General features: G+C 25.8%; 40 protein-coding genes across 40 annotated transcripts; 16 read left to right on the plus strand and 24 right to left on the minus strand.

Annotated features, from left to right (window-relative positions):
* Positions 1 to 7,778: 7,778 nt before the first annotated feature.
* On the plus strand, positions 7,779 to 10,770 carry OCT59_021320 (uncharacterized protein; the record flags this gene model as incomplete). The annotated part of the gene is made up of 3 exons (XM_066149797.1): positions 7,779 to 7,814; positions 7,893 to 8,424; positions 10,763 to 10,770. 3 exons carry the CDS (start codon positions 7,779 to 7,781, stop codon positions 10,768 to 10,770), a joined length of 576 nt encoding a protein of 191 aa, XP_065990666.1.
* Positions 10,771 to 13,901: 3,131 nt separating this feature from the next.
* OCT59_021321 (uncharacterized protein) lies at positions 13,902 to 15,783 on the minus strand. Its single transcript, XM_025313026.2, has one exon. It carries the CDS (start codon positions 15,700 to 15,702, stop codon positions 14,026 to 14,028), a length of 1,677 nt encoding a protein of 558 aa, XP_025188277.2. The 5' UTR covers positions 15,703 to 15,783; the 3' UTR covers positions 13,902 to 14,025.
* Positions 15,784 to 37,773: 21,990 nt separating this feature from the next.
* On the plus strand, positions 37,774 to 41,001 carry OCT59_021322 (uncharacterized protein; the record flags this gene model as incomplete). The annotated part of the gene is made up of 7 exons (XM_025313025.2): positions 37,774 to 38,258; positions 38,324 to 38,446; positions 38,523 to 39,223; positions 39,293 to 39,661; positions 39,751 to 40,122; positions 40,203 to 40,410; positions 40,500 to 41,001. The coding sequence occupies 7 exons, from the start codon at positions 37,774 to 37,776 to the stop codon at positions 40,999 to 41,001; spliced, it is 2,760 nt and encodes a 919-aa protein (XP_025188274.2).
* Positions 41,002 to 42,378: 1,377 nt separating this feature from the next.
* OCT59_021323 (uncharacterized protein) lies at positions 42,379 to 42,937 on the plus strand (the record flags this gene model as incomplete). Its single annotated transcript, XM_066149798.1, has 3 exons — positions 42,379 to 42,469; positions 42,543 to 42,636; positions 42,712 to 42,937. The coding sequence occupies 3 exons, from the start codon at positions 42,379 to 42,381 to the stop codon at positions 42,935 to 42,937; spliced, it is 411 nt and encodes a 136-aa protein (XP_065990667.1).
* Positions 42,938 to 56,534: 13,597 nt separating this feature from the next.
* On the minus strand, positions 56,535 to 56,996 carry OCT59_021324 (uncharacterized protein; the record flags this gene model as incomplete). The annotated part of the gene is made up of 1 exon (XM_025331408.2): positions 56,535 to 56,996. The coding sequence occupies one exon, from the start codon at positions 56,994 to 56,996 to the stop codon at positions 56,535 to 56,537; it is 462 nt and encodes a 153-aa protein (XP_025188271.1).
* A 3,712-nt stretch (positions 56,997 to 60,708) lies between these two features.
* On the minus strand, positions 60,709 to 61,280 carry OCT59_021325 (uncharacterized protein; the record flags this gene model as incomplete). The annotated part of the gene is made up of 4 exons (XM_025313022.2): positions 60,709 to 60,722; positions 60,812 to 60,860; positions 60,952 to 61,101; positions 61,179 to 61,280. The coding sequence occupies 4 exons, from the start codon at positions 61,278 to 61,280 to the stop codon at positions 60,709 to 60,711; spliced, it is 315 nt and encodes a 104-aa protein (XP_025188270.1).
* A 1,943-nt stretch (positions 61,281 to 63,223) lies between these two features.
* Positions 63,224 to 64,321, minus strand: OCT59_021326 (uncharacterized protein; the record flags this gene model as incomplete). The annotated part of the gene is made up of 6 exons (XM_025331407.2): positions 63,224 to 63,310; positions 63,374 to 63,538; positions 63,610 to 63,721; positions 63,896 to 63,948; positions 64,028 to 64,155; positions 64,243 to 64,321. 6 exons carry the CDS (start codon positions 64,319 to 64,321, stop codon positions 63,224 to 63,226), a joined length of 624 nt encoding a protein of 207 aa, XP_025188269.2.
* Positions 64,322 to 68,415: 4,094 nt separating this feature from the next.
* Positions 68,416 to 69,554, minus strand: OCT59_021327 (uncharacterized protein; the record flags this gene model as incomplete). The annotated part of the gene is made up of 3 exons (XM_025313021.2): positions 68,416 to 68,422; positions 68,509 to 69,380; positions 69,459 to 69,554. 3 exons carry the CDS (start codon positions 69,552 to 69,554, stop codon positions 68,416 to 68,418), a joined length of 975 nt encoding a protein of 324 aa, XP_025188268.1.
* A 4,868-nt stretch (positions 69,555 to 74,422) lies between these two features.
* OCT59_021328 (uncharacterized protein) lies at positions 74,423 to 77,415 on the minus strand (the record flags this gene model as incomplete). The annotated part of the gene is made up of 6 exons (XM_066149799.1): positions 74,423 to 75,286; positions 75,395 to 75,558; positions 76,299 to 76,401; positions 76,468 to 76,598; positions 76,851 to 76,953; positions 77,020 to 77,415. 6 exons carry the CDS (start codon positions 77,413 to 77,415, stop codon positions 74,423 to 74,425), a joined length of 1,761 nt encoding a protein of 586 aa, XP_065990668.1.
* A 6,225-nt stretch (positions 77,416 to 83,640) lies between these two features.
* Positions 83,641 to 91,563, minus strand: OCT59_021329 (uncharacterized protein; the record flags this gene model as incomplete). The annotated part of the gene is made up of 5 exons (XM_066149800.1): positions 83,641 to 83,932; positions 84,071 to 84,477; positions 86,806 to 86,930; positions 89,362 to 89,506; positions 91,210 to 91,563. The coding sequence occupies 5 exons, from the start codon at positions 91,561 to 91,563 to the stop codon at positions 83,641 to 83,643; spliced, it is 1,323 nt and encodes a 440-aa protein (XP_065990669.1).
* A 6,278-nt stretch (positions 91,564 to 97,841) lies between these two features.
* Positions 97,842 to 99,696, minus strand: OCT59_021330 (uncharacterized protein; the record flags this gene model as incomplete). Its single annotated transcript, XM_025333887.2, has 6 exons — positions 97,842 to 97,891; positions 97,976 to 98,005; positions 98,183 to 99,032; positions 99,108 to 99,145; positions 99,254 to 99,563; positions 99,640 to 99,696. 6 exons carry the CDS (start codon positions 99,694 to 99,696, stop codon positions 97,842 to 97,844), a joined length of 1,335 nt encoding a protein of 444 aa, XP_025188264.2.
* A 21,936-nt stretch (positions 99,697 to 121,632) lies between these two features.
* On the minus strand, positions 121,633 to 122,589 carry OCT59_021331 (uncharacterized protein; the record flags this gene model as incomplete). The annotated part of the gene is made up of 1 exon (XM_025313018.2): positions 121,633 to 122,589. One exon carries the CDS (start codon positions 122,587 to 122,589, stop codon positions 121,633 to 121,635), a length of 957 nt encoding a protein of 318 aa, XP_025188261.1.
* A 2,448-nt stretch (positions 122,590 to 125,037) lies between these two features.
* Positions 125,038 to 125,796, minus strand: OCT59_021332 (uncharacterized protein; the record flags this gene model as incomplete). The annotated part of the gene is made up of 4 exons (XM_066149802.1): positions 125,038 to 125,087; positions 125,184 to 125,201; positions 125,277 to 125,306; positions 125,379 to 125,796. The coding sequence occupies 4 exons, from the start codon at positions 125,794 to 125,796 to the stop codon at positions 125,038 to 125,040; spliced, it is 516 nt and encodes a 171-aa protein (XP_065990670.1).
* A 3,223-nt stretch (positions 125,797 to 129,019) lies between these two features.
* On the minus strand, positions 129,020 to 129,473 carry OCT59_021333 (uncharacterized protein; the record flags this gene model as incomplete). The annotated part of the gene is made up of 2 exons (XM_066149803.1): positions 129,020 to 129,322; positions 129,390 to 129,473. The coding sequence occupies 2 exons, from the start codon at positions 129,471 to 129,473 to the stop codon at positions 129,020 to 129,022; spliced, it is 387 nt and encodes a 128-aa protein (XP_065990671.1).
* A 190-nt stretch (positions 129,474 to 129,663) lies between these two features.
* OCT59_021334 (uncharacterized protein) lies at positions 129,664 to 130,709 on the minus strand (the record flags this gene model as incomplete). Its single annotated transcript, XM_066149804.1, has 5 exons — positions 129,664 to 129,709; positions 129,777 to 129,856; positions 130,407 to 130,413; positions 130,564 to 130,587; positions 130,663 to 130,709. The coding sequence occupies 5 exons, from the start codon at positions 130,707 to 130,709 to the stop codon at positions 129,664 to 129,666; spliced, it is 204 nt and encodes a 67-aa protein (XP_065990672.1).
* A 3,464-nt stretch (positions 130,710 to 134,173) lies between these two features.
* OCT59_021335 (uncharacterized protein) lies at positions 134,174 to 135,098 on the plus strand (the record flags this gene model as incomplete). Its single annotated transcript, XM_066149805.1, has 8 exons — positions 134,174 to 134,270; positions 134,347 to 134,358; positions 134,436 to 134,477; positions 134,547 to 134,615; positions 134,683 to 134,736; positions 134,826 to 134,879; positions 134,948 to 135,016; positions 135,088 to 135,098. The coding sequence occupies 8 exons, from the start codon at positions 134,174 to 134,176 to the stop codon at positions 135,096 to 135,098; spliced, it is 408 nt and encodes a 135-aa protein (XP_065990673.1).
* A 960-nt stretch (positions 135,099 to 136,058) lies between these two features.
* Positions 136,059 to 137,627, plus strand: OCT59_021336 (uncharacterized protein; the record flags this gene model as incomplete). Its single annotated transcript, XM_025324027.1, has 1 exon — positions 136,059 to 137,627. The coding sequence occupies one exon, from the start codon at positions 136,059 to 136,061 to the stop codon at positions 137,625 to 137,627; it is 1,569 nt and encodes a 522-aa protein (XP_025188259.1).
* A 1,065-nt stretch (positions 137,628 to 138,692) lies between these two features.
* On the minus strand, positions 138,693 to 140,052 carry OCT59_021337 (uncharacterized protein; the record flags this gene model as incomplete). Its single annotated transcript, XM_066149806.1, has 3 exons — positions 138,693 to 139,184; positions 139,380 to 139,716; positions 139,796 to 140,052. 3 exons carry the CDS (start codon positions 140,050 to 140,052, stop codon positions 138,693 to 138,695), a joined length of 1,086 nt encoding a protein of 361 aa, XP_065990674.1.
* Positions 140,053 to 141,840: 1,788 nt separating this feature from the next.
* Positions 141,841 to 142,589, minus strand: OCT59_021338 (uncharacterized protein; the record flags this gene model as incomplete). Its single annotated transcript, XM_025309908.1, has 4 exons — positions 141,841 to 141,968; positions 142,107 to 142,169; positions 142,302 to 142,368; positions 142,488 to 142,589. The coding sequence occupies 4 exons, from the start codon at positions 142,587 to 142,589 to the stop codon at positions 141,841 to 141,843; spliced, it is 360 nt and encodes a 119-aa protein (XP_025188258.1).
* A 5,140-nt stretch (positions 142,590 to 147,729) lies between these two features.
* On the minus strand, positions 147,730 to 151,240 carry OCT59_021339 (uncharacterized protein; the record flags this gene model as incomplete). The annotated part of the gene is made up of 6 exons (XM_066149807.1): positions 147,730 to 148,886; positions 149,001 to 149,954; positions 150,031 to 150,391; positions 150,477 to 150,661; positions 150,871 to 150,946; positions 151,010 to 151,240. 6 exons carry the CDS (start codon positions 151,238 to 151,240, stop codon positions 147,730 to 147,732), a joined length of 2,964 nt encoding a protein of 987 aa, XP_065990675.1.
* Positions 151,241 to 154,903: 3,663 nt separating this feature from the next.
* OCT59_021340 (uncharacterized protein) lies at positions 154,904 to 156,792 on the plus strand (the record flags this gene model as incomplete). The annotated part of the gene is made up of 4 exons (XM_066149808.1): positions 154,904 to 155,611; positions 155,691 to 155,732; positions 155,810 to 156,059; positions 156,145 to 156,792. The coding sequence occupies 4 exons, from the start codon at positions 154,904 to 154,906 to the stop codon at positions 156,705 to 156,707; spliced, it is 1,563 nt and encodes a 520-aa protein (XP_065990676.1). The 3' UTR covers positions 156,708 to 156,792.
* Positions 156,793 to 164,777: 7,985 nt separating this feature from the next.
* On the minus strand, positions 164,778 to 166,054 carry OCT59_021341 (uncharacterized protein; the record flags this gene model as incomplete). The annotated part of the gene is made up of 4 exons (XM_066149809.1): positions 164,778 to 164,788; positions 164,880 to 165,227; positions 165,531 to 165,774; positions 165,863 to 166,054. The coding sequence occupies 4 exons, from the start codon at positions 166,052 to 166,054 to the stop codon at positions 164,778 to 164,780; spliced, it is 795 nt and encodes a 264-aa protein (XP_065990677.1).
* Positions 166,055 to 168,942: 2,888 nt separating this feature from the next.
* OCT59_021342 (uncharacterized protein) lies at positions 168,943 to 169,197 on the minus strand (the record flags this gene model as incomplete). The annotated part of the gene is made up of 1 exon (XM_066149810.1): positions 168,943 to 169,197. The coding sequence occupies one exon, from the start codon at positions 169,195 to 169,197 to the stop codon at positions 168,943 to 168,945; it is 255 nt and encodes an 84-aa protein (XP_065990678.1).
* A 4,446-nt stretch (positions 169,198 to 173,643) lies between these two features.
* Positions 173,644 to 176,042, plus strand: OCT59_021343 (uncharacterized protein; the record flags this gene model as incomplete). Its single annotated transcript, XM_066149811.1, has 5 exons — positions 173,644 to 173,941; positions 174,024 to 174,355; positions 174,440 to 174,560; positions 174,650 to 175,955; positions 176,039 to 176,042. 5 exons carry the CDS (start codon positions 173,644 to 173,646, stop codon positions 176,040 to 176,042), a joined length of 2,061 nt encoding a protein of 686 aa, XP_065990679.1.
* Positions 176,043 to 177,043: 1,001 nt separating this feature from the next.
* OCT59_021344 (uncharacterized protein) lies at positions 177,044 to 177,819 on the plus strand (the record flags this gene model as incomplete). Its single annotated transcript, XM_025313016.2, has 4 exons — positions 177,044 to 177,062; positions 177,133 to 177,308; positions 177,385 to 177,458; positions 177,537 to 177,819. The coding sequence occupies 4 exons, from the start codon at positions 177,044 to 177,046 to the stop codon at positions 177,817 to 177,819; spliced, it is 552 nt and encodes a 183-aa protein (XP_025188254.2).
* A 588-nt stretch (positions 177,820 to 178,407) lies between these two features.
* OCT59_021345 (uncharacterized protein) lies at positions 178,408 to 179,857 on the minus strand (the record flags this gene model as incomplete). The annotated part of the gene is made up of 2 exons (XM_066149812.1): positions 178,408 to 179,542; positions 179,604 to 179,857. The coding sequence occupies 2 exons, from the start codon at positions 179,855 to 179,857 to the stop codon at positions 178,408 to 178,410; spliced, it is 1,389 nt and encodes a 462-aa protein (XP_065990680.1).
* Positions 179,858 to 181,469: 1,612 nt separating this feature from the next.
* On the minus strand, positions 181,470 to 183,181 carry OCT59_021346 (uncharacterized protein). The gene is made up of 2 exons (XM_066149813.1): positions 182,883 to 183,181; positions 181,470 to 182,810 (listed from the first exon to the last, which is right to left on the minus strand). The coding sequence occupies exons 1-2, from the start codon at positions 183,137 to 183,139 to the stop codon at positions 181,637 to 181,639; spliced, it is 1,431 nt and encodes a 476-aa protein (XP_065990681.1). The 5' UTR covers positions 183,140 to 183,181; the 3' UTR covers positions 181,470 to 181,636.
* Positions 183,182 to 184,457: 1,276 nt separating this feature from the next.
* Positions 184,458 to 184,673, minus strand: OCT59_021347 (uncharacterized protein; the record flags this gene model as incomplete). The annotated part of the gene is made up of 1 exon (XM_066149814.1): positions 184,458 to 184,673. The coding sequence occupies one exon, from the start codon at positions 184,671 to 184,673 to the stop codon at positions 184,458 to 184,460; it is 216 nt and encodes a 71-aa protein (XP_065990682.1).
* Positions 184,674 to 185,478: 805 nt separating this feature from the next.
* OCT59_021348 (uncharacterized protein) lies at positions 185,479 to 185,745 on the plus strand (the record flags this gene model as incomplete). Its single annotated transcript, XM_025309907.2, has 1 exon — positions 185,479 to 185,745. The coding sequence occupies one exon, from the start codon at positions 185,479 to 185,481 to the stop codon at positions 185,743 to 185,745; it is 267 nt and encodes an 88-aa protein (XP_025188251.2).
* Positions 185,746 to 188,041: 2,296 nt separating this feature from the next.
* On the plus strand, positions 188,042 to 190,248 carry OCT59_021349 (uncharacterized protein; the record flags this gene model as incomplete). Its single annotated transcript, XM_025333880.2, has 5 exons — positions 188,042 to 188,611; positions 188,691 to 188,732; positions 188,801 to 188,852; positions 188,936 to 189,136; positions 189,215 to 190,248. 5 exons carry the CDS (start codon positions 188,042 to 188,044, stop codon positions 190,246 to 190,248), a joined length of 1,899 nt encoding a protein of 632 aa, XP_025188250.2.
* Positions 190,249 to 193,586: 3,338 nt separating this feature from the next.
* Positions 193,587 to 196,682, plus strand: OCT59_021350 (uncharacterized protein). The gene has a single exon (XM_025309906.2). The coding sequence runs from the start codon at positions 193,608 to 193,610 to the stop codon at positions 194,973 to 194,975; it is 1,368 nt and encodes a 455-aa protein (XP_025188249.1). The 5' UTR covers positions 193,587 to 193,607; the 3' UTR covers positions 194,976 to 196,682.
* A 274-nt stretch (positions 196,683 to 196,956) lies between these two features.
* On the plus strand, positions 196,957 to 198,515 carry OCT59_021351 (uncharacterized protein). Its single transcript, XM_025333879.2, has one exon. The coding sequence runs from the start codon at positions 196,976 to 196,978 to the stop codon at positions 198,176 to 198,178; it is 1,203 nt and encodes a 400-aa protein (XP_025188248.1). The 5' UTR covers positions 196,957 to 196,975; the 3' UTR covers positions 198,179 to 198,515.
* Positions 198,516 to 200,008: 1,493 nt separating this feature from the next.
* On the plus strand, positions 200,009 to 200,550 carry OCT59_021352 (uncharacterized protein; the record flags this gene model as incomplete). The annotated part of the gene is made up of 2 exons (XM_066149816.1): positions 200,009 to 200,347; positions 200,445 to 200,550. The coding sequence occupies one exon, from the start codon at positions 200,009 to 200,011 to the stop codon at positions 200,315 to 200,317; it is 309 nt and encodes a 102-aa protein (XP_065990683.1). The 3' UTR covers positions 200,318 to 200,347; positions 200,445 to 200,550.
* A 449-nt stretch (positions 200,551 to 200,999) lies between these two features.
* On the plus strand, positions 201,000 to 202,856 carry OCT59_021353 (uncharacterized protein). The gene has a single exon (XM_025331404.2). It carries the CDS (start codon positions 201,083 to 201,085, stop codon positions 202,757 to 202,759), a length of 1,677 nt encoding a protein of 558 aa, XP_025188247.1. The 5' UTR covers positions 201,000 to 201,082; the 3' UTR covers positions 202,760 to 202,856.
* Positions 202,857 to 205,116: 2,260 nt separating this feature from the next.
* Positions 205,117 to 206,613, plus strand: OCT59_021354 (uncharacterized protein). The gene is made up of 4 exons (XM_025313014.2): positions 205,117 to 205,485; positions 205,563 to 205,759; positions 205,853 to 206,064; positions 206,159 to 206,613. Exons 1-4 carry the CDS (start codon positions 205,161 to 205,163, stop codon positions 206,496 to 206,498), a joined length of 1,074 nt encoding a protein of 357 aa, XP_025188246.1. The 5' UTR covers positions 205,117 to 205,160; the 3' UTR covers positions 206,499 to 206,613.
* A 437-nt stretch (positions 206,614 to 207,050) lies between these two features.
* On the minus strand, positions 207,051 to 208,289 carry OCT59_021355 (uncharacterized protein; the record flags this gene model as incomplete). The annotated part of the gene is made up of 2 exons (XM_066149817.1): positions 207,051 to 207,976; positions 208,244 to 208,289. 2 exons carry the CDS (start codon positions 208,287 to 208,289, stop codon positions 207,051 to 207,053), a joined length of 972 nt encoding a protein of 323 aa, XP_065990684.1.
* A 1,252-nt stretch (positions 208,290 to 209,541) lies between these two features.
* Positions 209,542 to 210,548, plus strand: OCT59_021356 (uncharacterized protein; the record flags this gene model as incomplete). The annotated part of the gene is made up of 9 exons (XM_066149818.1): positions 209,542 to 209,589; positions 209,790 to 209,812; positions 209,922 to 209,932; positions 210,008 to 210,024; positions 210,123 to 210,153; positions 210,235 to 210,245; positions 210,297 to 210,327; positions 210,416 to 210,446; positions 210,542 to 210,548. The coding sequence occupies 9 exons, from the start codon at positions 209,542 to 209,544 to the stop codon at positions 210,546 to 210,548; spliced, it is 210 nt and encodes a 69-aa protein (XP_065990685.1).
* Positions 210,549 to 211,113: 565 nt separating this feature from the next.
* On the minus strand, positions 211,114 to 213,062 carry OCT59_021357 (uncharacterized protein; the record flags this gene model as incomplete). Its single annotated transcript, XM_066149819.1, has 6 exons — positions 211,114 to 211,518; positions 211,678 to 211,911; positions 211,995 to 212,352; positions 212,420 to 212,604; positions 212,691 to 212,760; positions 212,832 to 213,062. 6 exons carry the CDS (start codon positions 213,060 to 213,062, stop codon positions 211,403 to 211,405), a joined length of 1,194 nt encoding a protein of 397 aa, XP_065990686.1. The 3' UTR covers positions 211,114 to 211,402.
* Positions 213,063 to 218,446: 5,384 nt separating this feature from the next.
* On the minus strand, positions 218,447 to 219,578 carry OCT59_021358 (uncharacterized protein; the record flags this gene model as incomplete). Its single annotated transcript, XM_066149820.1, has 2 exons — positions 218,447 to 219,048; positions 219,425 to 219,578. The coding sequence occupies 2 exons, from the start codon at positions 219,576 to 219,578 to the stop codon at positions 218,447 to 218,449; spliced, it is 756 nt and encodes a 251-aa protein (XP_065990687.1).
* A 1,313-nt stretch (positions 219,579 to 220,891) lies between these two features.
* OCT59_021359 (uncharacterized protein) lies at positions 220,892 to 221,206 on the minus strand (the record flags this gene model as incomplete). The annotated part of the gene is made up of 1 exon (XM_066149821.1): positions 220,892 to 221,206. The coding sequence occupies one exon, from the start codon at positions 221,204 to 221,206 to the stop codon at positions 220,892 to 220,894; it is 315 nt and encodes a 104-aa protein (XP_065990688.1).
* Between the last annotated feature and the right edge of the window lie 2,247 nt (positions 221,207 to 223,453).

The raw sequence follows: 223,453 nt of genomic DNA on the forward strand, positions 1-223,453 counted from the left end.
AGCTTAAATATTAATTGGGTTGATTTTTCCAATCAGCCGATATGCATAAAACCATAGATTGGATAAGTAATTGTATAAGCAAAGGGGCGCGAAAGTAGTTAAGTTTTTTTTGGGAATTTGTATAAGCATCTTTTTTTAAACATTGTATCACTTCAACTTATTTGTTCGATTGTTCTATCTTCTTTTTAGATGTTTCCGTCGCACAAATTTAAATGATTGGCATAAGTTTATTACTGTAAAATATTAAAACGTTCTATTTAACAGAACTTTTTAAATTACGTATTTAGTATTAATTCATGTTGAAACACAAATATCTTTAATAACAAAGTTTCGGTAAAGCTTACCTCGTAAAGGATATTTGATTGTCACAGACAATCATTAAAAAATTTTTTATATAGGATCGTCTCAATGAAAATGATACGATATAAGAATCAGCGCTAGTATCATGAAAAAATTCATTTAATATCATTTATTGGTACTATAAGAAGAAATAATGAGACTCATAATTAGATTTGATTTTTACAAATAGGATAATATTAAGATATATGAGATATATATGCGATTATTTTGAACAATTACGTTTTTTAAAAATTTATGTATATATATATTAACCTATACGATACGAAAAGAATAGACCGTACTAAAATTCCAAATTCATAATTTTTTTATATTATTATAATATTTTTATCATTTGGGATGTTTTTATTTGTGTTTTGAATATTTGAAATAATCACTTTAATATTATGTAAAATTATATAATAATCGGGAAGATACGTCCATGCATGTAAGATACCGGTTTCATTCATTTATGCAATTTTAAACCGTAAGATTGGACAAGTAATCAATGATAAACAAAATTTATTAAATTTTTGCATCCTCTTTTAAATTATGGTAATACCCTAACTTATTTAGTCATTTTATTGTTCTAACTTCTCATTAGATCATTCTGTTTCACCAATTAAAATGGTTGCATATTAGCATAGATATTATGTAAAATATTAAAGCATTTTAATAATTTTTACGTCAAAATGTATATAATTTAATTAATTATGATTTATGTGAAGCACAAACATATTTAATTAACAAGGTTCGGTAAGCGTTGCCTTGAAAAGATCATTTGATCGTCGAGAAATCATCAAAAAAATTTTTTGTAGAATCGTCAAAAGTCATGCAACTCACGTTTCCGAAAATATAAAAATCAAGCCTTAGTACCATAAAAAAATTCATTTTGTGAATTATAGGTATCATTTATTTATTTCATAATAAGATTAATAATGAGAATAGAGCAATAAAAAAGAAAATGATTTTGACTTTTTTACAAACGGGATAATCCGATGAATGAAATATATAAAACGTATACGGAAGCTTTCAGTGCGAATATATACGAGAAATTACGTTTAAATATTTAAGCAAATATACGATACAAGTTGCACGAAAAGAAAAAACGCGCTAAAAAATCTTATTATCTTAATAAGATAATTATTTTTATATATTATAAAGGTTTTGACGGTCTTCTTTTGTCAGAGAAAAAATTCTAGAAGTTTTCAGTTGTGTGACATTTGTTTGTCTTTATTTTTTTTTTTATAATAAATATTCGAATTATTATTTGATAACATATAATGAATGAGAAGATATGGTCTATGCATGTTAAATACCGGTTTCATTAATTTATTTTAAAAAACCGAAGATTGGATAATAATTGTATAACAAAAGGGGCTCATAATAAATATTCAATGATTAGAGAACATTAATAATTTTTTTTTTGGGAAATTTACATAGCCTCTTTTTATTTAATTAAATATATGGTAACACCTCAACTTATATAGTCTTGATATTGTTCTGACTTCTCATCAGATTATTCTGTTTCACCAATCTAAAACGATTGGCTATTGCATAAACTAACTACTATATAAATACTTGAAGAAGTGGTTTGATTCGATGAGACAATTTTTATTTTAATATATTTATATTAATACACGTAAAGTACAAACATCTAGGTTTCGGTAAACCTCGAGTCATTTATTTTTGGTATTTACTGGTGTTCAAAGATAATCGTTAAAAAATAAATTTTTTCTTTGGATCAACAAAGTCATACAAATCACGATTTCCATACAAGTTTCATTACACAACATCTTTTTTTTTTTTATAGTAACATCTAGACGGAACGAATATGCAAAGATACCTTACGTAATCATCTGGACTAGGACCAAAAGATCAGGCCCAACAAATTATGTAATTCTTTCCTTTGTTGTCTTTTTGCTTCGGATAATTCCGGCCAACATTACTATTTAATACTGACCGTGAAATATTTGTATATGATGTCTACCTTAATATTCATAATAAAAAAATATTTATATTATTCGGATTATCATGAATATATATATAAAGAATTTTTTTTTTCTCGTAAAAAAAAAGAAAAAAGAAAAAAAGAAAAATCGTCCTTGTTAAAAATTTACCCGGTCGATCAGAATATTCCAATTGGAATTTTCTGGTTGAATCACTAAAAAAAGTATTAATTTAAACTATTAAAATTTAGTTATTTCCTTTTTTTAAAATTTTTATTTATTTATTTATTTATTTAACAGATGAACTTGGACGAAATCGGATTTCATGCACAGATGATACATCGATACATGTAGGATAAGGTTTTAGTGATGAGATTCCGATTTTTTGGGAATAGTTCAATACATATTTTACAATGAGTGATAAAAAAAAAAATTATAAAAATTAAAAGATTTTGTTTATTTATTTGTAACAATGAAACATTTATTAGGTATTATTTGTTAGATGGGAAATATAGATATCGGTCTTTTGACCGATATTCCCCATCCAATAAATGAGTTATTATAGAAATACTGCGGTGGCCAATAGGAATTAATGCTACTCCTACTAGTACTGCTTCAATATTGATGGATATATCATTAAAATCCCACATATTCAATAATAAATTTAATTAACGTCTTAATCATTAACGAGCAACGTTTGTATAAATTTTTTAAATTTTAAAAAAGTGTACATTTGACAGTTAATTTTAATCATTTATTTTTATTAAGATATTTAATTTTTTAAAACCAGACTTATAATCCAATTTTATTATATCTTCGCGGTAGATAGTCACGAGATGGTAACGGTCGATCATTGGGTTTCGGTTAATTTTACCGACCGTTTTTTCGTTATTTTTAGATCGTAAGTTTGATAAATTTCTTTTTGATCGATTTGTTCCTATCCTAACTCTTTCCTGGAGTATGAACCTTGATAATTATAAATATTTTATTAAAAAAATAAATTTTAATTTTACATGCAGTTTTTTATATAATACTAATTTTAAACGTATTTTTTTTAAAAAATTTTTTTTTTTTATGAAGATAATCGTTTCAGTTGGATAATTCAATGGATGCTAAGCATCCGACTGAAGATTTTTTTTTTTTTTTTTTTTTTTTTTTTGATAAAAACCTTTTTTTTGATAAAAACCTTTTTTTAAAAAAAAAGTCGTTCAAAGCAGTAAGTCAAGCGTTGGCCAATATAATTAAATAAAAAAAATTCATTATAATTTATAATAATTTGATAAATAAAAATACTTTTTACTTTGAAAACAATTTTATGAACGATTAATAAAAAAATAATTTTAAAGACACTTTTACGAACGATTAATAAAAATAAATTTAAAGACATTCTTAAGTAGTGTTCCGAAAGGGTCGGGTCAAACCGGGTCATTTGACCCGACCCGTGTTTAAAATCCGAATCGGGTTTATCATTATTTGACACGAGTCTTATATTCAACCCGACCCGTCGGGTCAGGGTCACACCTTTGCTTACCCGGGTTTAATCAGATATTTATATTAAAACGTTTACGTTACACGATTTTTAGTTTCTAACTTTGTTTATTTAAGAAGTCTAGAAAAGTACTTAACCCTTGAGCAGATCGAAATCAAGATGTTCTACTATGATGGAAGGTATATGTTTTAATAATAATTAGTATATTTTATTAGATTTTATTAATTCGTTATGAAAATATATACCGTAGTTAAATAAAGTAGAGTATTCACAGTTTCACACCTGGCAGAAAAGGCAAGAGATTTATCTTGTAATCATTGAATAATATTAAAATTGGTTAAATTTTTTTTTTACCTGTAATTGCAAGTGTTCCAGTTGCTGGAGGAACCGGACAAAAGAAGCAATCTAAAATCAAATACAAATCGCGCGTGTATGTATTTGAAATCAGGCTGGGCATAAGGAGGATTTAATAAAAATTATATATTTTAAATTTTACAATAAAAATTTTAAAATAAAACTGAGTTGTGCGACGTGAATATACTATTGTTTTTGCTGAACATCTGAAAATTTTATTTGGACCCAGGTTATCCAGGGTTAAACTATATCGGGTCAGGTCAGAGGTCGAGTCATGTAAATATTAACCCGGGTATTTGTACGGGTTGGTTTTTATACACGGGTCGAGTTCGAATACATCCTCAAACCCGACCCGACTCGACCCTTTCGGAACACTATTCTTACGAAAGATTAATAAAAATAAATTTAGAACTTTTTACGACCTATTATTAACAAATCCATAAAATTTTTTAACATATTTACTAATGATAAACTAAAAATGGTTGGTAGAAATCCCATATTAAAAAATTATTAAATTTTTTTAAGTCGCATAATGATTTAATTACCCTATAAAAAAATGTAGATAAGGACCCCGAGCAATACATATATGATATATTGGTAATAAGAAAGGTCAAAAGTTTTATAATAGCTCTATAAAAAAAATTCTGGAAAAAGCTCCGATAAATGATCATTTTTCTAGTTTTTATTCCGAAGAAACTCAGACACGTGCTCATTTTTCTGAAAAATTTTTTATAGGGTAGCTCTACGCAAGGTTTTATAAGCAAACTCAACGTGTAACTTCATAAATTTCCCAAAAATAAGCAATCTAATCATATGATTTTATAATATTATATTTTGTACAAAAATTATTTGATCAATTTTCTCACATTTATGATATTGCAACAAATGTTTCATTTTTTTAATAATATCATCTTAGGTAAAATATCCATCGCAGTAATTTTTTTTCATGCCCTATTAACTTTTGCATATTATTATCACTACGTTAGATGTTATATAATGTATTATTAGATAATGCAATAATAAGCAATATATGACTTTTCAAAAATTCTACGAAAATAACTGAAGCAAATAAAAAATGACATTATTAAAAAATATCATTAATTTTACGCAAATCCAATGGTTAAAACAGCATATGACTAGGCAAATGATCTTGTTACCTATACATGGGTCCTAGTAGATACTTTATATAATACGATTGCTGTTACCAAAGAGTGACGTGCTTAGTTACTGTACTTTTAAAAAAATCAATGTTAAATTTTGATATATAAAAGAATTCCACATCAATATGCACCAAAAATTTATTATAACTTAGACTAAGTTTATACGTTTCTAATTAAACTTCTAAAAATAAAATTTATTATCATACAGATTAGCTTAGTCATAACAAGGAGTTTAAATAGCTCCATATTGCGACAACACCTTAATGTTAATAATGAATATTTATTGTTATAAATAATAAATAATGTATAAGAAATTTTTAAATTTCAAAATTACAAGTTATGATACTAGCCTATTTTATTTATCTTGTAATTATTGATTCACTATTAAGAATGCATTTTCCACATATAAATGCATAATTTTTAATATTCAAATCATGTAAATATAATGGGTTTATAAAACCTATAATGAAAATTTTTGTATGTATTTGGCGAAACCATGTTCACAAAAACAGGGCGGACATTCCCATATTATCACGATATTGCCGATAATATTATCACATAAAAAATACCGTTGAATTAATTGTTTCACAAATTCTACATAATAATGTATAAAATTTTGATTTTATTTATTTTATTTTATTTATTGTTAATAAATTAGTTCTTAAAATAATTCATAAAGATTTTGTCAAATATCAGACATATATTAATTTTACAATAATTGTAAACATTTATTTAATGATAACTTTCGGGTTATCAAAAATTATTCAGGTTTATTTTAACCACAAATTCTTGAATACCTAAATAGCATACTGTGAAAGTTTCAAGTTCGGCCCGAAGTTCTGTGGCTTGGCCCGAAGCTTCAAAGTCAAATTAGCAGATGATCAGCATATATGTGAATTATTGAAAATTTCAACCTAAGGCTAATATGTCCGCCCTGTTTGTTCACAAAACAATTAATGAATCCTCTTTGATTTGATTTGACATAATACTGTCAATGACGATGGCATTTTTTTTCTAAAAAAAAAAAAAAAAAAAAATTTTCTAAAGCGGCATGAAAAGAAACGATTTATCGCTGTTTTCAAATTAGTGGGACCCCCTGCATGTCACCCACTAAGGAAATCAGTTTTCGCAAATGTGGAAAACCCAGAATTTTTCTTAATAACTTTGTAGTAAAGGTCCGATTGCTAGTGATTTCTGGAGGAAATCTCAGGAAATTCTCAATTATTCAAATAGTTTGCTTATAAGTGAGTGATAAAACTTTGTGTAACATAAACACTTTTTTATAAGCAAACTACCTTTATAATTGAGAATTTCCCAAGATTTCCTCTGGAAATTGCTAATAATTGACTTTTTCCTACATAGTTATTCAGAAAAATTCTGGGGTTTTGCAAATTTTTGGAAATCGATTTCCTTAGGGGTGACATACAGGGGGTTCCACTAATTTGAAAATAGCGATAAATATATATGTTAACATTAATTTTTTGAAAAAAAATTGTCAAATATAATAATAATAAAAAATTATTATATTATATCATTTCAAATCATTAAAAAAATTCTATTCTATATGTACAGTACAGATGTACTATAATGGTAATAATAAACTGAATCTTGAACGCGATTACTAATTCTTTAAAAAAAAAAGAATTCATATCTTTTTTTTTGATTTAGTTAAATTATTTTTTTTATTGGCTTTATAATTTCAATTTTAATATTATTTAATTTTGTTAGTAAAATCTATGTGAAATAAAATTGTATTTTTTAGTGATGTAATTATTATATTAAAATGTAAATTATTGTTTGTTATATAGCTTAACAAGATTTCAGGAAAATCTGAAAATAATAAAAGTTTTTACTTAATATATTTTTAAAATTTTTATTGTATAAATGTTAATTTTTAAATGAACGATAAATATTCTTAAATAATGATTAAGTAAATTTGCTTTATAACAAGAATGTTTTCATCTGTTAAAATTTAGTGTCAAATTAAATTTAGAATTGGCAAAACTTGATATGCCTATGATTGGCGTAATTCATTAACTTTTTTTTTCGTGTAAGATTGTATCCGCATTTTATTACCTATTTTATTTTTTCTAAATTAAAGTTAAAATAATTATAAAACCATTACACGTTACAACTAAAGTGTATCGAAAGCACAAAGTTTATGATTATAAATATTAATATATTAATTTTTTAAAATTATATATTATTGTATAGGGGAGGAGCAATATCACTTATTTTAGTATAGGTCAATGTATGATTGGTTTTAATTTTGCCACGTCAGTGGCAAAATTAGTAACCAATCATACATTGACCTATAAAATAGTGATTTTGCATCCTGTACAATAATATTATTATCATTTGGAACTGACCATAACATTTAAAAGCTTAAAAAAGTTTATTTAAAAGTTTAATTTTTTACTGTTTATATTGAAAAAATGATTTACAAATTATGCTTTTTTCTCTTGCTGACTCTTTAGTATTTTTATAATAATGCCACCACAAAAATCTCAAAATAAAAGTAAAAAAGTAATATTTATTTGTATTCGTTTAGTTAATATTTTATTTTATTTTTTTTTTTGCATTTTATTAAAGATTTTTTTTTAGAATAAAAAAACTTTCACATATGTGGCCCCTACTGAAGAAGAAATAAAAAGTATGCAAACAGCAGCTCGTGGCAAAGCTACACATAATTCTACAAGCACTTGGATTAATGTACTTGAAACTTTTCGTAAGGATATTGGATTACCTGGAAAAATAGATGATGTGAATTCTAAAGAAGAGTTAGAGCGTCAACTTGTTTTATTTTTTGTTTCATGTAAGCAGCAAAATGGAGCTGAATATTCAGTACAATCAATAAAATTAGCAAGATTTGCTATTGCACGACATATCAACACATATTCTAAAATTCGTCCACAAGAAATTACAAATAAAAATATATATTCTGAATTATATAATGCAATTACTGGCAAGATCAAACTTTTAACTGATCAGGGATTAGGTGAAATACATGATGCAGATGCTTTTACTCAAGATGAGATTAGGAAAATTATTAATCATCCCACAATGCAACCAGATTCACCAAAAGGACTTATACGATGCATATTTTGGCATAATGCTTTTGAATTAGCTCTTCAAGGTGGAGAGCATTATAATCTAAACTCTAAAGATACAACAATTTAAAAAAAGAAAGGATGGTGGTATTGATGTTACATTTTATAGATCTAAGTGTAATCAGAGATCTTTAAGTGAATCTAATTCTAAAGCTGAAGTAATTTCAATACCTGCTGATAATGCTGTTATTCAAGATTATGAGCTTTATTTTAGTAAAAGACCACCAATTTGTGAAGATGCATTTTACTTGCAACCTTGCAACAATAATGAAGGTAATTATTTATTATGTAGTAATTTATTATTTTTTTTTACCTTTCTTTTAATTTCAAATAGTTGAGTTTACGGGTTATTGGTTCAAATCTGCTCAAATGGGAGAAAAATTGGTAAAAGGACTTATGAAAGAAATTGCAACAATAACTGAAATCAATTGTGATAAAAGAAAGTTCACAAATCATAGTGGACGAAAAACCTTTATTCAAATTTCAAAAAGTGAAGGAATTAGTGATAATGATGTGATGTCTGTGTCATGGCATAAAAATCCTCACTCTTTGGCTTATTATGAACGTCCCAAGTCTATATTGCAGCAAAATACATTATCGCAAATTAATTCTTTAATTTATAATGGTAAGAAAAGAATTGCACCTGTGGTTTTAATGTAAAAGTAATATACAATATATTTATTATTTTTCTTTTCATTAGATACATTATTGTCAAATGACAAAACTGCAAATTCTTTTTCTTCAGCCTTAGAAATTTTTAATGGTAAGATTTAAATTATGAACTAATAATTCTTATGGTATAAAAAATTTTATTTTTTTTTAGAATCACGGTCACCACTTCAGCAGCTCAACTCAAATGATTTAAACGAATTAAATGATGGTCAACAAAATAAAGAAATTAACGGAAATGACGAGACCATTAAAAAAATTCTCCATGGGAATGTTTTTCAGAATTGTAATATTACATTTAATGTGAATAAATGATTTTTATACGAATTTTATTATATGTACACTTATAAATAGCTTATTTTAATAATATAAAGTATAAATAGCTTATATAAAGTATAAATGGTTTATTATGATATTATAAAGTATAAATAAAATATCTAAAAATATAGTATGTTATGATCATATGTACCCGAACGATAATATGAAATATTATATCACCTATTAATAAAAAAATTTATGTAATTAAAAAAAATATAATACCAGTCTTCAATTTGTTAAAAAATAAAAAAAAAAATTCGTCATGATTCCTTATTTATCTAAATGGGTTCACAATGTTTCAATTAGGTAATGACAATAAAAAAAATGTGCGGCTGAAAAATCGCTAAATTTGATTGGTAGCGAATTGTTAGCCTCAGATGTGCATGATACATATTGTGCTCCGAGCATAACTTTACGACTTTACGTTCAATAATTTGTTTTAATAATTTTCATTTATTATAAAGTAAATAACAGTACTACACATATAACTAAAATTACTGTAATTAACACATTTATTTCATAATTGATAAGTATGGAATCGTTGAAAAAGATATTCAAAAAAAGTCAAGTAATACTAGTATGGAAATTTTGAATAAAACATCCAAAGGAAAGCAAAGAAATTTATGGAAAGGTGTTGATTGGGATAAATATCAGGTAAATGCAATTTCACTTTAATAATTATTATAAATAATGTGATTTAAAATGAATAAAATATATTTTAATCATTTATTTAGGTTCATGTTACTATTTCTTCTATTAATTCTGAAGAGATTGATGATAAAGTAATCTATATGGACGATATAGAAAAAAGAAAAGAAGACTATGGTATATGTGGAGAATGTAATGAACCTGGTACAGGAGCATTTTGGTGTCAACATTGTAATGCTAAAAGATTTAAGGAAAATTTTAAAAATTGGACTAGTGGAAATAAAGATATTGATGAATTAATACAACATTCACAACTTAATGCTGTATATTGTTTAAAATGTCTTAAATGGATACCTTATGAGAAATTTCAAAACGTCACTTATATTACCAGAGAAGGCTTTGGTAAAATTTATTCAGCTGAATTGCCTGAAGGATATATTGGTTATTGGGATATTGAAAATCAAAAATGGTACCGATACACAGTCAAAAAAATTGCAAAATGAGGTAACTAAATAGAAAATTAATTTATCGTGTTATATTTAAATTTACATTATAATTTTCATTAAATTTTGAAAAAATTTTAATTATTAGATCAAATCTTATCTTCAGATTTATTTTCGGAATATTGCTTCCTGCTATGGAATAACTCAAGATCCAAATACCAAAGATTATATGATGGTTTTATATTATTGTGAAAATGGAAATTTAAGAAATTTCTATTTAAATAAGTCCGATAATAATATAAAACTTTATAGATTATCAAGAATTGCAAATGGACTGTTAAGTATCCATAATGCCGAAAAAGTCCATAAAGATTTTCATTCAGGTAATATATTGCATGGTGGGCCTATGTATATAAGTGATTTAGGAATGTGTCAACCAGCAAATAATAAAGAGAAATCAGATAAAAAAGAAGCAGTTTATGGAGTATTACCTTATATGGCACCAGAAGTTTTACATGGATATCAATATACAAAAGCAGCTGATATTTATTCATTTGGAATAATTATGAATGAGTACCTTTCTGAAGAAATTCCTTTTAATGATATTCCTCATGATCATATTTTAGCTGTTAAAATATGTAAAGGACTTAGACCAAAAATTTCTGAACATATTCCAAAATTCCTTGTAGATTTAATTATGAAATGTTGGGATGCTAAAGCAGAAAATAGACCATCTGCTAAAGAATTATATCAAATATTAAAAATATGGGAGGAAACAGAATTCGATGATGATGAAATTTATTCTCAAATGATTAATTATGAAAAAATTAGGGAAATAAAATTTAAAAACAGATCAAATGAAAATAAGTCTGAAAGTATTAAAACTCATCCTCAGGCGATCTATACAAGTAGACTTTTAAATTTCAAAAATCTTCCAGAACCAGTAAATTCATCAGATCTATCATCATTTCAAGTTATTTCAGGTAAGTCAATTTTAATCATGAAAAATTCTAATTCAAGTTTTAACAATATTCCAATCTTTTTTAATAATAGATGATGAACCATCAGTGTCAGCAAATCTAAGTAAATATAATCATCAATACTTTTTGTATTTATAAATTATATTTTATTTTAACATCATATTGTTATTTAATTTATAGTTTCAGAATGTTTTGACGTTCAATTTAGCGAATCAGGTAAAATAATATTGTTATTTATTAACGTCTAATTCGTCTAATTTTTATTTAATATTTCTAATAATAATAGATCTCAATGAAATTAATCAAGATAATTTGAATGATGAGTCTTAAATTATTAGTAAGTTTTTTCGAGAATAATCAGAATATTATTTAATAAATTTAAAGATAATATTTAAAAATTTTTTATTTAACTTAGTTTATATTTTTATTTATATCTTAGTGGAAATTTTTATGGTAGGAATTAATAAATATATATATTTAATAATATCTTATTTTTATGTTAAAAAGAGACGCTCAACTATGTTAGAAAGAGAAATGCTTGATTATTCTGATATCATGATAAAAAAATTATTGGTAGAAAATTTTAGATTAGCTTGTCTATTAATCATTAAGAGAACTTGAAATTGGTTACAAACAAACAAATAATTTTAAATTTCTTATTCTTTACAGTATATTTAAAAGCTATTTATTTTTTAATATTTTTATTAACCTTTATTTTTTATCTGAATAAGTTTTTAAATAAAAATTTCTTTTATTTTAAAGTTATTTAAGACTTAAATTGATCCATCTAAAATTATTTTGAGGTGGTTTAAAAAAAATCGTACATTTTTAATCGTATCCGCAGTAATTGCCTATTCACAATCTTAATAAATTAATCGAAATTCGGTCTAGTAAGAACTTTTAAAGAATTAGTTCTCCTGCGATAATTTATCTAATTGATTATTAGCCAGTTTACTGACAAAAGTATTGGATTATATAGATCACACCATTCACAGAATCACGGACTATCGGATCAAAATTAATAACTACAAATAAAACAAGAGGTGTTTGTTGATTGATATATTATTATAAATATTACTATTTAATTTTGCAACTTAAAAAAATTATTTTTAATCTACCCATTTAAAATTTGTCATAAAACCTTAAATTTTTCTATCCATGTAATAATAAACAAATATCGTGTAAAAATGCACTTAAAACTTTTCCATTATCAGTTTTGATCCGCATCCCAAATAGAGTCAATAAAATTACTTGGTTTCCTCGGAATCCACCTAAATCCGTTTATTTAATTTGCTCTCGTCGATAAATATTTAAAATTACTCTGATTAGAATAATATTTAATGGTTCAATAATATACACTTTTATATACTGAGAGGTACGTTTTTGTATACTGAGAGATATCAAGGTTATTAGCGAGAGATTGTACCATAAAAAGATCACTTAATTTGCGTTAGAATTTTATACCGGATTATTTGATATACAAGTTATACACAGTGAAATTCTATATAATGGAACCATCCGTTCCATTAGTAAAATTTGTCAAAAATCCGTTATATCAAGAATTCCGATATATATATCGAGGTTAAATTAATTATACAATTCCGATATATCAAGATTTTACTTATGATCCGTTATATCGAAGTTCTGATACATCAAATTTCACTGTGTAGGATAGTAAAGAGAATATTATGAAATTACTAATATAGAAGATATTACCTGTTACTCGAAAACAACACTCGTATATAAGTACTTCGCTTAACGTATTTACTAGAAGCGGCAGTGCGTCACGCTTCAATAATGGAAATGATTAGGTCATTTGACAACCTCTGAATAACCCAGGTCATTTAGTCATTTACAAATATTAGCTAAATTTAAGTTTAATGTAATAATGGGCCATAATTAGAAGACACTAATGACACAAATGACACACGAACAATCATTTGACTTGATGTCATTTAGATCACTTGCCATCACTGCTGCCATACTGTTTATGTGAAGGAAGTCTAGAAATTTTAGAAATTTATTATATTTTTTTTATTATATTTATAATATCATTAATTTCTTTGTAAATTTGGACAATGGTAAATTGGCTGATATGACTATTAAGTTGTAGTTACAAGACGATTTTCATATTTTTTTATAGAATTAAGAAATGCATTGTTAAGAAAATATGAGATATCACGCTCCGTCTAAGATCCCAGGCTAATTATTATACTGACTTCACTCGTAATTAATCAAATCTGATTTAAGAGTTTAACACATTTGGTTTCTTTTAACTTACTAACGTTAAAAATACAGGGAATATTAACGTTAAATTTATAAAAGTTTCATCATTATTCCTTTTATTTGTTGACAAAATTCTTCGCAAATAAAGAAAACGATAACTTAAGGTGACCGTATGAGAAAGAAACACTTTTATATAAGGTTACATTGCCAATTTATTTTATAATTTATCTTTTATTCAATATGAGGTAATAAATCTGCAATAACAAATTCTCAAAAAATCTATATAAACCTATGTACTGAAGCAAATAAATTTAATTTTCATAATTTTCAATATATACTAATATTAGTAAATTGGTTCAATAAAACTTCTTTTAAAAGGTTCAGGATTATCATCAATTGTGAATAAATTCCTGGCTTCTTCTAATACATCTTTTGAAAGTTTTTGATAACAAAAATAACGATATGAAGTTATAATTGAGTATCTAAAAACTTTTAAGGAATTATTTTTACTTCTAGCATAATCTATGATTGTATTTAATATATCATCATGAATACAAGAACCCATACAAATACTAACTTCTTTAAGTTCACATTGCATATTTTGAAATAAAGTTCTCAATATTGTAACAATCATAGATGAATCAATCTCCAAAATTTCCAAAATTTGTAAAGAAGAAGAAAATGAAAGAGCCAATTCAGAAATTTGAGTAATTTTAAGATAATTATCCCAATCCAACTTTAAGAAAATAAGATGATTTAAACTTTTCAAAAATGAAATGATAGCACAAAGTTCTTTTTGAAATATTCTAAGAAAAAGATGAGTAATATTTGTACAAAATGGAAGAATTAATTTTGTGATATTAATAATACTAGAATGAGTAATATATTTATCATAATAAAGGGTTTTAATATCATTATTTGACATTAAAATAATTCTTTTGAATAAGGTAAGAACAGGAAGATAAGAGATTGTAATATGAAAATTCTTAAGATTATTCAATTTTGATTTAATAGGTTTATTTAATTCTGAAATATCAGTACTTTTATTACAATAAAAACTACTAAGTTCAATTGTTTCCAGATTTGAACAATGATCCAATATACTAATAATTATAGTAAAATTACGTATTTCATATAATTTTAAATGAGTTAAAGATTGAGAATTATTTTTAATAAAATTTTTATCCTTCATAAAACAAGGCATTTCCAAAGATTTCAAATTATCCAATGAAATAATGAAAGAACTTAATATATCTAATAATTTATTAAATTCATTATCAAGTTTTTTTAATTTTTGTTGTTTAAATTCTTTCTTTGTAAATATTAATTGAATGTGTTTTATATTTTTATTATATTCAGAAATGATTTTAGTAAGTTTTGTTGCATTCTTTTGAATAAATTTTAAAATTTCTAACTTTTTTACATCAAATCTAAATCCAAATCCAAAAGTGAATTTGTTGATATTTGATAAAACATATCCAAGAATTTTATCATCAAAAGAACTCATATCTATCTGATTTCTTTCATCATTCAAATCAACATTCAAGTATTTAAAATTACTTTGATTATTAAAAAATAATTTTTCCATAAAAGGATTAAGAATATGAACAACGCTATTAATTCGATTTTCTGTAGCTGGAGCGGAATAATATTGATAAAGGAAAGATCTCATTGATGTTTGTATATTAAATATTTCAAATTCTTGAAGAAAACTTGGGTAATTAATAAAAGGTTTTGGAAAGTTAAAATCAGATTTACGAAAGAATGTTGTGACCTGCTTTTTTTCTTGATCATCAAGACAAGAAAAATATGTTCGAAAGATGAGGCTCATTTTATTCTCATCTTGTTTAACATGTTTAAATGGATTTCTCCAAAGTATACGTACAACAACTTGACAATAATCTCTATTTAAAACGACACATGAATGTAATGTTTTAATATCATGAATAATGTACTGTACAATCTCATATATACAGTCAGCTGGTAAATTTACTACAATGTTATCTTGATTTCGAGACATATTCGTAAAAAAAAAGTGGAAATATAAAAAAAAGTGGAAATGTAAATAAAGAGGAAACGTAAAAAAAGAGGAAATGTAAAAAATTTTTTTTTTTTGAGGATCTCCTTATTTATGACGCAAATTCTGTAACACAAACATGAAATTCAATGAACATTTCACATGATCTGTTTTTCTAATGCCTGATATATTAATTTTCGAAAATCTGAAATTTTTCAAAGATAACTCTATACTGAAAGTATATTATATCGATACTTGAAACCAAAAAATTTTGATATAATTCTCTCACATAAAATATGAATTTAAAAATATACGATTTTATAATATATATATATAAAATAATAATTTCATTTCTTATACCCTTAAAAAAATTTTATTTTTAATAAATTTTAATTTAATATATATTAATCACGGTTTCAAATAAATTATCATAATTACGATACATGTATCATCATAGATTTTTTTGGAAAATGATCACGCCTTATGAAATTTGTGAAACATATGATCTAATAATTTATTAGCCATTTGGCTTTTATATATTTTAGTATCGTTACTTTTTAAGATCCAATGATACTTTTTTATTTGATAATCAACAATTTAATAATTTGCCCCATCATGAGGTCACGTTAAGAGAACAATATGGGTCTGATACAATATTTATATATTTTAATACAGTAGGTCGTATTTTTCTTTACTACCAGCCTTACAACAATACCAGCCTTACTTGTAAACTAATAAATATATGTTAAAAATTATCTATTAATTACCATACTATACATAGTAAAGGATGATCCGCCAAGAGTTTTGTATTACCTTAAAATGAATTTTAGAAATGGTTTAGCCAAACAATTTCCTTTTTTTTTTGGCAATTCGTGTGACCAAAACGACCTTTCATTTTTATATATTGAGAGGTGTGAGAATCTTTACTGTGAGTCTGTATCTAGGATTGAGGATTTTTTAAAAAAATATAACGGAATAGCAGATCACCTGCTGACTAATAGAATTGCCAAAAATATCGTGGCTGGTTTTGGCAAAAATTAGCAAATCAGACTATAACTGATAATAATCTAATTAATTTCTGACCTAAATTATTCGAATTTTTGAAGTATATTTATATCTTTTTGAAGTAATTCTAATTTCTAAAATAAATTTCCCATTAAAATACCAATTATAATAATAATTTCTAAAATAAAGTATTGAACCTATCCTTCCTATGAATATCTTAATTTTAAAATAATGATCAACTAATATTTATCGTTCCCCTAAAATACCCCAAAATTGATGTTAGTTTAAGGTCATTCCAGACGCAGTAAACACTTAAACTAAATATAATGCTGCGCCCCACAATTAATCCCAAATTTTCAAAAAAATATAAATTATAAAATTCACTAGATAAGTTCAGACGCTACACTATTCGTATCGGTTTCTTGTCCGTCCAGCACGTGATGACATGCAATGATAACTGCGCTTCGGACTTGATAACGGTTTCCGTTTCCTAGTTTATTATACCTTTCTGTCGTTTCATCAAAAGTGGCCTTCGCAAAATAATTGTATAATGAATTATGTTCTTATTTGTTCTACAATATTTTAAATTTTCAATGATTTATTGATACATCTTATGCTATTACCCATTCTTATTATGATATTTAAAAATTTATGGCGGAAATTTAATCCATCAAATGCTTGCTTGTCTGCAATTATCTAATGCTCAGGGTTAATATTGCAATCGCATGTTGAAATATTGATTTAATTATGTTCATAGTATATAGGATGATTTTTTAATCATTTGGTACGTTAGGTTTGGGGCTGATGTATTTATAGAACACCGGAACCTCATAGGTTATATATATATGGGCCGAACTTTTTTACTTAAAATGTACATAAAATAATTGCGAACATTTTAATTGAATTTAAAGATCATCAGAATAAATAATTAACATTACAAGAACAAGGTAAATGGTTACAAAACAGTTTCGTCAAAATTTTTCACACAGTATTTCAATTTGAAAATTGCTCAAAATTCTGGATTGAACGGAAAGAATGTAACTAAATCATAAAATAATGATAGTAATTTAGCCTTATATTATTATATTATTTCAAAATTGTCCTGTATCAAGATTATATAATAATATTCATCATAATAATTACATGGAATGATAAATTAGAAATTTATTGCAAACTTCAAAGGGTAATATTATATCTTAAATAATTATGCATCATGAAATACATTTATAAGTTATAAGTAACGTTTATTAAATAGGAAATTAATATGTTACTTGTGATTAGTATGTTGTAATATATATTAGTCATAACTCACATAACTCATAAGTCAATGAGTCATGACTAATCAATTTCACGTCACGTCGCGTATAATTAGTTAATCATAGTTACTTATTTGAAGAAACATTAAAAATATATCACAAAAAAACTATATAAATATCTTACCTTACTTTTCCTTCAATATATATTTTATTTTTCTACAATATTTTTTTCGCATTTTTTTATTTTCTACTTTATTTTCTTCGCAATATTTTCTTTATTTTTGCAATATTTTCGCATTTATATATTATTTACTTTACAACAAGTGGAAAAAAATAGGAAGAGGAAAATCGCAACAATAATGCCAGTTACTTACGTAGACAAGCTTTAAGAAGCGAGATCAGAAGTGACCATCATCGCAGGTGAGTAGGTTTGGATGTTGAGACGAAGGTTACCTAGTCTCCGTTATTCCGTAGTTGCGATAAGGTGGCCATGAGCATAAGTGTGGCCGAGGTATACCACTTTGGTCACTAGCGTATGTATGGTCACTACAAGTATACCATACAACCACCATCTATATGGTCACTTCATAGAAAACTATATGGTGCTGCAGAGTCACTTACCCACTTTAGCTTCGCAAAACGCTTGCTTAGGCTGGTCCTAACACTCACATTGTATATTTGTAGATGTATGATTTAAGCCTATTGTTTTCATATAGAATGTTCGCGTAGGCAAAGAATACGTGACTTTTTGGGAATCTCACAGTCCCAAAATTTTATCTTTTCTTTTGAACAGGCTAATAGATTTACGTCTGATGGTAGATGTACAATGTGTACATACAGAAACTGCACAAGATTCTAACTATAATAAAATCAGGCGCAAACATATCACGTTTTTCTGTGTTACGTAATTCAATTACTTAAATAGAGCGCTTAATCTAAATATCTCCGAATTTTTTAATTATATAGATTGTCTGGTTAATGAAAAAATAATTAAATAAATTTAGTTGGAAATGAGGAAAAGAAAAATATTCGTTCTACTGCGCCGATCGCGGTAACAAAAAAAAAAGAAATATGTTTTTAAAATGATTTTAATAACTTTATTATATAATTATTTAAATTACAAACTAAGAACTCTCATCTTAGTGTTAATAAATGATAATAATTTGAATATAATACAATATTATTTTGATTTATAAAGTCAAGATAAAAAAATAACAAATTAGTAAATTAATTAGTTGCTTTAAAAAGAAATACTTAAATTAGTATAAGGATTATTTGTTATTACGTAAATTTTCACCTACTGTCGACATTAATACTTTGCCTTTTATTTGTTGTTGAGTTATTTCTTTTTCATCATCTAAATTAAATAAAAGTCGCGTTTAATAAAGAATTTTATTTATTAGTAATTTATTATAAAATTTAAGATATTGATTTAATAAATAAAATCAATCTTTGTGATTTGAAAATAATTAAAATACATTACCTCTAAAAATGGTAACTATTTTTGATGATTTGTTATTATTCTGCTTATTTGATTTATTAAAATTGTTAACTAAAATAAATAACAATTATTAAACATTTATTATATGATAATTCAATGCTATATAATATTAATAAATACTTACTATTGTCAGGAATGTTAAAATTATAAAATTTACTATGAAACGCTATTAGTAGTAAAATAAAGTAAATTATTATAGTAACCAAATAAAATGGTAGAAATTATTATTTATATGGTTATACCTTCTTGTTCTTCTAAGATAACATTAATAATGTATTTTAAAATAAATACATTCGCTAATAAAATATTATACACTTATACCTTCTATTGCATTTCTTGGTTTAGGTAGATTTTCAAAGTTGTGAATTTTACTTGTAAATAATCTGCTATTCGTATAATTTTTTTCTACTTTATTCATTTCTAAATTATCTATTTCTGATTTGAATAATTCATATGACATATTTCGATTATTTAAACTAATTTTACGTATTTTGGTATCAAGTGCATCAGCATCAGGTCTTTTTAATGGATCAACATCCCAACATTCTTTCATTAAATTTTTATATTCTAATGGAGTTCCTGGCACAATTTTTGGCCTTATACCGTTAATAATATTCATTACAATATCATTTTCATGTTCATAATTTATAAATGGTGTTTGTCCAGATGAAATTTTCCACATAAGAATTGCAATACTATAAATATCAGATGCAAAAGTATATTCTCTTCCAAGTTCCAACAATAACTTCGGGTGCTATGTAAGGAAGATTTCCATATATACTTGTTGAAGATTTATCAGCAGGTCCACAAAATCCAAGATCACTAATAAACCACCGACCATTAAATTGTGAATATAATATATTTCCAGAATGCAAATCTCTATGAATTGCTTTCTCTTTATGAATATAACGAAGTGCACCAATTATTTCATTAATAATTTTAATTCTACCTCTCCATGTAAGTTGATTATGATTTTGTTGTAAATATTTTCTTAAATCCATATCCATTTTACCCATTACAAGCATATAATGTCCATTTGATGGATTTTGTGTTAAACCATAACATCGAACGACATGTGCAGTGGCCATTTATTACTTATAGTTAAATGTGATTCAGTCTAAATGACAACATGCTGTTGTTAATACAAAAAACAGAATTTTATAAATAAATTTCAAATAAAATTATACAAACCTTTTTAAACCAACTTTGATTTGCACTTTCAACATTTTCTAACGTTTTAGGTACTACTTTTATCATTATGCTTTGTATTCCTTCTCTTTTAATTCTTTTAATTATTTTCTTTTCAGAATCCCATTCTTCATAATATCCATTAATCCAAACTGCTGTATAGATTTTAGAGAAACCATCTTTTGTTAAATATTTAATATTTTCCAAATTGTTATATGGAATCTATTCAACTATCATTTTTGGATCAAGTGATTTCATTTGACATTTCCGTATTAAATTGTCAATACCATCATTCCCAGATGTCCAATTTGAAAAATTTTCTTTTAAATAATTTCGGACACAATATTCACAATATAAAGTGGCTAAACATTCTTTGTTACAATTTTCACAAATTCTTTTTGTTCCTGAATTATTTCTAACTTTATTTAGATCATAATCTCCAGTTAATGATCTTATTACTACAGTTTTTTCATCACTTGTAAGAATTTTATCAGCAAGGAATGTTTGTTTTTTAAATTCAAATTGTTTGTGTATATCATTGTAAATATTAGTATCTGTTAACATTAACGCTTTATTATTTGTTGCATAAATTAATTCTTGTCGAAGAGTGGACATAATGTAATTTATAAATTAAGGGAAAATAAAGTTTGTCATTAAAATGCAAATTGTTGATTGTGCCCACATAAATTTGTAACCTTTAGGCGTAATATTTGACGCCTCATGACCAAAAAAAAGAAAAATATAAAGATATAATATATTATATTATTTCTTACTGTTCTTAGTATTCTTTTATTTTTAATTTTTTTTCAGTGCATAATAAATTTAATGAATAGATAGCCTTTGATTATATTGTCGATTAATACCGTATTCAAATAATTTGATAATAGACTATTAATTTGCATTTTTAAATCATACTTAATATAAACATGATTGATGAAAGTCAAATTTCTTTAATCATTTCAAATTGAATCTATTTTAAATAAACAATGTAATGAATAATGAACTTTAATTTATCATTTTTAATACAAACGCAACAGGATTAATAAAATTTATGATCAAATAATTGGGTATATTAGATTTTATATAATAATAATTTAAGGTTTTATTTATTTATGATTTTAAATTTATAGTATATGAAGAAGAATTGGCTAATATTTCAACAATATTGAAATGATAACAATTTATTATACTATTAAATACAATGTTATTTACAATTTATGTTATTAAATACGATTATATTTACATTCCATATAAATAAATATTTTGAAAGATTTCTTTATATACGATATTTTTGGTAGATGATTATCAGATACTCTAAAGTAGTTGCCGTAGCATCGTTCCGTCGTTCCGATCACCGATCCAAACCTAAATGGTAAAAGGATGGGAAATTTTTTTTTTTTTTCGGTTTAAAAAAAAAAGCCAAACCGAAAAAAAGAAAAGGGGAAAAAAATTTTTTTTTTCAGTTTGGAAAAAATGGACCAAACCGAAAAAAGAAAAGGTTAAAATGTTTGTAAAAAAACTTTCGAAAAGAAACAAAAAAAAATTCGAAAAAAAACTAAAATAAAATTTTTCAAGTTTAAACCAAAAAAAAGATTTCTTGATTTCTTTTTAAAAAAAGAGGAGATAGAAAAAGAAAACCTCGAAAAAAATTTTAGAAAAAAATACCGAAAAGAAAAATCAAAAAAATATTATGCGACCGATTGTATCATTTCAAGAGGATGAGAAAGAAAAAAATTAAATTTTTTGGATTAACTGGTCATTAGAACATGCAAATGATAATTAACTATAATAAATCAGGTGCAGAAATATCACGTCTTTCTGTGTACATAATTCAAATTATTTATATAGAACTTAATCTAAATGTCTCTACTTGTGTAAATCAAATTTATAAGTAAATTTGTTTCTTTTTTTAGAAATTTGTTTCATGAAATATAAAGTCTTTTTCTCTTTTTTTAAAAAATTTTTGAGTTGCAAAAATATATAAAGTTTTTCACTTTTAAAAAGTAAATAGCATCACAATATAATAGACGATCATTTAATATAAGTATATAGATTGTCTGGTTTAATGAAAAAAAAAATAATTAAATAAAGTTATTTGGTTTAACCATTAAAGGAAAAACCGAAAGGGAAAAGGAAAAAAGTTCGTTCTACTGCGCCGATCGCATTAACAAAAAAAGATGATTGATAAGAAACCTAAACTTTGTTTTTGCGGAAATATTGAAAATGGCTGTCGGAACGACGGAACGTCCACATGACCTGATAGCCAATCAAATGTTTCTAGCTATTATAAATACGGTATAAATCAGGCGCGGAAATATCACGTTCCACATTACACAATTTAAAATTAGTTACGCAAATAGAATCCAATAAAAATGAGCCAAATTTTTTGTGCTTCTAATTTGGATTTTTTCCCTTTATTTCATTTAATTCTTTTATTTCAAAATTTTTTATTTTTCAAATTTCCGAATTTTAATTGTACTGTTATACAGTATTAAATCAAACTCCTGTCTCCTGAGATCCGTAATCATACTTTAAAATGTCTTTACCATAATGGTAACTTTTAATTACAATCAACTAATTAATACGTTAGTCGATAGAAAATTTTATTTTTCTTACTTAAACACGCAAACTTTTCAGTCTCAACATATGTGTGTAAACTAAAATGAGGAAAAGAGAATATAAAGACGCTACTGAACTTGAAGACGACGACGATGAAACTACGGATGACAGACTGAGGACGAATACGAGTACAGAACCGAGGACGAGAATGAAGACGAACTTGTGGCTGAAAACGAACTCGTATCTGATATGAAGACGAACTCGTATCTTAAGATGAGGAACTTGAAGTATTTCAGAATCTAGATTTCGCCCATTACCAATCGATTATCTAGCGCCCGAACTGGACGTTAATACTAGATGGAATTCTATCTTTACATGTTGGAAAAGTGGAAAAGAATGGAGCCTGCTTTAAATTTACTTGCCGCCGATAATCCAAATGTTCGTCAAAGATATCTTACCGATTTCGATTGTATTAACATTGATGTAAGTGAAATCTTTATCCTTTCCATATTTTTGATAACAATTTTGAGTCATTCGGTCGGATTTAAGCAACAATAATCATTTCATGACGCTTTGGAGTGTTCCGATTGACAAATTTTTAAAATTGTGGCAACTTACTATATTCCCAATTTATTAGGATACTATGGTTCTTTTAAGTCCAATCGAACGTGTAATCCGTTTCCTTTCAGCATTTAGTTACCCAACTCATGGTGACATTCGGTTCGTTTTCTCAGCATTCAGGAACATTTATCTCGATATTAGTGATGAAAGATTTTCACAGCGTCTGCTTTCCAACCATTCATGCGTATTTTCTTATTGTGACAGATGCGATTTATCAAAAATTAAGTAACCACTGGCCGATTATGAGTGAATCTTCGCAACTTTCTTCATTATTAGATCCAAGGGTAAAATTCTCCGCATTTGAAAATGAAATCGAAAGAACTAATGCAAAAATTTGGCGTTGAATCTTACCAAATATTCTCCCCCATCATCACCATTACTTGCAGGACTACAAGAGGAGATGATATTATAGATACACGAAATTTTTTTCGTTTTTTACTTGGGTTTCAGAGCTTCCAACACTACTATCAATTTGTACAACATTTTCAGCCATTAATATACTAGCAATAAATACTTTGACATTAAATTTATTTGGTCTCAAATTATTTTCAGCCCCATTATTACAAAGATCAAGGAAGATTATACTTTCATAAATATTTTTGTTGAAAGTACTTATATCTGGTGGATTACTAGTTATAGTAAATAAACTAATTTTAAGATCGTATCACGCGTTAGGAGATGGTATCATCGACGCGATACAATTAGAGACTTTATTAGAAATAGACATTTATCAACCAGTTCTTTAAGATCAATAAGGTCAAATGTTTAGCATTCTACTACAGATTTTTTATTTGTAAATTATGATATTACCAACAATTTAATAAAAATATAATACTTTAGACTGCGCCATAAAAATGTATTTTTTTTTTTGGAACATCGTTTATTGGATGAATATGAAAAAGATGATTATCTTTAATTTCTCTAACCCAAAAATAAATATTTTTCTTTTGGTCAATAAGAGCTTCATCATATTGTGTACTATATTTATATGACATGAAATTATTACACATGTACTACACAACTATACACATGAAACATATCACATTTCAGATACTGAGCATTCAAATCGAAAATTCCAATTTGAAATTGGAAATTCTGACTTGGGAGTTTTAACTTGAACGTAATCGCATATGGGTCACAATATTTTAAAATGCCCATTGATTGGATGTGACGTAGAAAATCGTGGTTTAATAATAAATATTGTTTGAGTGATCCAGAAGATCCAAATCATCAGTATTGGAAAGTATATGCATCCTTCTTTGGATATGATTTAATGGACCTACAATGCTACAACGTTTGCATTGACTCTGAAAAATTAAATAACCATACATGGGGAAACATCATCCCACTTGACTTTAGGTCATACAAGTAAGTCTGAATAATGGACACCAAGTTTAATTTTTATCATTTAGCATAAAAAAGATTCTTTAATATTTATTCTCAAAACCACAATTATTAGTCACGGTTAATCACAACTTTCTGAAGTCTAAATTTTATTACGATGAGAATTGATAATATGTTGTTTTTATCTCAAAATATGACAATCTGTATTGTAGATTTAGCTACTTCCCCTGATTTTTACTTTTTTGGTGATTTTTGCTAGACACAAATGCTAAATAAAACCCTAATTCATTAAATCTTCGAATCGGGTCCACATCTTATAAGATTATTTCCATTTCCAAAATAACAAATTTTACACATCATGTCATAATTAACTCGACAATTAAGTTAAATTGATGTTTAATACCGAAATATAATTTGGGAATTTTTATTTTATGTGCGCCCTTTATCATGTGATTATATAATTCATTTTCATAATCAAGTTGAACATTAAATGCCTTTAAACAAAAGAAGCGAATGGCACTTTTTGACAAGAAGATTGATTAAAATGAACACTTGTTTGATTAAAAAAAAGTGTAATGCTGGTATATTTAATTGGAATTTGAAATTTTTAGAATATCATGGTAGTATATAATGTTGATATTTTATGACCATTTAATTTAGATAAAGTGTAGACTCGATACCAGTGTAGATTGAACCACCATATAATTCAACTAATGGATCAAGGAGTAATTTTATCTGGAAACATTCTATAGCAAATTTTATTCAAACCCGTGATTTGGCAAAATATTCTATAATCAATAGTCGTAAGAAATATCAACGAAAAAATTAGATCCTTTAATATCATTAAATTATTTTTTTCTTAGTTGTTTACTAATTTATATAATTTATATTTTGTCGTCTATTATTGTCTATAGCTGCACGAAATAATTAAAAATTTGACTGGTTTACAGAATATTTGACTGATACACGCACGTGCCTTATCGCCTGCAAGATTAGCTGTTCTTACTCCAAAAACAACGCTATAAACAAATAATATACTATCGAAATATTGTGTTTTGCGGTAAAAGAGATGACGTTTTTATTATAACTATAGGCAGTATTAGAAAAGACAGTGATTATTTACTAGGTAGTTTTGTTCAAGCAAATACAGTATTATATTATGGATTACGCGAAATCTTTAACTTTTAAAAATAGTTTTCATAATGGTAGCTCAAATTTAGCAAAAAAATCATTAATAATACTGTAAATAATAATTATAATTTAATTTTAAAATGGATTGAATTTTCTCCAACTAGAAATGAATTATTAAAAATACGGAAATCGAATTTTAATATTTTAATGATGGATCGTTAATTAAGTGAAAATTGTAATATAACTAGTGGATTTATTTTTGAAAAAAATAGCGAAGTACAATCGTTTTTCTCAAAGAATGTAGAAAATTGTCTTCATCTCTAAGAGGTGAATTAATCGCGGTAGTATACAGCGACAATTTTTACTAAACATCAAGTTACCAAATATTTAACCACTATACATTAAACTATCAAGCATAAATGAGCTATTTAAGTGTAAAAAAATCACTAAAATTTAGTGGCATATCAAATTCTTTAGACGAAGAAGCCATCAATAAATGATAAAGAAATTGTATTTTATAGGAATTATAATTAATACAAATTAAATGATGATAATAGATAGTAAATAATGCTTTCTTTGTCAATAAAATTGTTCGTTACATATATAATCAGGGAGTGCTTACTATATAATATATGTGGGTACATACTTAATAAATTATCAGAAGACTACAAATATTTTATTTGACTGTCGAAATTTTATTTTTCAAATTTTAGAACAAATTTTGATCCCACGATGTAAAATTGTGAAAACAAACTATTAAAAATAGGTTAGATAATATTATTCAATTCTTTAAATAGTAGATTTTTTTGTGAAAAAAGGTATTAGGAATAATATTTGATATTTCGGGGGAATATAGTAGATTTCTATAATGTTAGATAATACACTTTCCTTGTATTTAATTTAATTTATTTTTTTAGGAGGGTAGTAAGGAGGGTGCGTGTAGACTGTAGAGAAGATTGGCACGTCTAAGATTTTTAATCTTAGCCGATTATTTCCATTATTGTAGTTGACTGTAATATATTTCTTGCGGTTTAGTTTAGATTGCTATATCTTCAATTCTTGTTTAATAAAATAAAAATAATATAATATCGAAATGCTATCTAATCTCTAATTTTGAATTCCGTCATATAATAATTATAATAATAATTATAATGGGATCTCCTGGCCATAATAATATCGAGAGTCTATAATCCTGACAAGGCCAACTTCAAATGTAAATCCCGATTGAATCAAAATCCTGACTAAGATTCTATCGGTAAAAAAAAAAAAATTTTAATTTCAGCTTAAAATTTTTTGGTTTCAAAATGATTATGAGCAATTAGTACAAGCAATTTATAGGCTTTATTATTATAAAATTATTAAAATTATCATTTAATAGTTTGTAATTTGTATTTTTTTTTTTATTATTTTGTATAAGTAAATTTACAAATAATTTATTCTAATTGAAATGTTTCATTTTTTTTTTAAGAAACAATTGTTTTTTAAAATTAAAATGATTTTTTACTCCAAGACAATCAATTTTTTTTAGTACATTTTTAATTATAATTGATTGGCAAATCCAACTCAGAATTAAATTTCATCTTGCATAAATGTTTTAAGAAATAACTGATATATAGTTATTTATTTTTTCATTATAAAATTTTTTGTAATCCTTCATATCCTTTCAAAGCATGTTCATCACTTGACAAGTTATCATTGATCAGCAAAATACCAGCAACACTTACAAAATTTATAATGCGGGCCAAAACGTATAGTGCTGGCCAGACAATTTTTTGGCAACATGTATAGTTCCAACTATTGTATTTTGAAAACCAAAATGAACAGAATGCTATTTCTTATTATAAATTTCACAGCTCCCCATGAATGATGGACTCTTGTTTTATATAAATATTTTTTCCCGTTATGACTTTTTTTGTTATTTAATTTTTTTTATTTAATTTTTTTTTATCACTTTTTGATTTTTTTATTCAATTTTTTTTTATCACTTCTTTTTGTAATTTGATTTTTTTATTTAATTTTTTTATAACACTTTTTGTTATTTGATTTTTTTTATAATACTTTTTGACTTTTTTCAATTATTTGATAAACGTTATTATTTTTTTTTAATAAAAATACTTTTTTTGTTTTTTTTTTACATAAATTTTTTTTTATAAAATAATAAGAAATAATTATAATTAATTAATAAAAATATTTGTAGTATTTTCACAATATTAAAGTTTTTTCGAAAATACTTCTAAAAAGTTAATCAATTTTTATTGATAATTATTTTTTCACAATTCCTTAATTAATACGAATTTCATTCTATACTTAAACGTCAAATCTTTAATATAAATAACTACATTATTGTAAATATAATTGGGAATTGCTAAACGTCGCCTGGTTTTTTTTAAATATTTTACATGATGTACAATATATAAAGAGTAAATTTATTAATCGGCTGACGGCTGATTTTTTCAAACTTAGCTAATTTTTGATCGGCTAAACTTAAAAATTTCATCGCAAAGATCCACTTTAAAAAAAAAAATTTTTTTTTCAAACATATTTATCCAAAATAATCTTATCTAATAAAACTTTATTTGTAAATATTAAAATTTAAATTACACATTTACGATTTTAAAGAAAAAAATCACTGTATTTATTTTTTAATGAAGTGATACAAATAAAAGAAAAGATAAGTAAATTACAATGATCAAGAAAAAAGATGCTAATAAAAAATGAAATAACAATGGAGTAATGAGAAGTAATAGAAGATGAAAGGGAGTAAAAAAAGAGTAATGAGAAGTGATAGGAAGTAAAAAGGAGAAATAGGACATGATGGAAGATGAAGAGGAGTGATGGGAGACGAAAAGAAGTAATGGGAAGATGAAGAGGAGTGATGGAAGGTCAAGAAAAGAACATTTTTGTCACACATAATCATGTTGACCGGGTCAAGAAAGTAATACGATGAGGGTCAAGAACGTAACTCTTTTTTTCACAAAAAAAATTTGATCACAATTTTTAAAAGCTAATAATTAAACAAACCGGTATTTTAAATTGGATGGTACTAATTAAGATTTTTATTCAGTCGATCGTTTACAAAATGAACCTCACAAAATTCCCCTTACGTTTTAAAATCTGATTTTATCACGTGAAAGAAAGGATTCGTAAGACCCGTGAAATTGTCATGTGATTCTGGTAACAAAAAGATTAACCTAAAACTATTTATATTCTAACCCCTATAATTTTACATATATATGGGATATCAATTATTGTTAAATGTGACCACAATGGACACTTATTGCGGATTTGTATAAATCATTAAACGTAATTAATACCATTAAAAGAAAGCACTGTTCTAACAAATAAATATTGTTTTTTTCGTAATTTTGTATATTATTAACCTTTTTTGAAATAAAATGCATTAAGCATTTTAATTTCCGTTATCACTATAACATTTTTAGGTTATTTTGTAACAATTATTACTAGTTCTTGATAATATGTACTCAAACGTTTAACCCCTAATTTATAAAAAGTGAATAATACGATACTTGAAACATGTAACATTTTCCGTTATAAATATCTATTATGATAATTATGAAAAACAAAAAAATCGAGAAATAGAAACATTTAATATATGTGATTGTATTTTTATTGAATAAATCCAAAAAAAGATATCAAATATTTAAAAATAAAATCATCCAAACATTTTTTGAATCTTTCGGGTCACACTATGACGTTATATACTCTAAATTGGATTCAAACTCAAGAACTATCTATTATTCATCGATATTGATTTTAAAATGAATATGGTCTATTATAAAATTTATTTTTTAAAAGAGTTCTAAAATTAGTTCATTTATTCAGTTATTACAGTATTACAAAACCTCGCTTGATCTAATTCTCATTATTTAGGCGTTTCATAGTCGTTTGAAACGTGTGTGTTTCATGATTGGTTTTATAATAATATATTGTTACTTATGGTTTATCCGTATAATGATTGTTAAATAAAAGACATTTTAATTTTTTTTGATCACTGAGTTAATCGAAATTGAAAATAGTGTGACTCCGATAGATGAAGTATGTATGTGAATGCCAAAACGATAGATTCTTGGTTTATTTCATTTTCAGATAATAAATATATTTAGGTCCAATGAACGATCAATACAACAAAAGAATATGGATGATAAAAGTGACACTAATAAATTAATAGATCAATCGTTTAGAATATCATATACTGTAAATGGAATAACTTTTTTAAAAAAAGCTAGTATCATTACATTTATTATGTACAATATGATCATGCTGAATCAACTTTAGCTAAAAAAAATTATTTGATTATTTTATTATATTGTGATTTTGTAAAATCTACATAGCAAATTTCATTTTATGGTTATTAATTTTTCTTTAGTTCGATTTTCTAAAGCATAAATATGTTATTTTATATGAGCTCAAAGATACTAGTATAACTTCAGTACATTGATATATCTGTGCTTGATGGTGTTTGATTTAATCCAACCATACTCGATAATTTTGTCAAAGATATTTTGTCGATCACATGTTTTTAAGTTTAGCGTAGTTTTAAAATTTTTTTTTTTTATGGCTTTTTTTTTATAAACAAATTTTGTAGAGAATTTTTATTTTGTTTGATAGAATTTCTTTGGGAATTTTTTAATAAAAAGATTTTTTTTGATAAAAAATTTCGTTAGAGAATTTTTTTCATTGATAGGGACATTTCTGAATTTTTTTTGATGGATAATTTCGTTAAAAACTTTTATTTGATAGAAATCTCATTGGAGAATTTTTTTTAATAAGATTTTTTTTTTTACATATACTTAATTTGTTGGAACAATTTTTTTTAACAGGAGAGATTTTTTTTTTTGATAGAGAATTCATTGAGAATTTTTTTTTTTGTAGAAAATTATTTGAAGAATTTTTTTAATAGGGAAGTTTTTTTTTGATAGATAATTTCGTTAAGAATTTTTTTTAATAGGTGAAAGTATTTTTTGACGGAGAATTTTATTGAAGAATTTTTTTTTAATAGGGGATTGTTTTTGATAGAGAATTTCATTAAAAAATTTTTCTTTAATAGATTTCGCTGAGAATTTTTTTTTTGGTTTTTTTTTTTTTGATATAGAAATTCTTTGTGAATTTTTTTTAATAGGGAAATGTATTTTTGGATGGAAGTTTTTCGTTAAGAAAATTTTCTTTATCGGGGATATCTTTTTTGATTGAGAATTTCATTAGAGAATTGTTTGTTGAAAATTTTTTTTATTTTTTTGGTGGAGAATTTTGTTTAGAAATCTTAATAGAAAATTTTTATTGAAAATAGTTCTTTTTTAATAAGTGTATCGAGAATTTTGGCTTGAAATTTTTTTTTTTTAATAAAGAATTTCATTAGAGATCTTTTTTTTTTATAAAAAATTGATTGAAAATTTATTGGAAAATTTAGAAAAAATAAAAGAGAAAACTCCAAAAACAAAAGGAGGTTTTATTAAATTTTACGATTTTAATAAATTTTTACTCCTCTTCATCCTTTCATCACTTCTTTTCATCTCCCATCGCTCCTTTTCGTCTCCCATCACTCCTTTTCATCTCCCATCACTTCTTTTCGTCTCCCATCACTCCTCTTCGTCTCCCATCGCTTCTTTTCGTCTCCCATCACTCCTCTTCATCTTCCTCATCACTTCTTTTTGTCTCCCATCACTCCTCTTTATCTCTCATCACTCCTCTTCGTCTCCCATCACTTCTTTTCGTCTCCCATCACACCTTTTCATCTCTCATCATTTCCTATTTCTCCTTTTTGTTTCCTATCACTTCTCATTACTCTTTTTTAATCCCTTTCATCTTCTATTACTTTCCATTACTCCATTGTTATAATAATTTTTCTCTTCCCCACTTTCTTTATCCTCATTTCATATTCCTTTTTCTCATTTTTATTTCCTTCACAAGTTTGGAACCATGAAAGCGAGAGATTGTGCGACATATGAATGATGATGCATTTACATATTGTAGTATATATGTTGTGCGATTTTCGTCAGGCCTAGTAATGCTGGCCAACCCACTTAAGGCATCATAATATTGGGCAATATTGGGCTGGTAATGTAGGCCGGCGTCATCTGACGCAAATCGGAATCTGACGCACAATATATTTATTGCAGTTCATCGATTTTAATTATTAATACTATAAATATTTTATAAATTTTTTAAATAATAATATATTAAATTCTTTTTAAACAGTAATAATAAAGTAATAGGAATAAAATATAATTACTTTAATTTTAATAGTAATAGAATCATTAACTATTATTCATAAGAATATTGATTTATATGTAAAACGTAACTTCTGGAAAACTCCGTGAATATGATACATTTACGGGAAAATAACTTGAGCAACTTGGATTATTTTCAATGTTTGAGACTATAAATTCCGTGAATATGATACATTTACGGAAATAACAAGGAATAAATAACAAGGAATAAAAAACACGAAATAAATTTTTATAGGGGTAATAAATTGTCTCTAGTAAATTATTATATATTTAGATTACCCTGTATAAGTTAATTTTGAGTTGTATTACTGTAACGTGTAGCATGCCTCCGTAATTTATTACGGATTGTCATCTTAAAATAGATTGGGTTTAACCATTAATAAATGTTGATCATGTTGATCATGAAACAATAGGAATGTCTCATGTTATAATGATGTTCTTAACAATATATTTTTTATGCTGTGTTACCGCTTCTCTATCATTGTTTTACGCTAAATTAAGCAAACTTTTATGCAATACTGCTCTGTCTCATCATACATATGGTAATGGTTTTATATAATATATGAGGAATAATTCATTTGTTTATTGCGTCATTTTGTATCCAGTAATCATAGAAAGATAAAACATAGCAGAGTGATAGAAAAAGAGTAATAATACATGTCAAAAATTGTCAGCCTTTCTGCCAGTAGTGATATCATAATTTTATCACTAAATTTAATAAATTTGAAGAATTTAATATTTTGTTCATTATATAGCTTGTCTCCAGAATATTATTTGTGTGCATAATAATTTACTATATGTTTCAAGTTCATTGATCTCAGTGTGAAGCAAATGGGCTGTTGCTAGTATGTATTAAAAAAATAAAAATTAATTATGTATCTAATTGTATTGATCCTAAATTTAAATTTTGATGAATGATGAGGCAAATTATTATCATTTTCATACAATTATATTCATCATAAATTAGGCATGTAACAGACGTTTCACTAGTAACTCCTTTGATACTAAACGAATGTTGTGCATATATACCAAACACTTGTATTTGTTGGACAATATTTTTAGTGTCAGAAATTTTTCAGCCATTATATTTGTTGCACGTTTTTTTACATGTGTATAAAACAATGCAGATCGTTTTTGAAATACAAATTTGGTAGTATAATTAATATATTTTTTTTGAAACACATTTTATATGTTTGATTAAAAGAAAAGTTATTAATAGTAGTTGATAATAAATCAGATTACAATGACAAGTAACATATATAAATGTTCTGTAATCCCTCTGAGTAAAAATTTAAAATTTTTCAAGTCTCTAAATTTGTTTCCATATTTTTCACATACATTTTCCCATCAAGTCTCTAATAATCAAGTCTTTTAATTTATTTCCACATTTTTCATACATATTTTCCCACCAAGTCTCTAATACTTTGCAGAAACCTTTGGTTTTTACAAAATATGTTAGCGATATTTTTAAAATATACCAGACATATGATATTCCTATTTATGTTATCTCTGTTTTAACTATATGCTGACAATATGTTGAACATATAATATAAAAATCTTATTTTTATATAGTAACTATATGTTAGAGACATGGTAAAATATTATTTTGAATGTTAAATTTATATGGTTATTATATGCCAAATATGTGTCAGAGATGTGATAAAAATATTATTTGAAATATTAATTTTATATAGCCATCATATGGTAAATATGTATCAATAATATAATAGAAATTCAATTTTATATAACAATCATATATTGAAAATATATCGAAGACAGAGTAATAATAATAAAATAATATAATAGCCATGTTTCAAAAATAATAAAATAATATAATGATTGTATGATAAAAATTTCGATTTAAATTAAAATTTCCTCCAATAAATTCATGTACGACTTGATTTTTGAAAGAATTTCTCTAGTGTAATATAATAATATAATGTTAGCAATATAGTTGTCTAGCTGATTAAACTGCAGTATAATAAAAACTATTTAAAACATAACTTCAATTAGCCTCATCATGCTTGGTGCTACATGTACTTTTATATTCGTGAATAAAGTGAATTTGAGACGTGATCAATAAAATTGATTGGAAAGATTCAAAACTAACGTGATTCTTCCAGCTTCTGAATATTATAAAGTGGACATCTTGATATAAAATCAACATAGTTCGTCACCTGAAATTAAATAAAAAATAGTGTAAAATTTGACCATTGTTTGCTTTATAGCATATGCGACACCTTTAAATTCTTCATTTAGATCTACAATATCGCCAATATGAAGTTTTAATCGTACAGGTTCTTGATTGTCTTTAATAACCATGTATGAAATTGAACTATAAAATTCTATGTTTTGTTCAATATTGCTGCACTTTAATTTAAATAATCTGCATAAGCTCTATAGAGATTTCGATAAAATGGATGATTATCAGCCAACTTTCTTGATACGTCTTTACACTTAACTTTTTTGGCACTCCATTGATCTTTAATAGCCACCTCTATTTCCAGAAAGAATCAGCAAAACCTAAAAGAGAAAAACCAAAGAATAAACTGTTAATAAGTTGTTAAAATAAAATTATTAAGAAAAAAAATTAAAATTACTTACCAAAATTTCATATCCAAAGATTTGAGAGAACGCCTTAAAAAACATAAAATGAACAGTTAGAAACCATTTGTTAAAAGGCGAAAAAAATTTTGAAAAGTGAAAACATATACTTACCAAAATCCAATATCTTAAGAAATCCGAAAAACTGTCTAAAAAAAAAAAAATGTATTAGAAACTGTTCGTTGAAAGATGGAAAAGTTAAATAAAAAAATAGTCAAAAACTTACCAGAATGTAACCTCTAAAAAAACCTGAAAGAACCATCTAAAAAAAAAGAAAAAACGAACAGTTAGTAACTATTTATTAAACTAAAAAAGAAAAAAATAAAAATTTTACTTGCCGAATTCCCACGTCCAAAGAGACTCAAAGAATTACCTAAAAAAAAAGAACTAAAACTGTTAATAATAGTTCGTTAAAATATTAAAAAAAAAGAATGAAAAATATATTTACCGAAATCTGGTTTCTTAAAAAATAAGTTTTGCAAAAATTGCGAAACTTTCTATATTCAGAAAAAAAAATGGAACCTACAAAGAAATGAGAAAAGTTAGTAACTTTTCTCAAAAAAAAAAGTAAAAATTTGTTCGTAAAAACTTACTATATCAAAATCGAACCCAAAAAGGAAAAAGCTTATTTTTAGTTTAAATAAATAACTGCGGCTGTGGCTGCGGTTATATTAATATTGTATCACATGATTCATGTGATATATAATTTTATATAAAATAGTATAAATAGGAGGCTTCCCCGAAATAAAATTTTTTTTTTATATTTTTAATGATATTTATATGTGCTCATATATATACACACATATATATATCTAATATAAATAATATAAATAATGATATGTATTCGTCAGAGAATACATTATCAGTTATACTAAATATAATATCAAGTCTATTAAGAAGCTTAATAACGTTGCCTTGAGACTTTCATTAGATTAGAATGAATAAACCATATACTTTAATTAATTAACTCATTTTATTCTTTATGGACTCTGTATAATATTATATATTTAATACATTTTAAATGTTTATTTTACATATTCTTTACAATTATATCTTATACACTTTTAGATTGAACAATTATATTTTATTATTCTTTAAATCATTTCATCTCTTTTTTAAAAAAAGTATTTAAAGCTAATCTTTGACGAGATTAGACAGGAACCACTAGAGTAAGAAGCTTAAAGTTTTTGGATTTCCGATGAATATTTGCTCTTTAGATGGATCTAGATGCGTAAAATTTGGTTGATAATTGATATATTGATGATCATATGGCTGTAATTTTTCCGGGATTGTCTGTACAAGTCTGAAGTGTGAACTGTTATCTCAATTGATAACATGTGATTATAAACAAAATGAAAGTATTTTATTTTTTTTTTATTTTAATTTGATGAATGTTTACTAATTGCTCATTTAATTTTTTTCTTTTTAGGGATTCTTTGAAGTACCTTAACTATACTTATACTTTTTATTAGTGGTGCAAACAGTCTGGGTTTATTAGTATAACAGATTTGAGGTTAAAGGTCATAAGCTATCCCACCAGCTGGCAAAGTGTATGAAATTTCTTTAATTCACAAAGAAAGCCTTGCTAAAGTCATCTTTAGTGTAGGTCTAGTAATACATTGCCTTAATTGAGCGTGGCTACGAAGTTTATGATTCTTAAGTAAGCTCCAACTATATATATATATCAAAATATCTTATGTTTAATTACACAATTTATTGACTACCATTTAAATTTAACATGTGTATAAAAGTCACAATTTGTTATTATACATTTTTGCTATATATCAATAAATTAACAACTATTACTTTTTAACATTAGGTAAATTTGAACACAATTTTATTTCAGATAATATTTTCGTTAATGGATTAATAAAAAAAATTGTTGTATTAACATTCTTATTGCCGAGTTGAAGTGAAAGGACAAAAAGGATAAAATCTATAATTTAAATTTTTTTTTTAAAAAAAAATATAATTGTATTATTTAAAATTAAAAAAAATTAAGGTTTCATAGTACTGCCTTCATATAGCCAATATAGGACAGCCGAGACGAAAAAAAATGCCACTAGCGATCGACCTTATAGTCATATGATAGTCACATGCTAGAAGCGTTGTTATTCATATATCAACAACATATTCAAAATATATTATTCGTATTTTTACTTCAAATTGGTTTTTCTGAAACATAAAAATAAAAATATATTATTCGTATATCAACAACAGCATTCAAAATATGTTATTCATATAACAACAGCATATTTGAAATATATTAACAATGTATTCAAAATATTCACTATATCATTAGTTTGAGTACATATTTTAACATACTTTGAAAATATTGTAAAATTATTTTATTCATATTACAAAATTATTTACTACATTAGTTTAAATTTCAACATATATTAAAAATATTATAACATTATTTTATTAATATTACAAACATATTACGTATATTAAAATATGTAGAACATATATATACCATCTGTTAATAACATGTAGTGATTATGTCTAACATATTTTGTGAAAATCAGAGGTTTCTGCAAAGTAATCAAGTCTTTTAATTTATTTCCACATTTTTCACACATATTTTCCTACCAAGTCTCTAATAAAAATGTTAAAAATGTTCAATTTAGCAAAGATGTTGATCATCTTTATATATTTAACCTCCATCTGTTGCTTTTTCATTACATCTCAAAACGTATTATCTCGAGATATTTTATCTCAAAATATATCATCTCCAAATACACCACCCCAATATACATCACCTCAAGATATTTGGTACATTTATGAAGAGCCGATAGAAGATCTAAAACTATATGACACTTACACATTTAAAGATGGTACTTTGATGATTTGGATGGCCTTTAAAGATAAAGAAAATCCATCATGCATGTTACCTTATTTTCATCTACGATTGATAGAAAGAACAGGACAAATAACATATATAGACCTTAATTACACTTTTCCTCCAGAAGCAGTTTGCCCTGTTAATATGGCTTTCATACCCTTAAGTTATAATTATATAATGATAATTTATGTTAAGTCAAATAATGGTGTTAAGGGAAAGTATGGCTTGATAATTAATTATGACAGCAAGATTATAAGGTAAGTTAAGATGTTGTCATATCCTCATTTATAAAGGTTGATAATAATTTATTTTATTTTTTTAGTGAAATCTATTTAGGAAGTGTTAATGAATATATTACAGATAGTGGAATATCTGAAAAAGGTTTTATTTGCATTGAAGAACATGATGAAAGAGGAATAGCAGCATGGCATTGGTATAGTGCCCCGTAAGTATTTTTACAAGTAAATACTTTTTAAATATTTCTTTGTTCAGTTGATTAACTCTTTTCATCTTTACTTTAGAGATATTACAACAGGAAAAGTAGTAGAACTTGGAAGTGGCGAGTTTAGTGTACCAAACCTATTATCATATACTTTTGTAAATAGTTTTAATTTTAATTTAATTGATGGTGGGTTTGGATATGCATATATTCTAAAATATGATGAAATGGGATCATCAGCAACAAATGATCCAAATATTCAATACTGGAAAATTTATGTTTCATTTTTAAGAGAGGAAACATATTCACCTACAACACCTTCACTTGTCGACCAAACTACTACAAAATTAAATAGTATAGAATTCAAATCATGTTTTTATAACAATGATGCAGGATATATATGTATTGTATCATTAAACAATACAATTACAAATAAGGATCAATCAAGGACCGAAGTGAATTATTATCAGTTAGAATTTTTAACAACTGGGTCTTTTGTACAATTTGGTATGGTCCCTAAAGTAATAAGTAATGCAAACAATTTTAATTTGTCAAGTTTAGTTTATGGAGGATTTCTTGTAGAAAAATATTATACAAATACAAATGCAAAGAACTTTTATATTTTAGATAATAATGGAAATTATAAATCAGGAGGATCTTTTGGCCCAGAGTTTGTTCATTATAATATGTTCAGAAGAAATGGTACTTTATTGGGAATAAAGAAACAAACTGGTAATAAATTAGAAATTTTATTGAAACCTTTATTAAGATTAAATAATCAAGGTAAGTTTTTAATTTATTTATTACTTTTTAATTTTATTTTTTTTAATAAAAAAATTTTTTGATTTATAGGAGCAGAATATAATAATCCTGCAATTGAGTCAACAAAGCCAGCTGTCAATGAAGTTATTGATCCTTTAATCAATGAGATTACAATTAAATATGGCATCCCAGTAAGGTTATCTACTGCAAATATTTCAATATTTCAGCTTAATGATGACCCATACAAACCAAGTTTATTACGGCAAACAATCTCAGGAGATTCCAAACTATGTACTATTGGAAGCGATAACCACACTGTGCATATTCCAATTTTCAGTAGTACATTTAATCAGCCAAACTCTTCTTATTATGTGGTAGTTGATAATAATTTTGTCATTTCTCAAGAGAGAAATGAACCTTTATTAGGAATTATTAAGAAAACTTGGATGATTTCAACAAGTAATATACATATTTTTTTTTAATTTTTAATTTTTTAATTTTTTACTGGTCAAATAGAAAATTAATTTAAACTTCTTTATTATATTTAGAACCATTTAAGATCGGACAACATTCAGTTTCAGTCACAGGGTTACTTCGATTGAATGAAGAAGGGAGTTCAAAATTTCTTCAACTAAATCATCAGTCGGAGTTTTTCAATAATATAATTCAAGAATTTTCCAAAATAATTCCGGTAGATGAACAAAGGATAACAACAAATGGTAAATGGCAAAATGACCCCACTTTTCCCAAAAAAGTGTTGTTGTCATTTACTATTAATGAAGCTAAAAGTGCCATGGAACCAAGTTCCAAAACAATCTTTGATAATTTGGGCACTTTGATTGAAAGAAAAAGGTTTACTGCACTTTCTAATTATGAATATTCTTCATTAATCGATGAAAGTGCATCCTTTACAATAACCAGTAAGTGTTGTTCATTAAATATTTTTGATATTTGTAAATAATTAATATTTCATTAAATTTTTAATTCTATTATTTTACAGGTTATTTTGGAAAATTTTTGCCACTAATTATAATATTTTTAGTAAGTATGATAATATTAATAATATTATATTTTTTGGCACGTTGGAAGAACCCTGAAGCTAGAAACATTGCCATATTTGAGACTGCATTAATAATGCAGGATTTTGCTGTGGATTTAACATTTGCATTATTAAGGGTTCATAATACTCCACACCTAATAATCCCAAAGTAAGAAATTTTGTTTAATGTTATGTTATTTTTATTATTTTAAAGATTAATTTAATTAATTGATAATTTTCTTATTTATTATTACTTAGTATGGTATTCCTTGTTGTACCGCATGTAGTCAGTTTATTATTGGCTATAAATATTCTTTTGTCTGAAGTAGCTATGAATCCAACATTCCATACTTGGTTTTCAGAGCTTCCAACACTATTATCAATTTGTACAATATTTTCAGCCATTGATATACTAGCAATAAATACTTTGACATCAAATTTATTTGGTCTCAAAATATTTTCAGCCCCATTATCACAAAGATCAAGAGATATTATACTTTGGGGTAGTTTCATAAATATTTTTGCTGAAGATATACCACAGTTGATTATACAGATATTATACTTTAATAGTGTTGTGACATACGATTTTATTCCATCACTTGTAATTATATCTGGTGGATTAGTTATAATGAATAAACTAATTTTAAGATCGTATCAGGCATTAATAAGATGGCGTCATCGGCGTGATGAAATTAGAAACTTTATTAGAGATAGACGTTTATCAGCTGGTTCTATAAGATCATTAAGGTCAAATATTTAGCATTCTACTACAGATTTTTATTTGTAAATTATGATATTTTTACCATCAATTTAATAAAATATAATCCTTCAGACTGCGCCATAAAAATGTATTTTTTTCAGAACATCATTTATTGTATGAATATGAATAAAATGATTATCTTTAATTTCTCTAACCCAACAATAAATACTTTTCTTTTTGATCAATAAGAGCTTAATATTGTGTGCTACTTATATGACAATCTTACAATCCATATGACTTACTTGAATGCTTGGATGTGGAGGTTCATTCTCACGAAGATTGATATTAGAGAAAATGAGATATGAGATTTTTGGAAATCTCCGAGAGAAAATCAAGGGCAGCAAAATTGTCGTATATGTCATATAAGCAGAAGATGACAAGTTTCGGTCATTCCTGTTTTAGTTTTACAATAATTTTTATTTATTAAGATATTTTTAGAACAAAGAGTATGAGCCGTTGGTGCTGCTAGTGTGCTTGAACGATCTCTTCTAATACTCCATCAATGATAATTGATAAATTTTAGCTAATCAGCGTAACCCTATGGAAAAAAAATGTTTTGGACCTCCAGATTTTATTCATTGGAATTGATACTCATTTGATCTTTCATGACCAATTCATATTATTGTAATTAAATTGAAAAGAAATAACATACAGAAAAATTTCAAGATTATCCTTTACATTAAATGATATTCATTAGTTTGTTTAGTATTTAAAAATTGGAATGAGATTATATTTAAACAAATTAAAATAATTTCGAAAATATTCAATCATGACAATTTATATTATGGCGTGCAAATTAAAAGAAAATAGAAGGAGAAAATTTTCTTACCGTAAAAAGAATAAGTTTTCAGACGATTTTACTTTCCCAAATATATTTTATTTATTTATTTATTTCTAAATAGTACGATTTTTTGGTAAAAAAAAACAAGTTTATCTTTTTTTATTGTTTCTGTATTGTTAAAGCTATTCTTTTTTAATTTAACAAGATTAATAAATAAATAACTGAAATATATATAATCAATTGATTAGAACTAATATAACAAATATATCAATATAACATAATTTTCTAAGCTTTATTAATAATTATATTTTAATTAAAATGAGTTCAAAAAAAACTCATCGCTATTAATTTTCCCTAGTACACAATTTGAAACACCACCTTGGAATGGTGTGATGCCTAGCCATCACCGTTCAGTTCACGTGACTGCCGCGTTCGTGTTGTTTATATTTATCTCGGCGACTTAGAATTGGTGGTGTGGTAAGATGATCACGTTTAACGTTGCACAGGATAACAATATAAGGTTGACCATTTACAAATTTGGCTGAATTTTTTTCTCAATTCTTTTGTTTACGTTAAAACTTAAAAAAATATAAAAAATGGAGGAGGATAAACTTTTACCAATTTTATCACAAAATCTATTCGAAATTTTGAATGATGAAAAATATTATGATGTTACCATTGAAGTTGGTAATGGCCCTTATGTAAAAGTTTTTCGTGCTCATATGGTTATTTTACATTATCGTTCTCCTTATTTGCGAAGAATTTTGTCAACTAATAAAAAAAAAAAATGATGGAACTTTGACACATATCAAATTATCAAATATTTCACCTGAAATTTTTCAAATAATTTTAAGGTAATAAATAATCAAGTATAAACAAAACTCAATTTAATATTTATTTCTAATTTCACAATTTTTTTTTTAATTTAGGTATATTTATGGCGGAAAGCTTTTTTTAAATGAGTATGATAATTCATATTTAATTAAGGTCTTAGTTGCTGCTAATGAACTTAGTCTTCAAGAATTTGTCACATATTTACAATTCTTTTTGATCAAAAATAAAACAAGTTGGATGGATAAAAATTTAATTTTGTTTATCAAACAAGCTTTGAAAATAACTCATTATCAGTACTTCAAAAATATTGTATTGATTTAATATCTAAGGAGCCGGATAAATTATTCAAATCGCCCGATGATTTCTCTTCAATTCCGGAAAACTTTTGATTTCAATTATTCAAAATGATAATCCTTAAACGAGCGAAGTTCAAATTTGGGAACATGTACTTAAATGGGGATTTGCGAAGAAATCCTGAACTTCCTTCTGAATTCACTAACTTTTCAAAAGATGATTTTAATACTTTAAAGAATACCTTATAACAATGTATTCCTTTTACTAATTTTTACAATTTAACTTCTAAAGAATTTGTTGACAAAGTATTTCCTTATAGAGAAATTCTTCCCGGAGAATTATGTGCAGATTTATTAAAAACTTTCTTAGTTGTAATTTTTCTATTATTACATTTTGTCAGCTTTTTCACTTATTAATTATAGTCTAAGTGGAATCTTCTCTTGGGCAGTATGATATTATACAATGGATGCAAATAGACTAAACTCCAACTTAAATTCGTATAAATATCTTAGAACTTTTAAAAACTTTTGTATTGTAGTATATCATCATTGACACCAATATGAATGAAAGTTGAGAGGTTTGACTAATATAAAACATGTTAATAAATAATTAGACAATTTAATTTCAGTCTATATTGCTTATTGAAACTTTCAGAAATACTTATTACCATATTCAAATTCACATTTTTTGCTTGATCATCAATTTTTCATCGTTCAATAGATTCAGAGCTTTTGCTATTGGCAGCTATTTTTCATTTTGTTATAATTCATTTTATCAATAAATTATACTCCCCATCTACATACCTCTAAAATCCAAATATTTATTCATTTATCCAGTAATAAAATATTACAATAATGAAAAATAAACAAATAAAAATCAAACCATATCCTAGAATATTAGAATTTTTAATTTATCCAATAAGATTATTCAAATTATCTCAATAAACTAGCCAATAATTACTAATATATGTGGTGTACTATTAAAAAATTGTGCAATAAAGTCCATATCCAAGGATTTATCTTTATCAAATCTAGAAATAAAAACAAAGAAGAAGTTTTAGTAAAATGTACTATTAAAAAAAATGCACTAATAGAACTAATAGAGTCAAACCATATCCAAGAATTTTATCTTATCTCAATTATTAACTCTAGAGAAAAAAACGAAAATCATGTTAGTAAAATATACTAATAAAAAATCATGCAAAACTTTATCCAAACCATCTATCTTCAATTATTAACTCTAAAAATAGAAAAAAAAATGTTAATAAAATGTTATAATAAAAAAAAATGTGCAAATAGAGTCAAACCACATCCAAGGATTTATCTTATCTTAATTATCAACCCTAGAAATAAAAAAAAAAACGAAAAACATGTTAGTAAATGTACTACATCGATCGGGAAAGTTTTACAGGTGATATATAGCGATATATCTCACTTTATCGATATATATCCCATTATTAATAAAATGTGATATATATCGATAATAATCGCACTCGTCGATTATTAACGATATGATTAAATTATTAAACAACTATCATCACTAACGATTATTATCTTACAGTAAAAACAACGTTAGTGTATTAAATAGCATTATATTATTTATTATTAGATAACGTTAAATTATTTTATTGTTAAATGTGGTTCAGTTTTATTATATTAATAAAAACATCTATGCTAAATCTATACTAAATTTTATACTAGTAAAACTATACAAATCTATTATGGTATCTAATAAATTCCATGCACCAAAAGATTTAGTTACCAAAAAAGAAAGGCCAATTTCACGTGTTCAGACCCGTCTAATAAAAAAAGAAATTTTGAAACGTTAATAAACGTTTCACTATTGTAAAAATAAAAAAAATAAGGAAACCCACCCACTGAATCCCAAAGTGTTCCAAAGACCAGGAGTCTAATAAAAAAGAGAAAAGTCAAAGCGTCAGTATAGAATAAATGAATTAAGACAGAAAAAAAAAGCTTTTACCGAAAACTGATATCTTGCTTCCAAGGAACTGACCTAATAAAACTAATAAGAAAAAGAATAGTTAGAAACCATTCGTTAAAATAAAAAAAATTAAATAAAAAAAAATAATAAATCTACAGAATTGCCGCTAGAAACTGGAAAAAAAGAAAAATAACGAAACCTTAATAATCGTTTAATTAAAAAAATATTTTTTTAAAATAAACTACCTTGAAATCGATCACATAAAAAAAAGAAAATAATGAAACATTAATGATCGTTTCGTTATTTTTTTTAAAAAATATTAATACCCTCTCCTCAAAATCCAAAGAACCGATCACCTACAAAATAAAAAAAAAGAACTATTAATAAAGTTCGTTAAAATAATAAAAAAATTAAAATAAAAAAAATAAGTCTTTATACCAAAATGGCGAGTTTAAGTCAAAAGATTTACCAGAATGTCATGTCTAAAGAGACCGAAGAACGCCTAGAAAAAAGGAAAGGGAGGAAGAGAGAAAGAGCAAAGAGAAAGGAAGACAAGAAAGAGAGGGATATGGGAAAAAAGGAAAGAAAGGGAAGGGAAAAAAACGAAAAAGGGGAAGGGGAAAAATGAAAGAAAGGGAAAGGGAAAAAAACGAAAAAGAAAAGGAAAAGGGAAAATTTACGAAAAAAAATTTAAGCTTATTAAACTAAAAAAAGCTTAAATTTTAACGGTAAAATGATCAAACTGCCAACGAAAAAAACGGAAAAAATGAAATGAAACGAAAGGTGAAAATGAAAAAACAGAAAAGGAAAGCGTAAAAAGGGGTGAAGTGGGCGGGTGAAAGGGAAAGTGTGAAAGAAAGACAGATGAGAGGCGGGAGGAAGGAAAAAGAAGGGTAGTATTACTGACAAATGAAAATGTATGGAAGAGTAATAGAATAAGATTTTTTTTTTTATCATATTATCAGTCCATTAACTTCTATCTTTCTTTCTACCTTTTCTACTTTACATGGAAAAATAATAGATTTTAAAATAGATGCTGAATAAATGTAGAAATGATATAAATGATATCAGATATAAGAAATTAAATCCTCGGATATGGGTTTGACTCTATTGCACATTTTTTTATTAGTATATTTCACTAAACATGTTTTTCGTTTTTTTCATTACTAGAGTTTATAATTAAGATAAGATAAAATCCTTGATATTGTTTGACTCTATTTGCACATTTTTTTATTACTATATGATTTTAGAGTATTCTTAGAAAATATTTTTTATTAATAAATTGTTAATAAACCACAAAGAGGTGATGATGATATTTACATTACATAAAGGAATATAGTAACCCTGTAAAAAAAGTCAATCCGTTTTTTATATTCCATCTTTTTTCCGTAAAAGGCTCATATTTCCGGAATTAATAACCTTATATCGCGGAATTTATCGAATTATTTACATTTTCCGTGAATGGATCCGTGAAAGGCTCATTTTTACGGAGTTTTTACAGAAATAACGGATAAAAATTTTTATAGGGAGTATGAAAGAAAAAGAGTTTCTTTCATTTAGTTTTTGAAAAATTACTCTTTTTGAAATATTAAAAAAAATATTACTGACTGAGTACTGGCTGTAAGAAAGCCAAAAACTTATGTTAACAATATGTAAGATGAAGTAAAGAAATTTGAATCGCATAATATTAGGTATAGTGGTTTAGTTATTGACTTTATAAAGAATATTTGATTAGTTATAAAGATGAACAATCAATATATAATATAATTATTACAACTGATTAATTAAAATTGCTTTACAAATTTAATCTTATAAACAAAATTATTTATTTATTTATTTATTAGAGATTTAGTGAGAGAATCTTTTGTTCATGATAAATTTATAAATATTAAATCATAAAGTTCGACACATCCACACAGATGTGTTCGTTCTAGAGGAATATCCAGCAGATAAACTAGCACTCATTACTTGCTCAGATGACGCGTCAACAGCTCTCAAGTTTGAGACCTCGGGTACTGCCACGTGAAAAACACTAATCATTGAGCGGACAGTAAAAGTAATCTTTGGATACCCAAACCTACGGTCCCAAAAAAATTGGTTTTTTCAAGTGTAACAAAGGACTATATAATTTTACGGAAGGTAAAACAAATATCTGGATGTCACACAGCTTTAATTAAATATATTACACACTATTAATCAGCATGAATTGTATTAATTGTGCGACAATCAGAATCATATATATTTCAATATAATACTAACTTCTCTCATCCATATACTATTCAATACTTCCAATTTGATACTTACTTTCAATTACAACATGTTGTGTTCAAATGCATTTTTAGGAGGTTTACCTGAATTAACTTAAAAAGTCATAAATTATCTCAAGAATGATTTTTCAACTTTATACTCATGCATTTTAGTTGATAGATCATGATGTCGTCTAGCGATTCCATTATTATGGGAAAATCCATTTTCGATTCCTACCCAGAATCATGGTTTTATCAAAATTTACTTGGATAATTTAAATGATGATTTTAAAACAAAATTAAATGAATAAAAATTATTAATATTTCATTATCTTCAAAGAATATCATACTGTTTAATTATTCAAAGTTTTTAAGATATTTGAATATAGATAAGTTTATTTTCTCTGTTGAGCAGTGGTTGGCTGATACTATTACTACTGTATTAGTACAAAATCCTTAGTATATGATTCTGAACAGGATTTTAGGAGCTTAGTTCTTATATCACTATTTAAAATTTTTATTGAAAATGAAGTAGATTTATATACTCTTGAAATTAAGATCTCAAATCATGCATGCCTTGATGATATTCTTGAGTTAATTATAAAAAATCAAAATTTCATTCACTTCGTATCGAAATTCGAAAATCATAATGATAATACGATAATTTATGATCGTATATCACAAATAATTCATTTACGTCAAAATCATAAGAAAATTAAAATTATAATACTAGTGAATAATCATACATCTTTATATCAATCATTGTTATTATCAAAAGATTATAATTGTTCAAATACCTTAAATACAATCAATCATTTTCTATCACGTCAATTTTAAATTAATAAACAATCTTGATGAAGTATTAGAACAATTAAATGTTTTAGAATCCGTTCATATTTTTTATTGTTTTTCCTTGAATAGCTTTATTCAACAAATTATTAATTTTACTAAACTATTTAAATTAAAATCTTTATTTATTTCAAATAAGACATCACAAAGTGAAACAGTACAGCAATTATTACAAAAATCTGGTGATTATTTAGAAAATTTAGGTTTCTCCTATAATGAATCATTAATTCAACAATTATTATTAAAATATTGTAAGAATATCAAATTTCTTCATTTTGTTATGTCTGAAAGTTGGCTTACTTATCAATTAATTAATTTAATTGATTATATTAAACAAAGACTTAGTTGTCTTTCAATCAATAGATTGGAAGATAATCATTTAACAAATTGTAGTTCAATGATATTACAAAATTTAGGACAAATTCTTCCTTCTAAATTAGATTACATAAATTTGTTTTTTAATATTAAAAAAAGTGATTTTAGAGATAATGGTGTAGTTAGCCGAAAAATTCAGCCGAGGGCGCAGTAAATTTTCGGCCAACAACACCCAGCCGAAAAAAATTCATGTTGATCTTGAATATTTTATTGGTTCAACATCTAACTATTTTCGGCTGAATATTTTCGGCTAAATACACTTTTTTTAAATAATAGTGTAGTTAGCCGAAATATCCAAATAGCAGACATTGTTCATGTAACCTCCTAATTCACTTTATTATGTTTGATAGCACCCTCTTCAAATACATAATACATTTGTAAAGTTTAAAATCAATCTAAACTTGTTTAATTGGCTAAATTAATGATTTTCGAATCCATAATTCTGGCCGAAATTTTCTTAATTCTGGCCTAAAATTGGTTAAATTGAAAATTTCAGGTAAAATTATTTATATAAAATAATCTCCAAACTAAATATGGAATATATAACTTCTTGTCAGTCTCTAAGTGTTTATTGAAATATTTTTTCAAATGCTTTTTGTTTTTTGAGTTGGATCTTATCTAAAAATTAGTATATTAAAAATAAAAAAATAATGCAAAAAACTTGAAATTTGTCAAAGTTAGTGAATAATATAAGACTTTAAATTAAAACAAAAAATATTTTTGCCATTGTATAATAAAAAAAAAAAATAATAATGTACATATATTTCAAATACAATTCAAATCCCTTAAAAAATTTTCCTTTTTTATTTTATTTGTATAATTGTGTTGTTATAGTTTTAATGGTTAAATAAACTAATCATTAATTTAAAGAACAATTAAATATTAAAAAAATTTCTTTTTTACAATTAAATTACTAAAAATCTAATATTGAAGTATGATCGGACAGAAATAAATGAGTTAAAAATAACAAATATTTTGTAGTTTTATTTAATCAAAAATAATGCACTGTCCAAAAATAAGTATAGTAATGTTATGTACTTCTTGTTTCTATAATAAATGAAATTTTGTTATTATTTCATATTGACTGCTATTTGGATATGGGCGTGCGTCAGTTAAAAAAGGGGAAATCTACCTCAAAACCAAATTTGAGGTTTTTGGCTTATATTGTGTAAACCATCAATGTGCACTATTTTCACATAATATTGTATGCCGATAAGCATAATAAATTATCAAATAACTGAAATATGCTATAGGGACGATCATTTCATTATTTGACGATCATTGACTTATTTAGCAATAGAATGACGTAAATGATGAAGGTAAAGTCACATGATATGGATAAAAGTTTAGCCACCAAATTTCCCCCTTTGCAAATAAGTTAATTTCATTTTTCTCAAAATGATGAAAACGTAGATTTCCCCCTTTTTAACTGACGCACGCCCATATTTCGGCTAACTACACTACTATATAAAAAAAAGTGTATATAGCCGAAAATATTCAGCCGAAAATAGTTAGATGTTGAACCAATAAAATATTCAGGATCAACATGAATTTTTTTCGGCTGGGTGTTGTTAGCCGAAAATTTACTGCGCCTTCGGCTGAATTTTTCGGCTAACTACACCATTATATTTTAGAGTATTCTTAAAAAATTCTCAAGATATTGTCATTAATAAATTATTAATAATGCAATGTGGTAGTGATGATATTTTACATTACATAAAGGAATATATTATGAAGGAAAAAGAGTCAAATATTTGGCTATTAAGGGTATTAAAAGTGGCAAAGAATTGTTTAATTTGAAAGATGAAGTGAAGGAATTTGAAATACATAATATTAAAATTCGAAGTTATAATGATTTAGTTATTAGTGCTTATAGTAGCTTAATAAATAATATTAATAATTGGTTAGTTAAATAATATTTGATTAGTCTATAAAGATGAATAATCATATCTAAAATCATTACAACTGATTAATTAAAGTTCTTTGTAAATTTACTTTTCTAAAACAAATTAATTATAGAGACTTAATGAGAATTTTTTTTTTGTTCATGACAAATTATAATATTAAAAAAATATAACTGGAGTATGAAGTAATGCAAATTATTTTACATTATTTTGATTATACATTATCAATAGAAGTATTATATGGGTATAACTCAATTTACCAATTGAATTAAACCCGGGGTATTTTGTATGGATTATGAAAAAATTGGCCGTAATTAGCCTAATTCTATTATACCCGGTATATTATAATGGTACACTGGGTCGTAGTCTTTATGATATTTATACATCAATCATTTGTAATAAGGTTTCTAAAAATAGAACTACTAATACACAAGTTAAACTTATACAAACTAATTGTAATATTTTTAGTTGGTATTTTGAATAAATTAATCCAATCAATATTATTCCTGATTATAATCAGTATCCTGAGGTGAAAATTTTAGATATTTAAGATTTGGACAATTTCGATAAAATAACCCGAATCACTCTTTTGTTCTTATGACAAGTTTTACAGTTTAGTTATACTTTTTAATAATCTTGCGTGACTGACACAATGACCTAGTTATTGGTTATGATGGATAAAATATCGTGTCACCCCTTCAAGGTGACCGATATTTTACCCCCAACTAATAACTATTATTTATTTATTACTATACCAATATTGTTTAGTCATCATCAACATGAACAAAAAATTTACCGCCATTTTCAAAGTGGACAAAACCGTTAAATTCAAATAAAAAAAAAAGAAATGACGTGATAAAAAGTATAGATATGAAAACAAACTATGAATCCTTTTAGTAATTTATAAGAACTGAAATAACGCTGAGTTTAATCTGAGACTAGTTATATAAGTTTATAATCTGATATTAATATACAAAATACTATAGTACATGTTTAGATATAAACTTAATCATTTATAATATCAAATTTAGACTTAATAAACATGAATCTTACTTAAGTTCACAAAAAATGGTTATTGTTAAATTCTCTTTTTTTTAACTACTTGAAATACTTCATAATCTTCTACTTCAAAATTTGCTGGGATTCCGATTTTAGGATAACGATTTCCACTATCATCATTATTATAAAACCAAACATTATTTTCACAGAACAAATTACCCATAACTGGTCCATACCTAGGGTCACAAAAAACAGCCACACTATGTATACTGACATAACTTCTTTTTGCAGTAGAAATATCTCTTCCATTTGTAAAATTAAATAAAAAACTATCTGCTGTAGTTTTCCAATTACGATTGCCCTTCCAATCAAGTGGATTATACCCACCAATTAATTGTGTAGAATTTTTAATTTTTGCGATCCAAATAGTAGCTCCTTTATTATCACAATTTTCATGAAAAGATTTAGTATCATAACCATCCTGACTTGAGCGGTATAATAATTTAAAGTCATAAGGAATATTTTTTCTATTATAATGTGAAGAATCCATTTTATCAATCCATGAAGCAAAAATAGACATATGGTTTGATTCAATCAAGGTTGCACCTTTTAAATTTGGCTTTCTTGAAGGTGTCAAATTATCTTTAGGTTTCATATTAGGAACTATATGAAATTCTAAAAGATTATAAATTAAATCTTGTGGTAAGACATCTTTATAACAATAAACTTTATAAAAGAAATCTGTAGGTCCAATATCATAAAATCGAATTAAAGGAATAAATCTGTACAATTCCCTCTCAATTTTTGTAATATCTTCTTTATTCCATTTTGATGGTTCATTCTTTATATTTTGTTGAGAAAGACACCATTTTAACAAATTCTCCCAAATTTCAATTTCTTCTATATTTAAATCATCTCTTTTTAACAATAATTCTAATAAAGGAGCTTTTAAATCAATAAATTTATCAGAATTGAATATAACTTTAGGTTCTTCACAAATTTTTTCGAGACAGAAATCCCATAAATCTGTAAATGTTTCATGTTGATAAACAGTTTCAAGAATTTCAGTTGGATTTTGGTATAAAAATTCAGTTTGATGTTCAATCAAAAATTCTTGAATATAAGAAACCAAAGGATGAATATTAAGTTCATCAACTGCAATTAACAATTTCAATACATCAGGACCTTGTAAATTCTTTAATTCAATATTTCCACAATAAATAAACCTAATGCACAGTACAAATAATATAATATTAATTAGACTTTCTTTTTATAACATAAATTTATTATAAACATTATAAATACCTAAGGATAATATTAAATAATTGTGGAGAAATGTTAGGTTTTTTGAAAATAAATTTTCCATCTTTTTTCTCAGCCCATTCATTAGAAAAAGCAGAGCGAAAATATTGAGACCTAATGCACAAAATATTTGAATGAGCATGAATTTCCTTAACATATTGCTCTTCACCAGCATAAATAATAACGTCATATCCAATTTCTGACTCAAAAAGTTTTTCGTAATCGTTAGATAATTCTGCCCAAAATTTTGAAGACATTGTTTTTAATTTTTAAATGTAATTAATAAGATAAGCAGGAAACGCAGTAAAAATTTAAGTTTTGGGTACAAACGCTTTTTATATTATTTTATGATGATCAATTTCTATAACCGGAAACATTGCAATTCCATTCATACAACATTAACGACTGCGGTTTACGATCATTTAATAAAATTTATAAATATTTTTATAGGTTTATATGCGGTTTGTTTGGTTGTCTTTGCAGAAATAATTATCACCTACATTATTTATATTATTATTATAGCAGTTGATTCAGTTTTATTTAAATTATAAAAATTATATTATTATATTTAAATTCAAATGTTTAAAATTTTCACGTAATTTCATAATGAAGCATCTCAATTTTAGATTTAATTCTTTCAACATAGAGAAGATTATAATTGCAAAAATTTTAATTAATTAACACAAGCATAAATACTCATGTATTTTTTTTTATTTTTTTTAATTACTCATAATCTTCTATTTCAAAGTTCTCCGGGATCCCTATAGGACCCAGAAATATATATATAGGGGTCAGGTGATGAAAAAATTTTTTACTATGAGCTGTACGCATTTTTTCAGGCCCGGAATTATGATAATGTCAGTCAGTTACTATAATAGGAAATAAAATTCTGACTGGCATTATCAAAAATTATCTAAAAAAGGAAAGATTTTCATGATTTTTTAGTACAAAATATGCAAACTCAAACCTGACCCTTTTATATATATTTCTGGGTCCTATCCCTATTTTAGGATACCGATTTCTATTATCATAATTATTATAAGACCAAGCATTATTAAGTATAAATTACTAATGACTATTGCCACCAAAAAAAAGCCACATCTTGCATACTAATATAACTTATTTTTACAATAGAGACTTTACTTATTTCAACCCTATAAAAAATTTTATTCGTTATTTCTGTAATAACTCCGTAAAAATGAGCCTTTCACGGATCCATTCACGGAAAATGTAAATAAGTCGATAAATTCCGTGATATAAGGTTATTAATTCCGGAAATATGAGCCTTTTACGAAAAAAAAATGGAATATAAAAAACGGATCGACAGGGCAAATGGAATATTGCGAGTGGGTGAAAACGTTCTATTGATTATTAATTTTTTCTTTTTCTTTATTTTTTATCTTATTAATAGCCACGCTAATAAATTTATTTTCTTTTTACTTTAGACTTGCCTTTTGGAATCATAGCTAAATTTAATAAGACCTGAATGAAAAAAATAGAATTTTTTATTATTGTTATTTATTAGTAACTAATAATAAGCATTTATTTGTCAATTTTGTAATTTTAGCAAAGAATTCAATTTAATTTTAGACCTAAAATAAACTTAATCAATCAAGTATTAAATGACAATCCAATTTATCCGTTCTAAACCTACATAACAAACTAAAAAAACATGCTAAACAATAACCCTAAACCCTAAACCTTGCAAATTACAAAAAAAAAATATCTTCCTAATGATAATTATTTTAAATTATTTCATAAAAATATCATACTGCCATGACTGATACATAAAAATCTAAAAAAATAATAATTAAATCTCAACAAGAAAAAAAAAGAGGAACAAGATGAAACTAATTCTAAAAAAAACTTGCTAAGTTAGGTAAATTTGAAAATAAAAAGCTATTCCTAAAAAGGAATAACAAGAGAGATAAAAATGCGTTGGTGATGAGAATGAAATAAAAGTCCAACTTTTTCCTATAATTTCAATATTTTGTTGTATGAAATAAGAAAAAACGAGGAATAGTGAAGAAAAAAGTTTAACACACAAAAGAAATGAAAGTTTCCTTACCACAAAAAATTTAGGAACCTTGGCAGATTGGGCAGTCATCATCATAACTTATTCCCCCGTCCTTTATGAATATGATAAATTTATAATAACATTCAATTTTTTCTTATCCTTTACCAAAATATTATACACCTTATTTCCTATTTAATAGTTTTGCCAGTATTAATTAAAATCTTAGCAGTGGACAATGGTGGTCATTTTTCAACAATTTTTGGCAGTTCCAAATTTTAATATTCCGCAAGTGAAAGCATCAATACCTACATCTTCTGTAAAATCCTAAATATTCAAATTCACAATCACACTCTTTTCCTATATTTTTTACAAGTTTGCCACCTCCATAAACTAGTCCACCAATTGCTGGTGCTGTCAGACCACCAGTGGAAGCGATTGCTGCTCCTGTCAGCCATTGTTACTCTCCCAGTAAACTTTGTTACTTCCCAAAATCCACTACAAAAACCCATGATTATTATTAAAAGTTAGTAAGTTGTAGGATAAAGAAAAAAGATAAAAAACTTGATTTTTTGAACCTTAATGGCTAAGATAAACAAAGACTTTCATAGGAAAATAAAAAAAATTGTAATCATTTAAATCCTATTCTCTGATTTACTAAACTAAAAGCATGCCAAGGATTACACCAAAAAATACCTAGAACAATAGTAAAATGGACGGTTACTAGTTAAGAAAGACTAAACATTGTTAGTAGGGTTTAACGTTTAATTTCTTAAGAGCGCTGGTAAGACCTTTATTTTACGATTTTCTAACTTTTAATTCTGATTATTTCCCAGCCCGCATACCTAAAGGAAGAAGAAAATCCGGTATAAAATAAATCCGATGGGAAGATCAAGGAAAAAAAACCTATTTTGTTGGGGCAAACTATAATGATATATTAGTATTCATTTACCTTGAGATAAAAAAAAAATTTCATGTTATACGGATATAAAATGATAAGAATTTTCTTGATAGAAATTTGATTAATTTGGATTAACTTGGTAAGCATCATTATAATGATGTCACGGGATATTTTTTACTTTTTTTTATCTATTTTTATCTTTTATTTTTATTTACTTATTTTTAGTTATTAAATATAGGTATTTTTAGTTATTTTTGATTATTTGGTGATTAGATAAAAAACGGAAGCTTAGCGGTGGGAAAGTGACTGAATACAGGTGTCTGTATAGACAAATGTGCCCAGATCGCCACAATTGGCCGGGAGACAATTCTGTTTGAAAGACAGATTTGCACCAGAATTTTAACAATACTATAAAAAGGACCGTTGTTGGAGGTGCAGTTGGAGTAGGTTTTTATAAGTTCAGTCAGTTAGAGTTTAAGTAGTTATAAGTTCGTGTAGTTTTATAACGTTAAAAATTAGATAGCTGGATATTACCGAAGCGCGAAATATCGTATTTGAATAAACCTGCCGATCTGTTTCCACATTACTTATATACGTTTTATCATTTTTTAACACACTGTTTATTATTGTTTATTATCATTTATTATCATTGTCTTTCATTATCACTTATCTATACACCGTTGATTATCCATATCACAACACGCCACCCGATCTATCCTCAATCTATCACATCACTTATTATCGTTCATAATCGTTTATTATCGTTTATCCGTATACACTTTTACCTTATCACTCGTTATACATCGTTATATTACCTTGTCATTTATTAACCGATCCTTATATTTCTTTCTGTTACTACCTACCGAACGTCAGAAACCGGTGGTAACAATTACAACATTTCCATATGTAAATTAATTATATTGAAACACGATCACATGTTCAAATATGATGAATCACAATTTCACAATTTACAATTTTATCTTTTGTTAAAAATTTTTTTACCAAATAAAAATTAAAATAAAATTAAATTAGGATTTACTTACATTACATTTATTAGTAAAACCCTTTTTTAAAATAGTCCTTTTTGTCTTTCTTAATGATTTCCAAACATATTGGAGAGGCCACTATACGTGGTAAGTATGAAGGGATGGTGTGCGCTGCTATTCAATTTGAAGGTCTCTTGTTCAAATTGAAATTCTTGTGAATATTCTTGTTCAATTTGAAATCCTTGTAAATCTTCTGGTTCAATGTGAAAAAGTTCTTGTTCTAAACTATTTTGTTCTTGATAATAATAAACAGTCCAACATTCCTTAAAATTACAATTTAATTCTTTACCTAAATTATACATTTCAGTTCCAATATCATTAGAGATAAAACAATTATTAAATATTAAATTCATATCGTCTTTAAATTCACTTGGATTTGAATATTGATTATTTACTAATTTTAAATTAATAGTAAATAAATCCATTGGATTAATTACAAGATTATAAGCATCTAATTTTTTTATCAAACTTATAAAATGGACAAGCTCAAATTGTATTTTCAAGTTCATACAAAATATTATAACAAAACATTAAATTTGATTTAATAATATTAGGAGTTTTTCTGATTGTTTTGCTTGTATAAATTGCACCAGGTATTAGTTTTTCAGTTTTATAATTTTTGATTACTTCCTGCCAGTACATTTGAAGATATTTTTATTGTTGTAAACGTTCTTTATTTATCTACTAATAAAAAAGTCGAGAGAATCAGGATGATTACCAAGCAAGATGAACAACTATTCTTCTCTTTTTTACCGAAAATGTTACATGAAATGCAAAGTCATTCTAGAAATAAAGTAAATATGAAGTAAAATGGTTGATTTGGTTATATTATTGAAAATTACTGCAATAACCTGATACCCTGGAAGAAGACTATAAACACATACTGGTTAAAACGAGATTTTGAGAAAGGCCAGGTAATTACTGTATAGCAAAATATAATTAATGTAATTAATGTTTACAATCACTGTTACATCGCTTTCAAAAAACAGTTTTTGAAACCTTACAACCAGATGCATTACTTTCAAAGACTATTAAAAACCCTGTTAAAAATTTTTCTGAAACTTCACTATCAGAATTATAAAAGAATATTAATCTTGTTAGCTTCTGTAATGATATTAATTGCTATTCTGGTCGGGTTATCCCATTTACTATTTGAATCAACTGTTCATAATACTGGCCAAATCTCGGTAATTCTGGCAATAATTTCGGCAAAATTTCGGCCGGCATTTAACAATAGTAGCTATATTTGGAAATGGTCGGCATGGCTTAAACTCTAAACCGAAAATTTTACCTTTTTACGAAATTACGATTAAAAAAAAAATTTTTTCATTATAAAATGAATTCTTTCTAATTTTTTGATGAAAAAATCAAGATAATAGTATTTCTGATTAAGTGGTTAATAGAAATTATCTCAGTACTATACTATGAATAAATAAGAAAGATTTTTTGCGCAAAAATTTTCAAAGTGTCCGATCAATACAAAAAAAAAAAATTTAAAAACACAAGAAAAAATGTGTAAAGTATTTAGTAGGTTATAATTTTTTTTTTGTTCCCGTCTTACATCATTTTAAAAACGTCGATAAAAAAGATAAAAAAGGGTGCAAATTAATCTAATCGACCTTCATTACAGTATTTTACAATGAATATCAAGATTACAATAATAAATTATTTCTAAGCTAATCCTAGTAATCCTATCTTTAATTGGATTGTGAGTCCGAAGGAAGGAAAAGGCAAAACTATATTTGCAATTTTATTAATAACTATCACGTGAATGACTGTCATAGTTTGTTGACATTATTGTCTTTCGCTCCACCCGTGCAATAAATGAGACAAAGAATTCATGTAGCTTAGAAAAATGGTAAAGGTTTGCCAAGACAACGAATTTTCTTTATCTGTTAAAAATTTTGATCGTTAAAGTAATGTGGCTGTGTAATTACGTCATTTATGCAAGAAATTTAACGCCCTTCATAGATGAGTGCAAAAGCACGTCATCTATGCAGGAAATTCAATACTTTCATAAATAACGCCAAGCATGCCTGAAACAATTATGTAAGTTTAACTTTCTATTGTTCATCGTCTAAAAAAAAATATTTAAAGCGGCGGTGTTTCCTTCCTTTGCAAATTATTAAATACAAGTAATGTGTAAGTAAAATTGGTCATTGAGTCACTTAAGATTTTGATATGAATTCTAACTTTCCCTGATATTATATAATTCGCCGACACAGACTAATAAATTCATTTGCTATTAGGTTGCTATTGCTGCGGAAATACCGGCAAAACATATGGAGATAGTTGTAACTGTGCCATGAGGTATGGCGGCGAAGGCTGTGGTAATGCTATACCCACTGTAATTGTGGTTAAGTACAGTTTTTAAATTTTCTTTCATTTATAAGATGTTTTATCAAATTTAAAAGTGACTCAATGACCTATGATTAAATAATTCGTGACATGTTTTACTTTAAATCGAAATATTGTATTTAAATAAAAATTAACAAAGATGATCCCTTTTCTGTTTTATATTTAAATATAACAAAATCAATTGCGTTTATTAGTACATAATATGAATGCTAAAAATGCCTTTTTAAGCCTTTCCATTTCGCCTTCCTAAATCTTTATAATATTTTAATTACTGTACATTATATTTATCATCAACTGACGCTTTTTTATATAAGGTCAATTTTATTTGTTTCTACATTAAAATAATTGGTTCGAATTAAATGGTAAATAGATTCCAAAAGATGCAGCCTGTAGTTATTAATGTGTTAGAGACCTGCAATGTGCCGGGTATAAATCGGATTTTCAGCTGCGTTACAAATTTATAATACGCAACAATAATATGTTTTAGAATTCTTTTAATTTACTATTAGATTTTTTTTAGTGCATTTCTGCATTTCAATAATTTTTTGCTTTGTATTCACTATATATATTTTTACGTAAAATTTTATTTATCTTTAAATAAATTATTTTCGTATTAACAGCTGCGCTATATTTGATTTAAATTACAATCAATATTATAAAATACTTATGATTTCTAGTACTTATATATTTTTAAAGTTTATAATATTTACTTTATAGATGTTAGTATTCTTAAATAGCGATTGTAAAAATTTATATTTACCGAATAATCACTATGCTGCAAGATTTTTAGTTTCTAAAACATTTTGTTAAATCAAATTAAATATTAAATTATAAAATATTATAATGTCAAAATAACTAGTATAAAACTTTAGACGATAAAAACGTGAAAAAAAACTATAAGAATTCCGATCCTGGTCGGGGTTTCAAAATATAGTTAAACGCATGCCTCTATAATGTACTATGCAATAAAGAAATCTGATGGAAGATACTAACTTGGTAAAAATAAAATAAAATAAATAAAATAAAATAAGGTAAATTATTACATTTTACATTTCCTTTTGTTTGACCTAATTTGCGTGACGTAACCATTTATGAGAGTATTTTTTTAATTCAAAAGGAACAATCATATTTACTAAACTAATGTCACTTTCACGCCAGCAGCTAATCTTCTTGTCCAATTAAATAGAAATATGTTTAATTATATTTAAATAATAAAATATTTTTCATATTTACCAGACATATTCTTGTGTCGACTAAAACATCAACCGAGTGTTTTTCTCATTATGTTCAACTCCTTTTTGCTGAAGATACACGATAATTAATTTTGCAATATTTACCAGGAGAGAATATTCTTCTATTATGGCTTCCGTGAATTGCGTTTTTTGAATGTTTTCAACTGTCAGTAATTTGATTATTTAAATTAATTTCTTGTGTTAAGCAAGCTAGAAACATTTGGGTAATGAACAGAATAATATATAACAGATGATCCGATTTGTTATTCATCCAATAAATCATTCTGCGTTCGTTTATATAAATATTCAAATTTATAATTGCGTAAAAGATCTTAGATAAATTTTGTCACAGAGTTGCTATTAATATTTATTTTTACAAGACATATGAAATGTAAATGGAAGTTATTATACAAATACAGTATATATGGAATCATGTTTACTATATCATATATTATATTAAAAAATTATTGAATATAATGAGCATTCGTAAATATATCGTTCGCGAAATAAAAGTTGTGACAATAGGCTGTCGGTTAATATGCTCATTTCAATTTCTTAATAACAGAAAACGTAAACTTATGAGAGCTTAAATATAAATATCGTAAAAAAAATCGATTTATGTCTATTTATTTTAGAAACCACCACCTAAATATAAAATAAAAAAAAAAGATAAATATTTTAATATTGGTTTAGTGTAAAAGCATTAATACAACGAGTTACGCCAAAGAAAAAACCTTTTTGATGGCACACAATATCGATAATATCATCGTTTTCCATCTCAAGCTATTTTAATGTTAAAAAAAAGATACATGTGTAATAAATATAAAATTCTTTTAAAGTATTTTAAAGTATTTTGATATTATTTTAGACTTACAGAATCTGGAGTATCATAATCCTTAATTTGGTGTCCATCAAACAAAAATAACATAAATTTAATATCCAAGCCATTTCTATCACAATGGACTTGCTTAAGTTTATTAAGAGGTTTCGTCTTTTTGACTTTGTAAACTGTCTCACTCTTAGACTATTGAAATTTACAAATAATGTTAATAAAAGAACTAAATTCACTTTAATTAATATATATATACTTATATACTTAACATAATCTTGAACTTTAAGATTAACGAACGAATCAATTGATTCATTTGAATCAACTGCTTCTGTCTTGATAAATTGTAACAATAACTGATCGTTAGAAGCCATTTTTCGTTCGTTTATTAGAAAGAAAAAAATATTTTTATGAAAGCAATAATGGTAATGATACAATGAATGAATAAAATTACAATGAATATACTGTACCTACACTGGATAAACTATTAAAAGATTTATTCATGTTGTGTCTCTATAATTATGCACGTTTATGTTACAGATCCCATGAATGATAATTCCATAAATTTTTTTCGGATTTTTGTTTACTTTTACAATATACAGAATTAGAACAATAGTTTATGGTCGCAAACGCAGTAAAAATTATGTATTGTGGCGATGTATCTTCTCATATACTGTATTCGGTAAATTGCACTGTGACATTATTAAGTTTTTTAGAAAACTTTATTTGAACTCACGGAATGACTGAAAGAAAGACTTTTTATATTTTATAAAATTAACGAATTCCAATTTGTTACGCCAAAATAAACCGGAAATAGAATAATAATGAATCAATTGACTGTATGAAATGAAAAGAACAAGAAACTTTTGAGCCAATATGTTATTGAGTGCTAACAATTCATCGAATTTTCACTCAATGATGGTAACAGTATACAAGAAATTACTGTATGTGGTTTGGTATCTATAACGGCAACACAAGAACGAAATAGGAAAATTTCATAGAAATGATCAACATAAACGCCAACGTAACATTGTACCCTCGAAGTAAAAATAAACAAACACATCTATTCTTATTTTTTTATTTATTATATACTACAAAATTTCATTTATATGCATCAAACAACACGAACAATATGATCACAAACTGGCACATGTTACACACTTAGTATTGTATTCTGTGCAATCAATAACATCAACGTAACTGGGGTTTATTCCCAAATTTTATCTTTTTATCAGTACTATCTCTACAATCATCGCTTTTACTACAAATATTTACAGTGAATAATTGGCAAAAATTTGCCGGAAGGTCACACTTCATTGATCGAGATAAGATTAGAAATGTGATTTTTTTAAAAAAAATATATTACATTTAAAAAAAAAAAAATTATAAAAATCAGTGTTGAGCGACTTGAGCATTTAAAAAAAACTAGATGTTCATTTTTCAATATCACATGATTTCGCCCTTAATTTTCCGAATTTTTAGAATAGACAAGGGTCAGAATTAGTAGTGGATTAGATATAGGTCTTTTCTTGATAATTAAAATTTTCTGCTCCCCACATTTTTATTTAGGTTGAGGAGAAACTGACCACAATCTTTACTACAAATAAACAAAATGATATATATATTTAATTGGAAGGTTATAAAACTTATATCAGCAGTGTTATCATAAATAAAATCACATTTTATCGAAAGTTCATCTTGCACATGTAATTTCTTAGTATAAATGCTGTTCCATTTACAAAGTTCATAGAAGAGTCAATAAGCTAATTTTTATACTATATTCTATTAATACCTTAAGTTATGAAGTTTTAAAAAAAATTTTGTTAGAGATAAACTAATATCTTACAAATAATAATTATAAATATTTTAAATAAGTTAAAATAAGAAGAAATGCTATAATGTTAAATAAATTTAAAATTGTTATGAATTTTATAAGAAAAATTCATTTTAGTAATAATCGATCTCATTTACATTTTATAGGACCTCATTAACATTGTTCCAAAAGAATAGTATCACAATTTGGAATATAATATCATAATTTATATATTACTCGACAGTTTTATTTGGTTATTATATAATTATACGCAAAGTAAGAAACTGTTATTATTTTGATAACCAAACTTAAATAAAAAAAATTATAGATTCATTAATATTATTATCACTTAGGAAGAAAAAAATTCTGATTCTTCGCATGGTTTGCAAAATACATCTCCTTATGTTTGGCTGTGGTTTGAACGTGGAAGCGGAACACTTATTAACACACTGCATTTTTACGGGATATGTAGAAAATAAAAACCATTATTATAAATTTTGTCATTTATTTGATATTAATATTATTGCATTTTAAAAAAAAACCTATTCTCTCGGGCACATAATCGATAATATCGTCGTCTTCCATTTCGAGCTGTAAAAAAAAATATATTTGCAAACAAATACTGTATAATAAATATAAGTATTTTAGACTTACAAAATCAGGAGTGTCATCATAATGAATCCTGCATCCATCAAATAGAAATCTTAGTGTGGCAGGGCTAAGTCCATTTATTTCAGAATGGGATTCCATAAGTTTTTTAAGAGGTTTTGCCCTTTCAACTATGTAAGTCGTCTCTTTACGTTTAATAGAATCATTTTTCTATTAACATTGCAAATGGTATTAGCAAAAAAATAACAAATAACCTGATTTTTAGGACAAATGAACTTAACATAATCATAATCATAGTAGATCATAATACTAAAAAATGAATTAGCTGAACCAGTCGGTTCTTCTGTCTTGATAAATTGGGACAATAATTGATCAGAATTCGTAATTACGTTCCTATATTAAAATGAAAAAATAATATAGAATATACGAATAAATGCAACAAAAATTGGATTATATCGTACGCCAAGTGTAGGGCACATACAATATTTATGTTAAACATTCATGAAAAGTAACTCTAAAACTTTTTAATTTCTACGCATTAAATACACTAGAAATATAGTAGTTTACCGGATAGCAGGTGCAAATATAACATGAATTGAATCACCTTCTTCCATCTCAAGCTATATTAATATATAGAAACGAAAAATATCTTTATAAACATATGAAATATGTATTAAAAGTATTTTTAAATAAACTTACAGAATCAGGAGTGTCATTATCCATAACATTGAGTCCATCAAATAGAAATTTTGTTGCATGAATCTTTAATCTATTTCTTTTACAATAGACTTCCTTGAGTTTTTTAAAAGGTGTTGTTCTCAGAACGTCTTATTGTCATCCTAGTAAAATTGCAAATAGTTAAAAAAGGATTAAATTTACCCTTAATTTTGTAGATTCGTGTCACTTAACTTTACTCTTGACATGAAAACTAATAAATGAATCAATCGGATCAACTGCTTCCGTCTTAATAAATTGTGGCGATAATTGGTCCATAATTACTGTACTTGCTTTGTGTTAGAAAGAATTTATTTTTTTACAAAAGAAATAATGAAAATAAAATGAGTAGACACAACATAAATGATTGTCTTACACAAGAGTATTTTAATATGTATGTTTATGTTACATATCTATATTTGTAATTGAAATAATTTTACTGCTAAATATAGCCGCAAGTACGGAAAACTAGTACCAACTTGAATAATACATATTAGATTATCATATAAGTACGAAAAAAAGTACTGTAAGTATATACTGTATGATAAATGAACACTACTGCGCCATTTTTTTATTTATTTTGCAGAGAAGACTTCGAATCCTTAAATAAATACGATTTTAAATATAAATGTTTACGCTCTTCAAAATTATAGTTTTTCTTCTACTCATAAAATTAACGAAATAAAATTAACGAACTATAATTTGTTTCGAAAACAATCGTTCAATTGTCCATCCACTTCTGCGAAAACAAAGATTTAATTGATCGACATTGAACAACCTAAGTACCGTACTACTGTATTACTACCGTGTTACTGCTGACATTGTACTATTCGAAACATAAAAATATTCCTATCCGTACTTTATTATAGCTTTTAGGTTGCCTATATAATCATATAACCGGTTAATGAAAGCAAGTCGAATGGCTTCTCGATCAACAACTTGCATTCGTTACACATTTTTCTGTATCATTTTGTGAATTTTTATGGTTGCATACAATATACTATATTTATTATATGTGACATTAAGCAAAAATTTGAGACTTTTAAATTAGTGACTTGATTTAGATTAGAGATGTTTTTCATACAAAGTGAATTTTTTCAAATGAATTTTTTTAATGAACGAATATTAATAGTATTATTTCCGCAAATTTTTTATATACTTTTAATTTTTAGCATAAACAAGATAATGTTATTTGTATAATAAAAGGAAATTATCACAATATATTTATAAAAATTGTTTCATATCCGATGATAATCGTACAAGCGTTACAGAGTGATTTAACAGATTTCAAAAATGGTTTATAAAAAATCATTTTTTTTTTTTTGAAAAATGTTACTATAATCCAAGAAAATAAAGTACTAAGGTTTGGTTCTTTTCAATTACTTTTGAAAATTTATGATACAATATTGCTTTGAAATAGAATCATTATAATCATAAAAAAATGTAATTTTCAGCTTAGAAATTAGGCCAAAAAATATTTATATACTTCTGAAATAAATAATAAATAATATTTTTTTTTTGATTTTTTTTTAAAAAATTTTTTATAACTTTTCTTATAACAAAAAATACTTGAAAATAAGTTAAATAAATAAATGAATTGAAATTATATTTATTACCAGAAGATAAATTATTATTATTTATACTCCTAACTGCTAATATATCCGTTAATTGCTTGACCATAAAATAAATGAAGAATGAAGAATGAAGTTATTATTAATTTAATATTATGTTAATAGTGCTCCGTACGGGTCGGGTCAGACCCGGGTGTTCGACCCGACCTGAATTTTTAAATCGAATCGGGATTGATCATTTTAATGACTTATAACCCGTATAAACCAACCCGTCAGGTTAGGGTCATACTGTTGCTTTGACCCAGATCAACCCGGGTGACCCGAATGACACGTTTTTTTCATCACTATTGTTATTTTTATAGTTGGAAAAACTTTACTAATAAATAAAATATAATGTCTGGGGTTATTGATATTATTGCTGAGCCAACAACTCAACTCGGAAACAAATCTTCTTGAGGAAAAAAGAACTCCTGCCATAACGTAAAGATGCAAATACGCATCATGAAGTCAGATGTCTTAATTGTCCGTAAGTATAGAAAAGTTTTGAAATATAATTTTTAGTTGATAATATACACTTACTAATATTAATTAATAAAATTAATAATATGATTTCAGTTATTCAAGCTACGAGTGTTTCCAGTAGAGTGAACTTTTTCCAGTGGAGCTGATCTTGTGGCGACAAAAATATTCAGTTTTAAGAAATTTGAAGTGAATTTTATATTAATTAATTAAATAAACAACATTATTATAATTAAAGTTGTAAAATTTAGTGAAGTGGTTGAAAAAATAAATCATGTAACTTGATCAATTTTGCTGATCATAAATTTAATATAAATTCGAGTTTGACCCGGGTTATCCGGGTTAAGCTATAATTGGGTCGAGTCAAGTTCAGGTTATACAGTTGATTGATCCGAACATTCGAATCGAATTACGTGAATATTCGAGTCGAATTCGAACATCCCTCAAACCCGACCTAACCCGACCCGTACGGAGCACTAATTATTTATGTATTTATCTTAAAGACGTCCTTCATTAGTGCTTGGCTCGCAAAGAAAAATCATTAGCATTTATTTTCATCATAAAAAGTCATAACATTATATAAAGAAGGCGAGAACGGACAACAATTAATCATCAAGTATTATTATCAGGAATTATAATCTGATTATTTACTTTCTTTTATAATACTTCGTTATTTTTATTTCCTTCAAAGTTTTAATATAAGAGCAATAAGGTGGTGTCCGAACTTTCGAATCCCACTTCGCCGAAGCAATTTAGTGCCATTTTACTAAAATGACATTTCCCGAATGGACATTTCTCCGATGATATGGAGAATGCAACCGAATTGTTTATACATACGCAGTCAGATCAGTTTAAAAATTCAAAAATCAGCCAGTCATTATAATTGATCGGCATAATTCTGGCCAATTTATAATTCTGGCCAGAATTAATACACGTTCCATAAAAATTTTTTTTTTGAATTTTGACCAGAATTATAAATTGGCCCGAATTATGCTGATCAATAATAATCTTTGTATGTACAGACAGTACAGTACGACTGCGTATGAAACTTAATAAATGAGTTGCCCGCTCTTTTTACAAATCTATTTTTAAAAATTAATAGGATAATCCTCACAATGTTTCTTTTCTTACATGATTCAAATATAAAAGTATGATCGTCGTTTACACAAAATCAAGTACCATTTTCCAAAACAAGTGAAAATGAGAATTTGTTCTTTGAATAATTTTTATTTTTTTTTTTGTATCGAATTGTTACAGTAATGATTAAGGAAATAAACCAATTAATAACATTTTCAGCAAAATGTCCTTCGATAAAATGGACAATTCGGGAAAAGGCTCAGCAAAATATCCATTCGACGAAATGTCCATTCGGCAAAATGTCCTTTTGTCGAAACTTCCCTATAGCGAAATGGCTTCGGTGAAATAGGTTTCGGTGAAATAGACTTCGGCGGCGAAATGTATTGTAACACTACTGTAACCGTGCAGTAAATTAATAATGTAAAAAAAATACAATAGATCCAAATTCATGTGTATAGATTTAATGAATTGAATCATAATTCATTAATGAATCGAACATAATATCGGTGTTATAACTATCAATACATAAAAGAGATTAATTTAATTGTTCGAATTGTAAAATAAATGAAATAATATAAGAATCTAAGTTCGTAAACTTAACAGATTATAAATTTGTATACAATATTGTATTCTAGTACGAACCTTAGTTTTTAAGATTTCGTCACGTTACGCCATCAAAAATAAGATACACATGTCTACATAAAAAAAAAAATATTTTGAAAATTTACAAAATTTATACAGAAAGTTTGATGCATTTAAATTTAGATGTGATCTATGAGGGATTTCAATTCCCGTTTATAATATATTAAATATTATAGAATTTGGCGTGTATGAAAACTCGGACTAATTTGGCATGATTTTAACCGAATATTTAAACATCTTCAATGAAAACGTGTTTTGACCTGATAAAATTTTAATGAAAATATTTTTAAATATTCGACAATTTTAATAAAACAGAGAATTCACAAATAAACATGACTAAAATTTTCGTTAATTTTGGCCGGAATTAATCACGAATTGTTGGCCTAAATTAAGGAATTAATCTCTAATACTGGTCTAGTCAAAACGTAAAATAAATAAATACGAAATAGTAAAAACTAAATATAAATTCATAATGAATTAAACAAAATTATATTTATACCCAAAAAAATCTATTTAAAATATTTTGAAATTCTTTTACCCTTTCTTCCTAGAATGAGATTAATTTTACAAGCTACAGGTAAACATGGTTATAATTAATACTGTAATCAATGCATTATCCTTGAATATGACAAACGTGAAATTCTAGTTAATACTTACGTTGTAAAGTCAATAATTTCTACGGAATTATTATTAACATTATCGTATTTTGAAATGTTCTTTGTAAAAGAATTAAGTAATCGAGATGTATAAATAGCTTGTAAATGAGGATTTGATTCACTAGATAATGACTTTCGATGTTCTTCCGCTTCCTTGAATTGGTTTTCAATTTCATAATGCTCTTGTTTCTTTTCAATTTTCATTAGAGTTTTAAATCCTGATTCATTCTTTGTGTATGAAGCATAAAATATCAAAATTTCTTTTTTTAATTCAGCTATTTTCGGTCTTTTGTCTGGACTTGAATCCCAACATTTTTCCATTAATTCAACGTAACACTTTGGTGCTTCCGTCTTATTTATTACGGGTCTATCACCTTTACATATGTTTATCGCTAAAAATTCGTCGTGTGGACAATTGGCAAAAGGTTGTCTTCCAGTTGCTATAAAATACATAATCATACCAGCACTATATATATCTGACGCTTGGGTATAAGGGTTTCCTTTTAGCACGTTAGGGTCTAAATAAGGCATAACTCCAAAAATTTTTGTTTCATCGTTATTACTTGCTTCTCTACACAATCCCATATCTGAAATATGTGGAAAATTACCATTTTTAATTAAAATATTTCCCGTATGAAAATCATGATGAACAAATCCTTTTTGATGAAGTTCATCAAGAGCATTAAAAATATTAAATAATGATTTTAATTTATTTTTCCAACTTAAGTTAATAAAATTTTTATTTATCCAATCATTAAGACTTCCGCCTTCCACAAATTCGAAAACCATAATATATTCTTTTGTTACTGGATTTTGTGATATTCCATATGCTTTAAGAATATGATGAGAATTCATTATTGTATGTATTTTAATCTGGTAATACCGTAATAGAATTTATATTATTAGACTTTTTTTAAAAAAATAAAAATACTAATATTTGAAATTTCATACCTCGCTTAGAAATTCACTTGTAATATTTTGTGAGTCAATTAAACATTTTAAAGCGACTTTTTTATTAGCTCTTTCTTTTCTTGTCGTCCATTCCATTTTATTCACATCATAATTTAATGGACCATCCTTCCATATCGCTGAACATACTGTAGAAAAACCACCTTTACCTATTAATTCAACATCATTAAATTGATTATATGGTATCCATTCAAATAATAGATCATTATAACAATTGATTTTTGAATTTATTTCTTGAATAAATTCATCAATTTTTTTATCTCCGCTGATTTTAGTATAATTTTTTAATCGATTTATTTGACAGGGTTTACACCATTTATATTTTATATTAAAAAAACCTTTATATGATTCACCACATTTTTCACATTTATCCATTTCTTTATTGTTTGTTAATATCTCGCTTTGGGATGTATATCTTGTTATTTAAAAGTTAAGAAGGAAAGAATAATTTTTTTTTTTTCTCAAACAATTTAAGTCCCTTCGTTATAAACATTTAAATAGTGTTTAGCTTGATTCGGTAAATTGTACTAATTAAAAAATGCAAAAACTTTATCTTTTTCGGAAAATTGTGCTACGTTTTTGAAGATCTGCTTCATACACAAAGAACCATTCTTTAGTTGTACAAAATTTTTCGAGAATAGTTATGATCGGTTTTGCCGTCTTTCGATTTTGTGTAAAGGCAAAAATTTTATAATTACTGTATAATTAAATTTTTCATAAATCACGTCAAATGGTTTTTACGTATTACACAGTGCGTATTGACAATTCGATGTCCTACGGTTCGTAGTTAGAAATTTTAAGCAAAATAATCGGGCCCATTTCCGCATAACGAAGTTTTAATTATCTTTATATGTTTATCAAAGTTATTGAAAAATTTTTTTCTCAGAGTAATTATATCAAACTCTCTTTACATATTTGATAACTTTTCATAGTATGTATGGAACGACTGGAACGTTCCAATTTCATTGGCCGCAGAATCATACGAACCTCGGGTATCACAAAAGACAGGTCTTCAAATGGCATCATTAACAGAAATAAAGATGATGAATAAAGTTGCATTAATAAAGCCACCTTTACGACGAACTTACAAGTACGAAATCGATTTAGGTGAGAGAAAACATTTGGTGAATCCCAGTTATCCGTAAGAATTGAAAGGTTACACTAATAAATAATAATTTGGCTTCTGTATAACTACCAATGGGGTAGCCTTGTTAACGAAAATAATATTAGAAGAATAATAATTTGTCAAATGAATATTTATTTTTTAAAATTATTATTAAATAAAAAACAATATATTTGTTGAATCTGCGAATTTTGCCGAATCATTTAATATGTATTTCCGAATTATACAATATTAAACCAACCGTTATTGTAATAACAATTCATTTTTTTTTCTTTTTTTTTGAAATTACTAATACACGTAGATCATTTTGAGCTTAACGTATAGTCGTATAGTGCATAATTTCCATCTTTACTATATTAATACTTGAAGATTTTGTTTGTTTGAAAGTTGTGAACGGTAATACGTGGTACAAGAAATTAGAGCGCTTAGCTCAAATGCGCCCTTTAAACTTTTAAAGAACCCCCTAAGCTTTATTTTTCATTTTATTTACTAAATAAATGTATGAAATTTTTTTTTTTTTGGGTTGATCATTTTAATATTTATGATTATATAATACATATTTGATATTCTGACAGTTTTTCTCTTTATAAAGGGTTCGTCTCATTGCATTTTTTTTAAATTTTTGGCCAATCAAAATTTAAACACTATTAATTTTATTAAATGGAGTTAACTGAAGACCATACGTGGATTAATAATTATTATTTATTTATTATATTTTCACATTAGAAATAAATGTACACTGGTAAAAAAATTCGAAATAAAAAATTTAAATCTTTATTTTGTGAATAATTTTTAAACGTAAATAAGTATTAAAACAACATTTAGATTATTTTATTTTTTATTTTGAAAAAAAAAAGCTCGTAGATAAATAAAAACCAAATTAATAAAGGATTCAAAAACGAATTAAAATTAAATATATTTTTTTAAAATATTATTATTTGTAACTATTTTTTTTTTTTTAAAAAAAAAAGAAAGAAAATTAATAAACGAATGTTCATTTTTAGAAGTATTTAAAAAAAGAGTGAAATAAAATCCTGAAATAAAAAAACCAAAGATGAATTTGACTTTATTTTGAAAAAATAAAGTTAGAGAACTCAAAATAAATGTATTTTCACATTATTGAGCATGAATTAGTCGGTTGTGCTGGATTTTCTGTAACTTCAGAAGTAACAACGACGGTTGGATTAGCAACGATATTGATGACGGTTTGATTCATTTTTTTTATGTTTATTGGAAAGTGTTAAATTTGTGTTGTGTTGCGTTGTTTTTTTTTTATTTTTTGATCGCAGATCAAAAGAAAAAAGAATATTTAATAATTTTTTTTTTGTTCTCTAACTTCTTTGCAAGTATTTGATGAGAAAGAAAGGTGGAAACAAAGGTGTATTTATAGGGTAAACTGCGTATAATGCGCGCGTAACTAGATTGTTTTTTGATATTGTTGTATTGTTAGCTTTCTTTGAATTTATAATAATGTATTATGTGATTGTCTGAAACATAGAATTCATGTTCCACAATATCCATATGTGACATGAACATGCATGCATGTGCGAGGCACATGGAAATTTTTGGAAATTCGGATTTAAAGGCGCAAAATAAATATTTTGAAAGTATTCAAAGTATTCGATATATAAAACAATAATTCTTAACAAGGAACATAAATAAAACTATTTTTAAGAAATACTGCGTTAATACGTAATTAAATTTTATTACTTCAAACGCCTTTATTATAATATGTTAATGCATCCATATTATATGCAATTAAAATGTTAGTCATGTTAATAAGAAATTTTTCGGATTTTTTGTATCTATTTTTATACATAATAAATGATTTTGAAATACTTTTAGGATTATTACATTATTTAAATTAAACAGACAATTTCGATTACTCATGAGAAGTAAAACAAAAAAGAATTCTAGAAATCAATGGAATAAATAACCTCAAACTTGGCGCAATTATTCATCGATCTTGGATAAAAAAAAAATTTTACTATACCAAAAGAAAAAATCTTTTTTCTTAAAAAGTAACTAAAGTAAAAAAAATTCTTACCTCACGTGCATTTCCAATGTCGATCATATTCTATATTTGATCAACAAAAGGTTGGTAGTATAATTTAAAATTTAAAACTAAAAGGAAAAACATACGGATGTTTCTTTTTTATCTGGATATGAATATAACCATATTTATTTTATTGTTTTTTTTTGATACGTAATTAATTCCTAAACGTAAGCGGTTTGAAATTTGTTTTAATAGTAATAATGAACCGTAGCTAATTTTTCCCGTTTCTGAATCGGAATTTCTGACACGTCGATCATTTGTCGATCAAATTTTGTTAATTATAGTTTATAAATAGGCATAATTAAACTACCTTTTCAAAACATTGATTGTTTTGTTGGATATTTTTTATTATCCAAAACATTGATTGTTTGCTGGATCGTTTTATTATCCTGAATATTGATTGTTTGCTGGATCGTTTTATTATTATCCTAAATAAAAATCTATTAATTCATGTATAACAAAGACATATGGTCAGGTCATGACTGTGACCTTCTGACCGATCATTTGACGATTTTGGCCGAACGTTTAAAATTGTAAGTTACAATAATATCTGATCATTACAGTTGTTTTCATAATGTACTGGACATCTAGTCATTTTTAACTCTTTGCCGAAACACTCGGTATATTCGGTAAAACTCGGTAAAGCTCACAATAGGAAAAAAATATATCATTACTCATTAGATTCGGTCATTTCGGTGTATTGTTTCGAGTATAATAATATTATTTTTTGTTTTATCCTGAGCTAAACCGAACATTATCAAATAATTCTTGGCAAGGAGTAAAAAATGGCCAGGTTTCTAAAAAAAAAATGAGTTTTTAATTCTTTTTGGTTAATCTGGTCTCGGTCAAACGGTCGGTCAAATGGTTGGTCAAAACGATCGGTCGGTCAAAGATTCTTGATTCGGTTATGACCGACCGATGAGGCGTAGAAATTAAGGCGCAGTAAGGAATGAGGCGCAATTAATAAATTTTCGGATCCAATCATTTTACAGAATAATCACGTGAAAGCCGAGATTCTCGGCAACAAAATTTTCAATTGTCTCGTTTATTTTGGATTTTGCTGTAAATGGTAAGTCGGATAATGACATTTCGGTGAAATAGGGTATACTAGGAAAACGGAAACCGTTTAAGTCCTTCGCGTTGCATAACTCGCAAGTGCATGTTACGATTGTTACGTGATCTACGTGTCATTTGGCATATTTCAGGGGTCAAATAACTAGTCTTACATAAAATTGTGATACATATTCAAAAAAGGAAATAAATTGTCGATTGTGACAGGGACAAAAACGGGGTTAAACCATTCGCTAACGCTTCGGGCAATAGATTTTCATGTCGGTAAAATGGAAGCCAGCAAATAAAATGGCGTTGGTTAATTTCATTTTTGTAGAATGGCTGTCTGTAAATTGTACTGTAACCCAAGTCAATAACAATAACTTAAATTATTCTAAATTTTGGATAATAACATTATATAAAATTGAAACATGATATAGACAAGCAGAAATTAATAAAATTTATTCAATTACAAACTGATTTATTTATAGAAAACATGTTTACAAATACTCTATCATCAGTGTTGAACAATAATTTTAAAATAAAAATAGGTAAAAAAATATATATTTGAATAAACTATAAAGTTACATTATAACTTTAGTTTATAATAAACGATTTTTTCAATATAAAATTTTTCAATCATTCGTAATTTTAGTCCGTAGATCAACAATGATTTCAATTAATAAAGATAAAATTGTAATTAAAATTTAGCATAACTTACTCTGCTGTAAAGTCAATATATTCTGCCGTAATATTATTAATATTATCATACATTGGAAAGTCTTTTGTAATGGAGTTAAGTAATCGAGACGTATAAATAGCTTGTGGATGAGTATTTGATTGAATAACTTCAATTGATAAAGGGTTTGCTTTTCTATATTCTTCTGCTTCTTCCAATTGATTTCTAATTTCTTGCGGTTGTTTGGAATCATTAAGTAACTTCATTGTTTCAAATATTTCATCTATATTTGGTCTATGATCTGGATTTGCATCCCAACATCTCTTCATTAAATCAATATAACATTTTGGTGCTTCTGGCTCACTTATTTCAGGTCTAACTCCTCCGCATATGCTTATTGCTAAATATTGATCGTGTGCACGATTGTAAAAAGGTTGTTTCCCAGTGGCTATAAAATACATTAACATACCAAGACTATATATATCTGATGCTTGAGTATATTTCCCTACTTTTAATACTACTTCAGGAGCTACATAAGGCAAAACTCCAAAAACTTTTTTTTCATCTTTTTCATCTATATCATAATTATCATCAACTTTCCCACATAATCCCATATCTGCAATACAGGGCCAATATTCATTCTTAATTAATATATTTCCAGTATGAAAATCACGGTGAACCATATTTTTTTGATGAATTTCTTTAAGACCTCTAACAATATTCCATAATGAAAGTAATTTATATGACCAATTAAATTTATCATAATTTTTATTTATCCACTTACTTAAATCTCCACCTTCTACATATTCAAGAACCATAATATAATCTTTTGAATCTGGATTTTGAGATATTCCATATATACTTAGAATATAAATAGAAGTTTTCTTTGAATGTACTTTAGCCTACAAAAATTTAAATTGTTTGTTAAAAAAATATATAGTTTATATATATATATACATATACTGTATATATGTTTATTTATTTAATTTGTTACTAGAATAAATTCTTACCTCACGTAAAAATTGTTCAGTGATATTTTGTGAGTTACGCATACATTTCAAGGCAACTTTTTTATTTGCTCCAGGTTTTCTTATCCACTTCTTTATATTATCATCATAATATAATGGACCATCCTTCCATATTGCTGAATAAACTGTAGCAAAGCCTCCTTTGCCTATTTCTTTAATATCATTAAACTGAGTATATGGTATCCATTCAAATGTATCGTTAAAATAACCATTACTCAATTGTGTCTTTTTAATAAAATCATCAATTGTTTCATTTTTACTTGTCCAGTTTGTAAAATTTTTTTTTAGATGGTGAATTTTACATGGATTATACCAACTATGTATTACATCTATATATTTTTCATCACATTTTTTACAATTTTCAGCTTGAATTACAATATAGTCTTTTGTATTTGGATCTTGAGATATTCCATATAAAGTATTGTACTATTAAACAAAAATTAAGTCAATAAATTAAAAGTGCTGGCTTAAATTTCAGTTATAGAAATTTTTCTGACTCATACCTCATTTGAAAATTCATTATTTATTTCTTGTGAATTGTGTAGATATTTTAAAATAACTTTTGTGCTTGTATTTCTTTTTTTTGTCCATTCTTTTATATTATCATAATAATATAATGGACCATCCTTCCATACTGCGGAATATACTTTAGCGTGATTATCAACCATTTCTGTGATGTCATTAAATTGATCATATGGTACCCATTCAAATACTATACCGTTACAATAATCGGTTTTTAATTGTATCATTTGAATAAATTTATTGATACTTTCATTCCCACTCGTCCAGTTTGTAAAATTTCTCTTTAAATAATTTATTTGACATGATTTAACCCATTTATGAGACATATCTGTATATTTTTTATCACATTTTTCACAATATTTACTGTTGATTTCGAGAACCACAATGTAGTCTTTCGTATGCGGATTTTGAGATATTCCATATATTTTAAGAATATCATCTCGTCGTTTAATTGAATTCGCATTAACCTATTAAAGCAAACTGAATTGTTATTAAAAAGATCTTTAAATTTAATGAATAGAAAAATCTTATACCTTAAGTGAGAATTTATCGGCTTGTGAATTACAAAAAAGTTTTAGAGTGACGTTTTTATTTTTGTCAAATTGCTTCTTTGTATATTCAGTTCTATCACTATCATAGTATAATGACCCATACTTCCATATTGCTGAATATATTGTTATATATTCATATTCACATATTTCTTTAATATTATCAAACTGGTTGTATGGTATCCATTCAAATACTATATCATCAAAAGAATCAATTTTTAATTGCATTTCTTGAATACGCTGATCAATTATTTTACTTCCACTCGTCCAGTTTGTGAAATTACTTTTTAAATAATTTATTTGGCATGGTTTGCACCATTTATGAAATATATCCGTATATTTTTTATCACATTTTTCACAATATTCACTATTGACTTCGAGAACCATAATGTAATCTTTCGTATGCGGATTTTGAGATATTCCATATATTTTAAGAATATCATCTCGTCGTTTAATTGAATACGCATTAACCTATTAAAGTAAACTGAATTGTTATTAAAATGATCTTTAAATTTAATGAATAGAGAAATTTTATACCTTATCTAAGAATTTATCGGTTTGTGGATTACGAAAAAGTTTTAAAGTGACGTTTTTATCTTTGTTAAATTGCTTCCTTGTATATTCAGTTTCATTACCATCATAACATAATGTCCCATACTCCCATATTGCTGAATATATCGTGATATACCCATATTCATATATTTCTTTAATATTATCAAACTGGTTGTACGGTATCCACTCAAATACTATGTCATCAAAAGAATCAATTTTTAATTGCATTTCTTGAATACGCTGATCAATTATTTTACTTCCACTCGTCCAGTTTGTGAAATTACTTTTTAAATAATTTAATTGGCATGGTTTACACCATTTATAAGATGTATCTGCATATTTTCCATCACATTTTGGACAATAACTATCTTCAAGAACCATGACGTAATCTTTCGTATGCGGATTTTGAGATATTCCATATATTTTACGAATATCATCTCGTCGTTTAATTGAATATGCATTAACCTAGTATTGAAACAAACCAAAAAAATTATTATTAAAAAGTTCTTTAAATTTAATGAATAAAGAAATTTTATACCTTGGATAGTTTCATATAGTAGCCTATATATTGTGGATTACATAAGTGTTTCAAAGCGATATTTTTATTCTGGTTTTCTTGATTATTTATTTTTTCATCATAACATAACAAACCATCCTTCCATATTGCCAGATACAATGCATCATCATTACTTATTTTTTTAATATTACTAAATTGATTATAAGGTATCCATTCAAACACTATATCATCATAGGCATCAATTTTTAATTGCATGTTTTGAATAAATTGATCGATTTTTTTATTTCCACTCGTCCAGTTTGTGAAATTAGTACTTTTAAAATAATTTAATTGACATGGTTTACACCATTTATGAGATATTTCTGTGTATTTTTTATTACATTTTTCACAATATATACTATTAACTTCAAGAACCATAATGTAATCTTTCGTATTTGGATTTTGAGATATTCCATATATTTTACGAATATTATCTTGACGTTTAATTGAATATGCATTGACCTAGTATTAAAACAGACCAAAATTGTTATTAAAAATAAAAATCAATAAATTTAATTAAATTAAATGAATAAAAAGTTTCATACCTTATTTAGGAATTCGTTAGTGGTAATTTGCAAATTATCTAAACATTTTAAATTGACATTTTTATATCTGCAAAATTGGTACCTCGTATATCCAATTTTATGTTCATCGTAATATAATGGACTATTATACCATATCGCTGAATAAATCGTGATATAATCATCTCTGCTGATTTCTTTAATATTGTTAAAATGGCTGTACGGTATCCATTCAAATATTATGTCATAGTAAGAATTAATTTTAAATTGCATTTCTTTAATGAACTCATCAATATTTTCATTTCCACTTGTCCAATTTATGAAATTTCTCTTCAAATAGTTTATTTGGCATGGTTTACACCATTTAAACGCTTTATTTGTATATTCGTTACCACATATTTTGCATTGGAGTGACATTTTACTATATATATTGATACTGCACTATATATATTTTATTTGTAGAAAAATTTCAAAAATTTCATCTCAAAATACAAAAAAAAAAAAAATTTAAGAATACGAAAACGACGCTTTCTCCGTTAACAGTTAAGGTTTGTTTTAAACGCTAATTTAGATAGGATCGACATATACAAAAAGATGCGTATCGTTCTATATTTTGATTTGACAATCAACTGTTTAATTAGTCCGAGGTGTAACGAAGGACTATATAATATCGTGCATAGTAATCACCAATAAGATCAAGTATGAAGTCTGTTCCTCCACACGCGTGGCGTATCGTATATTTGCAATACGTAAATATTTGTACAAAAACGCCGAACTTTATACAAGGATGTTATCTTATATTTATATAGTTAGACTGTTCAGATTAAATGATAGTACAACAATTCTGACTAATATTAAATTTTTGTTTCGCTTATTAATTTTTATTAGAGGTACAAATCTTAATATTAATATCGGAGAATATTATCGCACGGCCCTATACCCTATAAAAATTTTTCAGAAAAATGATCACGTGTCTGAGTTTCTTCAGAATAATGATCATTTATCGGAGTTTTTTCCAGAATTTTTTATAGGGATATGATCATGCTGATTTTATTTGACCGATATTTTCTACAATATTGATATCAATAGTTTATTTGCGTACAATATTGAATATCGATAGTTTATTTGCGTACAATATCGAATATCGATAGTTTATTATTTGAGCATTGTACGTTGGTATTTACTATTTATATTGGTTAACCACGAAGTGACGTTAACAAATATAAATACAACACCGTATAATATCTATAAAAAATAGTCATAAATAATATTTTTTTCGCAAATTAGTAATTAAACAATGGTCATAGGATCATTCAGCGTCTCGTCTATATCCTTGATGTGAGAATCATAATATTGCCTTAATCTCGATAATTAGTAAATATCGTAGTTCCGTCAGTAAAATTTCATGACGAAAAAAAGTATTCAAATATATTCAATAAAAAATGAGAGAATAACAATAGGGCCGTTAGAAAATCGCTATTTGCAAGTTGCAACAAATGAATCTTTTACTTTTACTTGATATTTGAAAATTAATTCCATTTTAATCTCTTGATTATTCAATGAATAATTAATATAAACTTGGTCGGTTGTTTTTTAAAAAAATTGATCATAAATTTGTTAAATGTATTCTAATTAAAAAATTATCTAAAATGTAGCCCACGTCTCAAAGAAAAAAAGTAATAATGAAATAAAAATCTATTATTCATGGTATTTGATTCCAATATTAAATAAAATAATTAACACAATGTAACAGTAACGTTAAGATAGAAAAATTCATCTTGTGATAAACATCATTCCGTCCAAGAACTAGGGATGTGACTAGAGCACGGTTTGGGATTCGGCTCATAAGTTCTCAGTTCGGTTTGGTTCAGAGGAACGAACTTGAACCAACTTGAACTGACTTGTAACAAACTTTGAACTGATTTTACCGACTCGGACTGACTGAACCGACTTGAACCAAGTTGGTTCCTAGAACTTTTTATTATTTTATACTTATTTATTTATTTTTTTTATTAATTTCATTAATTAAATAAAAAATTTTTTTTTTAATAATAAACGTGAAAAAATTCTTCCAAAATCCGCAGTATTCCAAATCTGACAAAAGTAACTTTTTTAAAAAATTTTTTATTATAAAAACAAAAAATGATAAAAACGAATGCGGCTTGTTATAAAAAATGAATTTTTATTAAACAAAAGAAAATTAGTTTTCGTTAATAAGTTTTTTTAGATCGGTACAGTTGCACAACGTTTTAACATTTGTAAAAGGTATCCAACTAAATATAAATTGTTAACAAGTGCAACTATTTTACAAAATCATCTTGAAAAACATCAATTAAAAATTCATACAAAAAAATAAGTTATTAGAGTCAAAAAGTCAAGATCCATTTGAAAAAGAAGAATAGAAGGAACGTGGTTAATTTGTGATTTACAACTACTTTTTATAATCGTTGAAAATTATTATTTTACAAAATTTATTAATTTTTTTTATCCACACTGTAATCACTGACAGACATAAAGTTTTGGTCATGCTTATTTTTAATAATTAAGATTTGTTTATAGCATAATAAATTAATAAAGATTTAATAGTTGGTTTTTTTAATAGATCATGAATGAATTATTGGACGATTTTCCATACTAACAGCAGACATCATGTAGACATTCTCAGCAAACCAAGAGATTTTTCTAGGTACATAATTCTCTACTATACCTAGAACAGATGTACACAGTGAAATTCGATAAACCGGATCTATCGGTTCCACTAAAAATATCTGGTTTTCGGGATATCCGGTTTAGCGAAAAAATTTCGATATATTGAAAATCTATTATATTGAATTTTTAAAAATTTTCATGCTAATAAAACTAATATACACTATAATTTGATTTTTTCATCTAGTTTTAGGTTATAGAGGTCATGAAAATGAATATAAAATATTTTAATTGAATATATAAGTAATACTTAACTTCAGCCGGAATTAAGATTTTTATAATTCCGGCCAAATTTAAGATTTACCGAATCACGTTACTTAAATTTTATTGGTTCCCAGTCACGTGATCCGGTTTATCGAATCATTTTTACTATAGCTGGTTAGAAAATTGATCCGTTATAGCGAATATCGAGCTTTTACTAGTAAACTCCGGTATATCGAGCCTATTTTAATATACGTGATTTGGTTCCAGCAAAATAGTCCGGTTTAGGCCCAAATCCGGTTTATCGAATATCCGGTTTATCGAATTTCACTGTGTATAAAGCATAAACATAATTGTGCAAATACTGATGATGAATAATTCTTTAATATTATTTATTACATAAGGAAATGATTTTGTATTTTGCATTAAGTGGTTAAAAAAGCTTATTATAGCTTTTTTCAGGGCCGGAATTATGATAATTTTATCCAGTTTCTGAAATTGGTAATAAAATTTCAGCCTGAAATATTTATAAAAAGAAAGATTAATGACACAGGATATTTTTTATTTTTTTTTTTATCTTTTTTGTAGAGTTATTTTTAGATATTTTTAGATATTTAGTGATTAAATAACAAACGGAAAGCTTAACGGTGGGAAGGTGGCTGAATACAGGTGGCTGTATAGACAAATGTGCCCAGATCGGCACAATTGGCCGGGAGGCGATATTGACCGGGAGGCAATTCTGTTCGAAAAGACAGATTTGCACCAGAATTTAAACAATATAAAAGGATCGTTGTTGGAGGTGCAGTTGGAGTAGTGAATTCTAAGTTAATTGTAGTAGTTCAGTTTAAAATTTAGTATAGGTTTTTTTTCAGCAGATTGATATACGGATATTACAAAAGCGCCGATAGAGGCAGTAACTGAATATCGTATTTTGTTCAATTCAGTTGTTAATAAAGGTTTATTTTGCTTTATTTTAATTTTGCCAAAAATTAATAAATTGATTAGGTTAGTAATTCATAGTATTTTCATTGATATAATGATGGTCACTTCTTTTTATCAATAAATTTGATTTCAAATTATTAATCAACCAAAAATTTTTACCGTTGTATTATCAAGATGATTTCTTATATCTAACAAATGTAATCACATAATTTTTCCATGGAGAGAAGGATTGTAATGTTTGCATTTGTCATATAAATGTAAGTATTATCAATTTTTATACCTTTTTCAACTTCTAAATTATTTACAAGACAGAGTTATATACTGTATTTGTACTTTCAATAAAGATTTAAAAGTATTAAGTTGCAATACTATAATGTTTAATTTCTTAAATATGCAATTAAGATTTGCAATAATAAACTAGATGCTTTAGAAATTGAGGAAATTAAAGAAATAGACGGACAAAAAATATGCATAAAAACAAGTTACTAGTAGACTTATTTACAAATAAAAAAGATAGAAGACTTTTCTGTTCAATTTTGATTGTTGTTGTTTCAATAAACTTCCTAAAATTACGCTTTGCCAATTAGTCCGGCTCAACAATTTTAAAAATTACCGCAACCTATTCTTATGAAATTCTGTGATACAAAGAAAATCATCGTTCTATAGACCAACTTACAGATAATGATGGATTTTAAAAAGCAATATGTAATAAGCCAAAATACTTTTTGGCCTGTTACAGAGAGAACCTATTATTATCAGTAATAAAAGAAGAACAATATAATACTAATAGAATCAATTTTTACCAAAACTCTTGAATATTTCAAAGAAAATTCTTCACATACTATCACTATTATGCAAGAATATACCATATTTGAATCGAAATTATTCTGAATTTTGTCAAAATATAATAATGAAATGAAAATGTTTCAAATTCAAACATGATTTATAATGACTTTCAACATTTTTATTCCTATTGTAATGAACTAGACCTTTGAGCTGATCGAGCCGGTAATAATCTCCCATTATTTTCTGTAGTATTACTATCCTTAGATTTTTTATTCTGATTTTTCTATTTTAATTTTAACAAAGATCAATGTTGCGTTACAAAAGTTATAATTTAACAGTGCCACAGATTTATTAGCATAATAAATAATTAATTATGTTTGAAAATTTTATCTAAGTATTTAGATTTCTTTCATTTCAATAATTTATATTTTGCACTTGTTATACAGTATGTATATGGTCAATCATTCAATTTATTGATTTATTTAACTACAAATATTTACCAGTTATAATTTACTAATATTGTTTTATTTTAAAAATTCTCTAATATTTAATTCTGCTTCACTTTTTTGAGCGATTAGTACACGGTGTATCAAACTTAGTATTTTATATATATTAAGAGAAATAGAATGTTAATACAAATTCATAATTTACAATTAAGCATATACATTAAAGTGTATACTTGGGTTTAAAATCTGAGTTATTTGTTCAATTACAAACTGATTTTATTTGTAAAAAAGAGTACTCTATAATTATCAGTGTTGAACAATAAATACATATATATAAATGCCATTCAGTTATAAAAAAAAATAAGTAGAATAAAATAAACTATATAAAAACTATTTTGAAACTAATTTATGCATTTATAAAAAGTTAAAACTAAAGCTTTCAGTATCATCACATTTTGAGAAGATCATTTATAAAAGGATTTAGTAATTGAGATGTATAAATAGCTTGTGAATGAGTAATTGGATTATTTTCTACAGTTAAATTATTTGATTTTTTAAATTCTTCTGCTTCTTTAAATTGCTTTTCAATCTCATAATGCTCTTGTACTTTTTCAATCTTCATAATCATTTTAAAATCTAATTCATGTGATTTATTATATTTATATGAATAGTAAAATAATTTAACCAGTTCTTCTACTTCAGTTGCTTTTGGCCTATTAACTGGATTTGAATCCCAACACCTTTTAATTAAATCAATATAACATTTTGGTGCTTCTAAATCATTTATCTCAGGTCTAATTCCATTACATATATTTAAAGCTAAATTTTGATCATGTGCACAATTAAAAAATGGTTGTTTTCCGGTGGCTATAAAATACATTACCATACCAAGGCCATAGATATCTGCTGCTTCAGTATAATCCTTTCCTTTTAATACTTCAGGAGCTACGTAAGGCATAACTCCGTAAATTTGAGTTTGATTCATATTATATAGTCCTATATCTGAAATGTAAGGTATATTTTGATTTTGAATTAATATATTTCCTGCATGTAAATTATGATGGACCATGTGATTTTGATGAATTATTTTCAGGCCATATGTAATATTATATAATAATTTCATCTTGTACTCCCAGCTAAAAATTTTATTATTTTTAATTATCCAATTATCAAAACTTTCACCTTCTACATATTTAAGAACTATAATATATTCTTTTGTATCTGGATTTCGAGTTATTCCATATACATCAAGGATATAAGAATTTTTTACCGAATATATTTTAACCTATTAAAGTAAAAATTATTATATTATTAAGATTTGTATTAAACTATACCATATTAGTAAGTGAATTACTATACCTTTTCTAAAAATTCCTTGTTAATATTTTGAGAGATATGTAAGTATTTTAAAGCAACATTTTTATTTGTCGATTCTTTGATACCATTTTCCCATATTGCTGAATATACTATAGAAAAACCTCCTTTACCTATTTCCTTAATATTATTAAACTGACTGTATGGTATCAATTCACTATTATTTGTTGAGGTAATATGATGCTTTTTGGTAATATGATGCTTTTTAAAATTATCCTTATTGCTAGTAAAATTAAAGTCAAATTTAAAGGCATTACTGTTACTACTGTTACTTGAATCACTTTTTTCATTTATATTTATACTGGTAAAACCATAGTCTATTTGAAATGGTTTACACCAAGTACATGATGTTGTATTTAAGCATTTTTTGCCACATTTTTCGCAATATTCATCTTGAAGAATCGCAATATATTCTTTTGTATCTGGATTTTGAGTTAACCCATAAATTTTACGATTAAAATTATATTCTTTAATAGAGTATAGTTTAATAATCTGTTGAATGAAATTGGGTTATTATTATACCAAAAAAGCATTTTACTAAATAAAAAAAAGAAATTTCATACCTCATTTAAGTATTCGGTAGTTGTATTTTGAGAATTATGTAAATATTTTAAAGCAACTTTTTTGTTCTGACTCCTTATATATTTTATTTTATCTTTATCATAAACTAATGGTCCATTTTTCCATATTGCTGAATACACTATATCAGAATCTGTTTTGATTACTTCTTTAACATCACCAAACTGATCATATGTTGCCCATTCAAACATTATGTCACTATGAAAGTCGATTTTTAATTGCATCTCTTTAATAAATATATCAATCGTATAGTTTCCACTAGACCAACTTATAAAATTTTTTTTAATAGAATTTATTTCACATGGTTTACACCATTTAGTAAGTATATTCATATATTTTTTACTACACTTTTCACAATATCCATCTTGAAGAACCATTATATAATTTTGTGTATCCAATGGATTTTGAGTTATTCCATAAATTTTGCGAATTTCATCATCATTATATTTAATTGAATATCCTTTAGCCTATTTATAAATAATAAGTAATAAATTAATTTATAATAAATCGCATAATTATTCTTTTAATGAATTAATGAACATTCATACCTCGATTAAAAATTTATTAGTAATACCTTGAGAATTATAGCATTTTAAAGTAACAACATGATTTTTTCTTATCTGGTTCCTTGTATATTTATTTTCATATTCATTATAACATAATTGGCCACTCATCCATATTGCTGAATATATTGTAACCGAATCATTTTTAGCTATTTTGGCTATTTCTTTAATATCATTGAATTGATTGTACGGTATCCATTCAACCACTGTATCATTATAAGTGTCAATCTTTAATCGCATTTCTCGAATAAAATTATTGATTTTTTCATTTCTCCCGTCTAAAACTCTTTGAAAGGATTTTATTTGACATGGTTTACACCATTTATGCTCTAAATCTGTATATTTTTTATCGCATTTTTCACAATATCCATCTTGAAGGACCATAATAAACTCTTTCGTGTTTGGATTTTGAGACATTCCATAAATACTACGAATATCTGAATGCTTTTTAATGGAGTATATTTTAAAAATCTGTTAAATAAAAAACAATTGTTAATATAATAAAAATACTTTTTTATTTTAACTGATAAAGAAATTCATACCAATTCATCCGTGATATTTTGCAAAGAACCATACAGGTATTTTAATGTAATATTTTTATTCTGGGTTGCCTGGCTCCTTATATATTTCATTTTATCTTTATCATAATTTAGTGGACCATCCTTCCATATTGCTGAATATGTTATGCCAAAATCTATTTCTTTAATATTACTGAATTGATTATATGATATCCATTCAAATACTATATCAAATGGGTGATCGATTTTTAATTGCATTTTTTCAATGAAATCAACTTTTTCATTTCCACTGGTCCAGTGTACAAAATTTCCTTTAAATGAATTTATTTGGCATGATTTACACCATTTATAATCTTTTTCTGTGTATATTTTATTGCATTTCTCACAATGTGTTCCATATCGGAGAATTATAATATACTCTTTTGTATTTGGACTTTGAGTTATTCCATATATACTACTACAAATACCATCAGTATTATATTGTCTAATGGAGTATGTTTTGACAATCTGTTAAATAATATAAAGTTGTGAATATTATATTAAGTAAAATGAGATTAAACAAATAAAGAAATCTCGTACCTCATTCAGAAATTCATCAGTAATATTTTGAGAATGCAAACACTTTAAAGTAACTTTTACGTTTTTGCTTCGAGTATATTTATATTTATCTTTATCATAATTCAATGGACCATCTTTCCATATTGCTGAATGCACCGGAATAGAATCAATTTTAACTATTTCTTCAATATCATCAAATTGGTTATAAGGTATCCATTCAAGTATTATATCATATCCTGAAGTAATTTTTAATTGCATTTTTTGAATAAAATTGTTAATTATTTCATTTCCACTAGTCCAGTTTACAAAATTTTCTTTAAGAGAATTTATTTCACATGGCTTACACCAATTATTCGAATATTGTTTAAAACACTTTATGCAGTATCCATCTTGGAGAACTAAGATATACTCCTTTGTATTTGGACTTTGAGTTATTCCATACATATTACAAATATTATTAGAATTATATTTTTTAATGGAGTATGTTTTGGCAATCTGTTAAATAATATGAAGTTGTGATTATTATATTAAAAAAAAACTGACTGACTAGACAAATAAAGTAATTTCATACCTCATTTAGAAATTCATCAGTAATAATATTTTGAGAATTATGCAAACACTTTAAAGTAACTTTTTCGTTTTTGCTTCGAGTATATTTATATTTATCATAATCCAATGGACCATCTTTCCATATTGCTGAATGCACCGGAATAGAATCAATTTTAACTATTTCTTCAATATCATCAAATTGGTTATAAGGTATCCATTCAAGTATTATATCATATTCTGAAGTAATTTTTAATTGCATTTTTTGAATAAAATTGTTAATTATTTCATTTCCACTAGTCCAGTTTACAAAATTTTCTTTAAGAGAATTTATTTCACATGGCTTACACCAATTATTCGAATATTGTTTAAAACACTTTATGCAGTATCCATCTTGGAGAACTAAGATATACTCCTTTGTATTTGGACTTTGAGTTATTCCATACATATTACAAATATTATTAGAATTATATTTTTTAATGGAGTATGTTTTGGCAATCTGTTAAATAATATGAAGTTGTGATTATTATATTAAAAAAAAACTGACTGACTAGACAAATAAAGTAATTTCATATATACCTCATTTAGAAATTCATCAGTAATAATATTTTGAGAATTATGCAAACACTTTAAAGTAACTATTTCGTTTTTGCTTCGAGTATATTTATATTTATCATAATCCAATGGACCATCTTTCCATATTGCTGAATGCACCGGAATAGAATCAATTTTAACTATTTCTTCAATATCATCAAATTGGTTATAAGGTATCCATTCAAGTATTATATCATATCCTGAAGTAATTTTTAATTGCATTTTTTGAATAAAATTGTTAATTATTTCATTTCCACTAGTCCAGTTTACAAAATTTTCTTTAAGAGAATTTATTTCACATGGCTTACACCAATTATTCGAATATTGTTTAAAACACTTTATGCAGTATCCATCTTGGAGAACTAAGATATACTCCTTTGTATTTGGACTTTGAGTTATTCCATACATATTACAAATATTATTAGAATTATATTTTTTAATGGAGTATGTTTTGGCAATCTGTTAAATAATATGAAGTTGTGATTATTATATTAGAAAAAACTGACTGACTAGACAAATAAAGTAATTTCATACCTCATTTAGAAATTCATCAGTAATATTTTGAGAATTATGCAAACACTTTAAAGTAACTTTTTCGTTTTTGCTTCGAGTATATTTATATTTATCATAATTCAATGGACCATCTTTCCATATTGCTGAATGAATACTATTGTTTTTTATTGCTTCGGCAACTCCATTTTTATTTATTTCTTTAATATTGTCAAATTGATTATAAGGTATCCATTCAGCCACAATATCAGTTTGATAATTAATTTTTAATTGCATTTTTTGAATGAAATTATCGATTTCTTTATTTCCACTGGTCCAGTTTGTAAAATTTTCTCTAAGACAATTTATTTCACATGACTCACACCATTTAGCAAATATATATTTATATTTTTTGTCACATTTTTCACAATATTCACTATTGGTTTCAAGAACCATGATGTAGTCTTTTGTATCTGGACTTTGAGTTATTCCATATATATTACGAATATTATTTTGCTTTTTAATAGAATATGTCTTAATAATCTGTAAATAAAATAAAATTATTATTATACGAAAAAATATAACAATAATTAACAAGATAAATAAAGTACATATTTCATACCTTATTCAAAAATTCATCAGTAATATTTTGAAAATTATGTAAACATTTTAAGATAACTCCTTTATTTTGATTTCGAATATATTCATTTTTGCTTTCATCATAATCTAATTGACCTTCCTTCCATATTGCTGAGTATACTGAAGCCAAATTATTTATAACTATTTCTTTAATATTATTGAATTGATCGTATGGTATCCATTCAGTCACAATATCGGTCTGATAATTAATTTTTAATTGCATTTCTTGAATGAAATTATCAATTTTTTCATTTCCACTAGTCCAGTTTGTGAAGTTTTCTTTTAGAAAATTTATTTGACATAGTTTACACCATTTATCTATGATATTTATATAACATTTTTCACAAAACAATCCTTTTTGTAGAACCATAAAATATTCTTTTGTTTTTGGGCTTTGAGTTATTCCATATATGTTGCGCATATTATCATTGATTTTAATTGAATATTTTTTAGCCTATTAAAATAAATAAGAAATTATTATAATGAATAAAAAATAATAAAATTATATTAATAGTGAAATCTTACCTCGTTTAGGAAATCATTAATAATATCTTTTGAGTTATGTAAACCTTTTAAAATAATCTGTCTATTTTGATTACTTTGAAGCCTTTTATACTTATTTTCTCCTTTAAGATATATTAACATATTATTCTTCCATTTTGATGAATACATTGTGAAATTATCATTTATACTTAGTATTTCCTCAATATCAATGAATTGATCATATGGTATCCATTCAAATACTATTTCCAATGGATTGTCAATTTTTAATTGCATTTCTTGAATGAAATTATCAATCATTCTATTTCCACTAGTCCAATTTGCAAAATTTTCTTTAAGATAATTTATTTCACAAAATTTACACCATTCTTCTTTCTTAATACATTTTTCACAATTTGCATATTGAAGAATTATTATATACTCTTTTGTATTTGGATTTTGAGATATTCCATAAATATTACGAATATTGTTATCTTGATTTTTAATGGAGTATGTTTTACCAATCTATTAAACGAAATAATAAAGTTACAATTAAATTAAAATATTTACTAATAAACAAAGAATTTCTTACCTCATTTAGAATCTCATTAGTGATATTTTGTAAGTTGTATAAGTATTTTAAAGCAACTTCTTTATTTTGGCTACTCTGACTCCTCCTATACACACTTTTATCCTTATCATAATTTAATGGACCATCACTCCATATTGCTTTAGTAAACCCATCTTCATTTATTTCTTTGATATCATTGAATTGATTGTATGATACCCATTCAAATATTATATCTAATGGGCTTTCAATTCTTAATTGCATTTCCTGAATGAAGCTGTTAATCTTTTCATTTTCATTGGTCCAGTTTGTAAAGTTTTCTTTAAGAGAATTTTTCTGACATGATTTGCACCAATTGTAATTTGCATTTGTATATTTTTGATTGCATTTTTCACAATATCCATTTTGAAGAACTATTATGTAATCATTTGTATTTGGATTTTGAGATATTCCAAATATATCTTGATTATCTTCATCATCTTGTAAATTAACCTATTAAAAAAAAAATTAGTATTGAATTATGAGAATTTCTAATTTAAAATAGAGACATTACATACCTTATTTAAAAACTCTCCAGCTTTATCTTGCAAATTTTGAAAACATTTTAAAGAAACTTTTTTATTTTTCAATCTTATATATTCCTTTTTATCACTATGATAATACAATGGACCATCCTTCCATTTTGCCAAATATATAGTAAGATCATTTTCAACTAGTATTTCATTAATATCATCAAACTGATTATATGGAATCCATTCAAATATGATGTCTTTATAATCATTAATTTCTGATTGCATTCCTTGAATGAAATTATCAATTTTTTCATTTCCACTGGTCCAGTTTGTAAAGTTTTCTTTAAGTAAATTTATTTGACATGACTTACACCCGTTTGTGTATAAATTATCGCATCTTTCACAATATTTCTCTTTCTCAAGAACCATAATATACTCTTTTGTATTTGGATTTTGTGATATTCCATATATTTTGCGGATTCCAAATTGATGAAATTTAATTGAATATTCGTTGGCCTATTATAAAATAAATAATTAATATTTCAAAAAAATCAAAAATAAAAAAAATATTTAATTAACGAATAAAGAAATTTATACCTCGTTTAGAAATTCATCAATATTATATTGTGAGAATTTTAAAGAAACTTTTATATTCTTAGCCCTTATATATTTTATTTGAAAAAAACTAAATCCTAATCGACCATCCGTCCATATTGCATTAGCAAAATCATTTATTTTGTTAATATTATTGAATTGATCGTATGGTATCCATTCAAATAATATATCACTAAAAGAATCAATTTTTGATCGCATTTTTTGAATGAAATTATTAATTTTTTCATTATCACTGATTGTGGTATAATTTTTAAGAGAATTTATTTGACATGGTTTACACCATTTCCATATTTTATCTGTATATTCGTTGCCACATTCTTCACATAAATTTGACATTTTACCACATATACTGCACTGTTTATATGTATATACCAAATAAGTTATAAAATTATAATTTCAGAATTCAAAGAAAAAATAAAATTTTAAAGGAGGGTATTGTGGAAACAGCGACGCCTCCGCCGACGTTATATAAGGGGTTTTTTTAAAATCGCGATCGGCACAAAAACAAAAAGGGAAACAATCGTTACAATCAACTTATTTAATTATAGTAATTTCAACAAAGTAAAAACGCCGAACTGTATACAGGATAATATCCTGTATATACTGTATATGGTTAGATTTTTCAGATTAAATGATAGTACGACAATTTGTTTCGGGAATGATAAAAATGGAAATAAAATAAAATAAAAATAGATATTTGATAATTAAAATTCCCATTTACTGATTAAAATGGTCATCTGCATGAATCATAATGTTGTTTTTAAATATAGTAATTCCGCCAACAAAATTTTCATGTACAATAAAAAAAATGCTATATTCAATAATATTAAGCAAGTCGTAGAATAATCGTTATAAACCTTATACTGTAGTATTTATTTTGTTCACTTTATTTTAGATTCACTTTTTGAAAAAAAAAAAGATTAAAATCATATTTTTTATTAAATTTTTTGAAAAATTTTACATATAATTTTTCGAAGAACGTAATCTTCAACACCTTTTAGGTTGCGGTCAACAAAGTGACAGAACAGTTAGTTATACAGAAAAATTTTTAATTTTATTAAATGAGGTTTTACAATTTGAAAAAAAAGATCAAGTGACAGGTGCAAATTTAAACGAACAAAGTTGATTTTAATGATCAAATTTTCCTTCCTATCAAATATTGCCAATCTTTAAACTGTAATACTTTATTAATAGCAAAAGGACAAGAATTACCGTATATCGTGGGCAACAGTATCTTGGGTGGCTGGGTATCGTGCGAATTTCGGAAGTTTTGCCCTGTACCCTCCCCCCCCCCTATTACACGAATTTTTACTATTAATAGAGGGTGTTTAAAACTTACAAAATAATTAGGGTATTGTTACACGTCAACCCTAAGGTTTTTGTTGGATTATTTATATAATAAAATCAGTGGAGAATGTGACTTAGGGGGTACTATACATGGGGTACTATGGCCCGATTGGCCCGTGATATAGGGTAATATTATGTCCATATTATCGTCATGTCGCACAAATCTATTAGAAACAACGAAAATAGACAATCCTCAAAACAAAAAACTATCAAAACCGGATCTATATCCGATTTTATATAGTGTCATATGAAATTGCACGACGATCTATAGGTACATCGAAAATTAAGTTTATTGTAGCACGTAACATCGATTTTATTAGTAAATGGTTTGCGTCGAATCATTTGACCCGTTATAGCATACACCGATTGAAAATCCGATAATTAAACCTTATTTGTAGATGAATGGTCGTTTGATTTATTCAGTTCTTTGAAGACCTTGCGCCGTTTTTTATTATTCCTTTTAAAGAAAATAATAAATATGTAATAATACCTCACCTTCACAAGGTTATTTTACTAAGGAATATAAATTTTCTCATAGTCATGTGAAATAAAATAAAAATGTATTGTATTACAGTATATGTTGTTCAGCTTAATTTTTTCCCCGTTCCTTTCTTGTTTTTTTTGAAACTATATAAGAAATTTATTTGTTTATGAATGCTGGTTCACAATCATGCAATTAAACAAGTTCTTGACAAGTTAAAAAAAAAAAAAATATTATCTGACGGGTACAAGATCATCAGTTAAACATTGTAACTATATATTTATTTCTATTGCACAGAATAAATGATACTGATGTACCTGTAAAATTTTTTTTTGATTTTAAGTCATCTGATTCCGCAGTGTAACCATTTCTTATAGGTACCGTATATACGCAAATTTTAGATAAATTAAATAAAAATTAAAGGTATATGCGCAAGAAAACATGTTGATTTTCCATATAAAGTAAAGCATTATCTAATATATTTTAAAAATAAAGTAAATTTACTACAATTGTAGAAAAAAAAAAATCAAAATTACTTATTTTCAATAACTGAAAATTTTATTTTATCGCAGCGGTTTTCAAAATTCTGTGTACGTTGTGATTACTCGAGCGATTATAATTACAGGACGATTATAGGACAACATTGTCCAATTTTTGTCCGGTAATTGTTCTGTAATCTAATGATTTTTTTATCAGATGATCTATAGGGACTAACACAATTTTGAAAAGCGCGATAATAATCTTTGGGAATATGCGCTGGAAAGTGGAAACTACGCATGTTACCTTTGGAATATCAGATATACGCCGACATGCGTGTTACTTTTAGGAAACATGCGCAATAATTAATACAGGTCGGTGGGTTGTGGGTACCAGCAGGTGCTTTATTATTTTTTAGGTATGAAAGCTTTAATAACCGCTTACCGTACCTGTTTCTCTGGATATACTATATAAATACAACCAAACTTACAGGTTACCTATATTATTTTTGGGAAATTTTTTATAAAACTAGTTTTCATTTCGTCTATAATACTACTGTAAAATACTAAAATATATTATCAATGTCCTTTAAATTACGATTTTACATCTTAAAAAAATTTACATTAAAGATTTATTTAATTATTTCAAAATAAATTAAAAATTCAACCAGTTATAAAGTGGTTTTCAGTATATTTCGCATTTTTTTTTTTTTTGAGGCTAGATTGCGCTTACGATTTAGTAGTACTGTAGTATTGAAAAAAATTACTTTTAAAATAAGATTCATTCCGTAATTTAATGTGATCAATCATACCCAAAGGTTATTCATGTGATATTATAATTCCTATGGTTTTCGATTCGGATTCGGTACGATCGGTACGCTTACGGACCTGTACATAATTAATAAGAGTAATACGAAAAGTCGAAAAGGGGTCAACCATAGTATGTCACGTGAAATAATCTACTCTACAACATGATTTGTAAAATACTACTGCTGCGTATGTATAGATATTATTTTCGCGTATATAGAATAATATTTCGCTTATGAAGTTACTCACCCAAAAGAAGAATATTATCTCCACTTGTTTTACACGAAAAATATTATTATCTTTGCTCATTGTTTCACGCAAAAAATATTATCTCGCACTATATAAACTATGGATATTGATTTTGTTAATAGAGGAGATGTCATTTATGAAGAGGATCTTATTGAGGTATTGTTAGGTGAATATTTACGGAAATATTAGCATATTTTTATAGCCAATGATTGTGAAGAAGACAATAATAAGAAAGTAAGTTGGCTTTAAAGCTTAAAGCAAGAAAGCAAGAGGGGAAAAGATTTAGTTTTTAGTATTAAAAGAACGTGAACTTGCTTTAAGGGAACCTGAAATAAAAATAATTGTGAAAAGGCCAATTAAGACTAGTAATAATTAAAGATTTTAATAAAAAATTCACAATAACTTAATATGGCAGTTGATATAAGTACAAATGTACAATACTTTTCTCGATTGATAATATACACTATTACAGTTGAGTATAGTTTTGTTATCTTAATCATACTTAATATCGATTTCACACCATACTATCGTCTTACCGAATTAATAATACCTTACTTATTGTATCATATCGCACCATACTACTTTACTATATACTCTCTTGTACCTGTAACTTATCTACATCGTATCTGTACAAAACCGAATCGTTCTATGATTATAAAGCACGCAACAAATCTTTTTAATTTTAAATATATCCAACTTAGACTTATTCTCAATTGAAACGAATGATTATAATGAAAGTAAAGGCGTTGCCTACGTCACTTTTAAGTTCGTATAATATTTTGTTTCGTTTTGTTTATTTTCTTATTTTTGACTTTTATTATATATATATTTCTAATACCTGTATCTGATTACTCGCGAAACTAATACGTATCAATAGATATTAAAATTAACATTTTATTCTTTTCCGGCTACATACCTCTTCGCCTGATAAAGATAAATTAGTCGATTTCGACTTGGATAAAATCGATGACAAGCCTTTGGAAAGTATTTGGAAATATTTAAAATATCTAAAGAATATAATTTAGTATCAAAGCAAATTAATAATAGAGTAACAAATCAGTATATAGGATTAATTTATTACGAAAATATGTTAATCGTTTAAATTTAAACGTTTTTTACATGGTAGAACGTAATATTTCTTTTAATTAGTATCTTCATAATTATAACCTTAATGAAGTTATTATCAAAATTACAATTTATTGGAGAGGAATTACGTAAGAAAGAGACGTATTTACGATCCATTGTCATATTTTTAATCAGAGGTAAAGATTTATAGAATCTAAAAACACTTATATTAAACCCAATATACAGTACAAGTGGTTACAGCTGTAGATCGTAAGAATTTGTTAGACGCGATAGTATTTCCAGCGACTGGTTTTCATGATATTCCTAATCAATGTATTGGTGCTGATTTGATGGTAACGATTTTTACATATGTATATCTAAATTATTATTCACATATGGTTTTAAATTATTTGTGAATAAAATTTATCTTTAAAGAAAAATTAATTTTTTTTTTAATAATATATTATGAACGCTCAACTCCCCAAGAAATCAAAGACCCAATACAGTTGATTACGTAACAATGGTGGATATTTAATCATTTTTTTATGAATTATATCTTATCAGATAAACTTGGTACAATTGCAATTTCCCATTTAGAAAGCAAAATTATTTTGATTCTAGTGTATTTAATGGACGCGCAATTACATTCAGAAGCGGTAAATTTCCCAAAAACTGGAAAACTAGTAATACTTTTATCTGAACTTTGCGCTAATACATTTCCAGATTTTACGGAAAAGGATGATAAACCTACTTATTGATTTAACAGAGTTCTCAGTATTTTATATTGTTCTATTAAAGGAGTGTTTAATCCTTGTACTCATAGTTCTTGATGATAGATTATATGTTGAAGAATATAAAGTTTATATTGGGAGGATGCACGAAAGATCAAAAGTACATATGATGCGGATATAATAGGATTAATGAATTAATATAGTGTTAAAACTGAATTTGGGATAACCAATGGATATATCAGGACCCAGAAATAATATATATAGGGGTCAGGTGATGAAAAAATTTTTTTACTATGAGCTGTACGCATTTTTTCAGGGCCGGAATTATGATAATGTCAGTCGGTTACTATAATAGGAAATAAAATTCTGACTGAAATTATCAAAAATTATCTAAAAAAGGAAAGATTTTCATGATTTTTTAGTTCAAAATACGCAAACTCAAACCTGACCCTTTTATATATATTTCTGGGTCCTGATATATCGTGAATACAGTTATAAGAATCAATAAAAGAAATCTGGGTATAACAAAATCTATTATAGATACATTTACTTCAATTAGACAGCATTATCGAAAATATTCGAAGAATTTTATGGCAAAGGAACTACCAGGATCTCGTAATTGAATGAAAAGTTGCCGTTTGGTATTATATGACATATCAACCTGCTGAATTGAAAAATAATTCCGAAAGTATGATTTCGTTCCTTGGATACGACATTGCTTGTAATCCAACGGTAATAACGCTGACGCTTGAACTAAAAATAATCGTATGATTTCGTTTCTTTGGATAGTAAATAATTGTATATTATCTATACGGGCGTGCTTAATGATGTGGCGCTTTGCGCCACATCAAATCATTATTAAGCACGCTCATACAATAACAATATTATTATTCGGACCAGAATGACCATCATATTAATTAAATTCCATAAGCTTTATATTAAATAATAATTGTTAAGAAATTTTACTATAATTGAGTCGATTATAATCGATCAATGATTGGAATTATAGAATTTTATAAAAAAACTTTTTTTAAATTTTTATTCTAATAAAAATTATTGTTTGATTACAATCAATTTATATTAATAGATACAGTATAACTTTTTATTCGAATATCACGATCAATTATCATTCAATAATCGATTATGTTTTTTTTAAGTCAATTAAATTCCCTAGAAGCTCTAGATGTTAAAATGCATATAATCTAGTTAATCTAGTAGAGAAAAGGGCCTATGCTTTCATTTATTATCGCAGATTACATGATTACGGATTATCGCAAATTTCTTATTACGTTAATAATATAAAAATTTTATTTGTAAACAATTTAATATGAATAAATAAAAAACAGAGACATGATATATAAACCTATAACTGATAAGTAATAAATACAATAACCTAATATTATAATAATGTTTATATTTAGTCATACTAATTTCTTAATCTTTATAATATGAAAGAACTCATTCGACGCTATTTTCGTCATCTTGTTCTTGACTAATTTCACGAAGAACTATTAAATAAATAAAATAATAAATAAAATTAAGTTAAAATATTGATAAATAAAAAAAAACTTATAAAATAATTAATATCTTACTTGATTCATCTAATTGGCAATCAAGACAATCTGAAACTATAAATTAATTAAAACAACGTTAAAAAAAAAATATATAATTATTATAATATATCAAATCAAACAATAAAATACTTACTTTGATGTTGTATTTATTATTAAAAGGGTATTTTTTAATAGTTAGTATATAAAAAAAAAATTTCTAGATCAAAGTAGATAAAATTAAATTACCTGAATTTATTGGTTCTGGAAGATCTTTGAAATTTAAAAGTCTACTAGTATAGACAGCTTGTGGATGTGTTTGAATATCGCTAGATATTTTTTTATCTGTTCTGTTTAATCTGATTTTATCATCATATTCATCCACTTCAGAACGAACCTCACTATCTTTATTCGTTTTTATACCTAATTTATGGAATATTTGAAAAAATTCTTTAGTAGTTAATCTACTTTTTGCTTTAACATCCCATTTACTTAATATTTGAAATAGCTCCTTAGCTGTTGGTCTATTTTCTGGTTTAGCATCCCAACATTTAGCAATTAAAGCTGTAAGTAATTTTGGTGTATATTTAAAAATACTTGGTCTAATTCCTTTACATATTCTAACAGCTAAAACTTCATCATGAGGGATATCATTAAAAGGAATTTCTTCAGATATATATTCATTCATCATTATTCCAAATGAATAAATATCAGATGCTTTTGTATATTGTTTTCCACGTATAACTTCTGGTGCAACATAAGGTAATACTCCATAAATTCCATCTTTTTTTAATTGCTTTTCTGGTTGACACATTCCCAAATCACTTATTAATGAACCAGAAATACCAAATAATATATTGCCTGAATGAAAATCTTTATGAACTTTATCAGCATTATGAATATCCAGAAGTCCACTTGAAATAGAAAACAAATGATGAATTTTTGAATAATAATTATTTGATCTTCTCAAATAATTATTTCTCAAATTTCCGTCTTTACAAAATTCTAAAACCATCATATAATCTTTAGTATCTGGATCTTGCGTTATCCCGTAACAGGGAATAACATCATAAAGATAAATTTGAAGATGAGATTTAATCTAAAAAAAAAAAAAATTATTTTAAATTTATAGACAATTTTAAATAAATAAAACAAATTTCTTATTTTAAATTACCTCATTTAAAAATTCTGTACTTATACAAGAAGAATCATCTAAACTCTTTAATGCAAATTTATTAAGTCTTATCCTTTCCCATCTTTTATTTTCAATATCCCAAGAATAGATATAACCCTCAGGCCATCTAGCAGAAAAAATTTTACCATAACCGCCTCTGGTAATATAAGTGACATCTTCAAAATTCTTAAAAGGTATCCATTCAAGACATTTTTTATGATATACAGCGTCAAGTTGAGCATGTTGTATCAATTCATCAACATAATCATTTCCGCTAGTCCAATTTTTAAAATTTTCTTTAAATCTTTTAGCATTACAAGGTCGACACCAATGACCACCAGTCCCAGGTTCATTACATTCTCCACATATTCCATAAACTTGTTCTCTTTTTTCTAAATCTTTTATATCAACTACTCTTTCATCTAACTCACCAATATCAGAAATTGTAACATGATACTTTTCAAAATAAATATTTAAAAAAATTAATAAAAATTCGATAATATATTAAATATAAAATAGTATTGTTTTTAACCTGATATTCATCTGGATCGACATCCTTCCATAAATTTTTTGGATTTTCGAAGTTCATTTTTGATATTGGATTTTATATTAAAAATTTTTTTTATCCGTAAAATTTTTTTTTTAAAAAAAAAAAAATGCAAGCTTATAAATTATTAAATTATCGTGTAACGTTATGAACTAGATTAGGATTGCAAAATAAACTTAGCAATGTTGCAAATGATCACCATAATGCGTAAACAATTAACTTTATGTTTAATCGGGCAATTCCGGATAAATTATAATCAGGTGATTAAAATCATCAAAAAATTATGGACAAATATGGAAGCCTCGTTGTATAATTCAGCTTGCTCTTGAAAAACAATTTCAATTACTAAAAAGAAAAAAAGAGAATATATTTCTTCTAATTATATAGATAGTTTTATTTTTACTAATAAATTTTCAACTAATTTTGATTTTATAGAAACTAATTTAGAATATCTTAGAAACAAAATATATTTCAGTGGAGATATTTTGGGTTTTATACTGCACGTTAACTACGTGTCTTTGTTTTTTTAATTAATTTTGTTCTTTATAAAAGTGGCCTTGTTAGCAAGCACTTGACACGGGGTTGGTCTGTGATTAGTCTTTTTAGATTTTTTGGGCAGTGTATTTTACTTTAAATTCATCATGTATCACTTTTTATTTATAATTAGTATATAGAATTTAATAAAGTTTGATAAACAACATGCGGCTTCTTTTGAAGTCTCTTTAGCATTAAAAAAAAAAAATAAGTTATGATCAATTTTAAACTTTGCATATTGGAAGAGAATGCTATAACAAAAATTTTATTATATCAAACAAATTTTTGTGACATGACCACTGACTGATAATAATTGTAATTATTCTAATTAATCTAATCTATTACTTTCAGCATCTTGCAAGGGTAATCTTTGAATGTCCAAATCATTAAACATCGGCTGGCTAAAAAATTGTGTTAGTATTCACCTTGTTTTAATTTGAATATTTCTTCTTCGGTCATAGTATCAAAAAAATCTTCTATTGGAGCAATATCAGAACTTACGTTATAATCCGTATGAGTAACAGTAGGAACACCAAGAATTTCTACAAGCTTTTTTCTTCTTGATAATTTTTGTTCTGCTTCACCTGTATTCGCTCGATTATTTGGAGATAATTCATTTCGCAATAGTGCAACAGCTCGATCTCTGGTAGTAGTGAGCTTTTTCCTTCACCAAAAAAGAAAAACTGCCAATGAGCTTGCAAGTCGGTTAAAACTGCTAACACAGGATATCGAGATTTTAAATCTGCTGCAACTAGTTCTGCCATAGCTTGATATACATTTACTCTATCAACCTCTTTTTTTAATCCAAAAAGAATTCGGATATTGAACTCTGAGAGGAATGACTTGACAGAACACTTGTCTGAAATATCAGCATCGGTCGTGCCGGTAAGTTTTATTGGCAGGAGATCAAAAAGTGTATCAAGATAATTATTATCATTGGTTGTATCAATGAGTTCGAGATCCCGATTAATCCAGGCAACTTGGAGTACGGTATCCCTAAGATGAGTGTATCTGTCTTTTTGCGCTCTTTCTAGGACATCGTTCCATTTGAAAGCGGGAACATTTTTTACTGGGTTGGATCCTACGTCAGGTTCTATTGTGTCGATATTAAGACCAGTATAGTCTAGAATCCTTTACCAATCCTCATGGTTTACGCTTGATATGTTTACTGCGGATTCCTCTTTCACCAAGTCTTTAAGATCCTTTTTGATCTCTCTAATATCATCAGCCATTTCTTCATCGGCTTTTCTCTTAGTACCTGAGAATATAAATGGTCAAAGAAATATCACATTGATTAGAGTAGTAAAAAAAATCATCGAAGTTTCAACTTCTCTACTAAAGATAATTTCGTGAAATTATTTCCTTCACTTACCAGCAGGGGAAGCTGGTAACTTGACGATAACGTGAATATGTTCATTAGCGGGTGCGGGGAATTTCTTTTCAATATTATCCATAGGTCTCAACACCTGACCACCCAAATCATTCACAATGTCGGTATTTGGATTTGTGAGAGCGGTTCGTTGAGTGTTTTGTGTATTAAGATCGATATTAACTTTATATAAAATGAGGTCCTTTGCTTTTACATGTTCGGAAGGCTCATCCGTATATAATTGGCTCTAGATTAGCTTAAATTTGGATTATTTTTTGCATAAATTTGAGCTAATTTCGAGCCAATGAGCCCGTTTGGTATAAATTTATAAAAAAACTATTTACTGGGTTTGTAATTGTATTACTCAATCTTGTTTCATACCATTTTCTGGAGTTAAATTATCTACTTGATCAATTTCCCTCCCTTGCTTCTCTTTATTTCTCTCTTTCTTGCCTCTCTTGCCTCTCTTCTTACCTTATATATCTTGTATTTACTCCACCATTAATAATAATATAAAGTTCTATAATATCATTTAACAATATCAGTTCTTTAGTGTTTATGAAAATAAACAAAAGGTTAATTAGGGTAGGCAGAAAGTAGATATGTATAAGTAAATATGACAATAAGTAATGCAATATTAATAAACATAAATTAACTCCAAATCACAAATGACCAAAATGTCTTCAAATCCGATCAGATGTGAATAAAGTATTGCACTCCCAATGACAAATACGATCAGACACAAATAAAGGATTTATGATGATAAATAACAATAAAACAATGGGTTAGGTGTATATGACAACAAATGACAATGAGATAACCAAAGAAATTAATAACAATAAAATATTTTATTTAATATCGGTAAATAACTTAGTGTTTGGATACTGTATCTATCTAATTACATCAAAAAATAACGCATCTATTTATAAGTAAAAACACTAAACTAAAAATGTTTAAAATGTTTAATATGTGCCATATATACTATATGTGCAATATGTGCAATATATTTAATATATTTGATATATTAAACATTTCATATAGATACTTTATTAACAGATGTTTACGTCTATATTATAATTGGTTGTTATTATATAATTATTATAATATTAATAAAGTTTATTAAAAAAAAAAAAAAAAAAAAAATATTAAACATTTCGAACATTGATCTTCCGGTAATATTAATCGTCCCGGTAATTACCATTGATCAACAGCTATATCACGTGATTCCGTCACATCATTTTTATCGTAACAATATAGAAACACTTCATTTGTTCAAACTTTTATATATTAAAAGTTCTATGATTACTGTAGCTGCTGTATTACATCCACTTGGACGTACTATATTTCCACACATTATATATATTTGTTTCTAATGGACAAATGCAGCATTATCTAATATTTTGAATTGATTCTGTAATGTTTCTCCTAATTATTGGAAGTCTTATTGATTGAATTGCACCATATTATTTGCAATAAGAAGATCTGGAGCAGAACTTAGTATTTGGTGTATTTTATATAGGAAGTAATAATAATTGGTCTCCCTTCTCTAATTTTGTTTTACTTTTGATTAATATTATTTTTAATTTCCACATGATCTATCCCTTTTATTATTATTTTTTTTTATTTCAGTTATTTTTATTTTTATAGATGCAGTCTTGCCATATTATGTAACATTGTCTATCCCTTTTATTATTCTGAAATAATTATAAATTATTAATATATCAATCATTCTTTAATTTGTCAATCAATATCTCATACTTATTTGTTTATAGGTTATAATTACTTTTCATTAATTTATGTAATTATTATACTTTCTATGAAGTAAACTTCTTTATATCAAGTTAAATCTTTATAGAATATTTATTGCTTGTAAGGTTCAGTTTTACTGAATCAATTTAATAATTTCCATATTATATAAAACCTATAAATCATGATCACAATCATTACAGTGAATTGTTTAATTTTTCTATAAATATCTAAGAAATTTAATTAATAATTCATTTTTGGATCTTTGATCTTTAAATTCCAAATAAAAATATAAATTTTCAAAAACTATTAATATTATTTTTATCAGTTGGTAAAGTGATAATTTTAGTATTTTTAATTTGCAAATTATAAATAAAACCTTAAATTAGATATTTTTTGATTAATTTATAGTATATCTATTAAACTATTGAATTAAGAATTCTTCTTTAAATGATTTAAATTATATATAGTTGATAGATAGAGTCCATTTATTTGCAATATCTAAAATACTGTATTTTAGTATAAGGGTTGTTTAAAACCTTCTTATACAGTATAAGTTAATTGGTAATGAAAGTAATAAGTTCTTGATAGTATTGTACTTCTACTACAGTGAAATCATTCCTTGATAATGTTGCCTTCTTTCATGGACTTTATTTAAGTAGCAGCAAGTATTATTTCTATGATGAGTTGGCAAAGTAAGTAATATGAAGTGTAGAAGTTTTGTTAGTTTTTGTGTTTTGTTTTTCTTTTACTATGAATACTTTTTGTAAATTCATAAGCCAATTTTGAAATGTAAATTCCTGATTGGACTTCAGTATTTGGTGGATTTCAAACATTTTTGATTTTGATGTTTAAAAAGAACTTGAACACAATGCTTTTTGATGACAGTACACCATCTTTCTTTTTAAATGGAAAAATAGCCAATTCATCAGTATATCAGATATATGCTTGTTAGAATAAATTGCATGTTTTCATGGTCAACTTTTCAAGAGTAAAATTTTGTAATATTAAAAAACAATTAAAATCCAAAAGATGGAATTAATTTACTTTATTACATTTGAATGGCAATTCTCTAAGCTTCTAGTAGTAAACAGTCATTTGATACTATTTTTTCATCACACTTTTTAATAAATAAGACATCTCATTTCTTACAAGTATCAGTATCTTGATTCATTGCAACATATGCTTGTCCAGCTGTAAATATTTATTAATCTAATAGTACTACATATTATATTTGGTAGTCTCCTTACTAAGATAAAACACATATATTTGTTAGTGTTAACCTTGGATTTTATGTACTGCATTTTAAAAATGGCTTAATGCTTGTTTATTATAGTTAAATCAATCAGTTGGCCTATTAACAGTAGGTTATAAAAGGCCAGTTTTCATAAAAAAAATACTATATTAATAAGTTTTTAATTATGAATTTTCATTAGAATCATTGTAAATTCCATTTTCATATATTGTATTTTTGAAAGAGTTCCTTTTTAAATTTGAATTGCATCTGGAAGTTTGTATATCTTCTGAAATGCTAATTACATTTTTTAATACCTAGATTTATCAGTTGGAGAATTTCTGGGCAAATCACTTGTTACTATATAACCATAATGTTGCAAACATATGATCCTTTGTTAACCAGTTCCTTTCTTTATGCTATAGACTTCATACTTAGGTGATTTTCAAACTTTAAACCTGCAAAAGGCACCATTTATTTACATTAGTAAAAAATTGCCTTAACCCTCTGGTGCTTGGCTTAATAAAGAAAAATTGCCTTAACCCTCTGGTACTTCAGCTTTAATAGAGAAATTGCCTTATTCATGAATAGTGAACTTTTGAAACTTGGCTCTTGATTTTTGATGAGAGGTGTTGGAGTAATAAAAGGTCATTGTGATAGATAAATAGATAGACAAAGAATTTTTTTTTTGAAAAATTTGGGTAGATATTAAAAGATATTATGTGGAAACAATAAAAAGAGAGAGGGAAAAAGGTTTGGTCTTATATAAGAAATAGGAGTAATAAGCTATCATAAGAGAAAATGCATTAATTTTATTAATAAATAATATATGAATTGTTTTCAGAAGTGAACTATTATCTGAAGGGGCTATTATTTTTTAGTTTTCCCCATGACCCCATGGTTCACTTGTTGCTGTTGCTTAACTAAAATAGGTTTGAGCACTATAAAATTTTTAGAATTATATGTCTTATAATTGACCTTTTTGTATAGAAATAAATGTTCATAATTCTATTTATTAAATGCATTAACAAATGATGGTTGTGTTAAATTTCCAATCAGTAGAACCATTATTCTATCAAAAGTTGTATATTTAAATATATGACTAATAAATACTATATAAATACATTGAAATTTCATTAATAATAATGTGTTCTGAATGATCTGTAATATCTTTCACCCCATTTTGACCACCTTAAGCATTTAGGAAGAATAATATTGATTGGTATATTATAATACTTTCATTTTTATTGGCAAAGTAGCTTTTTAAGTTTTGTTCAGTAGACTTTTCAATTATTTCTTGAGATACTTGTTTTGAGCTTAACATTATTGACCTGACTTATAAGTCATAATCTAACTTCTCCAATGTCAACTCTAAATCACACACCCCGACCATGCCATGGCTTTTTATCCTTCTTCAACTCCTCATTGTTTCTTTCTAATCGTGCCACTTGTCCTTTTAAATATCTATTTTCTTGAACAAGCTGGAAGTTTTTGGATTGGCTAACTTTTAATAAAATTTAATTTCATCTTTTCTAATTAATGGTTCAGTTATCTTTTTAGTTATCTAATTAATTATCTTGTTATTCAGTTCAAATTTAGAAATTCAAGTCACATTAGCAATTTTCGGACATAATTATGATGTTCCCACATAGACAGTTGGAATTGCTAGTTAGTTTTATATTTTTATCAATTAATTTTTGCAAGTCTTCCACTGCCCTTTGCTTTATTATCTTACAATTAAAGAATATAATACTTCTGCATCAATACTCACTCAATCAAACAAAATAATGAAATTTACTACATATTATTTAGAATATTATATACTATAATGTTCAATATTTCATATTAATTTCCATAAGTTGTTCTCTTTTGGAATTACAATTAATGACAGCAAAAACATAGGTGACATAACTTTTCAATAAGATCAAACAATTTTTTCTGTTAGTTGTTCAATGTCTTTATGAATTTTGTTTGATTTATTATTGGTGGTGATATGTCTCTCATCTCCTCATTTTGACATAGTTTCTCATTGTTATTTTCCTGTATAATTTCCAGTAAAAGTTAATTATACATATAGATAATATCTAATTAGATGTAAACAAATAGCTAATAAAATACTGGATTTTGCAAAGAATCTGAGATGTAACACTTTTCTATAAAAATATGAATAAAAATATTTATAATAAAATTAATAAGAGGTAAATGTTTATGAATAAACTTTGATTGTAATTTGCTAATTTTCATCCCAGTGCCCTTTCTTTGCACAATAAGCGCACATGTCTGGCAGTACTTTCTTAGCTAAATTATTGATATAATTTAAGCATATACAGTATATTAAATATTGATAATAAGCACGTGATAATAAAATACCAGATGCAAGTTCTGATTTACGATAAGTCTAATAATATTGAAAAATTCTACAATGAGTATTTCAATAATTCACATTTAATTAATTGTAGAGTTCAAGCCTTGTATATCGAGAGTGGAAATATGAAATGAATTTGTAAAAGAAGGAGGAGTTGCATAATATCATTTCCTTTCACTTATTTTTATGTATTAGTAACAAAATTGCTGTAATTTCTTTTGCATAGTTTGAAAATTATTAAGGTAACAAATAGCTCTATATTTTGTATGAAAGCTACCTGCAACCTTAGTGGGTATGATTCTGGAAAACTAATACTATCCATGTCAAGATTTTTTTGACTCTAAGTTTTGCATACCAGTTTGGCGATTATAAATATTGAGTAAGACTTCATCAAGTTTCAAATTACTATAACACTTTTGATTTTCCATTTGAATTTTGAAGTAGTCAAGAATAATTTCTTTTTCCCTCTCCTTCTTTTTGTTCTCTGCTAGGACGTTCATTTGAAATGCACTCTTGATACTTTCTTTGATGACTCTGTATTCAAAGTAAATAAGTTTCACCAGTATGTTTTCTAACTTCTCTTTGATTGCATTTTTTACAGATCCCTGTAATACGCTAAACTAAGTTACTGGTATGTGGAACATGGCAATCTGCTTTGCTCATTCCCTTACCCTAAGGGTTCATTCAGGCAATTCCCATTCAAGAGTATCTCAGGAACCTTGTGTACAATACCCTCCATCAGGTTGGTGTATTTTTGATTTATGTAAAGCCCAACAAGCCTTGGACTTTTGTTTTGATGTTGTAGAGCTACCCTAGAACAAAAAAAAATAATTTTGTTGATGTGCTTTGTCAACTTTACAGTTTGGTAATAGCTGAAACCTTTTGTTATTTACTATTTCTATTTTAATGAATTTCACTATAAAACAGTATATAAATTCAAAGGTATTATAATTAGTTAAGTGTAAATATAGCAGTAAGATTAGTCATATTATTTTCAGTGCTTCTGTTTCTCATTGCTGGTAACATATTGGTTTCTTCTATAATTTAGTAACAAAATAATAACCAGTATTGCTATCTACATCATGGTATTATCTGATAATAAAAAGAATTTTCATTTAGAACTTTTTGAGATTCATTTCACTATAGATTAGTGATTAGATATGCAGAGCTCATGTTAGGACGAATTTTTCCTCTTGTGAATCCAATAATACAATCATGAATGGTAGTTTCATAATATAAATTTCTTTCAATCTTCATTTCTTGATTATTATTAATAATACCATCAAAGATTTTTTGATTGACTATTTCCCTACAATCAGGAATATTTTAATCATAATATTTGAATATAAAATAAAGTAAAAAGCAAAACTTAAATTTAGGTGAGAAGTATTGTGATATTTTAAATAGTATCAATAACTTCTTCTGGGGATGTAACTTTACACAATAGTTGCACACATAATAATTTTCTGTGTTGCATCTACTTCCACCTCTGGATATTGGTTGATTTGCAATGACTTATTTAATTTTAATATTTACTGCATACATGTTTTCAAGGGCTTATCAATCCATTCCACATATGGTCATATTTTAGTGCTGTTTGACAGAATTTCCATTATTTGATAAATCTGAATAATCTGATTAAGTTCTATCCATATTTTAAAAATCTTGATGAAACATTTAGTAAATATAGGGAGCTCTTTGTGTATGCATTATATGAAAAAGAAATTATTATAATTATTATGGCAAAGTCTTTTATACTTTGGTAGAAGGTGATACATTAGAGATAGGATAAAGATAAAGTATTTCTTGCAACAAATAAGTTATTAGTCATTTGAAAGAATTTTAGAATTTTTCAAAGGGAAATTTCTCATATTTAATAGAAATCATGTATTTATTAATATTTTTTTATTAGAAATCATGACAAGCCATTTGACGTCAAAGCCAGCCATATGACCATATATAGAAATGAACAACAATAATTCTTGTGAAATTTTTTGTTTGTGTAAAAATAAGATGTTTTTGATATGATTTAAATTTTACAGCCCTGTTTTAATTTAAGCCTTGGATAAAAAAAAAATGGCTTGGCTAAAAACTTTGCCACAGATTAATTAAATTGATTTAAACCAATGAATTTCTTAATAGTATAAATTTTAAAAAAATAGGCTTTTTATTTATGATCAAATTTTTATTTTTAAATAAGCCATTATATATTTCATGTCTTTTTTTTTATTGGTTAATTATTTTCCTTTTTATATTTTTTTTTTTAAAAAAAATTAAAAATTAGTTCAGAAAATTATATCTGAAAATTTAATAAGGTACATTATCTCATGTTTACTAATTGGTCATCAGTGATTTTCTGATGATATTTTTCTTGCTCACGTGTTTTTATAGTTTATTTATACCTTTTTCACTCTTTCCCATCACCGGACGTTAGTCTCCATGAGATAAAAGAGTTATTTCACGTGTCGTATAAATATCATGATTTTCACGGCGCAGCCGCAATAACTATTACGTATCACTTCAACTTAAACTTAAATAGTACAAATGTTCTAATTAATACAATTATTTTGAAACTGTTACAAAAAAATTATCACATGTTAAAATAAATATAAATAAATAATATGATTGATTAAAAATAAAATATGGTTTTGTAAAAAATGGATAAACGGATAAAAATAATAATAACGCAAAGCAAAAAAACAGCCACTCAATTTAATAACAATTAACCAATATTATGTAAATATACATTTCTTTTTGAACAAATATTTCAAATTTAAATAAAATATTTTTACTTATGATGAAATCACATGAACGATTGCCAAATAACTCTGAAAATTCTTTGTGAAACTACAAAAAAAGAAAAAAGAATTAGATATGCACGTTTTTACGCAAAGAATAAATGTTTTTTCTAAATTACACAAATTTCATAAAATATCAAAAAAGAAAGTATCAAATAAGTTCATTCGTTAAATTCTTACACTAATTGTAACAGATAATTACAAGGATTTACTCAAAAAGAAATTGCACAAGAAAAAACATGAAGAATTATTCTTGAAATGAAGCATGAATTGGTGGAAGTGATTGCAGTCATTACACGAAGCAAGACTGTTAAATTTAGTCTAATTTAAAAAAAAAGAAATTAAGACTAACTTTGATAACTTTTAACCGAATGCCCCATCATTAAATGTAATAATGGTTTAAATAGAAAAAAGCATAACTGATAATCACGAATAATATTATTTTAGGGATCATTTTAATGTCCTTTTTTAGAAATGAATGATAATTAGTATTGTATGGGCGACGCAAATTGATATGAGAAAACAAAAAAAAATATTATCTTTTACTTAATGTTACTAATGTCGTCACAACAAAGCTGGGTTTATAACAATAATAATTTATTTCTTTTTTTCTTACATGTAAAATATATAAAATATACTATATACAAAAATCGCATCACTTGATTTGTATCCCATGACATAAGTAATTGTCTACTGCTTTTCGTGGTCCATAATCCATCATGGATAACTATTAGGAAACGTGACTCAAAACAGGAAATTAATTAATAACTGTTGTTTTAAATAATTTATATTTCATTAATTGAATATAAAGGAAATATAATAGAAATAGTGGTAAATTAATTATAAGAGTTTTATAAAAATTAACATGTTTAATTTAACAACTAAAAATGTATATATAATCTGAATAAAAAAATGAACAAATTTTTATAAATAAAAAATGGGGTTTTTTAATGATAATAAATTTTATTGGTGCAAAATTTTTGGCTATGTATCGTGGCTTTTTACACAGCAATCCTGGCTTTGATATTGTATTAATTTGGCTAAATTTCTAAATTTTACTTTTAATTGAATCAATTAATAACTGTATGACATAATGGGGCTTATACATTTATTTAAATATAAATGATTGGGAATTTGATTAAACTATTAACCCCTTTTCCTTTCCTCCCTTTTTTTTGCCCAAATTCAATTATTTTAAAAAATGATAATTTATAAGATTAATAAATCTTTACATTTTTAAGAAAAATACCTTTTAAGACAAAATTATTGATATTTGAGAAAGAAATTATATTTATTACGAGAATACAAACATACAATTATTACATGAAACCCATATCAATAATACCGGGAAAAAGCTGTTTTGGTCAAAGTTGAAATAAGCAATTGATGATTCTTTAAAATAAGTAAAGGACTTAACTATTAATAAAAATAATAAAAATTGAATTCCAAAAAATTAATTATTATAACACTTTATTCTTGGATTATATTTGCTTATTATAATTATTTTATGTTTGGTAATACCGTTAATATAGTTGAACCCACAAATTATTACCAATTGGTATACATTATTTTTGGCTTTTAAAATAGAAAAAAAAGTTTATTAATTATATTCAATAAAATTAAGAAGGACTGTTGTGAAAAGTGGACATTTATATTGCCAAAAGTTTTTTATCAAGATAAATATAAGATCATTGGAAAAAGATCCTTATTATATTTTATAAATACAAAGCTTATATAATAATACTGTACTAATTTATCAAATAGTTTAAGTAATAGGAAAGTAAAAAAACAGACAATAAAAAGTCAGATATATAATGAATTGACAAATAATATGTTGAGATTAAAGAACACAATTATAAAATCTTTAATTCAACTAGTATTATACTTTAAGATTACATTATTTTAGAACAATAAGATAAATGTCCACCACCACCATCGTTACCATTTGAGAATTAAAATAAATTTAACAATATTAAATATAATTATAAATTTATTACTTCAAAATTATAAATTCAAACAATAATTTTCTTTTATATCATTAATAGAGTTTAAAAAAAAATAACTGGGATCCAAACTATATGATAAAGGACATGATGTTCCATAATTTGATGAAAACTTGATGAGATTATAGTAGAAATAATTTTTTTAATAAATAAGATACAGTAATAAATATCTGAGAATTTGATTAATGCACTCCCTACCAGTAATATTTTTTTAATTTATTTTTTATTGGGCCAAATGGACTTTTTTTTCAAATTTTCTTTTATCATCACCTTAGAATTGCATATGAACATTTTGCAGAGATTGTGATAAACATGGGAGGGCATTAGAAGTCTTACAACATTAAAAAATTTTCACCATTCTTCTCGTCAACATCATCAACATTAAATTCAAGTTTTTTTTAATAATTTTTTTATTTTATATATTTTTAGTTTAATATATTTATTTTTTATAAATTCTTATATTTTGGTCATGTACATTTTAATTCAATTAAAGTTACTGGTAAATTTTATTATCATATGCATGATTTAATTTATTATATTTCATAAAAAAAACAAGACTCATATTAAAGTAATTAACCTACAAGATCTTTATTTCGCCCAAATGTATTAAGACATATACTGCACAGAGTATATTATTATTATAGTTAATTTTAATTACTTGGAAAAATTAAATATCAAAAAATAATCATTATATTTGATTTTAACAACAAAAACTATCCAAAAATTGAATATTTTTATATGTAATTATTTTATTAGATTTATAAATATAATACTTATTGGAGTTAAACACAAAAAAAAGTCCGATTGGGTTCAGACACAAAAAAAAAATAGTCTGATTGGGGAATGAACCCACTGTATGATTTATTGGAGAAAATGAATCATATCTAAACACAGGATAATTGTTTTAAAATTACCTTTAAATTCATCTAATTAATATACTTTAAATAATATAATATTCCAAAACATTTAGTTTACTTATTTTATAATAAATTATTTATTGGTGATGGAAATAATTGACAAAGAATATATGGTGGTATAGGAAAATGTACAGTAAATTGTCAAAACAGATCACACAAAGGAAATCTAAAAATGCTAATGACATGCGTATATTTTAACATTTCCATATTTATATTTTTAGAATCCTTGATATAGTTAATTATATTTACTAAACAAGATTATATGGATATTACTTCAAAAAATAAATTATTGTCAAGGATTTAATCATATGTTAAAGTATTTCATATTAGAAAATTCAGATATTAATTTCTCTATATAATCAATTTTTATAGTGATAAAACAATATGACAGAGTGTAGAACAATAACAAAATACATGACAGAGTAGGAAGATAGGGAGGGAAAAAAGTAGAAGACTGTTTGCATAGTCAAGCAGGAAAACTCTTCACATTCCAAGTAGTATCATCATATAGTAATATATTAAAAATTCTGGAATTAGTTGTTCATCCAAGATTGTTTAACAGGGGTCTACTTCATTCTTTTAAAAGCTCTAAGCTGATACATATTATTCAAATCTTATAATATGGTCAATAATTCTTTGTCCTTTTTTTATATCTGAAACTTTCTGCAAATTTCTTTACCTATGGAACATACAACTAACTTCTAATCAAAACCGACACCTCTCATGTTAAGGTTAACCACGAAGAAACAAAAAAACTGTACCAATTCAGGTTGGTCGGTATTGACACTATAAGGAAAGATAATCTGGAGAAGCTCAATAGTGTCGTTTCCCTCTTCATGGCTCAAACGTTGTGTAAAGACGTTAACAATGACTTGGAAACTTGTAAACTAAAGTTAACTAACGCATCTACTTCTCTTCAAGCTGGAATAACTCACTGGGTGAAATGGAATGTGAACCAGATGTCTCCTTCCTAACTTATATGACCTACAGTTCTTTTTATTTATATAACAGATATTCAATGATACTTTTAATAAAAAAAATCATGGTAATAATACGTACTGTGGACATGGCAAGATTCAAAATAAAAATATACTACAAAAGTTTATGTAAATTGTAAACCACTTAATAATATTCATGAAATTAGAAACTGAAAAATAAAGATGGATAAATCTGAACAAACCAATACACCAATTGAAAACAAATTTGAGATTGCAATTGGTTTCTATCCTGTTCATTGTATGGTATGATGGTAATGTGAAGCAGATTTGTTCAACGCGTATTATCTAGGTCATCTTATGGATACTACCACCATATTTTTTATATGGAATAATTTAATTTGTTTATTTATAGAAACCAGCTCATAAGATGATACCTAATTCCTTACCACCAATGATACATTAAGAATTTGTGTCAAATTTTGATGGAAGTCATACCACAAAAATTGCTACTATATTAATTCATTGAAACAATACAAAATCAAATCAAGTCACAAGTTGATAACAATAATACATTTAAATATTAATGTGTGAGACATTTAGTCAAACAGTTATGGCGACAATAACACCACCAGCAGCATCAACACTACCACTAGCAGCATTAGTGGCGACAACATAGGCAAATAATTTTAGGCTAAATTTCAAACAGGCATTTTCAAACTTAACTCCAAAAAAAATGATTATTGCACTAAATAATGAACTTCAAAGAACGTGCATTAAAAATGAATGGAGAAATGATGCTATTTCCCAAATAAGAACAACATGCCGCAGCTGCATATGATTGCATTACCTGTGATATTTGATTTGTGATATCTTTCTTGCAGGATCAAACTGATTTTCTTTCACAAGTTGTGTATTATAGTTCTTTAAAATAATATACTAAAGATCTACCTACCTATAATTAAATAATATTAATGAATCTAAACTCAACATTTGAATCCATAAGAATAATAAAAGAAATTATTCAAGGAAAATAAAGAATTATAGCCTTTGGCATTATACATATCAAAGGCATACGATAGAGTGAATATTTATATGTTAAAAAAGGCTCTACAAAGAATTAAATTACTATTGAAATTTATTGATTTAATGCTAAGTTTATTTATAAAAAGGAAGAAAAAATGAGTATTATAGATTTTTTAAAAAAAATATTTACCAAAGAACTATTTGAATGTAAAATGAACAAGCCCATATCCATTATAACATTCTTTGTACCATCAAAAAATTCCTTATATTTGTCTTTACTGAGAAGGAAATTAATTTGAGTTATTATTAAATGTGAGCAAAAAGACAGGTCTATACAAAGTCAGTAAAAAAAAGCACTTACATTATTCCAATATGATATGTGCACATTCCACCAATTTGATATACAGCCTATCAGAATACAAATAACTGCTAGATTTTCTAATATTTTATAAGAACAGAAATAAAATAGGAAGAGACATGCTAGTTGAGGAGGAAGGCGGAAGAATTTATATAAGTAGAAAGAATATTACCAATTTCTCATATATGAATTTAACACATTCAGAAATAAAGAATATGAAAAAAAAGACAATGTATTGAAAAACTAGATGAAAAACGCCCAGCATTTAATACTATAAAGCAAAAAGTTTATGTGGAAGTTCAAATGATGAAGAATTAGAATTATACATATTAAATAAAAATTTATTAGAAAGTTCAACTTCCTATTTTCAAAGAAAGTGGTTGGCAGTTATTGCGTCCAAAAACAACACATTTAAAAGAACTTATTCCATTTAGTATAAATGAACAAAAAAAGGGAAAAATTTTGTGCAGATGAGTTATTATTTTTATTAATGCAGTTTATTTTTAATTATTAAGACAATATTATTTGGTTAAATAATTATAAAAAATTTGAAAAGTTTCAAGAAAAAAAGATTCAATGACTATTACTATTATTTCTAGAAAATAATTGTAAAATTTATTTTTTTTAAACTTTAATGAAGAAAACCAATTATGAACTATTAGGAAAATATAGAAATATAGGTCAAAAAAATCTGAGAAAGATGTTCTATCAAATAATAGGGCATGACTTTGATAATACTATTAAGATAGGTTTATTTTGAGTATATAATTTATTACATGCGTTCCACTAAAACCATACCATTTCATGGCAAAAAATACCCATAAATTTAATTGTAATATTTTTGCCAAAAATTCAAAATAGAAAACTGAATTTATGGAATAATTTCTTTCTTATTTTGGTGAATATATTATGACCCTCTTTTATTTCAAATATAAGAACATATTGGATATGAAATTTTTAATGGAATACGAAACAAACATTTATAAAACTATAAGATACAATTGTATTTCTGGAAATAAAATGCAAAATTTATTATTTAAAAATAAAATTAAAAAGTTGATTAGTTAGAATTAATTATATAATTATAATAAATAATATTTTTTAAAATATTAAAAATTAAGTTTATTATTAAAGAGAATATATGGAAAAATTCAGCATTTAGACCTGAATTTGGTAATATACAAAGTGAAGGAACATATGTAACTGATATTATTGTTCTTCAAGTTGGATAATATTTATTGAATACAATTTCCCCTTAATGAAATAGAGTTGAATTCAAGGGATAATTGCTTCCTTACTTTGGTGCATATATTATAATCCTCTTTTATGTCAAAGATAGGAAGAACATCTCGGATATGAAATTTTAATGGAATACCAGCTGAATCCAAATTATTATATTTCAAATATTTATTTAGTAGTAGAGTACCGTCATAAATATAGTTTTGTGGGTATTTTTATATGTGACAGATATTTATGAAAACTATAAGATAGATACAACTATATTTCCAGAAATAAAACTTGCAATCAAAATAATTTTACAATGCAAAACTTCAAATGAAAAAAAGTAATTATACCAAAATTAATCAGTCTCAACCATTTAAAAAAAATTTCTGATAAAACCAATCTGGAGCTATTCACAGACGATGATGATTTTCTTATCATTAATTGAGAGTACAAAGAAATCAATTTCAATGGCGAGGTGAATCATATTTACAGAATTACAGTAAATTTAATATTAAAAATTATATTTAAATAATAAAGAACAGTCCAATTGTGTTAGAGTTCTTCCAACTATACTCTTACAAAAAAATTGACTTCTTAGATAACAATTTTGTCATAAATTAGCTGGAATTTCTCACAACTGCCTTGCAAAATGATTAGAATACGTAATAACATTAGCACACAGAATAGCAGAAGTTTTACTTTAGATGGATGGACATCACCAAATATCAGCTTTCTTGGTATAACATTTCATTATATTGACTATTAGCAAAGAGAGAGATTTATAAATCATACATTTTTTTAATAATACAAGGGCAATGAATATAATTCTTGATTAGTGTACCTCTATTGATTTAGAAGCAGTGATTTTATTAGTATAAATTTAAAGTTTCCTTCATGTGTACATTTCATACAATATTATTTGGGTTGGGCAAATGTTTCAAGAAAGATTGTGGATGCCAAAATTATGACAAACCCAGACTCTGATATCAATATGTATGGCAATGGGCAAGTTTATAGAAAGCCCACATGGTTGTGATCATTACAAAGCTTTTCATAGTAAGTGCTACCATAAATGAATAATGGTAACAAATAAACATATTTAAAAGAAAAAAAACGGATAAAGAATTATGCTATTGAGTATTTAAATTTACTTCATGAAATACCCTCAACAAACATTTACCTAATCCCAAAGCCAAAACCATGGGGATGCAGCTTAAATAACACAAAACCGGTTACATTGCTTGAAACGGCTCGTAAAGTTATGGTCAAAATTCTCAACAAACAATTATTGAATATTCTTGTTCAAAATAATGTATTGCAAGGAAGAATTATAGTATTTATGAACTATGAAGGTTTTTCAGAAGCTGCACTCTTTTATTCTTTAAACTTATTAATATTTTACATACAAGTTGAAATTAGATATGCATTGAAAAGCTTAACAATTCTCCATGTTGTTCTATGATTGTAATTGTTCTATGTTTGTAAGTAATTAAATATATAATTGAAAAATAAACACCAGCTTAATATTATCTAAATAAAAATGCAATAAAACAAATTCTATGATGGTTAATGATAACTGATATGATAATATGATGGTACAAGAAAACTTCCAATTTGGACGGCAATAACAGGCATTACTACCTAAAGGTGGGGATTCTATCTAATATTAATGGCCAAAATATCTATCTCTCTATTTAGTCTACTACCAATGGAAAAAAAAAATCTGAATGAATTGAGAGTGGACGAAGAATTATTATACTATTCTGATTGAGAAATTTTTTTGTATGACATACTTAAATGATGGACAGAAATTCAAGTTGATGATATGGTTAAGAAGATCAGGGATAAGTTTAGTCAGTCTCAATTAAAAAACAATTTGGATATTGGATGGTTGGGATTGGAGTAGAGTTACAGGACCGGTTTGATAGAGATCCTAGAGATAGATGAACAGAATGTACCAATTTTTATATTGGTGGATTTTTGAAAGTTTCATATTGAAGTCACATGATATACCAGATTCAGGTCTTCAGGTCGCACCTATAAAATCATCTTATAAAAAGACTATAAAGACAAATTACCTAAGGTTCAAATTAGATTTTTAATCAAGTAACTTTAAGTAATTTGATACAATGTATCTTTATTATTATATAACGAACAAGCCAATTATGACGAAAATTCAATCTGCTCAAAGTCAATCTGCTCAAAAAAGAGTCAAAAAAGCTATACTTAAAATTACATAACGTGTATTAGATATTTTCCACCAAATCAAAATGTCAGCTGAATTTCTTAATTATGCTAAATGGTTTGAAGGTCTAAAGGACAAATGGGTAAAATATACTAATTTTATATATTGGTGGAAGCTATGTTGAAGTCACATGATTTGGATTGACAGATTCAGGTCGCACTAATCTTATAATGGATTCGAACTTTTGGAATGAATCTTTGAGTATTAAATTATTTTAGAATCTTTAATATAATACGTAAATTTAAAATTAGATTTACTTAAGTATTTTATAATCTTAAATAAAAATTTTCATTTAATATTTATAAGAAAAATTATTTTTTACAAGTATATTTCTTACAATTATTGTGAAAGTAATTTTTATCGGAAAAAAAGAATAAAGGGATTGTCGGAAAGGAAGTTTATAACTACAAAATACCTATGTATCTGTATTGGGGTTTAGAAGATATCTTGAATATCTTTTCGAATTTGAGTTTTCTGGCCCAATACGTGAGCTTCTTCCTCGGAAGAGCATCTTACGAAAACGAGTGCGGACATCATTAGGGTAGGTCCTTTTGAAGTCGGAGGCAGGAGAGCATTATTGTAAAGCTATTTCTTGCTTTACAAATTGTTTTAGTCTTTGTTTGATTCTGAAACGAAGACCGCGAAGACCGTGAAGACAATGGGTATTTTGTAGCAATTAATAAGGAATAAAGGAAGAATTTGTTTTAATAAATGAGTGATATTATTTTTAAATTATAATGGAATAAAGGATTAATAAAGGAGTGTCAAGCAAGCGTTATTATTTTTTGAAAATTTCAATACTTTTTTTTTTTTAGAATAGGAGTACATTTTATATTGTTGAGATTTACTAGTAGAATATATTCACAAACTTGGAACGGGAATTCCTTTCATCAAAATGGTCATGCATTTTATAATTAAACATAGTTCAGCCATTCGTATTTAAATTTAGAACTCATCAAAAAACTTTTCGTTCCACATCTTACCGCATAAATTTCCTTGTTTTAAAGCGTTAAAAGGACAATGAAATGAACCCAAAATTTTTATTAATAATTGAAATATTAATGATTTTTTTTATAGTCAGATTGCATTTGACATGTCGTGATCAACATTTGTGATATGCGTTAAGTCAGAATTTTTCACGTGTATAAGGATCTTGAACTCAACCTAATGAAATTTTAATATACCGTATTTAATCGCAATATGAAATATTTTTAACAAATCAATTTTGAGGAGTTTTGAGCTTTACTCCGAAATGTTTATAATCGGTTTGTTATAGAAATACTCATAAGTAAAGTTATTGTTTCTATTTAAATCGGTCATTAAAAATTTTAGTTTGTATTAATTTTAATAAATGTATTATTGCAAATATATTAAGTCTAAACTTTATATGATTGGTCTTTTCATAAAATTTCCTATTAATGTGCAATATTTTATTTTATCTTTAATAAAAATTTTCTCATGATCACTAAAATGACTTAAATGAGTTTACAATTAGTTAGTTACCCAAATAAAAATGATAATTCCGTTTTTGATTTTTGCAATAAAAAAAAAACTATACATATTATTTTAAACAGTATAAATTAATTTTATATATTCTTTCTCCGTCTAACATGACCAGGACTAATATGATTTCTAACGCGAAATATATCATTTGTTACATATACAATATATCATCTACTATAAAAATGTTTTATACGTTTTATATAATACCTGAAGTATCATACGTTCTAAAGAAGGAGGGATAATAACAAATTATTATTATTCGTTGTATTATTATATTTAATGTGTTGATGTCCTACATTGCATAATAAAAAAATATCAGAATTCTCTGCTTAAAAAAAATAAATTATCATAAGCTTTTTCAATTAAACTTAATAGTAAGACAAGAAGAAGATAATCCAATATTGAATACTAATCAGTCTATCATTCGAAAAATATTTTTTTTTTTTACAATAAAATGTAATTTGGTTGGTCCGGAAAAGCCCCCCCAAAAAAATAAATTTATTATTTGTGAAATCTTTTATGCAACACATGCAGTTGCCTACTTTATAATTCACTTTCGTATCTCAATACCTTATTATTTTAATGGAACTAAAAATCTAAATTTCGCGGATAAATCTCGTAAATCTCGGTAAAACTTGAAGTATAGTGTTCCAAGTTCCGATTGTTTTTTTCTATTTTATTTGTATTCAGGAATTGCTAAATAAAAAATAATTATTTTCAATGGAACCAAAAAAGGGATGGCTTCCACACGAATTGATTTATTAAAAAAAATGTGGACATAGGATCGTCTAAATTTGATTTGAAATATCCTACAATATTAATAAGTTTTTAATCATGTGAAATAAATTTTATTGAATAAATTTATTGTTTTGGATAGAAACGAAAAAATTTTTTATTTTTTTAAAAAAAATTGATGTTTTTTATAAATTTCAAAAAAAAATTCTTTAAGGCCAATTACAAGATCATTAAATCGAAACGTAAAAAACAATAAATTAAATTATTTTAGATGAAAAAAAATAAACTAAATTATTTATTTATTTTAAATAAAAATTAAATTATATCCTACCAATACTTTGTTTCTGCAAATAAGTGTTAAAATTTATATACTCTTTAGGGCCAGCCACCGGCCCTAGGGTATGACTCTAGTTAGAACAAATACGAAGGTACATCCTGTATTATTATCAGACAGAGCCCCACTATTGTAAGAAATTAACCTTGTCAGATTATTTACACTAATAAAATGCGGAATTTTTCTGGTCAAATTTCAAAGTCATATTGGACTCTTTACTATTATTACGTCAATCCACCTATAGAAATAATATTACAAAGCGAACAAATACTATGATGAATCTGCCTAAATAAGGAATAAATATAACTACTGTAGATAAAGAATATATCTATTTTTGTTCTATTCAAAGATTGTCGTCATCAAAGGTGCTTCTTCTGGAAATCGATCATAAGATACCTGAAGAGTATTTCACCCGGAAATATGTGAAAAATGCCTAACTACGAGAACGTAACCAAGTCATGGTTGGCTTATTTCTCACGTGTCTGACAATATCATCCTAATAGGAAAATGTTGATTGCTGCTGTATATACAATAGTAGGAAGTCTTACCTCATTTCTTTTGTTTTTATGATAATCGTGATGTGCTCTGGTCATCCTCATTTATTAAACTCGTACAGTACTTTCTTATATTTTTATTTTAATGGTTTTTGATATCAACAGGTTGGATTTATTTTTTGTTCTCTAATGATATTATTAAAATCCCAAGTTGTTACACCTGAGTAAGTACCATAAGTATCCACTTTAATACCCGTTTCCTTTGACTTAAGATGCATAATAAAAGGCACGTTCAATATTGACTTTTTTATAGTTGCTTCAACAATTATTTTTGTTCTTGGAAGAACTTTAACAGATAACTCTGCTGTATATTTCTTTACTGATTCTGTAGAATTACCGAAACTCCAAGTATGATTACTAGTTGTAGCTTCAATATTAAGACCAGTTTCTTCTATAAATGGAATTTCAGCTTTAAATTTAGCTCCTACCTTCACGGTAAATCCACTTAAATACTCAAAGGTTGACGTATGTTTTACGCTCTCATCTACTTTGAAGCTTAACATTTGCTCTCCGTCAGTATCATTCGTTAAGGATTGTCTCATAAGCACAACATTTTTTGTACTTTGGATTTTTCCTACATAAATTTTGTAATCCACGCTTTCAATGATCATATCTTCAAATATAAAACTCCAGTACTGATCATCAAATTTATCACTGCTAATGTAATGAGATAATTGTGGTTCTTTAGAGAACCTAGAAAAAATGGCCCATTTGGTAACGTAATTCTCGATTCTGAAATAACCAGAACGTTTTCCTGTTCCTGGAACAAAGGTCCAGTACTGATCATCAAATTCGCTGCTTGTGTAAGTAAAAAATTTTGGTTCTTGAGAGAACCTAGAAAAAATGGCCTGTTGGGTAACGCAATTCTCAATTCTAAAATAACCAGAATGTTTCCCTGTTCCTGGAATCAAAGTCCAGTACTGGTCTTTATATTCATCACTGCTTGTAAAATGAAAAAATTTTGGTTCTTGAGAGAACCTAGAAAAAATGGCCCATTTTGATTTATAATTTTGAAGCCTGAATTTAAGTCCCTTTGGAGGTATATAAAGCTCCATTTTATCTTTATTACAAGCTAAAACTAAGAAATTAAATATATCCTATTATGTTGATATAAAAAAAAAAATATATTATTGGTGAAACTTTGAAAATTGGCTGAGAATAGCCAAAGGATTCCTTAAATAGTTAAATCGTACTTATGTAATTATTTGATTATCAGTAATTACGCCAATCGTTATATAGGCATATCAGGTTTTACCAATGCCAAGAATTGATAAAAATACGCCAGGTGTGACAAGCGTCGCCAAGATTCCATATCTAGAGTTATCGTTCACATGCAGATTTTCATAGACAGATATTTTTTTAGGCGTAACAATAACACATGATTGATATAATAAAGTAGAGTAAAAATATAGTGTAAATGAATATTTTATAGGAAAAGTTTAAATAAAGCTTATAAAATGGATTAACGCTAAAAATAACATAAAAATGAAATTTATAGAAAGTTAAATAAAACATATTTAATGATGTTATTAAGTCACAGGGACCTTCACTGATTGGTGAAAATGACCACTATGTGGCCCATCTTCATCCAATAATTCGGTTCTGTGACCGATATACCCATTCAATAACTTTTTAAATAATTTAATATCGTCTGAAATTGGAAAAGTGTAGTAAGCATCTTTAATAAATTAAGCATTCGCTTCATAGATTTAACATTATATTAAAATCAGACAATAATAATGTGCGTAACTATAATTCGTTATCCTGTAAGGCCGGGGTCTGGTGACCTTACATTAAATCCCTTTATTATCAAAAACTAAATATTAATTTTCTTAATTTCCTGCTCTTCAGGGGGCAGATATAAAATAATATCAAATCAAAAATAATAAAATAACAAAATAAAATAAAATCCCTCTAATAAAAATACAAATTCATCAAATAAAAATCATAAAATCCTAATTTTCAAACTAAAATACGATAATTTATCCTTCCGTATTCATAAAATTAAATTATTTCCTATGAAAATTCACCAAAAACCCACTTTTATAAAATATTTCTCTAATAATAATTCATGAAATTCATGAATTCACCTCCCAAAAATATAAAAATAAAATGAAATTCACGAATAAAATCAATAAAATACCTTGTTTTCCCCGGTGAAACTACAAGAGTAACCTAGGTTAAATCATTAATAAGATTCGCAAACTTAAATTATTAGGAAAGGTACTTTTTCATCATAAGAAAATAGTATAAAAGTATCGTATATTAAAGGAATGTGTCCAAAATACTAATTTTTTAATGTCCAAGTTATGTTTAAGAAGGTCAAACTCCAATGTTATTATATATGTTGTTATGTCCTCATTCCTAACTTACGTTCTTCGTTTTTCCACGTGATTATTTCTCAATTTGTGATCTTCATTAAATAACCAAGTGATTATTCTGATTATTCCCAAAATTATACTCTTCATTAAGAGACCAATTGAATTAATTATTTCTCAAAATTATAAAATCATTAAAATAAATATTACAAAGTACTATGTAACACTAAATGTCACATATGACTAAGTTTATACTCTTGAATCGGGAGTTTATTACCCGAAGTTATAAAATAATAAAATATCTACAAAGAACTACTATACTATACTAAACGTGTATGAATCAGTTTAGTCTCATGATCCAGAAGGTTATTATACATATTTCACTTTAAAACACTTCAAAATTCGTAGGTTATATATCTACAATAAATATATCGCTGCGGTTTATAATTAATAATGCCTTAGATGATCCTGGCATTACAAATTTACAATCCTCATGTCCCAATTCGTCAAAAAGAATTAATTTATTTTCATTGCAGCTATAAATAGAAGTCTGTATTGATCCCTATTTTACAGCGGCCCACTTGAAAAATTAAAATTCCCGGCTCGCCCGGTCTCAGACTTCTATTAAACTTATATTATTGAGAAAAATAAAATTAATATGATAAATGAATACTGAGGCGATTACTGCGGATACGATTACAAATGTACGATTTTTTTAACCCACCTCAAAAATAATTTTAGATGGACCAATTAAAGTCTTTAATAACTTAAAATAAAAATAAAAATTTTTATTTCTGATAAAAAATAAAAGCTAAAATAAATATAAAAAATAAATAACTTTTAAATATGAAGAAAAATTTAAAATTATTTGTTTGTTTGCAACCAATTTTAAGTTCTCTTAATGTTTGATAGACAAGCTAATCTAAGATTTCTACCATGATTTTTTATCATGATATCAGAATAATCAAGCATTTCGCTTTTATGTAGTTGAGCGACTCTTTTTTAACATAAAAATAAGATATTTTATATATAAATATATTTTTTATTTAATTCTATCATAAAAATTTCTATTGGAGTTATAAAAAAGTAAATAAAAATTTAACAAAGTTAAATAAAAGTTTTTAAATATTATCTTTAAATTTATTAAATAATATTCTGACTATTCTCGAAAAACCTGCTAATAATTTAAGACTCATCATTTAAATTATCTTCTTCTTGATTAATTTCATTGAGATCTATTATATTAGAAATATTAAATAAAATTAGATGAGTTAGACGAGAAAACTATTAATAAATAACAATATTATTTTACCTGATTCGTTAAATTTTACAATCAAAACATTCTGAAACTAAATTAAAACGACAAAATAATGTTAAAATAAAATATAATTTATAGTACAAAAAGTATTGGTAATTATACTTACTTAAATTTGCTGATACTGATGGGACATCATCTATTAAAGATTGGGATATTGTTAAAAACTTGAATAAGAATTTTTCATAATTCATAATTAATATTGATTTACCTGAAATAACTTGAAATGATGATAGATCTGATGAATTTACTGGTTCTGGAAGATTTTCGAAATTTAAAAGTCTACTTGTATAGATCGCTTGAGGATGAGTTTTAATACTTTCAGACTTATTTTCATTTGATCTGTTTTTAAATTTTATTTCTCTAATTTTTCCATATTCACTTATTTGAGAACGAATTTCATCATCATCAAATTCTGTTTCATTCCATTTATTTAATATTTGATACAATTCTTTAGCAGATGGTCTATTTTCTGCTTTAGCATCCCAACATTTCATAATTAAATCTACAAGGAATTTTGGAATATGTTCAGAAATTTTTGGTCTAAGTCCTTTACATATTTTAACAGCTAAAATATGATCATGAGGAATATCATTAAAAGGAATTTCTTCAGAAAGGTACTCATTCATAATTATTCCAAATGAATAAATATCAGCTGCTTTTGTATATTGATATCTACGTAAAACTTCTGGTGCCATATAAGGTAATACTCCATAAACTCCTTCTTTTTTATCTGATTTCTCTTTATTATTTGCTGGTTAACACATTCCTAAATCACTTATATACATAGACCCACCTTCCAATATATTACCTGAATGAAAATCTTTATGGACTTTTTCAGCATTATGAATACCTAACAGTCCATTCGCAATTCTTGATAAATCAAAAAGTTTTAGATTATCATCGGACTTATTTAAATAGTAATTTCTTAAATCCCCATTTTCACAATAATATAAAACCATCATATAATCTTTGGTATTTGGATCTTGAGTTATTCCATGGCATAAAACAATATCCCGAAAATAAATCTGAAGATAAGATTTGATCTAATAATTAAAATTTTTAAGAAAAATCAAAATTTAATAAATTATAATGTCAATTTAAATATAACACAAAATTAACTTTTTTATTTAGTTACCTCATTTAAAAAATCTTTGCTAATTTCAGTAGAATTATCCAAACTTTTTAATGCAACCTTACTGTCTGTGTATCGGTGCCATTTTTGATTTTCAATATCCCAACAACCAATATATCCCTCAGGCCATTCAGCTGAATAAATTTTACCAAAGCCTCCTCTGGTAAAATAAGTGACATTTTGAAATTTCTCATAAGGTATCCATTCAAGACATTTAATATGATGTACAGCATTAAGTTGTGAATGTTGTATTAATTCATCAATATCTTTATTTCCACTAGTCCAATTTTTAAAATTTTCCTTAAATCTTTTAGCATTACAATGTTGACACCAAAATTCTCCTGTACCAGGTTCATTACATTCATCACATATACCATATACTTCTTTTCTTTTTTCCATATCGTCCATATAGATTACTCTATCATCAATCTCTTCTGATTTGGTAGCGGAATTAATAGAAGAAATAGTAACATGAATCTAATAAATAATTAAAATATATTTTATTTATTTTAAACCATATTATTTATAATAATTATTAAAGTGAATTTGCATTTACCTAATATATATCCCGATCAACCCTTTTCCATAAATTTTTTGGCTTTCTCTTGGATGTTTTATTCAAAATTTCCATACCAGTATTACTTGGCTTTTTTTTGAATATCTTTTTCAACAATTTCATACTTATCAATTACGAAATAAATGCGTTAATTACAGTAATTTTAGTTATATGTGTAGTACTGTTATTTACTTTATAATAAATGAAAATTATTAAACCAAATATTGAACGTAAAGTTATTTATTTACAGAGCTCGGAGCACAATATGTATCATGCACATCTGAGGCTAGCAATTCGTTACCATCGTTACCAATCAAATTTAACAATTTTTTCAGCTGCACATTTTTATTGTCATTACCTAATTGAAACATTGTGAAACCATTTAGATAAATAAGGAATCATCAAAATATTGTATTACATGTTGACGAATTTTTTTTATTAAATTAACACCTGGTATTATATTTAAATTTTTGATAATATAATATTTCATATTAAAAAATTAATATATTAATATTTATATTAATCATAAACTTTGTGCTGTCGATTAGTTGTAACATGTAATGGTTTTATAATTATTTAAACTTTAATTTAGAAAAAATAAAATAATAAATATAAATCAGCGGATATAACCTTACACGAAAAAAAAGTTTATGAATTCATGAATTACGCTATTAAATTGTACAGGCATATCAAGTTTTGCCAATTCCACAAATGCGCCAGGTGTAACAAGCGTCGCCAAGGTTACATATCTAGAGATACCGTCTGAAATTGGATAAGTATAGTATGCAGAGTTTAGGACAAATCATAATTGTACAACGAAGATGCTGATCGAATGGTTAACATAGTACTAGTACTTAAATTTTTTTATAAGCACGTACATTTTTTTTTTAAAAAAAAAATCATGTAGTTTTGCTAACTCATTTATTTATTTATTTATTTCAAACTCTGGAATATATTGTTATTATATTTGGTTAAGTTTAGCAGATAAATATTAGAACTGTTTTATAAATATTTTTGTGATATTTGATATTTGTGAAGATGGTAAAATGATAATACTTCGTGTACTTTTTTGATTTTATGTCAATACCAATAAAAAAATTTTTTTTTTTTGCTTGAAATAAATATTGTAAAAAGTTTCGCGAAAATGTTTTCTAAGACAATACTGCATAAAACAATTTTATCCAATTAAATTCACTGACAGGATAATAATTAGGAGACTTTATAATATTATATGAAGTTACTGAACAATCTTTTAGTAACAATAATAGTTATTAGAAAAATACGTAGTATTTAAGATCATAAAAGATGATTAAATAGTTTATTTAATCCAATTTAAAAATTTTGAAAATCTAGAAAAAGATTAGATTAATGTATGAAGTTAAATTATTTATTATTCTAACGGATGAAATTTTAACTTTTTTTAAAATTCGTTCTATAATAAAATATACATTTTATATTTACAAAAGTATTATTGTGTAATACCTAATGAATTTAGATTAAATGGATACTTAATTGACATTAAGTTTATTATCGCATTCTTTTAATTTAAACTGGTTTTTTTTTTTTTTGAAAAAAAGTTCTCAAAAATTTTTTTATATATAAAATACAATTATTATCGTTGGTTGAAATTTTTTTTGAGATTAAATTATTTTTGCAAAATATACATGTTTATTTATTAATGATATATCATATATAATAATTTAAAATAAAGAGCTTCATATATTTAGTGACCAGAATTTTTACTATTTAATAATTAAATAAAAATAAAATATACAGTAAATACTTATATTTTCATAATTTACTCTAACAAAAATTTTATTGTTCTTAATTTAAAACATTGTTTTATAAATCCTAAGCAATTTCAATTTGAAATACTTTGTAATCTTTTAAAATTGATTACTCATTGACTATTCTGATCGATCTTTCATAAGACCTTTTATTACAACAAATTAATGATCCGTTGATAATTTCAATTTCGCCATGACCAAATGATGAAATACTATCAAGACTATTATAAATAGCTTTCTTTTCATTTTTTACACGATTTAATACATAATTTCTAATACTACCATAACTATCATTAGTTATGCAATAATTACCATCAAATTTCCATTCAATTGGATTATACCCTCCGAGATTTTCATTACTATCATATAAATTGTTACGGCGGTATGGAATTAATCTTTACAAATTTCACGAAATTTATTGAATCTATGATACATCCATCACGAGAATCACGATATAATAATTTGAACTCGTATGAAGTTGTCAACTTATCTATAATTTCTAATTTATCAATCCATTTTGATATTAATTCAGCATATTGAATTGTAATAATTTTTGAATCAATATTGTTTGATTCAACCTCTTCAACAGTATGAAATTCCGATTTTTTAGTATCATCATAATTTAATAAATTTTTATATAAATCCTTTGGCAAAAATTTTTTATAAGGTAATACTTTCTTTAAAAATAATAAATTTTTGTAAAGTATTCTTTAAAGTATTAAAATCATCTTTTGAAAAGTTTACAAGATCAGAAGGAAGTTTTGGATTTTGGACAAGTTCCCATTTAATCATACGTTCCCAAATTTCAATTTCGCTTATAATAATCATAATCACCAAAAGATTTAGAAAAATTTGGAGAATTAAATATTTTATTTGGTTCTTTTTGATTAAATCTGGACGGAACGGAATTTTGATTTGATATATCAAACTTAAAAAATAATGTACTGATTTGATTTCCAAAGTATTCTAAATAAGGAATTAATACTTGAAGACTAAGTTCATTGGCAGTAAATAAAATTTAATAATCATATTCTTCCAATGAAAGTTTTCCTCTACAGATGTATCTAAAGAAAATAGTAATAATAAATTATAAACATATTTATTAAAAAATGATAACAATAATAATGTTACCTTAAGATTATTTGAAGAATTATGGGTAAAATATTTGGTAATTTAGTATGTGTTAAAATTCCATAATTTTGGTAACAATCCTTGAATAAAAGATAAAGAGAACTTAAGGTGAATGTCATAAGATATGATTTTCGGCAACCGTAATGACGTGTTCCTTACAATATTACTAGTGAAGGTCGTTAAGGTAGTAAAAATACTATATATTTTTATAATCGAATGAAAATATTTATCATACAATATACAAAATATTTTACTCTATTGAGAAATTTTTCTAAAATATTATCAATTTTTAGACTCAAACGTCAATCCAATAATCTAAATCATTGATTTCTCTAATTTGATAGTCGTGTATTATTTGTTTGGCTATAGTACATATTAGAGGTTGGAACTGGTCCAAAAAATCTTAACCGGTTAATAACCGGTTAACCAAACCTTTAACCGGTTAATTAACCGGTTAAAACTCAATCCTAGTCAGAATTAAAATTCGGCCAGGATTAGCATCAAATATATTTTTAATCCCGGCCAAAATTAGGCCAGACCTAAACTCTAACTATCGAAACGAATTTCGGCCCGCATTATGAATTTTATATAACACAAAAAATTCCACCACCTGGTCCGTTGGTATCTTACCTGGTGGCTAAACTTTTATCCGAAGTCCCGTGATTTATAATTCTGGCCGGCACTGTAAATTTGGCCAGAATTACAAATATTTTCAGCATTTTAACCGGTTAAAAATGTTTTAACCGGTTAACCGTTTTAACCGGTTAATTAACCGGTTAAGCTTAACCGGTTCCAACCTCTAGTACATATACTGTATTTTATTCATAAATCTATTTTTTCGTGTAAATATTTTTAAAATAACCTTATAAGCACGAAATATCCTTACGTTAGGGTCATCGCCAACTTCAATTGTAATATCATAATATTCTTCATCATCTAAAATTTCGAGTACATTTCTGCCAATAAAGTTAGTTTAAGTGGTCCTCCTTTTAATGGTAATTTGCCAAACGCCACGTAACAGTACATTGAATTGAGAAATTCTAGGTCAAATTTTTGCTAGGACATGAGGAATTATTTTTGGATTTTCTACTTTTAAATTTAGATAATTAAATGGGTTGAATACCATAAAAGTAATATTTTTGGGTAAAATTTTTGATTTTTTGGCCGAAATGCTAATTCTAAGCTGGAATTAAAAATCGTCACTTTTTAAGTATGTTTTTTATTTGATTTGACATAATACTGTTACTGACGATGGCTAATAAACTGAATCTTGATATGATTTAGTTAAATTATTTTTTTATTGGTTTATAATTTCAATTTAATATTACTTAATTTAGTTAGTAAAATCTATATATCAAGAATTCTAACCTGTATAAATAATTTTAAATTGTGTAATGTGGAAACCCGCGCCAGATCTATACCGTATTTATTATAGTTTGAAACATTTGATTTGGCTATCAAGTCATATGGACGTTCCGACAGCCATTTCAATATTTCCGGTTAATGAAATTTTTTTTTTTTTTTTTTTTTTTGCAAAAAAAAAGTTTAGGTTTTTACTTCTTAATGCGATCGGCGCAGTAGAACGGACTTTTTTCCTTTTTCCTTTCGGTTTATCCTTTAATGATTAACCAAATAAATTTATTTAATTATTTTTTTTTTCGTTAAACCAGACAATCTATATAATTAAAAAAATTCAGAGATACTTAGATTAAGCTCTATATAAATAATTTGAATTAACACAGAAAGTCGTGATTTTCTGCGCCTGATTTATTATAGTTAGAAACAATTTGATTGACAGTAGGATCATTTGTATGTTCCAATGACCAATCTTGTGGCTAATTCCATTTCAGTTAATCCAGTTAATGAAATTTTGATCAAAAATCGAAAAAAGAATTATTTTTTTTTTTTCTCATCCTCTTGAAATGATACAATCGGTCGCAGAATATTTTTTTAATTTTTCTTTTCGGTATTTTTTTTCTAAAATTTTTTTCGAGGTTTTCTTTTTCTACCTCCTTTTTCTTTTTTTTGAAAAGAAATTTTTTTTTTTGGGTTTGGTTTTTTTTTTCAAACTGAAAAATTTAATTTTAATTTTTTTTTCGAATTTTTTTTTTGTTTCTTTTCGAAAATTTTTTTTACAATTTTTTTTTCCCCTTTCTTTTTTCGATTTGGCTTTTTTTTTAAACCGAAAAAAAAAATTTCCCATTCTTTTTACCATTTAGGTTTGGATCTGTGATCGGAACGATGCTACGGCGCCGCCAACTACTTCATATTATGAGAGTATCTGATAATCATCAAAACTATCTTACCAAAAATATCGTATATAAATAAATCTTTCAAAATATTTATTTATATGGAATGTAAATATAATCGTATTTAATAACATAAATTGTAAATAACATTGTATTTAATAGTATAATAAATTGTTATCATTTCAATATTGTTGATAGTATACTATAAATTTAAAATTATAAATAAATAAAAACCTTAAATTAATATTATATAAAATCTAATACTATACCCAATTATTAGATCATAAATTTTATTAATCCTGTTGCGTTTGTATTAAAAATAATGAATTAAAGTTCATTATTCATCACGTTGTTTATTTAAAATAGATTCAATTGAAAATGATTAAAGAAATTTGACTTTTTATCAATTATGTTTATATTTATTTATAAGCAAGTATGATTTAAAATACAAATTAATAATCTATTATCAAATTATTTGAATACGGTATTAATCGACAATATAATCAAAGACTATATATTCATTAAGTTCAACAAAAAAATAAAAGTATATTAAGAAATAAAAAAATTAGAAAGTATGTATGGACGTATGGTCGTATGGTCGTATGGTAGTATTAATTATGTCAGTATTATTTTTCTTTTTTTTGGTCATGAGGCGTAAAATACTACGTCTAAAGGCTACAAATTTATGTGGGCACAACATGAAGTTTGATCAACAATTTGCATTTCATTAATTTATTACGGTTTGAATGAACGAACTTAAAATAATTCTTTCTTTTCCCTTAATTTATAAATTACATTATGTCCACTCTTCGATATGATATAATTAATGCAACAATTAGTAGGTCAGCTACATTGACTGATAGTAATATTTATAATGATATACATAAACAATTTGAATTCCGAAAACAAACAGTCCTTGCTGATAAAATTCTTACAAATGATGAAAAAACTGAAGCAATAAGATTATTAACTGGAAATTATGATCTAGATAAAGTTAGAGATAATTCAGGAACAAAAAGAATTTGTGAAAATTGTAACCAAGAATGTTTAGCCACATTATATTGTGAATATTGTGTCCGAAATTATTTAAAAGAAAATTTTTCAAATTGGACATCTGGGAATGATGAAATTGACAATTTAATACAGAAATGTCAAATGGAATCACTTGATCCAGAAATGATAGTTGAATGGATTCCATATAACAATTTGGAAAATATTAATTATTTGACAAAAGGTGGATTCTCTGAAATCTATACAGCAGTCTGGATTAATGGAAGTTGTGAAGAATGGGATTCTAAAGAACAACAGTTAAAAAGATTTGGAACTTTAAAAGTGGTACTTAAAACGTTAGAAAATGTTGAAAGTGCAAATCAAGTTGGATTGAAGAAGTTTGTATAATTTTATTTGAAATTTATTTATAAAATCCTGTTTTTGTATTAACAACAGCACGTTGTCATTTAGGCTAAATCACATTTAACTATAAGTAATAAATGGTCAGATGTTGTTCGATGTTTTGGTTTAACACAAAATCCATCAAATAGAAATTATATGCTTGTAATGATGAAAATGGATATAGATTTAAGAAATTATTTACAACAAAATCATAATCAACTTACATGGAAAGATAGAATGAAGATTATTAATGAAATAACTCTTGCACTTTATTATATTCATGAAGAGAAAGCAATTCATAGAGATTTGCATTCTGGAAATATATTATATTCACAATATAATGATTCCTGGTATATTAGTGATCTTGGATTTTGTGGACCTGCTGATAAATGTTCAACAAGTATATATGGAAATCTTCCTTACATAGCACCCGAAGTTATTGTTGGAAGAGAATGTACTTTTGCATCTGATATTTATAGTATTGGGATTCTTATGTGGGAAATTTCATTTGGACAAACACCATTTATAAATTATGAACATGAAAATGATATTGTAATGAATATTATTAACGGTATAAGGCCAAAAATTGTGCCAGGAACTCCATTAGAATATAAAAATTTAATGAAAGAATGTTGGAATGCTGATCCATTAAAAAGACCTGACGCTTATGCACTTTGGAAAAAATTTAGCGATATTAGTTTACATTATCAAAATATGTCGGATGAATTATTCAAATCAGAAATGGATAATTTAGAAATGAATAAAGTAGAAGAAAATTATATAAGTAGCAAATTATTTACAAGTAAAATTTACAACTTTGAAAATCTATCCGAACCAAGAAATGCAACAGAAGGTATGAGTGTATAATATTTTATTAATGAATGTATTCATTTAAAATTCATTATTAATGTTATTTTTTATTATAATAGAAGAACAAGAAGGTATAACCGTAATTAATAATAATTTCTACCATTTTATTTGGTTACTATAATAATTTATTTTATTTTACTACTAATAGCGTTTCATAGTAAATTGTATGATTTTAACATTCCTAACAATAGTAAGTATTATTAACATTGCAGCGTTGATTTATCATACAATGATGTTTAATAATTGATATTTATTTTAGTTGACGATTTTAATAAATCGAATAAGCAGAATAGCAGCAAATCATCAAAAATAGTTGCCATTTTTAGAGGTAATGTATTTTAATTATTTCCAAATCAAGATTGAATTTTATATTAAATCAATATCTTAAATTTTAGATAGTAATAAAAAATTATCTAAATTATTTAAAAAGTTGCAAATAAATTCAAATGGTAAGAATAGTAATAAATTACTAACAAATAAAATTCTTTATTATATCAATTTCATTTATTTATTAAACGCGACTTTTATTTAAATTTAGATTATGATGAAAAAGAACAACAACAAATAAAAGGGCAAAATATTAATGTTGATGGTAGGTGAGAATTTTACGTAATAACAAATAATCCTTATACTATTTTAAGTACGTTTATTTTCTTATAGATGATGACGAAATATATAATAATCCAAATCTTCATTTAAAAGAACAAGATGAACTGGAAATTCCTGATGGTAAGTTCTTAAATAAATTTCTTTTTAAAGCAACTAATCAATTTACTAATTTGTTAATTTTTTATCTTTAGATGGATTTTAAATTAACTTTATAAATCAAAACAACATTACATTTATACTTTATTTAAGTTATTTAAACACTAAGATTAGAGTAGTACAAGATTCTTATTAATAACTTTATTATATAATAATTTATTATTAAATCTATAAATTATCAATAAAAAATTTATAATAAAAATTTTTAACCGTTACAATAATAATAATTCGAATTTAGGCGAAAATAATAATATTATGAAAATAAATTTTACATTATTGAATAATATGAATAATATATAATCTTTTGTTCAATCCAAAAACTATCCATCAGATGATCTTTATCGTTATTTATTCTTATCTAACTTTATATCTTATATATTAAAAAAAAAGATAGATTGAGTATAAGATTCAGATAATAATCTCTAAAACAGCAACATTTCAATTTTCCATATGATGAATTTATTTTAACTATTAATAAGGGTTATAAGGTTTATGGTTATACTGAAACAGTTTATTAGGAGTACTATTATAAAGTTGCGTTCACTTATTGTGAATTGTGATACAGGAATATGAATGTCTAAAAAAAATTTTCATTCTTTCTTTTTATTTTTACTAAATTTTATTCATTTCTTTAGATGGATTTTAATTTTTTTTGATAAATTATAAGTTTTTTTGATAGCGTATTTGATAATTTTTATTATCCATTATTATCTATTTGATGGTTTTTTTAATAACTGAAGACCCATATGAAATAATAATACTACATATCTTTAAAATTCTTATAAATTTCAGTATTTTAAATCTCTATACTTTTATCTAATATTATTCGGATCCCGAACAAATCAGAAATGTGAAAAGTTATAATTTCCTGATCACCACCCTATTATTGAAAATGTTACACCGCACAAATTGTGCGACAATACTGGATATTAATTTGAAACAATAGTTAAAATGTGATAAATGTGATACACTAATACTTCCTCCTTTTTCTCTCTTCCCTTACAATATGTCATATTCAAAAATATTTTCAGATTTACCTGAATTAACATATGAAGTTATAAAATATTTTAGGAATGATTTTTCAACTTTATATTCATGTATTTTAGTTAACAGATTATGGTGTCGTTTGGCAATTCCATTATTATGGGAAAATCCATTTTCAACTCCTAAGCAAAATTTTAACTTTATTGGAATTTATTTACATAATTTAAATGGTGATTTAAAAGTAAAATTAAATGAATATAAAGTTGATGATAATTTATTTCCTTTAAATACACTTTTTAATTATCCCATTTTTTTAAAATATTTGTATACACAAAAGATTATTTCTTCTATTGAAAGATGGTCTAAAGATGTTATTAGAACCTTAAAAATTGAATCCAATTCAGTATTTAAATTTAAGAGATTAATTCACATATCATTATTTAAAATATTTATTGAAAATGAAGTAAACATACATACTATTAATATTCAGTTCAACAATTATTATCTTCATTATTATATAGATGATATGCTTGAATTAATGTTACAAAACCCTGATTTCTTTCATAATATTAGTAATTTAAAATTCCATTTTATTGGTCCTTCACTTGACCACACTAAAAATCGTATATCACAAATAATCAATTTACATCAAAATCTTAAAAAAATTACATTGCTAGGTTATTTTTGTTTTCCTTTGTATCAGTTATCAAGAAATCATAATCATTCAAATACTTTAAATACAATCATCTTATTTAACATCAGTTTTATAGGTATAACCAATTTAGACAAAGTATTTGAACAATTAAATGTTTTAGAATCTGTTCATATCATTCATTGTATTTTAGATACTGATTTTATTCAACAAATAGTTAACTTAACTAAACCATTTAAGTTAAAATCTATATTCTTAAATAGAGAATTACAAATTGATGAATCATTACAATTATTATTACAAAAATATGGTGATTACTTGGAAAATTTTGGATTTAGATATGATTTTGTTGATTTGTTCCCTAAGAAACAACAATTACTTGAATTAATTATAAAATATTGTAAAAATATCAAATTTCTTGATTTAACAGTATTTAACATTAATAATTGGATTATTTATCAGTTATTCAATTTAACTGAAAATTCAAAACAAAATCTTAATTATCTTTCTATTGATGTCATTAACAATTTATCTTCAAATATTATTGAATGTAGTTCAACAATATTACGAAATTTAGGTCAAATACTTCCTCTTAAATTAGAATATTTAAATTTGGTTCTTAATATTAAATATATAGATGATTTTGAAATATTCTTAAAAAATTCTCAGAATACTTTTATTAAAAAATTGATAATAACAAATAAGGAAATTGATGATGATATTCATGATTATATTTTATTCTATATAAAAGAATATATCATGAAAAAGAAAAGAGTCAAATATTTGGCTATTATTAGTAATTTCTTCAAAGGTAGCACTGTTAATAATGATTTATTTTCATTTAAAGATGAAGTGAAGGAATATGAGTTTTATAATATTAAAATTCAAAAATATGAAGATTTGGCTATTGATAATAAATTAAAATTTATAAATTTATAGAAGAATTGGAGGATTTTTAATATAAAGACTTAAGAGTTTAATATAAATTTTAGAAAATTTTGTAATTTTATAAATAAAGCTTAAAATTCTTTAAATTTTTGATAATTATATATTATTTTTCTGCACGTATATTAATTTAAATTAATACGAAAAAATTACTGTAGGTAATATAAAGATTTTCTTTTCTAAAACTATACATCAAATCACGGAAATAAATTTTTTTTTTAATCAAAAATTTATTCAATATTTCTTTCGGCTCTTCAATTTATTGAATTGAGATATAGAAATCATAATAAATATATAATAGTAAGTAATAGGGGATTTACTATCCCATGTCACATGTTTTGAAAATTGTCACGTTATTTTGATTAACGATCGTTTTTAATCTTTTTTTTACTATCCATAATTCGCGTTCACAACTACTCTTTCCCTTAATTCAAGCTACTAAAATATATTTTATTAATATATTTATTTAGATGAACAATACCCAAGATTTTTCCCATGGCGTATATGACGAAAATGATAATGAACCCAGCGATATTGACAATGAACCCGAAATGAAATGTACAGGAAGAAGCTTTGGATACAAAAAAAACAATGCTCTATTTGTAACTCATAGTATCATGATTCACGAGATTGTCCTGAAAAGAATATAAAATATGATAAAGAAAATGTTTATCTTGGAGAAAGATATTTAATTATAACACTAAGGTTAGAATTAATGCATATGTTATGTTAGGCTAGGTAAAAGTATATAAATGAAGAAATTTGAGCAATGGAAAATTTATTGTATATTTATGTATTAAATATCGGCAAATTTATAAAAATCTTACGTTTCCATATGTTTATTTAAAAATACTACAAAATGCTTCAAATATTTGTTTTTATTATAAATACAATACGGCTAAAATTTTCTTATTCAAATCATAAGGATTTTATAAAGTAATCCTACATAACTTGAAATATTTCAATTTCTTCTATTTCACACTCATCACACTCATCTGTGTTTCTGATCGGTTTTTCATAAGATCCTTTGTGGCATAGAATTAATGATCCATTGATAGCTCAAAGATCAAATGATGGACCCTCGGTGAACCCGTTACAAATGGCATCCTTTTCATTTCTTATACGACTTAAAATAATATCACTATTCTTAAAAGAAAATATAAAGCTATCATTGGTAATACCATAACTTCCATCAAATTTCCATTCAATCGGATTATATCCTCCGAGAATTTCGTTACTATCTCTTACTTTATAAATTGTTACGGTGCGGAATTGGTTCTTACAAGCGTTTTGACACTTCTTATATCTAAATAACGAACCAAAAACCCCAAATTCATTATGAGAATCACGATATAATAATTTGAATTCATATGACTTGTCTGTAGTTTCTAATTTATCAATCCATTTTGAGATTAATTCGGCTTGCTGATTTGTAATGATCTTAGAATCAATATTTTTTGATTGAATCTCTTTAACAATATGAGGTTCTGATTTTTTGATTGGTTCGTTATCACTATCCAAAAAATATTCTAACAAATCATTATATAATTCCTTTGGTAAGATTTTTTTATAAGGTTTTACTTTCTTCAAAAATTCTTTGGAAGTTAAATTACGGAATTTAATAAAAGGAATACATTGTTGTAAGGTATTCTTTAAAGTATTGAAATCATCTTTTGAAAAACTTGTAGGATCAGAAGGAAGTTCTGGATTTTGTGCAAGTCCCCATTTAATCACATGTTCCCAAACCTGAATTTCGTTCATTTGATGATTATCGTTCTTAATAATCGTAACTAAAAGTTTTTCTGGAACCGAAGTGAAACGTGGTGAGTTAAATATCTTATTTGATTCTTTTGAAATCAAATCAGTACAATATTTTTGAAGTTCTAAAAAAGAATCATTTTCATAAGTTGTTTGATATATCAAATCAAAATTTTGTTTCATACAATGTTTTTTATTTTCAATCAAAAAGGATTCTAGATAAGGGATTAATTCCTGAAGACCTAGTTCATTAGCAGCTATCAAGATTTTAATGATATCTGAAATATCATATTCCTCCAAAAAAAGACTACCTCCATAAATATACCTAAAATAATAATAAAAAATATATAAAAAATAAATATTTATAATGCATGATGAGAGATATTCGTTTTTTTTTTCATTACCTTAAGATTATCCGGAAAGTATCAGGTAAAATACTTGGTAGTTTAATATTTGTCAAAGTTCCTTCATTTTTCTTTTTATTAGTTGATAAAATTCTTCGCAAATAAGGGGAACGATAATTTAAAATAACCATATGAGCCCGAAATATTTTTATGTCCGGGTCATTACCAACTTCAACTGTAATATCATAATATTCGTCATCATTTAAAATTTCAAGTAAATTTTGCGTTAATTTTGACAAAAGTTTATTATCAATCATTATAATTTTTAAATAAGATAAATGAGAGTGTGAATCCCAAAAAAAAAAAACTAAATTACAAACCTTACTTATACAGCTTGAAGATCACAGCGGATCGCTAGATCGCTTGTAATCATGTTCAAATTAACTAATTTTGGTACGTTCGGCGTTCAATAAGTACACGAAGAATCATATAGTAAGAATGCAAATTTATCCTCTTCACTAATCTAAACAACCGAATCATCGAACTAATAAATGAAAAAAGTTTTTAAAAACTGTGGCTGCGTTGCTGTAATAATATATCAACCTCGAGTTTTAGAAACTTGTTTTGATTATTTGAATATCTTATTTTTAATCGAGATTTTTTACACAAGGATATACAAAACTTGAAAATAACTTTAAATACTTCAAAATCTTCATAATTCAAATCGCTATTTTTTTCTAATCTCTATCTTTCCATAAGAACTTTTTTATAATAAATTCATAGATGCCTTCAAACGGGATCCGGAACCCGGAAACCCGGACCCGGATCCGGGTTTGAAAATTTCACCCGGGCCGGGTCCGGGCCGGCACATGATTTTCAACCCGGATTTTCGTAATTCTGGCCAAAATCGTCTTGATTCCGGCCGAAATTAAACTGGCCAAAATTAAGTTGGCCGATTTCTTTGTTTTTACAAATTAGAACTTAGATCCGGATTATCCATTGATATTCACTGAATGCAGCCGTTCAAAGATTGCAAATCCGGATACCCGGATACCAATCCTAAATGTCAATCCGGATGGTAAAATCCGGATGTTCATAGGATATTCACTGAATTATAACAGAATTCGGGTCACTTGAAGTTTTGGTTGTCGGGATTGTCGGGTACCCAGGTTACTAGTCGGGTATATATAACACGTGACATATATATATGATGGCGTAGTATATAATACGTTATACGTAATCTTTTCAACAATATTACTTTATTTGATTTTTATTGAACAAAGCTCCTCCTTTTTAATTAAAAAAAAAACAAAAAAAAAATTGCATATTCTTGAAAATCAAACATTAATATTAAACATAAAAAAAAATAAAAGATTTCTCCCTTCCAAATACAATAAAATCTGTAAAATCACGTTTATTTACTTCATTAAACATCCTCTTAATATGAGTATCCTCTTAATATGAGTGAAAAAATATGCTAAAAGTTAGGAAAGAAATGACATGAGAAATTTATATTATTTTTTTCTTCTGCTTTATTTATCTAAATCCTTATTCTGTTTACCTTGTATAATTCTAAGATAGCGTCATATTTAATTGTTAAGTTTTTTTTTAACGATAAAATAATTTTTTACTTTCTTTTATTAGAATAAATTCTCTAAAAATTTTATGTTAAATAAATTTCTCCACATGGATCTGCAATTTTAGCTCAAATATTGGCAAAAATTAAAAATTTCGATAAATGATCTTACAAAAATTTGACGTTTAATGTTAAAAAAAAAATAGTGTTTTTTTAACATTACAATATGTAATTTATGAGCCGTTGTGCATTTTATTATAAACCTAGATATTTGTTAAATTTCTTATAATTCCGGAAATTAAAAGATCGTATATAATATATATTGCGTAAAAAAATTTATAATTTAACTAGTTCCTGCATCCAAACAAAAAAATACTATTTATGTTTTGTTGTGTATAAAGAATAATAAATAAATAAATTAATAAAAATGCATTAAAAAAATTTTATTCTTTAATTTGTTCATTCATTCATTCCCAGGGTAACTTAATTTTATGAAAACGAACATCAAATATTTCTAAATTTACCATTGCTATCTTTTCTCCAATAGGTTTTGTACTTCAGGCGTAAATTTATCTTTGACATGAATTCTATTTAAATTTTCATGACCTGAAGATTGTGAACTAGTACTTCTATTTATCATTTCTCCTTGAACATGCCCTACAAAATTCAAAAAAAATATAGTTAGTTACAAAATATAACTAAATAAGATTCCGTTCAGGCTGTAACCTTGGATGCAACTGGACGGATACCATCCGGTCGTAAACCCTGCAGCGCGCACCATCCCTTCATACTTACTATATATAGTGGCCTCCCTGATATTTTTAGCAGAACTATTTCCATTTATCATTTCTCCTTGCCCTATATCAAAAAACTGAGATTAGTTACAAAAATAACTAAGTAAGATTCTGTTCAGGCTGTAACCTTGGATGCAACTGAGCGGATACCACCCGGTCGTAAACCCTGCAGCGCGCACCATCCCTTCATACTTACCATATATAGTGGTTTTCCTAATATTTTTAGCAGTCATTTCTCCTTGAGTATGCCCTATATCAAAAAACTAAGGTTAGTTACAAACATAACTAAGTAAGATTCCGTTCAGGCTGTAACCTTGGATGCAACTGAGCGGATACCACCCGGTCGTAAACCCTACAGCGCGCACCATCTCTTCATGCTTACCATACATAATGATTTCTCTAATCGTTTGGCAGCCCTTACTTGCCCTCGAATATCATGTTGTGCTTGACTTAGAAATGATTTCTTCCTATAATGTCTGGTCATTTTAATATTTTTTTTTTAGATAAGATATAGATAAGATTTAAGATATTAAGAATTATTAAGAAATATTAAAAATATTAAAAAAATAAATTTAACGATGAGTAGTTGTAGTTTAACGATATTAAAAAAATAAAATTTAACGATGAAAACTATCTATCAAATTTTTGTCCTCTTTTATATTATTTTTCTCATCATGTGATATGAGTCAAATGATGCAAAAAAAAACGTAACTATGACTGTAGCTATAACAGTTTTATTCACATCAATATGTCAATACAAGTCATACTGCCTACAAATTATAAATCATGAATAATTAAGAGTTTTTATGAATAATTGGTCTTACTCATATACTATAATGACATAGTAATATTTCCTAATAAAGTAAAAGCGTGTATATTAGTAGTAATATATACTTACTAAAGTTATATAATTATGACTTCACATTGACTATATATTACAATTTACAAGCCACAATTATATTATTAGCCAGCAATGATTTAATTTTTGTCATTTATTAATCCGACCAATTATTACTCTATTAGTTTTGTATTTCAGTCATATGTTATTTGAATTTACTCATCTGATATTATTAATGATTAATAGTTTGTTTTGTCATCTTTATATCGAAAACATAATTAGTTTTATGACATATGATTATTATATGTATAAGAAAATTATACTAATAATATTATAGAAAATCTAATTTATCAAATTTATCATGAAATTAATAAAAGTTTCTTAAATAATCATAAAATAAATTTGTTTTTATAATAATAAAATTTTACATTTGATTATTACATATTAAACATTTTTACTAAAAAATATATAATGAATGAATTCTATATTAAAATATCAAAATAATAAAACTTTAAAAATAAAAATGTGGAAACGCAATTACATAAAGAATTCTTATCCTGGTCCGGTTTTTGGGTTTCAAAATATAGCCAAATATAACCTCGAACATGATCCGGATGGATGATAATTATAAATTTTTTATCGATCTATACTTTACGTTATACACTCCTCCTTTTTCACCGACAAAATGAGGTTTGTAAAGGTTGTATTATTAGAGGAACCACCAAATTTAAATTATTGGGAAAAAAATGATATTAGAAATCTAAAAAATCGCCAAACTACTGTAACCGAGAATGGTATAGTACATATTGTGGCATATTTTAATAATATTTGTAAAACTATTTAAAAATATTGATAACCATTATAGCAAAATGTAATACCTTAATAGTTTATTATAATAAATAATTTTAAGTTTTTCATCACTTTTTTGCATAAGCTATGCTCGTATGTTATCTGAAATAATTACGTCCACATGTATAGTATGTTCGAAATAAGATTGATTTTTACAAAAATTTTTTGATAAATTACTTATTTAACAAGGAGCTTTTTATCCGAACTCAGAAAATCCACTACACCTTGGGAAGTCTTGGAAAGAATGAATTTCCATCAGAAGAAATCACATGCTATAAGACATATTAAAGCAAGAATGATAACTTCATTTTTAACACTTTTACTACAAGCAACGAGTGATGTTAGTTAAAAAATTGATATTAAACTGCAACTTCTTAAAATGAACAAACAATTGTTTCACAAAAAAAAACGATATTATTAAGGACAAACCTTTTTACTTGTCGGAATTATAAGTGTCCTACATTGTGCATGAGAGAATTCTTTAATATACGTTTCAGGTTATTAAATTTTTTCCGTAAGAAAATTCTACGAGAAATTGTGTGTAGAATTTATTACTCAAAATACATTTATAAATGGGATATCATTCTTAAGTGTCTCAAAAAATAAAAATAATCTAATTTGTTTTCAAAAAAAATTAAATAAAATTGAATCTTTATTATCAGACAACATGTTCTCAAGTCATCAAAAACAAGCCAAAGTTAACAAAAAAAAGCTATAAATATAAGAAATGTAATGAATGTAATTAAGAAAAGAAAAATTTTATATATGAAAGTCACCATTAGTTACATTTATTAAAATATAAAGACAATACTCAAGCCCAATAAATTGGAAACAAAGTTGTTGACGATTTTATTAGGTATACTCAAAGTGATAGTGTTGCTATGACAGGTAAAATGGAGTTTGTTCTTTATGATCAATTCAAAAAATATAAAATTTATTGCTGAGGGAAGGTTTGGTAAAATTTATATTATAGAAAACATGTATTGTACGGTTGATTTTTTCGCATGTATGAATACAATTTTTTTTTAAGAAATGCATGTGTAACGAACGAACATTTATCAATATTTCAAAGTTATTGTAACAAATGAGCCATATCCTTTTAAAACAATTTTTAATTATATTTGTATATTTTTTTGTTGATTCAATTAATTACGTCAAAAGAAATGAAAATAAAATAATAAAATGTATTTGAAATATGATATCTAATAATCTATTATCACATTCTAATTCTTAATCGAGAATTATTATTTATTTCAGGAACAATACTGAGACTTTTTTCTGAAATTACTTTGTCTTTCATTTGCCTCATGTCTCCAACAATTCCATCTAAATAAATAATTTGTAGTAAAAGAATAATTGAATCAAAATTACATAATTTATCGTTAAGACTTTATAAAGATTGTTAAATTTAGTATTACCGTTTGGATTAGGCTTTTCTCTTATACTATTTAGAATGTTTAATGAGTAAGTTAATTAAATTATTTCGCTTCTTGTTTCAAATTTGCAAGGTGATAAACTCATAACTTGTTAATTGATAGAAAACTATATAATTATGTCAGATTTCTTTAATTATATATATCTTAGGAACCATATAAGAAATTCCTTCGTATTATTGATGCACTAGAATATTAATCAGTTGCTAAAAAAATAAAAGAAATAATTAATATGGTCTGCCGTTTAGAATAACCTCCACTCTCCAGTCTCTCCATAGTCCATATAAATAATTTGAATTGTGTAACATGAAAACCAGTGCCTGCGTGCCATAATATAAGAACCCGTGACAGGCGTGACATACTTGCTCCTGATCTATTCCTTATTTATTATTACACTAAATCGTTACGACGTTACGTAATCATTTCTTTTCATTCAACTTATTTTTTATATTAAACCATATATTTTTATTTAAACCTATATTTGCGATCCATCATCTTATGACTTTTTTAGTAGAAATAATAAATTGAATGGTTTCTTATAATTTTTCATGTTCATTATTTGTCACGTTGTTTATTTAAATAAATTCCGAAATGAAACTCACCCAAGAACCAGAGCCGAAACCTACAAATAGAAAAAAAAATAAAAAAAAAATTTTTTTTTAAAAAAAAATAAAGCTTCGAAGTGTTATTCAAAATGAAACTCGGCATATCCAATGCCAAAGAACCGAACCTATGAAATAGAAAAAAAAATTTCATAAATTATTTTTTTTTTAAGTTTTTTTTGAAGCGAAATGAAACTTTATCTAAAACCTGTATCGAATTAAATAAAAAAAAAGTTTAAAAAAAATTATCACATATACACGTGATAATCTTGATATTCGTAAAGTTGTGTCAAAATTTTGGTCGAAGACCGAACTTTGGCTGAAATTTAGCCAAAAGTCACATGACCAAAATTTCTGGTGCAGAATCTATCGAAAAGCAGCAAATTGAAAAACAAAACAAATTGCCAAATAAATCTTCAAATTCGTATGTATCTTTTAAATGTGTAATAAACAATTGATTTATACTGTTAACATTGTTAACATTAGAATATTGACACCGCAGCTAACACTTCGTAGATCATAACGTAAAAAAGACAAATGTTGGAAAACGGTCTAATTAATAGGAATTTACTATACATAAATTGACCTTATTATGTAATGATTGCATTTCGCATTATGTTTGAACATATTATTTGAACATCATTTGTAGGTTAAGTTAGTGCTTGTTTATGTTTACAATACAGCTTATGAATATTTAATATTACATAAACAAATAATGATTTTTCGAATAATATATGATCAAATAACATTTTTTTACATACATTTTATGGAAATAGTGTTTTCATAGGGTTGGCAAATCGACTCGCCACTTCCTATTATCTTCATCAAATTCTTCAATCTCTTCTTTTGTTGGAATCACGTTGGAATTATATGGGTGGTATGTCGGAATAACTTTTTCACTCGCAAATTCACATTCCACTAATTGATTTATTAACATGTTCCAAATGTTCCCGTCATCCTCTTCCTTGATAACCTTGTCACCTTTGAAGATTGAAGCGAAATTTCAATATTTATTATATTTATTTTACTATATTATGTTATTTACATTACAAACATATATTTTTTGGCTTTCTAAGCTTTTTTTAAACTTTTTTTAATATTTTTCCTTATAGAACTAGTAAAAAGTTGAAGGGTACTTTTATTGTATTATTGTATAATTAAACCAAATAATAGTCTAATACTGACACCAATTGCCTTTTCTTTTTTAAAAGAATTATTTTTTTTATTATTTATTTATTTTTTCTCTTAGCTTGGAATTTGGCGAAATGATGCGTGCAGCGTGCCACTATTAAACTATTATTTGGTCTACTCATCATACAAATAATATTAAAAAAAAATTTCGTATATTAAACCCTTCTAATATTGCTGGTATTAGTACTATACCCAAGATGTTTTGTATTATACCTGGATATCTTGTGCAGTGTGGTACGATAGCAGTTAAAATATTAAAAAATCAAAGGATTAAAAATATGGTTAAATGCTAACGTTGCTATTATTGTTAATATTATTGTTAATACAGAACTTCATGCTAAATTCCATTGGTAGTTCCCTTGTTGTATGAAAGAAATGTGTACTTTTTTTTTATTTGCATGATTATACAGTATTTGATTATCTATTAAATTTAAATATATGTATTAATGATCTATTAAACAACTGGAATCCCAAGTAACCCTATAAAAAATTTATTTCGTGTTTTTTTTATTCCATGTTATCTCCGTAAATGTATCATATGCACGCGATTTATAGCCTCAAAACATGGAAATTATCCAAATTGCTTAGATTTTTAGTTATTTTTCCGTAAATTATTATATTTACAGACATTACGGATATAGGTAATATATGGTAGCAAGATCTCGGTATTACTAGCTCTACGTTATCGACTCTACATGCTGTTTTGATTCATCATCTGTATTTTCTGTCACTTTTTATTTCATGTAAATTATACATTTCATGTGCTTTATCAATATTTATTTCGGTTCCTACCCCACGTTCATAACAATATCCAAGATTATTTATTGAACGAATATGTCCCTTTTCAGCTGCTTTTTTATAAAATTCAAATGCCTTCACTTCATTTATCTCAGTTCCTATTCCACGTTCATAACAATATCCAATATCATATAACGCATTAGTATGACCTTTTTCAGCTACTTCTTTATACAATTCAAAAGCCTTGATCATATTTTCTTTAGTTCCCAATCCACATTTATAATAATTTCCAAGTTTATTTAATGAATCAATATGTCCCTTTTCCGCCGCTTCCTTATATAATTCAAGTGCTTTAATCACATTTTCTTCAGTTCCTAATCCATATTGATAACAATTTCCAAGCCTAGATATTGAATCAATATGACCTCTCGTGGCTGCTTTTTCATAAAATTCAAATGCTTTATATTCATTCTTTTCGGTTCCTATCCCATATTCATAACTATATCCAATATCATTTATTGCAGCAATATGTCCCTTCTCTGCTGCGTTTTTATATGACTCAAACGCCCTAGCCTTATCTTTTTTGGTTCCTATTCCACATTCGTAACAATGTCCAAGATTGTATATTGATTTAATATCATCTTTCATAGCGGCTATTTCATATAATTTAAATGCCTTCACTTCATTTTTTTCAGGCCCTATTCCATGTTCGTAACAATATCCAAGATTATATATAGAATCAATCTGACCTTTTTCAGCTGCTTCATTATATAGTTCAATTGCTTTAATTATATTTATTTCAGATCCTATTCCATATTGATAACAATATCCAAGACTATTTATTGAAATGATATGGCCCCTTTCAGCCGCTTTTTTATATAATTCAAACGCTTTTAATTCATTTTTTTCAGTTCCTATTCCATATTCATAACAATATCCAAGATTATAAATTGAATTAATCAGATCTTTTTTGGCTGCTTCTTCATACAATTCAAATGCCTTGATCTCATTTTTTTCAGTTCCGATCCCATGTTGATAACAATATCCGAGATAATTTAATGAATTAATGTGACCTTTTTCAGCTGCTTTTTTATATAATTCAAATGCTTTTGTTTCGTCTTTTTCAGTGCCTATTCCGTAACGATAACAATATCCAAGGTTAAAGATTAAACTAATGTGACCTTTTTCAGCTGCTTCTTTATATAATTCAAATGTTTTGGTTTCATTTTTTTCAGTTCCTATACCATATTCATAACAATATCCAAGATTATTAATTGAATTAATTTGACCCTTCTCAGCAGCATCTTTATATAAGTTAAATGCTTTTGTTTCATTCTTTTCAGTTCCTATTCCATGTTGATAACAATATCCAAGATTATTTATTGAAGTGAGATGATTATTTTTAGCCGCTTCTTCATACAATTCAAGTGCTTTAATCACATTTTTTTCAATTCCAATACCATGTTGATAACAATACCCAAGATTATATATTGAATTAATATGACCATTTTCAATTGCTTTTTCATATAATTCAAATGCTTTTAATTCATTCTTTTCAGTTCCTATACCATATTGATAACAATAACCAAGTTGAAATATTGATTCAACAGAATCCTTTTCAGAGGATTCTTTATATAATTCAAATGTTTTAACTTTATCTTCTTTAATACCTATTCCATATTTATAAAAAATTGCTAATAAAAGATTAATATTTTGTAATTTACTAGTATCCTTATTATTCAATAAGTAATTAAACATTTCAACCTCATTTTTGTTATTTGATATAATATTTTGTTTAACTATTTGAATATAATTTTCAATATTAATTTCTTTTTGTATAGAATTTTCATGTAAAAATAATAATTCTTCAATAATCTTTTTATAATTTTCATCATCATCATCATCATCATCATTTGTTATTGAAATTTTTTCTGTTAACATATTATCATATTCTTCCATTAATTTATCAATTTTCGCTTGTAATGTAATATTAGTAATACCAGAACTTGATAAACTATTACTTGATAAACTATTACTAATACCATTAATACCAAAATTATCACTATCATCAATAGTAAAATCATCATTAATTTCCGATAAAGTTTTAGTTTCACCTATTATATTCAAATTAATTAATTTTAATTCAGAAAATACTTGTTGCATATCCGGTCTATTATCTGGATTATCTTGCCAACATTCTGAAAAGGGTAACAAATAAAATATTTATTAGTACAGTATTAACATAATTAAAAAAAAAACAACATAATTTATTACCATTATATATTTTAATATAATCAATTGGTGTATCAGAAGTTGGAGTTTCCCTTTTTCCATTTAAAATTTCTAACATTAAAGTTGGTTTTTGAAAAGGTTTATCATAAGTTTCAAAAGGTTTTTTTCCTGATGATAACTCCCATAAAAGTACTCCTACACTATATACATCAGATTTTTTGTTCGATTTATAATGATTCTTATTATTATCATCATTTTTTTGTTTTTTGAAATGTTGTGGATCAATATAAGGAATCATTCCAAATATATCTTTTGGTGAATTTGATACTTCAGCTAATCTACGTGAAAGTCCAAAATCTGCCAATTTAATTATATTCTGATGAATCAATATATTATTTGAATGCTATTTATTTTGATAAAAATGAAATAATTAAATTAAGTATTAAATTTGAGTAAATTTTAAAATAATAAATAAATAAATTTCTTACTAGGTCACGATGAATAATATTCTTTTGATGTAAACATAAAACCGCATCAGCAATTTGTATTGCAAATTTTATTTTCATATCCCAATCTAATTTATTAAAATTCTTTTTTAAATAATTCCTTAATGTACCACTATCAGCGTATTCGAGAATTAGTAAGTAATCTGGATTCAAATCATCTTCATTATCTAAGTAAAAATAAAAAATAAAAAATAAAATAAAATAAAATAAAATAAAATAAATAATAAAATAAATATTATTCGTAATATAACTTATAATTAAACGAAAAAAAAAAAGAAATTTTTTTAAAAAAAAATAAAAAATAGCTCGATATAAAATGTGTGAATTATCACATTTTTGAGACCATTACTTATATTACTCTTAAATTAATACTTACCGTTACTTTTTCTTTTAGTAATACCAAAAAATCTAATTATATTTGCATGAAATTGAGTTAAATGTAATAATTGTAACTAAAAAAAAAAGGAATAAGTCAGTCAATTTTTTTATGAAATATTATTATAAATTTTCTTTACCTCGTTAACAATTTCTATAATACAACTATCAGTTCTAAAAGATTTTAATGCAATAACAGTATTGGAACTTTCCCAATTTGCTCTATACACATTACTAAAAGCTCCAGAACCTATACGTCTAATATTTTGAAATTCTTTATATTCATAATAATTTATGTAACATTTTGAAATTCCATCCTCAATCCATTGAATCCATTTATCCGAATCAGTACTATTATGTTTACTATCCATTATATAAAAAAATGAATGAAATGAAAAAAATATGTTGGGTGTCGAGTGATGTGCATTTGTCAACATGCGAACAAAATTATTCATAAATGTTTTCGTGTTACGATACGAATGACGATCATTAATTAAAAAATTACGACAAATAATAATAATCGGGGTGTAACTAGCGGACTGACAAAAAAAAAAAAAATTTTTTTTGCATTCATATCGTAAAATTTATTTTGAATTCATATCGTAAAATTTATTTTGAATTCATCTCGTGAATTTTTTTTTTTTAAATTCGATCTCGTAAAATTTTTTTTTTAAAAAATTCCGACTAGAGGCCGAAATCAATATTTTAACGATTTTTTAATTCCGGCCAAAGTATTTTGGCCAGAATTAAGTGACAAAAAAAATTGTTAGATTTAATGCCAGCCCGAATTAAGTTTAATCGGCCGATTAATATTTATTGTTTTAACACAATTTTCAATTTATTATATAAAAAATAAAAAAATTTTTTTTTTTTACGTGACAACTACTATACTGTTATTTAATAATTGGATTAGTCGGGCAAGTTTATTTTTTACGAATTCTTGAATAATAGAAATGTCTTTATTCAGGTCTGCCGGTACAATGTAAAATTATGACGCGTTCATGAACTAAATATATTAGGAATGACGTTATCCTTCACAGGATTAGATTTTGACTTGCGCACAACTTGAAAGTTTCTTATTCAAAGTCAGATTATTAGTAGGGATGAAATCAATTCGGTTCAAAACCGACGGTTTGAATCTGCAGTTTGAAACTTTAGGATGAATTTATTTAAATGATTTTCAATTAAATTAAGTATTTCAAAATAAACTAAATTATTTTGCTAAACAATTATGGAAATTATCTAACTTGTTATTCTTAATTCATAATTTATCGTCAATATTCCATTTTAGGAGCAAAGTTCAAATTAAATTTTTTATTTTTATACAATCCTAACATTTCATACTAAAACCGTCAATACCCCTTTTTTTAATTTTAAATCGCGCGTTATTACCATAATGAGTTGTTTGTATTTTTGTAACTGTTTGTTTATTTTATAAATTTACTATAAATAAACGGTATATTAAAAATACAATTAAAAAATCATATGATATTGTAATAATTAATAAACATCGCGAGGTATTTTTTCCAATTATTTAACGCCAAGTGCTAATTTTGCGCACCAATCTTATTAAAGATTTTTGTGTATGGCTATTTATTATTATTTATTATTATCACGAAAAAAAAAATAAAAATTATCGAAGGCGCAATCCATACCTAACAAATTCGGGATGGCATAGAAAAACGGGAAATTCTGCTAGTGCAATTATCCGGAAACCTTAGCCGCAAATGCCCGGTTTAATCGCGGGAATCTCATGAAATATCATGATGACTGATAAAATCCATACGACGACGTATTCGTTTCGTCGGAAAAATCCTAATGTTAAATTGTATAGTTTAGACGTGATTTTCATCATTGTGTCCTTGATGGTCCCGATCATCATAGGGGGTGGAAAAGGGGAAAGGAAAAAGAATTTGTAATTGTATTCAGAGATGGGCTGTCGATGAAAACTGGGCGGGGCTGTCGATGAAAAACTGGGCAGGTTTATCGGGTGTAGTGAAACGAATATTAATTGATTTTTTTAACTGGAATTGGATAAAATATTTTAATATATCCCATTACAGTAAAAAAAAAAATAGACTAAAAAATGATTAACAAACTATAAATATTTTACCCGCGAACACACAATCACATGATCAACAAAATCTAAGCCAAGCGCTTATCTTTACGAAAAAGAGTACAACTTTAAATTCTGATCGGTATTAAAATATTATTGATATGAAACCATAAAATAATTATTAATATTTTACCCGTTTTTTTTAATTACCCGTACCCGTATTATTCAGTATTCCAGGTAATTCACAATTTTAGGTGCATATAATCAAACTTTCTTTATTTGTTTGTTTTTGGAATATAAAACTTGACTAATACAGCATACCATACAAGAAATACTATACTAATTATTTCAAAACCAATCGGTCTAGACTTTTCTTTTGTGTGCTTACGGTTAGCAATTTACGAGGTCATAATTACACAATTAAAAATAATAAATTGTATTTATATCGCCAATTTTTAGTATTTGTATCTTTCCGTTTATTTTATTATTAGAAACGTTTTTGTAAAATAAAAATGTATTTGCAAATGAAAAAAAAAAATATTCCTAAAAATGTTTCGAGAAAACAAGCAGACTTTTCTTAATTACTAAAATATTTACCATGACTGCGCCACTACTGCGCTTCACCAATCATATGTTATTATTTGTTGGACAACTATAAAATGATTGTCGTAATGATTATTATTGTTTTTTTTTTTTCGGGGGATTTTTTAATCCTTTAATCTTAAATGATTGATTGATTACACATGAAGAATATCAAGATATTATGTTAAAAAAGGTAAAGCCACTATAATTGTAGATGTATAAAAATAATCAAACTACTGAGGCGTTCGGATCTCGACTTCTCGAAATTTATTTATAAATTATAAATGATATAAAATACTTTTTACTCTATAAAGAAATATCAAAGAAAAGCCATCAAATCCAGAACAAGTTTAATAACTTGATTTAAAGGGATTCATATTTAGGTATAATTCGAGAAATGTTACGTACTTTTTGCGATATGTTTGCATTTTGTGGTTTCAATTATGATACACTAGGATCATTGTAAATCTTGTACTTACCAATTTTGGTATGTTGGCGCTTCAACTTAAGGTTTCTGAGGCGCAATCGCATGGTATTGAATTACATTATAATAAAAATATATACGTACTTGTAGAACAAAAAAAAATAAGTAAATAAAATCAAAATCAAAAATATAAAAATATTCGAGCATGTTTTTTCCAAAATTATTTTAGTTTACGCTAACGTAAAATTCCTCAATCAATATCACATGAGCATAATATAAAAGTAACTTTCCGCCTAATTAATTTCCCAATGAAAAAGTGGGAAGAACGAATATAGTAATAAACTACCTTAAATTCTTTATTTGAAAAAAAAAAAAGAAATAAGCATTGCGATAATCTTTACCACTTTGGTTTGATCGTTGAGAGAATGATATTTTCTTTTTTAATTATGAAAATAACGCCAAGTATCTAAATTTTAATTTGAATAAAAAAAAATTCTTTTTTTTTATTATATGTATCATTATCTCATTTATGTATTAAAAAGCGCGAAAAATATAAAATTACGTTACGAAATAAATTTCTAATTATCATTGTAAAAACCGGCAATCCCATTAAAAATTTAAACATATAAGGTAAAGCTGATTAACAAGAAAAAAAATAGAACCCCAAAAATACCCCTTTTAATTTTTCTCTTTTTTTCTTTTCTTCTTTTTTTTTATTTTTACAAATATATTATATAAATGATTTATATAAACTTTTTCTTAAATTGTCGCCATTTAAAATTGTGATTTATATAACTAAACTATAATAAGGTGTTTGTAACTGTTTATTTTTTTTTAAAAAAAAAATAATAATAATATAAACGGAGTAGCATAGTACGAGAGACTTTTTTTGTTTTTTTTTTTTTTTAAAAAACACAAACTTCCTTTATTTTTACTCCCCCCTTTTCTTCTTTTCTCCTTTTTTAATGCAAAATGTTTTATGTTTTTCTTTTACAATTTTTTGTAATATCATTTTCGTTAACGATATTAGTAGAATCAGCAACAAATGCAAGATATGCACACGTTTCAGCACTAATTAACGATCAATTATTTATAATAGGAGGTCAACCTACTAGTTTTCAATTGAAAGGATCAAATGATGTATTTTATTTAGATTTAAAAAAATCATTTAATTTGCAAGATCCATCGTTAGTAGATATAACTAGAACATCGGGAATGCCATTAACAATTTCATGGGCGAGTAGTACTGTAGTAAATAAAGATGGGATATTAATATATGGAGGTTATACTTGGAGTTTAAATTCTGGTAATTTAGATAATGGTGACAATGCTTTATATTTATTTAATGCAACTACAAAACAATGGACAATACCAACTGTAAGTGGTGCTCCACCACCTAAAAGGAGGGAAATGAAAATTGTTTCTGATAATAATGAAAACATTTTTATTTATGGTGGAATTCAATTGGGTGAAAATCCTCAATGGTATACGGATATGAATATTCTAGATGCTCAATCTGAATTCAGATGGGAATTAATTCAAATGAAAAATTCTCCAACTTATCCTAGAGCTGATTATACTGCTACTATGTTACCGAATGGTGTGATTGTTTATATTGGTGGTAGAACTCGTGCAGTAAGAGATGCTTCAATTTTGGAAACTGAATTGAATATAAAACAGGTATTTAATTTAATCGATTATGTTCAAAAAGAATTTATTTTTATTATTATTATTAAGAAAAAAAAATTCTGATTTTTAGATTACATTATATGATACAAAAGATGCTACCTGGTATCCAATGGTAAATATTATAAATATACATTTATATATATATGTGTATAGTATTTATTTATTTAACCTTTGCAATTAATTTACTAGGAAACGAGCGGAGAATTAATAGATAATAGGAATAGTCATTCAGCAGTATTGACACCGGATGGAAAAATAATAATATATGGAGGAGCGCAAGGACCTAATTTAATAACAGCATCGCCAAGTTTAGCTATATTGGATACAAGTACTTCAGTATATACGTGGTCAGTACCTACGATATCTTCACAGTTTAGTCCTCCCCCATTGATTCTTCACACTGCAGATTTATATGGTGATTACATGATTGTCGCCTTCGGTCAGTAAATTTTGAACACTTTTTTTTTTTTTTTTTTTTTTCCTTTTATCCTCTAAAGTATTAAATTTTTTTTTATTTCAATTAGGAAATGTAACTAATGGAGCAACATCACCTGTAGAAATAAATTCAGGGATATATATGCTAGATACAAAAACATTTTCGTGGATAACATCATATACCCCAAATTCAACTTCTCCATCTGATAAAAACGATCCAATTTCAATTGGAATAATAATAGGAATAGTATGTGCGATAATAGTATTTTTAGTTGTAGCTAGTATAATAGGATGGATTTTTTATAAAAGATATAGGGAAAATAATAATATAGAGCATGCTATTCCTACACCTGGAAGTGGAATGGACAGAGTTGAAAGAGATGAAAGAGATGAAAGAGACGAAAGAGATGAATTTGGTGGTAATAGAATTAGTAATATTACTAGTGTTACCGACAATAGTAACAACGAAAATGTCAGGAATAGTTCAACCACAGACGTTACTGTTATATCTCATTCTAGACCTACTTCTACCTACAAAAGTACTAGTAATTATGGGTCAACCCCTTATGTTCCTTCATATACTCCTCCACCTTATTACACTCCACATGGCGGTTTTACTCCCAAAAATCCCCCATATAGTACAAGAAATTAATGTAAATTTTTCTTTTTAAATAATTTAATAGAATTTGTAATAATAATAAAAAAAAAAACTAATGAAAATTATTTAGATTTTCGGTAAAATCTCGGTTCAAACTTATTCCATTTTTAATTTTATTAATTCCAAATACTCCGATACAAAAGTTATTTTAAGTTTGGCTTTTGTTTTTATTTTCTAAAAATAAGTTATTGTGTAATAAATTTCCATGTTAACCAGCAGAATTGTTTGTATAAAGGTGCATTCGTGTAAAAAAATGAGGCGCAGTCAATTTTGTGTAAAAACTTAATTTTAAGTACATGTAATATGTTCCGTTCCGGTTTGATTAGACAACTACGTGATATATTGTCAATCCCCGTATAGTCAGCTACCACGCCCGAGAGCAAATACCATGGGCGTTCTTGAATAGACTATATAACGCAACCAGATGAATTCGTCCCAATTGGAAGTCCCGTGTTATGGTCCATCTTAATCTTTAATTTTGGTTATACGCGGAAATTGAAAATCCTGTTATTTAATCTTACGCTAATATCCGTTTTCTTTGAAAAAAAAAAAAAAGATTGAGAAGTCTTCGATAATATCGAAGAACAAATTTATGGACAATCAGCATTTTCATTGAAAGGTGATAGTGATAATAATGAAAGCCATCGAATTAAAAAATAAAAAAGTAAAAGTTTAACGCCCTAAAAGTAGAGTCATTTAGTGTAGCATTCAACATTTTTGTCCGGTGAATTCTCAATTTCGACTACAAACATGCGAAAATTTTAGCATTTATAGATTTAAATTCAAACGAGTTTAATATATCATACCTCCACCTATAATTCAATGTGAAAATTTGAAAACTATAAATCTAGAAAGCATTCTTTTACGGGTCCAATACTGGTCCAATTCCAGCTGAATTGTCCAAATTACAATTAACCGATTTACTATACGTAACTGGAGAAATTTCGATGATATAATTTTAAACAGATTGTATGTTGTTTAATAATAATAATATTATTATTATTGTATAATAAATAAATATATACAATTTAATCTTTTCTAGGAGATTGGCTGTTAATGCGTTGACTGGTTCTATACCGGATAATATCTGCCAAAGGAATCATTCATTTTGTGACCTACGACTAACCCAATTTACGTCCTTTCCTGCAACATGTAACGTGTGTACACTTGAATAATTGCATTTTATTTTAATAAATTATGGGGTTCCTTAATGTACAGTGATATTAATGTACGAACTGGCCGGAATTAACGTTAACGCTATCGTGTAAGTGCATAACTCCCAAATTCGGGCCAGTTCGTACGTTAATATCGTATATCCTTACTGTATGTTAAGGACGTCCATAAATTATATATAATATTAGTGAATATCACGTATATGAATATAATTTAGTTAATAAAAATAAAATAGAATAATTAATTAATTAATAAGGATTTACAGAAAAAACTTCGTCGTCGTTTTATTCGATTGTTTTCAATTATTTTCTTTAAAATTATGATCAAAATAAATTCAATAAAATTTTATATGAATACCTAGTAGATTATTATTAAATTTTGCAATCAGAGATAGTCTAAAATCATGTTTGTTAAAAATCACGTAAATTAAAAGCCATTAAAGAAGAAATATTTACGCGTCTAGAAAATTTTATTAGTAATACTGTATATTGATAACAAATAGGAATCGTCTTATTATAAAATCTTTAAAAATAAAAAATCTCAGAAATCGGAATTATTAATTTTTTCTTTTCGTAAAATACCAAAATTTCAAAAATTTCATTGTATAAACAATTTGTTATTGTGAAGCAATTGTATTGACAACCTTTTGAGACATTGTTCAGAAAAAGCTTTTATTTTACCCCAGATCTGTTCCTTTCGTCCTATTTGTCCTAAAACTATCTATCCTGCAATTCTACGCTTCTAATCAGATTTGTAAGCAAATCTTTTCCGAAAGGATTCTTGAGACTGTAACAAAAATTATTACAAAAAAAAATTTTATATTTTACAAATTGTTCAAGAAAACCCAATTTTTGAATATATTATAACAAAAATAATGATTATTTTTAAAATGAATGAAAAAGGTGGAAACAATCTTTGTAATATCCGTTATAGAATACAAAAAATCATTATTTAAATGACAATATAAGAAAAGCTTAATCAAATAACTAGATTCTAGGAAGTACTAGGATCGATTAAATATTAATATAATTTATTTATAGTGATTTCGATTAGGGATCATGGACAAAATCAAATATTTTACAATAGCTCATTTTCTCATTTTTTTTTCACAAATTATTGTTGAGCACTTGGGCTGCAACCGGCGAAAAAGTAGTATCAATAGCAATTTATTGTTAATAATTTTTTATTTTGTCATTTTCTTTTTTTATTAAACATATAAACATATAATATATATACTGTATATAGAATTACTCGAACACTATTTACGTGCGTGCGGTCTTGAATAATTCCATCGGTGGTCGCTATCAGGAAAAGACAAAATATTGCTTATTTTGACAAACATGCGTTGGCAAAGGTATTACGAGGACTTCTTTTTTTACCAGCGTCACTAACTAGATAATATTTCTTTTTTTTTCTGTTTAAAAAGTTTTCGATGCGATTTTTGCGGCTTTATTGTAGCATTTGTAATAAATCGGAAAATAACTTTAGTTGGTTTAACGTGTTAAATAATAAAATACTTAATAAATCTAAGATTAATTGGAAAAGAAAGAATTAATACTATTAGGACGTATTAATTTATTATTATTTAATAAGTTAATTATTAAGCAATACTTTTTAATAATTAAATATATAAGGGGTCTGATCTAGAAAAATCAAGGTAAGAGAATTTTTTGGTAAGTTATTGTATTTTAATCTAATCATATAAAAAGTATAATGCAATAAAAATCTCAATTTTGGAAAAAAATTCTAACTTGATCTTCCTAGATCAGGAACTATCTTATACGTATCAAATCTCACATATATCGATATGTTATGATGATTGGAACTTACAACAGGTTTAACGAACATAATAATTTATAAAATTATTGATGGAGATCGGTCTGAAATTACAAAATTTTTTGCTAATTTAATGAAAAGATGTTGAAAGGCCAACTATTGATGAAATCTATATTTATATTATTGGGATGCTTTCAAAGTATAAAAAAGGTTGGTCCAAATTTAGAGAGAAATCTCATTCAAAGGCAATTTTTACAAGTAGGCCATCAAGTTCTTTGATAAATTTATCTTCAACTATTCATTTAATGTGAGACTAGGTATGTTAGTATATATATTAATAATAACTTGAAATATGAATTAATCTATCAGATAATGACAGGTCAAACTTATTATTATTTCATTAAATTATTATAAGAACTTGATACTTTTTTATTATTTATTTTTAAAATACATTGTTGGTATACTATGTAGATAAATCTTTCAATGTCTCAACACTCGAGAACTTTGATATCATTTAAATGATTAATATTAGTATTTCTAAATTTATTATACTAAGACACTTATCACATATCTGTAGTTTGATCTGATAGTCCGTGAATAGCGTGATCAAGTAAACTAGTTAAATAATCAATAAGGTGCAGGAGAATTTTAGAAGATAAACTCTTTAAAAATTCTTAACTTGACCGAGTTTCAGTCAATTTGTGAAACTTATATTCTATTATATTTATTGTATTGGAAAAGAAATAAAAGGAAATTTTAAGATAATAAGTGAACTAAAATTTTTCTGTAGTATACGATTACAGTTTCTGTTTCATGAAAGAAAATGCCCGATTTTTTTTAACCCACAAAAATAATTTTAGGCGAATCAGTTAAAGTCTTATTATAAAAAATTATTTAAAAATTTATTCAGATAAAAAAAAACTACTAAAAATATAAAAATAAATCATTTTTAAATATAGTAAAGATAATAACAAATTTAAAAATTATCTGTTTGTTTGCTAAGTTTTCTTAATATTTAATAGACAAGATTTTCTATCATGTGAGTTCATATCAGAATAATATTGTCTTTGAGTCTTTCTCTATCTTTTGGAATCCCAAATAATTTCGTGGTATAGTAAAATCGTTGAAAGTAAATTATATAATATTTATATAAATATAATTTTGAATTATGTAACGTGTGGTTGGCTGCGTCCGATCTATTCTACATTATTTATAGTCAAATTAATTCATTAGTTGTTGGGTTACTAATCATATACTGTATATATGATTGAAGGTCCTGGTATCGAAGGGTTAATCTTTTTTTCGACATCATTCCTTTTTGATTTAATTTATTAATTTTTTTAATAAATAATTTGTGTAATCTTATTTAATAAATCATCTGACCAATCAATTTTAAGGGATTAAATGTCCTTGTCCCTATAAAAAAAATTCAAGAAAAAATTCCGATAAATGATCATTTTTCTCGTTTTTATTCCGAAGAAACTCAGACACGTGATCATTTTTCTGAAAAATTTTTATAGGGATTTAAAGCACCTTTTTTAATAAAAGTTTTTTTTTAGATAATTTCTTAATAATTTTTATAAAATATTTTTACAGATTTTTTTTTTTGCAATCATTTTTTAATAAATCACATGCGCACAATTTTTGAATAAAAATTCTAAAAATGATTTTTCTTAGTAAGAAATTATTTTTAATAGAAAAATGTTATCATAAACGGGGTTGATAAACATCATCTCACGTGGGTGGCTTGTACTAGAGTATGCTATATCAACCAAATTGTAGTTTTTTAATAGTTTATCATCTAGATCATTTTTCTTTCCTTTTTCGCTTCTATTTGACTTCTTTCACTCTTTAATTCTAATAAATAACCAAACTATTCCTTCCTTTGACATTTCTCTAATGAATCGTCAGATCGTCTACAACAACTGCTATACGCACCGTAACTACGATTATTGTAGATGGCACATCTTTCATCTATTACACGACTCAAAATATAATTTTCTATTCTATCACATTCAAAAGGATCCAAGAATATCGTTACTGTCTTTTACTTTAACAATTGTTACTGTGCGGGGTTTATTATCACAAATTTGATGAAATTTTTCCCGTAAATGTCCATCACGAGATGCGCGAAATAATAATTTGAATTCATATGGAGAACTCAAATTGTCTGTGATTCCTAATCTATCGATCCATTTTAAAATTAATTCAGCATGTTGATAATTTATAATTTTTGAATCAATAGTTTTTTTACTTTCCCTATTTGGTCATACCATATTCTGATTTATCACTTGGCTTGCTGTTAGGATCAAAAATGTTACTAAATTTTTATAAAAATCTGGAAATATTTTTTCATAAGGGAACAAAAATTCTTTAGAGGTTAAATTGTAGAATTCGATAAATGGAATAAATCGTTGTAAGGTAGTATTCTTTAAATTATTAAAATCATCTTGAGAACAAATTACAAGGTCAGAGGGAAGTTCAGGATTTTGAGCAAGACCTGTTCCCAAATTTGAATTTCTCTCATTGTAAGGTTATCACTTTGAATAATTGTAACTAAAAGTTTTTCTGGAATTGAAGTTCTAAGAAAGTATCATTCTCAAAACTTGTTTGATATATCAAATTAAAATTTTGTTCCATTCAATTTGTATTACTTTCAATCAAATGAATACAATTAACTAGTTCTTGGAGACTAAGTTCGCTAGCAGAAATTAAGATTTTAATTATATCCTGAGTATTATATTCCTTTAAAGCATAAGAAAGTATAGTAGAAAGTTTTCTGCCATAAATATACCTAAAATACAAACATACATTATTATGAATAATATAAGTTTATAAATTATTATATTAAGATTAGTTGAAATATTTCGGGTGTAATATTTGGTAATTTACTTTGCAGAAACTATTAAAATCGAAACTATATCGTGACAAAGTCAAAATTTTATCGTAAAACTTATAGCACAATACAGTATTATACTATTACAATAAGTTTAAGTGGATCGTATGTATAAAGTTGATGCATATTAAGGAAATCGACACCTGATTTAACCGGATCGTACAAAAATAGTATCAAAATCGTAAAATATAAATTATGGTAAATGCATATATATCCATATCCAAAAGAGACTAGAGAACTCAAATTAAGTATAAAACAACACCTTAAGCCGCATGTCCAAAGAATCGCCTAAAAAAGAATAAAAACAAATCATTAGTAAAACATTTAGCTAAAGAAATAAATTAATAAGAAAAAAAAATATTTTTTTCGAAAGTCCTTACCGAGACAATACGCGACCAGGGACATAACCGTCTAAAAAAAAGAGAAAATTGAAATGTTAGTAAAATGTTTCACTAAAGAAATAAATTAAAAAAATATTTTTTTTGGAAGCTCTTACCGAAATAATACGTGCTCAAGGACCGGCCGTCTAAAAAAAAAAGAGGAAACCGAAACGTTAGTAAAACATTTCATTGCTGTAAATAAAAAGAACAAGAAACTCACTCACAAAATTCAACGCGTCAAAGGGAAAAAGAACTGTTAGCAAAATTTGTTGAAAAAATTTCATTTTATTTGCTGAAATCCAACCTTTCCGGCCATCCAGAAAATAAGAAAACGAAATTTGAGAAAATGTTTCGTTAAAGAATTAATTTGAAAAAAAATCTAGTTCACCAAAATTCAAAATATGAAATCCAAGTGTTCAGGCTTGCCTAAATAAAAAAGATAAAATTTGTTACGTTAACATATATTTAGTTAGGATAAATAAATTAAAATAGTGAAAAACTTGCCAAAAACGAAATCTCATGTTTCCAAAGAGACCCGAAGAACCGCCTTAAAAAAAATGAAAATGAACTGTTAGTAGTTGTTCATTAAAATATTAAAGAAAAATAAATTAAAAACTTACAAAATATCGCGTCCTGAAGACTGAAGGAGCCACCTAAAAAGGAAAAATAGAAACGTACAAACATTTTAAGGATTTTTTTTTTGTGAGTGTTTTTCAACGCTTTTTTTTAAATAAAATACGAAAAAGAAAGGATGGAAAGGGGAAAGGAAATAAAGTAAGGGAAATAGCGAGTAAAAGGGGAGAAAAAATAGTTTAGTTTAGACCGAACTGCGGTAGGCTTTTTCCCGATATGGAATTTTTTTTTTAGAAAATTTTTTTTTTATTACTGAAGTACGTAAATTTAGCATTAGCATTGTTAGCAAAGTAGATAGTTTAATTTCTCTTATACTTAGTTTCGATAAGTAAATAAATAAATAATAACGATAAAATTTTGAATCATGTCGTCAAATAATATTTTCTACATTGAAAAATCCCTTGGATTAATTCTTTAAGTTAGTTTTTGCTAATATTTACCACCTATTTATCACCTATTTAAGATATTTCTTTTAAAGTATTACAACTTCGAAAAAGCGTATCATCAACACCGTCTGATATCACATCGTCACATGTTTTATTCTAAATCGTTGTGATTTAATAACGATCACTTAACTGCATAGTAACAAATCACAGGTTTCTGCAATGTAATATGTGCTTGCTAAAGCTGGCCAACTAAAGGAATAACATTAAGAAAATTTGCCAGATTATATGACATATCAGTTATTTTTCTTGATAAACCAAACCTACTAATATTATGATGTACAAGTACATACCAAAGTATTTAAATAATATTAAAAATAAAAGTTAATTAAAAACAATTAGCTATTGAAATGAGTATAAAATTTTACATTATTTAATTTTAATTTTATGCATTGGAAATGGTTTTATATACTTTTATTATTATTTGATAGTTTATATTTAATACTAATTGGAAAAGTTGTAAAAAAAACAGATTTATTTAAATTACAAACTAAGAAATTTGTAAAATATTTACTACTCTAGCCCTAGTGTTTAAATAATTCTAAGAAGAGAATACATATATTTAATATTTGTATAAAGTATAAATAAAGGAATTATTTAAATTACAAACTAAGAATCTTGTAAAATATTTTACTACTCTAGCCTTAGTGTTTAAATAATTTTAAAAAGAATAAAATGAAAAACAATTTCTGTTGAATGCATGATATCAAATATCACTTATAAAGAAAAAAGATAAATCTTTTTTAAAATAATAAATAATTATCTAATTTTCATCTGTTTTAATATTTAAATAATTAAATAAATAAAAATTAATTTCACATAAATAATTTGCAAAATCACTTTTTTTATATACTAAATTACATACCTAATGACCCCAGATCTTTAATTATATAATCATTCAAATCTTCAGCTTCACTTACTAGCATTTCATTTGCTTTTACACTAGTTTGTGAATCTTTACTTTCAAGAATTTCATTCAATTTTTTACTAGTAAAACCAAGTAAGCGACTTGTATAACATGCTTGTGGATGTGATTCAGTAACAAGATTGTTATGTCCAATTGTTGCATTTACAAATTCCATAACATTGCATTTTAATTCTTCACTAATTGTATTACCATAAGGAAGGAAAATCCATTTTCCAATAATATCTAAAACTTCTTTAGAAGATGGCCTCTCTAATGGATCCTCATTCCAACATTTTTTCATCAAATCTACATAACATTGTGGAGTATTTTCAATAATTTCAGGACGTTCACCTTTACAAATACTTAAACTAAGTTGAATATCATGTGCTCTATTATTAAATGGTGGTACCCCAGATGTAAATTCCCACATAATCATAGAAAAACTATATATATCACTAGCTGGAGTATAAGGTTTGCCTCTTAAAACTTCAGGAGCCATAAATGGTATAACACCATAAATATCATACTTTTCCACAAACGATTTTACAGGTTGACATAATCCTAAATCACTAATATAAATTTTACTTTCATTATGATTTAAAATATTACCATCATGAAAATCACAATGAATAAGGTTTTGTTCATGTATCAAACAAAGTCCAGACATTATTTGATACAACATATATAACTTTTGATTCCAACCAACTTTGATTATTGTTGTTAAATTTTCTCTTAAATTACCTTCGTTTGAATAATCCATTACTGCCAAATATTTCAAAGTATTTGGATCTTCTGTAAATCCATATAAGTTAATAACATTATTTGAACCTAAACAACTTAAATGATATTTCCACTGTAAAAAATAAAAATAAATATATTAGTATAAATAAATTATAATTTAAACAATTTAAATTAAATAAAATAAATAATATGTATCATACTTCAATTAAATATTCATTTATATTTTCATTCGAATAATTATGACATTTAAGAATTACTTCTTTATTTCCATTATCACTTAACCAATTAGCTTTGTATATAATACCAAATCCTCCTTTATTAAGATTTTTAACATTTTTAAATTTATTATAAGGAATCCATTTTAGATTATTTTCAATAATAAATTCATTCATAATTGCATTTCTACATCTATAATTAAAATAATTAAGTTGTATGTTTTTTTTTAAAAAAAAAAATATTATTAACACTTACCCTAAATTTAAATAGAAATTTAATAAAATATAAAACTTAGTTTTATATGTTAATATGTAGTAATCTATAATTTACAACTTACTGCCATCATTATGATCATTTAATAATCCTTTTGCAGACTTGGTACTATCGTTACCAACTAAATTACCAAATAATTTTTTAAATAAAAAAGTCAGTCAATTAAATTGCAAATAAGTATCACAAATAAATATAAAAATAATTTATAACTTACAAGCTTAAACAAATTATCAGGTAAATTTTTGAATGAAAAACTTTAGCTAAATTATACATAAATATTATACCAAAGTATAATAATAATAAAATTAAATAAGCAACTTACCCTCTATAATATTAAATAAAATTTGATGAATAATTTGATTAGTTTATATTATATATAAATAATATCTGGTATATAATAATTATAACTTACTTCCTATATTATTAAATAATTAAATAAAGAATTTAATTAGTCCAAATATATGTCATAAATATATAATCAAATTAAATAAATCACTTACGAACTATATAATTTTTTTAAATGAAAAATTTAGTTTAAAATATATGTAAATATGTATACATGTCAACTACCAACTCGTCCAGCAGATGTGTACATTAAAAAAATATGCAAATATCATATGAATAAATTAAATAAAAACTTACAAACTACATTGTTAAATAATTTTAAATAAACAATTTGATTAGTTCAATATACGTTATAAATATCATATAACTAGGTATACTGGTATAGTGAAATTAAATAAATAACTTACTTCCTGTATTATTATTAATATTAAACAATTTAGTTTAATTATTGTTTAAATTATATATAATAAAAAAGAATTAAAAAAATAACTTACTTCCTATATTTTTTTAAAAAAATAATTGGTAGGTTTATAATTAATGTATTATTAAATTTATATAAGTAATAATAAAATAAATTGATAACTTACGATCTAATTAAATAAAGAATTCAGTTAGTAAATAATATGTAAATATCATATAAATAAATAAAAAACTCGTAGAATTAAATAACTTACTCCCTATATATAATATATTATTAAATGATTTGTTTGTTTAAACAAAATATTTAGTTCAAATTATATATAAATAATAATCATAAATGTATAATGATAGATTTAAATAAATAATTTATAACTTACGAGCTATATAAATCATTAATTTTTAAATAATGAATTTAGTTTAAATTATATTTAAATATTATATAAAATATGCATATTAGAATTAAAGTACAAGCTAAAATAAATTATTAAATAATTTTAAAATAAATAATTAGTTAGTTTGAATGTTATAAATATATAATAATAGAATTGAATAAATAACCTATAACTTACCAACTAAAATAATTCACATTAAATAATTTAAATTATATATATAAGTATCATCATATAAAATTGTGATAAACTAAAAAAATAATTCATAACTTACAAACTAAATAAAATAAATTGTCGATTTTTTAATAAAGAATTTAGTTAGATTAAATCAAATGTAAACATTGTATAATAAAATTGAATAAATAACTTACACTCTATATTATTAAATAAAGAATTTAGTTATTAATATGTAAATATTGTATAAATATATAATAATGAAATTAAATAAATAACTTACCCCCTATATTATTAATAATTTTTTAAATAAAAATTTAGTTAGTTTAAACTATATAAAAATATCATAAATAAACAATAATAGATTAAATAAATGTAACTTACAATCTAAAATAAATTACCAAATATTTGTTAATTTATATTATATAAAATAACAAGAAACATAGATGATATATAACTTACGCCCTGTGGTATTATTAATTATTAATTATTAGATGTATAAAAATATGGTTGTACAAATTAAATATATCACTTACAATCTAATTATTTAAATAAAGAATATAATTATTTTGAATTATATGTTATGTTAAATAAAAATTTAGTTATCGAATATTAAAATTTAAAATACATTAAAAATAAAAAACTGATAACTTACTAACTATAGCATTTATTAATCATTAAATGAATTATTTAGTTATGTAAAAATTAAAAAAAAATAAGTAATACATCAAATAATTCAATAAATGTCCAAATTGTCAGGTAGCCTATCAACTTACAAGCTAAATTATTAATTATTAAAATATTTTTAAGTAAACAAGAATAATAATTAGTTAAATTATATATGAATAGTATAATAGAAATTAAGAAACTATTGATTTATAAATGCATTCAAATTATTTACAAATATTGTAAATATTATTTAGTAATTAAACAAAATTTCGTCTTGTTTAGAATATTAATATTTACCTCTAAATTTCTTAGTACTACTTGAAACTAGTTTTATTAAATTGCAAATTTGCTTAGAATTGAATCTTAAGTTGTATTAAATATTTATGCTATTTTACCTTCATCATTATTATAATCCATTATACTATGTAATTATATCTAAAAGACAGGGTGTATAATGTTTTCTCTATTTATGCAAAATGCAGATGCCAAGTACAGGTTTCAGATGTATTATGCATCATGAGCACTTATTGTACGACAAACAAATTTTGATAAAAATGTATACTCTTCTGCTGATCATCATGACCATTTTTCACATGACTTCATAAAACAATATACTTCTTTTCTTCGAAAAACTGGTTCAAATACTCTTAATACTGTTTAGTAGAGGGTTCACCAATTGTCAAAATTTTTCAAACTTCATAACGGAATGTTTTAGCTTTCAATATCTTGTTGTCTTGAGTAGTTTTGCAACGGGAAACACTTAGAATAGTCCCCAAGTGGCACTGGAGACGGGGTTACTTTGAAACATTGGCCTTTGGAAGTTGGGATGCTAGCGCTTTGGAGTCAACGTGGGTTTTTGGAGGGAGGTCTGGCGGACGAAGAGGAGCGTAAGCAAGAAGGTATACTTTGGAGTAGTGTGTTGGTGGAAGGGTTAGGAGGCGGTTAGCTTTTTCTGGTGGTTGTTTTGGTTTGGTGCTTTTTACCCTTTCCTTTTTCTTTTCCTTCGTTTTGTTTTTTTTTCGTCTTCGTTTTTGGTTTGGCGCAGTCATTTTTTGTGCGCGTGCCCCTTAAGGTGTATGGAAAGCCGTCCTTGACAAAAGGTTGATGTCCAAACATCATGAAATATAATATTTAGACATCATGATGGTATGTCTAGACATCATGTTTGATATATGTAGGATGATGTTTATGGAAAGCCATCCTTGACAAAAGGTTGATGTCCAAACATCATGAAATATAATATTTAGACATCATGATGGTATGTCTAAACATCATGTTTGATATATGTAGGATGATGTTTGTACATTATTTAACATGATGTGAAAGACATCAACCGACATGATGTCTAGACATCATGCTGATCAAATTACCAAATATAGTATATTTATGAGTTACACAAAATAAAATTTACTATATTTGGTAACATGATGTCTAAGACATCATGTCGGTTGATGCTTGAGCATCATGTTGAATGATGTACAAACATTATTCTATATATATCAAAAATGATGTCTAGACATCATGCTGATCAAATTACCAAATATAGTATATTTATGAGTTACACAAAATAAAATTTACTATATTTGGTAACATGATATCTAAGACATCATGTCGGTTGATGCTTGAGCATCATGTTAAATGATATACAAACATTATTCTACATATATAAACATGATGTCTAGACATTATCCAACATGATGTCTGGATATCAACCTTTTGTCAAGGACGGCTTTCCATAAAGTTGGGGTACAAAAGAGTGACCTATTCGTTTTAGGCAAGACTTTTCAAGCATAGGGTACCAATCAAATTCAATTCTTGCGGATATGCCGATATGCCGATCAACATTAGGGAGGCCAATCACACCAAGTCACGTGTAAAAGAAGACCCGATCTGTGGTCGCACAGTACATTGGAAGATGTGGAAACAAGGTTGAAAGCGAGCGGTATTGGTTTGCAAGAAGCGTAATTAAAGACCGCAGATTTCGCCGATGGAAGGTTTTACCTTGGGTTCATGGGGTATGTACGGAGGGGATTAATCTGTCCTTTTAATTAGTTAATAGTCTATATAGATCTCAAATATCCTTGGGTTTTTTAGCGATCTTGCTTTTCCCCGAATTTGTAATCTAAGTAGTTATTAATTTAATTTTTTTTTTGTGTAATATAGTGTTAGAGTTGTATATTAGTACGGGGTACTTTATCATTCATCCATGAGTCAGTAATGGGACTACAACTTCACCGTATGGGGGTAAAGGTTTTGGTATGAGGGGGGCGCTAGACTTTGTCTTTCACCAAACTCTTGATTATTTTATAAACTTTGTATGTTCTTTATCATATGAATAATAAAGTATTTCAGTTTACCAAAAAAAAACAGCAATCATACACTAAAAAGGGATTTACTACGAAATCCCAGCGATCAGAATCCATTATAACACAAACCCGACGCTCACAATCCTGACAAATCATAATTCCAAAAATTCAAAATCTCGAAACCAGTTATCTCGACATTATTATTTTTTTTATAAACGTAATAATTAATCTTTATATTAACTGTGCTAATATGTAATAATTTTTAAAACATATCGCAAAATCAATGCTTTAAAAATTAAATGTTTTTTATTAATATTTAATAATACGTCGTAACAATCAAGTAACAATTAAATATGTTTATTAATATGTAATTTTTTTAAAATACTTCGCAAAAATTAATGTTTTTATTTTAAAGGTCAATATCCTTATTACTAATATTAATAATACATCGCTAACAACTAATATTTTTTATTACCGTAAGTATAAAATCAATGAATCATCTATTTAAAATTCTTTTTGAAGGTCGGTCTATAGGTAAATTAAAATTATGGTATTTTATTTAATATAATAAAGCGATTTCGGGCTGCATTATGAATTTTACCTGAATTATACAATCAGTTTAGATTTAATAAATTTTTTGGCAGCTGTACACGACTACTTTTTACAGTGAATGGGACAACCTCAACACGGCTTATTTTCCTTGGCTTTTATTTCACAAGGCATTAAAAAAAAATTTTTTAAATTTATTAAGTATCTGGATTCCGGGTCAAACCCGGATATATTTTAACCGGGCATTTATCCGGATAAAACCGGAAAAAAGGAATATGCGGAAAACTACAAAAAATCAAATTTTTTTTTTACATAGATATTTTTTCGCCAACGGGTTCTTTGGACCTACATTAGGCAGATTATATTTAGGCTGAATAAAATTAATATCGTAACAATTTGACTTCAACACGATGCGTTTATATCACTTAAGTGATAACAATGTCAAAATACGATTATTGGTTCAATTTCACATGATGATCAAAACGCATCGACGATAAAGCTTTGCGCAAAAGAAAAAAAAAATTTTTTTAATTTACAAGCTTAAAATCATAAAACTTTAAATTAGTTAAGAGTAATAATTGTAACTACAGTATTATCATAAATTTAAATTAGATTAGTAAGAATTAAATATTATAGAAACTATATAAGTAAATATAATAATGTCGTTTTCTGTTGTTCATTATTTATTTTTAAATAAAGTCTATAATGGGGAAATACAAGTTAATAATTAACACTTACTCAACAGCTAAAAATTGGTATTTTGAAGGTTTAACTATAAAAATTTTTAAGGGATGAATCGCCACTCAACAGGAGAAATTTAAATAATTCCGAAGGAACGTAAGATTCCGACCGTAAATTTCCAGCTAATTCAAATTTTAAATAATTATTTTTGAACCATTTTGACCAAAAAATAAGTTAAACTATAACTAAATAAAGGTTTAAAAACTAAATAAGAACCAAAATAAACTTTTTTTTTGTTTTTTTTTTATCTTTTATATTTGCATGGTTCTCATCAGTTTTATGCATATATCGAGTTTTTAAAATAATTTCCTTGGCCAAAAGAGTTACTGCATACTATTTTTTTTTTGTTCATTAAAAAGTTTGTATAATAAAGAACACGAAATTCCAAAAAGTTTTTTTTTATTAATAACGAAGCCCGTAAAATTAATTTTTTTTTTCTTCGAATCATCCTGCTGCGATCTCCTGCACCTTTTTCCATTTAACGTTTGTCTTTTAATTGTGTTGCATATACATATTTCATGTTATTCATGTTGTAAGAGCCACAGTCGTAATTAACTTTGTTAAAGGTTTATATTTATAAAATTAAACTAACAAAGTATTTGAAATTGTGATGAGCGTAAAGAAATGAAAGGGGATTAACCCGACTATTTTAATTAAAAAAAAAAGTTTCTCAATTTTTGATTGTATGTATATTATAATAAGTCATGTAATCAAAGTCTTGCTGTTCAATTTTTAAATATTTGTCTCGCATAAAATAAAACCGAATATGATTCATTTGGCTTAGGTTTATACACCGAATATTATATATTAACTAATTAGCTGTGATAGGAAACGGTAGCATTTAAAGTTTGTCAACAATATTTATGTCGATCATGTAAGATGGTGACAAAAAACACTAAAAAGAGAAAAATATATGTATGTAATGTAACGCAGGATCACAAAAACCATATATTTTACTGACAAAAATAGTGCGTAAATTACACATTTTTTCTTGTGAAATTTTTTGTGTTTTTGTCATCAGCTTACATGATCAATATCAATTCCAACCATTTTGAAAACGGCAATAAATAAATCAGCAGTGTGGTTAAAGTATAAAAAAATTATACAGGGGATGAATAGACAAAATAACACCGGACGAAATTTATTCTTATTTATTAATTATTAATTCGTATTAATGGTAACTGGTTTTATTTGTACCAGTACTATTTTAAAGGCTCATATAATTGTGTGAGTATATTTCGTATATTTATTAATTTTGGCAAGTTAACAGTATTTAATTCATTTCATACTGTAACGCAGGCTGGATGAAATTAAGAATATCGAGAATACGTTATCTCAAAATTTTTTAATACTTTCATTTCGTATTTGTGAAAATTTGACGTAAGAAAAAATTAATAAGGTGTCTAATTTTAAAATTATGGTTTATTGATATATAGAACTAGTGGATTATTAAGCAAATATTGAGTATAACTTTAAAAAAATTCATTTTACATTTATTATAAAGTATCACTACATAAAATCTTGTCATATAAGGTTAAAAAAAACCTCAATAGCTGTTTTAAAAAAAATTATTTTATATTACTATTTTTAGTTTGATAATTATTTTTTTTTTTTTTTACGCCAACGCTTTATGTCAACACGCCTACGTTCCTTTTTAAATCGATGATCATTTCTCGATTAAGTTTTTACAATAAAATTTAATTTTTTTTACAATGAAATTTGATAATAATGTGATTTTATTATGCTTATTATACTGTACATAAAAGTATTAAATTAAGCATTCTTTTTATTCCGGCCAGATTTTCACAATGCGGCCTGGGTTGCTTGTAAAACACTACTACTTTGTTTATAAATAAGTTTGCGTATTCTACTTTTTTTTTAAAAAAAAAAATTCTAACAATGAGTAGCAATTCGATAAAAATAGAAATTGACAATAATAATATCAGTAGTATCAAGAAAATTGAAAGTGATGACAATAAAAGTCCACATAATGGTAAACCTATTACTAAAATAGAAATATCGCCAAATGAAGAATACCTTGTTACATATAGCGAAGATGATCATTCAATTGTCGTTTGGAATATCAAAGATAAGGATCCACCTAAATCGGAATTGTTTGTCTCCGATAAAAGTTTATCCCAAATAGCTATTTCCGATGATAAGAAATTTGCGCATATCAACTATGATGAATATTTGGGTAAGTCATAATAATTATCACCTTTATGAATATTTTGATATTTTGGTATATATCTGATGATGGTTTAATTATATTTTATTAGGAATATACGATATGAAGAATAATCATGAAATTAAATTAGATTGTGACGATAACTATAAGTATTGTTATTGTACTTTTAACTTAGAAGGTGAATTTATGTCACATGAAGTGAAAGATAACATGATTTATATTTATTCTACGCAAATTAAAAATAACAAATGGAACTGTAATAGAATGTACAAAATACCAGAAGATTTTAACATTATTGATATTATAGAATATAATATTTATTTATTTTCAAATAATACCATATATGAATATAATCTTATTACAGAAAAAACTGTAAGAATATTTAAAAGTAACGAGAAGATAGTATATACTTCATACGATAAGGTAATAAAAAAAAAACATTAACTGTTCAAACCTATTTGAAAAGGCTATTCTATAATTAATTATTGTTTATCATTTATTTTACAGAAAATCAGAATTTCTAGTAATGAGAAGCTTATCTGTATAAGAATCAATTATAAATTTGTTGTTTATTCAATTGAATTTGAAATTCCTTTTACTCCTTTGGATATTGATAATATCAATAATGGTAATTACAGTATTTAGAGTTAAAAATTATAAATATTATGCAATACTACCGTTATTCATATTAATTATTATTTCCTTTATTTGCATTAGATATTCAACTACGTAATTTTATGTATCGTAGTGGTTTAATCCCTTTTTTGATTCCTTTATTTAATTACGGTATCATTAAAGAACTTTATTGGAATGAATGTTTAGACCTTTTAAACAAGGAAGTACAATTATCAGAAGAATTTCAGACCGAAAGTTTACTAGATAAAATTCGAACTAAAACCAAATATGCATTTGGAATTCAAGGCGGGCATATTTTGAAGATTGAACATAAGAAAGTTTTAGCAACAATGAATTTAAAATTCGAAATTCCTGATGAAACAGCAATTTCTCATGCAATTATTAATTGGTACCTTAATATTGATGTTAATAATGTTAATAATGTTAATATCAACAAGAAAACGTATGAAACACACGATCTCTTAAATATTAATTTCGTTAATTTATATATGGATACTATATATGCATTATTTCAGGAAATAAATATTAAGAAAAATGTAGAGCTAGAATTGACTCAAAATTTAATTGTATGGAAAATTATCTTTGGTGACGGAATGATTAAACTGAGAGTTTATAACAAGGATAAATATGATACATATAAACGTGATACTAAGGAGGATAAGAAGGATCCAATTCCAATTTGTGTAAAAGTTGAAAATATTGGTGCAGACCAATATATACTTGGAACTAAGTTATTTAATGACAGTGATAAGTTATTTAATGACAGTGATATTATTGTATTAACAACAAAAGGTCTTTATATTTATAATTTTAATGAAAATAAACAATCCATTTCTTTAAGCTATTTGTATTCTATGAACATATCCATTTCAGGAAGTCTCGAAATTGACAACAAAGATGATATTGTAAAACAATTAAAAGAAGTATTTTCAAAACCCACTTTACCCTTATCAAATTATGATAGTTTAAAAGGCTGTGATGGATGGGTTTCATATATAATAGATAATAAGGAGAGACTTTTGAAATATGGAGTTGAATTATTAACGTTTGCAATTGTAGAACATAAATTAGATTTGATAGAAGATATCTATAAAAAGTGTATGAATTATTACAAAGATGATTTAGAAAATAATAGGATGTTTTTAAGTATTATTACTTCAACCATACCATTATTGAGTAAATGTTATCCAGATTATATTTCAAGATTTTCATCAGAAACAACGATGATCACAGATTCTTCTTTTTACAGTATAGAATACTATAACAATAACAATTCACATCTCTATTCTACTTCTGAATATCCTCAAATAATTAATTTAACTAAATCTATTTGGTGGTGTAAATATATCCTATTAATAAGTAAATTTGGTGATAAACATACAATAATGTACTTGATGCTAATTTCTATTAAAATCTTAATAATTTTTCCCCTTTTACTTATATTTTACATATACTATTTTTTCATTAAAGTTAAAGAAGGTAATATATTTTTATTTATTTTTTATAATTGAAACTTTAGTGACATTTTAATGACATTTTTTATCACATTTTCTTCAGAAATTTTTAATCATACAAAAACACCAACAATTATGTTTATGAGTCCATATATTAAATTTATTAACTATCCACAAGAATATAATTGGATTAAAGAGTTAATTAAGTCTCAACCTAGTCCATTTGTTGAAACAATAAATCAAGATATTTATAAGACATGGGATGGAGAGGCATTAATTGATTTTAAATGGAACAATTATGGAAAATACTATTATACATTAATTTGGATTGTATATATCGTTTTTCTTGGATGCTTTACCGCTGCTGCAACAATTCCTCAACAGTACCTTGATGAAGATACTCAAAACCAACTTTTAATTGCTTCAATTATGCTCGGATTTATTCATCTGAGTTTTGAAATACGTCAGTTTATCTATGATCCTATTAGATGGCTCCGTAATTTTTGGAATATATTTGGTAATATGAAAGTATTTTAATTATTTAACATATTATTGGAAAAATTATTAATTATTATTTAATATTACAGATATAATTGCAATCTTACTCCCAATTGGTACTTCTATTTATTGGATTCAAACAAATAATAGAAATATTCACTTAATTTCTTTTTCATGCTTATTTTTAGATATAAAGTTTTTGTTATTTTTTAGAGTATTTGAATCTTTTGGTATATATTTTGCAATTATGATTAGTGTTGGGAAACAAATTGCTTCTTTTTTAGTAGTTTTATTTATTATCATAATTAGTTTTGCACATACATTTTACATTTTGTTATCACCCAAGTCTAATTTTTCTTTTGAAAAAAATGAAAATAATGATGATCCCAATAACCCTTGGAATATAACACCTGCCTATTATCAAGTATTTGAAAATGGAACTGTTAATCAAAATCAATATATGATTAAACTACCCGACGGAAATACAAACATGTTTGTAGATTTTGGGACTGCTATTTTTGCAATGTATTTATTCTTAACAGGTAAATAGGAATTCTTTCTAGTATTTGTTAGTTATTTTAATAATTTAACAAAGTAAATATTTTATTATAGGAGATTCAAGTGCACTATCAAATTGGACATATAAAGGCAATCCATCACTTGTAATACTAATTGTTATATTTTCATTATTGATTGTTGTATATCTTATGAATTTGCTTATTGGATTACTTAATAATGCAATTGAAAAAGATAATAATAAGACCTCATACTTAGTACAGAAAGCAGAGGTACAGTATATCATCATTATTACTGTATTTAGTTAAATAATTGTAAAATTACTCAAATTTTTCAATTTTTTCAAAGATTCTAGCTGAAATTGAATTACTTTATCTATTACCACATCAAAGGCGTTGGCAAAAATGGTTTCCTGATGTGATGTATGTAAATTTTATTATTTTATGTTTTTATGAAAAATTATTTTTTTTGTTAAATTTTTATACAAATTTATTTTTAAGATACTATTATGCTGATGCTGATAAAGTTCGACAAAAAATTAAAGAAATGATTAAAGAAAGTGAATGGAATATAGACGAATTTTTAGAATTAAAGAAGAATTTATTAGACAAACTCAATATTCAACATAATCCTGTTGATGAAGCTAACTTACAAGATATATCAAAAGAAATACGTGATTTGCGTAGTAAATTACCACAGCATTCAGAAGCTACCTTACAAGATATATTAAATGAAATACGTGATTTGCGTAGTAAATTACCACAGCAGCCAGCAGAAAGTTGAATTAGTCATAGCTATTATTGCCATTATTGCTTTTTTATCCCTTATACTATAGAAAAATTCTGAAAATATGACTTTGTAAAATCAACACAATTTGCTGCAAATTTGTCCAGAATTTTTTATTGATATTTATCACTTCATTAATGAATCTAAATGTCTGTAATTTATATATTATATGTACTTTGGCTTGTCCTACAACTTTTATTAAGCTCAAATAGTGCGTTTACAAGGCTAATATTGACTTTTATACAGTCGACTCTGGTTATAACGAACCTGTTTGTACCGAAACCTCGCTATACCGAATCATAATTTCCAGAACCGATTTTTTATAAATAATTTCACTGGATATAACGAACTTTTATAATAAAACACTATATAACGCATCCGAACCAAACTTAACCAGCCCCTATATATCAGCTATATAATAACTTTATACTTTCTATAACGAACGGTCATGTGACTATATAGTAGTCCAGGCCAATTTTATAGTGCTGGCCAGAATTACTAGTAATTTTTTCGAAAATTTATGTTAAAAGAAATTATAATTTTGGCCAGCATTACAAATTTGGCCTAAATTACCTATAAAGAAAACTAGTTCGGTATATTATATAACGAATTCACTATATACCGAACTAAACCTCCTGGAACGGAGGGTTCGTTATATCCAGAGTTGACTGTACTGCTCAATATTTCAAGATCATCAGCACCAAATGATGGACCGTAACTACGATTATTGTAGATGGCATGCTTTTCATCTATCACACGACTCAAAATATAATTTTCTATTTTATCACATTCAAAAGAAAATATAAAACTATCTTTAGTAGCTACAAAATCACCACTAGATTTCCATTTAATTGGATTATATCCTCCAAGAATTTCGTTACTGTCTTTTACTTTAACAATTGTTACTGTGCGGGGTTTATTATCACAAATTTGATGAAATTTATCCTGTGAATGTCCATCACGAGATGCACGTAACAATAATTTGAATTCATATGGAGAACTCAACTTGTCTGTGATTCCTAATCTATCGATCCATTTTAAAATTAATTCAGCATGTTGATAATTTATTATTTTTGAATCAATAGTTTTTTTACTTTCTTTGGTTATACCATATTCTGATTTATCACTTGGCTTGCTGTTAAGATCTAAAAGACTCAAAAATGCTCTTACTAAATCTTTATAAAAATCTTCTGGAAATATTTTTTCATAAGGGAATATTTTGTCTAAAAATTCTTTAGAGGTTAAATTGTAGAATTTGATAAATGGAATAAATCGTTGTAAAGTATTCTTTAAAGTATTAAAATCATCTTGAGAACAATTTGCAAGGTCAGAGGGAATTTCAGGATTTTGAGCAAGAACCCATTTAAGAACATGTTCCCAAATTTGAATTTCTCTCATTTGAAGGTTATCACTTTGAATAATTGTAACTAAAAGTTTTTCTGGAATTGAAGAAAAATTTAAAGAATTAAATATCTTATCTGGCTCTTTTGTTATCAAATCATTACAATATTTTTGAAGTTCTAAGAAAGTATCATTTTCAAAACTTGTTTGATATACCAAATTAAAATTTTGTTCCATCCAATTTGTTTTATTTTCAATCAAGTAGAATTGAATGCAAGTAACTAGTTCTTGGAGACTAAGTTCGCTAGCAGAAATTAAGATTTTAATCATATCCTGGGTATCATATTCCTTCAAAGAAAGCTTTCCGCCATAAATATACCTGAAATACAAAAACACATTATTAAAAAAAAAATGAATAACATAAGTTTATAAATTATTACCTTAAGATTGGTTGAAATATTTCGGGTGCAATATTTGGTAATTTGATATGTGCTAAAGCTCCATCATTTTTATTTTTATTAGTTGTCAAAAGTCTTTGTAAATAAGGAGAACGATAATGCAAAATGACCATATGCACACGGAAGACCTTTACGTAAGGGTCATTACCAACTTCAATAGTAATATCATAATATTCTTCATCATTCAAAATTTCGAGTAAATTTTGTGATAATTTTGGTAAAAGTTTATTATCCATTTTTTATAATTTTTATCGCTAGCGAAAGAAATAAGAAAGAATCAAAAGAATCAACCCAAATTTGTATATTTCTAGCCTTATATAATTGAACTACTACATTCTGTGCAACATAAATTTATTTAATGCACGTGATGAAACGCGCAGTATTATTACGAAAATCGATTTATTTTTTTAATTCAATCATTGTATGTTGTCGAATATAACAAACTAAATTACACGACATGCGAAATTATCTTTTATGACTAATTAATTTAATAACTAAGGATTTATATTGAAAAACTATCTTTTGTAACGAAAAGATTTATATCTTTTACAGAAACTTGTGCGTAAAAAACCAAATTTTCAGTATAAATAATAAAAAATTATTTGCTTCTACCGTTCTAACGAGGAAATACGTTGGTACTTTTTTTTTAAAAAAAAATAATCGTTTTACCTATAATAGACGAACTTTACTTTTATTGTCTTTCTCTACCCAAATAATTTCGTATTATAGTAAAATAAATTATATAATATCAATATAATGATATTTAGATTATTTCATATATATAATTTTGAATTATGTAACGTGTGGTTGGCTGCGTCCGATCTATTCTACATTATTTATAGTCTTGATCGTTTGTTGGTTACTAATTATATAATTGGTTAGACTGAAGGTCCTGAGATCGAAGGGTTTATTAAACTTGGCGGCGATATCATTCATTAAATTTATTAATTTTTTTAATAAATAATTTGTTTAGTAATTGTCAATTTTAAGCGTGTAATCTTTTTTAATAAATAATATTTGTTTTTTTAATTTTTGATTAAATGATCCGGTAGATATTGTATATAAATTTTTTTTTTTGAATAATTTCTTAATGATTTTTTATATAAAATAATGTTATAGATTTTTTTGTAATCATAAAATTTTTTAATAAATCAAACTATATTTCTTAAACTAAAAATAATTTTGTGGGAATTTTCCACCACCCATTAAAAATTTATTTGAAATTCTAGTAGTTCAGATCCTGCTGGACTGGACCGCTTGGGCCAGCATTATTTTAGATCCAGGTTGGGCTAGATTTCAAAATATGGGTTTCTCTTACTCTCCGCATAATATTGATGGTTTTGTAAACTTTAAATATATCTACATAATTGAAAAATTGATATTTATATTACATCTGTATAGGTTAGTTTAATTGTGATATTTTTTTTTTGTTTCTGTTTTTTCTCAGTTCTTTGGTTTAAAAATATAGTTATCATCTAATTATTTTATTTTTTATTTCTTTCATTAATTTTTTATATACTAATACTATAAAAGTTTCAAATTAAATTACACAGTATGCTCTCTTTTTCCATATCTTATTTTTAATAATTTTTTTCGTACGTTTATATCTTTTAAAATGAAAATTACGGTATCACTTCTGTTAGTAAATTGCATCTTGCTCTTGATCTTCAGGTGCACCTTTGTATATCTCTTTCTTGATCTTTACGTGCTTGATCTTTGGGTATTTTTGTTTAATCTTACGCGCTATTTGATCACATTTCTTTATTCTCTTTTATGGTCAATCTTTATTTGCTTTAAAATTAATAAATTAAACAATAATTATAAATATTAGCCAATTAAAATTCAAAATTGTAGTAAATCGCGTGTATTAATATGGGTAACTCAAATATTACAAATTTCATGTTAAACAGAACAATCCGCTAATAACAACTTAGACTCATTAAAAAACTACTGTATACTTAAAATATTTTTTTTGAAATAGGGAATCTAAAATACTAAAAATTTTGATTAAAGTATCAATTACGAACAATCTTAAATACTTCACACTCTTCTATAGTAAAATCGTTTTCAGTTTTTCTAATCGGTTTTTCATAACATGATTGTTTAGATCGTCTACAATAACTACTACCATTGTGCGCCCATATTTCAAGATCTCCTATGCCAAATGATGGACCGTACCATTGACTATTGTAGATAGCCTTCTTTTCATCTTTCACCCGACTTAAAATATGGTTTTCAATTTTATCACAGTCAAAAGAAAATATAAAACTATCTTTAGTAGCTACCAAATCACCGTAAGATTCACTAGATTCCCATTCAAGTGGATTATATCCTCCAAGAATTTCGTTACTATCTTTCACTTTAACAATCGTTACAGTGTGGGATTGATTATTACAAATTTGATGAAATTTATCCCGTGAATGTCTATCACGAGATGCACGAAATAATAATCTGAATTCACATAAAGAAATTAACTTATCAGTAATTTCTAATCTATCGATCCATTTTAAAATTAATTCAACATGTTGATGAGTTATAATTTTAGAGTCCACTGTTCTTTTAATTTCTTTAGTTATATTAGACTTTGATTTGTCGCTTCGTTTACTATTAGGATCCAAAAGACTCAAAAAATCTTTTAGTAATTCTTTATAGAAATCTTCTGGAAATATTTTTTCATAAGGAAATACTTTTTCTAAAAATTCTTTAGAAGTTAAATCGTGGAATTTAATAAATGGAATAAATCGTTGCAAGGTATTCTTTAAATTATTAAAATCATCTTGAGAATAGTCTGTAAAATCAGAAGGAAGATCCGGATTTTGAGCGATTCCCCATTTAAGAACATGATCCCAGATTTGGATTTCACTAATTTGAAGGTTATCACTTTGAATAATCGTAAGTAAAATATTTTCTGAAATTGAAGAAAAATTCATAGAATTAAATAACTTATTTGGTTCCTTGGAAATTAAATTTGTACAATATTTTTGTAGTTCCAAGAAAGAATTATTCTCAAAGCTTGTTTGATATATCAAATTAAAATTTTGTTCCATCCAATCTGTTTTATTTTCAATCAAATAAAATTGTAAATACGTGGTTAATTCTTGAAGACTAAGTTCGCTGGCAGAAACTAATATTTTAATTATATCCTGAGTATCGTATTCTTTTAAAGAAAGTTTTCCGCCATAAATATAACTAAAATATAAAAATATACACTTTTAATAAAAACAATATAATGAATATAATAATCTGTTTATAAATTATTACCTTAAAATTATTTGAAATGTTTCAGGAGATATATTTGATAATTTAATATGTGATAAAGTTCCATCGTTTTTCTTTTTATTAGTTGACAAAATTCTTTGCAAATAAGGAGAACGATAATGTAATATAACCATATGAGCACGAAAAATTTTTACATGAGGGTCATTACCAACTTCGATAGTAATATCATAATATTCTTCATCATTTAAAATTTCAAGTAAATTTTGTGATAATTTTGGTAAAAGTTTATTATCTTCCATGTTTTATAATAATTTTGGCGTTAAAAGAAGGAAAGAAAAAGAATTAATACAAATTTGTAAATGTTCGGCCTTATATAATTAATCTGTGCAACATTAAAAAAAACTCTAAAAAATTATATATACGTAATTATCCATAATACGTGACACGAAATTATATAATTAAAGGATGCGTGTTACGACCGTTTAAAATTTTAAAATTTTCTCGGTTTTTGTCCAATCAATTTTCTAATTAGTATTTTAATTATACATATTTATTTTTATTAAAATCCATATATCAATCTATTATGGTCAGCTTTCATATGTACTAGTAACTTTTTAATTTAGCGTATATAAATTCAAATCTTAGTTCCTACGATTAAAATAATGAAAATTCTTTCGTCAAGTTCAATTCCATTTTCAATTACATTATTACTGCGTCGTTTTGGGCTTTTACTTTACAAAATAAATTTAATAAAATATTATTTTTTTTTTAGTTTAACTCTTATTTCTTTGCATTATTTCTAATACATATAATGATTTTCCCAACTTATTTTCTTTAACATATTTAATATATTTATCCATCATACTATTATATATAATCTCAATGATAATTTAATTAAGATTTTATTAAATTGATGATCGTAGGAATTGGTAAATTTCTTAAAAAATTAAAATTTTTTATTTAATTAACTATATTTCTCTCCTTTAGAAATTCTAAAAAAATAATCAAAGCATTTTGATATTCCATCTCCATATTTTCCATATTATGTTGATTCTCATAAGTCAACGATTTATTAAAGAAAGTTTTGTACAACATATCTTTATAATTTCTTCTTGCAATCTTTATTTTTACATAATCTATATTTTAATGTTTTATTTCAAATATCTTCTAATTGTTCATGATTTTTGCAATGTTGTAATAAGATTAAAAATGTCGTTCCATCTGGTCCAATTTTCCAATGCGACATTAATATATCTGTATTCTCTTGTATATTAGCGTCTTTTGATGAAATTTTTATAGAGAACTTGGTTTGAATATGATTTCTTTATATAATATCATGTTAAAGAGTATTGATTATAATCTTGGATAAATTTTTTGAATTCTTGTTCATTAACAATGGAAAAAGAATATTCTTTAAATATTCTTTTAAGAATCCATCCGACATATTGTATAATTTATGATCAGAATTTAATTATAATTGATAAAACGTGTACACAAGACAAATCCCATTATGTGATAGTTCATCATATAAATTTAATACTTGTTGATCTGATTTACAAAGATTCAATTTTAAAGAAACTTGAATAAATTGATCACTTAAAATGCCATTTACTTTATTTAATATTGTACGATACAATATTCTTGTGTTGATATGAATGATTTTTCTTCATTAATTTTTCCATTTTTTAAGAAATTGATAAACTTATTAATATCAAATCCATTAAAACTATCTGAAGATTTTCCTATTAATGTATCATTTTTGTTATTATTCAAGTCACTTTGTTTTAAAGGTATTTCAATATCCTTTGAAATTTCTGTTGAATATTTTCTCATTAATTTATATTATATTTGGTGTTTGTTTAGTACATAGTAACTTCTTATCATTATAGATATTTTTTAAGGTTGTGGAATATTTTAAATTACCACCATCAAATCCTCGTTTTAAATAATGAAGATGTTTTAATATTTGTTTAAAATGTATTCCTTTCTTTTAATGTAATATTTGCTTGTGATAACATTTTTTTTTCTAAAATTTCTTTTATAGCATTCTTTTTTTTTCACAAGTAAGTTATTACAATAAATAGGAATTATTCTCATTTACAAATACAGGGTGGAAGCTATATAACTATATTTTTTTTTTGGAAAATCATTCGGGATCGTGAATCGCGAGCAACCCAGCAGGTGTCTTTGTCGACAGATTTATTCAACCAATCATTTGTTACGCTCATATTTTAATTTCCATTTCGCTCCGCTATCTTTACCTAGTTGACCTATTTCGATCTGGTACTTCAAATCAAATCTTACTTCTCTTGTGTAAAATCTATAGAAATAAGCTTTTCATTACTACTCTTATTGTAAATACAAATCATTAAATACAAAATATGAATAATAATAATATTACTAATAGACAGTAATTACTAGAAATATGATCATAAATTTATTATTCATAATCAGTTATTGATTATTAATTTTAACACTGTACGCGTACAACTTTCATTATCACGTGATCATTGCTGGCAATTTGTGTTGCTAGGTTTAACAGTCAGTACAGCTACCCAATCTTTCTTTTATACTAAATTTCTATTTTTCATTTTTCAAGTTTAAACGATTATTCTTGGTTAGATAATTTAAAAGAACCATGGGCGAGGAAGTTGATGAAAATAATCAAAGCATTGAAGGGGTATCATTTGTATGCTGTCCTAACAAAGAACGAATCCGAATTATGAAAGCATCCTTGGGCGAATTGTGCCGAAATGATTCCTTGGACAGAACTCCGTGGACTGAAATTCCAAAAAAACCATGTAAACTTATACTCCCGGACAATAATGACAGTGAATCAGAGGATCAAGCCTCCATGTCTCAGGTGCAAATTAGTAGCGAAGATGGTGACTTCTCGACAATCTGAGTAATTCATTAATGTTGGTTGAGATGATCGCATGTGAAACTGATATTTGCCGTGTTCATCTTCTATCGGTCTTGAAATCAAAACTAAAATACCTCTAGAAGATCTTATTGTTTATATAGAGCGTGTTAAATAGTATGGTTTCGACCATATCATTATCATCGGGGAACTTTATTGTGAAATGCTTTTTCTAGACTGTTACGGTCGTTTATTTGGATGGGAACATATGCGATATTTGTTATTGCCACTTGGGGATTATTTGAAAAAAGATTTTCAGCTTGGTCCAGCAGCAGTGGCATGGGGAACAACAACAGATGGATCTGTATTTGAGTTTAAGATCAAAGAAGGTCGATGTTTTATATTCCATATTTTTTCCGTAAAAGGAACATATTTCCGGAATTAATAATAACCTTATATCACGGAACTTATCGAATAATTTACATTTCCCGTTAATGGATCAGAATTTTTACAGAAATAACGGATAAAATTTTTTACAGGGAATGTGCTTTGACCATTACATTCTCTAGAAAAGTTTTAACTCGTTCTAACATTTATTGAAATCCCATATTTTCTAGGAGTTGTAATAATCACTCGTGTTAGGTCACATGAAAAACTTTTGTTTATAATGTACTGGTTGTGCCGTCGATGCATAGAGACCACGGTAAGAGATCTCTATTTTGATCAATTCTGTTACTTGGTCATCTATTAATGTTATCAGAAGAAAAAAATACATAGTGAGTCCTGTTGTTATGACTGATGTTAAAGCATTGTGCGACTCCCGTTTGTATCAAAACAAGAGTATCCCGGTTTTGTACAAAAGATCTTTTGCCCACCCCGAAATTCTGTAAGTTTAAGTGCCGATTTACACATTGTATCTAAACCAATATTTTCCGAGATTTAATCTTTCAGGCCGTTTTCAACATAAAATCGACATATTCAATAAAGGTCTTTAGCGGTGCATTTTGGAAATGCGCAACATGCAATACATTTAGTTTTCTCATTGAAGTTAGGAATATGATCGGGGATGAAGGACAAAACCGTTGGAACCAACTGGATATTGCGCTATTTTTCCATAAACTACTAGCTCTAATAAAAGGATACATCAAAATTAACAAACATTTGAAATCTTTTTATAAGGAAAGAAACAATCATCTGATACCAATCAAAGGAATCAAGATAATACAAATGTCGTTCAGCATTAAATTTCTCAATTTTTCTATATTTATTGTTTACGTACTTTTTCAATCTTGGCTATATCTTGATGGGTTCGCATCTTACCATAATAGCATTTGACGTGTGGGTTAGGAGCTAGTTTTTCCTCTATTTCTTTTGTATTTTATTTTATTTCTTGTATAAATAAACACACATTTTAATAATATTGAAAACCAATCTATGTCTAAAAAAAAAAATTCGTTCATTTTTTTCATTTTTGATAAAAATAACAAAATAAATATGTAATGGTATTTTAATTTTGTCGCATTCCTAATGACCGGAATATGAAAATCTGATTTTACTTTTTTAATTTTTACAATGATAAAAAAAAAATTTTTTCGAGAAAAAAAAAAATAGATATACGTTCGCCTGATATTTATAATTAATATACAATTAAAATAATCACTACACAAGAAATACTTAAACCGATTATATAGTACACATATTACTTGTGAGTCATACTGTTAATTTGTACAACAAAATGATATTGACAATTATGGTAATCTTTTCAAAGAATTTACGAGCCTTTTTAGGGGCGGTAACACATATCTATGAGAGATTCTCTATTAAATCTTATTAGTTGTAGTTATTTTTAAAAATGAAGGTACAACTATTTACTAAATTAGGCACATCATCAAATATTGTACAATACATTTTCACTTAGTTCGCTGTTAATTTTCTCCGATGTTTGTTCTAAAAAGTTTATATGAATAAAGTTAGTTACGTGATACAACAATGTGATACAATCATGCCGATTTGGAAAAATCCGACGGGTATAAATCGAAATTCTATTCGGAACTTAATTTTCCCTTAAAAAATATCAGATATTATATTTCTTTCTCAAAAAAAAAAACCCTATATTTTCTTTTTATGATTTTTATTTTGTTATGTAATTAAAAAAAAAATGTTTCGAATATCTAGAATATTAAAAATTTTATTTTCATTATTTTCATTTAAATTTATATTAACTTTATGGATTATAATAAACATTTTAAATAAAGTTCAATCCCAATTTACGCTTAAAAGAAGGTTTACACATAATGCTCATTTAATTGATAATAAATTATGGTTTTTCGGTGGGGGGACTATGATAAATGGAATACTTTCTCCAACTGGAGATGTATTTTATATAGATTTAACAAAACCATTTGATACGACTAATGTTCCATATGTAGCAAAAGCGGCAAGTCCATTTTCATGTGCGTGGTGTCTAAGTGCTATTGGGGGAGTTAATCAATCAAAAATATTTTTCTTTGCAGGACTGATGGTTAGACAAGATTTACCTAATGTTTTAACGACTTCAATGATATATTCTTTTGATATTAAGACTCAAACGTGGTCACCAGCACCGGCAATGAAAGGAATGGCATATACTAGACGTAGAGAATTACAGCCTGTTACTGATAAAGATGGAAAAATTTATATGTTTGGTGGTGGATCTGATATGTTGTTGGGCTTTCAAACTATTCAAGTCTATAATACTATGAGTATTTTAAATTCTGTTGATAACACTTGGACTGCGGGGCCTCTAATTAATCCTCCTTTGTCTAAAATTGACTATACTGCTACTTTATTACCAAATGGAGATATTGTCTATATCGGTGGTTCGCAAACTGACGTGAATGCAATTCATTTTGATGTCATTAGTATGAATAAGGTTAGTTTCAAAATATTTTGCTATCGCTACTACTAAGGTTTGACTAATAAAATTTTATTTTAATACCCTTTTTTTTAAGATTGATATATACGATACAATTGGAAATACTTGGTCAACAATGGTAATTATATGTAAATAATTATCGATAAATTTAATATTTATTATTAACGTATTAAACAATTAATTTAGACAGCAACCGGGGAAACGATTACAGAAAGAACGGGTCATACAGCTGTATTAAGTATGTCAATTCTGATATATATAATTCAAATAAAAAGGATATTATTTACTTATCATCGCTTTTTTTTTTATCTCAATTTATAGATAAAAAAGGAGAAATAATAATTTTTGGAGGAGTGTATGCGCCAACTTTAGTCGCATCTCAACCACAAATTGCTGTATTGGATACTTCAGTTAATCCTTTTCGTTGGTCCATTCCTATTGTAAATTCTAAAGAAATTAATCCACCACCTCTCATATTTCATACCGCAAATCTTGTCGAAAATTATATGATTGTTGCTTTCGGTAATTTTTATATATTATTTTTGTAATTAACGTAAATTTGATCACTTATATTATACATTTTTTTTCCTAAAATATTAGGAAATATAACCAGAAGCAATGCAAATGAGGGACAAAGCGATCAATTATACGTTTTAGATATAAATACTTTCACATGGGTTAAAAATTATAATCCGCTTAATAATTCGATCCCCTTTCAAGAACCACAATCAAGCAAATCTTTGGATAAAACGATGATCATTATAATAGTAGTTATAGTGGTTGTTATTTTTATCGGTGTTGCAATTGGCGTAATAATTTATCGTCGTAAAATTAAACAATTAGATGATAAATTAACGGTATATCAACCTTACATTGTGGATCAGCAAGTTCCCGCATCTCAAATAGACTCTGAGAGTATTTACACATCAAGTAGTAATGTTCCAGTGACATCAAAAGATATTAATCAATTTAATAGAGATATCAAGCAACTACCAAGTATACCAAGTAATTCAAGTGGGATTTCATCTGTTAATCATAATTATGCTAGTGCTAATATAACACATGGTGCTAATGATACTAATCACTATGTCAGTAATGATACAGTACGTCAATATGTGGATAATAATAATAATAATCTGGCTCACCAATATGCTAGTAACAATAATATAACACGTCAATCTTTGGGTAATAAAAACAATGTGGCTCATCAGTATGCTAGTAATAATAATACGATACGCCAAAGTGTGGGCGGTAATAATAACAATGTGGCCCATCAGTATGCTAGTAATAATAATACAATACGTCAAAGTGTGGGAGGTAATAATAACAATGTGGCTCATCAGTATGCTAGTAATAATAATACAACACGTCGAAGTGTGGGCGGTAATAATAACATGGCACATCAATATGCTAATAATAATAATAACACGACACGCCAATATGCTGGTAATAATAATACAGCACATTATAATACTGATACTAATATAGCACCGTCTCATGAAAGGTTTAATTTACCTCCTGATCAACCTTATCGTGTTGTTATGATGAACACTGAATCTGGTGAAATGTATATCCCACCAAATGCACAAACCACTTCCAATTATAATAATTTAAATAGATTTTCACAACAATAAAAATAAGGAACGAATTTGGGTCGAGAGGATTAAAAATATGTTATATAGAGTAATTATATATTAGTCGATTGTATTATATGAACTATTTGTATTTTATTGTTTATATGTAAATTAAGTGTACGACTCCCGTAAATTAGCTAATTTATTTATTTGTATTATTAATTTAAATTGAACAATAAAAAGAAAAATATTTAAATTCCTTTAGTTTTTTTTTGTTTAACTAAGCAGAGAGAGCATTTAAATCAATTATTATAAAGAATTATTTCATTATTTCCCTATACTAAGTAATCACCACTATTAAAACATTTTACATTCTTCAGTCGCCAATGAAATTTTTCATTCCAGTCTTAATTTTCGACTTGACCGGAATTAATCAATTGAGCTACTGGTGGTACAGTACGTTAGGTAGGATTTCATTTTCAATGCTAGCATATCTAAAAAAATTTTCCCATAATTTATAGTACATCTATTTTCAAAAATACTTTCCTTTTAGAATTGTGATTATTTTTTTGCTAATAAATAATTACTTAATCATCAACTCCTTTCGCGATTTGTCATCTTAGTACTGAAACGAGTTTTTATAATTATTCTCACGACGATGTCCAAAATAATCTTAAATAAAACTTATAAATTGTCTAACAATTATAAAATCTCACATTTCCCGAATTACTTCATCCGTCACTTGTCTTAGTCATCAAAATGGCTTAGAATGGTCGAATGGGCTCATTGAGCAAGATTATGTCGCAACTCGCTATTATGTAATTTCGCCTCTTTAAGTTAAAAGTAAATGTGTACTCTTCTAGTTTTTCACCAATTACGCATGAAAGAAATTTTATTAACAATCACCTTTTTTTTTTAAAAAAAATATATATATAATTGTATTTATATTCATAAGATCCAGACTATGCTGTGATGTAATAGGTTCAACTCAATTATTATACTTTTCGAGTTTAGTCGATAGTTAAATTAATTGTGAAATCCGGCATAACTAAATCTAGATAGTAGACATAAGCTAAAGCTAGCACCAAATAGTAACAAATAAAATTATTTATCTGTAAAAACTTTATTTTTCCGAAATGACGAAAGGAGATTCATTAGAAAAATTTTATTATATAATCCAAAATATAGCGATATAGAAATTTTATGTTAGAATATATTTATATGGAATCAGTTAAAGAAGAATCTTTAACAAAAGAGAACACGGTTGAAGTTTTTACACTGAAAATTATTTATTATTATGTATAAAGTTAATAATACTAATTTTGTTCACTGGAATTATTATTGACTAAAATTGAGGAAATGGTACCATTAACAGATGATAATAATTTACCTTAATTTTATTGGTTGAACTAGTAGCATCAATTTCATTAAATGATATTGATTGTCTATTAGAGGTTTTCGATATCTTCTATCTTTTACACGGAAATTTGTACGAGCGACTATTTATCGTAGTATACAGTATATATAAAAATGTTAATTGCTACCATTTTCAGTGAAACGTTCATTTGGCGAAATGGAATTCGACGAAATGGAAAAATGCACTTTCGACGAAACGTCCTTTTGGCGAAACGTCCCTTCGGTGAAACTTCCCGTTAATGTATCGAAATTAGCTGACTATTAAAATCATGCATTATTGCAACCTTTGAAAAAGTGACGAATACATTATTACATTAATAATACCGTATCGTATCGTTGGGACCCAAATCAATTTACTGATTTAATAATTGAATTATAACCAAGGGAATATTTTTGCGTCACTGCATATGGCGAATTAAGATTTTTGGTCATTTTATACCGGATGTTGATTATATATAAGAAGTCATTGCTTTTATTATAAAGTATTCACAAACTGGAACACCGCATTTTTCAATATTCATTTTATCTTACGTAAAAAAAATGTGGTGTTTATCGTTATACTTTCTTATATTTTACAGAGGAGTTAAGATATCCACATTTCACTCTCGAAATATGATTCAAATCCACCGATCCAAGTAGATCCTCAAACACTTTCTCTTCGCCCTTAGTGTCTAACACCAGTGGCATCACTTCTTGTCGGAATTTTTTACAAGCCTTGATTTGTGAGTTAAAATATACTGTATATAGTCATCAACCATTTAAATTTGGCTTATAATCACTCTTAATAGCAAAATCTTAAATAAAGTTATATTGTAAATGACGTGCGGGAAAATAGTGAGGTTTGGGCAAACAAAGGGTTTTCTTGGCGAACATTCATAGGAACAGTAGAGAATAACAGATAAAAAGAATTAGAAGGCAACGAAAATACGTGGATTATGCACGGGAGTTGTAGACCAAAAAAAGTTGCTTCAGCTGGAAAAGAAAATTATAGACTCTCCAAGAAAGATAATTTGTAAGCTTATTTTATTAAAATGAATTTTTTTTTAAAGAATTAATATCAATATTTCATTTTAATTTTAAATCCAAAAAAATATATGTAATAATATAATTTTTATAACAAAAAAAAATAAATTTATTGTTTTGGTGTTGATCAGTATTCTATTTGTAGTAGTTATGATTATTAAAATTTACAAATTTAAGATGATGCCAACAGGTTTTACTAAACATGTTTATATTTTGTATATGTTAAATAAATTTTTAAATATTATTTATTTATACAATTTTGATATTAAATTAAATGATTAAAAGAAAAACTATTTATTTTATCTTCATACCGGTATTTGTTTCTTACTTCTTCGTATATTTAAACAGTTGACTTTTTTTATAAGAGTTTCTAGATTTAGATGCTGCAGGTGTCAGCGCGACGACAATTTGGAAATTTTCTATTTATGTTATACACATTTTTTAAAATAATTACAAAAATTTTTTTTTTAAAAAAAAAAAAATAAAATTGATTGATTTGGCGAAATCGGAGTCTTTTCATGTCGGTGAAATGGCTACCCGCGAGTTGATTGTTAGTCGTACCATAACCGGTGATTTAATAATTTAACCCATGATAAATGAAAATCTGATAAATTTCTGTTTATGTTATTGATTTTAATTATTATCATTGAATAATAATAAAAATAACTGATAAATATTTGTAAATGTTATACGTAAAAGGAAGTTGCCCTTGAAATGCGTAGTTTTGTAAATTTTATCTGTAATACAAAGAAAACAAGGCGTATTTGCTTAGGAAAGTTAGTATGCCAACAGTTTATATGGCGCATTTGGCGCAGCCGTCCTAAATAATCATCGATCTGTTTCACTATCATGAGACATAATGTTTGATTGTCATATTACTAAATCCGTCAATAAATGAAACCAATTAGTCAATAAATATGGGATGGTTTTATGTTTTTATTCTTTTTTCTTTTTAACTCGTTAACACATCTGAAAAAAAAATGATTCTCGACTTTATAAATAACTTAATAAATGAAAATTTTCCGACTAGTTCATCGTCGAACGATGACTGTGAAAATTTAGAAGCTGGAAAAGTTTACGATGATACTAGCGGAGGAACTTTGAGTGATAGATTTTCGCTTCATGTTGTACCGGTCGATGAAAAGAATAATTTATTTATAAATAGAATCTCTTATAATACACAAACTAACGCTTATTATGAGAATGGAATTTTATCTAATAAATATTTAAAGAAATGGGCGGAAGGAACTTATCAATGGGATAATATTAAATTAAAAATTGAATATGATTGGAAGAAAATATATTTAGCAAGAGTTCCTGATACCGAAAAAAGAACTCCTATCAATGAAATAATGAATGATGATGGTGAAATTTCTTGGAAATTTGATTATCGTATTGGTAGTTACATTATTAATTCTCTTATTTTAAGATTATCATTTGGTACTTTTGATAATTCTGCGAGCGTTCAATGGTTTATTAAACCATTACCCACGATGAAAAATCCAGACCCAGGTTGGAAATTAATTCAAGTTAATACATCTGGTCAAAATGTAAATGAGATAGTTGATGTTAGTCAATTTGTTAAAGATGAATATGGTTTTATATTACAAGTTCGTTTAAGTGGCGGTGACGAATCTCCAATTAAATGGCAAAAATCTCAATTATTTAGACAAAATTTTAGTGTATTGGATAAAAATTTAGAAGCTGAAAATGATGAAACTTTTGGATTGGACGTTAATGTTGAATTAAAACCTGATGTTATTGTCGACCCTTTAATAAAATTATCGGGTTTGAATGATTCAACGCGTGATTTTGTTATCCATTATGAATTTTCGGCTGATGATTACCAAATTATTTCAAGTTCTAGCTCTCTCGATAAGGAAATCGACAAAGAGGAAACCGATAAGGAAGAAATCGATAAGGAGGAAACCGATAAGGAGGAAATCGATAAGGAACCTAAGGATCTTCATGTTCACTCAGAGTTATTATCAAATCATTTTAGTAAATTATTGGAATCAAAAATGGGTGAATCACAAGACAAATCAATCACTTTGAATGATTCTGATATTTCTTATGAATCATTAGAAATTATTCTTAATTATCTTTATACTGGTAAACTTCCAATCATTGAAAGTTATGATAATTGGATCACATTATTTTGTGATGCTTCTAAATTTTTTATACCTACTTTAGTTCAAAGATGTGAGATGGAATTAAGAAGTTATTTGAATCATGATAATTTAAATGAGGTTAAAACCATTGCTAATGAATATGGTGCTGAGCAATTACTACGATATTGTGATAATTTTGAACCACCATTAAGTCAACAGTTGATTGAAATTAGTTAAAGATTTAATCTTATTAAAATTTTAAGCATCTTAAGATAGTAACATTATTTTTATTTATTTTATTTTTTTATTTTTATTTTTATTTTTTTTATCTTTCGTTAAAATAACAAAATTTATTTATGTTATTATAAACGGACATTTGTAAATTTTCTTTTTCTTTCATTTTTTTTTTCTAAATAGTTTTTTCACATTTCGCGATTTACTTATTTTTGAAAAATATTATCATGAGTATTATTATTACTAGCGTATACTCTTTTAGAATGCATGTTTTTAAATAAAATCAAATTTTTTAAAAAATATTCTCGGCAATGTTGTTATGTGAATGAAGTTGTGGTGATTTTATGGCTAAACTAATAAAATCGACGCTAGCGCCCGTATTATCTATTATCTTTCTACGATTAGATGATGTTTTTTAAAACAGACGTAACGCATCAACAAATGGAGGTTTACACGTTTGATATTCTAGCGGAATTTATTATACCAGTGTTTCTGAGAAGTATAGTGAAATCACGTCATCAATTCTACGTATCATGTGATTCTTATTTTTCTTTATTGTTTATATCTTGTCATCAACTGAAATCTTTCTAATTTACAAACCCAAATAAAGCTTTACCAGAAAATCCTGAACAGCGAAAAGTGAATACAGAGTGATTCTTCAATATTAATCAAAATTTAGTAATGTATATACAGTATCCTGTATAGGTATTCATAATTGTATTGAAGCTCAATCAGGCGTAATATCGCGTAAAATTTACAATCAATCTTCAAATAATTCATTCAATTTGGCTGAAATCAGATTGGATCAGATCGCATAAAAGAGAAGGAAGTCAGCATTGACAAATTACCAAGATTCTTCCTCGAGTATGTAGAGTTTGAATGATCCAGAAGTTACTCTGATACTTTAGCAACTGAAATCAGTAATGAGGAATTTGATAGTTGATCACTGTTCACTATTGATGAAGCCGAATTGTTAATGCATGTAACGTAGCATTGACAGTAGAAGATGATGGACAAGCTCATATATTAGATCATTAGGCAGCTTTTCGGATTTATGGTCGTCAACGACCTCAAATATGGCCTTCTCACGATGTATATTTGAACATGATTTTTTTTGTCAGGATGACCAGTAGTTCATCACACTTGAATGTTTGTATTATTATGAAATATATCTATAACTAATCTGACTACACCTAACACTGATGAGGATGACAATGATGGGATGATGATGATGATGATGATGGAGATAAAGAGACAACGGCCATCAGGTTCTAGGAGGAGTGCACTTAAGAAGCAATCACTCGAAACATGTCAAGAAAAGCAAAAGAAACATAGTGATGATGAATTTCTCAATAATATGAAAAATTATAGACGTAGCTAAACCTTTTTGATGATCGCTGGTAAATATAACCATATTTTCTAGTGTATTCTTTTAAAAAGTTGGAAAAGTCCATCATAATTTGTTAATAAGTAGTTTGATGTACTCAAAAACTCAACTTATATAATTATTTTATCACCAAATACATTAATTACGCGTATGATCTAACTATTCTTTGTTAGCATGTTTTTATGCATCATAATCTTCTTAGATAATTATAATTTTTTTTAAAAGACAGATTAAAAGTTTAAATCATAGATGTAAAGGATCCTAGTAAAAAAAAAGCCTCAATTTTTCGCTACTTCCATTTCGACGAAACGTTTAAGGTTCAGATACCCAAATCAATCAATAAAAACTATGATGAAAAGGACCAGAAGATTCATGATAAGTTCAGTGAGTTTAAAATGCAAATGCATTTACAGCCATAACAATAGCTCAGGTATTTTATCGACTTTATTCCGGAAATAAAAAAATCAGCTCACATTATTAGAAATTTCGATTTAGAACTTAAGTCGTCTAGAAATGTCGATCGTACGTCATTTATGATGTCATATGTCATTTTGATAAAATATAAATACACGAAAAAAATTTTTTCTTTTTTTTTTTACTGAATCATTTCGTCAAAATGTATCTTAATATTATGTATAATATGTTAAAAGAAAATTCTTCAAGTAATAGTTTATCAAATGGAAATTTAAACAACAACTCTAATATATATTATAATAATAATGAAAATTCTTTATACGAACCTATAGAAACCGCCGAAGTTTATGATGAAACTAATGGAGGAATATTTTGTGATAAATTTTTACTTCATGTTATACCAATTAAAATGAATAATAATAATAATTTATATAAGAATAGAATATCATATAATACAAAAACCAATGCTTATTATGAAAATGGTATTTTATCTAATAAATATTTAAAAAAATGGAAAGAAAGAACTAATGATATAGAATTGATAAATGATGATGATGGAGAAATTTCTTGGAAATTTGATTATCGTATTGGAAATTATATTATCAATTCTATTGATTTAAGATTACCACTTGGTATGTTAAATAATTCTGCAAGTATTCAATGGTTTATTAAATCATTACCCACGATGAAAAATCAAAATCCAACATGGAATTTAATTCAATTTAATCAAAATATACATCATGTAAAAGAGATCGAAGACGTTACTCGATTTGTTAAAAATGAATATGGTTTTATATTAATGGCGCGTTTAAGAGATGATGATGAAAAACAAGATTTGAATAAATTAATATTTTTCAGGGACATTGATGATGAATCTTTTGGATTTGATGTTAGGGTGGAATTAAAACCTGATATTATTATTGATCCTTTACCAGAATTACTTTTTTCGGATTATGAATCAATAAATGATTTTATTATTCATTATGAATTTTCTACTGAGGATGATCAAAATATTGGAAGTTCTGGTAATTCTAATAAGAAATCTAGGGAATTTCATGTTAATTCCAAGATATTATCAGAAAGATCAGATTATTTTAATACGTCAATTAAATCAAACGATAAAACACTCGTATTAACTAATACTGATATTCCTTATAATTCATTAAAAATTATTATTAATTATCTTTGTACTGGTACACTTCCAAATATTGAAAGTTATGATAAATGGATTACATTACTTCGTTATTCTTCTAAATTTCTTATACCTACTTTAATTCAAAGATGTGAGAAGGCATTAAAAGGTTATTTGAATCATGATAATTTATGTGAGGTTGAAAATATTGCTAATGAATGTGATGCAAAACAATTATTACGATGTTGTCAGAATTTAAACTGTCTTAATTGAATAGATTAAAAAATTGAAATTTTTTATGATGTATTTTTTTTTATATTATAATTACTGTATGTTAAATAAATAGTGTAATGTATGGCGTAATGCTGGAGCGACAATAGCGACAAATAACGACAATAGGACAAAAAAGTCGATAGTTCACGCTTGGTATACAGAAAATAAAGTTATGTTCGCGTGACGTGCAAAATACGCCAACTTTCGATGTAAATGAACCCGTGACACTGTCGATCAATATGTATCGTTCATAAAGATGTTCGACGTTTTTCATACTTACTTTTCATGGAAAGAACATTTTCTTATAATTCAATATTCAAAATAAAAAAAATATAGTCATTATATAATAATTTATTATTAAAAAAATATTTTTATTACAATAACTAAACCAAAACTTTAATTAAATACTGCAACCTATTTGGCATTAAGTTCGGCTAATTTTGAAATCAAGTTATTTATTCGGTTAGAATAACTGATGATAATGAATTTGGTAATGTAATAATAATTTGAATGGTTTAAGTTCTTTTTACAAGTGTTGATTAATTTTTTATAATTTAATCTCAATTATATTAATTATATTAAATTTGGTTAATTAAAATTTCTTGAAATTTCAAAAAATTAGGACGCTCGAGATTCAGGAATTATTTTATTCGGTGGAAATATGAAAGTTATTAGAAATCTATCGTATTATTAATGGTTATGAATATATGGAGACTGAAGAGTTTAAAGTGTTGAGAAATAACTTACGGAACCAACTTATACCAAAATATTTTATCACAGTTATAGATAAACTCAATGCAAACCAGCAAATTAAGTACGCGCATATAAAATGTAATCTTACAAAAGATCTGTAGATAAATGGGAGAAAGGTGTGATGTTTGGTACTGATTATAAGATATTATGGAATTATGATGACGGGTTTATAGTCGAAAAATTTTTTAATAAGAACATAACGGCTTTGGATATTTGATTATAGAATATTTGAGCACATTAAAATGTTCAACAACAGAATATCATCAAGAACACCATCAATATTGGATTATTTATCACAAGTGATTGATGTTATAGATAATGCAAACCAGCAAATTTAGTACGCACATGTAGAATGTCTGGTAGGAGAAGTGGTTTGGTATCAATTAAAGGATTTCATAGATTGGTAATGGATTTGTGGACGAAAAATTTTTAAAAGAACGACAACGACTTTGGATATTTAATTAAAGAATTTTGAGCTCACGCTCACGTAAACTGTTCAACAATTTCAAACAGAATAGCGTCAAGATTGGATTATTCTTGGATTCATCACAGATCCTAACGCGAATCCTAACGCGAACCCTAACGCGAACCCTAACGCGAAAGCATAAATAATTATAATGGATCATGCAAAATGTGTTGACCTCCATCAGCAGATATTTCTCACAGGATTAAATTAATTCATGATGTAGGATTAATTCATCATGACCGTTCAAGGTACGGAAATACAAATCTATTTAAGTAACAAATTTTGACCGAGCAATTATAATTAATAATAAAATACTGTTACAGGTATTCTTGGATTTTCGTGATTAAAATATACGAAAATATTCAATGATTTAATCTTGGAATTATTTTGTGGATAATTTCTTCGTGTCGACTTCCTATTTATGAGATGTAAATTATCTTTAGATATTTTTGATAAGGAATTGCGTCCTCCAAACATTATTGAAAGAATCACGAAATGTTGTGATTGTGATAAATTGGCGATAAAGAAGTTGAAGCAGACAAGACGGTGATTTAATGAAGGCACTGTCATTCGCATTAATTACAACGCCTCAAATTGATTAATTATCGTTCATGATATTATATCAATTTATTGTTGGTGATGAACTCTGTTCAATGGACTTTTCCGGACTTTTCTACCATAATCTAAGATCTAAGGGAAGAGAAAGGGATCAAAATGTTAAAAATGTTCAATTTGGTAAAAGTGTTGATCATCTTTATATATTTAACATCCATCTGTTACTTTTTCGTCTCATCTCAGAAATATTATTTTATATTTCATTGGCGTGTTATGATATGCCAATTTTTGGTATGAATTTACCTAATGTAACGAAGAACTTTCGAAAGAATCAGAATTTTAATTTACATATCAGAGAATTTTAAATCGGGTATAGATTGTAAGATTGTAAGATTGTAAGTATTTATTATGACCAAATTTTTTTTTGAATTAATTTTTTTTTTCAATTAAAGACCATTTATTTTTTTTTTACATCATAATCATAATCACTAGATGTATGGGAATCTGAGTTTTTTAAATCAGGATGAATAATACATAACATCTACCGTTATGGTTAAGGATATCTTGTGTCGATGAAATTTTTAGCAATTTTCGTAACGTAAGCGTATTTTAATTGTTTTTAAATTCAAATTCTTCTGATGTAACTATATTTGATGTACTATATAATAATAACATTGAATTTTAATAAATTTTTTAAATAAAATTCTTTATAAATTTATTTATATCAGAATCAATTTGATTCAAATAACTTGATCATAATTTAAAATGTTTGCCCATTATTTATAACAAAAGAAATTTATTTCATCCTATCATTATCATTATAATTTTAATAATTGTAATTCATTATTATAAAAAGACGTTATTGTGTTTATCAATCAACATTTTTATTCCTTAATTTCATACAATTACTGCGTGGTTATTGAACCACATGTGACAAAAAAAATTTCGATGATCTATTAAACTAAATCGGGAAACAAAAGATACAAAAGTAAAGTTATTATCGTACAAGTATGTGAAAAAAAAAAAATTTTTTTTTTTTATAAATACGTGTTATCTCAATTTTTTTTTGTTCTTAACGTTCTCAACAACAAAAAAAAAATAAAATTTTTTTCTAATATATACAAAAAAAAATGCAATCATTAGATCATCGAGAAAATGGGAATGAAGCAATTAAAAGAGGAGATTATATTTCAGCATGGGAACATTATACTGAAGGACTTAAATTAACACCAAAAGATCCTTACCTTTGGTGTAATAGAGCTTTCGCATGTCTTAAAGCCGGATATCCTGAATTAGCATTACATGATTCAGCAAATTCAGAAAATATTTTAACAGAATATCCAGAACAAGATTTTAAAGATAATATTGATTTATTTAAATTAAAACTTAAAGGAAAATATCGTATAGGAGAAGCATATGGTGTTTTAGGATTACCTAAACATGCAGCATTTGAATATAAAGCTTGTATGGATTTAGCTAAAAAAGAAGATCCATCAATGAAATCTTATACTAAAAATGATTTTAATATTTGGGAAAAGAAGAAAGAGGATTATTATAAGACTTCATTATTACATGATCAATTTATACAAACTTGTCAAATAACTGAAGCGAAAAAGAGGCATGGATTTTATAAATTTGAAGGAAAATATCCTTGGGATAAAAGAAATGAAGAACGAACATCTGAAAAAATGATAGAAAAACTTCAACAAAAACTTGATTCTGCTAGTAATTTTTTACTTAGGATATCCAAAATTCGTTTTAATGATTCTGATTCAGAACAATTAGGATTGGTAGTAAAGACAACAATTAATAAATCTCGTCTAACACTTCAAGAAGATCCTTTTTTAACGGCTCATAATTATTATGTATTTCGATGTGATTATTGTTTTCAAGAATTAAATGAACCAGGATCTACACCTTACGAATCACTTAATTTATATGAAAAACCAAAGAAAGTGGATCCTTATTATTGTCCAAAAAGATCTTGTGAGGAAGTTTTTTGTAGTGAAAGATGTTATAATTTATCATTAAATTTATATCATAAATCTCTTTGTGGAAAGGATAAAGAAATTAAAGAAATTGTTGATATTATTAATTCCGACAATATCGGAGTTTTACATCATTTAATGTTAACGGTTAGAATTTTCGCGGTAGCAAAAATTCGAGATATTTGTCCATTAGATGTTGAAGAAATTAAACATTTATGTAGATTTACACCAGTATCAACACCATTTAGAGGAAAGATGATTTATGATCCATCATTTTATGAAATTTATTTGAATATTTTACGTATAATAGAAGTTTCTAGATTTGATTTACGATATGATTATTGGATTTTTATTACAGTAATTAATATGGTATTACCGAATTCATTTCCTGGACCTGGAGATTCAGATGTGATAGATACATTAGCACTTTATCCATTATCATCATTAGTTAATCATTGTTGTATACCAAGTTTCTTTGATGCACAATATTTATCACAAGATTATGATTCAAGTCCTGGACCAATTCGTGATAATATAAGAATGAGATGTAAAATTGATGATGTTGATAATTTATTTCATCCAGCAAGAATATTTTTTGTTCCTTCAAGAGAAATTGAAGAAGGTGAACAAGTTCTTAAAAGTTATTGTGATCCTAGACAACGTATAATCGAAAGACATAATGGATTAGTTACTACTTTTGGTTTTATATGTAAATGTGAAAGATGTGTATATGAAAATGGTGAAGCTAATCAAGAACCGGTTAATTGGCATTTTCATTTTCCGGTAATTCCTGATTGGGTTAAAAAATATGATAATTAAATATATTATTTTTTGATATGTATTGTTGGTACAGTATATCGAATTTATCGATGATATTATTTTTTTATTATTGTTTTTATTTTTTATGGATTAATTAATTAATTATAAATAAATTTATAAGATTTTGAAAAAAAAAAATTTCTTTTTTTCATTTATTATTTAAATTGAGAGGGACGTTAATTATATAATATACATGTACTGTACTGTATATACTGTATGCGTGATTGAGGATTCACTTACTAAATTAAATTTCTATCATTAGAGTTTATTTGAATCGAACTTTGATGGTGGTTTTTAAGATGAATTTCTGGCGAATTATATCAAGGACCAAATGTTTAGTCAAAATAAATTGAAATACATCTTGATCAAAATTAACCGTAACCTGTAGACGATCCAACGGATATGAAAGCTTACGCTACATTTCTTAAATCATAACGTACATCAAAGGTTATTTAAAAAATTAATTTAATTAATTTTACGAATAAAATTTTTTACGACCTCCAATCGGTAACAAGCAATTGATTAAATAAAATCTGTAGCTAGTTAATTCCAAATTTACTTTCCTATCAAGTCAATGTACTAGTAATTATGAAATTCTCCTTCCTTAGACCGTGCTTTAACGAAGATTTATTAAAGAAAAAGGACATAAATAAGTTTTATAACGTAAAATTATTGCGGATGATGACTGATTCTTACAATATCTCGCAAAATTTATTAAGATTAACGTAACGTTAATAATAATAGTGTATATTCTAATTTCTAATCTCTTTCTTAACACTTTTACTAAATAAACGAGTAATTGTAAACTAAATTGGATTTTTAAAAAATTTTAGTATGACGAAATTTTTTTTCTATTTAAATTTATTACCTTTGTAATAATTTGTTAAATACTTTCATATTTATATAAGTTCTTTCTTTTGCAAGGGCTAATTGCGCGACGCACGGCTGAATTCACGTTTACATATTTTAAAAGATTCACAATTAATTTAATTAATTTTCTATTGGATCAGGTCAAGCCAAATTCGGATCGGAAATTCAAGTATATTCTCATATTGATAAATATCTAAACTATATATTGATTTAATTTTATATGATTCAAATGTTATAGCTTCAGTTTCAAATTCTATATTAATAAAATTATTTTGCTATTTTAAACTTATGATGTTTATTTTATATTAAAACGCGTGCTTGTCAATTGTTGTATAATTTTAATTTTATTTCTAATTTTAATTTTAGATTCAAATGTCGGAATCAGATAATACTGTATGTCTGTATCTATTGTAGTATGTATTGTATTATATATACATCATGAAAGATCTTAAATCATAGAATGTTATTCATAAAGTAAATTAAACAAAATTACAAGTCGGTTATCCGAAAATCATGATAGAAAATCATGTCAAATAATGTATAGCAATAACATTCCCCACCTTCGCAAATTTTATATTAATAATTTAATTTTACTTTTTTTTTTTTTAATAATTAAAAACTTTTAAATTTTAATCCGTTATAATTCATCTAAATAAAAGAATTTTTTAATACTTTCGAAATTAATTTATTTGACTTTTTTTTTAAAAAAAAATATTATCTCCTTTTTGGCATACCAAAAATGGAATAGTTATTTCTTATTTCTGAAAATTTACTTTATCAGTTATAAAATAAAAAATTTTTATTTTTTATATTGATCTGATCAAATATTATCATAACTTTATACAGCAACTGTACATCAAGTAGTTTGATACTAGATTGATAAATTTTACGAAACCCTCCACATTTCTCAATCTAATTAAATTCTATCATTACTATTGGAATTAATAAACTAAACGAATACAAATATTATAGTATTATAATATTGTACAATTTATTTTAATTAATTTGGCCATTAATTATTAAAAGAGTTTCGCGATATATTTATTTATCTTCTGCTAGAATAAAAAAAATATGCCGTTCGACTCAACAATGATAAAATATGAAAATTAAATAATAAAAATATTTATTCGATATAAAATCTATGATAGTTCACGTGAAATAATTCTCTACGCATTCTTATTCTTATTACAATTACTATCAATTCATTATAGCCTTATTGCCTTATTGGTAGGGTTATCATTAAATTATTAATAAACAACGAAATTTGATATGATATATTATAAAGCTTACAAATAGATTAATAAGCTTTATTCAGTTTTGTATAGGCAATAAAATTAATAAGCGTATAATTTTTAGCCTCCTGCACTTTCACATGATAAAAGTTGTATATCCGTCCATCCGGAATCGGAAGTAATTTTTCCGTTTCATCTGTTGTCGATCCATTCGGTCAGTTATAAAATAGCGATCAAACAAAAAAATATAATTTTATTGATCAACATCTTTAAAAAATTCAAATTTTTTTTTAAAAAACATGTCTTCTTCTGAGGTATCAAATAACGGTGTAATTTTTACAAAAGGATTTGACTCTGGCCTTCCGGTAATTAATGAACACTTTAAAATTGCTGAGCGTAAGATCAACATTTCCTCAACAAAATTGGAAAAAGGTGAAATTTTGGTCAAAAATCTTTATATATCACTTGATCTTTATGTACTTTCGAGAATGAAATCAGGTGCGGTAAAAAGTTATCTTGGGTTGTTTCCTATTGGATGTGTTTTGGAATCTGGTTGTATTAGTGTTGTAGTTAAAAGTAATAATGATCAATGGAAAGAAAGTGATTTATACTCAGGTGTTAGTGGTAAGTAATGAAAATTCTTTTTCGAGGTTAAAGCAAAAAAAAAATCAGCTAATAATTAAATTTTATCATGCATATAGGTTGGGAAGAATATACTAAAATTTCTCCTGAAGCAGCGAAACAAGCGTTGCCGGTTAAACAATATCTTAAAAATTCATTAGATAATGGTATTCCACTTAGTTATTCTCTTGGAATATTGGGTATGCCAGGTATGACTGCTTATGTCGGTTTAAATATGATTGGTAAACCAAAGAAAGGTGAAACAATATTTATTTCGGTAAGTTTTTTTTTAACATAACATCATTTTTTTATATAAATATGAAGAAAAAGATTTGTTTTTATTTTTTCGTCTCCTTTCTAAATTATATAGACCGCTGCGGGAGGTGTTGGTCAAGTTGTGGGTCAAATTGCTAAATTGAAGGGATTAAAAGTTGTTGGATCAACTGGTGATGATAATAAAGTTAATTATTTAATAAATGAATTAAAATTTGATCATGCTATAAATTATAAAAAAGTTGATATTGGTCAAACTTTAAAAGATCTCTGTCCTGAAGGAATTGATATTTTTTTTGATAATGTTGGGTAAATATCATTTTTTTTTTAAAAAAAATTATTAATTATTATTATTTTTACAAAAATTTTTTATTGATATTTTTTTTTCCTTTCTCTTTTATAGTGGTGAAACACTTGATAAAGTTTTGCCAATTTTAAATGAGGATGCACGTGTAATTTCATGTGGAATGACTTCTCAACTTAATACAGAATCAGCATATGGTGTTAAAAATCTTACAGTAATTATACCAAAAAGTATTTTAATTCAAGGATTTATCGTATTTAGGCATTATGATGAATATCATGATTCATTTCAAAAGGAAATGTTACAATGGTTAAAAGAAGGTAAATTAAAATACAAGGAAAATATTGTTAATGGTATTGAAAATGCTCCTCAAGCTTATTTGGATTTATATAATAGTAAAGGTTTTGGTAAATATTCTGTTAAAGTTAGTGATTTGTGAAATTTTATTTTAGTAAAGCTGATTAATTTAATAGATATATAAATGTTTATAAATTTGGAAAAATATTTAATATTTTTACTTTAATAAATAAATATAACTTGGCGTGAAACTTGAACTTTTTGATGAGGTATACATATGTATACGTATTTTTTACAATTGCTATAACAATAAAGAATAATTGTATTATAAAAATGGTAAAATAAGATGTTACTTAATGAAAATTCTTTTCCTGATTTTTTCTTACAACGAAACAAACTCATACAGTTAATATCATTTCTATACTAGTTTTACTCTTGAGTAATCATGGCGCGGTGTTAAATAAATTTATATTATTGACAAGCAATCACCCATTATTGTACTATTTGTAAAATTTGGTTTCCATGTCAAACGTTAAATGAATGAAATTTTTCAAAAGTCGACATCGAAAACGTTTATTATAGAAAAATAAATAGTAAAATTATTCAAGAAATTTGAATAAAATTAGTTTATTAATCATTTAATAGCAGAAATTAACTAATATTTAAACCATACGGTATACACATGAAAAGATTACTATAACTTATTTTCATATTCTTCATATAATTTAAATGCTTTAATTTTATCTTTTTCAGTTCCTATTCCATTTTCATAACAATATCCAAGATCATATAATGAGTAAATATGGCCTCTTTCTACTAATTCCTTGTATAATGCAAATGCCTTAATTTCATCTTTATTGGTTCCTATTCCATATTGATAACATTCTCCAAGATTATTCATTGAAGTAATATGACCATTTTCAGCTGCTTTTTTATATAATTTAAATGCTTCAATTTCATCTTTTTCAGTTCCTATTCCATGTTGGTAGCAATAACCAAAATCATTCATTGAATCAAAATATCCTTTCTCAGCTGCTTCTTTATATAATTCAAATGCTTTGATTTCATCCTTCTTGGTTCCAATTCCATAAAAATAGTGTTCACCAAGTTGATATATTGACTGAATAATACCTTTTTCAGCTGCTTCTTTATATAATTCAAATGCTTTAATTTCATCCTTCTTGGTTCCAATTCCATAAAAATAGTGTTCGCCAAGTTGATATATTGACTGAACAATACCTTTTTCAGCTGCTTCTTTGTATAATTCAAATGCTTTGATTTCGTCTTTTTCAGTTCCTATTCCATTTCTATAACAATAGCTAAGATTTAGTATTGCATCAATTTCATCCTTTTCAGCAGCTTCTTTGTATAATTCAAATGCTCTAGTTTCATTTTTTTCAGTTCCTATTCCATTTCTATAACAATATCCGAGATTATTCATTGCTATAGTGTTGCCTTTTTCAGCTGTTTCCTTATATAACTCAAATGCTTTAACTTCATCTTTTTCAGTTCCTATTCCATTAAAATAGCATTTTCCAAGATTTAATAATGCAAGTATATCACCTTTTTTAGCTGCTTCCTTGTATAATTCAAATGCTTTAATTTTATCTTTTTCAGTTCCTATTCCATTTTGATAACAATATCCAAGATTATTTATTGCTATAGTGTTGCCTTTTTCAGCTGCCTCTTTGTATAGTTCAAATGCTTTAGTTTCATTTTTTTTAATTCCTATTCCATAAAAATAATGTTGTCCAAGTTGATAAATTGCATTAATATTACCTTTTTCAGCTGCTTCTTTGTATAATTTAAATGCTTTAGTTTCATCTTTTTCAGTTCATATTCCATTAAAATAACAATTTCCAAGATTATTTATTGCTATAATATCACCTTGTTCAGCTGCTTCTTTGTATAATTCAAATATTTTAATTTCCATTTTTTCAGTTTCTGTTCTGTTTTGATAACAATATCCAAGATTATTTATTGCTATAATATCACCTTTTTCAGCTGCTTCTTTGTATAATTCAAATGCTTTAGTCTCATCTTTTTCAGTTCCTGTTCCATTAAAATAACAATTTCCAAGATTATTTATTGATTTAGTATTGCCTTTTTCAGCTGCTTCTTTGTATAACTCAAATGCTTTGGTTTCATCCTTTTCAGTTCCTATTCCATAAAAATAACAATATCCAAGATCATTTATTGCTTTAATATTACCTTTTTCAGCTGCTTCTTTGTATAATTCAAATGTTTTAGATTCATTTTTTTCAGTTTCTATTCCATTTTGATAACAATACCCAAGATTATTTATTGTTCCATTAAAATAACAATTTCCAAGATTATTTATTGCTATAATATCACCTTTTTCAGCTGCTTCTTTGTATAATTCAAATGCTTTGATTTCGTCTTTTTCAGTTCCTATTCCATTTCTATAACAATAGCTAAGATTTAGTATTGCATCAATTTCATCCTTTTCAGCAGCTTCTTTGTATAATTCAAATGCTCTAGTTTTATTTTTTTCAGTTCCTATTCCATTTCTATAACAATATCCGAGATTATTCATTGCTGGAGTACTGCCCTTTTCAGCTGCTTCTTTGTATAATTCAAATGCTTTAGTTTCATCTTTTTCAGTTCCTATTCCATCAAAATAACAATCTCCAAGATCATTTATTGCTTTAATATTACCTTTTTCAGCTGCTTCTTTGTATAATTTAAATGCTTTAGTATCATTCTTTTCGGTTCCTATTCCATTTCTATAACAATCTCCAAGATTATTCATTGCACTAGTACTGCCTTTTTCTGCTGCTTCTTTGTATAATTCAAATGCTTTAGTTTCGTCTTTTTCAGTTCCTACCCTATGAAAACACAATTTCCATAAAATGTATGTAAAAAAATGTTATTTGACCATTATTATTCGAAAAATCATTATTTGTTTATAATTTAAACATAATTTTATTTGATATAATATTAAATATTCGTAAGTTGTATTGTAAACATAAACAAGCATTAACTTAACGTACAAATGATGTTCAAATAACATGTTTAAACATGCAATCATTACATAATAAGGTCAATTTCGTATAGTAAATTCCTATTGTAAAATTTATGACTTTTATTATTTCTTTTTATATTGTCATTTTTTGACAGGTTTGCTTGATTATTATCTTTTCCAACATTTGTCTTTTTACATGATGATCTACGAAGTACAAAAATTTCGGTCATATGACTTTGGCTTCGAAGTATAGGCAATGATTATCACGTGTATATGTGATAATCTTTTTTAAACTTTTTTTTATTTAATTGATACGGGTTTTAGATAAAGTTTCATTTCGGCTTCGAAACTTTAAAAAAATGTTTTTAAAGCTTTCGCTTTGAAACTTCTATATTAAAAAAGAAATATTTTTTATTTTTTATTTTTTTTTCCTTTTATTTGTTTCAGCTTCAGTTCTTGGTGTTAGATAGGTGAGTTCCGAATAACACTTAATTGGAAACTTTGTAATTTTTTTTAAAAAAAAATAATTTTAGTTTTTTTTCTATTTCGTAAGTCGTAAGTTTCGGCTTTGGTTCTTAGACTTTGGATAGGTGAGTTTCGAAGATTTTGCTCAAAACTTTTTTATTAAAAAAAAAGTTATTTTTTTTTCTTTTTTTATTTTGTAGGTTTTAGCAGTTCTTGGGTGTTGGATAGGTGAGTTTCATTTCGAATAACACTTCGAAACATTTTTTTTTTTAAAAAAAATAATTTAATTAATTAATTTTTTTTTCTATTTTGTAGGTTTCATCTCTGGTTCTTGGACATTGGATAGGTGAGTTTCGTTTTGAATAACACTCAAAATTATTTTTTTTAAAAAAAATAATTTAATTAATCTTTTTTTCTATTTTTGTAGGTTTGGCTCCAGTTTTTGGTGTTAGATAGGTGAGTTTCGAATGATTTTTTTTTATTTTGTAGGGTTTCGCTTCGGTTCTTTGGTATTGGATAGGTGAATTTCATTTCGAACAACACTTTGAAACTTTATTTTTTTTTTAAAAAAAAATAATTTAATTTATCAATTTTTTTCTATTTTGTAGGTTTTAGCTCTGGTTCTTGGGCATTGGATAGGTGAGTTTTGTTTCAAATAACACTTCGAAACTATTTTTTTTTTAAAAAAAATAATTTAATTAATTAATCTTTTTTTCTTTTTTTCTATTTTGTAGGTTTTGACTCCAGTTCTTGGTGTTAGATAGGTGAGTTTCGAATGATTTTTTTTTTATTTTGTAGGTTTTCGCTTCGGTTCTTTGGTATTGGATAGGTGAATTTCATTTCGAACAACACTTTGAAACTTTATTTTTTTTTTAAAAAAAAATAATTTAATTTATCAATTTTTTTCTATTTTGTAGGTTTTAGCTCTGGTTCTTGGGCATTGGATAGGTGAGTTTCGTTTCAAATAACACTTCGAAACTATTTTTTTTTTAAAAAAAATAATTTAATTAATTAATCTTTTTTTCTTTTTTTCTATTTTGTAGGTTTTGACTCCAGTTCTTGGTGTTAGATAGGTGAGTTTCGAATAACACTTTGAAACTTTATTATTTTTAAAAAAAAAATTTAATAAATTTTTTTTTTCTATTTTGTAGATTTTGCTTCAGTTCTTGGGTGTTGGATAGGTGAGTTTCGTTTTGAACAACACTTCGAAACTATTTTTTTTAAAAAAAATTTAATTTATTAATTTTTTTATGGACAGGTTGAATATCATCTTGCTTACGAACTTGATAAAGTAACTTATATGTTGGGAGTGCATGATGCATTTGCTATAGACCATTGTGTAGATTAAAACGTGATAGATAAGGATGTAGATTATACGGATGATGAATAATAGAATGGGTTATATATATACTACTAGTGAATAGTACATTTAATAAGCAAATAATTTACATTTAAATTACAAACATAAAACGGATGGGCCCATTTTTCCGTATATTTAACATTTAAAATACATATATAAAATGGTTAATTACTAGACATCTATATAACCGTTATTTATCAATTATTTACTATTACATTTTACGGACAATTAATTTTTATAGGGCTATCCCATAAAAATAATGTCGTCCGAGTTGATAAATTGCATCAATATTACCTTTTTCAGCTGCTTCTTTGTATAATTCAAATGCTTTAGTTTCATTCTTTTCAGTTCCTATTCCATCAAAATAACAATTTCCAAGATTATTTATTGCTTCAATAACACCTTTTTCAGCTGCTTCTTTGTATAATTCAAATGCTTTGGTTTCATCCTTTTCAGTTCCTATTCCATAAAAATAATGTTGTCCGAGTTGATAAATTGCATTAATATTACCTTTTTCAGCTGCTTCTTTGTATAATTCAAATGCTTTGGTTTCATCTTTTTCAGTTCCTGTTTCATCTTGGAAATAGTTTTCAAGAGTATCTATTGCAATAATACCACTTTTTTCTGATGCCACTTCGTGTGATTCAAATGCTTTAATTTCATTTGTATTCAAATTGATTGATTTAAGGTCAGAAAATACTTTTTGCATATCTGGTCTATCATCTGGATTATTTTGCCAACATTCTAAAATATATTGGAATTAAAATTAAATTAGTTTTATACTAATAAACTAAATGCAAGATACTGAAACTAATAGCTATATATACCTTTATAAATATTAAGATAATCAATTGGTGTATTAGGAATTGGTGATTCTCTTTTTCCATTTGAAATTTCCAGCATTAATTTAAGCCTAAGATAAAATTTATCATAAGATTTAAATGGTTTTTCTCCAGATGATATCTCCCATAGAAGTACTCCAACACTATACACGTCTGATTTTTTATTAGGTCTATAATGATAACTATAATTATCATTATTTGTCTGCTCTTGAAAATGTTGTGGGTCAATATAAGGAACTATTCCAAAAATATCTTTTTGAGTTGATACTTCAGCCAATCTACGTGAAAGTCCAAAGTCCGCTAATTTTATTGTATTCTGATGAATAAGTATATTATCTGAATGCTATTTATAGAGTAAACCAAATTAATATATGTTTAAATAAAAAAATCAAAGTTAACAAAATACATACTAGATCACAATGAATAATGTCATATTGATGTATACATGATACTGCATCAGCAATTTGAATAGCAAACTGCAATTTCATATTCCAACCTAATTTAACAAAATTATCTTTTAAATAATTTCCCAATGTCCCACTATCCGCAAATTCAAGAATAAGTAAATAATTTGAATCTATATTATCTTCATTATCTAAATTAAAAAATAAGAGGTAAATTAGTAGTTTATCAATAAATTTGATTTTTTATTAAACAAAGATCAGCATCATTAATACCTACTTTTTCTTTCGGTAATACCAAAGAATTTAATAATGTTTGTGTGAAAACTAACTCTATGTAATAATTTTATCTATGCATCAAAAAAATTTTTATTTAGCTAAATATCAAGAGTTGACAATATTTAAATAAAATGTTATGTACCTCATTAATAATTTCTTTCATAATAAGACTATTATTACTGAAAGATTTTAATGCAACAATAGTATTTGAATCTCCCCAAGTAGCTTGACGTACGTTGCTAAATGCCCCACAACCTATAACTTTAGTATTTTTAAATTCAGTATAATCGTAGTAGTTAATGTAGCCACCGGAAACTCCATCCTTAAACCATTGAATCTGATTGTCTAGATTATTATTAGAACTGCTTGTCATATTTTACAAAGGATATTTAAATATAACAAACAACAAATATCCGAACGAGTATTCATTTATATATTACTTAATTTGCAGATCAAGTGATCGACCTTTGAGGTGAACTATAAAATTGCATTTACTAAAATAAATGACATAAACTACTCTAAATAAAACAAAATAAAATAAAATGATGTTATTCAAGTAGGTTATAGAGCTTCGATTAAAATATTGTTTAGAAACTTCATAAACTCTATAATAACGATAATTCTTCCATGGGAAAACAAAGCGAGGATCGCTCAGGAATATGACGTCGGGTTTTGCAAAAAAGGAAGCAGAAAAGTTGATCAAACTTAATTAAAGTTTAAGAAGACAAATAAGGAAAGAAAGGGGTACAAAGAAAAAAATATCACGAGCGCGGAAAAAAAATTAGCGATACCGGGAAATTCGGAAAAAAATAAAAATTAATAATGATCAATGGATTTAGTGAAACAACACGGGACATAATCTTTTGATATACCAGCAAGTGATTGATGCTATAAATTATAAAAAAGATAGGTCTAGTAGAACGTTTACGTATCAAGCAATCATCAGAAGAAAATATCAGTCCGTTAGGTTAACATCAATCTAAATAATTATCATGAAGGACGTTTTTTGAATATAAAGAATTGCAAGCCCAGTAAATAGTTTTTGTATAAATTTGTACCAAATGGGCTCATCCATATATAATTGGCGCTAGATTGGCTTAAATTTGGATTATTTTTTGCATAAATTTGAGCTAATTTCGAGCCAATGAGCCCGTTTGGCATAAATTTATACAAAACTATTTACTGGGTACGTTTATTATGTAATCAATTATAAATTGATTCAAGGTAGATGCCTCGCAAGAGAAATAGGGTTAAAAGGGATTAAAGAAAAATGCCAGTGAAAAACCAATAAAATTTTAAAGTCAGGCATCTTAAATGACGTACAGGAAAATAGTGAGGTTTGGTAAACAAAGGGTTTTCTTGGACGAACATTCAATAGGAACAGTAGATGATGGAAAAATGAACAGATACCCTATAAAAAAGGAATGTTTAGAATATATACGTAAAATATACAATATACATAAAATGTCTATAGAATGTCCATAAAATATATAAAAAATATACAAAATGGGCTCACTGTATATAAAATGTACAAAAAAGTATATGAGTCCGTCCCCTTTGCATATATCCTATGTATTCTATGGACATTCTATAGACATTTTATGTATAATGTACATTTTATGTTTATTTTATGTATGTTTTCTGAACATTCCTTTTTATAGGGATAAAAAGAACTAGAAGGCAACGAAAATACAGTATAATGGTATTAAAAATCTTATTCTAGATCATGTTTGGACATCATGATAAATATCATGATTAATTTTAAAAGGAAATGTCAAATATAAAATAATATTGTTGATGGATTTAAAAGCATAAAAATTCAGCCGAAGGCGCAGTAAATTTTCGGCTAACAACACCCAGCCAAAAAAAATTCATGTTGATCTTGAATATTTTATTGGTTCAACATCTAACTATTTTCGGCTGAATATTTTCGGCTAAATACACTTTTTTTAAATAATAGTGTAGTTAGCCGAAATATCCAAATAGCAAACATTGTTCATGTAACCTCCTAATTCACTTTATTATGGTCAATAGCACCCTCTTCAAATACATAATACATTTGTAAAGTTTAAAATCAATCTAAACTTGTTTAATTGGCTAAATTAATGATTTTCGAATCCATAATTCTGGCCGAAATTTTCTTAATTCTGGCCTAAAATTGGTTAAATTGAAAATTTCAGGTAAAATTATTTATATAAAATAATCTCCAAACTAAATATGGAATATATAACTTCTTGTCAGTCTCTAAGTGTTTATTGAAATATTTTTTCAAATGCTTTTTGTTTTTTGAGTTGGATCTTATCTAAAAATTAGTATATTAAAAATAAAAAAAATAATGCAAAAAACTTGAAATTTGTCAAAGTTAGTGAATATTATAAGACTTTAAATTAAAACAAAAAATATTTTTGCCATTGTATAATAAAAAAAAAAATAATAATGTACAGTACATATATTCTCAAATACAACTCAAATCCCTTAAAAAATTTTCCTTTTTTATTTTATTTGTATAATTGTGTTGTTATAGTTTTAATGGTTAAATAAACTATTCATTAATTTAAAGAACAATTAAATATTAAAAAAATTTCTTTTTTACAATTAAATTACTAAACATCTAATATTGAAGTATGATTGGACAGAAATAAATGAGTTAAAAATAACAAATATTTTGTAGTTTTATTTAATCAAAAATAATGCACTATCCAAAAATAAGTATATAGTAATGTTATGTACTTCTTGTTTCTATAATAAATGAAATTTTGTTATTATTTCATATTGACTGCCATTTGGATATTTCGGCTAACTACACTATTATATAAAAAAAAGTGTATATAGCTGAAAATATTCAGCCGAAAATAGTTAGATGTTGAACCAATAAAATATTCAGGATCAACATGAATTTTTTTTCGGCTGGCATGGGTGTTGTTAGCCGATGTAATGCTGTAGCATACCTAGTAAATTTATTAATTGTGGGGCGCAGTATTATATTTAATCTTAGTATATAAAATTTTAATTTATTTTTAGTTATATTTATAATTGGACCGAAAAGTCATTAAACTATTAGTCAGGTGAATCAAGAATAATTGGACCGAGAAGTCGTTAAACTATTAGTCACATGATTTAAGGATAATTATTGATTCGAGAGATATAGGATTAAGTAGATCATTACGTAAAGGGTATTACAAATCATAATTAAGAAGTTAATGACAATCTCATGGAAAATAGGAAATTATAAATATTTTGTGGAATTATTTTGAAAAAAATGGAAATACTTTTAAAGTAATGGAATTATTTTGGGAACTAAAATTAGGGATGGGCGTTAATTAACCATGGTTAATTAACTATGGTTAATTAACCGTTAATTATGTTACTTATAATTAGTTTAAAATGGTTAATTAACCGTTACTTTAAATCAACCAATAAAAATGCAGAATTTAAGTCATGTGATTTTAATTATAATTTGATAATTATTGGTAAAAAATGGTATAGTCTGTGATAGTGATAATAGTACTATACTTGAATTTGAATCAAATGTAATAAGTTTAGATGATGAAGAATAAATAAAATATATAAGATTTATTATAATCATTTTAATAAATAAATAAATTTTATTGTTTTATTTTATTATTTATAAAAAATTAATATATTAGTTAACTATAGGTTAATTAACCGTTAATTAACCGTTAATTAACCAGTTAATTAACCAAATTTATAATTAACCGTTACTTTCCCATCCCTAACTAAAATCCATGAAGTAAATTATGAATTTGGTGAAACATAAACAAGTTTAAATAGACGTAATATTTTGGTTTCCTGAAAAACAAGTGATAATTTCAAACTTTAAGAAATAAAAATGGTTAAGTATTCTAAATTCACCCTAATAATAATAATACGAATCTTTTAGCATTTTTCTTATGATGAAAAATTGCCACATTAAGTAAATTAATGGAATTAAAGGTTACTAATATGGGAAATTATCGCACTTTGAAATTTTAATATAATTAATTCATCTATTATTTAACAGTATTAAACCGAGCATATTATCGTATTTATTTATATTATTAATAAAGAGTTATTTTGTTAATACCTATGGTGGCAACGTGATTTATCACGGGCATAGGTGTTACACCGAAAATTTACTGCGCCTTCGGCTGAATTTTCGGCTAACTACACCATTATTTCTTGGATTTATATAATAGTAAAGGTTTTGGTAAATATTCTGCTAAAGTTAGTGATTTGTGAAATTTTAGTAAAGAAAAGGAAAATTGATTAATTTAATAGATATATAAATGTTATAATTTGGAAAAATATTTAATATTTTTACTTTATTATTATAGTAATTGTAAAAAAAAAATACGTGTACGTATACCCCATCAAAAAGTTCAAGTTTCACGCCAAGTTATATTTATTAAAGAATAAATTTATGCTCTCAAAAACAAGTTTTTCACCTTTATACTTCCTTATATTTTATATGTATTTTATAAATTCTTTTTATCTTTTTTATTTTCCCTATAAAAAAGGTTTGTGCTAAATTTGTGCCAAATGGGCTAATTATACAACATTTATTCGAAATTTGTACTAAAAAATAATATAAAATTTGAACAAATTCTAAACAAATATCGTATGATTAACCCATTTAGCACTAAGAAGTAACTTTATGAAAAATTATTGAAATTGTTTTTCCTGATTTTTTCTTATAACGAAACAAAACTCATAATTACAGTTAATATCATTTCTATACTAGTTCCACTTCAGCTGTGTGATGTGTTGAATAAATTATATTGTTGATAAGCAATCACCCATTATTGTAAATTTGGTTCCAATGTCAAACGTTAAATGACTGAAATTTTTCAAAAGTCGATATCAACAAAGTTTATTAGTATATCATGTGATATAATAAATTGACTCAAGCTGCTTAGTCACACGATCTGGTACAAAACTTTCTGATGCTTTGAGAACTTGAAATCGACTGAGACTTCAAGAAATTTACCTCATATTTCTCTCTCAACATTATTCAAATGTTCAAGCAATAAATAAATAGCAATTAATAAACAAAGTATCATAGTCATAGTGCAAAGAAAAAATTCAGAATTTGTTGCATTTGTTTTATCAAAGACATCTTCAGTACAGCAATTTTTGATGGGTGCTATAAGCTAATTTAGCTGTTTTCATTTAGCACAAGTGAGTTTGAATTCATTTTTATTACTCACAATTCCATATATAACTACAAAAAATTTATTAAGATATTTTGTCACAGACTTACAGTTTAGAAAAATTAATTACTGATTTTATAGGATTAAATAAATTTTTATAATGCAAAATTAAAATTACTGTTATATTAAAAAGAAAAATAAATAGTAAAATTATTCAGGCAATTTGAATAAAAATAGTTATTAATAATTTAATAGCAGAAATTAACTAGTAATATTTAAATTGCAAATATGAAATCATATTAAAAAAATGGATAAATCTAATTGTAACAGCCTGTTACGCGTCTTATTTGTAACAACCCCCAATTTTATCCAATTAAAATTTAAGATCGGGCGTAATGTAAACAAAAACAAAAGATCAGTCGTGTGTAACTAAGACAAAAGAATTTTTTAAAAAATTTCAAGAAACTGCTTATAACTTAAAATTTTGTCTATGAAACATTTGTGAAACACATATTAAATTTATTATTAAAAAAAAATAAAAAAAGGATGTTACAAATAAGATATGTAACAGCAGGCTGTTACAAATACATTTTTTCTAAAAAAATTACTATAACTTATTTTCATATTCTTCATATAATTTAAATGCTTTAATTTCATCTTTTTCAGTTCCTACTCCATTTTCATAACAATATCCAAGATCATATAGTGAGTAAATATGGTCTCTTTCTACTAATTCCTTATATAATGCAAATGCCTTAATTTCATCTTTATTGGTTCCTATTCCATATTGATAACATTCTCCAAGATTATTCATTGAAGTAATATGACCATTTTCAGCTGCTTTTATATATAATTTAAATGCTTTGGTTTCATCTTTTTCAGTTCCTATTCCATGTTGGTAACAATAACCAAGATCATTCATTGAATCAGAATATCCTTTCTCAGCTGCTTGTTTATATAATTCAAATGCTTTGATTTCATTCTTCTTGGTTCCAATTCCATAAAAGTAGTGTTCGCCAAGTTGATATATTGACTGAATAATACCTTTTTCAGCTGCTTTCTTGTATAATTCAAATGCTTTAGTTTCATCTTTTTCAGTTCCTATTCCATTTTTGTAACAATATCCAAGATTTAGTATTACATAAATTTCATCCTTTTCAGCTGCTTCTTTGTATAAATCAAATGCTTTAGTTTCATCTTTTTCAGTTCCTATTCCATTTTGATAACAATATCCAAGATTATTTACTGCTTCAATATCAACCTTTTCCAGCTGCTTCTTTGAATAATTTAAATGCTTTAGTTTCATCTTTTTCAGTTCCTATTCCATTTCTATAACAATATCCAAGATTTAGTATTGCATTAATTTCATCCTTTTCAGCTGCTTCTTTGTATAATTCAAATGCTTTAGTTTCATCCTTTTCAGTTCCTATTCCATTAAAATAACAATATCCAAGATCATTTATCGCTTTAATATGACCTTTTTCAGATGCTTCCTTATATAATTCAAATGTTTTAGTTTCATTTTTTTCAGTTCCTATTCCATTTTGATAACAATATCCAAGATTATTTATTGCATTAGTATCACCTTTTTCAGCTGCTTCTTTGTATAATTCAAATGTTTTAATTTCGTCTTTTTCAGTTCCTATTCCATTAAAATAACAATTTCCAGGATTATTTATTGCTATAATATCACCTTTTTCAGCTGCTTCTTTGTATAATTCATCATATCTCTGATACATATTTGGCATATAATAGTCATATAATTTTAACATTCAAAATAATATTTTTACCATGTCTCTAACATATAGTTACTATATAAAAATCAGATTTTTATATTATATGTTCAACATATTGTCAACATATAGATAACATAAATATCATATGTCTGGTATATTTTAAAAATATCGCTAACATATTTTTTATATTGATAGGGTTTCTGCAAAGTTTATTAAAGAATAAATTTATGCTCCCAAAAACAAGTTTTGCACCTTTATACTTCCTTATATTTTATATATATCTTATAAATCCTTTTTATCTTTTTTATTTTCCCTATAAAAAAGGTTTGTGCTAAATTTGTGCCAAACGGGCTAATTATACAACATTTATTCGAAATTTGTACTAAAAAATAATATAAAATTTGAACAAATTCTAAACAAATATCGTATGATTAACCCATTTAGCACTAAGAAGTTACTTTATGAAAAATTATTGAAATTGTTTTTCCTGATTTTTTCTTATAACGAAACAAAACTCATAATTAGAGTTAATATCATTTCTATACTAGTTTTACTCTTGAGTAATCATGGCGCAGTGTTAAATAAATTTATATTGTTGATAAGATTATTGTACCATTTGTAAAATTTGGCTCCCATGTCAAACGTTAATATAAATGAATGAAATTTTTCAAAAGTCGACATCGAAAACGTTTATTATATCATGTGATATAATAAATTGACTCAGTTGCTTAGTCACACGATCTGGTATAAAGTTTTCTGATGCTTTGTGAACTTGAAATTGACCGAGACTTTTTAGAAATTGATCTTTATGAAATTCATGTTTCTCTCCCAAATTTAATTGTTCAAGCAACAAATAAATAGCAAATAATAAACAAGTATTATAGTCATAATGTAATTTACTGCAGCAATTTTTGATGATGCTATAAATTAATTTAGCTGTTTTTCGTAAGTGAGTTTGTAAAATTTGCAATTATTAAATTTATCTTCACCACAAAAATTTTAGTAAATTAAAAAATTAATTTTATATACCAAAATGAAATGTAACTACAAAAAAATTATTAAGCTGTTTGTCACAGGCTTTAGTTACAGTTTAGAAGAGTTAATTACTGGTTTTATTTGAAAGGATTAATTGATACAGTAATAATTAAAAAATTTCATAATACAAAATTTTACTAGTATTACAGTTATAAAAAGAAAAATAAATAGTAAAAATTATTCAGGCAATTTGAATAAAATAGTTATTAATCATTTAATAGCAGAAATTAACTATATTTAAACCGTACAGTATACATATGAAATCCTATTAAAAAAAATTACTATAACTTATTTTCATATTCTTTATATAATTTAAATGCTTTATTTTCATCTTTTTCAGTTCCTACTCCATTTTCATAACAATATCCAAGATCATATAATGAGTAAATATGGCCTCTTTCTACTAATTCCTTATATAATGCAAATGCCTTAATTTCATCTTTATTGGTTCCTATTCCATATTGATAACATTCTCCAAGATTATTCATTGAAGTAATATGACCATTTTCAGCTGCTAGTTTATATAATAAAAATGCTTTAGTTTCATCTTTTTCAGTTCCTATTCCATGTTGGTAGCAATAATCAAGATCATTCATTGAATCAGAATATCCTTTCTCAGCTGCTTCTTTATATGCCGGTAGGTAGCAAGTAAGTAACGGAAATTGGCTAAGTAAGTAACGTAAAATTACTATTTTGGGTCAATTTACGTTACTCCCCTTATATAAGGCACGGAACGTAAAGTCAATTATATTTACTTTACGTTACTCCCCTTACTAATATAAACTTTGATTTATAGGATGCCTTGTGGAGCCTCAACACTTTTGATTCAATTAGTATCTCAAAATGGGTTATATAAAGTACTAACATCATCTGGGTTTTTCCAAATATTTCATCGGCTGATGGCTGATTTTTTAACTTAGCTAATTTTTGATTGGCTAAACTTAAAATTTTATTGCGAAGATATTTTTTTAAAATTTTTTTGCAGACATATTTATTCAAAATAATTTTATTTAATGAAATTTTATTTGCAAATATTAAAATTTAAGTCCCACATTTTCGATTTTAAAGAAAAAATTAAAATTTACTGTATTTATTTTTAATGAATTGATACAAATAAAAAATACTGTAATAACAATAAATAAAAAAGATAAGTAAATTACAATGATCAAGGAGAAAGATGCTAATAAAAAAAATGAAATAACAATGGAGTAATGGAAAGTAATAGAGGAAGAAAGGGAGTAAAAAAGAGTAATGAGAAGTGATAGAAAACAAAAAGGAGAAATAATGATGGATGATGAAAAAGAGTGATGGGAGACGAAAAGAAGTGATGGGAAGATGAAGAGGAGTGATGGGAGACAAAAAGAAGTGATGGGAGACAAAAAGAAATGACGGGAGACGAAAAGGAGTGATGGGAGACGAAAAGAAGTGATGGAGACAAAAAGAAATGATGGGAAGTAAACAGGAGAGATGGAAAATGAAAAGATGTAATAGAAATAATGAGAGACGAATAATGAGAAGTAATATGAGGTGAAAAATGATGAGAAACAAAAAATAAAAAAAAGATCATGATAGGGGGTTGGGTAATGATAGGAAACCAAGTAAAAAATAAAAAACAAATAATAAAGTAAAAAAAAATGAAATTAGTAAGAAACGAAATATAAGATAAAAACGAAATAAAAAATAAATAAAAAATAGAAAAAAGCATACCTTTATTAATTTTAGAACTAAAAGAACTAAAATATCTAAAAAAAAAATGAAATAAAATTAGTGAAAAACGAAATATGAAACAGAAACCTACTTTGACTTTTAAGTAAAGTCGTAGAGCAGGAAAAAATACGCATAGTACGTGCTCTTTAAAAGCTCCATAATAGGTACATAAAGTTACGCCATATTTATTCAAAAATCAGAAAATTTAACGATGTCACGTGATAAGAAATGATCGATGCATAAAATTTAGATATGGTGCTATGTAAAAAAAAAATTAATAGAAAATTCATTCTTTCAACCGGATAATTTTCATCCGGATTATAAACCGGATGAAACCCGTGAAATCCGGATATCCGAAAGAAAAAAAAATCCGGATCAATCAAGGTTGGTCCAGATATGGGTCGAAGTACTACTTATCAATTCTGTTGCAATGCAACAGGTTGCAGCTAGTAGTTAAATAATTAAAATAAAATATTTCATTAGTATTATTATTTATGGGAGTTGGGAATAATAGGGGTTTTTCTCCAATGAAAAAAATTTTCCTCACACGAAATAAATTAGTAATTTCCAGAAGCATACATTAAATATAAATGTGTGATTTTTAATTCTTTTTATAATGCATTTTAAACAGTGCTTGTAAAATTAGAGATTTCTGGTTATTTATAAACATAGTTAGTTGTTTGCAAAAAATTTAGTATGAAAATCATGAGTGACAATTAGTGCTATGATTTATAATTTAGTACGCTATATTGGTAGTACTTTTAATAATATTTTAAAACGCACTAAAATACAAAGTTATTTGTATTCTTTAATATTTAACAATTCTTGAATCAAAAAATTGCGAAAGTATATGCTTTACAATTTCACTTTTTTAATTAGTACAATCCCGTTAGTATGTCAAAATATTATCTACCCAATCACAAATTAAATATATCTCAAATTATTATGACGTCACTGGACAATCAAAAAATAATAAATATTATCCTAACGTTGCTAATAGTCCTTTTTAAAATTAATACTGCCTCTTCTACATTGATTATTGCTTCCCTTTTAACCTCACCCGTCTCCAGGCCCCTGAAAACATCGAAAAAAAATGTCCAGAAAACATTTGAATGACCAAATTTACTTCACACTTA

The sequence above is a fragment of the Rhizophagus irregularis genome, chromosome 3 (assembly GCF_026210795.1).
Source record: "Rhizophagus irregularis chromosome 3, complete sequence".
In the NCBI taxonomy this organism is placed as follows: domain Eukaryota; kingdom Fungi; phylum Glomeromycota; class Glomeromycetes; order Glomerales; family Glomeraceae; genus Rhizophagus; species Rhizophagus irregularis.

Coding starts and splice junctions, on each gene's coding strand:
- OCT59_021351 (XM_025333879.2), top strand. CDS start 196,976: ATGTATCTTAATATTATGTATAATATGTTAAAAGAAAATTCTTCAAGT.
- OCT59_021346 (XM_066149813.1), bottom strand. CDS start 183,139: ATGGAAGATAATAAACTTTTACCAAAATTATCACAAAATTTACTTGAA. Junction 182,811..182,882: donor ACATTTCAAATAATTTTAAG/GTAATAATTTAT, acceptor TTTATATTTTAG/TTATATTTATGGCGGAAAAC.
- OCT59_021354 (XM_025313014.2), top strand. CDS start 205,161: ATGTCTTCTTCTGAGGTATCAAATAACGGTGTAATTTTTACAAAAGGA. Junction 205,760..205,852: donor GTGAAACAATATTTATTTCG/GTAAGTTTTTTT, acceptor TAAATTATATAG/ACCGCTGCGGGAGGTGTTGG. Junction 206,065..206,158: donor ATTTTTTTTGATAATGTTGG/GTAAATATCATT, acceptor TCTCTTTTATAG/TGGTGAAACACTTGATAAAG.
- OCT59_021353 (XM_025331404.2), top strand. CDS start 201,083: ATGCAATCATTAGATCATCGAGAAAATGGGAATGAAGCAATTAAAAGA.
- OCT59_021350 (XM_025309906.2), top strand. CDS start 193,608: ATGATTCTCGACTTTATAAATAACTTAATAAATGAAAATTTTCCGACT.
- OCT59_021321 (XM_025313026.2), bottom strand. CDS start 15,702: ATGTCTCGAAATCAAGATAACATTGTAGTAAATTTACCAGCTGACTGT.